Below are 288,358 nucleotides of genomic sequence, written 5' to 3'. Positions count from 1 at the left end.
TCTAACTTGTCCAAGGCAAGGTCATGGAAGCTCCATAGACACATTTAAGCTCCCTGAGGGACCAAATTACTGGGCTGAGGGCTGTGGGGACCACTGTCTCGGAGAACATCTAGCTCAACTGGCATAACATAGTTTATGAAGAAAATATTCTACATTCTACTTTGGTGGGTAGCATCTGGGGTTTTAAAGGTTCTGAGCCGCCATCTGAGATACTCCACTGGTCTTACCCCATCTGATACAATGCATCTTTTGACTTCTTGATTGCTGCTTCCATGGGTGTTGATTGTGAATCCAAGTAAAATTTTACTTGGATCCATAGTAGGTGCTTTAATAAATCCTTATTGATTTGGCTTGCTACCTTCCCCTGTTTCCAACCAACCATTAGATACAATCAGCTGCTTCCAAGGCAGAACACAGTAGAAAGTGGTAAGAGAGAGAACTTTGATATTGACCAATTGGGGTTCTAATTCCAGCTCTACCACTACGTGTACAGTGCAATCTTTGGCCAGTTACCTAACTTCTCTGAGTCTCGATTTTCTCATCTTTAAAATGAGGTTGGTAATACCCAGCATAAAAGTTCTCATAAAAATTAAATGAGATGATACACACAAAATGTTTCCTTCCCCCCTTTCCCTGCCCTTCCTCTGATCAAAGAAATACATACACTCACATATACCAGTTCAAGCAGGGAAGGTATGGGGTGTGGTGGGTGGCAAGTCTACTGGCCTGGGATTCCCACTTTCAGGAGCTTAGGTTCCTCCTCAGTAAAATGAGAGAGGTTCTCACCAGTTCTGAGAGTCCAGAGATTCTCAGATTCCAAGAGCTAAAGCCCTTCTCTAAGGACAGTCAAGGGTTCCCGGGTGACATTAGCCACAGCCTGGGACCTCTGAGACACACGAGGTTGGCACATGCTGACCTATGCATCTCTGAGCTCTGACAGAAAGTGTGCATTTGAAAAATGCGAAATTCTAGAGCAATGGCGGCTGCCATGGTAGCAGAGAGCAGGACAGGGCTTGCCTGGGATCCCTGGATCCTGGAAAGCCCAGCACCAGCAACTCCTGAAGCCCACCAGAGAGCCTCACTGAGGACAGCCCTCTGAGGGGAGGGAGAGGTCCAGGCAAGGTACCCAGCCTCCTGACAACAGCGCCTCAGCCGCCCTGATGATTTATTATTTATAAGTTGCTGTCATCGCTTTGCTCAGCCTAACTCACTTAAGAGAGTTTTTAATATTTCAGGAACAGACGAGCCTGGCAGTGCCCAAGCTGATTTGAGTCTTAGTCATACAAAATACTTTCTCCAAAATGCTGCTGCAAGATGACTTCAAGTTAAACATCTCTCTGTGCAAAGAGAAGCAGCAGACCCCCTGGAGGCTTCACGTTTCCCCAAACAGAGCTTGAATGCAGTAGTCAAGAGCAGCCCGGCCACATTTGGAGAGGCCTGAGGCCTCAGTGGGCCCGCCATCCCTGCTCCGTCCATCCACCCAACTGTCCTGCCTTCCACTGGTCCATGTTTACCTGCCACGCTGTGCCAGGCTCCAGACCAAACACTCCATGTAGCCCATCCAATAATGCTATTTCCTGCATTTCCGAGAAAAAGAAACTCAGGTCCAAAAAGGTTAAATGACATGCCAGAAGCCACACAGGTGGTGCAATTTGGAGCCAGAATTGAATATAACTCTAATTCCAACCCCCCAGCTTTTCCTACTACAGGTAGTTGCCAGGTAGTGAACAGCTGACTCATGGACAACTCACACTTGCTCTTAAATGTTATGTAAATTTGCCCTCACTTTGAAACAACCGAACCAACCCCTACTCATCACAATCACAATCGCCTTCACCTGCCGCATATACAGCCTTTAAATCGCTGAAAAGCTTTGAGCCTTTTCCTGTACTAACCCGTTGCTGTGGTGTCGATTCTAACTAATAGCAAAAAAACAAAATAGCAATCCTATAGGACAGAATAAAACTGTTCCATAGAGTTTCCAAGGAGCAGCCAGTGGATTCAAGCTGCCAACCTTTTGGTTAGCAGGCAAACGCTTAACCACTGTGCCATCAGGGCCCCTCCTGCACTAAAGTAAGGCTCGAGAAGAACTGTATGCACCTGTTCCAACTTACCTACAAATCCGACTTAAAGACACAGTTAGGAACGGATCTCATTTGTAACCTGAGGACCGCCTGTAACTAAGCCATATTTCTGCAAGGGCGTTCCAGGTGAAGGTGACAGTGAGAACAGGGGTCCACTGTCAGGGACTTCAGAGCCACAGGGGCTCAGGCAACTGGGGGTGAGTGACCAGCACACACACACAGTGTATGTCAAGTGGCAGGGGGCACTCTCTTCCCCTACATCTGGATTACAAAGGGAGCCTGAGGTGGAAAAATAAATCAACACATAAGACGAAAACCTTCAGAAAAGCTTAATGAGGACTCTGAAAGGTGAGTGGCTTGCCCAGGTCTTGTGTGGGATGATCTTTAAGAGATATGCCAAGGTCCCCACCCCCACAGGTTCCCACTGCCTGACTGAACAACATCAGCCTCAAAGTTCCAAAGCACATCCCCCGTGGTCCCTTCTGCTGCATCAGGGCTGAAGAGTCTGTAGGGCCCACAGCTCCAGGAACAAAGACAGGGGTTTTTGTGGCAGTGACATGGTTTGTAGAAACACAGTTATTAAATTCTCACTCCTCTTGAACCAGAAATTTCACCAGAAGTCCACTGCAGAGGCTGGGAGGCTGATGGTCTTAAGGTGAAAAGGGCTTTGTCACCTCTCATTCAACACAGAGCTCCATCTCCTTGGTTATAGCTTATTTTCTTCAGAAAAAAAAAAATCACTATCCTAATTAAGAGATTTGATTGATTAAGTCTATAAAGAAACGAGTGGCTAAATGTTCTTCCCCATTGCCTCAAAGTTTAGTTTGATATCATCTCTAAACATGTTTTGAGCCCCCCCCCCCTTATAAGAATGCTTTCTTAAATCGTATTGGATCCGTCACATCCGACAATGCCACTTTCTCCTTGGGAATCCTTCTCTCTCCAGGCCTTGTTTTCCTCATTTGTAAAATTATGATGATATTATCAACATTAATAAGTTATACTTGATGAACATTTACCATACGTACTGGTTAAGAGTTTGGCTGCTAACCAAAAGGTTGGCAGTTCGAATCTACCAGCTGCTCCTTGGAAACCCTGTGGGGCAGTTCTACTCTGTCCTATAGGGTCTCTATGAGTCAGAATCAACTCTAGGGTGACAGGTAATGGATTAGCATTACATTCATGACCTCGATCTTCACAGTAATCCTATGAACAGGTATTATTCATCTTATCCCCATTTTGCTGATAAGAAACTGAGGCTTAAAGAGGTTAAGTGGTAACAGATGATGGACTTGGAATCACAATGCTATTGTAAGGATTAAATTAAATGGCACGGCCCCAGCCAGAGCCCATAGTAAACCGGCAAACGCCAAGCTTTGTGGTTACTTCCAGGGTTGGTGGGGGCTCCTACGGGATTGGCAGGACTGGAGCAGAGCCTCAAGCCTTGCTGCTTCAGAGCCGAGCAGCACCTCATCTCTGTGGCCCCGGACACCGCAGCCACCCCTTGCCGGAGTACCTCATGTCTCTCTCTGGGAAACCTGGCCACCAGCACAGCAGTGACAATGCCTCTGCCTCATATCTGAACCAAGGAGTGACTGAAAGAGCATTGGCCCAGGGACATTGGCTAGCTCCTCCAAAGAGATCCAGTCAAACTCAGCACCACCCCAGCCCACCCCATACCAGCCTGTAGGCACTAAGAGACTCTTGGACACGTAACAGAGAGTGGTGAGATCCTTGAAGGGCAATGGCCTAGATTTTTGGACATCCCACAGATTAGGGGCCAGGGCACTGTGCTAGCATGAGGACTGCACCCTGAATTATCTAGGGGAACACCTTGTTAAACTGCAGCTACTACAGACTAGGGCTTTTTGGTGGCTGCCTTCAGAGAAAGGCCTACTGTCACTTTTCACGAGCAGAAACTTGGAAATGCCTTTAATTCAGATCCTGTTCTTCCTCACATCCATCATAACATGTTTCTACTAAATTTAATTTTGAAAGGTTGCACTGGGCCCGGGAAAAGGACATGGCGTTGGAGGTGAGAATTGTTTAGCAAAGTAATCGTTTCCTGAAGCTCAACTGCTCTTTGCTGCTCACCTAGGTCTCTTCCCTCAGGCCCCTCAGCAGGCCCCGAGGTGGTGTTTGATAAATACCCAGCTCTTTCAGAGTGCACTTAGTGGGAAGGGCAGGAGATAGGGGTAAGCTCACCCATCTCTCTCCTTATCTCCAAGCAACGTGTGGTAATAAGGAGGTGACAACGAATGCCTTTATCACTCCCTGACTGAACTTCTGGAGCCAACAAGGCCTTCAAACCAAACCAAACCCAGTGCTGTCGATTCCAACTCTTAGTGACCCTATAGGACAGGGGAGAACTGCCCCACAGGGTTTCCAAGGCTGTAATCTCTATGGAAGCAGACTGCCACATCTTTCTCCTGAGAAGCAGCTGGTGGGTTCAAACAGCCAGCCTTTCAGTTAACAGCCAAGAGCTTAACCATTGCACCACCAGGGCTCCTTAACATTGCCTTAGAGTGTCTCTCTCACAGCTGTCCAACTCTTCAGCTCTGACAAAAGATTTACAACTGAGAGTTTTGCCTTCTGGGCTCTGGCCTCCTCATCTCACTGGGCTTCCCTCTCACTGTCCTCCTCTGCCCCTTTCAGTGGCTTTCTGCTTTCCCACCTCCCATTTCAAAGTTGGAAAAGTACCCGATGTCATCTTTTCCAGTACGACACTGGACTACCCCTCCCAGGCATCTGCATTGTAATCGTGCATCTCTAACTATGAAACGAAAGGCTTCATCCCAGCAGCAGGACTGTCAGGAGATGCTGGGTGGGAGTCTGCAGTGGTCCAGAGTGGAGGCATCTTTTATCCCTGGAATCATAGAGTACAGACCTGAGCTTGACCCTGAAAGGCAATGCGCTTCAGTCCACTTATGAAGTTTGGATGGGGGAAAGGTGGAGCAGAACTGGGCTGCAAGGAACGGTGGGAAGGACCAGGTTCCCCTCTTTCTGGCCCTTCTCTCCTTTCCTTAGCTTCAAGCCCTTCTGTCCTGTTCCTCCAGGCCCCGGTCATCCAGAAGCTAGGGCGCCAGCATCTCTTCTCCCTCCCTTGTGACCCTAAAGACTCTGCAGAGCATCAGCTGTGCCGGGCTCCCCGCCCTCAGGTCCCAGCACAGAGGCTGGGGGCAGTGGCTGTGACTTAAGAGTCTGGGGCAGGGAGAAGGGAGGGGATCGATGCACAGAATGGGGTTGGCATGGACGGAGGCAGGATCCTCCACCCTGGGGCATCCAAAAGCTCTTGAGAAGGTGACTGCTGGTCTCTGCCAACTTATGTCCTAAAACTGGGGAACTAACAACGTCAGAAAAGAAAGGCTCCAAGTAACTTGGCCAGGCTGATAAGTGGTGGAGCCTGGATTTGATCCTAGATCCATCCAACTCCAAAACCCTGGCTCTTGCCAATGGGCCACCCAGCTTCCATGTCAGGGCTCCAGAGACAAACACATTTGAATACACATTAGACATATCCGATGTCTCTCTCACTCTGCCTGTAGTGCCAGGTGTTCACTAGCCGCTGGTTGAATGAAAACGGGAGTGAATACAAACCTTCAAGTTGAGCAGCCTGTCTTCTACGCAGTTGAGTAGCAGGCCACATGGTAAGCAGCAGAAAGTCTCCTTGCTACACCGGAGGACAACACACTTTCCAGTTGGGATGACTGATTCCCACAGGTCAATATTTCATCTTGGGCACGTTCTCTGACTGATTCCCACAGGTCAACATTTCACCTCGGGAATGTTCTCTGATTCCCACAGGTCAACATTTCACCTTGGGCACGTTCTCTGAGATTCCCACATAACATTTCACCATGAACACGTTCTTTCAGAGGAAGGCTGTCGTTGAGAGTCATCAAGTCGATTTTCGACTCATAGTGACCCCCTGCGACAGAATAAAACTGTCCCATAGGGTTTCTATAGGGTCACTATGAGTTGGAATCAACTCCACAGGAGCGGGCTTGTTTTTTGTTTTGGTTGTTGTTGTTGTTGTTAGGGTTTCCAAGCCTGTAATCTTTAAGGGAGCAAATCACCAGGTCTTTCTTCTGCGGAGCCACGGGATGGGTTCAGAACCACCAACCTTTCTGTTAGCAGACCAGTGCTTAACCATTGCACACCAGAGCTCCTTCTTCGAGGAAAAGCAACATCTTTATTTTTTCCTTTTTTTTAAAGATGATATAATGTTACATGTCCCAAGGGCTGGGAGGGAACAAGGCAGACCAGTGGCCCAAAGACACTACCTTGGCCTTCCTTGCTCAGGCTGCTTCCTGAGCGAGGCTCTCTGGCGGGTCGTCCAGTGCGCGCCCGGGAGCGCGCACGCGCCCGGCCCTGCGCTGTCCCCACCGGCTCGCTGGTTCGCAGGTCAGAGCCCGCGCCGGGTGAGGCCTCGGGCGGCACCTGTCTGCTGCGGCAGGAGCTTCCTTGGCCAACCCAGCCTCACCTCAAGCTTTCTGCTCAAATACAGAACCCGATTTCCCTTTTCGAAAGCTCCGAGCGGCCGCGTCCCCCTTCTCGCCTTCCCTAGGCTCGGGTCCTGAATCTTGGTGACTCTAAGGGCCATGAGTGAAGAGTCTGACTTCCACAGCAAGCTCCGACTTCCCAGCCCCAGCAAATACTCCCGCGCCGCCACCCCGGGACGGGCGATCAAGCTCTGATGGCGTCGACCACCATTCCTGGGAAGGCGATGCTGAACAGGACGCGCGCACACCAGAGCTGATGGCCCTGCGGTCTCAGGAGGACACTGCAGCTCCAGGCTTTGGTCTTCATGCCATTCTCCAACCTCTCTTCGCACCATCTGCCTCTGCTCGGATCCCATTAGGGACATCAATGGAGCACCTGGGGGGCGAAGGGCAAGGGGGCAGGCGTTTCAGGTAACCTTTAATCCTCACAACCACACTGGGAAACCAAGGGAGGGCTGATTACTGGTTTTACACCTAAGGAAACCAAGGCTCAGACAGTTAAAGCTGCTGCCCAAGATTCACACAGCCAGCTGGTGGTACAGCTCAGACCTGCTGAGTTGTCCAACTCTAAAACCTAGGCTCTTTCCTTTAAACCACTGAAAGGTTTGGTTCCAGCTTCAGTGCTGAAGAATCCGAGAGGAAACCTCTAAAATTCCCTTACCTGGTCCTCATTGGGCTTACCAATTTTTCTAAGAAACCAAGATGGCAGATTTGTTAGATATTGGTAACTCCTCACGTTTCTGTAGCAGGTCTACTTTTCCAAGCAATTTTGCATGTTTATCTTAATGCTTATGGAACTATCCATCAGAGGCTCAGACCAGATTTCATGGTATTTTTTTCTTTTTAATAAAGGCCATTGGACCAATGTAAAACTAAATGTGATTTAATCTAAGAACTCGTACTGATAAATTTGCAAATAAAAAAAAAAAAATTCTGCCCAGTTTTTTCTAGAACAACAAAGATACTTTATGGAACTCCCACACCATCAGAGAAGGGCCCCAGGAAAGGAGTCGCCATCCCACAGGACAGGTGAGAAAGGTGAGATATGCACACCCTTCCAATCAGTGAACTGCTAACCATTGACCTTATGCTACAAGCTGGGGCAAGGAGCAGAGTCAGTGGCAAGGCAGGAGAGCTTGGTGGTGGTGGTGAATCTGTGCTCAGGAGTCTACTCTGACACACACGTGATCGCCAGGAGTCTAGGTCAACTCCACAAAAACTGGTTTGGTTTTTTTGGTTTGGTGTGCCGGGCACTCTTCTCCTGTGGAAACGGAGCAGTGAACCAGACAGGCAAGGTCCTTGCCCTCAGAGAGTTTACTTTATAATGCAGGTAAGGAGAGACAGATAAAAAAGAAATAGGATCATTCCAGATAACAATATGTGCTGTGAAGAAAATTAAACAAAATGACGTGATAGAGTGGCTTGGGTAGGGAAGTGGCTACTTTAGAGCAGGTCCGAGGAGTCTTCTCTGAGAAAGTGACTTTTGGACTGAGAAAGACAAAAAGGAGGCAGCTATGTGGCAGGACACTGAAGACAGAGATAACTTCAAGTGGGGGAGCAAGGTAGGTGTGTCTGAGAAATGGAGCAGAGACCACTACGAAGATAGCTGAGTGAGGACGGGCACAGTGATGGGAGAAGCTGGGGAGCTTTGTAGTAACATTTAGAGCACCCCAGCAAATGCTCAGTGACCTGTGCCTATTGACATTCCTGATAAAACAGTCAACTAAAAGCACACACACTAACATTCTAGAAGGTGGCAGCGTCCAGTAGCAGTACCAGACACCCACCCCCATCAAACCCATTATGAGACTATAAAATAACCCCAAATACCATTTGCAACCATGACAAAAACTAATAGAGACTGCAGACCTGGAGAGATGGGTGGCACTTAATATTTAAACTTTGCTGGGAAGACAATACCCAAATATACACCCTGCCTCCGGCCTGGTGTATCTTCAGCCTCACGTCTGACATAAGAATGGTCACATGAGCACTCACGCACGTGCAGGCACCTACGCACACCTGCCCTCCAGCCCAGAAGTACAAGCAGAAGGAAAAAGAATTGAAGGCTGACCTCCTGGCCTTCTCACCAAATGCCACGTGGGAATCTTACCTTCAGGCAGGTATGGGGGGGAGCTGTTTATAAAAAGTATCTCCTCTGGATGTCTCAGCTGTCACAACCAAGATCAAATCACATGCAAGGTTAAGTGAATAGAAAAAGACAAGTGCAGGCCCATGAAGGCAATCTTACAGCTAAGACTGGCCACATAGTTTGTGTGGCCCTGGCCACATAATTTGCGTGGCCCAGTGCAAAATGAAAACACAGGCCCCCTTGTTTAAAAATTATGATGAATTTCAAGGTTGCAAAAGCACAGCATTAAACCAAGATAAAACTAAACCATACCCATTCCTAGTGAGTCGATTCCGACTCATGGTAGCCCCACGTGTTACAGTGTAGAACTGCTCTATAGGGTTTTCTTGGCTATAATATTTATGGAAGCAGATCGCCAGGTCTTTCTCCCATGGTACCGCTGGGTGGGTTCAAACTGCCAACCTTAAGGTTATAGGTGAGCACCATCCAGGGTCCATAAACCAACCACAGGACCCTTCTAAGTACAGAGAGACAAAGTCTTTAAAACACAGCACTAATGAAGTGGAAAGCACACAGAAACCAGAGGCCTGTGTTCATGTCCCCCACTTCTGCCTCCCAGTGGCTGTGTGAACTTGGGAATGTAGCCTTACCATCCTGGGCCTTGGCTTCCTTGTCCAGAAAAAATGGGGATCCCGTCCTCTGGGCTGCTGGCGTCCCAAGTTTGTTGTGAGAGATCAAATGAGATAATGAAGGTGGAAGTCTGGGGAATGGTGAGGCACTCCACAAATATAAGGGAATACTATTATTCATCCAGACCCGGCAGAGCTCTGGATTTCTGAAGAACATTGACATTCCCCAGCCATTAAGTCAAATTAGCATAATTCAAACAAAACATCTAATTTTAGCTATGTGTAACAATGCCGCCTCAACAGAACAGACACGGCTGCCTCTCATTCCAGGCGTGCAATGCCAGAGAGCTGTAGGAAGGAAACCAAGCCACTCTGACACAGGCCTTTTACCCAAGCAGACACCAGATTGCTTCTATTTTCACAGCTGAAAGACGTGCTCCTGGATGGAGCATCCAGAAGCTGAGCCATCCTGCTGGCCCAGCTCCTCAGAGCTTCCCCAGCAACTGAGGACTCAGCAACCAGAGCAGCCTCCCAAGGCCCAAAGACACATCAAGAGCCCTTGCAAGGAGTCAGAGGTCCTGAGGAGGCCTCAGTTTTCCAGTCTGTGAAATAGGAGCAATAATGCCTGCTGTACCTCCCTCCCTCAAAGTGTTGTTTAAAGGTCAAAGGAGTTAATAGTTATTATTCTATGTGCCTGTGTTTAATGTAAATCAGCAGGTTCATTCATTCAGCCAGCAGGCCCTGAGGATGCAGAGAGGACCAAGCAAGGCACACCCTCTGTGCATGCTCACACAAGGAAAGTAGGCATTCAACCCAGGGCTTGGCAAACAGCAGCCAACAGCCAGAGCTGGCCCACCACCAGTTTTTGTACTGCCCGAGAGCTAGGAACAGTTTTCATGTTTTTAAATGGTTAGGAAAAAAAAAAAAAAGGCTAACATTGTGAAAATTTTTTGAAATTCAGTGCTCAAAAAACCAAGCCCGCTGCCATCGAGTTGATTCCAACTCATAGCGACCCTACAGGACCAAGTAGAACTGCCCCATAGAGTGTCCAAGGAGTGCCTGGTGGATTCCAACTATTGACTTTTTGGTTAGCAGCTGTACCACTTAACCACTACACCGCCAGGGATCCCATTCAATGCTCAGTGTCCCTAAATAAGGTTTTATTGGAATACAGCCATGCCATGCTCATTCATTTGTGTATCATCATCTATGGCTGCTTTCACACTATGACGGCAGAGCTGAGTACTTGCAACAGAGTCTAAAATATTTACTACCTGGCCCTTTACAGTGCAAGTTTGCCAACCCCTAATTTAAACAAGCAAAACCATGAGTGCTTTAATGGTGAGATTAGTAGGACTGATGGAATCCAAAAAAGGGAGTAATTATTTCTCTTAATAAAATCAAGGAAGACTTCACGTTAAGAGGCAATTTTTTTTTTCTGGGCTTTGAAAGATGAAGAGGAGTTCATCGGGTAGTCAAGGAAGATGGGTCATGGCATTGTGTACAGATTCCAGTATGAATATGGCTTCCTAGAAGATGACCCAGCACATATTCAGAGGAGAGGAAGGAGAAAAGAAGATAAAGCTGGAAAGATAGGCTTAGGTGGGCCCTGTAGAGCACAGCGTACCTACAAAGGAGCTTCTCTTACTCTGTCTTCCCCCAGGGACAAAGAGCAATCAAAAGGTAGATAATTCAAGGGGCAACCAGGCATGACATCCATTAGCACTCAGAAGACTTCGGTTCAGTCCCCTCCTCATCTGTGAGACGTGGGAAAGTTATTCCCCCCACCCCGGGCCTCAGTTTCCTCGTCTGTAGAATGAGAAGGTTGGACTTGATGAACTGAGGGGTCAGTTCCTCTCCAATACCTTTCAATCCTGCACATGCCCCTGGGGCCAGATACCTAGAGCAAACCAAGTATCCATGCCCAACCGTGCAGTCCATGGCAAAAACAAAACAAAACACACAGTCACCATGAAGTTCCACTCCAACTCATGGCCACCCCATGCCTGTCAAAGTAGAACTGTGCCCCATAGGGTTTTCAATGGCTGATTTTTCAGAAGTAGTAGGACTTTGTCCTGAGGTACCTCTGGATGGACTCAAACTTCCAACCTTTCAGTTAGTACTGAGTACATTAACCCTAACCCTTTGCGCCACCCCGGGACTTTAGTTGGCAGCTATCGCCTCTGCACATGCCCAGAGCTGCACGTGGCCCCAGAGAGCACTAATTAGGGCACTAGGACGAGGACCAGTTTGGTATAATCTATTCAGAGCACGTTTCCCTCCACCAGGCCCCAGGGAGGGCTCAGGCTTCCACACCCGGACGATAGCTCCCTGGCAGCCTTCTCCCCAGCAGAGGCGTCGGGCGGGTCCTGAATAATTTAGCGCCCTGCACTAGCAACGCAGACGGCACATCCCATTTCTGCAGGTTCTGCACTTTGCTGCCTTTACTTGGTGGGGCTGTTTCCATGTGGAACGAAACCACCAAAGCCCCTCCTTCCTTCTCAGAGTTCCTCCCCACCATAGTGCGCTCAAAGAATCATTGATTTTAAGAGCTGGAATTTCTCTCCAGAGCACAGAAGAGTGGAGCCCACAGACCTAGTTCTAGTACTTGCTTGGCCAGTAAAAAGCATTCTGTGACCTGGACAAGTCATTTCATTTTTCCAGACCTCAGTTTCCCCATAAGGGGGACAGAGTGTGAGATCTCTGAGGTCCCTTCCAAAATGCTATGTCATCAAGCCTAGTCCAGGTCCTTCATTCTACAGGTGAGAAAAAAGAGGCCCAGAGATGTGATTTCCCCAAGGTCACCCAGTCAGGGGCAGAGTCGGGACAGGACCAGCATCCTTCGTTCCTGATGTCCCTTTCCAAGGCACTGGTCGTGCACTGCCTGATGCATGTATATGGGGTGCTGGTTGTTCCCTTGGGAATACACACCTTTTCTCCCCACATGGTGGGAAGGCTCATTCAGGGCAGGGGTGGTGTCTTGTCTTACAGAGTCAAGGGGACTTCTCACTTGGCTATAGGTTCTGTGTTAAGTGCTTTAAAAATGTCCTTTATTTTTAGCCCCTCCTGCTCCTCATCTTTCCCCCCTCTTGTGTACTTTATTTTATTTCCCTTTAGCTAGGTTTAAGTCGATCTGACTCATGGTGGCCCCACATGTGTCAGGGTAGCACTGTGCTCCACAGGGTTTTCAATGGCTGATTTTTCAGAAGTAGATCGCCAGGCCTTTCTTCCAAGGCATCTCTGGGTGAACTCGAACCTGCCACCTTTTGGTTAGCACCCAGTGCTTTGTTTACATCACCCAGGGACTCCCCATTTTGTTTACTCCGCACAATAGCCCTAGAGGCAGTGGGTTAAGGTTTTAAATCAGGCAGCAGGTGTGAATCCCAGCTGTAGCACAGATTAGGTGTATGACCTTGGGCAGCCTCCCGAGCCTCCTAAGGAAGGTTACATAACTTGCCCAAGGTTATACATCTAATCGGTGCCCGAGGAGCCCCGGTGGCGCAATGCTAAGCACTTGGCAGCTAACTGAAAGATCAGCAGTTTGAACCCACCAGCTGCTTCTCAGGAGAAAAGGCCTGGCTACCTGCTATGTAAAGATTACTGCCTAGGAAACCCTATGGGGCAGCTCTATGCTGTCATATATAGGGTTGCTATGAGTCAGCATCGACCTAACGCCATCCAACGACAACCACAAGCTTCCTAAGGTCCTCACCTGTAAAATGGAGCTGTTCCCACCCTTGGGGGCAGTGTTGTGAGGACAAAGTGGGCTCAAGTGTTAAGTGTCAGAGTGTCCTTTCCCGTCCCCCCTCTCACGGAGAGAACATCAGCCCCAGAAGGCCGTTTTCCTGTTGATAGCTGGATAGGCAGCTGACAGACAAAAACAGAAAATGACAAGAATTTTGATCCACAACACCCTACACCTGCTACCGCCTGCTTGTTATAAACCAGGACTTTTGAGAGAGAGAGAGTCCAAGGCTTCAGCCCCAGCTCAGCCACTTATAGCCACGTGAAAGGCACTTAATCTTCCCGAGCCTCATCTCCTGAGTGAAATGGGAAGACTTACCCCTGCTTCGCCACAGGGTTCTTGGGAGGATGAAATGAGATAATGCACTGGGAAGCACTCAGGGAGCCATCAGGCCCCATATAACACGAGTTACTGTCATCACAGTGACGTGCCACTGCTCCAAGCGCTCACTGATCTGACTATCCAGGGGCTCACTGCCCAGAGATACAGTGACTGGGAGAAAATAATTGCCGTCCAGTTAGTTCTAACTCATAGAGACCCCATGTGTGCAGACCAGAACTGCTCCATAGGGTTTTCATTGGCTGTGACCTTTTGAAAGCATATCACCAGGCTTTACTGCTGAGCTATGAGTCGGCAGCAATGGGTTTGGTTTTATTGCTGAGGCACCTCTGGGTTTGAACTGCCAAACTTTTGGTTAGTAGCTGAATGCTTAACCCTTTATACCACCCGGGGACTCCTGCAACCACAAGGTGGGAGGAGAGGAAGAAGCGTGGGAACAAAACCTATTGCCACTGAGTCAATTCCAACTCAGGCGACCCCATGTATTACAGAATAGAACTGCTCCATAGGGTTTTCATGGATGTAATCTTAATGGAATATATGGCCTTGCTGATAGAAATGACATGGAAGATTGATGATAGAATTTTGCAAGACCAACAACTTATTCATTGCAAATATCTTTTTTCAACAACATAAACAGCAACTATACACGTGGACCTTGTGGGATGGAATACACAGGAATCAAATCAACTACATCTGTGGAAAAAGATGATGAAGAAGCTCAATAACATCAGTCAGTGCAAGCCCGGGGTCAACTGTGGAACAGATCACCAATTTCTCATTTGCAAGTTCAAGTTAAAGCCCAAGAAAATTAAAACATGTCTACGAGACCCAAAGTACAACCTTGAATATATCCCACCTGAATTTAGAGACCATCTCAAGAATATATTTGACCCATTAAACACTAATGACCAAAGACCAAATAAGCTATGGTATGACATCAAGGACATCACACATGAAGAAAGCAAAAAGGCATTAAAAAAAAGACAGAAAAGGAAGATAAGACCAAAATGAATGTCAGAAGAGATTCTGAAACTTGCTCTTGAATGTAGAGTAGCTAACGCAAAAGAAAGAAATGATGAAGTAAAAGAGCTGAACAGAAGATTTCAAAAGGCGGCTCCAGAAGACAAAGTATTATAATGACATGTGCAAAGCCCTAGAGTTAGAAAGCCAAAAGGGAAGAAGGCGCTTGGCATTTCTCAAGCTGAAAGAACTGAAGAAGAAATCCAAGCCTCAAGTCGCAGTATCGGAGGATTCTATGGGCAAAATAGTGAATGATGCAGGAAGCACCAAAAGAAGATAAAAGAAACACACAGAGTCACTGTACCAAAAAGAACTGGTCAACAATCAACCATTTCAGGGGTAGCATATGATCAAGAACTGAGGGTACTGAACGAAGAAGTTGAAGCTGCACTGAAGGCATCAGTGAAAAACAAGGCTCCAGGAATTGACAGAATAACAACTGAGGTGTTTCAACAAACAGATGCAGCGCTGGAAATGCTCACTTTTCTATGCCAAGAAATCTGGAAGACAGCTACCTGGTCAACTGACTGGGAAAGATCAATATAAGTGCCCATTCCAAAGAAAGGTGATGCAACCGAATGCAGAAATTATCTAACAATATCGTTAATATCACACGCAAGTAAAATTTCGCTTAAGATCAGTACATTAGTACCGATGTAGCAGTACTTGGACAGGGAACTGCCAGAAATTCAAGCTGGATTCAGAAGAGGATGTGGAACGAGGGATGTCATTGCCGATGTTAGATGGATCTTGGCCGACAGCAGAGAATACCAGAAAGACCTTTACCTGTGTTTTATTGACTATGCAAAGGCATTCAACTGTGTGGATCATAACAAATTATGGATAACATTGCAAAGAATGGGAATTCCAGGACACTTAATTGGGCTCATGCAGAACTTGTACATAGACCAAGCAGCAGTCCTTCAAACAGAACAAGGGGATGCTGCATAGTTTAAATCAGGAAAGGAGCACATCAGGGTTTATCCTTTCACCATATTTATTTAATCTGTATGCCAAGGAAATAACCTGAGAGGCTGGACTATATGAAGAAGAACGTGGCATCAGAATGGGAGGAAGACTCATTTACAACCTGCGATATGCAAATGACACAACCTTGCTTGCTGAAAGCAAAGAGGGCTTGAAGTACTTCCTGGTGAAGATCAAAGACCACAGCCTTCAGTGTGGATTATACCTTGACATAAAGAAAACAAAAATCCTCACAACTGGACCAGTTAGCAACATAATGATAAACAGAGAAAATATTGAGGTTGTCATGCATTTCATTTTACTTGGATCCACAATCATCACCCATGGAAGGAGAGTCAAGAAATCAAGCAATGTATTGCATTGGGCAAATCTGCTGTAAAAGACCTCTTTAAAGCGTTCAGAAGCAAAGATGTCACCTTGAGGACTAAGGTGCGCCTGACCCAAGCCATGATATTTTCAATCGCCTCATATGTATGCAAAAGCTGAGCAATGAATAAGATCAAAGAAGAACTGAGGCCTTTGAATTAGGGTTTTGGTGAAGAATATTGAATATATTAGGGACTGCCAGGAGAACAAACAAATCTGTCTTGGAGGAAGTACAGCCAGAATGCTCCTTAGAAGCATAGATGGAGAGACTTTGTCTTATGTACTTTGGACATGTTTTCAGGAGGGACCAGTCCCTGGAGAAGAACATAATGCTTGGTAAAGTAGAGGGTCAGCAAAAAAGAGGAAAACCCTCAAGGAGACGGATTGACACAGTGGCTGCAACAATGGTCTCAAACACGGCAACGATTGGGAGGATAGTGCAAGACCGGGAAGTATTTCATTCTGTTGTACACAGGGTCACTATGAGTTGGAACTAACTTGACAGCACCTAACAACAACAATCTTTATGGAAGCAGATTGCCAGGCCTTTCTTCTATAGTGCCATTGGGTAGATTCAAATGTCAACCTTCAGCTTAGAGTCAAGCACAGACTGTACGCACCACCCAGGGACCTTCATCCACTGGAGAGGGCCCCAGTCCCACTACAGCCTGGACCCAGCCGTCGCCTTACTGGGACAGTGTCACCTTACTGGGACAGTGCATGCAGTTCTCTGCTTTCTCTCCCAGCCCCAGCTGAGCAACCACTGGAGAAAATGTGAAAGGTTTTCAGGAGCTGGAGGCTTCCATGGAAACCAGTGAGCCCTGCACACCGGGGCAATGGCGATTGGGGTAGAGGTCAAAATTTAAAAAGAATTTCAACTGGGGGTGAATCAAGATACTGAGCTCTCCTGAAAATACTGACTCCTTGGAAACTCAGTAACTGTTAAGAAGCTGGGATCTGCCAAAAAATATGCAATTAACTTGTAAAAGACAAGCCTCTAAAGAGCTAGAACTACCTGACGAACCGCATTCTGCATTTCACAGATCCTCGGCTGCTCTCTGGGTTGTGGGTTTTCTGGGTCTGCTTTCCAAGAACAGACAGGCAGCAAGGGCTGCTTCAGGCCCCTCCCCCTGAGAGCAGAGCCTCCTGCACTGCTCTGCGCGCAGCAGCAACAAGAGGCTCACTTTGCTCATGACCTTCAGAGCAACTCCGTGGGTGACAGACTCAGTCACCTTGCACCGAAAATAGAAGGCACTCTGCCTCTGCATTCTCCCTTCACCCGAGGCAGGTAGTCTCTGCCCTCTCAGAGGTTACTCTTTATTACTTTATAGAAGAAAGAGGCGCCTTACCAGCCTCGGCGGGAGGTTTATGGAATCACAGGAGTTCCTGATTACACGGGCTCAGGCAGAGGCAGATTCTTCAAAAACACACACCCAGGGACCAGATCTGCTTATCATGAGCAAAGCTGACCTTCCAACCTTCCGACGGTCCATGGGCCCCAGGCCCTTCATCAGCACGCCTTCCTCACCTTTATGTCCCACAGTAGTGTCAGTGTTGCGGAAATGATCCTGGCAGGGAGCATTAATGAGCTGAACCAGAACCCTACGCAGTCTTTAGTACTTTGGTTAACATTCATATGCTTTGAAATCTGGCACCTTTGCGAGCTTGACCACAACACAGGACAGCCTCATCCATCCACCTATCCAGGTTTCCCTTCGTGCCAGGGTAAGCTAGTTGGCATGTGGGAACCACTGTGCCCTGTGGCCCTGTAAATTCACATAACTGCAGAATTATGGGTACCCCCAGAAAAGTCTTAGAAATCCTCTAAGCCAATCCCCTTATACTGTTGTTAGGTGCCGTCAAGTCAGTTCCGACTTACAGAGACCCTATAGGACAGAGCAGAACTGCCCTGCAGGGTTTCTAAGGACTGGCTGGTGGATTTGAACTGCCGACCTTTTGGTTAGCAGCAGAGATTTTAACCACTATGCCACCAGGGCTCCTCATACTAAAAAAAAAAACCTCATACTAGAGGTGGGGAAACTGAGGCTCAGAGAATTGTGATCATTTGCCTAAAGGGACACAAGGGAGTCAAGAGGACTAGTACTGAACCCCACCTCTCTTGACCCCCAGGGCCCATTCTTTGCAGCCACAACAGTGATTAATGCTCTCAAATCGCTGGCGTAGGGGGAAGGGCACGGGAGTCGGGAAAGGCTCCTACAATCCAACTTGTACTGAGACTCAATCAACTGAGCAAGGCAAGGTAATGCATTGTCTCATTTCCTGGCTGGCTCCCTAATCCTGTGTTGTTCTAGGACTTAATTACAAGTGCCAGTCGCGTTAAAAGGCCCGGGGAACTCTCTGGGCCAACATACAGTGATGGGGTGGGCAGAGATCCTGGACACTGTGTCACCTAGCCTCCCTCCAGGGCAGGCATCGTTCTATCACATCTCTGACCTAGACTCAGGAAAGCTTCTGGGAGGAGGTGAACCTGGACCTTGAGGGAGGAGGAGGAATTAGGCTGAGTGCAGAGAGACGGAAGGACTTGTGGAAGGTGTGGAGCAAGACAGCACAGCAGATTCTTGAAGCAGGGTCCTGGCGGGAGGGGTGATCATGAATAGCCTCAGCCTCCTAAGCCGTGGGAAAGAGTTTCAACTTATCCTAAGTGCAGTAGGAAGTAAGTGGAGGGTTTTATAAAGGGAGGTGACAACTATCTAATTTGTGTTTGAAAAAAGTGGCTCTAGCTGCAAGATAAAGAATGGGTGGGACTGGCAAGAGCAGAGGAGGCCATTTGGAGGCTCCTGCAGGAACAATGCTGGGCAAGAGCAGTGGCAGTGCCAGCAGGCATGGAGAGAAGTGAATTCATTTGAGAGGCCCTTAAAAATTCTTCCTAAGATCTAATGATGGTATAGCTTTTACCTTGGCACAGAATCATTAAAAAAATTTTTTTTTCCTCATTTGCCTCTTTTAAGTCCTGTTGTATGTGGGGAGGATACCGGAAACCAGGTCTGAAGTGCTGAAATCCAACCACACTGCTCCTAGTCCAGAGGTCCTTCAAATGTAAAGATCTGCTCAAGTTAACAATTAAGTCAAAAGGCTATAACACATAAAGACAAACTATTGGATGATGGTCTGCTCTATCTAAAGCAAATACTTACACGTGTCTGCTCAAAAACTGCAGCAGCATCATTACAGCCAAGACATTGCTCAGTCAGATAGGTCCTGGGTCCCTCCCATTGTGTGTGCTGCAGTTATCTTAAACAAGACTCGCTGACAAATCCATTGTGTGCCTATCGCAGGGCAGGGCGGGCTGTAGAAGGGACCACTAGCACCATGTGGCCTAAGATCAGCAGAGTGGCTTTCTCATTTCCAGATGGTTATCAATGGCAGAAACGAAAGCAGCTCTTTCAAATAACATTAACACAAATTTGCCAAATCTCCGAGCCAAAGGAGAATCCAACATCTCCATAAATTCAGTCCAACACTCCATACATTTCAGACTTTGAAGCTTTTCTGACTTGGGCTGTTTCCGATTCTTCACTTTAATTGGGGTTTTAGCTCAGTTTCACATTTCTCCAAAGTCTTTCCTAATTCATTTCAGAAATTGGCAGTAATACTAAATGAGTACTACCAACCTTGGAGTTTAACCTTGATGGCCATCTCTGGAAAGGAAACCACTGTGTTCAAATTATATAAAAGGGACCAGACTTGCACCTACTAAGTCCTATATAGATTTAAATCTTCATTTATTTATCTCTTCAGTGTTCTGGGTGTAGACATGTTTCTCTCCACACCCCCTCCGTTTTCCACAGCCCATGATGCTGCTCATGTCTTGGCATTTATTGATCACTTGGAGGTGGGAAGTGGATATAGATGGGAACTGAGGCGTTGAACCAGGCATTTATTGAGTGCTTACTATATTCTAGATGCTTTACATATATTAACTCATTCAATCTTCCAAATAAACTTGTGTGGTCGTGGGGTAGATATTATTCTCCCTATCTTGTTTTTGTTCTTGTTGTTAGCTGCCATTGAGTCGGACCCCGGCTCTTGGGGACCCCATGCACAGCAGAACAAAATGCTGCCCAGCCCTGCATCATCCCACGATCAGTTGCAGATCAGGGTTTTCATTGGCTGATTTTGGGAAGTAGATTGCCAGACCTTTCTTTCTAGTCTGACTTAGTCTGGAAGCTCTGCTGAAACCTGTTCGGCATCATAGCAACATGCAAGCCTCCACTGACAGATGGGTGGTGGCTACACTTGAGGTGTATCAGCTGGGAATCGAACCCGGGTCTCCTGCATGGAAAGAAGGAATTCTACCTGTAAACTACCACTGCTCTCCTCCTCACCTTACATACAGGGACACTGAGACTCAAAGAGGTTAAGTAACTTGCCCAACATCACACAGCTAATAAGAATCTGAGAAGGACACCAACCAAGGACCATCTGACACCAGGCAACCCCAAAGTCCACATCTTTTCATTGTTGCTTTAACATTACAACCAAACACGACCTCCTGACACACACTAAAATCCTTTTCATTTTCTAGTTGCCTCGCCCATGAGCATACGATACACTGTAATAATATGGGGCAGAAGAACCTAACCTCATCTAGGGCTTGGGAAAGGGCTTCACAGGAGGCAATGCTTAAACTGAATTCTGCCAGAGGAGTGCGTTAGTGTTTGAGGCCAAAGATTCAGCATACGTGAAGACGTAAAGGCAAGAGAAAGCACACGTATTGGAAGTACCAGAAGAAGGCCAAGGTACAGCAAGTGAAGCTGCAGGAAAGAAAGGGACGAAATCAAGAAAGGCAGCTTTGGCCTAGACTGGAGGGTCCAGGAAGCCAAGGTACGAAGTCTGAACTTTAGTCGAAGGGCCATTAGGAAGCCACTGAAGGATCTGAAATCGGGTGTGTCGAGATCTGATTTGCATTTCTGGAAGATCACCCTGGCTGCTGAGTGGAGTATTAGACCCAACACACACACATTTTCAAGCTGGTTTACAATGGATGGCTTCATGTGCCAAGACCCAACTGCCCAGGCTCTCAGGGACCAGACTCCAGCTCCGCTTTGAGCCAGTACATTCTGTTACCTACTTGGCTCTAATCCACATCACCTCGGAATTCTTTTCATGGAGGTGTGATGTCATCTATCGATTCCAGCTATCATCTCCAGAAGACACACAGGCAGAGAAGGCCTGGCTACCTGGCTTGACAAGCAAGCTATCCTCAGTCTTTACTTTTTTCTCCTTTCTGTATCCCAAGTGACATGCTCTTTTTTTAGTTATTAAAAATACAGAAAAACACAAAAAAGAAAACTTACCCATCCATGCACAAAGGCACAGATGAAAGATAACCACTACTAACACTGTGGGGATTTCCCTATTTCGTTACGTGTTCTGCCGCCACTCTGAGCCTCGGTTTCCTGGTCTCTTGAGCTTATAGTACATACACAAGTTTATATTATGTCCGCTTGAAGTCAATATTGCATCATAAGCATATTCCCAGGGCATTACAAGCCCTGTTAAGCATTGTTTTTAGTGAATGTGTAACATTTCACTGCATGGATGATGGTGTCAATGTCACTTTTTTAAGAGGAGCCCTGCCTCCCCCCAGCTGCAGTGGGCTCACTCTCCCTGCAGGATCCACCGGTCAGAGTCCTCTGACACTCTGTCAGCTTTGCCCGGAGCTCGGGCCGTATTTAAAGCAAACACTCAGAAAATCCACACTCTGGAACTTGCAGGTGAGCTCTGGCTTGAACTGCCCACCAAGAGCCTGACAGATTCCCTGATACTGAAGAGTGTTTTCCATTTGCCCTCTCCCATACCAAGAGAGAGCCCCAGGAAGCTACCTAACAGTATATTCCAAACACGGACTCGTCATTTCCTTCCTAACCTGCTCCCCGTCCTCGCCCTTAGCTCAATGAAAAGCACCATCGGCTGCCCAGGTACCAACTCAGAAATGAGGCCCTGTTGACATTCCATCTTATGATTACATACACACACATAGGCATATATACGTATATATGCATGGGTGTGCACATAGGTATTTGTGTGTGTGTATATATATATATATATGTAAATATGTCAACCTATGTCAAAAGGAAACCTACGCCCTCATCCTTGGCTACTTGCTCTCACTCACTTCATTTCTCCCAAAGGCCAATTTTCTCCACTACTTAAATGCTTCTCCTGTTTGTCCACTTGCTCTCCATCCCCGTTGCTGCTTCAGCTTGGGTGGGCCAGCCTGTCACTGGATTATCTCCCAGCGCTCTAGATGACTTGTTTACCATAGGGTCACCCATCCCAACCCATTCTCTGCACTGAAGGTACAGGAACCTTTCAAACTTCTGCCTGGAGCCCCTCAGGGCTTCCTCTGCCCTTAGAACCCGGACTAGGCCCAGTCTCGGTCACTCTCCAGGCTCGCCCTGCCTTCCCTCAACCTTTTCCCTGCTCCTCCTATTGGACCACCAGTCCCTGAGTCCTCTTCCCAGCCCCATGCTTTCCACCCTCCACATGTGCTATTCCCTCTGCTGAGTGTCCTGACCCCTTATCCACGTGGCTGACTCCTAACAGTCCATAAAGACCCACGTAGCCTCCATCTGCTCTGACCCCTGGGAAGCCTCCCCAGACCGTTCTCCCCCCCGGCCAAGTCCTGTGCTACAGCCAGGAGGCTAGCTGTGGTGACTTCTGTCACAGGACTGGCCACACTGTGTTAAAGCTTTGGCTTGCCCACTTCTTTTGGAGAATTGGATATAGAATAAATAGTAAGTGAATATAAATCCTCTACTATTTCACCTCTGTCCTTTGGTGGTGTTAACTGCTGGCAAGTCAGCACCAGACTCGTGGCAACTCAGTACCCAAACCCAGATCGCTGGGGCCCATGGGGCTTTCACTGGTTGAATTTTTGGAAGTAGATCAGCAGGCCTTTCTTCCTAGTCTGTCTTAGTCTGGGAGCTCTGCTGAAACCTGTTCAGCAAGCTTCCACTGACAGACAGGCGGTGGCTGTGAATGAGGTGTGCTGGCCGGGACTCAAACCCAGGACTCTCACACAGAAGGCGAGAAGTCACCTGAGCCACCACCGCCCCCCTAGTCTTACCATATTCCACCGACTTGTTCCTGTCGGTCTGATACACCAAAGGCTCTCCAATTTGGTCTATATAAGCTGCACCTGAGGGGAGCCTGCTGACCAGCAGGTGCCTGGGCCCCACCTGCTGGGAGACTGATTCAGCAGGTGTGAGGTGCGGCAGCTCTGCATGTAACAAGCCCCCTTCCCTCAAGTTGAGGGGCTGCTAAAGGGACATTCTTCTCCCCCCTCCTCTCTTCCTGTGGCTCTCACCTTGAGGATGTGGAACTGTCCCTTCTGTCTCAGAAGTGCTGTGAAGAGCCATTGCGACAGCAAGTCCAATAATTTTAAGTGCCTCCTTTCCTTCCCTGTAAAGCTTCCTCTCCCTCCATCTCTGCCTTCTCCAGTTCTGGTTGGATGATGTCCTGGGCCTTCTAATCTCCTGTGCCTGCTGTCTCCCTGACTGCACTCCTCTTCGTGGGCACTTGGAAGCTTCTTAGAACACTCACCCTCTGAAGGGCAGGACATCAGATCATGGGACCCGAGGGATGGATGTGAGAACTCCGGGGCTCACCTTTTATTCCTCCCCACCTCTAACACACTGAAGGCAGCCCAGCTCCTAGCACGCACTGGGTATAAAAGCCCAGGACCTCAGAGGTCCAAGAATTCCTCTAAGTACCCCACTTAAGTGGGAAAGTCCCAGGTAGTGGGGAAGAACAGATGACAATGGCAGAAATGTTATCACTCTGTGTTTATGTGTGTAAGCTCATTATTAAGTTATAATATAATAACTATTAAGTAATAGATAATAGTTAATAGTTAATGATATCTGACAATTATTTATAATTTAATCATGTTTAATAATAAATGAATGAGCAGTTAATTATTAAATGACTATTAAATCAAAAGGTGCTGACTACCTGTAGACAGAGAAATCTCCAAGACAGAAGGTAAAAGGGAGATAACCATTTTGAGAGACAGACTACCAGAAACGAAGCAGGTGATCCATAGGCCTTGGTTCTCATTTGCCCTTTCATCTGGTCTTCCCTCTTAACGGAGGTGCGTGGACAGGTCAGCCCTTCATCATCAGGCCGCCTGCTCCTGGGGCTTTCAGAAGAGCCTGTGGACCCCCACGTTTCACTTGAAATTGGAGACAGCAGTTCTGTCCTAAGTCTGAATCACCTGCCTCCATTCTCCACCTTGGCTGCTTTTCCCACTAAGTATTTTGAAGGAAGAAAAATACCAGTTTTGACACCTCCCTCAGTGCCTAACATAGTTCTGAATATGGTGAGGATGTGACACATACCTAAGAAGGCAGCCTGGTGCAGTGGTCTGTGAATAAGCTTTGATATCAGGCGAACTGGGGTTTGAGCCCCAGCTGAGTGTTACCAAACTGCTGGAGGATTAAGTAAGTACGATAATGAGTGTAGTGCAGGTGGGACACTGTAGGCCCTCAATAAACGCAGGCACCTCCTTTGATAAACAGAGAAAGCGCTTTGCTTCTATCATTATCAGTGATGCTCTGAAAGGGATGGGAAAAGCAACTCAAAATGTATTATCACCTTAGCAGAAACACGGAGGTGTTTTATTTGAGAGGAGTTGGAAGCAAAGGACAAAAAGTTGTTTTCTTAATTGACTGGCCATTAAATCCTCTTTGCTTTAGCTTTGTCTATTTTCCTTTCTTGGAGCGTGTGTTAAGCTGTATACTCCTAAGATCCAAAGTTTCCCACAAGGAGTCTGGCCTTATAATCCCACCTGTTCCATTACCTGTGATACCCCGATTTACTGGTCAGGGCCCTAAAGGGATAGTCTTTACAGAAAAATCAGGCAACACTTCTATGTTCCCCTTTCAATAACTACCTAAATTGCCATGGAGGATTTTGCAAAAGCTTGAAAATATCCCAGCCTATCTCAAAGTTATAAACCAAGCTCATGCAGATAGCTCAGTAGCTCTGTATTGATAAATCTGGTCAAAATAGGAAATTCATTTCTTTCCTGAAAGTGAAATGAAGACATGATTTAAAATACCTTTTTCTTGTCTAACAGCATTGGAATAATAGTGTGTTGGCCTGCCCAGGTGAAGACCAAGCTTTCATGCCAGCACCGAAGGCCAGGCATGAGTTTTGGCATTGGATTTATTGGAAAGAATAATTTAATTAACAATCGTTATGTTATTAACTATAACCCCTTAAATGAGAGATTTAAAATATGCAAAGCACACTCTCAGTTATTATTTCATTTGATCACCATCCCTATTTGACAGATGAGCAAACTGAGGCTCAGAGAAATTCAGAGGCTTATTCATGCACATAAAACTGATAAGAGCAAGAACTGAAACTGGAATTCAGGCGTCAGACTCCTTGCCTAGTGCTCTGTAAGAGGTGAACTTTTGAACTGCTTTTCAAGAAGCCAGAAATGGAGATATGGGAGCCAAGCAAAGCTAATTTGCCTTTTTCAAAACCAAACACATTAACGATAGGAGACGTGGCTTTAGTCAAAACAATTCAAGGGAAAAAATATATATACATTTACTTGGCTTCAACTCTTTCAAAATCAAATAGAAAGGCTAAGGAAAAAACAACTGAACTAGTTAAATATATCTTCTCAATAAATTCAAGCCACAAATATTTATTGAGTGGTTATGTACAAAGACTTGGGCTTTGGCTTCAAGGAGCTTACAATTTAGTTGTTGTCGTTAGCTAACATCAGATTGGCCCCCAATTCATGGCTACCCCATGTACCACAAAACAAAACACCACCCAGTAATGCATCATCCCTGTGATTGGCTTGTGGGTTGTTTTGATCCGTAGGGATTTCATTGGCCAATTTTCAGTAGTTATCACCAGGCCTTTCTTCCTACTCTGCCTTAGTCTGGAAGCTCCACTAAAACCTGTACAGCATCATAGCAACACCCAAGCCTCCACCGACAGGCAGGTGGTAGTTGCTCATGAGGGACATTGGCTGGGAACCAAACCTGGATCTCCTTCATGGAAGGCCAGAATTCTACCACTGAATGACCAATGCCCCCTTACAATTTAGTAGAAGAGATAAAACAAGAATAGACACACACACACAACAGAAAAAAGTAATGTAGATGGCGGGAAAAAAAGTGATGGGGTGGGAGTGAGAAGGGGCAGTCAGCAGTCAGGAAAGGTTTCTCGAAGGAGCGTGTCTGAGATGGATTCTGAAGAAGGAATATATCGATGGTGGGAATGCCCATGAAAAGGCATTACAGAAGAAAAACATGGGAATAAGCTAACATATAGGACAAGTGTCCGGCACATAATACATTCACTAATACTTGTTTGTTGTTATTGGAAGAAGGGGGAAGACGTCTTAGACTGAGGTGTATAAACGTACTGCCATACTGAAAGGGGATAAGTAGAATGGTGAGCCTTTGGTGGGTAAGCAAGAGAAGAGCGAGCCCTGGGGACTGGCTTGTGGGCCCTTTCCCAGGAGGCTCTGAATTTCTGCCGCTGCCCTGCCTACTCTGAGAAGGTAGCTCTCAGGAGCAAATGCTGTTCAAAGTGTATAGTGCTGGACATAACCGAGGGGGTAACAGCTCTGCCCGCAAGACTCTGCTCTCCTGTTCCAGCTTATGGATGGGAAGTGACCAGAGCTAACGAGCCCCTGGGGAACAGCCTCCACTGCCACCACCTCTGCAGCAGGGAGGGAGGAACTGGGTTGGAAGGCGGATGCAAACAGGTCGGGAAAATTCCCACATCTTTAGCCACTGCCAGCCCCTCCCAGAGCTTGACAGCTGCAGGGCCTCTTCCAGTTTTTGTGGTTCCCGTTGTACTAAAATAAGAAGAAATGCCAAAGTAGGGTTACCAGAGTGGTGGTGTGCTTTAAAGACTTGCAACTAATAAATTAGCACTTTTAATGATTAACATGCAATGCAACGTAATTATGCTATTCGAAAGCCAAATAGGGGCTTTATATAAAAATATTGATTCATACTCTAATATATACTAGTGAGGTGGTTTAACAACAAGACTCAGGTTTAAAGAGGTGTGATGAACATCACTCTCTTCGCATCCTGTCGGTTTTCTCTCGGACTGCATGTATAAACTCATTTCAGGATAACGTCAGAACTTTACATTTGAGGCTGGCTGCAAATGTGTCAAAGTCCCTTGGTGGCACGAATGGTCTGAGTTGAACTGCTAATCAAATGTTGGTGGCTCGAACCCACCCAGTGGTGTCACGGAAGAAAGGCCCGGCGATCTGCCTCCTTAAAGATTACAGCCAAGAACATCCTATGGAGCTCAATTCTACTCTGTAACATATGAGGTCGCCATGAGTCAGAATCGACCCAAAGGCAAAGCATTTGGTTTTGGCAAATGTGTCATGGGCCAAATGGATTTTCCTGCGTAACTTTCCTCCCTTCCTCCCTCTCTTGGAGCTCTGGTGGCACAGTGGTTAAGCATTCAGCTGCTAACCAAAAGGTCGGCAGCTCGAATCCACCAGCCGCCCCTTGGGAACCCTATGGGGCAGTTCTACTCTGTCCTATAGGGTCGCTATGAGTTGGAATCAACCCCAGTACAACGGGTTTGGTTTTGGTTTTCCCCCTTACTGACTCCCTTCACCGCTTGCAACCCACTACTGCCCTCTGTACTCCCTGTGGTTCCAGTCACTGGATCAACCAAAGACGTGTCTGCAGTCCGGGAGCCAGGCCTCCCCCCCGGCAGTGAGAGGAAGGCTAGGGCTCTTCACTCCATGCTGTATTGGCTGGGAAGACCGAGGAAGCAGCCTGCACAGCCAGGTAGTGGGAACCACATTCTACTCCCCTGCTTCCTTTTTCTGCCCCCCTCCTCCACCTCTTCCTGTAAATGCTGGGTTCCTTGAGGCCCTGTGCAAACCTCGTCATTGTTCCAAATGGCTAAAACCACTTGACATTTAGTGCAGCAGAGACCCTGCAAGGAACTAACCCCGTGCTCATTGGCAGAATTCACTGCACCAAAAGACTGGATGGCTCCACTGCCTGCTTCCAAATCTCTATCGCTTTGCAAATGATTCAAAAAGAAAGAAAGAGTGAGCTTTCTTCAGATACCCGCCACAGACAGTGGGTCAAAGTCAGCATTGTTCACCTGAACACATGCCTGTGACCAAGACAACACCTAGACAAGCAAGACAGATCTGTTCACTCATTCATCCATCCATTCCACAGTTACTGACTGTGTGCTTAGTGCGTGTCAGGTACTGGGCTAGGTACTGGGGATACAGCTATGGACAAGACATGATCTTTTTCTTCATCAGCATGAGGTGGATGGAAAGAGGGACAAGGAGGAAGCTTGGTAAACACTATCCCGGGGTACCTACAGGTATTGAGGGTAGCAGTGAAGTTGGGCGGGGATGCCAGTGCCCTCACTCTTCCTATCTGCCCCCATGCCCCTTCAGCCCTCCTCCTCCTTTAATTCCACCCATCTTCCTCCTTATCCTTCCCCTGCCTCACTTTCTCTCCAATCTCCCTGACCTCTCCTTCTAGCCCCAAGCTCTGGGTAAGTATATAAAGCACACAAATCCTTATGCCCAAGGCTTCCTAAGCCCTGGAAAGATGTCCCTCTCCAAGCAAATACCTGCTTTCCATATGCTTTGTCTTTTATTTATTCCCATCCCACCTTTAGACGTACAGGGCCTTATCAGAAAATGGCAGAAATGGTGGGTTTTATTTAAAAAAAAAAAAAAAAACACTGTGTATCCACAAGAGCAAGCACCTGACAAAGGCTTGTGCTACACAAACAGAAAGCTGAATGAAGCTCCAGAAGAATCCAGGCATTTTAAGAGCTCCAGGGTTTAAGCTCAGTTCCCTGTGTCAAGGTGGTTTCTATCTGTGTCAGTCGGTGCGTCACAACATCAGCCTCCTCCACCTCCCCCTGCCCCGAGTGCACAGCACCCCTTAGCAAGCACCTTCCCACACAGTATCATCAACTGTAAAAACTGCAACCATCGCTGAAGTTACAACCGCGATTGTATCTACAAATGGAGAGGGATGCGTCTCTGCTCAGTCAGTCCCCATTAAGTAGGTTACCCATGCGACCAACACCTCTCCTTCCAGTCAATTCCAAATGCCCTTGGCGCGGCGATGCACTCACATGAATTACTAATCCCTTGAAATAAAATGCCTGTTTGCATGGGGGAAGTTCTTTCTTCATGCCGAAAGAAGTAAAGGAGAATGGTTCTACAGCCTCCCTGTCATCTGGGGTGACCAACTGTAAAGTCCTCAGCTGCTAGATTTTAATGTACTTGGCTTTAAAAAAAAAATTGCTTCATTTGTGAAAAATGAGTCTTCGTTAGACCTCACCTTATATGAACCTTCAAATGAGCCTCTCCCCCACCCCGCCATCTGCTGAACCCAGCCCCTCCCTGGGCTTCATCTGCCTTCTCTACATGCTCCTTTCTGCATTGCTCAGCCTCCCCCACCTTCCCCTCCAGGGCCTTCCACCTTCTTGTGACTTCATATTCCGCTAGAAATTTTAACTCTCTTCCCTCATATGGTTCTCAAGAGCACCCCAATGGGGGAACCATGGCAAAATACAAACGAAGCATCCCCACACCCCAGCCCACCCCATATCCCCCCACACCCAAAGAATCAGAGTTTATGTCATCATTCTCACTTTGCATCAATAAGATTCCTTATTATTATTCTATCAATCATCGCACCCAGGATACAGCCTAAAACAATGAAAACCTGTATGGAAGATTTTTGAATGCTTGCTGACGCAGTGTGCTGTGGCCAGTTAATAAAACAAAATAACACAATTGGAGGGGGAATATATTATCATCCAGGACTAGATGGAAAATAAAGTTTACTAAAAACATAAAGATTAAGAAAGAAGTAAAAAGAATATACTGAAATTGGCACTCTTGGATGTGTGTGTGAAACGCAGTCAGGATTGGGAGTTATGCTCCAAGGAGTTTCGTAGAATAGAAAGGAATCAACGAAGAGAAGAAGGGAGTTTTGACAATCGCTCAAAAATTATTTACAGTATCAGGAGCTCCAAGAAGGAAGCTTGAGAGCAAGAAGTGGGATAAAAACATTGCGAGAGTAGCTTGGAGAGGATTGTCTTGGCTCCAAAAGCAATAGGCAAGAATGGAAATATAGAGCACTTCTTCATAACGAGAAGTTTACGTTCATGCCAAGAAAGTGGGTGAGCACTGTTGTCATATATAACCAGACTTCCCCCTGCCTGGCTCACAGGATGGGCTCAGTGTTTCAGACCCCAGTAGAAGGACCTGCTTGCTAAGACTCTTTTTCTAAGCATCACTCACCCAAACTGATTCACTGTGGGTTTGGGGGAGGCCTCTTTCAGGTCCTCCTAAAGGGGTGGTGTCTTTGTGAAACTACTGTTTACACACATGAAGGCAATCTCTCCAGGGAGGAGGGGCTGTTGGCTTTACAGGGGGTACAGGAAAGCCTGGAGGGTGTGGCTTACTGGTGTCAAACACCCAGCACTTCTCTGCCCCCACATCTGGTCTCTAGGAAAAGTCTGGCTGTTGGTTCTGCTGACCGGCTGGTAAATGGTGTGTGACCCATAGACAGCCTGTTCCCCACAGTCTGCTCTTAGCCACAGACTCCAAACAGCTTTCTCAAAGTGAGACAATTTCAGGGAAAATAATGTTTGCTTCTCAACCAGAACCAATGCCTCTGCCCTGGAACCCTGAAGGGGCTGGGTCAGGAGGCTTGCAGGCTGCACCACAAATGGACTTCTTCCTGATAAAATAGCTCTCCTGAAGCTGGAGTTCAACCCTATCTCCAATTCCCAGAACTGCATCCATGTACTCCTGGCCTAAAGAGCCTCTCTGCGGAAGGAAGCCCTCTGCCCGGTTACTCCCCCCTCCCCTCTCCCCTTCACAACCAAATGTGTTTTTCACTTGCATGCTTTGAATCAGGAATAAGAAGACCCCAGACCCCAGACCCCAGACCCAGAAGGACAGGACTGAAAAAAGCAACAGGCCCATAGGGGTCCGGGTCATTGTGGAGAGATAGTTTGTGTCCACATTCCTCCACAGAAAGGCTGTCTGATGCCCCCCGTCGGCAGAGGTCCTCTCTGACCAGGCCACTGGGCCAAGCTGGACAGCATCGATGCCTGGCTTCCAAAGGAACTTCCCCTGCCGGCCACAGGTCACTCATTTAGAGTGACCTCAACACAAAATGCTGCTAAATGTCCGGGGGGCTAGGGACGCCTGTCTTTCTGCCACCGGACTCAGAGTGCCAGAAAAGGCGCTTCTGAGGCCCAAGGAGAGTCAGGGAAGATCTGGGAAAGATGCTCTCGGCGCTGGAGAGTGGGTCACCAGGGCAGGCGCCCGGCAAGAGCTGCCTCCGGAGCCCGGAGCCGCGTTTACCCAAACCAGCTTTTTCGGAAGCCAGGAAGGGTGGCGTGCCGGTGCAGAGCAGCCCACCACCCTAGTCCGGCACCCGAGGGTCGTAAAAGTTCCTCCCGGAGCGGCGCCGGGCCGCCGGCATCTGTCCAAGGTGCTGAAAGGTCTCCGCGGGCGACGGGCGGGTCAGCTTCTGCGCGCCCTCAGCCTCCTGGCGCCCGCTCTGCCCTTCCAGCCTCCTGCCCTGCCCCTTTCCTGGCCGCACCAAAGAAGCTTCTTTCCCTCCTCCGCTCCTGCCCCGAGCCCTACACTCTCAGGCGGCATCAACTCTGCCGGCGCCCGGGTCTCCGCGCCTCTATCTCCCTCCCAGGTCTGCAGAGCCCCTTCCCACAGCAGCCACCTCCAGGTTGTCTCTGCCACTGGGCTTTCGCCCCCGCCCCCCTCTTACCTTCTTCTTTCGGTCACGGGAGCGGTTCCTCCGCTTCCTGTTGGATTCCTCCTTCTCTTTCTGCTCCTGGAGGGCCTGCGCCTCGATATCTTTGATTTTCTTTAGCTGTTTGGCCGCTTGAGCCATGGCTGGTTAAGGCGCTCCGGTCCCCGCCTCCCGGGCCCCTCACACTTGGCCGATCCAGGTGGCGACACCCTCCCGAGGAGGAAAAAAACAGGAGTCTCTCTGCTCCGGGGAGGGGAGCTTCTTTCCTCGCCGCGGGAAGGCTGCGGCCGGATCGGGCGGGGGAGGCGGCTGCGAGGCGCGCGGAGGGCAAGGCGCGCCGCGGCTGCCCGGCGGCCCCCGGATGGCGCCTCCCGCCACGGCCAGAGCTCACTCGCCGGCGCCCGGGACGGGCTCTGGGCTCGGCCCCGCCGCCTCCCTCCCTCCCTCCCTCCCGCCCGCCCGCTCCTGCGGCGGCGGCAGCGCGGGGGGCGGGGGCGGGGAGGCGGCTCGTACTGCGGCGAGCGGGCCGCGGAGGGGGCGGACTCCAGCAGTTAACGCAGGAGGGCGCGGGGGAAGCTGGCGGCCCCGGGGCCCGGCCGGTGGGACGAGGCTCGGCGCGCTCGCCGCCCGCGGTGCTGCATTGCGAGCGGTCGGCTGCGGGCGGGCCGGGCTTCCACCACTGCAGTGCCGCCGCCGCCGCCGCCGCCGCTAGACGCACTGTGCCCCCTCGCCGTCGGGCGCAGGGAACAAAGCCGGCCGCTCCTACCCGGAGCTACTGGGGCGCCGCGGCGACCCCTGCTGCGGGCGGCCTGGCTGCGCTGGGCCCCTAGGGGAGGCTGCGGCGGACCACGGGCCCCGCGCCGAGGCCACCGGGTGGACCAGCGCACCGGGCGGCGGCAGCCGTGCAAGCGGCGGCATCGCGGGGCGCGGAGGCTCGACCCGCGTGGCCGGGAAAGGGGTGGCGTGGGGGGGGGCCGGGCCTCCGGGCGGCCACTGCGGGGCCGGCGACGCGCAAACGTGGAGCCTCAGCCGCCGTCCCGCCAAGCGCGCCCTTCGATGGGCGCGCGCGGTTCCAGGGCTCCTGGGGGAAGACTTTGTTTCCCCCTGTCGCTTGCATAAAGCTTGATTTGCCCCTTTCATACCGTGTGGGCCTTTTCATTTGCATATTTACCAATTATAGATAGAAAACGTGTCTAAGATCAAGTTAGCAGTTTTCCTTTTAGCTCTCTCTTGATGCGAGTGGAACGAGGTCTCTCCACCAGGAACCACCCACCCGGCCTTTCTCGACACTCACACTCACACCGCCTCGCTCCACAACGCCGCCTGTACCCGTGTTCAGCTATAAAGCTCCACACACCTAGCTGTCTGGGCCACAACCACAGACTCAGGCTGCCGGCAAGGGGAGAAGGGCCTTTAGCTCCTCTGACGGACGGGAAAACAGAGAAGCACTGCACCTTCCGCCTGGGGCGGCTCACAGCTCACTCCTTCCCCGTCCAGTGTACACCTGTACTGAGCGCTCCTTCCACATGGAGCTGATGAGGGATTTGTGGAAAACAATAAGAACAGAAGAAAGCAATTATGAAACGACCTGTCTCCACCCACTCCCCAGCCCCCCTTTTAAGATCAGGGTATGACATAGACTTCCCACCAGCCATAGACCTAGAAAGAGACCAGTCTCTGCTATGGAAAAATGACTCTCAAGGGCTGTGAGCTGGGCCCCTGGATACCGTACAAACTGAGGGAGTTGTTGAATCTTGTCTTTGATACCTCTCACTCACCACCCCTACTGCCTTTACACCAGTTGCCTGTGGAGTCAATTCTGACTCGTGGAGACCCCATGTGTATCAGTAGAACTCTGCTCCACAGGATTCTGATGGCTGATTTTTCAGAAGAAGATTGCCAGGCCTCTTTTCCAAGGCACCTTTTGGTGGATTCCATTAGCAGCCAAACATATTTACTGTTTGCACCATCCAGGGACTCCATAGCCTCCATGCTTTCCCCTTACGGAAATTTCCCTCCACATCCCTCCCCTTGTCCAGTCCATCCCACCTTCTCCACCTAGATGCTTGCCAGTTATTAAGGTGCTGGCTGAAACCGTGCTTTGGACATTGTCGTTTCCCAGGGCTGGGGCCTGGATCCTCTACTCCTCTCGTTCTAGATCAGCTCTGTCCAATGGAAACAATATGTGAGCTACACATAGGAATCACTTTAGTCATTTAAATTTTTCAAGTAGCCACATTAAAAAAGTGAAAGAACCTGGAAAAATCAATTGTAATAATGTATTTTACTCAATCTAATATATTCAACATTAGTTTAACATGTAATCAGTATAAGCATTATTGAGATATTTTACATTCTTTTAGTGTCTTCAAAAGTCAGTGTGTATTTTATACTTACAACTCATCTAAATTCAGACTAAACACATCTTAGTCGCTTAATAGCCACACGTGGCTGATGGCTACTGTATTGGACAGCACAGCTCTGGACTCTGTCTCTCCCCAGGCCAGCTCACCCGAACCCTGGCTCTCATCAACCTTCCAGCGACTAACACACTTTTATCTCCAGCACAGAACTGTGCACCCTGCACCCCACAGTCTCCTACTGGCCACGCCTGTATCCCCTCTCACCACCTACCAATCCATTCTCTACACTGCAGACACGATGATCTTTTCACAACACAGATCTCTTTGTTGCCACTTTCCAACTTAGCATCCTTATTTTTGCATCTAGAATGAAGATCAAAATCTTTTATATAGCCTACAAGGCCTTGAATAATGGGGCTGCTCCTGCCCACTGACTCATCTGCCCAGGTTCTCCCTGGCACCTATGCTTCAGCCTCAGGACCTTTGAACGTGTCAGAGCTATCCTTCCACGGGGCCTTTGTTCTCGCTGTCTCCCCGCCTGGTCTGCTCCATCCCTGACTCCAACCCTGATACCATCCCCCCACAGGTGTAGCTAACTCCCACTCACTCATGAGGTTTCAAGGCGGTCTTCCTCAAGGTACTTCCTTCTAATTACCAAAACAGATGCCATCAAGTCGATTGTGACTCATGGCAGCCCCACGTGTGTCAGAGTAGAAGTGTGCTCCACAGGGTTTTCAATGGCTGTGACCTTTCAGAAGTAGATTGCCAGGCCTTTCTTCTGAGGCATCTCTGAAGGAACTCGAACCTCCAAACTTTCAGTTAGCGCTTAAACATTTGCACCACCCAGGGACTCCTGCCTTCTCATTATAACACCATATATACTTCCTTCATAGCACTTACTGTAAGTATAGTTTTATATTTGTGTGATTAATTCATGTAAGTCTTCCCCACTGGACTTTAAGATCCATAAGAGCAGGGAGAATGTCTGGTTTTGCTCACCATTGTATCTTCGACACCTTGCACAGAGCCTGGCACATAGTAGGGGCTCAATAAGCAAGTGTTGAACAAATCAACAAGCCTACTATTGACTTAAGAAATAATAATAGAAATAGCTGACACTTATTCATCCCTTCCACTGTTCCAGGCACTATCACCATTTTACAGATGGGAAAAATGAGGCACAAAGGGCTTAGGAAACTTGCTTAAGGTCACACAGCTAGCAAATAGTGGAGGCAGAATTTGAACCCTGGCAGTCTGGTTCCAGAGTTCATACTCTTAACCACCATACTACATTAAATCACTCACTGTCTTTGGACCTCAATTCCTTTATCTATAAACAAAGACACTGATAATACCTCCCTCAAAGGGTTGTCAGGAGGATGAGACAGAGAGTGAACGTGAACCTTAGTCTCCCTCATGGAAGGCAAGAGCTCTACTACTGACCCACCACTGCCCCCTCACTCTCAGTCTCACTGTGTTCCACCAACTTGTTCCTGTCTGCTAGACCCAAGGGTCTCCAATCTGGTGTACATAAGCTGTACCTGAGGGAAGCCTACAAACCCAGGTTCAATTCCCAGCCAGCGCACCTCAAGTGTAGCTGCCACCTGTCTGTCAGGGGAGGTTTGCATGTTGCTAGGTTCCTGAGCAACTTTTGGCAGTGCTTCCAGGCTGAGACAGATAAGGAAGAAAGACTTGGTGATCTCCCAGCAAAAACCCTATGGATCACAACTATCTGATTCTCAGCTAATCACAGGGCCGGTGCAGGACTGGCCAGAATTTTGTTCCGTCGTGTGGGGGGGTCACCATGAGTCAAGGGCTGATGAGTCGGCAGCCAATAACAACATTGAATATTTACTGTGCCCCAGGTGCTGCTAGCCATTTACGTACCATTTAATTCTCATAACAAAAACGTTGTGACCCCTTTGTATGAGGTAACACACGAGGAAACAGTCCAAGTGCGTTTAAGTGACTTCTCTGAGGTCATATGTCCAATGGTAATGCCTGACTCAAAACCTGACTTAAAAGAAACCATCAAGTGACCAGAAACCGTTCATTTTGCCAATGACTTCGCTGGTTCTCCTGAGGTGTAGGAGTAATAGTAATAACTAGAATTAGACACATCAAATAATGTCCCCAGGCAGGCAACCAAAGGTCCAACCTATTCCTCTGAAGTTATAGAACTAAAACCCACACAGCACTAACGCTGAAGAGACTGCCCGGCTGTGGTCACCAGCAAGCCACCTCCTCCACCACAAGGGGCAAACCAGTTACATCTCTCAACAAGTTGTCTAGACTGTGATACCAGCAGAGTATTCACACTGAGGCTGTTATCGTTTTTAGGAGCCTGTTATGGATTAAGTTCTGTTCCACAAAAAGATACGTCAATGTCCTAGCCCCCTACCTGCAAATGTGACCTCGTTTGGGGAAATGGAGATTTTCTTTGTAGATGTTATCAGTTAATGAAGGTCCTAATCCCTTTTGAGTGGAACACCAAGGGTTGTTGGCAGCCACTAGAAGCTAGGAGGGAGGTATGGAACAGCTTCTCCCTCAGCGCCTTCAGAAGGAATTGACATGGCTGATACCCTGGTTTGGACTTCCAGCCTCCAGAACCATGAGAAAATAAACTTTTGTTCTTTAAAGCTGGCCACTGTGTGATCTTTTGTTATGGCAGCTCTAGGAGAGAAAGACAGAGCCACCCAGTCCTTCGTGGACCCATAATACCTTTTGATAACTCCTCGGTGAGGATGGGCTGCTCACTCAGACCTACAGGCACATGGTGGTGGGAAGTCAGCACAAGACACCCGAGAGAAGCTCCTCTTCTTTCTTTCTCCACAGAGATGACTATTACTCAAGTAGACTCTATATTTCAGTAGGACCTTTTCATTTGGTTGTTAAGTAAAGGGGAGAGGGCCCATTTTTATATTTTTGCTCTCATCCCTAAGATTTTTATAACCCCATTCTGTTAGCATGAATTAATGCAACTAGACCTATTTGTTTTTTGAAAAGAGACATTATTAATAATTAATAAGGCTTCTCAAGATAAAAGTGCTGCCTACACTAAATAATATAAATAGCTAAAACATATTGAGTATACCAGACATTATTCTAAGCACATTTGACTCTAGTAACAACTCTGTAAGAAGCTCTGGCAGCTGCTAACCAAAAGGTTGGCTGTTCAAACCCACCCAGCGGCTCCACAGGAGAAAAACTTGGTGATCTGCTACCATAAAGATTACAGCCTAGAAAACCTTATGGAGCAGTTCTAATCTAACTCGTGGCGGTTGCTATGAGTCGAAAACTGACTCAATGGCACTTAACAGCAACAACTCTGTGAGGTAGGTGTCATTATCACCACCATTTTACAGATGAGGAGACTGAGGCACAGACAGCTTGAGTAACTTTTTCAGGATCAATGGCTAGTAAGCGATGAGACTTAGGATTTGAACCAAAGCACGCACTCGATCTTTAGAGCCTGTGCTAGTATCACTATGCTAGAGTTCACATTCTAAATTGATGCTAGCCCTTAAAGGTCTCTCCTGTTCTGTCCCTGCATTCTTAACCCTTTTAAGAAAAAAGAAGGTGCCGACAAGTGTCTACCAGCCCCTGAACTCTCTGAGTCCTACTCACCTTTGAGTTCTAACCATCAGGCCCAGTGCCACACCCTATGGACGTTCCATTCCAGCTTGAGCCAGGCAAAGTTTCTGTGAGGTGTGAATGTACTATGAAACAAGAGGGCAAGTGGAAGATTAGGGGCTCTAAGAATCTGAAGGAACTGCCTATTTCCCAAACAGTGCGAGGATTCCTCTGCTCACTCTCACGTTTCCAGGACAGATCACTCTCCAGGAGGCCGATTCTCTGCTCTACACAGAGTCCAAGGCCATCTTCCTGAAATGTGTCTACACTGGCCCCTTCTCTGCCCTCTAGTGCTGCACAGAAATTAGGCAAGCCCTTCTTCTGCTTGATATCCTTTAAATATTTGAGGAAAGCTTTTCTTTCTTTCCGCCCCAGCTCCCTCCTCCCTCCCCTCCCCTCCTCCCCCCCCCCCCCCGCCAAGGTTTGTCCAAAGTAATATCAGGAGCCATAGCAAAGATGAATATTGAGCTCAAGAATTCCTAATTTCCTGTTCAGGGTTTACAAATGAAGGCAATATATTATTTTAAATAATTGCATTTGCCGGGATGGAATTTGAAGAGATAAAAGAGCATATAAATCAAGGTGTTCAGAGAAAACAGGAAAATAGGAAGAAGTTTTACATTTGGATACTTAGAAAGTGCTGGAATAAGATTTATTTATTCACTCAACCTCAGCTGGCTTCTCTGAGCCCTTCAGTAAACCTATCTGTTATTCTCTCATCTGCTGTTTTAAACCTCAAGCTCTGTCCCTCTTCTCTCCTTCGTCACTCTCAGGAGACAGTGTTGTCTTCTACTTTACAGAAGAAAAGGAGGTTACCAGGTTGAATGTCCTCCGCTTCCTTCTCATCCTCAACATTCACACGTCTCTACACCCAGCCCCTTGTCAATGCTTTTCTTTCTGTTTATCGTCTGGATCCTATCCTTCCTAAACAACTCAAGGAACTCATCTATCAATTCTCTCTTCTCTATCCATGTTGTTGTTAGCTACCGTGGATTTGGCTCTCGACTTATGGCGATTGGACCATTGTAATCCATTGGGTTTTCATTGGCTGATTTTCAGAAGTAGATCACCAGGCCTTTCTTCCTAGTCTGTCTTAGTCTGGAAGCTCCAATGAGACCTATTTAGCATCATAGCAACACCGACAGATGAGTGGTAGCCAGGAAGACGTGGGAGACCCAGGTTCTCTCAGCCTATCTCCACCATATTCCTCTCCACCACCTCCTTCCACTCAGCTTATAAACTCTCCATAAGCCATAACTATTTAATGGCCCTCTCTCCTCTTCCCTTCACAGCCAGGCTGCCAGAAAAAGTGGTCAAATACTCCTTCCTCCCATTTCTCCTCATAATGTTGCATTCTGAATTCGGTCACCACAACACACTCGGGTTTTAAATTAAACTCCTCAGAGCATTTGACCTGGCTGCCCACTTCCCTAGTTTCTAAGACCCCACTCTCTCCTCATTCTCCTACTATCTTTTGAATGCTCTGTTTAAGGCTTATTAATGAACACCACCACTCGTCTGTCAGCTCTTGGTACTATGGTGGCTTGCGTGTTGCTGTGAAGCTGGAAGCTATGCCGCCAGTATTTCAAATATCAGCAGGGTCACCCATGGCAGACAGGTTTCAGTTAAGCTTCCAGAATAAGACAGACTAGAAAGAAGGACCTGGTGGTCTACTTCTGAAAGAACTGGTCAGCGAAAGCCTTATGTATAGCTGTGCAACATTGTCCGATATAGGAGTAGAAGATGAGCCCCTCAGGGAAGGCACTCAAACTATGACTGAGGAAGAGCTGCCTCCTCAAAGTAGAGTTGACTTAATGACATGGATGGAGTCAAGCGTTTGGGAGCTTCATTTGCGGACGTGGCACAACTCAAAATGAGAAGAAATAGCTGAAAACATTCATTAATAATTGGAACGTGGAATGTATGAAGTATGAATCTGGGGAAATTGGAAGTTGTCAAAAATGAAATGGAAAGTATGAAGATCATATCCTAGGCATTAGAGGGCTGAAAAGGACTGGTGTTGGCCATTTTGGATTGGACAATCATATGGTCTACAATGCTGGGAATGACAACTTGAAGGGGAACGGCATCGCATTCATCCTCAAAAACAACACTTTAAGATCCATCCTGAAGAACAACAGTGTCGGTGATAGGATAATAACCATACGCCTACAAGGAAGGCCAGTTAATACGATTATTATTCAAATGTATGCACCAATTACTAAGGCTAAAGATGAAGAAATTAAAGATTTTTACCAACTTCTGCAGCCTGAAATTGATCAAACATGCAATCAAAATGCATTGATAATTACTGGTGATTGCAATGTGAAAGTTAGAAACAAAGAAGAAGTATCAGTAGTTGGAAAATACAGCCTTGGTGATAGAAACAACACCAGAGACCACATGACAGAATTTTGCAAGACCAATGACATCTTCTTTGCAAATACCATTTTTTCAACAATATAAACGGTGACTATACATGTGAACCTTGCAAGATGGAATACACAGGTATCAAACTGGCTACATCTGTGGCAAGAGATGATGGAGAGCCTCAATATGATCAGTCTCAACAAGGCCAGGGGCTGACTGCGGAACAGGCCATCAACTGATCATATGCAAGTTTAAGTTGAAGCTGAAGAAAATTAGAACAGGTCCGCAAGAGTCAAAGTACGACCTTGAATATATCCCACCTGAATTTAGAGACCATCTGAAGAATGGATTTGATGCATTGAACACTAATGACCAAAGACCAGACGAGCTGTGGAATGACATCAAGGACATCATACATGAAGAAAGCAAGAAGTCATTAAAAAGACGGGAAATGCCAGAAGAGTCTCTGAAACTTACTCTTAAATGTAGAGTAGCTAAAACAAACAGAAGAAATGATGAAGTAAAAGAGCTGAACGGAAGATTTCAAAGGCCAGCTCAAGAAGACAAAGTCAAGTATTATAACGACATGCGTAAAGACCAGGAGAAAGAAAATCAAAAGGGAAGAATGCCCTTGGCATTTCTCAAGCTGAAAGAACTGAAGAGAAAATTTAAGCCTTGAGTTGCACTATTGAAAATGGGGAAAAAGAAGATGGAAGAAATACACAGAGTCACTATACCAAAAAAAATTGGTCAACGTTCAACCATTTCGGGAGGTAAAATATGATCAGGAACCTATGGTACTGAAGGAAGAAGTCCAAGCTGCTCTGAAGGCATTGGCGAAAAGCAAGGCTCCAGGATTGGACGGAATACCAATTGAGATGTTTCAACAAATGGATGCAACACTGGAAGTGCTCACTTGCCTATGCCAAGAAATTTGGAAGACAGCTACCTGGCCAATCGACTGGAAGAGATCCATATTTATGCCTATTCTTAAGAAAGGTGAGCCAACCAAATGTGAAAATTATAGAACAATATCATTAATATCACATGCTAGCAAAATTTTGCTGAAGATGATTCAAAAGTGGCTGCAGCAGTATGCTGACAGGTGCGGGTAAATTCAAGCCAGATTTAGAAGAGGACATGGAATATCATTGCTGACATCAGACGGATCCTGCCTGAAAGCTGAGAATACCAGAAAGATGTTTACCTGTATTTTATTTACTGTGTTAAGGCATTTGACAGTGTGGATCATAACAAATTATAGATAACATTGTGCTCATGAGGAATCTGTACATGGATCAAGAGGCAGTCGTTGGAACAGAACAATAGTTTAAAATCAGGAGGGGTGTGCGTCAGGGTTGTATCCTTTCACCATACCTATTCAATCTGTATGCTGAGCAAATAATCCGAGAAGCTGGACTATATGAAGAAGAATGGGGCATCAGGATTGGAGGAAGACTCATTAACAGCCTGTGTTATGCAGATGACATACCCTTGCTTGCTTAAAGTGCAGTGGACTTGAAGTAATTAGTGATGAAGATCAAAGAGCACATCAGTGTGGATTACATTTCAACAAAAATCCTCACAACTAGATCAGTAAGCAACATCATGATAAATGGAGAAAAGACTGAGGTTGTCAAGGATTTCATTTTACTTGGATCCACAACCAACACCCATGGAAGCAGCAGTCAAGAAATCAAAATACACATTACATTGGGCAAATCTGCTGCAAAAGACCTCATTAAAGTGTTGAAAAACAAAGATGTCACCTTGAGGACTAAAGTGCACCTGATACAAGCCATGGAGTTTTCAATCGCATCATATGCATGCAAAAGCTAGACAGTGAATAAGGAAGACCGAAGAATTGATGCTTTTGAATTATGGTGTTGGCAAAGGATATTAAATATACCTTGGACCGCCAGAAGAACAAACAAATCTGTCTTGGAAGAAGTACAGCCAGAATGCTCCTTAGAAGCGAGAACGGAGAGACTTTGTCTCAAGTATTTTGGACACGTTACCAGGAGGGACCAGTCCCTGCAGAAGGACATCAGGAGGGACCAGTCCCTGGAGAAGGACATTATGCTTGGTAAAGTGGAGGGTCAGAGAAAAAGAGGAAGATCCTTAATGAAGTGGATTGACACAGTGGCTGCAACAATGGGCTCAAGCATAACTATTGTGAGGATGGCGCAGGACTGGGCAGTGTTTCATTTTGTCGTACATAGGGTTGGTATGGGTCTGAACTGACTTGACAGCACCTAACAACAACAACAATGAGCACTTCTGTCCCGAGCTCTTTCAGTTTAATGCTTCTCTCTGTGATCTCAGTCATTTCCTTGACTTCCACTATCAGCCACATGCCAATGACTCCTGAATCAATAACTCTAGCTTTGACCTCTGTTCCAAGACTGAGACAAGTGGTGAATCCAACTCCTAGACGGTGCTTGTGAAAGCCATAGTCATTGCCATTCACTCCTGGCATCTCTGTCCCCAGTTAATGGCACTACCATTCACCCACTCACCCTAGCCAGAAACCTGGGAGTCCTACGAAGCTCCTCCCTCCCTTTCCTTTACACCCCCCAAAATCCAGTTGCTCATGACAGTCTATTGAGTCTTTCTTCAAAGCCAGTTCTTCTCAAACAGAATGTGCACTGAAATCACCTAGGAAGCTTACTAAAATGCTGATTCAGTAGGTGTGAATGCATTGTATCAATTGTCCATATTCTCTGCCCCATCCCCCTCCCATACAACTATTCAAATTGGTACACGCCTATGTAACAACACTCAGATCAAGACAGGAAACTTTTTCAGCACCGCAGTATGCTCCCTCTTGCCTCTTCCTTACCAGTGCTTTACCCCAAAATATAAACACTGTTCTGACCTCTATCACATTAGATAATTTTGCCTAGGTTTAAACATCATATAAATGAAATCACAAAATACGTAGTCTTTTGTATAGCACTTCTTTCACTTAATGTTATGGATATAAGATTCATCCATGTTGTTCTTTTTCATTGCTGGGTAGTATTCCATTGTATAAATGTATAAAAACTTATTTATCCATTCTCATATTGGTGGACATTTGGGTTGTTCCCACTTTGAGGCTGTCTTAGTCATCTAGTGCTTCTATAACAGAAATACCACAAGTGGATGGCTTTAACAAAGAGAAGTTTATTCTCTCACAGTAGGCTAGAAGCCCAAATTCAGGGTGCTGGCTCCAGGGGAAGGTTTTCTGTCTCAGTCGGCTCTGGAGAAAGGTCCTTGTCATCAGTCTTGGTCTGGTAGCGTCTCAGTGCAGGAACCTCAGGTCCAAAAGATATGCTCCGCTCCTGGCACTGTTTTCTTGGTTGTATTAAGTCCCCATGTCTCTCTGCCCTCTTTTCTCTTTCATATCTCAAAAGAGATTGGCTTAAGACATTATCTAATCTTGTAGACCTCATCAGTATAACTGCCACTAATCCATCTTATTACATCATAAGGATAGGATTTACCACACACAGGGAATTCATATCAGAAGATAAAGTAGTAGACAATCACACAATCACACAAGGGAATCATGACCTAGACAAGTTGACAGATATTTTGAGGCGACACAATTCAATCCATGACAGAGGCTAAATGAATAAAGCTGCTAAGGACATTTCTGTACATTTGTTTTGGTAGAAAGAAGCACTCAATTGTGTTGGATATGTTGGGAGTGAAATTAGCGGGTGCCATGGTATTCACGGAACCCTGGTGGCACAATGGTTAAGAGCTCGGCTGCCAATCAAAGGGTCAGCAGATGGAATCCACCAGCCACTCCTTGGAAACCCTATGCGGTCTACTCTGTCCTATAGGGTCGCTATGAGTTGGAATCGACTTGACGGCGATGGGTTTTTTGTTTTGTTTTGGTCTGGTTTATGGTACACACATAAGGAGCGCTGGAAGCGCGAACAGTTAAACAAGCACTGGGCTGCTAACCGAAAAGTCGGTGGTTCAAACCCACCAGCATCTCTGCGGGAGAAAGACCTGGAAGTCTGCAACCTGGAATCTTGATGACAGCCAAGAAAATCCTCAGGGACAGTTCTATTCTGTTACATGGGGTTCCTACGAGTCAAAAACAACTCAATAGCACCCATACCAACCAACACAGCATACATACGTCGTACTTCACTAGGTGCTACCAAACATCTCCTAAAGTGGTTATGCTAATTTACACTCCCACCTGCAAGGTCAGAGTATCCCAGTTGTTACACATCGTCACCAGCACTTAGTTTTGTCACTGTTTTTCATTTTAGCCTTTCCAGTGGGTGAGCAGTGCTATCCTGTTATGGCTTTAATTTGCATTATTCTGATAACTAAAGAAGTTGAGCACCACTTTAATGTGTTTATTAACCATTCAGAAACCCTGGTGGCATTGGAAACTCTATGGGGCAGTCTACTCTGTCCTATAAGGTCACTATGAGTTGGAATCGACTCGGCAATAGCTTTGGTTTTTTTCGGGGGGGGGGGGGGGCGGTTTATTAACCATTTTATTATGTGTCTATTCAAGCCTTTTACCCATATTTTAATTGGGTGAATGGTATTTTCCTAATAATATGCCATCCGTTGAGTGTCTCCTTATTTTCATTCCACTTCAGTCCCCTTCCTGTAGCTTCTGAGGCAGCACTGGGCAGCCCTTCCTCACCCTTCCTGTGTTCGCATAGTCACCGCAGGCATGTCCTGGCACACAGCCATCCTTGTACTTCTAAACTACTGTTCCCCAAACCCAGCAGCAGGGCTGCATGTCAAGGCTGGAGACTATTGACTTGACCATTGAAATAGCTTTTCAAACCTGCTCACTCCTCTCCTCTTCCTCTCACCTGCAATTGTCTCTACTTCTCTTGCCAGGCCCTCTAATTCTCACCTTCTCACCTGAGCTGTGACAAAAAGCTGCCAGTCATAAGATAGCCATTTTCTTAAAACCGCTGTCTCCTCAGGGCAGCCCCTCACTCAGCCCATTTCCTGAAGTTGGTTTTCTCCTCAGAACTTCTTTGAAAAGAAACAGCCACCGGCTAGCCAGAACCAGCTAGCCAGGAGCAGCTGAAATGGGTCCTGCCGTCCATCTTGGCACTCCAGATAACCTTTAGCTCATCAACTGCCTCATGTGTGGTAAATTCTCTGCCCCTGGGTGGAGAGCTAACATGCTAGTAAACAAAAATGGCTAACTTTCTCCTGCATGGAGAATCAAACCCAGGCCCTAGAAAATGCTTACTCATTCTAGAACACTCTGCACTGACGCACATGCAATCTTGTATTTTGTAACTGATCTTGCCTATATAAATCAGCCTCAGCAAGTGGTCTGTGAGCAGTCTTGGAAGGCACTTAGCCCCATCTGTCTCCTTCCTTGGTCAACCAATAAAGTTGCCCCTCGTTCTCCCCAGCTTGGTCTCTGTCTTTTTCCCCCCTGATGGAGTCGCGCCGAACAGAACCTGGGGTTCCCAGCAACAGCCAGACTTCCTGCCTCCCTCCAGCTCAGCCTCCATACCACCACCAGTCTGAACTGTCTCAACCAGTCACTTCCCTCCCCCCTTAAAAGCCTTTAGCGGCTTCTTACTGTGTAAGGTGTGAAACAAAGGAATATTCAGGGTGACTTTCAAGGCTTCCCGTGCCTGGCACTCCCTTGCTTCCAGTCTTGTCTCCTGCACACCTTCCACTCCAGCCACCGTTCTCAAACCTGACAGCCGCTTTCTCAGCCCTGAGTTTGCACTAACTCGTCCCTCTCCCTGGACGGCCCCCTCGCTCCGCTGCCACGTACACATTAAAAAGCGGTTGTTGTAGAGTCAGCCCTGATTCATGGCGACCCCATGTGTATCAGAGTAGAACTGTGCTCCACAGGGTTTTCAATGGCTGATTTTTCAGAAGTAGATCACCAGGCCTTTCTTCCGAGGCATCTCTGAGTGGACTCGAACCTCCAACCTTTCAGCCAGCAGCTAAACACATTAACTGTCTGTATCACCCAAAAAACCTAAACCAAAACCCATTGCCGTTGAGTCAATCCCCAACTCATAGCCCAGGGCCTCCTAAAAAACCAATTGTCCATCAGGTCGATTCCAATTCATGGAAGGCGTAGACACTGAAGAACTTTCCCTAACTGCCCTAGTTGGGATCATTCAGATTTTATGCACATTTTTGTTAGGATCTCTATCACCACTTAGTAGGCACTGCCCACATCCCTCCATTCCACCGGCCACCTTTCAGTTCAGCTGAAATGCTGCTCATTCGTTCCTGACCCATGCATCCAATCAGCTTTCACTGGCCATCTGCTGGGCATCCCACACTATGCTAAGCACTTTGACTGCGTTGTCTCATTTACTCCTCACAGCACCCTGTGCTACAGGAAATTGTGGTGGTGTGGAGCACAGTGACTTGTCCCGAGGTCACCCCGAGTGAGGAACAGCACCAAGATTAGCCCCTGGTGTGTATTTGTTTCACTACAAATCCTTTTGCATATGACTGCCGGGGATCCAGGGACCAGCTGAGGTTTGAGACACTCTGAAGCAGAGAGCAGGCAGAACCCTGAGGAACACAGCAGTTAAGGGGTGGGAAGAGAGAGATGAATCAGCAGATAAGGAGGAATGGCTCACAGGACCCAGAGGAGATTCAATCATCGGAACTGGGTCAAGTGGCTTAATTGAGGGGGAAGGATGTAGGGCTGGGCATCAGGAGGGGCTGATACCCCTGCTCATTCACCTACGTGTCCCAGAGCACCTAGCCCAGGGCTTGGTACAGAATATGTGTCATTACACGTCCGTTGAAAGAAGAGAGATGAGAGAGGGAAGATGTCTTAGCTATCTAGTGCTGCTATAACAGAAATACCACAAGTGGATGGGTTTAACAAACAGGAATTTATTCTTTCACAGTCTAGGAGGCTAGAAGTTGGAATTCAAGGTGCCAGCTCCAGGGGAAGGCTTTCTCTCTCTGTTGGCTCTGCAGGAAGTTCCTTGTCATCATTCTCCCCCTGGTCTAGGAGCGTCTCAGCATAGGAAGCTCGGGTCCAAAGGACACATTCTGCTCCTGGCATTGCTTTCTTGGTGGTATGAGGTCCCCATGTCTCTCTGCTCACTCCTCTTTTTTATACTCAAAACAGGTTGACTTAAAACACACCCTAACCCTGTACATTGAGTCCTGCCTCATTAACATAACTGTCTTGAATCCTGCCTCATTAACATCATGGAGGCAGGATTTACAACACAGGAAAATCACACCAGCTGATAAAATGGTAGACAATCACACAATACTGGGAATTATGGCCTAGCCAAGTTGACACATATTTTTGGAGGACACAATCCAATCCATGACGGAAAGAAAGAAGCTAAAGGCCCTTTTACCATCCTGAGGAACCTAGTTGAATCTCCTGATACAATAGGGCTCCCATCCTATTTTAAAACCGACAGTTTTTCAATACGTCATGAACTAATTTTTAACCTTCTTGTTGACAGCTGCCATCAAGTCGGATCCTCACTCATGGCAATTTGATCAGACTATTGTTTTCCCTGTTTGATTTTTGTACGTAGATCACCAGACCTTTCTTCCTAGTCTGTCTTAGTCTGGAAGCTCTGCTGAAACCTATTCAGCATTGTAGCAACACGCAAGACTTCACTGACAGACAGGTGGTGGCTATACGTGAAATGCATTGGCTGGGACTAGAACCCCGGACTCCTATGTGGCAGGCAAGAGTTCTACCACTGAACCACCAGTGGAGCCTTCTCCCATTGTGTCAGCCTTACTGTAACCAGACCTTTACCCCATCACTCCACAGTCACCTCTTCATCTGACGTGGCCCATCAGCAGCTTTCCACATAGCTGATCACTCCCTCTTCTTTGAAATACAGAATTCTCTTGGTCTCCAAGACACCACACCAGCCTAGTTTTCCCCTGGCTTTCTCACTGCACCGTATCACGTCCCTATCTTTGAATATTTGCCTGTCCCATGGCCCACTGTCCTTGGCCTCTTTTCTTCTTCCCCTCACTCTCTAGGTGCTCTTATCCAGTCTCCTGCATTTAAATTCCATCTATCTGCCAAAGTTTCTCACGTGTCCACTTCAGGCTGCACCACTCCTGTGAATCTAAATGTAGTGTCCAGCTGTTGACAAGACATATCCACCTGGATTTCTAACAGGCTTTTCAAACTTAACAAACCCAAAGCCGAGTCCCTGATATTTCCCCACTCCCTGCCCGTCCCATGGTCCTGCCTACCCAGGTCATGGCAACCCCATTCCTTTAGTTGCTCAGAAGAAAAACATTGGTGTCCTGTTGACTCTTCTCTTTGTATCACATCTTACATGTGATTTGTCAGGAAATCTTTCTCTGCCTTCAAAACATAATCCACAGCTACAATGATTCTGCTAAAAATCTAAATCAGACCACGTCACACTCCTCTGCTCAAAACCCTCTGATGATTTACCGTGTCAGAGTAAAAGCCAAAGCCCCCTGTCCATCACCCCTGTGACCTCATCTCCTGCTACTCTATTCCAGCCATATGGGCACACTCCTGCCTCAGGGCCTTTGCACCTGCTGCCCTGTTCTCCCACATCTACCTGTCTCATTCCCTCACTTTCTTCTGATCTTTATTCAAAAGTTACTGTCTCGATGAGGTCTTCCTTAACACCACCACAGGCCTCATTTCTCCCTTTCCTTCTTCTATTTTGCTCCTTAGCACTCACCACTATCTGTCGTACTATATGTTTTAACTATTTCTCATATTTTTCATCTGTGTTCCCCACTGCAATGTAAGTTCCATGAGAGCAGAGAGTTCTGTCTGATTTGTTCACTGCTTTATCCCTAATGCCTCTAACAGAGCCCGGCACATAGTAGGCACTCAATACATGTATACTGAATGAATCAATGAGTGAAAGCCCCCGCTGTTTTTGCAAGGCCACCAGAGCATCCTAGTGTTCCTATTTCTTTCACTGATTGTTTTTATTAAACATCTTTTTCATGAGCTTTGAACGTGGACTCATCGCCTTAAGCATTTGTCATCATCCTGAATGTCGTGCTTTTGCTCATTTACCAGCCGACTCTTTTCTCCCTGATACCTTTTCCCTCAGTCGACTGCAAAAAGCCTTGCAGTTTCTCAACCTCTCTTTGGCACCAGAAGGCATGTAATTTTTTTTTTCTCCTGCCATTCTGTTTGATATTTCAAAATACACTCTGAGAGTCATAAACACAGCTTCCTTTTCTGCAGTGAATTTTCTTTAACTATGGGACTTGCTTTAAGAAGACTCACTAGATAAAAAGTTGAAAATGAGAAAACCACCAACTCTAAGAAGAGGCAAGGGAGAAGGGTGATTGCTTTATCAAAAGGCCCCTTTTTATCTTTTCATTTCCTTTTTAAAGGATTCGGTGCATGTTGCCCTAACATTGGTTTTCCTCTAGTGCTTTTAAAATGTGATTAAAAACCAAAAAACCAACCCTGTTACTGCTGAGTTGAGTAGAAATGCTCCACAGGGTTTCCGAGGCTGTAATCTTTACAGAAGCAGACTGCCATATCTTTTTCCCTCGGAGCTGCTTGTGGGTTCGAACTGCCCCACTTTTCAGTTAGCAGCCAAGTGCTTTAACCACTATGCCACCAGGGCTCCTTCGGGCAGGTATCAAAACCAAAAAAAAAAAAACCATTTCGTTGAGTTGATTCCAACTCATAGTGACCCTATAGGACAGAGTAGAACTGCCCCCACAGAGTTTCCAAGGCTGTAATCTTTATGGAAGCAGACTGCCACATCTTTCTCCTGTGGAGGTACTGGTGGGTTCTAACCACCAGCCTTTGAGTTAGTAGCCGAGTACTTAATCATTGTACCACCAGGCCTCCAAAGGGTGATTAGAGTTACAAAGTTTAGTTTCCTTAATACTATGTAGATCACATCTATTGTACAAAGTTAGATGTATCTATCCTGACATTTCTTTGGTAAAAGACATTACTACTCTGTGCTTTCCTTGGCCTTTTGATTTTTTTCCCCTTAGGATTTCTAAATTGTCATTCTAGGCCCACAATTTTGGAATCAAGGGCTTGTGTGAGAACCAGGCAGCAAGGCGGTAATTTGGGGGCTGTCGTACAGAGGGGTTGGTGGAGAAAGGTGACCCGTACTGAGAAACACCCTGCCCAGCCACATCCCTCTGCTCCCCTGTCCCCTGGGTGTCCCTTATGGCTTCCTTTGATTTCACCTGTGACAGAGTGCGTCTTAGCTGCCTCGTGCTGCTCTAACAGGAATACCACAAGTGAGCAGCTTTAAAGGACAGAAATTTACCTTCTCACAGCTCAGGAGGCTGGAAGCCCAAATTCAGGGCACTGGCTCCAGAGGAAGGCTCTCTGTTGGCTATGGGGGAAGATCCTTGTTTCTTTCACCTTCTGTAGCCCCAGGGTTCCCTGATTTCTTGGTGATCCCCATGTGTCATCTACCCTCCTTCATCCTCCCTGATCCTGTGTCTAATCACCTCTTTTTAAGGCTCAGAAGTGATTAGGTTTAGGACACACGCTACACTGTTAGGGCCTCATTAACATAACAAGGAAAACTCTATTCCCAAATGGGATTACGTCCCAGGCATGTTGTTGTTGTTGTTGTGTGCCATCTGGTTGATTCTGACTCATAGCTACCCTACATGGCAGAGTACAACTGCCCCATAGGGCTTCCTAAGCTGTAAGGTTTATGGGAGCTAATCTCCAGGTCTTTTCTCCTGCGGAGTCGCTGGTGGGTTTGAACCGCTGACCTTTTGGTTAGAAGCCCAGCTCCTAACCATTTCACCACCAGGGCTCCTTATCCACAGGCGTAGGAGTCAATATTTACAACACCTATTTTTAGAGAACACAATTTCAATCCATAACAAAGCCTATTACCCTCTGTTACGGACTGAATTTTATCCTCCCCAAAACACGTGCTGGAATTCTAGTCACTTTACCTATGGATGTAACCCTTTTGGGAATAAGGTTTTTTTGTTATGTTAATGAGGCCATATCAGTGTAGTGTGAGTCTTAAACTAATCACTTTTGAAATATAAAAGGAGCAGGTTAGATACAGAAGCAAGCAAACAACAATGGGGGTAAGATAGATGCCAGGTGGAAATCACCAAGGAATGCCCAAAAGAAAGTTACAGAAGTTGAAACAAGGATTTACCCAAGAATAAACAGAGAGAGTCTTCTCTTAGAGCCAGTGCCCCAAAAGATTCAGACTTCTAGCCTCCTAAACTGTGAGAAAATACGTCTCTGTTCATTAAAACCACGACTTGTGGTATTTTTGTTATAGCAGCACTAAGAAACTAAGCAGACTTTAAGAGATTTCACAGACAATCTATCTCATTTTTACAGATTTCTGTTTTCCACTTCTGCAATCACCAAAGTCATGAACAGGTGCTCTCTCCAGCATCCCAGGTTGGCTGCAGAGTCACAGGTTAGCAGAACTAAACGGCACCTTAGAGATCACCGACCCGGTATCTTGCAGAGAAAACCGAGGCACAGGGTTGTTGTTAGGTGCCATCAAGTCGGTTCCAAATCATAGCAACCCTATGTACAACAGAACGAAACACTGCCCAGTCCCGCACCATCCTCACAATCATTGCTATGTTTGAGCCCATTGTTGCAGCCACTGTGTCAATCCAACTTGTTGAGGGTTTTCCTCTTTTTTGCTGACCCTCTACTTTACCAAACATGATGTCCTTCTCCAGGGACTGGTCCCTCCCGATAACATGTCTAAATTACATGAGACAAAGTCTTGCCATCCTCATTGCTAAACAGCATCCTGGCTGTACTTCTTCCAAGATAGATTTGTTCATTTTTGTGGCAGCCCATGGTGTATTCAATATTCTTCACCAACACCATAATTCAAAGGTGTCAATTCTTCTTCAGTCTTCCTTACTTATTGTTCAGCTTTCGCATGCATATAATGTGATTTAAAATACCATGGCTTGGGTCAGCTGCACCTTAGTCCTCAAGGTGATCTCTTTGCTTTTTAACACTTCAACAGCTCATTTGCCCAATGCAATGAATCTGGTTTCTTGACTGCTGCTTCCACGGGTGTTGATTGTGGATCCAAGTAAAAGGAAATCCTTAAAAACTTCAGTCTTTTTTCTGTTTATCATGATGTTGCTTATTGGTCCAGTTGTGAGGATTTTTGTTTCCTTTATATTGAGGTGTCATCCATATTAAAGGCTGTGGTCTTTGATCTTCATCAGTAAGTGCTTCAAGCCCTCTTCACTTTCACCAAGCAAGGTTGTATCATCTGCATAACGCAGGTTGTTAACAAGTCTTCCTCCAATCTTGATGTCTTATTCTTCTTCACAGAGTCCAGCTTCTCAGATTATTTGCTCAGCATACAGATTGAATAAGTATGGTTAAAGGATAAAATCCTGACACACACCTTCACGCAGTATCCCCTTGTTTGCTTCCAACTACTGCCTGTTGATCTATGTACAGGTTTCTCATGAGCACAATTAAGTGTTCTGGAACTCCTATTCTTCACAATGTTATCTACAATTTGTTATGATCCACACAGTCCAAATCCTTTGCATAGTCAATAAAACACAGGTAAACATCCTTCTGGTATTCTCTGCTTTCAGCCTGGATCCATCTGACATCAGCAATGATATCCCTGGTTCTGACCATAAAGCCATAAAAGTAGAAATCAATAACAGAAAAAGCAAGGAAAAAAAAATCAAATACATGGAAACTGAGCAACACCTTGCTCAAAAACTACTGGGTTATAGAAGAAATCAAGGACAGAATAAATTCATACAATCAAATGAGAATGGAAGCACATACTATCAGAACTTTCGGGACACAGCAAAAGCAGTGCTCGGAGGTCAATTTATATTAATAAAATAACACAACCAAAAAGAAGAAAGGGCCAAAACCAAAACATTAACCACAACTGGAACAGATAGAAAGACAGCAACAAAAGAAGCCCTAGGGCACCAGAAGAAAGGAAATAAAAATTAGAGCAGAAATAAAGAATACAAAAACAATTGAAAGAGTCAACAAGACCAAAAGCTGGTTCTTTGAAAATATCAACAAAATTGATATGCCATTGGCCAAACCGACAAAAGAAAAACAGGAGACGAAGCAAATAACTTGAATAAGAAATGAGGTGGGTGATATCACAACAGACCCAACAGAAATTAAAAGAATCTTAACAGAATACTATGGAAAATTATATTCCAACAAATTTGAAAACCTAGAGGAAAGAACAAATTTCTAGAAACACACTACCTGCCTAAAATAACACAAACCAAGGTAGAAAAACTTAATAAATATGTAACAAAAGAAGATATTGAAGAGGTAATTTAAAAAACTCCCAACAACAACAAGGAAAAAGCCCTGGCTCTGACGGCTTCACTGGAGAATTCCACCAAACTTTTGGAAAAGAGTTAACACCACTACTACTAAAGGCATTTCAGAGCATAGAAAAGGGAGGAATACTCTCAAACTTGTTCTATGAAGGCAGCATAACCCTTATACCAAAACCAGGTAAAGACACCACAAAAAAAGAAAATTACAGACCTATATCCCTCATGAACATAAACACAAAAATCCTCAACAAAATCCTAGCCAATAGAATTCAACAACTGATCAAAAAAATAATTTGTCATGACCAAGTGGGTCTCATACCAGGTATGCAGGGATTGTTCAACATTAGAAATGTAATCCATCACATAAATAAAACAAAAGATAAGAACCACATGATCTTATCAATTGATGCAGAAAAGGAAATTGACAAAGTCCAACATGCATTCATGATAAAAACTCTCAGCAAAATAGGAATAGAAGGGAAATTCCTCAACATAATAAAGAGCATTTATACAAAGCCAACAACCAACGTCATCTTAAATAGAAAGAGTCTGAAAACATTCCCTGGGAGAATGGGAACCAGACAAGAATGCCCTTTATCACCACTCTTATTCAATATTGTGCTGGAGGTCCTAGCCAGAGCAATAAGGCAAGAAAAGGAAATAAAGGACATCCAAATGAGTAAGGGAGAAGTGAAAGTATCCCTATCTGCAGATTATATGATCTTATACACAGAAAACCCCAAAGAATCCCTAAGAAAACTACTGGAACTAATAGAAGATTTCAGCAAAGTTTCAGGATACTAGATAAACATGCAAAAATCAGTTGGATTCCTCTACAAAGGTAGTCAAAACAGATTGGTACTGGTCCAACAACAGATACGTAGACCAATGGGACAGGATTGAGAATCCAGATGTAAATTCATCCACCTGTGAGCAGATGGTATTTGACGAAGGCCTGAAGTCCGTTAAATGGGGGAAAAACAGTCTCTTTAACAAATGGTGCTGGCATAACTAGATATCCATCTGCAAAAAAAAAAAAAAAAAAGAAACAAGACCCATACCTCACGCCATATACAAAAACTAACTAAAATGGATCAAAGACCTAAATATAAAATCTAAAATGATAAAGACCATGGAAAAAAAAAATAAGGACAATCCTAGGAGCCCTAATACATGGCATGAACGGAGTACGAAACATAATCAACGATGCACAAACACCAGAAAAGAAACTAGATAACTGGGAGCTCCTAACAGTCAAATACTTATGCTCATCAAAACACTTTGCTGAAAAAGTAAAAAGAGAACCTACAAACTAGGAAAAAATTTTTGGCTACAACATATCCAATAAGGCTCTAATCTCTAAAATCTATAAGATACTGCAACACTTCAACAACAAAAAGACAGATAAACCAATTAAAAAATGAGAAAGGATATGAACAGTCACTTTACCAAAAAAGACATTCAGGTGGCTAACAGGTACATGAGGAAATACTCACTACCATTAGCCGTTAGAGAAATGCAAATCAAAACTACAATGAGATACCATCTCACTCCAACAAGGCTGGCACTAATCCAAAAAACACAAAATAATAAATGTTGGAGAGGTTGTGGAGAGACTGGAACACTTATACACCTCTGGTGGGAATGTAAAATGGTACAACCACTGTGGAAATCAATCTGGCACTTCCTTAAAAAGCTAGAAGTAGAAGTAGCATATGATCCAGCAATCCCACTCCTTGGAACACATCCTAGAGAAATAACAGCTGTCACAAGAATAGATATAGGCACATCATGTTCATTGCAGCATGGTGCACAATAGCAAAAAGATGGAAAGCACCTAGGTGCCCATCAACTGACAAATGAATAAACAAGTTATGGTACTCACACACAATGGAATACTACTCAAAGATAAAGAACAACGATGAATCTGCAAAACATCTCACAACATGGATGAATCTGAAGGCCATTATTCTAAGTGAAATTAGTCAGTCGCAAAAGAACAAATATTGTCTGAGACTGCTATTATAAGAACTCAAGAAAAGATTTAGACACAGAAGAAAGCATTCTTTGATGGTTAAGAGGGTGGGGAGGGAGGGAGATGGGAATTCACTAACTAGCTAGTAGACAAGAATCCTCTTAGGTGAAGGGAAGGACAACACACAATACAGGGGAAGTCAGCACAGCTGGACTAAACCAAAAGCTAAGAAGTTGCCTGAATACAACCAAACACTTTGAGGAACAGAGTAGCTAGGCCTGGGGTTTGGGGACCGTGGTTTCAGGGGATATCTAGGTCAATTGGCATAACAAAGTTTATTAATATTCTGCATCCCACATCAGTGAGTGGCATCTACGGTCTTAAAAGCTTTCGAGCAGCCATCTAAGATGAACCAGTTGGTCCCAACCCACATGGAGCAAAGGAGAATGAAGTACAAAAAAGACACCAGGAAAATATTAGTCCAAGAGACAAAGGGGCCACATAAACCAGAGACTCCATCAGCCTGAAACCAGAAGAACTAGATGGTGCCTGACTATCACCAATGACTGTCCTGAGAGGGAACACAACAGAGTCCCTGACAGAGCAGGAGAAAGGTGGAGCAGAACTCAAATTCACGCAAAAATATCAGACTTAATGGTCCGACTGAAACTGAAGGAACCCTCGAAGCCATGGCCCCTGGATACTCTGTTAACCCAGAATTAAAATCATTCCTGAAGCCCACTTTTCAGACAAAGATTAGACTGGACTATAAAACCTAAAATAATATTTGTGAAGAGTGTGCTTCTTCTTTCAGGCAGATTCATAAGACCAAATGGGCGGTTCTTGTCTGGAGGCAGCATGAGAATGCAGAAAGGGACAGGAGCTGGTTGGATGGACATGGGAAACCTGGAGGGGGAAGGGGGAGAGTGCTATCACATTATAGGGATTGCAACTAGTGTCACATAACAATATGTGCATAAATTTTAGTACGAGAAATTAACTTGAGCTGTAAACTTTCACCTAAATCACAATAAAAAGAAAGATTGGTGGTTTGAGCCCACCCAGTAGCAACTCGGGAGAAAGGCCTGGTGATCTCCTCTCATAAAGATTATAGCCTAGAAAACCATATAGGGCAGTTCTACCCTGTCACTTGGGGTCATTATAAGTCATAATCAACTCCAGGGCACCAACAACAATAAACAGGCATGGTTAACTCATCTGTAGTGCACATTAACAAGCAACATCATAGCCAAAGGTCCTGCCTCCAACAGAGGGAGCCATGCAGGTTGCAAAAGGGGTTGGTTAAAGCTGCCATTGGCCAAGAGCACCCCATTGTACAGGCAGCCCCTAGGAAAACAGTAGCCTGGAGATGACCTTGACACAGTGGGAGAGAGTGGGGAGGGGAAAGGGGACCACCACTGAGGATACATACAGCAAGTGAGTGGAGCCAACGAATGGAGTCATGCCAGGCAGTTCAGAGCTGGGCCTGGAGAGGGCAAGGGCAGTGTGGGCCTCTTCCTAGCAGTGTCTGCCCAGTGATCCCCTGTGTGACAAGAACAAGCCACTTTCTGAGCCTCAGTAAATGGGGGATTGGCCTCGCCCAGTATCCCGTGTTTGGCATCGCAAAAACTCAACAGATGTTTGTTGAAAGTGTGAAAGAGATATATTTACATAAAGACAACACACATAGCTTCAAAATGGCGATCAATTGTGTGATCATAGGCAAGACGTCTAACCCCTCTGGGCCTTGGTTTTCTCTTCTATAAAATGAGATACTTTCCAAGTCCCTTCCACCTCTAATATTCCCTGATTCTATGAAGTTCCCCAAGTTAAAAGTCAGTATGTCATCTACTAAGACCAAAAATAACTGCCTAATACTTTTAACTGTAGACAGCTATAGAAACATATAGCAACAGGAAACGTTTAAAATGTGTCTAAAATTAGCTGTGAAGAATCCTGTTTAACTCTTATATGTAGGTTTGTTTTGGTTTCTAATTGAGCAAAAGGTAAAAGGCCATCTGGGTGACCAGGCACCCCTGAGTAAGAAAAGAAGGGCCAGCGAAGGGAGGCCAGCAATCACCATTAAAGGCACTTCAGAAGGAGGAAGCTGAGTACAGGGGAAGAAAATGAACCAGACAGAAAAACAAGTGAGAAAGAAGTAAAGGTAGAGGGCAGGGAGATTGTGCTAGGAAAACTTAAAAGATTTTACAGGTATTTAGTGATAGAGGTTGCTTCATTTATTAATTCATTCAAGTGCTTGTTGGGCATGTCTATTGCAAAGCCCTGTGCAGATAAAAATATTACGTGGTGCTTAGTACGTGTATTGCAACTTGTCCTGAGTAGAAAATAAACTCAGAAGCCGCAGAAAAAAGCAAAAAATCATTTAAGTTAGCCTGTAGGTATACATGCCCATGGAAGCAGTAGTCAGGAAATCAAATGATGTATTATTGCATTGGGCAAATCTGCTGCAAAAGACCTCTTTAAAGTATTGAAAAGCAAAGATGTCATCAAGGACTGAGGTGCACCTGACTCAAGCCATGATATTTTAAATTACCTTACATGCATGTGAAAGCTGGACAATGAATAAGGAAGACCGAAGAAGAATTGGTGCCTTTGAATTATGGTGTTGGTGAAGGATATTGAACAGACCATGAACTGCCAGAAGAACAAACAAGTATGTCTTGGAAGAAATACAGCCAGAGTGCTCCTTGGAAGTGAGGATGGCAAGACTTCTCACGTACTTTGGACATGTTACCAGAAGGGATCAGTCCCTGGAGAAGGACATCATGCTTGATAAAGTAGAGGGTTAGCAAAAAAGAGAAAGACCCTCAATGTGATGGATTGACACAGTGGCTGCAACAATGGGCTCAAACATAGCAACAATTGTGAGGATGGCGTAAGACCAGGCAGTGCGTTGTTCTGTTGTACACAGGGTCACTATGAGCCAGAACCAATTCTATGGCACCTAACAACAACAACATAGGTATACATCCATGTAAGCAACTACTATGCAGCCTTTAAAAAGAACAAGGCAATTCCATGTGTGGTAATAAACGGCCTTTCCATAAAAATAAGATGAGCAATATTATTGGTAGGCTTTTATCTTTGAAATAAAATAGGAGAGTAAAGCTATGTGCGAGAAACACACACATATTTACAGGCAGCTATAGAGTCGTTATGAATCGGAATCGACTCGAAGGCAGTGAGTTTGGTTTTTGGAGTTTTTATATCTATGTACGTTCAGGTATGCAGAGAAAATGTCTGAAAGGATAAAGAGAAATTCTTAACTAGGATGCCCCTGGGGAAGGGAATTGAGGAGCTGGAGTGGGAGAAGTTAACCTTTCATTGTATACATACCCTTTTATGCAGTTTTCATTCTTTTTTCAACTAGTAGTTGATTACTAGTCAATCCTAATTTTAAGGCTCTTCTTTGGTTGCTATGTTTTTCTACATCGCTCTCCTGGACAATCTCAAGGGATCTCCTTGCAAACTTCGGTGAAGGATTTGTGCAAATGCAGATCTATTTTACATGGTTCTATTTCTTTCCTGTATTAATCCTCAATGTGAGCACTATCAGCAACTTGTAAGCTCTTCTTGACATCAGTCATTTGGTTCTGCTTCGCAGGTGGCAGGCCCCACCTTCTCATTTCTAACCCACCTACCCATCCGAGTGCAAACCTCTTAACTTGGTATTATGGCTGTAAAATATAACCAGGATTCTAACCTTCCCTTCATCTTCACCACCACCTTCCTAGTCTGAACCACCATCAACTTGTGCCCGTATAACTGTAACAGGCTTCTAATTGGTCTTCCTGTTTCCACCTTGGCCCTCAACACAACACTCAAAGTGCCCCTTTAAAAATGTAAGGAGATTGTCACTCCTCTGCTCAAAATCCTCTAGTATTTTCCATCTCACAAGGAATAAAATCCAACCTCTATGCATGACATTTCCAATAACTCAGTTGTTGGCACAATAAAACTGAGCTACAAACCACCCCCACACTCAGCTCCATACGTAAGCATTTATTCTCTTGCTCACAGATCTGCAGGTTAACTGTGGTTGGAGTGGTCTAGGCTGGGCTCTGCTAGACAGCTCTGCTTCAGGCTGCAGGCTGGCTGGGCCTGGGCTCAGGTCTCTGCATTTATGTTCTTGTGGGGCCTAGGCTGAATGGGCAGCAGCTGCTTGGGAAGATTAGAATACAAAGAGAGCTCAAGCATATTTCAAGCTTCTGCGCCCGTGTTTGCTAACATCTCCTTGGCCAAAGCAAGTCACGTGGGAAAGCTCAAAATTACTGAAGTAGGAGTGATGTCACACAAAATGGTGGAGTAGGAAGCTCTAGGAGTGGGAAGGAATTTGAATCAACTATTTTGGAACCTGAGTTCCAACCAGGAGAGTGCTTGATGGATGGACAGGCTGCTAATCTTTTCTGGCCACTGACTGACTGCAGAGATAACAGAACAGAATACAACATTGCATTTTGTCCATGCCTCATACATCTCTTTACCTATAAATTTCCCCCATCTCTCTTTGATTTTCCTTGCAATTTATCTGTTGAGGAAATGAAGTCATTTGTCCTGTAAAGTTTCTCACATTCTACATTTTGTGGTATCCCCGTAGTAGTAGTTAACATGTTCTTCTGTCCCTTGTGTTTCCTGTAAACTGACAGATCGAAGCTTAATCAGAATCAAAGTGATTTTCTGTAAAAAAATATTTTAATAGGTATTGTGAGTGTCCATGATGTCCTAGCTATCTTTTCGTAATGCTACCAGCATTTGATAATCTTTGCCTAAATCCACTATTTCCTATGGGTTGCAAATATAATTTTTTAGTTCCATTATTCCTCCTTTATTTATTGGATCCCACAAATTTTTATATGTAGTATTTTCATTATAATTCAGTTCAAAATATTTTCTAATTTCTATTCTTCTTTGGGCCATTATTTGAAAGCATATTTCTTAGTTTCTAAATACATGAGGATTTTCTAGTTTATTCAGTTCTAGCACAATTGTAGACTGGTCAGAAGACCACTGTGTGATTCTGATCCTTTGATATTTTTTGAAACATGCTTTACTGCTCAGCAAATGGACAATTAAAAAAACATATTGCATATTCTGCTATTGTTGTGGGCTCTGCTTCATATGTGTCTATTATAACAATTTTTTAATCCTGTTCAATTCTTTTATAATGGTGACTAGTTTTCTGCCTGGTAGTTCTAACACTTAGTTAGAAAGGACTGCTAAAAACCTCCCACTATAATTATAGATTTATTTCTTTCTCATTAGAGTTCTTCCCATTTTTGCTTTCTATATTTTGAAATAATGTTAATAGGTACATATGAATTTAGAGTTTTCATATCTTACTGATGAGTTGAAATTTTTACCATTATTAAGTCAAGCCAGAAAAAGGAAAAAGATATAAAATTGAAAAGAAATTAAACTCATTTTTGCAGAGGATGTAATTACATGGGTTAAAAAAATAAAGAAAATCTAGGTAAAATATGAACAGTTACTAAGTGAGTTTAATAAGGTTCCTAAATACAAGGTCAAGGGACAAAAATCACTTATATTTCCACATACTAGAAGTAAACAAAACATTAAAAAATTTTAAAGTTAACATTTGTAATAGTTTCAAAATATTAAGTACTCTAAAATAAAATAAAGTATTAGAGTACAGAAACCCCATGGAGAGAAATCATTGATAGAAATTAAAAAAGAAGACCTAAATAAACACAGACATATACCATGTTCAATGAATGGACGAATCAATACTATTAAGATGTCAATTTTTCCCAAATTGATTTTTAGGATCAATACAATCAAAATGAAATTCCAATACAGTTTTTTTTTTTAGGAATTTGATAAACTAATTCTAAATGATATGGAGACACAAAAGTTCTAGAAGAGTCTATCACTCCTGAAGAAGAAAAACAACTTAGAAGGATTTGTTTTCCTTAATAACAAGACTTATTATAAAGCTTCAGTATTTAATACAGGATAGACTTATAAATCAATGGAGTAGAATAGGTAATCCAGAAAAGACCTGTGCATAATGGATACTTGATCTAGAGCAGTGAGAAAGAACAGTCTTTTCAATAACTGGTGCTAGAGCTGGCTATAAAACCAAAAAACCAAACCCGTTGCCGTTGAGTCAATTCTGACTCATAGTGACCCTACAGGACAAGGTAGAACTGCCCCATAGGGTTTCCAAGGCTGTAATATTTACGGAAGCAGACTGCCACATCTTTCTCCCATGGAGTAGCTCGTGGGTTCAACCTACTGACCCTTCGGTTAGCAGCCAAGCGCTTAACCACTGCCCCACCTAGGCACCTAGAACTGGGTATACATATGGGAAAAAAATGAAACTGGACCTCTATATCATACCATGAAGAAAAATCAACTCCAGATACATTAAATAATTAAATACGCTAGCAAAACAATGAGCTGTTAAAAATTACAAAGAATATTTTCATAATCTTGAGGTAAGGAGAGACTTCTTAATCTGGGCAGAAAAAGCACAATCCATAAAGGAAGAGATTATTGAACTGGACCACATTAAGAACTTTTGTTCATCAAAAGACACCAGACAGAAGATATGTGTAACGCTTATAACTGACAGAAGACTCTTATTCAAAATATACAAAGTACTCCTACCAGTCGATAAGAAAAGGACAACTCAATAGTACAGGCAAAAACATTCAATACCCAAAAATAAAGGTAATAAAGCACAGAAACACCATGCCAAGCCAAGATACATAAAAATAATTGAGCAGACACTTCACCAAAGAAGAATTTCAAATAGCCAATAAATATATGAAAAGGTGCTCAACTTCATTAGTAACTGTTGTTGTTAGTTGCCAGTGAGTTGACTTCGACTCAAAGCAACCCTATGTGGGCAGAGTAGAACTGCTCCGTAGGGTTTTTAAGGCTGTGACCTTGAAAACAGATCACCAGGCCTGTCTACCAAGATACCTCTGGGTGGGTTCCAACTGCCAACCCTTCTGCGAGCAGTGGAGCACTTGACCATTTGTGCCACCCAGGGAGCCCTTATTAGTAACCAGGGAAATGTTAAATGAAACCACAAAGAGATCCCACTATACACTCACCAGACTGGAAAAAATAAAACAATTGAAAATATCAAGTATTGAAGAGAATGTGGAGTAATAGAAACTCTCATACATTGCTGATGGGCATTAAAAAAAAAAATGGCAAGGCTACTTTTGAAAACTATTTGGCACCATCTAGTACAGCTGAAGTTACACCTACCCTATCATCCACTGATTCCCTTTCTAGGAATATGTTGTTGTTAGGTGCCATCGAATTGATCCTGACGCATAGCGACCCTATGTACAACAGAACGAAACACTGGCTGGTCCTGCACCATCCCTCACAATCATTGTTATATTCTAGCCCATTGTTGTAGCCACTGTGTCGGTCCATCCTGTTGAGGGTCTTTCTCTTTTTCACTGACCCTCTACCTTACCAAGAACAATGTCCTTCTCCAGGGACTGGTCCCTCCTGATAACATGTCCAAAGTAAGCGAGATGAAGTTTTGCCATCCTTACTTCTCAGGAGCATTCTGGCTGTACTTTCCACAGTCCATTATATATTAAATATTCTTCACAGCAACATTATTCAAAGGCATCAATTCTTCTTTGATCTTCCTTATTTATTGTCCATCTTTTTCATGTGTAAAAATTGCGTGAGGGCAGAGTCTGAAATATTCTAACTTCACAAGGAGGAAGGTTAAACAAGATCAACAGCCCAAGGCTGATTCCTATGAGGTGGATGTCAGACGTCCCTCCTCAGCTTTCTCATTCTGTGGGGTGGGAAGCCCACCACACCATCTCACGAAGGTCTCTTCTGCTGTCATTTCTCTGCCATCACTTCTCACCATCTTTAGTGTTACAGTGCTCTTTCTCTCTTGGTCTCCTGGTTCCAAGAGCAACTCAGTGTGGGGATTCCGGGTCTAGAAGACCAGTCCAGGCTCTACTTCCTTGGTGATAGTGAGACCCTCTTTCTGCTCTGGAATTGGCTCTTTTTAATTCTAGCAGGATGACAAAACTGACCGGGCCACAATTACCTTATCTGCACAGTCTCACCCAATCACTTGGGTGAGAGTTACGAGACCATGGCGAGAAAGGTCACACAAAAGCAATACATAGCACTGCAGCATGTACATGAGACGATTGAAAATACCATGGCTGGGGTCAGTCTCACCTTAGTCATCAAGGTGACATCTTTGTGTTTCAATACTTTAAAGAGCTCTTTTGCAGCAGATTTGCCCAGTGCAATACATCATTTTATTTCTTGACTGCTGCTTCCATGGGCGTTGATTGTGGATCCAAGTAAAATGAAATCCTTGACATCTTCAATCTTTTCTGTTTATAATGATGTTGTTTATTTGTCTAATTGTGAGGATTTTTGCTTTCTCTGTGTTGAGGTGTAATCCAGTAAGTGCTTCAAGTCCTCTTCACTTTCAGCAAGCAAGGTTGTGTCATCTGCATATCACAGGTTGTTAGTGAGTCTTCCTCCAATCCTGATGCCATGTTCTCCGTCATACAGTCCAGCTTCTTGGATTATTTGCTCAGCATACAGATTGAATAAGCACAGTGAAAGGATACAACCCTGACATAAACCTTTCCTGATTTGAAACCATGCAGTTTCCCCTTGCTCTGTTTGAATGACTGTCTCTTGGTCTATGCACAGGTTCCTCATGAGCACAATTAAGTGTTCTGGAATTCCCATTCTTTGCAAGGCTATCCATAATTTGCTATGATTCAATTGAATGACTTTACATAGTCAATAAAACACAGATAAACATCTTTCTGGTATTCTCCGCTTGCAGCCAGGATCCATCTGACATCAGCAATGATATCCTTCGTTCCACGGCCTCTTCTGAATCTGGTTGAATTTCTGGCAGTTCCCTGTCAACGTACTTCCACAACTATTTTTAAGTGATCTTCAGCAAAATTTTGCTTGCACGTGATATTAATGACATTGTTGGATAATTTCTGTATTTGGTTACATCACCTTTCTTCGGAATGGGCACGAATATGGTTCTTTTCCAGTCGGTCGGCCAGGGAGCTGTCTTCAAAATTTCTTGGCAGAGATGAGCGAACACTTCCGGCATTGCATCCATTTGTTGAAACATCTCAATTGGTATTCCGTCAATTCCTGGAGCCTCGTTTTTGTCCGATGCCTTCAGTGAGGCATGGACTTCTTCCTTCAATACCATTGGTTCTTGATCATATACTACCTCCTGAAATGGTTGAACCTGGACCAATTCTTTTCGGTACAGTGACTCTGTGTATTCCTCCCATCTTCTTTCGATGCTTCCTTCATTGTTCAATATTTTGCCCATAGAAGTCTTCAATATTGCAACTTGAGGCTTGAATTTTTTCTAGGACTATATGTAGGAGAAACGTCTGCAAATGTGCTTCAGGAGGCCCATACAGGGCTAACCATAACAAGATTATTTGTAATAGCCCAAACTAAAAACAATGTAAATACTTGTTTTTAAAATGTATAAATGTTGGTATCCAAAACCCCACTGCCATCGAGTCGATTCTGACTCATAGCAACCCTATAGGACAGAGTAGAATTGCCCCATAGAGTTTCCAAGGAGCACCTAGTAGATTTGAACTGCCGACCTCTTGGTTAGCAGCCGTTGCACTTAACCACTACACCAGGGTTTCCGAATGTTGGTACAGTCATAAACTATTATACAGCAATGAAAATGAGTGAACCACAGCTACACGCAACATCATGGATGAGTCTCACAAATGTGTTGAGGGAAGCAAGATGCAACACGTATGATTCCATTTATATTCAGCTCAAAAACAGGTCAAGAATGCATGGCTAGGTGGTAAAAATCTAAGGAAAATTTAAGAAACTATTTACTACTTAAGTCTCAATGGTGGTTACCTTTGGAGCAGAGGAAGATTGCAATGATAGAGGGGCCCTCAAGGTCAGCATGGAGGACTTTGGGGCTGCTGGCAATGCTCTATTTTTGACTGGATTAATTTCTACAGAGGTATTCCCTTCACACAAATTCATTAAGCAGTACATGTTTTATGGACTCTTCCATATGTGTTCTATGTTCACATTTTTTAAACGAGTTTTAAAAAATGCAAGGGAAAAATGTCCCTCTTATTCTCCAGAGATTTTCATACCCGCATGTGATGCCTGAAACTGCAGCAGAAGGCAACTTGGATGGGAGCTGGCTGAAGGCAAAGTCAATACACTAAGGAGGGTGGAGCAGAATGATGGAAGACAGACCACACTAGGGGAATCCCGGAAGAAATAACTCCACAAAAGCAAGCCGTAGTGGCTGATTTTGGTCTGTTTTGCTTTGTTTCCCTCTGAGTTTTTAAAAGAATTACTTCTTTGGCCTTTTAAAAAGTTTAAAACTTAAGTCAATTTGTTCCATATTCTACAAGATTCGGTTTTCAGATTTACAAGTGACAATCAACAACTCTTTGGGGATGTCAAGTTAGAAGTTTTAGACAATTCAAGTTACTTTCCCTAAACAGGGGCTAGACTTACTAAACATTTTGAGATCATGTAATTAATCTATTTTGCAAAAGGTACTTGGCTTTAGTAAAGCCTCATCGCTGACTCGTAGTCAATATACAAATGTTTTCATTTTCTTTGGAAAACTGTGATCAGATTCAACCATTCTGACATAATTGACAAATGCTTAACTAACCTTTTAAAAATAAAATTAAATCAACTAGTCAATTTTATTAAACATGATAAATCAATTAAACAATTACAATTTGTACACGCGGCACAGCCTTGGTCCTAGCAAAAGAAGTTTTATGTGTAAATGTTTTTCTTCACTTTGTTCACAAGCGACTTTTAAACTCAGGATACCCATCTAAAGGTCTTAGATAAGATTTTCAAAAATACAAGACTCTGGGGCTCAAAAATCTTTTTAAAGCCATTTTCAATAATGTGAGAGGTAATTTGAATGGCTTGTGTCTTTCAACGTTAACCAGATGTCAATTTTGCAATGCACATTAACCCTAGTAGCCATATAGCTATGGAAGCCTTGTAGTTCTACACACTGAGCATAGGTGATTAGTTTATCTCAGTTCAGCCCACTTTTCTTTGCTTGGCTCAACTTTGTGCATGTATAAACTAAAAATGGTGGGTTAAATACATAGCCCAGAGAATGTTTAATACTTGCCTTTCAATGACTTTCAGAAATGAAATGTCTACTTAAAAAGGAGTTAAATGTTAAGGATTTTTTTCCTTGCTAACAAGAATGTATACTTCACACTCAAAGTTCGCTCACTAAATAGCTGCAGGAAAACAATTCCCTGTCTGTCTAGTGTTTAAAAGATCTTAAAGACCAAAGCCCATCATACCCCAGGGCTTTCCTTATCAAAGACAAAATTAAAGGTGCCATGATTTTCAGGCTTTATGTCATCTGTATACCAATATTAAAAGCTCTTATTAATATAGTGAAGAATCTCCATTAAGCCCAATTTGTAGCTGCCACTCTGGAAAGAAAACCCACGGGTCTGTGTTACATTACGTAACCACACCAACTTACATAACCAAACCCATCCTGCCCCTTAACAGAAACGTATTAAAGGATGGGCTGGGTTTTTTCTTCTGGGGATTGCCTGCTTTTAACTGGATGACCATGCTCAAGAATTCCAGACATTTGCCAACATTAAAAATGTTACTCTGGATAGTCTTTTGAGTTTACAGGAACACTGCACTTGAATTTTTAGATTTCGTGAAAGTCAAATCAAGGATACAAAATATAGAGTCCTCCCCCCTCCCCCATTTGTCATAACCCTGCATACTCTGTTCTGGTAATTAGTTATTTTTGTCTCTTTTCCCTATCTCTTTCAATTATCATCATCGACCTATATCCTCCTGCCCATTATTAAAAGATTAGAGGAAGAAATATGACAAAAAACACCACGTATTGCCAAGACTGTAATCTGGAGACCCTGAGGTAGTAATTCTCACCTAAAATGCTACAATGTTAGCCTGACAAGACTCTGGTATTCAGCGAATATACACAGTTGACACCAGGCTACAAGGGAAGTCAAGACCCCACCTGAGATGCTCAGGGGCTTTAAAAGAATGTGATTCCTGGTACTTTAGTTACTGTGTATGTGCCAATAGATGGCAACATTGGAAGACCTGGGCTTCTCAACCCACATACACATTAATCAAGGGTAACATCACTTTCCTGCATATCTATCTTCTAATAGAGTGAAAAGGCCAGAGGGTAGACAATACTCAGAGATCACTCACGAGTTGTCTGTAAATGGAATTATATGATTCAAATTATATTTTAAATGTAATACATAGTGAGGAGTAACAGAAGAAATCTATAATATTCTTTGGTCACATTATCTTAGAAAAATCAGAATTGCGTTATGTTGAATTCACTTAAAGCAAATACTCTGCAATAGCAAAGGCAGGAAGTATGTTTTTGAGATAACCCACTAATAATTGCACAGTACAACAGGGTCTGTGCCCAAAACCAACCAACCACCTTTCTGGTAATGACAGGACTATAATAGTGCCTAAATTACAACACGAGGTTTCAAATCAATGTTTTAGACACTATTCACGTATACTTCCTTAACTCAGTGGGAAAGTGCAGCTAAAATCACAGAGGGGGCCACGAAAACCTGTACCTATCTCATCCCTACCCCCAAAATCTAACGTCAATTCCCTAAAGCTAAATCTAATTTTCTGGAATCTGTCACCCAAAACTCTAAATGATGAGCGGCACGTAGGGTAAGAGAAACGCCAAGTGAGACCATCAATGTTCAGAACCTTGATTTCTGGCAAAAGGAGGATGGCAAATTTTCCTACATTACATAATCAGGTAAAACTAGGTAAGAAACAAACAATGCTTTCATCTTTCCTTTAAAAACATTGGGTTACATTATCAAATAAGATTAATAAAAATTATTCCTCCAAGTCTAGGAGCTACTTGTTATTGCAACTGTATTTCCTTGCCTTGGTTGAGTGAATCACAACCCCTTTCGGTTGTAATTATAATCCCCCCCCGCCCCCAAAAACCCAAAGCTAGCTTATTATACACTATTTTCTTTGGGGAAGGAAAAACCATCTATGTAATCGGTATTTAAATACAAATGTGAATGAAAATCTAAATCTCAAAGACCATGAACTTATGCCTGGTATACAAGGATGAAAGTGAAGACCGGTTATTTATACAGGTCTCCACATGGAGCCCTGGTGGCACACTGGGTAACAGCCCAGCTGCTAACCAAAAAGGTTGGCAGTCTGAATCCACCAGCTGCTACTTGCAAACCCTATGGGGCAGTTCTACTCTGTCACTATGAGTTGGAATCGACTAGATGGCAATGAGTTTGTTTGTTTGTTTTTCCTGGTGTGTAGAGAAGGAATTCAAAGACTTTGGAGAATCTGGAAGAGAGAAAAATTCCACAGGCAAGACAGACATCCAAAATGGCTCAACATAATTTATTTTTTTTTTTATGTTAAAATGTACAGAGTTCTTTTGAAAGTACTTGCTAGAAAGGGGGAAAAAAGTGATATTACATACAATAGGAGAGGAAGGGAGGCCAGCTGGCCCAGGAGCGCATGACATGGAGAAATACAAAGGCATCTAGGCACCCCTTCCCCTTAGCTTACAAGTCACCATGAACAAAGTACAAAGAGGTTACAAAACAGGAAAAGCAAATATAAACAGACAGGAATAGACTTAGCTTCATTTGTACATGCGGCTTTTAGAGGCATCTGGAGCTCTATTCACACACTCTAGAGATCTCTTTAAAGAGAATTTTTCTTTCTTAAAATAGTTTTTAATATTCTACAACAAAGATAAAAAATTTTAAAGATGGAATGAAATGAAAAAGCTCTTATTTTAAAAGGCATCAAAGTCACTAACAGTGTTTTTAAATTTCTTTTTTAGAAGATTACCCAAGTTATCTTGCTAAAAATACATTTTTTTTTAAACAGAAGTGAAAAAATGACAGGTACCAATATTACTGTGTTGGATAATTTCTTTTATAATATAGAAAAGAACTTTTTCTCTACAATAGTTCTACAGTCACAAACAGGCTTGTGGAAAAGGGAGCTGCCCGATTGAAATTTTTTTTGTTTTTGTTTTTTAAAGAAACAAACAAAACCAAACACAACCGCAAACCAACAGAAACTGAATTCACGGCCCTCATTTCAACAGCTTCTCCTTCTGCCTTGACCCCCCCCTCCTCCCAATATACCTCCCTCCCCACCCCACCCATCCCCACCCCAACCAGGAAGCAATGACGTAGCTGAAGATGTAGGGAGAGGGCAGCACAGTGCATTTTCTACATAGATGACTGGGAACTGGAATAGTATATACAGAGAAACTGGGTCCTACACAGCCTTGCACATGCTCAGACTTGATAGCGGTAAGATGTGGAATTCTGCCTTTTTCTATCTAACACACTTAATTGAGAAAGTCAATTGAAGTGTATAAAAAAAACCAACAAACCTGTGCATTTGAAAAAATTTAATGCCTAATTAGTAGTTTAAAAATTTATCTATATAAAATGTACAAATAAAGGAGAGAATTTAATGCTTACAGGTATTTCTTTAAGCAGTACTTCCCCCTTTTGGATATTTGACTGCACATACCAAGTGGTATAATAGTTTCCATCTCCTAATGATGGATTATATATATATATATATATATATGTTTTTACCTATCCCTGGAGCCCGTAACAGGAAGAGAATGGGAGAACTGGTTGCGCAAGAGAAAAGAGAATGGAGCTGGGAGCAACATATGAACCTGCTGGAACCCTGCTGTCCAGATGCGCCATGCTATGCTGGTGGTCTGTCGATCCCTCCTCTCGTTAGCCACTCACAGGAGAGGGGCTGGTACGCTCTGATTCACAAGGGACGAACTCAGAATCTCAAGACAACTGAAAACTAGAGGTATATGTATCATTGAAGTAGCTATTAAAAATCACACCATAAACTCCCTTACAACACACATTCTGTGTCCTCTCTTCCAACCTAAAATAAACAGTGTCAAAGGTTTGTCAGGTATTTTTCAAATCACTGAAACGTACAGTCGTCCAACAACACTTTACGAAAAAAATGTAAGAGGCAAATCACTGGGAACTGCTGTTTGAGTTTAATCAGAGTCAAAGGCTCAAGATTCAAAGACCCTTAGCATTTCAAAGTACATACTAAAAACAAGAGGCTGAGTGGAATATGTGCGTTATGGCTGATTCACCAGGTGGTAAAAAACAAAGAGGTTAATTTCCTCTTTTTGATTGTTAATTGACCATCTCTACTCCTCCAAGGGCTGGATTAGGATTGCAAACAGCTTTCCTCTGAGATTCTGCTGTTAATTGAGACTTACAGTATTTTTGTGTCTCTGAGTGCTGAGCAGGAATAATTTCTAAAAAATTATATTACACTTGATTTAAGAAAAACAAACACTTCAATGAAGTCCATTTATAAAGAAACATTCTTGGGGAAAGGTTTCAAGAGGTGTGTGTGTATAGGGAGTGGAGGGGATTTTAAAAGGAGAAGCATTTTCCTGCCTCACTTTATTAATAATAATAATAATAACAATATTAACAATAATAATAAGTTTAAGGAGCTTGGGTTGTTCTCCATGTCCCCGTCCGAGTCTCCCGTAAGTGCCTCCTGCTGGAATGAAGTAGGAAATGAAAGGTTAGGTCTGGAGGAAAGGGTCTGCTTAACCCTCGAGATGTATATATAACATTTAAAAATGACAACATTGGGAGCTGCAAACAGTGAGGGGGAAACATACATTTTAAAATAAAATAAAGATAATTCACCTTTACACAAATTTTGTCCATGTGGTGTGTAAAGAAAGTAAGGCTCTTTTTAATTATGAAAAGATTTTGTGCATGTTTCCCCTATCCCCGAATCCATTTTTAGATGAGTTCTACTGTAAAATGCTTCAAGATTGAGAAGAAAATCAAAACCCAGAACAAAATGAACCCAAAAAAAGAGAAGACCAGGTTTTCTACAAAATAAAAGAAACCAAAGAAAAATTCCTCTAAGTCTACAGCAATATCTTAACTGGAAAAAAAGGTCCATTTTTCTCTGGTTTGTCAGTATAAAAGGTTCCTTTATTTATATATATTTTAAGTCTTTACTCGCAAGTTCATCTTGCTCATCTTCTCATGTAAGGTCCATTGAGTGACTGCTTGGGCACGCCAGCAGCATTCATGTAGCTGTGATGGGAGGGGCCAGTGTACATCATGTTTCCATGAGGGTTTGGCTGCATAGGCTGCTGGGTATAGGCCTGGCTCCCCATCATTCCCATCTGCATCTGCATAGGATACTGTGCTGTCTGGTTCATGTAGGCAGGGTTACTATGGTAACTGCTGTTCATCATGGGCTGTGTCATTCGATAGCTGTTCATGGCATTCAAGGTGTTCATATTCATGGAATTGACATTATAGGTAGGGGTCGGCATTAAGTTAACCCCCATGTTCATGCCACGCTGAACAGCCAGTGCACGAGGGCCAGTCTGCATGGCAACCGCTGGTGGGCTGCGGCCATACAGCTGCTGTTGGTGAGCAGCTGCAGATGGCAGTGGTGCGGATTTGGAGCGAATGGAAATGTGCCCCTTGACGGGCATTTGCCCTTGCAACCTCTGAGTGTGAGGAATGCCAATGTTGGTGGCAGACATGTTGCACTGGAGCAGAGGTGACGTGAGGTTCATGGTGGTAGATGCCAAGTTTGGGGGCGGTGTCATGGTGGCTTGTGCTTGAGGGGTCCCAGCTAATGGATGAGATGGAGCTAGCTGAGCCAGTCCTGTATTAGACAGAGAAACACTGGTTGCATAGGAAGTCACGGCAGGAGAATGGCTATAAGGCATGGCATGAGGGTCCATAATGGTGTTAGTCAGCTGCTGCAACTTGGCTAAACTGAAGGTGGCTGACGGTTGAGAGTAGCTGCCGGCACCAAAATCCCCTGGGATCCTCTCATAGATACTTATGTTCCCAGTGCTTCCAGACTCCGGTATCTCCATGATCATAGGCGCTGGGGTGAAACTATTATTCATACTGCACTGTGACAGGGGGGGCTGCTGCTGGGGCGGGGGCGGGGGCTGAGGCTGTTGGGGCTGAGGTGGCTGCGGCGGCTGCGGCGGCTGCTGTGGTGGCGGCTGCGGCGGCGGCTGCTGGGGTGGTGGGGGCTGTGGTGCTGGTTGTTGCTGCTGCTGCTGCTGCTGCTGCGGTGGGGGCGGCGGTGGCTGCTGGTTACTTGGAGGCCTCTCCACCACACAGCTCTGAGGTGACTTGATGTTGCAGTTGGCAGCAGGCTGGACGGTGCTCTGCTGCATCATGCTGCAGCTGTTGCCCATGTTTGCCATCTGCTGAGTGACAACACAACTGTTCTGGGTGAGGCTGCTGGAGGATGACAACCCACCGTAGGAGCAGCTGCTCTGAGAAGAGTTATTGCCACAAATGCTGCCCCCCATTGTGGAATCGTAACTGCTGGGGTTCTCATAGTTTTCTGTGGTGCTCTCAATGCTGCCCAGGTCACTGAAGCCACTGTCCACCACCTGCTGAGAGTGGTCTGATACAGAAGGCACATCCATCATGGGGCTGGTCTCCATGTTCTGCATAGAGGGTGCGGACAGGGATCCTTGTTCCGGGCTTATCTGGGTGTAACCACTCTCAAGGGCAGGCACGTTGGGACTGCTGACCGAACGGACTGACTGGCTGGGATGAGACTGAACAGAGGATATTGGGCTATTATGATCTGAAGCCTGGCAGTCTTCAACCATTGATATCTGAGGGTCTTCATCAGCCTGAGTGTAACTCTGCAGGGTCTGACAAGCTGCCAGAGTCTCTTCACAGTCCTGGTAGGCTCCCTCGTGCTCACTGCTTTCTTCTTGAGTCAAAGACTGCACCGCCTGCACAGTTTCCAGATCCAGTTCACTATGAGGAATCTCTTCTTCCTCCTTTAACTCAATTAATTCTTCTTTAGTGTTTGACTCTTCTTCAGGATCATCCTCCGAGCCTGGCATGTGCTCTGATACCACAGATGTTTCATGGGAAGTCTGTTCCTCTTCGGAATCTGGTTCTGTTTCATCTTTATCCTTTCCGTTCTCCCTACTGTTCTGCATATTAGTATCTAAAAAAGCTTCTTGCCTACTAAGCTCCTCCTTGACATCTTCTGTAACAGACTGCTCCTCTAGCTCCTTTTTCTTTGTAGATTCCAGGTGACCATCATCTTCATCATCGGCATCATGGTCTTCATTCCGGTTTGTCTCTACAGCCACTTCATCTTCTTCCTCTTGCTCCTGTTCTTCCAGTTCCTGCTGCTCTTCCTCTGATTGCCTCTGCTCTTCTAAAACTCGGGGTTTCTCTTCTTCCTCTTCCACCTCAGGCTCCTTAGCTTCTGTCTCAGGACTATTGCTGCTATCCACTGGAGATGCTGCTCTAACTTCACTGCTGGTCGTATCCTCCTCTTCTCCCTCTTCAGCCTCCTCTGCTTCCACACGCATCTCCTCTTCCTTCCTTTCTTCGGTTAAGGGCAAGTCTTCTTTTGGTTCAATAGTTTCTTCATTCTCTTGAATTTTCAGTTTACGTCCAGGTTTAGGAACGGGGACAACGGGCTCGACAATGTACTCTTGAGTAGAAACTGGTATAATTTCCCGATTCAACTTAAATCCTGGTTTGCGACCAGGTCTTTTCTTCCAGTGGACCGGTTTGCGGCTCTTGCCTTTTGGCCATCCCTTTTTCTTTTTCAGAGGTGTGGATGTATCTGGCTCAAGTGAAGAGTCCTTTACGTCACATTTTCGCAAGAGAGATACTGGCTTCAAGATAGGAGTGTCTGTAAAATAATAAAGACAAGTTACAAGATTTTATATTTTCTAATGCCCGTTTCTGAGCTCAGCATGGACAACAGAAATGATTTTATCATCACAAATTCCTGATTAATTTCACTGTAAAGATAAGAAATCTAAAGGATAAACCTAATTTTCTAAAGGCACGAGGAGAATGATGTGGCAGTCTGCTTCCGTGAAAATTTATAGCCTTGGAAACCCAATGGGGCAGTACTACTTTGTCCTATAGGGTTGCTATGAGTTGGAATCTACTCAATGGCAGTGGGTTTGGTTTGAGTTTTTGGTTCTAAAGTCACACAGTGAACTGGCAGAACAATGAACAATTCCTGGTCAATACTCTATTACCATCCACTAGTTAAAAGCAGTTCAGGTTTATCATCACCAGTTGTGTGGCCTCGGGAGTTACTCTTTCAGTTTCCTCATTTATAAAACGGAGAGTACCAACATGCTATGCAGATTAAGTTAATCGGTATAAAACACTTGCGCAGTGGCTGACACACAGAAGCACTTAATAGAGCTAAATATTAAGAAGAGATACATATAAATTACAAATTACATTAATAAAAATTGCAATAATTTTTATTACACATTAATATTATAGATCATTAAAACTCATTCCGTGAGTACAGACTCTGAATAAAAACTATTAGAACCATTTCTATCTGGAGCTCATTTCTTTAAGAGGTCCCAAACATCTTCTTCTGAAGGATTCTATGTATAGACTAACATTAAAGCATATCAGTTATTTACTAGTTGAATGAAGGGAAAAGGACTCAGTCTCTCTGGGATCAGGTATATTAGCCTTTCAACCTAACATTTTCTGATTTTACTTCACAGTAAGCTACAAAAAATAATGAATTTATTAGAACTTACAGATATAAAATCAAATAAATGACAATGTAGTGTGTGTATCTCTTAGACAAAGAAGTTATCCTTTCTGCAAGTCATATTTTACTATAAGCTTTATAAAGATGCAAATAATAAGTAGGAAATAGTACCCTTCCAAGTTGTCTCTACTGTGTAAGTTACAAATCAGCTCATTTTTTTAAATGTGTATGTGGTTTATATTGTTTTCCTTAGTTTCCACAAACTCATTTTAAAAAAACTAAAAAGTTATATATTATCTTTTATATTATCTGTTTTCCTTATATTATATTTATATTATATAATTATAATATATATTATATTTATATTATCTGTTTTCCTTAGTTTCCACAAACTCATTACTTCGTGTAATTTCATGAGCCAATTACTCAAACCCATGATTGAGCAATTTAATGTGAACAATTTCTCAATCAATGTTGTATTTTATGAGAACAGTCCTGCAAGGCATTTAGTCCTGGATAATACTCACCTGAAGAAAATGGTAAAGCCCCAATGGCAACATTTTATGAGAAATAAATTTGATTTTAGCATTATTTTTCTCCCATTACCTCTTTTTTTTTTTTTTTTTAATTACATCTTTATTGTGTTTTCAATGAAGGTTCATACAGCGATCTAGGTTCCCATTCAATAATTTCTCTACAAGTTGTTCAGTGACATCATATTCTTCACAGTGCACGGACATTTATGTTGTAGTTGTTCCACTTCTCCCAATGAACTTTTAAAGGATGTAGGCACCAATGGGAAACCCTGGTGGCATAGTGGTTAAGAGCTACGGCTGCTAACCAAAAGGTCAGCAGTTCGAATCCACCTGGCGCTCCTTGGAAACTCTATGGGGCAGTTCTACTGTGACCTGTAGGGTCGCTATGAGTCGGAATCGACTCAACAGCAGTGGGTTTTAAGCACCAATGCAAAAACAGACTTTTTAGGGGGGACATCTAAAAGGTATAGTTAGTAGTAACAACTTGCAAGTAAACTAAGGAAATGGCTGAATCTGAGAAAACTTGTCCAAGCCGACAGGGACTTAAACAGTGGACACCATTTTAGTGTACAATGATCCAAGACAGAATTTACTAATGTGCCAAATTTATAAAATAAATTTTTACTTTCTTAGTTAAATATTTCAAAATATAACATAATTAAAACTTTAGAAAATCAGTCAAAACAAAGCAAAGCAAATATTAAAAATATTTGTTATGTGAAAATATGATAATGGAGAAAATGCAAATTATCCACTAAATTGAAATCTGGTGAATTTATTTTAAAAAGGAGAATAAAAAACTCAACTAATTAATGCATAATAGCTACATGGGTTTTTATACCAAGGTAGATAACTAGATTTCTTCACATTCACCCAGCAAAGTAAAAAGGGCTCAGTTTGATGCCATGCAAGGCAAGCCTACTGCAGATGCAGGCAGCGTGATAAGCCGGCCAGAACCTTGGGTTAGGATGCAGAAGACTAATTTTTGACCCAGCTCATATGTGAGCCCCAGTTTCTTTCTCTCTGAAGAGGAAATGATGAGAAGCTTATTTTAAAAATGAATACTTGGATTTTTATCAACACCATAAAATTTAATTTATTAAGAGGTATTGTTTGCATCTTTATTAGAAAGATACCATTAGTTGGGTTAAGACAAATTGGAGATGATTCAGGAAGGATTCCTGATGGAACAAATTTGAAGCAAATTCCAATTTACATGCTGTTTTTATTTTAGAATTGTATTCTCAGCATTCCTTCATTTAACAACATTTATTGAGTGTCTTTTCTAAGCACAAAGCATACAGCAATGAGCAAAACAGACTAAGTCCACAGAGTACAAATTCTATAAAGGGCTACTACTTAAACACCTTCTTGATGCTAAGTCCAATCCACTCATCAACTAAGGATTCAGTTGGGACCAAGAAAGGAACGGGCAAAAACAAAAACAAAGGTTTACAGATATTACGGCTGTATCTTTAAAGCCAACAAAGCTACGGTAGGTAACCATTTCATACATACCGTCAACATCATCTGAATCTTCATCATCTTCTTCGTCTTTAGACTTCCTCTTAGAGGAAGATCGACACCTGAGAACATCCTGTGAGGACAAACAACGGAAGTATCCTCTAGGGAAGAGTTCGTTTTCATCCTCTTCCTCTTCCTCTTCATCAATCTCAAACGTGGGTTCTAATCTTGGCATCGGCCTCTCAGAGTCAGAGTCTTCAAAAGGTTCATCTAACACCTCTGTTGTCTCAGAAATAGTTTCTGTGACCACACTGCTATTGTGGTGTTTGCGCTTTCGGACTCTCCTTCTTCGGTGAAGAATTGGTTTCTATTTAAAAGAGAAAGTATTTTATTTACAGTAATGAACATTATCATTTCTATTAATAAAATTAGTTTTTAAACCTAAAAGAATTAGCACATATGAAATAAGGATGCTGTTTGTCAAAGCCATTTTGATTATTCTTTCAAAACACTGTAGTAAGACAGTATATGTAAAGTATTACAGATACAGCGATTCTGGATAGCTGAATACAACTTTGTGAAAGATTAGGTAGGCATGCCAGGCCCAAAGAACAGATACTATCATTCTCTTATTAACAGCTCAGTTAAATTTAACACCCTAGGGAGTAGGAGAAAGTGATCCCTTGCCTATTTCAATGCTGAAATGACCCAGGCTAATCTCTTTAACTTCCCTTTTGCTCAAGAGAAGGAAAAAAAACAATAACCAAACCCGTTGCAGATGAGTCGATTCCAACACATAGCGATCCTATAGCGCAGAGTATAACTGCCCCATAGGGTTTCCAAGGAGCGCCTGGTAGGTTCAAACTGCCGACGTTTTAGTTAGCAGTTGTAGCACTGAACCACTATGCCACCAGGGTTTCCTCAAGAGAAGAAAAGGGACAAAAATACTTTCCATCTCAGAGCAATACCATGAAGGTTAACAGAACATCAGTGAAACTCTAGGCCATTTTCATGAGCTATTCGTAAAGTTACAGTGAAATGTGGTAATATAGAGCTGAAATGTATTTACTTGGTATTAGTGAAGCATTTCAAAGGTAAAATAAACCTGTTGCTGGACTTTGACATATTAGGCACAACTCTGCAATAAAATTGACCTAACACCTTAAATCACAGAACAGCCATCACAAAATAAAAAATAAGATGTGCCAGAGATGATCTAATCCAGTCCTCTCACTTTATAGAGGCAGAAAGGTGACAGGATTGCCCAGGGTCACACATCCAGGCAGCAGTAGGACTGGCTGTCAAATACAGGCCTCCTGATGCCCAGTCACATGAATTTCTTCAAGAGCTTCAAAAATACTTCACACGTGATTTCATTGCCAGCTACAATTCTTTTCCACATAGGATACAGCATAAATTGTTTTATTTTATAAATAAATAGGCAAAATAAGCCCTAAAATAGCAAAGATATATTCTTCAAGGTCATGCAACGAATAATAGAGTACATGGTCCGTGCTCAATTTTCCTCTACTCTAAATTTACTAGTCCTCCTAGTTGAGAACCTAATCTTCAAATTAGGTTAAAAACGGCCTTGCTCCTTGGAGAAATGGCCGATTCTAGGACTGGGACAGGACATGAATCTGGAGCATCGTGCAGTGCCAAAAAATAAAACCACAACAACAACCACCACAAAACAAAACTGCACAGCGAGGAGTGGCACTGAGTGAAGCTGAAAGTGTTCCCAATGGCCACAGCAGAAACGTCTTGACCAACACATTAAATAAAGTAGTAGTGCTGGATTATAACTCAAAATGTAAGTATCTATATGAGTCCATACTGATACAAATGACTGAATAAATAAATTAACGGGGTAGAACAGACAAACCTCCTGTGCAGAATTCCTAACAATTTCTGTAGACAGTCTGCTCCTAAGGAGGGGAGCCTAACTCCCCATATCCTAAGTGCGGGCTATGCATGGTGACTTCTCTGCAGAGTACAGTATAGGGCGGGGGGGTCACTTCAGAGTGGAGAAACCTGACCAACACTAACCTTAAGTTAGGTACTCAAGGTTAATATCGAGTGTTAAGTCATACTGACAGTAATTTACCCTTGATATGATGAGAGTTTCCTTAGAGACTCTATGATGAGAATGACCCTTTACCTCTTGTGGTTTTACTCCCCAAAACATACTCTCTCAGTCTAACGCATGAGGGATATACTACATAATACCTGACAAGTAACCTTCAAAACTGTCAAGGTCATCAAAAACAAGGAAAGTCTGAGAAACCATCACAACCAAGAAGAGCCTAAAGAGACATGACTACTAAATGTAATGTGGCATCCTGGATGGGATCCTGAAACAGAGAAAAGGCATTTTTACAGAAAACTGAGGAAATACAAATAAAGCATGGGCTCTAGCTAACAATACTGAATCAATATTGGTTCATTAGTTATAACAAATGTACCACACTGATTTAAGAGGTTAATCATTTTTACTTTTGAAACACTTCGCCAATACCAATGGAGAAACTGTAAGCGAACTCTCTGTACTATCTTCGTAATAATTCTATAAATCTAAAGTAAAAAGCTTATTTAAAAAAAAAAAAAAAGATCCTCCTTTGGAAAAGAATGATTTCACTGCTTTGGATTAAAGCTGTCACCCAGCTACCACAGAGCAGCTCACCCAGGGAGCCGGCATACTTCAGAGTCCGGCTGGCTTGTGGCAAAACTTCCACTTCGCTACGTAGCCTGAGACGTCTCTGGTGTGCAGTTGAACAGAATTCATCATCATCATCACAAAGATGTACAACAAACTGCCTGTCCTTCAAACTTTGTAAGATGATTAAATATAGTTTGGAAAATATTTTTAAAACAAGGTTAAGTCAAACCACTGGAGGGATGTGTGAGGAGAGGAGTGAGAGTGTAAGGGAAAACAGCAGCACAGGAGAACAGAAGAGCGCTTTACTCTAGCTGCCTCAACACAGGGCGCCACTATGACCACTTCTAGAAACCCTGGAGGCACAGTGGTTAAGTGCTACAGCTGCTAACCAAGAGGTCAGCAGTTCAAATCCACCGGGCGCTCCTTGGGAACTCTATAGGGCAGTCAGAATCAACTCGACACCAACGGGTTTTTTTTTTGGTTATGACCACTTTCCATGTAACTGTTTAATACTTTGCTTTCCTTTTCGAATATAAACACTTCTAATCTGTACATAGCTGTAAAATATTTTTTAAATCCTAAAAGTCTTGGTTTGAACTTCAAATCAGTAGGCTGAAAAACATTTAGTCAACCTTTAAATAAGCTTGTAATTTTTAAGTTAATTCCTATGAATCAGAGAAGTCATATACACATTCAGTTGTTCACTGGGAGGTTCACAAGCCACAATATATTGAGGCTTAAAGTTTAAAAAATGACACACTAAGAATTTCTGACTTTACTTTTTCAGAACTCTAGGACAGAATAAACGTATACTATAAGCTGCGACCAGAGAAAGGAAAGACGTGTAAGAGAAATGCCCTACCTTTCTCTTCAATGTGGGCTTTGTAAGAATGGGTGGTGAGCTGGACCGAGGACTTTCTGGCTCTTCCTCTTCCTCACTACTCTCACTGAGGCTCCTGAGGAGAGCCCTGTCGCCATCACTATAGCGACGAGGCAGTCTATCATTTCCTTCTGGTAATCTGCACTTCAGAGCCTCGGGGCTTTTCTTTAGCTGTCCTCTCCACAGTTCAACCCCTTCACTTAGTCTTCTTTTAGGAACGTCTGGCTTCTCATCATGGCTTGCTTGCTCCTGAGAGGCTGCCAACGGCTCCTCACTTTCAGTGTATTGTTCTTGGGAGGTTTCTGATTTTTCCTCACATTCTCCATCTTGTTCCTGAGGAGTTGATGATGTGTCTTCCAAAAGCAGTTTAGAATCTTTTTCACCAAAACATTCCTGGGTTTTTTTGTTCTTCCTCCCCCAGCGGCCTCTCCGAGATGGCTGACTATTTGCAGGAAGACTGTCACGGGGAAGGGCTTGCTTGTTCAAACGTGTAGAACTGGCTGGAACCGTAACTTCTGGTTTCTTTTCACTTTCTATTACAGAATAAGAATCTTGTTCTTTGTTCTCCCGAGACACCGGCTTTCCCACCTGGTTTTAGAAAACAAAACAATACTGGTTAATTTTTCAGTCTTACTTGGTTGTACCTAGCCATTTTAACCTTTTAAATACTGAATTAAGAAAAGGACACAGACTTTTAAAAAAGGAAATTATTAATAGTTAACATGCTGATTTCCTATGTTTGGCACTATTTTAAATGCTTTATGTGTATTATTCATTTAATGCTTACAACAACTGTGTAAGTACAATCATTGCATATCCCTATCACAAATAATTAAGTAACCTGCTCAAGGCCACGTAACAGTACGTAAAGAAGATGGGATACAAACCCAGCAGTGTGACTACAGAACTGCTGCTCTTATTATGCACTATGCAATACCACTCCAATAAATAAAGCAAATGTCAAAATAGTGGTTATAAACGTTAAATGAGAGTTTACCAAATTTCTAAGAAATAAAAATTTATAAGCAGAGAGGAGATGGAATGACCTCAACATAGGGGTGGGAAAAAGGAAAAGAGTGCAAAAAAAAAAAGGAAAGAAAATTTCTATAATTGCTTTGATTTATTTTTACTCTGAGTATTTAATTTCATTTTGGAAATTACACTAAAGAGGGACACGAGTTTATGTTTATCCAAGGAAGACAGATTTTAAAAGGCTGAAAGCACTGCTTAAAAAAGAAAAAAAAAAAGGAACCAAGAAAGGAATACATCATATGAAGAATAATACTGAAAATTATACAATGGAGCACAGCCCCTCATCAACATTTATGGCTGAAGGCATTTGTGTACCTGTTGAACTAAGGGAAAACATAAGTATGTTTATATTATTGCTTTAATGTTCTGTTTTAAGAAAAATGCATCTTCATTTCATTTTTAATAACTGTCAGATTGAGTCAACTCAGATTCTTCAATTACTATACCTGAAAAAGCGAAATACCAAACCCACAGTCACTGAGTCAATTCTGACTCGTGGCGGCCCCGTGTATTACAGAGTAGAACTGCTCCATAGGGTATTCTTGTCTAATCTCAATGGAAGCAGATCTCCAGGCCTTTCTTGGGCAGCACTGCTGGGTGAGTTCAAAACGCCAACCTTTAGGTTAGTAGTCAAATGCAATCCATTTGGGCCACACAGAGACCTTCAATTACTATATTGTTGTTGCTAGGTGCCATCAAGTCGATTTTCTACTCATAGCAACTGCATGTGACAGAGAACTGACCCACACAGGGTTTCCTAGGCTGCAATCTTTATGGGAGCAGATTACCAGGTCTTTTCTCCCATTGAGCCACTGGGTGGGTTCAGATCGCCAACCTACTGGTTCGTAGCTGAGTGCTTAACCATTGCGTCACCTGCTCTTACTGGCACTCTGGTAATATTCAGTCATAAGTAACATGTTATAATAAATTTGGTGTTTGCCTAATGATCCAAGGCATAAAAGTATATAAATGAGTAAACAGGACCCAGTCTTTCTGAATTTTCTACTATTGAAATTAACTCCGAAATTCTACCGTGAATTTACTTTCTTGGTTAAGACATGATAAAAAAAAAAAATCTATCACAAATACAAAGACAAAACAAATACACACATTCTGTCATCAAAAATAAAGAGAGACTATTCATGTCCTTACATTGGGCTCCAATTCTCTTTCCTGGCACTGTGGCTCTTCATTTTCTCCTTCCTCAGCCTCTTCTTCTTCCTCCTCCGAGACAACAGAGTTGGAGACTATAACAGGAGTCCAGCGTAAACATTCTGGATCTACATCTACAGGCCGTAAATTCAGCTGAAGCTTTGCCATGTGATCCTGGATAAGTTTTTCCCGGCGGATAATCACAAATCTAGAACCAGAGAAAAGTTTATAGCAATCAGCGATGTATAAGGTACACATAGCAATGAATACGGGTACGTAAAACCCTGGAGATGATGATAAAGGCTTCAAAAATAGCCTGCCTGGGAAGATAAAATAAGGAAATATGCCACCACATGAAATAGCTAAGAGATACGAAGTTCAACAAATACTTCACACTAAACTACAGCAATGGATAAGTTATTTTAACCACTTATCGTCCCCCATTTCCTCACCCTCTGGAATCTCTGGTACTCTCCTGCACTCTCTCTTCTAGTCTCCACCTATCTAGTGTCTGGCTCAAACACCACCTTTCTTCATGAACTTTTCCCAACCAGTCTAGTCAAGAGTGGGCTGTGCTTCTTTTGAACTTATATAATTTCACTTTGTATCATTTACATGAGAATTAATCATGGGCATATTTTACTTAATGACATTGTTTCTAGAGCAGTTAGTACAGGAAATTCAGAAAAATAGTTTTCTTAAAATATCGTTAATAGTATCAAATAGCGTAGGTAAGAAAATGACATCTCAGCATCACCAAGTATACCACTTATGTTAATTAATGCTCTTTCACCAATATTTGACTGTCTGATCCCCGAAACTTCCACTTCATCATTTTTGGAAGATATACAAAGGGATGTAATGCTCACTGGTCACTACGGAAGTCCAGCATTCGTAGGTGGTGGAGTGTAGAAGTAATGTCTTGAGGGCAGATTCCAGTCAATTTGCTTAACTTCTTAATGCTGATTTGTTTGTCATTTTGATGATAAAGGCACTCCAATATTACACTTTTCCAATAAGCCATGTAGGAAAGACGACCTAGATCAGATAATGGTTTCTCTGGAGATCCTGCTTGCCCTTCACGCTTTGATAACAAATAACCTAAAGGAACCCCCAAATCACAAATATGTCAGTCTAAAAGGCTGATTCCCAAAATAACAATCCCGTCTTCCCCAACCAACCCAAGTATTATAGGAAATAGTTATTTAAAGGAAAAAAAAAATTGCAAAATTACTTTTAAGTAGATTTGCAGGAAGATTACATAATTTGTATACATATTCAACTTTTAGTATTACTTGGTCTGTAGTTAATACAAATCACTTTGTTAAAATATTCAATCTGTTAAAAAGCAGGACTTCACGTTAACAGGTGGCATTAATAAGATTATGCCAGTAATTTTTTATTTCAATATACTACGGAGGAAAAAAAGCCAGCCCTGCATATTTTATTTGGACCACTAGATGGCAACTGGTATATCTGAATTGTGGTTCTTCAGTGAGTGAATTATATGACAATCCTTCATTTCAGCCAAAGCTCTCCTCACAATGACTTAACACCCCAGTTCTTGGCAAGCAAGAATGTCAAATGTGAGCGACAGTGTCACCGTGCGCATATGATGGTATTGGTATTATTCTGTCCTCTTGTCTAGTGCATCGCTCTCAGGAATGGGGAAAAAAAAAGACATATATCTAATCACGAGTCCTATCTCAAAATAACATGTTGATATTATTGAATTAATATTATTGATATTAATATACTGACATACTATTGAGTTCCACTCTCCATTGCAAACTGAAAAAGGCCAAGAAAATGTACAAAATACCCAATGGCTTATACACACTGAAATATGGCAGGAATATAGTCTAAAGCCAATAGAATAAGCTTAACTGATCCATATAAAAATTAATCTCTCAGCACTGTTGACAGTAGCACTACAACATAATCATCTGATATTCTGAATATTGTCTGAATCAAAGTCCTTACTCTGAACCATTATTTTTTAATACATTCCTTTAAATATTATTTTATACTATTATCCCAGAGAAAATATCACTATTTTATAATCAATACAAAATTAACTACAAGCATACACTTAACTTTCTAAGCAAGACTGTCAATGTGTAAAACAAAATACAAGTTCCACAATGACCTCTTTAGAACTGTTATCTTTCATTTTTTTAACTCAGATTAAATTCATATGTCCTGTATCTTCACTTTAAAAAAAAAAAAAAATTTAAGTTGTATTACTTATTTTTAACCACTATGGGGAGCCTGTAGCTAAAAAAGGATGCACACACTATCTACCGAAACTAATACAAACTGAGGTACAAAAACTGAATAGACCCACAACAAAAGAACAGATTGAAGAAGTAAAAAAAAAAAAAAACTCCCAACAACAACAACAAAAAAGACCCAGCCCAGAAGGCTTCACTGGAGAATTCTACCAAATATTCAGAGAAGAGCTCATGCCAATACTACTCAAGCTATTTCAGAGCATAGAAAAGGAAGGAATTCTTCCAAATTCATTCTATGAAGCCACCATAACCCCGATACCAAAGCCAGGCAAAGACATCACAAAAAAAGGAAATTACAGACCAACACCCCTCATAAATATAGATGCCAACATTCTCAACAAAATTCTAGCCAAGAGAATTCAACACCATATGAAAAAAATAATACAACATGACCAAGTGAGATTCACACCAGGTAAGCAAGGACAGTTCAACATTAGAAAATTAATCAATGTAATCCACCACATAAATAAAAGAATCATAAGATCATCTCAATTGATGCTGAAAAGGCATTTGATAAAGTCCAACACCCATTCCTGATAAAAACTCTCAGCAAAATAGGAATGGAAGGGAAATTCCTCAACATAATAAAAGGTATTTATACAGAAACAACAGCCAACATTAATCTCAATGGAGAGAGACTGAAAGCATTCCCCTTGAGAACAGGAACCAGACAAATATGCCCTTTAACTCCACTCTTATTCAACATTGTACTGGAAGCCCTAGCTAGAGCAGTAAGGCAAGAAAAGAAAGGACATTCAAATTGGTAAGGAAGAAGTAAAATTACACCAATTCACAGATGATGTGATCCTATACACAGAAAATCCCAAAGATGCCTTAAGAAAGCTACTGGAAGTAATAGAATTCAGCTAAGCAGCAGTATACAAGATCAAATTACAAAATCGGTTGGATTCCTCTACACCAAAAACAAGTACCTTGAAAAGCAAATCATCAAATCAATACCATTTACGATAGCCCCCCAAAAAGATAAAATACTTAGGAATAAATCTAACCAAGGACATAAAAGACCTATACAAAGAAAACTACAAAACACTACTGCAAGAAACCAAAAAAGTCCTACACAAATAGAAAAACATGCCATGGTCACGGATAGGAAGACTTAACATTGCAAAAATGTCAATACCACCTAAAGCAATCTATAGACACAATGCAATCCCAATTCAAATTCCAACAGTATTTTTTAATGAGATGAAAAAACTAGTCACTAACTTTATGTGGAAAGGAAAGAGCCCCTAGGTAAGTAAAGCATTATCGAAGAACAACAAGAAAGTAGGAGGCCTTGCGCTACCTGATCTCAGAACCTACTATACACCCGTGGTAGTCAAAACAGGCTGGTACTGGTACAACAACAGACATAGACCAATGGAACAAAATTGAGAACCCAGACGTAAATCCATCCAACTACGGACAACTGATCTTCGACAAAGGGCCAAAGTCCATTAAACGGGGAAAAGACATCTCTTTAAGACAAGGTACCAGCAAAACTGGATGTCTACCCGTAGAAAAATGAAACAGGACCCACACCTCACACCATACACAAAAACTAACTCAGAATAGATCTAAGACCAAAATATAAAACCTAAAACTATAAAGACCATGGGGAAAAAAAACAGGGACAATGCTAGGGGCCCTAATATATGGCATAAAAAGAATACCAAACGTAACTAAAAATGTACACACAGCAGAAGATGAACCTGATAAATGGGACCTGCTAAAAATTAAACACTTAACAGCTCATCAAAAGACTTCTCCAAAAAAGTAAAGAGAGAACCTACAGACTGGAAATAAATATTTGGCTACAACATACCCGACAACTGTCTAATCTCTAAAATTTATAGAAAACTTTAACACTTTAACAAAAAAAAAAGACAATCTAATTAAAAAATGGGCAAAGGATATGAACAGACACTTCACCAAAGAAGACATTCAGGTCACTAACAAATACATGATGAAATGCTTGTGTTCATTAGCCATTAGAGAGATGCAATCAAAACTGTAAGATACGATCTTACCATGACAATAATGGCACTAATCAAAAAACAGAAAATAAATGTTGGAGAGGCTGGGTGAAGATTGGAACTCTTACACCCTTTTGATAGGAATGGAAAATGGTACAACCACTATGGAATATGGTATGGCACTTCCTCAAAACACTAGGAATAGAAATACCATATGATCCAGCAATCCCACTCCTAGGTATATACACTAAAGAAATGAGAGCCGTGACATGAAGAGATACGCACATCCATATTCACTGCAGCATTACTCACAACGGCAAAAAGATGGAAACAACCTACGTGCTCATCAATGCACGAATGGATAAACACATTGGGGTATATACACACAATGGAACACTATGCAAGGATAAAGGATAATGATGAATCCACGAAACACCTCACAACATGGATGAATTTAGAGGTACGTTATGCTATGTGAAATACATCAATCACAAAAGGACAAATATTGTATGAGACCACTATTATAAAAAAATAAGAAGAGGTTTACACACAGGAAAAAAAATAATTCTTTGATGGTTACCAGGGATGGGAGGAGAGGGAGGGAAAATTACCAACGAAATAGAAGACCCATATTAATATCAGTAAAGGGAAAGGCAATAAACAATACAAAGGAAGTGAGTACAACATGACCAAGGCAAAGGAAGACACAGAGAGGAACACAAGAATAAAGGGTAGCTACAGTAATTTTTTTTTTACAGTAATTACTATAACATATACAATCCTGCAAAATATATAGTGTTAACAAATAAGTTATGAATGGATACACAGGTATGTAGGTATGCTAAGGAGGTTTGGGAGGCTGTAAGGGAGCATACCCACCTGCAGATACAGGTTTGGCTGTGGAAGTTCCTACATACATAACTGTAAGTGATGCGTGTATGTTAATACAGACAACAGAGGACACAAGGAGTACAGTCATGGAAACTTCTTAGATTAACCAAACACCTTGTGAGGTGCAGTTTCTAGGCTTGATGTCAACTGGCACAGCATAGCTCATAAAGACAATGTTCTGCATCCTACTTTGGTGAGTAGCATCTGGAGCCTTAAAAACTTGCAAGCAGCCATCTAAGATACAACTATGGGTCTCTTCCTGTCTGGACCAAACCACCCGTTACCATTAAGTCAATTCCGACTTATAGTGACCCTACAGGACAGGGCAGCACTGCCCCATAGAGCTTCCAACGAACGTATGGTAGATTCAAGCTGCCGATCTTTTTGGTTAGCAGCAGACAAAGCAGAGTGAAGAAAACCAAAGACTCAAGGGAACAGTTAGTCCAATGGACTACCAGACCACATGAACCACAGCCTACACAACCCTGAGATCAGAAGAGCTAGATGGTGCCCAGCTACCACTACCAGTCGCTTTAAGTGGGATCACAACAGAGGGTCCTGGACAAAGTGGGAGAATAATGTAGAAAAAAATCAAATTCACAAAAAAAAAAACCAGACTTACTCGTCCAACAGGGACCGGAGGAACCCCCGCAACTATGGCGCTAAAACACCCTTCTGACCTGGAACTGAAGCTATCCCTGGTGACCACCTTTCAGCCATGCAATAAACAGGCCCATAAAACAACAGTAACACCTGAGAGGAACGTGTTCCTTAAAACAGTCAATTATACAGGATCAAATGGATGACATTTGCCCAAAACCAAAGATGAGAAGGTAGAAAACCCAGGTGAAAGGAAATGGAGAACCCAGGGTGGAAACAAGGAGAGTGCTGACACATTGTGGGGAACGCAACCAATGTCACGGAACGTTTTATGCACAAACTATTGAATGGGAAATTAATGTGCTCTGTTAGCTTCTACCTAAAGCTCAATAAAAAATTTAAGGAAAAAAAAGGATGCACACATTTTCTCAATAATTGGGTAACAAAAATGGGGCTCTTGCCGCACTTCTTTATTAGCATTAATTTAAGAAGTTATACAATGTTTTCAGTATTTTTGTCAGTTAGAATATCTTCATAAACTTAGTTCCACTTTAAATTAACAATTGTAAGGCATTTGCTACAGAACACACAGAAATCGGTATTCAGTATTAGCTATTTAAAAATATTTCATGTCTAACCAAAAGAAAAAAAATTAGTGGCTATAGTTTTAAAGTTCCATGTAGCAATATGACAAAAGATACTAGCAACTAATAAATTATCTGCAAATCTCTTAAAAATATATACAGAAAACCCATAGGAAGAGATGATGAGAAATTATGTTGATATAATCCTTACTGAAATCGATGAGAAACCTGCCATAGCCCTTACGCTGGTACTGAGGAAGAATCATTATACAGGAAACGTTGTATTTCTGTTGGCAGTGCTTTTCCTAATGGAGAAAATAGAAGCCACGTTTTAAAACAACAGGCTGATAAGACTGAATAGTAATGTTAATTATTAAGAAACAAAGACTAACAGTCAAAACCACAGCCTTGGTCCTTTAGGAACAGCAACGTACATCAAAAAAAAAAAAAAAAAAAATCCACTAGGGAGAGATAGGACGATGTTAAGTCACTCCCATTACCCACAAAGCAACCATCCCAGGAGAGTTAAAATATAAAATAAAATGATGCATCCAACACCATCCACAACTCAAAAACAGTATGTCAGTCAGTGCTCAAGAGCAGAAGAATCCAAGTTCCAATCCATCTGCAAAGCTATAAATGACCAGTCAATGTGGCATTCTAGAAATTAAAAGTTCATTAAGTATTTCACTGTTTCCTTTATTTCCCACTCTGGTGCTGAAGAGGGTGGAGTCCAACCTCCCAATTAGTTGTACTTAACTTTATAGAAAACAGTCCTGAAATGATGGGCACAAGTATATTTTTACAAATTGGGCAATATTTTAAATCATATTTGACTACTGAAAGTAGACTACTTACAGAACTCTTACACAGCTGTTAATTCTCACTTAACTTTTATACATTTAAATTTTACCATGGACTTACTTAAATAAAAGTACATTTTTTTATGTTGCTTTTCAAGTGAAACATCCCCCCCCAAGAGAACAGAAGATTAAGGATGGAAAGAAAATACCTTTAATAAAAATGGCTTATCACTTCTATGTCCAAAATTCAAATTAGGAAGCGAAGATTTAAGCTGAGAAATAACTTGGATAGGTAATGACTGTGTTTATTTCACAAGTTCTATCTATTATCACCACGGGAATAGAAGTCACTTTAAAACTTTTTCTCCTGAGGATTACCAGCAGTTCAAGTTCCCAGGAGAACAAGGTCTGCTCAGTGTTACCAGGCACCTTCTAGCACTCATTTAGGTTTCTGAATTTTCCTTCTATTTTCTTTCCAAAAGGCTAGATGGCACCTGGAAAGTGCCACAACCTGTACCATCTTTGAGTGAGATCTAACAACTATTACTGCCGATTTCCACATGAATTCAAAGAAATTTTAAGCTGACACACTTACTTTAGAAAAGTAGCCAACAAGGTGACAGCCCTTGACATCATTCTGTGTTAGTACATAAAAAAGAAATGGCTCCACGTCATAATAGAGTGTTTTGTGGTCCAGAAACAGCTTTGCCAAGAGACACAGGTTCTGACAATAAATGGTACTCACATTCCCGTCAACCTAGAGGGAAAAATAGAACAAAAATGGTCAATAGGGTGTCTCTTTAGTTGTCAAATAACACACATTGGTTACAAGTCCATAGTCCAGCCTCAGAGAAACTGTCAGTGATCAGAACACAGTCAAATTTGGAAGCTACGGCTTGAAGTGGCAGCATTACAGTGTGCTTTAAGACAAGCAAATGTAAGAATGCCGTACTTCAAAAGAGGCATGAACAATGTATGGGGAGGTGGTGACCTGTTTTTAGAATAGCACTTTTCGCCTTTATTAATTTCAGAATCCTTTGGCTGGCAAGCTGACCTGACTCATTTTTAGAAGTACTAATTCAACAAAACTAAGGTCTACATGGAACCTCTTCTAAAGTACATTTATTAGGTAAAACTACTGTCAAATCTCTGCCAGCAGTCTGAGGCAATGTATTCTGACTGCCAAGATCAGCTTTACCCCAAATAAAGTTACTTGAGAGAGTGCTCACTGTTGCCAATGAGAAACACCAAGCAGGATCCCTAGGTAACAATCTGACAAATGAGGTATTTCTTGGGTCAAGCTGCCAAGATCAGTAGCCCTAAGCTATATTGCTCCTGGTGCCCCATGTTCTTGGAGTTGCTGGAGCTTGCTCTTTTATGAAAATACTAATGGATGCCCATATAGGACACTAAGGCACTGTCTGGCGTACCAACTGAAAACTCCTCAACAACTGATGTAATTTAGTGTTAAATACACGCCAATATAGGCTTAAGTTGAGAAGTAACCTGCCTTTGGGTATTCTGCAACAGGGCTTTATACCACTCTCACTCCCCCCAACACCAGAAGAGCTCCTCTATTGCTCACCTAAAATAAGGTCTTAGGGCAGACCTGGAAAACGGAACGCTGAAGGGTCCTGACAATCTGAAACTCTATCGCTGCAGCAATACACAGAGCTGAGCACATGGCAGGTATGCAATGAACACCCGGCATTCGAACCAAGCTCAAAGAATTAAAAACCACCGCAAATACCAACGCAGAATCACAGACATCTCATAAATCATAAAATCGCCACCGAGTCAGGAAGGTACACGTTCCCTAAGCTGTTAAAGACATCGCTAAGAAGTATTTCTTTTAAACAGAGTAAAAGAAATTCTGAATTTGGAAACCCTGGTGGCATAGTAGTTAAGTGATATGGCTGCTAACCAAAAGGCTGGTAGTTCAAGTCTGCCAGGCGCTCCTCGGAAACTCTACAGGGCAGTTCTACTCTGACCTATAGAGTCACTATGACTCGATGGTAATGGGGTAACGGGGAACAGAAATTCTTTCATTTAAACGCCATATTCCACAGATTTTAAGACAAGCTTTTATCCCATTTTGTTGTTGTTAGTCGATTCTAACTCATGGTGACCCATGTGGGCGGAGAACTACTCCCTGGGGTTTTCAAGGCTGTGGCCTTTCAGAAGGAGATCCCAGGTCTGCCTTCCAAGGCAACACTGGGCAGATTTGAACTGCCAATCTTTCAGCTAGTAGTTGAGTGCTTAACCATTTACACCACCCAGAAAGGCTCTACCACATCTTAACATACGTGAAATCTGTTAGCATTTCATAATCAAATGGAGTTTTATAAATTATAATTAGCAGCACTTTTTCTTTCTCAAAACAAAAAAAAAACAAACCTGTTGCCACCGAGTCGATTCTGACTCATAGTGACCCTACAGGACAGAGTAAAGCTGCCCCGTAGGGTTTTCAAGGAGCAGCTGGTGGATTTGAACTGCTGACCTTTTGATTAGCAGCCATAGCTCTTAACCATTACACCACCAGGGGCCCTTTTTCCTTCTTGGTGACACGTAACATTAATACATCTTAAAACCAATGTCTTAATTTCAATGAAACACAGAATTTGAGGTTGAGCTTGTGAACTTGGTATCATCTGGGTTAGCCTAATTTCTGCTTCTCAATATAAATGATTATCTGATTAAATAGTGAGGAAACAACGTGAAATAACATGTCAAAAAAAAAAAAAAAAAAAGTTGCTCAGTGGGATGTAGCACCGGTGGCACGGTATTACAAATGTACAGGAAGACGGCTACCAAGTCTCTTCTACCTTACCTCAAAGACAGAAATGTTATTTTTTCGGTAAATCTCATTGGCAGGAGGATGGAACCAACCACATTTCTTCATGTGCTGCTGTAGGATAGTTCTACTTTTCATATATTTCAGACAGAATTCACAAAGATACAATTTAGGCAGCCTGTAAATATTAGTTAAAAAAAAAAAAAAAAGACACGGTCTTACATTTTGTAGGACTTCAAACTTTCACAACTATTACCTTTTTGACTCTCATGCTATCCAGGTGAAGTGGTAGAGAATATATTTTAATTCCTATTAGTCAGTCAAAGAAAGAAAGAAAGAAAGGCCTCAAGATGAACTAATCAGGTAACAGCATCCAAACTAATTAACAGGAGGGTGGCAAGGATGATAAATCAAGACACTCAGTTCAGTGCTCTTCCTATCGGACCAATACTCCCCAGTCTTTTCCAAAGTTACTCTCTTGACAAACATGAAAATTTCACATTTTCTCCTCCTTGAGCATCTCCAATAAGCAGAAAGTAGTCTATCTTCAAAATGTGCCAATAAGTGAAGAAAATTTTGTCAAGCCATATTTTCTTTTCTTCCTTCCTTTCTTCTCTTTCCTTCGTTTATGCTTGCTTACCTTCATTAATGTCAGACAATAAATACTTACTGTGTGCCAGGCCATGTGCTCAGTAAAACGGACATACAGTGTATATTATAAAAACAGATTCGGTGTATGTTTTTTAAGTATAAAATTATAATTTTTATTATTTTTTTTTTAAGTTAGGACTTGCTACACGACACCTCCTTCCCTCCAGTCCTGAAATTCTGGCCTTTCCACCCAGTGTGAGTTGCCCTCCTCCCGGTTAAATACCACTATACTAAATCCTGTAATTCAGTGGTCTATTACTACACAATAAGTGAAATAAAAGTTCAAATATCTTCTCCAGATGGTCCACGCTGTTTATATTTATTTAATAGTCTTGTTATTTTAGTAGTAGTTTAACAGGGCTTCTTCCATAAAATGTCCCTTTCATGAGGAGCTAGGCAATAAAGTGGCTGGGTCAGTTCATCAGGTAATAGGAGGAATATAACTTAAATTAAAAATCTGTAGCTTTTATATCTATTTTAGTCTGAATCCAAAAGACTAAATCTTAAGACATGACTCTTCTGTTACGTAATACACTGCCTCTTTTATCTTCAGCACAGAGTTGGTTTCTCTGTATACTGAACTAGTCAAGTCTTGGTCACCTGAGATCTGATACAACCATTAAAAATGCATATATAAAAATACTGGCAGATGGCAAAGAATATCATTAAATAAATTACTGTATCTCATCACATATAAATATTAAGGCTGAAGGACATAAAGAACCTCAATTTGGACACCTACCCTTTAAAAATTACTCTAGAATCAAAGAAAATTATATCTGCTAACTGTATTAACACACACACACAAATGTCTGTTAAAGTTTTAAGGCCACACTTTTTTCAAGTTCTCCTTTAGAAGCAATTTTCAGAACACAAATATAATTTATTTGAAAACATGTAATATTCTACTAATGCTTTTCCCAAGGTGTACTTATGGAACACTGGTCCTGTATGCACTAAGCATTTCACAAGTTGAAATTATATTATCAATATAAAAGTCATTCTAAAATGAAGTACTACGTAAGTGAAACAAACCGTGATTGATGTTATAAACCCAAGAAGCAGGAGCCAAAAGCTACAAAATCTGAAAATGAAATGCTCCCAATCATAAGCTCTGTCATCTAAAGCAGGCACCAGATGTATTAGCTGAGTCTTAACAGTGACCCACAGTGGACAATGTTCCTGAACATCTGGATTTGAGTAATTTCTTCTCAAAAGGTAAGTGGAAGCATGAGCTTGCCCCTATGTAAATGGAATTAGATGACATTACCCCTCCAACTATTCCACTACTCATCTTTATTTAGCAGTGCTAAATTCTCAATAAACAATTTTAACTTGTCACAACACAAAGATACAGAAGTAAGAATCTTTGATAAGATTCACAGTGAGGGCTAAATACAACTAAATATTCCCTATGATGTGAGTCTGAGAAACCTAAATATAATTCTGTGCTTTCTGAAATTAAAAAACAAAACAAAACACAGTGACAGGCACACTAACTTTTCCAGATTTTTGTAAAAATAAATGCTGACTTTAAAAGCATCCAATTTCACATTTAGGCTTCAATACAGAGACATAAAAGTAAAGTGCAATTTATTTCCTAAGATCTATGAGCGAAGGCCTAATTTGTTTTTTGTTTTTGTTTTTAAGCTCTAGCAGTAAGCAAGCTGTTCAAGAAAACATAAGAAGAAATGAAATCTCTGAGTAAATTACTGCCAAGTCCTTCTCAGGTAAATTATGATTTCATGCTATTTCCTTGAAATAGCAAGATGTATGGCATTTTACTGACAATTTAAAAAAAAAAAAACAAACTTTTTTTTTTTAGCAAACCTTACTATGTGAAAAATAATAAAATAAAAGCAAGCATTATGATCTACTTTATTCCAATCCAGTTCCTGCTGAAAACATCCCTTACTTTATTATAACCAAGCCCACTGGAATGATGTCGTTAGTCTGAAGGGAATCATCTGGTAAACTCCTAATAGAAAAACAAAATGTTTTTTCTTTGAGTAATAGTATAGGTAGCTGCGTTTCTCTGATTGAAAAAATATGTCACAGAGAAAGAACATTAGACCACGTGAGATGAAATGTAGCTATGGAGATCATGAATACTCATAGCCTAGAGACTACTACTGGGTACCGCTTTTTGTCATCTGCTTCCTGACAGCACCTAGGCCCTGGCTATCAAACATGTGCACTGTCACTTTGACCAGGGGCATTGTGGGATATAACATCCATACTTGATGTTTATTCTAAAGTCTGCCACTACGCTGATACCCTAGCCTATGAAGTCAGGAGTGGCCACAGTTACTTGGGCTTTGGAAGCACTGCTTTCCCTTACTTCTAGGATGCTGCACATTATTTTTTCCAGAAGTTCTTACAGTATTTTCTTAGCTTTCAAACCTGGTCCAAGATAATAATAGTTTGTGTGACCTTTTTAATGTGTTAACTTGTGGTGAAAATTTAATACAACAATAAAAAGTATAACAAATATTACTTAAAGCAAAGATTATGGTACAAGCCAAATCAAGTAGGATCTACAAGCTATATGGAGTAGCACAAGCATAGTGGTCAGGGTCAGGGCTTTGTGATAAGAAAAAAAGTGGGTTTATATTCTGGTTCTAACACTTAGAAGCTGTATATATATATATGGTTTTGAAACTATTTGCTGAACCTTTCTGGGCCCTAGTCTATAAATTAGAGCTAGTAGTATCCACCTCACAGAATTGTTCCAGTGATGTTTAGTCCAGTGCCAAGCTCAATATGGTAGCTACAGCTGCTATTATTTATGATTTTTTTTTAATTCTCTTTTTATCCATTTTACCTCATCATTCAAAAGTCAAAGACCTTAAGGATTCTATTTTGTATCTTCTTCAGTTAACTGGGGCTATACGTAATCTATGCATCAAATCAAGTCAGGAACAGGGTCAAAAGGCTGGGGAAACTTTGCCATCTACTCAATTACCTAGGAATTTGGTCTCCTTAGGATCCAGCATGATCTCACAGCAGAGAGGTTATCACAAAGCTAAGCAGATGGGCTCTCTATGAACCTGTCTTTGCCAAGTATGAGTATCACATGGCCCTGGCTGACAAGTTTAGTGTTAAAACTCTCGTTTATACACTCCTCGTAGTCTGAGACTCAGCCAAACTGCTCCAAATAAGGTAGTATTGTTGCTTTGTTGCTGTTGTTTTGTTTTGTAAAGCCAGGGATCCAAGATCATTTAATATACAACACATGCACAAATATTTGGACAGTATGGGAGACTCCCTAAAGCATACTCCGACTTCCCAAAAGATTTTTCCTCTTGTGATCTTTTCTTTGTTGTTTGTTTGCTCCAATGCCCTAATCTCACATGCTTTCAGATTTGGATTTTTTTAAGTGTTTAGAATCTTTAATATGAATAATTCAGAAATAATTTAGTATAGAATAATAAATAGGCATTAACAAAACTAAGGATATAGGTTTATTATCTGGAAAATGTAAGACCGCTAAACACTTCAAGAGTCAACTCAAAGGAACTCAAAAGTAAAACAGCCCAAACTTATTAAATAAATAAATGGAGTAGTTAACAAAAATATAACAGAATTACGGACACAGAAAAATGTCTTAATTACTTTACAGGACCTTATAAAAAATTCAAGGAACTCTCCATGAGAGCAAAGAAATATATAGAAAATGTCTACAATTCCATTTAATGAAGTTGAAGAATTTCTCAGTTCCCATTCTATTTCTGCTTTCTATTATAATTCCTATTAAAATTTTTTTGTTTATTTTTCTGACAGAAATGTTTCCCCTTTCACAGATAAACAGTTCCCTCAAATCTGATTAAAAAATCAGATTGTCTAGTGACAATCTCATCAGAACAAAAAGCAACAAAAATAGTTTCAATATCATAAAAGACATAAAACAGCGTCACAGTTCCATTCTCATCGTTCTGTGAAAAGCAAATGCTAAGGCTGGCTCTCTCTTCCCATTCCCAACTGCATTCATTTCCTCTCTCACCTTAAACAGAAAAGACAAGGTGCCTGTGGTTTCGATCTAGCTAAGCTACAACAGAACCAGGTTGACAGACACATTGAACTGACTTTCTTTTTAAGTTGAGAAGTCTTGTGGTTTGGACAGCTTGCAAAGAGCTCACTAAAAAAATGGTAATAATAATTAACTTAAACTTGATGAATAAATTAACTCCTCAGCATCTTTCTACTTGATCAGACAGTATCTTGGCTATCTAGAACTCCTGAGGAATGAATTGCCTTGAATATCTGAGTTCTGTATGAATCAGAGTTGAACTGACAGCAACGGGTTTGGGTTTTCTGGGTAGGTAGTTGAAAATTTATTGCCTTCTTTTAATATGTATATTTTAAAATATAATTTAACCTTTTCTTAACAAACTCAGGTTAATTGTTATTCCATGATATAACCAGAATGCTGCCATAAAGATCTACTACATGTGTTTCTGGGCTAACTGTCCCTACAGTCCACAGTTCTCAATTGCTGTCTTTAATGAACTTATGTTTGCTTCCTGGAGTTCTGCTTTATCTTCTTTTCATCTCAGCTGTCACATCTTCACTGCGGTTTAGTATAAGTAATAGCATTTCTCATTTCTATTTTTCTACCTCTAATCTGTTGTACACTTAGAAACAGGTAAGTTATTAGATTATATAGAAAGAAAAAAGATACTGAGTTTTAGTGGATGGCCCTTGTAACAACTATAACAGCTTACTCTCAGTTTATTGGAAATAATCCATATTAAAGCACTTTGCATTCTGTAAAGGACTAAATAAACATTATAATTATTTTTGCTAATATTTTGGACAGGCAGTGCTACTAGACAGGTAAAAAGTTATATGATGGAAGTACTTTAAACAGTGTTTCACACAAACAGCATCCTAATTTTTTAGTTATGGGAACACTCTGTTAAATGGGAAATTGAGATATAAATAGTTTACAGATTGAAGATAGCGTTAATGTGATTTCTATTCTTCAAATGATGTCAGTTTTTTTTTTTTTTAATTAAATGTTATTTTTCACCTCTTTTCATTTCAACCCTCAAGGAAAAAAATAATAACAGTGGACATTATGCAGTACTAACCATTTCTAAGGGATGAACATGCTTTAACTAATTTAGTGTTCACAATAACCCTTTGAGGTAAGTACTATTATCCCAATTTTAAAGAAGAGCAAACTGAGATATAGAACAGTTGGGTAGTTTCTAAGATCATGAAGCTTATAAATGCCAGAGCTGGGTCATAAAACCTATTTGGCTTCACTAAGCTTACTACCAGAAACCCTGGTGGTGTAGAGGTTAAGTGCTACAGCTGCTAACCAAAAGGTCAGGAGCTCAAATCCGCCAGATGCTCCTTGGAAACTCTATGGGGGCAGCAGTTATACTCTGTCCTATAAGGGTCACTATGCGTCGGAATCAACTCGACTGCAACAGGTTTGATTTTTTGTTTGTTTGTTTAAGCCTACTACCTCATCCCAAAAAATGAGTGATTAATCAATCTTTAAACCAAAAAAAAACAAAAACAAAAAACCAAACCCACTGTTGTTGAGTCAATTTCAACTCATAGTGACTCTACAGGATAGAGAACTGCCCCGTACAGTTTCCAAGGAGCCACTGGTGGATTCAAACTGCTGATTTGGTTAGCAAGTGTAGTTCTTAACTAATCTATCTTTAGTAAATGGAAAATGAAAGATAAATTTAAATATCTGGAAACACAAGCTATTTATATATAATGTACATCTTAGGCCATTTGTCTAATTATTCCTGGAAAAACAAATCATTCACTACATTTGTTAAATTTTAAAAATGCAAATCAAATCCTACTCAAAAATATAAGTTTTTTGTTTTTGTTTTTAATTCTAAGTGTAAGGAGTAAAGGTAAAATTCTCTTAAAGAATAGCATTCCCTTTTCATTTTGATCACATGTCAGGTTTCTAATTTTAAACAACAGCTTTTGGACAGCTTACAAAAAAGAAAATCTAAATCCAACTGGGACTAAGTGGCAGCCAAAGCATGCTGCTGTTATGAACCTTTTTAAGTCTCCAGATTCCTCAAACGTAAAAAGACAAGCTAGACTAAAAGATCTGCAAGGTTCTAGAGTTCTGTGAATCTAAAAACAGAAGGCAAAGGGGCTCTCAAACATACCTTGAGTATTCTTGAGGATATGGGGAGGAGTACCAGGTGTGAATTTCATACTTCCCAAACTCAATGACGGAGGGACAGCGGACTTGTGGATCAGGGGGCCCAGTCACTCCAACTTTCTGCGCAGTCAAGAAATACATTACAAAAGTTAGCTAAGTTAAATACACTGAGATAGAGTTTAGAAAAAAGATCTGAATCTAAATGTTGTCTTTTCAAGATTCTACAGAAGAACCCTCCAAAAACAGCAAGAACAAGCTAACAAGTTTTGAAATAAGCTGCATTATTCTTTACACAGAGCACCCAAATGAAAACCAAAAATGCTAATAAATCTTTTAGGGCCAAATGCAGTTGTTATCACATTGCATTTTCTATATTTGATAAATAACGCTGCAAATAACTTCCTCAACTAAACTCAAAGAAAAACGACTAGCATTTGGAGATATAAGATACGGAATACACTTAGAGGAGGTGCAGGGGTGCTGCCGCACAGCTGCCCAGATTGTACATACACCATCCAATCGACTACAATGGAAACAACCCACGGAACACACAAAGCGTATACAGAAAAGAGTAACTGTCTGGTTTTGGAGAGCAGGTATTTAAGAACTATATAAAAAGAATACGACAAAACAAGTGAAGAGTCTTACTTCATTTCACACTGTCCTTAAAATTCCCTTCATTTAGTAGTTCTGCTCAGATTTGACCCACACACACACACAAAAAAAACAACTGTGTTATATACACATTTTATCCTTTTTTCTTTCTATTTATAGTTAAAACAATCTTGATGACCCATCTCATTCGTGAATAATCTGAACAGCTATACTTTATCCAAGAAAAAGGATAATGTTTAAAGTCTTTATGACTAGCTTGACTTCCATACTGGTAATACAAATGTAAGTCACTGCCAAAAACTGGAAGAATCAGGTTTTAAGGACTTAAATTCAAGGGCATTTTGATTTTCTCTGCACCAAATATAGCAACAGATTCATAAATAAATGCATAAAAACCATACATGAACGTATGTATGTTTGTCTATATATGTACACGTGTGTTTATCATGAATGCTCTATAAACATTAACTGGCTTTAGAAGAGACAGAGCCTGAATTTAGCCTAAACAAATACAAATATTAGTATCTCTTCATCGAAAGAACACTCAAAATTATCTTTCAACTTTTTGCTTAAAAGATCACTGAGAGATTATAGAACATCCTTTGTTGGAACTATTACAGACACACATATCTTACAAAACTAAAAAGATCAGATTTTTATTCACTGTTTTTATATAAATTCATTTATAGGGAAGAAGCCTCTTCAACACAACTCATTTGAGAACTCTCCCTCGTCTTTCTAACTGTTCCCTTTTATAAAAGGCCAAGGGATTTATCTCAGGTTTCACACTGGAATGTAGCCAAGTGAAACCTAGATCTCTTCCTTAGACACCTCAAAACAAAAGACAAACATCTCCTGTTAGTTGGAGAAACTGTGTTATGATACCAAGGAGTACAGGGGCTCCTCCAAATGCAAACATCATAAAGGAATACATGAGACGGGTAAAATAAGATATTTTCATTTCTCACAACTTGGCAAAAAGGTTTAAAAAAGACCTTTAAAATACATTTCAGAATCAAGTACTCTAATCCACAAAGTAGCATCTTTTCATCTATCTTCACAGCTCAAAATAACTAGAAAAGCAGTACAGGAAAATATCAGAAAAACCAAATACCAGAAACCAAATCGAACTTCCTGAGGCAAGGTTCAGATAAGAAGCCCAAGAACTGAAAACATGCACCTGCTTCAGCACTGCCTGTTGTTTGAGGGCTTTCCCATCAGCTGCCCGTGGTTCTTCCAGGCGGATGCCCGAAGTGAAAGTGGATATCCAGTTCCAGTACAATTGTTTGCACATCACCACGACCAGGAGAGTCTCTATAAAACTAGACTGCAGCAGACTTCCCCGCTGCCCACACCTACCCTCACCCTTTATCACTGTGAAATGCTCTGGCACATGCGCTCATCTACCCCGTCCTCCACCGCCTCCAACTCCCTTTCTGCGAAGCCTCAAGGGCACGCATTTCCGTTTGCTGAGGTTTAGAAGTGAACAAGGCTCTACAAGGTGAGGAAACAACAGCTGCATCTAAGCTACCCGTTAACCCAGTCCTTGCCAAAAACAAACTGCCACATCTGAATTACATGGTCACATTTGTTAGGGCATTTTATTTTTAAATTTCAGTGAGAACACTCTGATGTAACATGCAAGTTTCCAAAGCTGCAGGTATCTAATATAATCAAGCGCACAAAATTTTTTTCTTTTAACTTTCAAGTTCTGCCACTTCGTGTCCTCATTTTAATATGCCAAATTCTTTAAAGGATGACATACATTCCAGGCGAGAACTGATCTTTTAATCTAAGCTAGCTAAAAGAAAAAAACCAAAACAAAACCCACTGCTGTCGAGTCGATTCCAACTGATAGCCAACCCCATAAGACAGAGAACTGCCCTATAGGGTTTCCAAGGAGCGCATGGTGGATTCAAACTGCCAATCTTTTGGTTAGTAGCTGAACTCTTAACCACTACGCCACCAGGGTTTCCAGCTAAGACAGAGGAGTACTAAAAGTACCAGTAATTGCGCTAAAGCAAAAGAAAACTTTAAATATGCCTCTTTCCAGATAATGATCCCTTAATTACTAGCAGTTTTACAAGAAAAGAAGAAATTACTCCTCTTCTGCAAAAACTCAGCTTCCATCAAATGACATACCGACTTTCAATTTCCAATATAGAGACCACTCCCTCGGTACCCCACCCCAGAGTGGTACAAACACCAAAATTACCAATGACACAGCTACAAGCCTGCTCCCTTCCCCTTGTCCTCCACTCGACAGCTCCCTCTTGATTTTCCCTTTCCATTCCCCATGGGGTTGGGGTGGGAGTAGAGGGCAGGATTGCCCCCTTACTATCAGATTGAGAATGTGAGATGTGAGAAGAGATGTCTTTATGGTATTTGAACATTTTCCCATAGAAACATAATAATAAAAAGTACTTCAGTTCATCAGGGAGTCATACCTGATGAAAGAGGTATGTAACGAGCACACATGCTCCAAAGTGGCAAAAGCACAAACTTAGGGAATAAAGAGAATCAGCATATGTGGAGTACCTACTTCTGTGTCTCATATTTGTTTTCTCATTTAATCCTCAAAAGCATCCTTCAAAGATGAAAAAATAAGACTCGGTGAGAAGCAGAATCTCAAGGGGAGAAAGAACGAGGGTGAAGCATAAAGACAGAGAGGAACAAAGTGGGCAGAGTGAGATGAGCATAGGTAGCCCTCAACAAGTGAACGTTCTGAATGTGTTTGTGTCGAAGTTTTTTTTTTTTTTTGAACTGGAATTTAGTTTTCCAATGAAATGAAACTACTAGTTCACAAACTGTTACTCAAAACCCTTGAGGTTGAGTGTGTTTTGGAATTCCGAATTTTCCAGTTTTAAAAAAGCAGAAGAGTACATACACATACCAAACCAACAGGCCAAGGAGGACCTGGGGCAGCATTCCATAATCAGACACATCATTATTTCTATAGCAAAGCATACAAATGTTCACATTAACTGGGATAAGTAGAGAATATAAAGTTTCACATCAGTTGTCAACAACTGAGTGTAGGTTAAGGAGAGGTCTTGCTACAAAATATGTAATAAAAAACTTGTTTTCAGGTCTCTTTGCATTTTAGAATTGTGGATAAATGCTTGTGAACCTATATAAAGAATGACACCCAGCTAAGCCACAAAAGCCTATGTGACTACTGACTTCTTCCTGTCTCTTGAAACCTTCCCCCGAGCTTTTTTTATTTCTCTACACTCAGACAAGAGCCCCTGGATGGTCCAAATGGTTAAGGCGCTCAGCAGCGGACCAAAAGGCTGGCAGTTCGAATCCACTCAGAGGCATCCTGGAAGAAACTTCCGGTGATCTGCTTCCGCAAACTCAGCCACTGGAAACCCTGTGCAGCACAGCTCTACCCTGACACACGTGGGGTCGCCGTAAACTGAAACCAACTCGATGACAAGGGGCTTTTCTGGTTACACTCAGACAGTTTCTTCTCAATCTCCTTTGCTAGTTCTTTTATCATTAAACACTGATAAAATCTAGGATTCTGCCCTTGGCCCTCTTACCTTTTCCGTCCATATAATCCAGTGATTCTGTCAACTTTTCACTCTCCTCACGCCCTCACCTCCCCTCACACAACTTAGGTTCCGAGGTCTCCCACTGTAACCTCCTCGTGATGTATGTCCTTAACTTCTCTGCTTCTCACGCATGACCACATCTGCACGTGCACCCTCTGTGCTCATACATTCTGCCTCCCCTTAATATCATGGACAAATTGTGCTCCTATCTAAGGCTAATGCCTTCCCACTTGTGCACCTGATTACATTCTCTTACCTACTCAAAGACATCATTCCAACAATTTTCCTAACTCTCTTTTAATTATCAGTTTTTCTCAAAAGCAAAAAACCAAACCCACTGCCGTCAAGTCAATTCCAACTCATAGCGACCCTATAGGACAGAACAGAGCTGCCCCATAGGGTTTCCAAGGCTGTAAATCTTTAAAGAAGCAGACTGTCACATCTTTCTCCTGCACAGCGGCTGGTGGGTTCAAACTGTTGACCTTTGGTTACCAGCCTAGCGCTTTAAAGACTGCGCCACCACTCCCATCAGCATATAAATAGCTGTTATCTCTCCTACATTAAAAAAATCTGTATGTATACCTTCATTTGTTCTCACATTTCCATCCGACTATCTTTTTCTCTGCTCTCCTTCATTGCACAACACTTCAAAAGTCACCAATAATATTTCCAACCTCACCACCACATCATAGACATTTTCTTCATGATCACCTCCATGCTGCCGTGCTACTACATCTGATGGTCAATTTTCAGTCGTCTTACTTGATCTCTTGGCAGAATTTGACAGTTGATCCCTCCTTCCTTCTTGAAGTATCTTCTTCATTTAGCTTCTAAAGAACCGTACTCTCCAAGTTTTTTTTTTTTCTTCCTCACTAGCCATTCCTTCTCAGTCTCTCCAACCTCTAAAAGTTGGAATGCCCAAGGCACCTCAAAGTTCCTTTCTTCTCCCTGGGTGATCTCATCTAGTCTAATTCCTTTAAATAGCACCTACTTGCTAATGAGTCCTAAATTTAAATCCCCATCCCAGACTTGCCCTTTGAATCCCAGACACATATATTCATTGTCTACTTGTATTTCCCCTCTCGAATGTCTTATAGGCATCTAACTTAACATGTCCAAAATCAAACACCTCATCTTCTTTTCCCCAGACCTGGTCCTCCTGTATTCTCCCCCATCTCTGTAAATGGCAACTCCATCCTTCCAATCATCATTCCCTGGCATCACCCTTGACTCTTTTTGCTTTCACAGCCATCCAATCTATCAGCATAGCCTAATGAGTCTACCTTCAAAACATAGTTAAGAATTCCATCACTGCCACTATGGTCAAAACCACCCTCTTTCTGGCTTGGATGATCATAATAGCCTCCTCAATTCTCCCTGCTTCTACATTGCCCCCCTCAGTCCACAGTGAAGCCAGAATAATCCTGTTAAAACATATGTCAGATCATTTCACTCTTCTTCCCAAAACTCTCCCAGAGTTCCTATCTCACTCAGAGGAAAAGCCAAGTCCTTACAGGCCTAAAAGACCCTACAAACTCTGGCTTCACATTACCCGTCCTCATCATCTACTTACTCGGCTCCCTGACTTACTCGGCTCCAACCACACTGGTTTTGCCTGTGCCAAACACAAATCCCATTTCAGTACATTTGCATTTCTTGCTCCCCTGCCTGGAATGCTATTCTCTCTGATATCCACGTGGTTCAATCCCTCATCTCCTTCAGGTCTTTGTCAAATATCAGTTGAAAACTACACACCACCTGTCATCTCCCTCTGAATTCTCTCACTTCCCAGCTTTTTCTCCACAATGCTTGCTACCATATAACATACCTTTTACCTCATCCCCACCCCAACTAAAGCATAAGCTCCTGAAAATAAGAATTTTTTAATGGGTTTTGTTAATTTCTGTATCTTCAGTACCTGGTACATTAGGTAACCAGTGCTCAATAATATTTTTTGTTACATGAATGGGCAATCTTATCTTTAATAACAACTTTAGCTATTACCTATGTGGTTTCAACTACTACCAGTATGCTGATAACTTGGCAAATCTCCTACCAAGAGTCCTCCTGAGCTCCAAATCCATATATAAGACAGTTCACAAAAATTTTCCATTTTAGACGTCACATAAGCCCACAACCATGTAAACATGGTCTCTTCCTCCATTCAAACAAGCCCCTTTTCCCAGATTCCCAAGTTTGGAATCATCATCTACTCAAAACAGAAGAATGCTGGGAAACCTACTTGATTCCTCCCTCTTCTTCAGCCCCAACTCCCACCAACACCCTATCTTTTCCATTTTATCCTAAATCTTGCTCAAATCTCTGTCTACTGCCTATCTCCTCTGCCTTCACATAGGCCCTTATCACTTCTGATTCGATTGTAATCACCAGATTGACTGGTAGGCATCTTTGTTCAGGTCTTCTCCAATCCACTGCTCACCAGAGATAAATTTCTAAAATGTAAATGATCATGTCACTTTCTTTGCGAAAATTCTTCAGTAGTTCCTCAAGAAATATTTAACTACTTTAAAGGGCTACTTTAACTACAAGGTAAAACACAAACTCTTTAGTATAGAATATAGGATTTTCAAGATCTGATTCATACTTAACTTCCCAAACTCATCTCCTACTTGAACTCCAGCCAAATACTTGCAGCAGCTCCAAGAAGTCAACAAACTTTCTTACACCCAAACTGTTCTCTCCATTTGAAATGCCTTTCTCCTCTTATCCAATAGTAAATTCTTACTTATTCCTTCAACACACTGCTCAAATGTCACCTTCGCTATGAAGATTCTCCTAAAATCTGTATCTAGCTGTCTTCCTGTTTCTATAGCATTTTATGCACACTTCTATGGTAGCATTACACTGTACTTAGCAATCTGGCGTCAGACCGCATGGGCTGAAATACTGACTCTGATACTTAATAACTACATAACCCTGGGTAAGATAATCATTTCAAAGCTTCAATTTCTTCCTCTGTAAAATCAGGGCAAATCATAACAGGGATGTATTAAATACTTGCCATAGTAACCAGCACATAGTAAAAGGGTACCTATTACTAATCACACGGCTTTAGTTACTTGTTTATAAATGTCTCCTCAACTAGACAATGAGCTACTAGACGGGAGAGATGCATTTTCTAGTTATTTCTGTATTCCTAGCACCTGACACTAAGATAACTAGCGAAAGTGCTTACTAAATGCATATGTGCTGCCCAAGGGTGGGTTATGCAATAAGCAAGGTAAGCACAGTGCTTACCTTGCTTACCAGAGCATCCATAGTGAACAATTTCACATGGGTTTCACCATATCAAAGATCAAAGATGTGGTGAAACCCATGTGAAACTGCTCACTACAGATTAGTAAACAAAGCTCATGCATACTTTGCTTGCTGCGTCACTCATCTCTGTAAGGGACTCTACATTTTAAAACATGCTTTGATTCTGTAGGAAGGTGCTATGGGGTTGGGAGAGAGACAAGTTCCAGCCATACATAGAAGCAGAATCTCTGATGTGGTAAAAAAAAAAAAAAAATGAAACTGTTCACTACAAATGATCTGGTAAGCAAGGTAAGCACCGTCCTTATCTTGCCTATTGGATAATCTGGCCCTGGCCCGCCGCCCTAAGTGCTTTGCAAATATTGACTCATGTAATCCTCTGGACAGACCTAGAAAGTAATTTCCTTAACCAAGGCCACTAAGCAGAGATAGGATTTAAACCCAGAGAGGTTGTTCTAGTACCTAGGCTGTTAACCACTGGATTAATAAATATTTAGTAAAGTTGTGCTAAATCAAAAAAGGAACCCTGGTGGCACAGTGGTTAGGTGCTCGGCTGCTAACCGAAAGGTCAGCAGTTCCAACACACCAGCTGCTCCACAGGAGAAAGACGTGAGACTCTGCTTCAATAAAGATTTACAGACTTGGAAACTCTACAGGGCAGTTCTACTCTGTCTTACAGGATCACTATGAGTCGGAATCAACTTGATAACAACAAGTTTCGTTTGGTTTTTGGGTGCTAAATCATGAAACGAATGAACCCAAATAAATCTAAGCAGTCTTTAAATATGTGATTTATAATTCATAGGTATATGCCTTAAGAGACTAAAAGAGCCCCTACTCACCATCCTAAGTTCATGAGTATTACAAAGGAATGAATCCAACAACAAAATATACATAGAAATTTTAAAAAGTCACAAGTATTCCTTGTAATCCTGGTATATACCAAGATTAATGTCCTCTTATTGTTATTGTAAGGGGCCCTGTAGCACGATGGATTAAGATCATGTTACTGTCATGGACTAAACTGTGTCCCCCAAAAATATGGTCAACTTGGTTGGGCCATAATTCCAAGTATTGTGTAGTTGCCCTCCATTTTGTGACTGTAATTTTCCTATGTGTTGTAAATCCTAATCTCTGCCTGTGGTTAATGAGGCAAGATTAGATTCTGTTAAAGAGGATTGGGGTGGGACTGTAACACCCTTACTAAGGTCACATCCCTAATCCAATATAAAGGGAGTTTTCCTGGGGTGTGGCCTGCACCACCTTTTATCTTACTAGAGATAAAAGGGAAACGAGCAGAGAGTGGGGGACCTCATACCACCAAGAAAGCAGCACCAAGAGCACGGTGTGTCCTTTGGACCCAGGGTTCCCGCACAAAGAAGCCCCTGGTCCTGGGAAAGGTTGATGAGAAGGACCTTCCTCCAGAGCTGACAGAGAAAAGCCTTCACCTGAAGCTGATGCCCGGAGTTTGGCCTTCTAGCCTACTAGACTGTGAGAAAATAAATTTCTCTTTGTTAAAGCCATCCACTTGTGATATGTTACAGCAGCACTAGATAACTAAGACACTAACCAAAAGGTTAGCGATTCAAACTCACCAGCCACTCAGCGGGAGAAAGATGTGGCAGTCTGCTTCCGTGAAGATTACAGCCTTGGAAACCCTACGGGGCAGTTCTACTCTGTTCTACAGGGTGGCTATGAGTTGAGATCAACTCAATGGCAATGGGTTTGGTATCTGGTTTCGGTTGTTGCTGCTGCTAGGTGCTGTCAAGTCAATTTCAACTCACAGAGACCTCACAGAGTTTTTTAGGCTGTAATCTTTATGGGAGCTGATCTCCAGGTCCTTCTCCCAGGGGCTGACTGCTGAACAGACCATCAATTGCTTCATCAATTGAAGCTTAAGGAAATTAAAACAAGTCGACGAGCTAAAGTATAACACTGAGTATATCCCACCTGAGTTTAGAGACCATCTCAAGAACAGATTAGATGCACTAAACACTAATGACAGAAGACCAGATGAGTTGTAGGATGACATCAAGGCCATCACATATGAAAAAAGGAAAGACCAAAATGGATGTCAGAAGAGGCTCTGAAACTTGCTCTTGAATGTTGAGTAGCCAAAGCAAATGGAAGAAATGATGAAGTAAAAGAGCTGAACAAAGATTTCAAAAGGCAGCTCAAGAAGACAAAGTGAAGTATTATAATGAAATGTACAAAGACCTGGAGTTAGAAAACCAACAGGAAAGAACACACTCAGCATTTCTCAAGCTGAAAGAACTGAAGGCAAAATTCAAGCTTCGAGTTGCAATTCTGAAGGATTGTACGTGCATTGCGTTGGGCAAATCTGCTGCAAAGGACCTCTTTAAAGTGTTGAAAAGCAAAGATGTCACACCTTGAAGACTAAGGTGTGCCTGACCCAAGCCATGATATTTTCAATCCCATCATACGCATGTGAAAGCTGGACAACGAATAAGGAAGACCAAAGAAGAACTGACCACCTTTGAATTGTGGTGTTGGCGAGGAATACTGAATATACCATGGACTGCCAAAAGAACGAACAAATCTGTCTTGGAAGAAGCACAACCAGAATGCTCCTTGGAAGAAAGGATGGTGAGAAACATTAGCCTTCTTTCAGTTCCTCAAATTTACCAAGTTCTTTCATACCTCAAGACATTTACACGGGCAGTCCCTCTGTGTCTATCTAGAACATCCTTCCCTCCAGTGTTTGGCCTTGCTGACTTTCTACTCATCTTTTAATCTTAGTGTAAATTATTACTTCCTCAAAAGATCCTTCATTTCTCTCATACCTATCAACCCCAGCCTCCAGCAATCCAGATCAGAATATGATATAATCTCTCACTGCATTTTTATTTTCTTCATGCTGCCTATCAGCCTGTAATTATATAATTGTTTATTGTCTGTCTCACGCATGAGACTGAAATCTTTATGAAGGCAGAGTCTGTGCCTCTTTGTTCACCCTATAGCTCTCTAGTGGGAGCCCTGGTGGTAAAAAGGTTAAGTATTTGGCTGCTCACCAAAAGGTTGGTGGTTTGAACCAACCCAGAAGCCTCTAGGAGAAAGACATGGCGATCTGCTTCCATAAAGATTACAGCCTAGAAAACCCTATGGGGCAGTTCTACTCTGCCACGTGTGGTCACTATGAGTAGAAATTGATTTGACAGCATCTAACAACAGCACCATCACAGCTCTAGTACCATGTCAGGCACACCGAATACTAAACAAATGATGGTGATGGGGAAGTATCACCATCATCAAAATTTTAGTGCACTGCCCATGAAGATAAGCATAAATTAGACTTCCAATATCTGTTTATTGCCTTAGTGCCAGATACATACACAGACAATCAAGGGTTTAATAAAATGCTGAAACACACAATTAGCCAGATTAGTGTCAATATAAATTTATATTGTCTGCTTAGCATGACTTAGTACTCCTTTTAACTCTCCCTAGTCAGCTTTCTCTTCATACCCCCTTTCAATTCCTGTCCCATTTCTCCCAGCAAAAACAAATTTCATTCACATCCATTCACTGAACAAATATTTACTACACACTATCTATTCCAAGCACTCAGTATACAGCAGTGACCAAAAAAAAAAAAAAAAAAAAGCCCTTGCATTAATGAAGGCACTTACACTCTAGCAATATTTAATATTCAAGTGGTGCTAAGTACTATTTAGAAAAAGCAAGCAGGTAAGGGGATAGAGCGCGATAAGGTGGGGGTGAAAGTATGCTATTTTCGTTTGTGTAGCCAGGGAAGGAGTCTCTAATAAGGTGACATATGAGCAGAGACCTAAATGGAGTGAGCCAATTGGATATCTAGACTAGAGAAAAGGCAATCCAGGCAGAGGGAAGAGCTTAAGTGCAAAGGCTCCAAGGCAGGTGTGTGCTTGATGTGTTCAAGGAGGAGGAGGCGGCCTTGGCTGGCGCAGGGTGAACAAGAGCAAGAGTGGGAGAAGAGCAGCCAAAGAGGGGGGCAGGAGCAAGATCATACATGGCCTTGGGGACAAGAGTAAGGACTTTGGTTTTTAAAAATTCTAAGCAAGACTGGAAGACATTGGAGGTTTTTTAAGCAGATGAGTTGTATGAACCAACTTACATTAGAAAATAATCATTCTTGAACATTGTGTGAAGAATATACACTAGAGATTTGGGTAAAGGGCAAAAGCAGAAGAAAGGAGTTTAGTCTGGGAGCTATTACTATAGGCCAGGCAAGAAATGATGGTAGCTTGGACTAAGGTGGTAAAAGTAGAAGTGGTAAGAAGTAGTCATATTCTGTAGGATTTGGTGGGGGATTGAATGTGGAGTATTAGACAAAAAAACATCAAGGATGACACCTCTGCGGACCTGGACAAATAAAGATACAACTGCCATTTACTCTCATTCTCTACTGAAAGGAACCAGGGCTCCCTGGAGTAATGATTGACTCTAGGGCTAGAACAGTAAGTGCCTAGAATATCTTGCTGTGGCCAATAGTAAGTAAGAATGATGGAGACATGTCAAAAAGACACAGAACTGACTTGAAGAGGCTCCCCATGGCCAATCTGGAACATTCTGAACATCAAAATAAACACTAATAGTAATGGATTATAGTCCATGAAATAAGAATCTATGCATCTAAATAAACTGACTAAATAAATGGGGAGGAGGGAAAGCTCTTCCTTACAGGGGAGTACCAATTGATAAATACAGACAAAATAATGGAATTAGGAAATCATCTGTCTGACAACCAACAAAGTAATTGTTTCAGGTAAGAATAAAACTAGTGGGAAAAAGTGTGATGAGAAACAAGATATTTTTATAGTCTCAAAGTATGTCCCCACAAGATTCTTAATTACAGAAAAGGAGTAATAACTGTAAGGGAGAAACCTACCAGAATATTACCGTAACCAAATGGTCAAAGTTAACATCACCTGTAATAGAACAGATACACACTATGTGCCTCCTGATATGAGGTACTGAGAAGGACACATTGTATCTCTGGTATTCCTGTCAAAAATGCAATATCTGAATCTAATCATTATGACAACAGGTTCAAAGTGATGGATATTTCACCAAATAAATGGCCTCAACTTTTTGAAAGTCTCATGGTCAACAAGACAAAGAAAGTCTGGTAACTATTCAAGATTAAAGGAAACTAAAGACACATGACAACTAACTGAAACACACGATCCTGGACCAGACAGTGCTGTAAAGGACACTACAACTGGTAAAATCTGAACCAAGTGTGTAGATTTGATAATTATCACCTAATCATTAGATAATAAGCCTATATTAAAGTTCTGATTTGATTATTATACTGTGTTTATGTCCTTGTTTTTAGGAAATACACACAAATATTTAGGGGTAAAGGGGCATTAGCATTATGTCTGCATTTACTCCTGAACAGCTGAGAGAAAAAAATGTGCGTGTATATTCCAATCAGGACGAACTAACTACTCCCTCCTTTAAACTCTATGTAGATTTTTAATATAAACTTATAATACTCTGCTTTACTTATTGGTGGGAAAGGAAACAGATTTTGAGAGGTTAAGCAACTTGCCCAAAGTAGGAGTCAGTAAATGACAGACTAAGACTTGATCCCAGGTTCATCTGACTCAAAGTCAATACTCTGTTAAATCCCAGTATGACAGAATGCTGAGTAAGTGCTTCCTTAGTGTTAATACTGGTTTTAACTTTCAAGAGTACTCACACAACGAGGCACAGTCTATGCACCAACAGCTTTCTTAATTCAAAGAGTTCACCTAGTATTTTGGGAAGGAACAAGAATCCCCAGAATCAGTCCTATAAATTCTTGCTTTCAAGATGAGAGACACAGAGAACTCAAGAGAAGTCAACTTGACTTACATAGTGAATAGCAAAGAAGGAAAAGAGAGAATGACCATGATCTAGAAGAGCCTTTACAATACAGTCCCTGCTGACTTTTCCAACTCATCTTCTGCCACTCTCCACACCCTGTATTCTTTACCCTAAACCACTTTAATTCCCACAATTAAGCAAGTCTTTGCACTCGCTTTTCCTTCAGGTTATATGGGGCTCTATTCCTTGTCATCCTGATAAACTCTCACATAACCTTTAAGACCAGCTCAAATAGTATTTTCCCACAATGATGGCTTCTCTGGCCTCCCCAAGCAGAGGTAGATGCTTGCTCCCCTCATCTCTCAAAACCCCATGTACTCTAAACCTGTACTTTTCACATTAATGTAATTATTCATGTCTCTCCTAAGGGGAGGAATTCTGCCATTCATTTGGCACATTATATGCTTATATCTTGCCATGTGTCAGAAAGGATTAAGGCAGAAGCATGTAATAAATATTTCTTGAATTAGTGAATATGGGTGCTTTATCACTCAAGAGAAGCTTGTTTTTTCTTTTTGCTCAAATTCCAAACTTTTCTTCATATGTAAGAAAGAAAATAAATAAGCCAAGCTCATTTAATACTGACAGTCAAAGTATTGTGTTTATCTGCAAAACCAAGGCAGTTTCCATAGTTTGAAAGGAACGCCCTAACTACAGAACTAATTACAGCCACAAACCACACCTATTTGCAGATCAGACGCATAAGCTGCTGTTGCTGCCTTACCCACAATTTAATTACTCCTCTGGTTCTCATCCATGAACAAATGGCTTTACTGTCCAACGTGACCATCCAACTTTACCTGCAGTGCTTGTTCTTGGATATCACGAAATAATTCCATGTCTTTCTCCGTCATCACTTCCTGACTCCCAAAAAGCCGCTCCTCACTTTCTTGTTTGCCATCCCAGCCATCCTGATTGTCTGTACATAAAGAAAGAGCTCACATGTTATTAGTACGATATTTAGTTTAATACATGAACTAGAAATATTTTCAAAAGCCTTTATTTCCATTTGAAGACCCTAATATCACTTATGTAACAAAGACGAGTATAGCATTAAACTATTTCCTAGAAAGACAGTACTCAACAAAGAATGTATATATATTATATCTGTGTTAACAGTGAAAATCCTGAATTGTTTTAAAGCTTCTTTAAAAAGCTCATAACTAAATTTAAACTTCATTAAAAGAGATTATATTTATATATTATAATACATTCAAAAACAGAATGGGAAGAGGACATAAGGAGTATAAAATCTATGTTGAAATTGTAAGAATATGGCACTTGTAGTACGGTTTAACACGTCGATATTCAATTATTGTTTTTTCATTCTTTGGTATTATAGAAGAAATTTGAGGGTAAGCAAGACATAATTTTTATTACCTAGGAGCCTGAATCAACTCCAGGGCAGTGGGTTTGGGTTTGTTTGTTCATTTTTTTGTTTAGGAGCAAAACAGGGAAATTTGCTCCTTTTTAAAATCTCAATGATCTTGCAACCTTCACAAGGTCAATACATTCTTATTTCAGCAAAAAGATAATCTTCAAAATAGCTACCTTAACTGATGTCAGGAAGTACTAGCTCCCCTCACATTCTGGGTGCCCTTTTAAAGCACAAGCTCCACAAACCTGAGGATCACAGATGATAATCCTCGGGGTAAAGAGGAGAAATTATGATAACCATCCACTAAATGACGCATCTTCCTCAAATGGGCAAAGAAATTAGTGAAGGGAGTGTTTGGGAATTATGTAGATCATTATCCTTGGCATTTGAAGATGGCACTGCTGATGACATCATTTCCTCTGTGTTAGTATGGCTGAAAAGACCAATTAATGACAGACAGTTCTTTTCAAATCAACTGCAGGTATAGGCTGTCTGTTATTTAATACAAGAAGAAAAAAAGGACAATATTCTCAAACTTAGGAAAAAAAGTATAATCTAAAGATACTACGTGACTTTACTGCCCCCTAGTGCATGACACAGAAGGATGCAGGCACAGATAGTAACAGCATTCAGTAGCAGTCAATCAAATACACAAATCATTCCTTTAAACTCTACAATTCATAAAGAAAATGACAGAGTCAATTAAAGCAACAGCTCACACCAAGGCCTAAAGCTCAATATTGGTTCTCCATATACTTCATACATTTGCTCCAACAATTTCTATTTCTAAAACTTTGCAGTAAATTTTTCTGATAATCTATCGCCAATGCAAATCAATAAAATTGCACTGGATCAATGGTTAATTCAAAAATGCCTTTCATTAGGATTTGCTTACTGAGATTCTTTCCTTAACGGCTTGCATATTTTCTTAGATGAACATGCTCAAACTGGGGCTGTCTACGATTTACATGGCTGATAAAGACATGAAAAGTACCTGAGAGTTTAAAGAATAATTAGTTGATTGCCACGCTGGGAAAAGCCAATCAATAAAGCATGAAAAGGGGGACCTGATGATGAGGATTTCCTCTCCTGCTGGGGACCAATCAGCCACTGATATAAGCAGGAATGAGGAAGCAATGAATCCAATCACTTATCAATGGGACATTGAGGGGGCAAGGGGAAATCAAAGTTAAGAAATTCTGTTACAGTAGATGAGACACTATACCTTTGGCCCTTGTGATCCAAGAGTTTATTCTCATTCTCCTATTTTCCCTAGACCCCTTCCTATTGCCATCACAAGGTTAGGTCCTCTAAACTCAAGGCACAGCAATGAGACTATTTACGTTTTTCTTATCTGGACAGCTAAACAAATTCTTTTCCTCTGCTTTGAAGGTCTAGAGCTGTGGTTCCCTCTCACTCTCTTCCTTTGTCTCCGGTCTCTTCTTCACTCACTCCCTTTCTCTCTCACTTTTTAAAGGTAATTCATGAAAAATTACAACTATTCCTGACAAGATCTGAAACAGAGAAATCAATGACTTTATCATATTTGCATATATTTGGTCTTGCCTTATACTTAGATCAACAGCATTTTACCCACCTCTATTCTTTCCAATGTCCTTATTAGAATAAAGCGAACATCATGATGCTCATGACATGATACATCTAGTAATTTATGAAGTGTAAAGTTATCCCTGATTCAAGGTTTATACCTCCAAATACTTGCAGGCAGATTCTCTGTGGCTCTCCCAAGAAAGCAGCTTCCTTTAGCCTAGGAGCTCCTGCTGGTTCATTCTGCAAGTTCACCCCTAGCCTTTAAACTCCTGCCATCAGTCATCACCTTTGAATCATCTATATCTGTATCTCTAATATGTTCTTTTACTCCATAACCAATTTTTTTATTATCAGAGATAAGTTTATTCTAGATAACTAGTATTATTCTAAATAATACACTTTTGGAATACTTTTTGTTTCTAAGTAAACAATCTTTTACCTGTGGGCCAATCTGAAGTGCTTGATTTCCTGTTGCCCTTTTTCCTGATTCTATATTGCTCAGAGTAGTCTACCACTTCCCCTCGGGCTTTCCGCCCATCAGGGGAAGGGGTGAAGAATTTGGTAAGGCCATCAATGAGCCCTTTGGTTTTCTTGTTGAACTTCAGGGGGACACTGCTATCTCTGCAGAAGTCCAAGCCATCTATTCGCTCTAAATATCCTTCTTCTGATGACGATGCTGATTGGCTGGAGAGAGTGATTTTACGTTTCCGACCCCTTCCAGGGCCAGTTCGAACTTTGCTGAAGGGACCTTTTGATCTAAAGAATCAAACAGGGAAAAGGTAACTATTAAAGAGAAAATTTTATAAGGCTTCTGTTTATATATAATATATAATTAGTAAATAACCTTACAGCTTTTTAAAAAATCTATATTGTTAATAATGTTCTGTAAACTATAAAGTATACAAATGAGATGCAGTATTATTAGAAATGTCTATTTTGAGGAAGCCTAGTTACTGATAGTGAAAAGAACCCTAACCAAGAGTCAGAAGACATGTTTGAGTCATAATTCTGCCACTTATTAATTCCATCTTGGGCAAATCACATCTTCTCTCAACATCAGTGTCTTCATCTCTACAACGAGGGCTAGACTAGGGAACACCTGAGAACCTTCCAGGTACAAAATATTATAATACTGTGATCTTTGCACCAACTCAGAGTTACACTGTTACTTTAAACACAAGGGAAGTACTACTCTTTGAAAGTCAGAGATCAAAAGATCATCTTACAGGAAAACTAAAGTTTGACCTAACAATAAAAATATGGACTACATATCTGGTTCCATATATTTCAGGCTGCTAGTGCCCACTCATTTCAGTTCTATCTCACCTTCGAGACAGACTGAAATGTGGAAAAGGTGGGTAAAATTTTTGTTAATAAAGAGAGTACAGGCCTGAAGATATCTGTATATATTATCGAAGGTAGATTACTATAGGGATGCTCCAAAAAGGCTGAATTAACTCCTGAATCTTGTCCCACTTCCTCCAAACATAGCTCAACCTCCTAGTCCACAAGTGGTAGTTACATTGCTGATTTTTGCTAATAGATGAAACACTATATTCCTGACTTCTGCTAACAGAAGAAAATTATTTTAACATCAGGAGAATACAGAAATGGGCCTTAGCTATCACCTCAACAGGAAGAAGCTATGCAGTAATTAGCTAATGGAAATAAACGAGTAAGACTAAAACAGGAAAGAAACCTGTGCATAATATTAATTTTTATTTCCTGTTTTTTATACAAGATAGGCAATATAAGGCAACACTAAAAGACAGACTTTGGTGCCAGACTACCTAGGTTTTAATTCCAGTTAACCTTGTGTAAGCTAATCTTCCCAGGCCTTATTTTTATCTCTGAAAAACAGAAGCAAAAACAGCACCTATGCTTCATCACGTTGTTGGGAGAATTAAATGTTTCGACAGATGTAAAGCATTAAGAGCTCAATTTAGCTATTATTGTATAAAACTGCTAGTTATAACAACGGAATTTTTTAATTTTTTTTCGACAAAGATGACAAGTGAATCCTACACTAGAGAGAAGACCCTATCCTTTTCTCCCCTCACCTTGCCACAAGTACAACTTACACCGTGTTTTGTTTCTTTAACCTGTTTTTTGGCCGTCCTATTGGATTAGCATAGCGCCGTTTTATCTGTGCTGCCTTCTTTTGTAGAAGCTTTCGTCCTTTTTTTCTAGGTCGACATATTTGACATATCCACATGCCTATAAAGACATAAAATTCCACATAAAAGCACCATAGACATAAAGACACTGAAAGATTTCAGACTGCAGATACTAAGCCAGGAGTTCTTAAACTCTTTTAGATCAAGAACTCTCATTTGAAACTATGATGAAAGTCCTCCAGAAAATAAACACAAAAACACACAAACACAAAATTCTACAAACAACTGGAAAGGATTCACATACATCCTGAAGCCCAAACATGGATGACACCCGATGACCCTCAGTTAGAAATCCCTGTTCTATCCCTACTGCCCAGATATCAAGTTTCTAAATGGCATCCTACAGGAAAAAAAAAAAAAAAAGGCAAGATTTCCAGAGAGTACTGGCTGATTAAAGGACTGGGATAGGGAAAATATAAGACAACCTGGAACATCCTGTGGTGTCAAAAAATAAGTGCTCAAAAAATGGCAGAGGCATGTCAAAATAACAAGAAGTCAACTTGAAGGAGGCAATTTGAACAACAAAATAAAATCATAACAATAAATTATAAGCCATAGAATAAGTATCCATAAGTCCACAATGAAATAAATGAATGAACGAATAAGTAAAAGCAGATTGCTCTTACAGAATGCCAGTTTAATAAATGTAGAAGGAATGATGGCAATAGAAAACCCACCCATTACGAAATCCATTGTGCAAACACCACAGTAATAACTGCTATGGGCAAGACTCATTGGTGAATGCTAAAGTTAGTGGACAATAAGAAAAAAAAATAACTTTAAGGTGCCTGTCAGGTTTCTCCACTATAACCAAGCGATCAGAGTTAACATTACCAATAACAAGACACACCACTATCACATACTCTCTGCTCTGATGAACTGAAAAGGGCCCATCAGCACTTCTGTGGTGCATTTGTCAAAATTCCTAATTTCAATCTAATCATAAGAAAGCAAGAGACAAACCCAAACTGAGGAACTGTCTACAAAATACCAAAGTTAAAAGCTGTTTAAAACAAAATTAAATTTTAAAAATCCTTGCTCTAAGGAGCTACAAAACTTCTTTTGTAGAAGTTAAATACACAGGAAGAAGGCCAAGAAAATTTTTCTTCTCTTCAAGGATTCTCTGAAGGTATTTTGCTCAGAGTTCAAATAAATTGAAGATGTAGGAAAAGGAGAGTTATCTATTCTTCCAATACAAAAATTTTAAGAGTTTTCATAAAGGAACAATAAATAGAATGGCATAAGAGGACCTCAAGTAAGAACCTAAAGTAGAACAACGACTATAACCTAAGGTTGAGTCCTTTTCCACCAACAGGAGAACTTTCTCAAATCAAATAGACATTATCAAATATAATCCTATAGACAATATACTTAAGAAACTTATAAATAATAAAATCACAACTGAAAATGAAATTTGTAATAAGACAAAACAGGGGTGACTAATGCATTTTTTTTTTTAACTATAAGCATATGATACGATGTTACTCCATGAAATTCAATCTAGAGACTCTCCCAACAGGCCATCATATCCCAACTAAACACCTTTCACAGAACAGGAGTCAACAGAAGCAGAATAACATTAAGCTGTACTCTAATGATCTGTGCACTTACTTGTTCACAAATTATAATATAAATGGTTTTATAAAAAGTTAAAAAAAAAAAAAAAAAAGGTAATAGAATAAGCCAGACTCTATAGGTCTATTGACGAGCAGTGATATAATCAATATGACCTAATACAGTTTCATTTCCTCACTTAGAGAAATAGAGATTTCAAGATAGTACATAAGGTAAGTATTCTGTACTCTAGCTAGAGGATTAGCAAGCATCTATAAACAAGTTACTTCATCCTCTATGGGTTCTTAAATATTGAAAATACAGGAAAATAACAATAAATTCATACCATGTAAGAACACTAAGATGCTCAGCAGAAAAACTACCTCCAACTTTAGGCTGACAACACTCTTCCTACATATACAACCCCCAAAATAGATCCAAATTGTTCTCCCCTCCTAACAAGGTAGGTAAAATGCTTTCATTAACATGTCCCTTTATATTCTCTGATTTCAGAAAATGTTTCTCACCTTTTGGCATCCGGGTGAGTGGTGGATCACAACACTCCATGTGAAAACCTCGGTCGCATGAATCACAAAACAGCATGTTATCCTGGAAGAAAGAAAAAGGGCAGTTCAGATTAACATTATGAGACAGAAACACTATGTACCACACCTTCAAAAACCTCAGGAAGCTTCAAAGATCTCAAAAAGGAGGTGAGCTACCGTAATAAAAATTTCCTTAATTTTTAAGTACATGAAGAGTACAAGTTGGCACAAAGTCTTCTTTGATCCAATCCTTAAGAACTACAGTTTCATTCATCTAAGTTTATCTAAAAAAAACGAGAAATAAGCTTAACCCTGGTCTCCTTCAGTAAAAATAACAAAAGAATAATTTGTGATGAATATACTAACTGACCATTCCTAAATGAATGCCTTCTACTGCTCAAAGAAATTTGAGAATTATTTCTTTAAAGTAGCTTAGTCTCGCTGCAAATTTCATACATAATTAAGGTCCTTTACAAATGGCCTGCAAATAATCCGCGTCTAAAATGAGCACATATTCTAAACCAATGATATGTAATTTAAAGAGGCCACTATTCTAAATTCTGCTGGACCAAGTGACCAAAAAATAACCAACTATACTTTCATGGGAACACCAGTTGCATATTTTACTTCTAAGTGAAACACTCACAACAGAAGATACTCACTGCATTTTTGCCTTGATCTCGACAGGAGCTGCACGTTTTACACTCAATGCACTGCCACCGTAAGGCCTTCACTCTAACTGTGAGCTCAGGGGAAAATTTTAAACAGGATGGGTGACCTGTTAAGAGGGCGAGAAAAAAAATCACAAATGAAACAGTCAAAAATGGTTTTTTAATTGTACCAAAGAAGTGATACAGAAAAAGGCAATTATCTTAGATACAAAATACCAAATTAAAAAAAGATGCTTCTGAAAGCTTGCTGTAAGCCTCAGATAAATCTCAGATGAGGACCTGGTACCTCAATTTAGTTTTATGAATGCTAAACAGAATTTAGAAACCATCCTGAAAATCTGATTTAAAAAAACCTGACAAACTCCATACTTCTATTACGCTTGCTTTAAAGTATTATATTTTGGCACATGCGTATACATGTATACATATGAAAACATAATATGCCCAGGTCATTTCTGGAAAAACATACAAAAAACAGTTAACGGTGGTGACTTCCTAGGAAATATACAGCTCTATTTTGAAGAAGAAGGATTTTCCATTTCACTTTATGTTTTCATTTTTAAAATCATAACGTATTTTTTTTGGTGTGTGTGTTACTTTTATAATTACATAACAAAATTCCATCATTTAAAGTGAGTTATGTGCTCACGATTTAAGGCACTCAAGCTAAAACTAAAACTATACACGCTATTTCTACTGTGGTAATAATTGACAGCATCAGGGAAAATGCTTCTCTCTTTGCATGAGTTATTATCAATTTGATTCTCAAAATGTAGGATAGCAGAGAATATAAATCAAGAGCCAATTTCCCTCAACACTGAAAAGATCTGTTCTCCTCCTTTAAAAGTTGGTTATGTTTATTTTTCTTTGATGAGAAAAAGGGCTGGTAAAATTATCTTCTCTCCTCTTGCCTTTCCTAAAGAAATTTCTGTTTCATGATGGTAACAAGTTTTTCTCTCTGAAGTCTAACATCAAAAGATCACTAACATTAAAGGAAGCAGGAAAGCAGGTGTGAAAATCTCATCCATAATCCCATCACTCTAGAATAACAGCCATTTTCATGTTCCACTTCTCCTTTTAAACTAGTAGAAAGCACTTGCAGGGTTGTAATTACAACATGCATATAATTTTGTTTTGCTTTTCTTACATAAACTTAATTTGTTATTTATATTCCTTAAACTGGTTATATTCCGCTGAGTTAATACACCATAACCTATTTGATCATTTCCCTATTTTAAATACTTAGACTTAACCCATAATAGTAAGAAAGAGACAGAACACTAAAATGAATTATTTCATGCTTATAAATCCTTTCCTTCCCTTAAATCAGCTTCTTAGAATGAATTCCTGAAAGCGAGGTTGGGGTGTAAAATGAAATAAGCATTTTTACAGCTGTGGGTTGATAGGCACTACCAGAACATTTGCCAAAAGCATGATGCAACAATACCCAGTGCCACCAGTAAGCACAAATGTTCTACCACCATTTTATCGGTTCCAGGTTCGGGCTCTCTCAGCTTTCAGTTTTCATTATTATGAAAGACGTTAAGATTGTTTTGCTGTGTATATTCTCAACAACAAAAATAATAAATGTTTTCAAAAAAAGCTCTGAGACAATACTTCACTGCTGTTCTGGTATCGAAAAAACCAAACCCAAACCCAGTGCCGTCAAATCAATTCCGACTCACAGCGACCCTACAGAACAGAGTAGAACTGTCCCATGTAGTTTCCAAGGAGCGCCTGGGTGGATTCGAACTGCCAACCCTGTGGTTAGCAGCTGTAGCACTTAACCATTACGCCACCAGGGTGTTCCGGCATACGTTCCTATTATTACTTGGGTAAAACTTTTTTTCCCACATAATTTTCTCTCATATAAATAAGCTGCTTGTTCATAGGCTGTCTCTTTCATACTTAGAAATATAAATACGCTATTTATACTTAACAGAGCTTTTGTCACTTTGCCATATTTTAATGCAATTATTTTCCCTCAACTATTCTTATTCCTTTTATTCTGGGTGTGTTAGCTTTTAATTTAGAAAATATCTTAACTTTTATTCTGGGTATGTTAGCTTCTAGTTTAGAAAATATCTTAACTTTCATATACTCAGCTACATGCTTTTTCCTTCCTTGGTTATTGTAATAGCCAGCCTCAAAGGTGCCCACCCATGATTCTTGCCTTGTGGTGTTCACGCCTGTGTGTGTTCTCCCCACCGCCCCACCCCACCCCCCGCCCCAATGAATAGGGCTGACCTGTGTAACCCAGAGAATACTGGTGAAATGACAGAATGTGACTTCTAAAGCTCAGGTCATAGAATATACTGAGGCTTCCACCTTGCTCTTTGCTCTCTCTTGGATAGTCACTCAACAGAAGCCAGCTGTCATGTTATAGACATTCATACAGCCCCACAGGGAGGTCCAAGTGGCAAAAAACTGACGCTTCCTGTCAACAGGTAGCATCAACTTGCTAGCCATGTGAGTGAGCCATTATGGAAGCCTTCAGATGACTGCAGCACAGTTGAAATCTTCGCTGCAATCTCATGGAAGATCGTAAATCAAAAGCACCTAGGTAAGCCACTCCCAAATTCACGACCCACAGAAACAGTATGAAATAAAAAAATATTATTTCTTTAAACTGCTAAGTTTTGAAGTAATTTACTTCTGTAACAACAACTAAGTTATTTATGCAATTATTTCAGATCATAAAAAGTTCTCTCTACAGTAGTGATTTTCAAATTGTGCTCTTCCCGAGTTTCAAGAGACTCAAACACTACCTCAGATATAATGCTTCCTAGGAGGCAGGGCTATAAGCTCTCCCCCTGCCCCATCCCCATTTTATTCCCACCTCACCTAGAGCAGGTTCATCATTTTTATTGGTTTTATATATTTCAGTTCCTGTAATATTTCACTTGGGAAAACAGTTTGGAAAGCACTGCACTGTATGACATGCCACTTTATTTTTACTAATCTTTTATGATTTCATGGTTTAACTGTGAAATTCATCCAGAGTTCATTTTGGCTTGTGGTACTATGCTGACATGGTCAACCAGCGCTCAAGATCTTGCCGTTGTAGTTAGGTGCCATTGAGTTGGTTTGACTCATAGTGACTCCATGTACAACAGAACGAAAGACTGCCCAGTCCTGTACCATCCTCACAATCATTGTTATGCTTGAGCCCGTTGCTGGAGCCACTTTATCAATCCATCTCACTGAGGGTCTTACTCTTTTTTCACTGGCCCTATACCAAGCATGATGTCCTTCTCCAGGGACTGGTCCCTCCTGATAACATGTCTGAAGTACGTAAGACATAGTCTTTGTCCTACCTCCCTCTAATGCCTTTTATCCATAAAAATTGAAAAGCTAAAACTATACTTCCTAGGCTCCTTTTCAGCTAGGCTCTTGATACGAATTAAGTTCTACAACTGGATGTATTCATATGACATGTGAAAGGCAGAAATGAAGCAAAGATGATCTTCCTCCTAGTAATGACGATTTTCTAATGATAAACAAAATCACAGCAATTCTAGTACCCACTCTTCACCTTCACGGCCATCCAGTGGCAGTTGTGATGATGGCCAGATCCAGCATCTCAGTATTCAGCTACCACAGTGTATATCGAACTCAATAATTCTACAGTGGCCTCCTGCTTCCACCTCTCCCAGATGAAGGCAGACATAGTGACTCTGCGGGGTGGGTCAGTTCTGCAGTGTTCCAGGAGTCAGTCCTTGAAGCCCAGCCTACAGTCTGCCTCTTCGGCCCTTCCATCAATACAAATGCACAATACAAATGCCTAATTCCAGTAGTAAATTCCTTTCCTCTTGAAGTATCTAGTGCAGTTTCTGTTTTCTGCACTAAATTCTGATTGTTACTGATCTGAAACATTGAAAATTAAGCCAACGATTAGAATGCTCATTTACTAAGGCCTCCCTGCAAGGCCTTTTCAAGTTCTTAAAATGTAAAGCAAGAATACCTCTGGAATTGACAAAGAAGAAGACTTCTTGCAAAAATCTTTCTTTGGGGCCCAGAATTTCCACACTGCTCACTAAACTGCAGTGTCAACACTCTATTTCTCAACGTGACACATATAAGTTTACATCAAGAAAAACAAATCTGTTATCATCCCGGTTCTATTCATCAAGACTGAGGCATAAATCAAGAAAGATAAGTAGTGATTATTAAAGGAACCAGCAATAATTTCAAACTGATTGCTATGATTTCTGCAGATGTTTGATAGCAAAATATAAGATCAACAGAAAAAAATAAGTCTACAGAAAGTTTAAAAACAAAAAAAAAACCTCTGAAAGCGGTTTTGAATTAACTGAATTAATTTGAGTGTGTGAGCTACACACTCAAACTCCTCCCTTGTCTAGAAGCTCCCCCCCAGTTACCTAAAACAAGAATCAACTTAAAATATTTATTTCATAATGATTGAGGATACAAACTCAGTTAAACATACTTTCCTCTTCCCTTCATAACAAGCTTTAGAATGAATGCAAGGCGAATCAAGAATCACATACCGCTATTGCCACAATCAGCACAGGAGATGAGTTCCTCTGGCTTCTTATCTCGGTTTTGTTCTTTTGTACCAAGACAGAAACTACAGATGGGAATTGGTTCAGCAACCGGCTGTAAAGAAAAACACAGTTCATTTAAGTACTAATGCTTTTTTTTTATTTTTTAAGTATTAATACAAAGACATAAAATTTTAAGTTTAAATTCCTAAGACAGTTACATGTAATTTTAAGATACCTATATCACTCTATTATAATTCCGACTAAGTAGGTGAATGTTTACAAAGTCTGCTCTGGCTGGGCCTTTTCAACTGGTCGTTGTGGTGACAACTTTGCACCAAAAAATCATATCCCAATCATTGTGGTCACTTAGAAACTAAATGACACAGTATGGGTTAAATAAAGCAAATCCTTCACCTGAGATTGAAAAATTCAACTGAATTACGCATAAGAAGATAATATCCCTTAAGAGGCATGCAATCTAGTAGGAAAGCAAAACGGTACATACAGATTAACAGAATGTAAAGCACAAGGCATTAAGTGCCATAAGACAGATACAGTCAGTGCTCTGTAGATGTGAGAGAGATAAATTGCAATTCCAATTGTGGTTTGGTGGAAGGGAAGGGTTGAAAGAGGAAGATAACATTTATTAAGTGCCAGTACTATGTTATGGGATCTTAAGGAGCTTGTCTCAAGACAACAGATAATGTTTTAGAAGCAGAATTTAAACCCAAATGTTTATGTTCCTTTATAGCACTGCCTCCCTGTAAGAGGGATAGAGTGAAGGGCGATACAGGTAGCCTAAGCAGGAGAGCTTAAGAGTACAGTCTGCTAAAGCCAGTACTTAACAGATACGGCTTGTGATGAGAAGAAAACAGGAGACAGAGAAGCTAAGTCCATTCATGCCACTGAATGCCTTGTAAAAAGCTGGACTTCATCCTGCAGGCAAAGAAGAGCAATGGAAGGTTTCTGAACAAGAAGATGATCGTCTGCATTTGAGGGAGTAATGCCAGTAATAGTATGGAAGACAAATGGGGAAAAGCCTAAAGATAGGTAGAACATTTAAACACCAATTACAACTGTCTGGCAAAGACAAGATAAGAACCTGAACAAAAGCTGAAGAAACAGCTGTGGACTTAGAAACCAACTAGTTGTGGGAGTGGTAGAAAAGGAAATAAGTCAAATGACTAAGGTAACTGAAAGTACGGTGATGACACCAATTGTGAAAGAGAAAGAAGTCATTTTAAAGATTAGGAGGAAAGCAAAAGAGATGCTGAGTTCAATTTTAGATGTGTTTAGTTGGAGGTACTCAGTTAACTCTCAAGTATTTTCAGTAGGCATTGTGCAGAATGGACATACAAAACTGGCCAAGATTCTTATTGTCTAATGGGGAGAACAAAGTACAATAAAATGTTTATAAGTACTACTATAGAACTATTTCAACGGGAAATAAGGAAGTAAATAACTGGGAGAAAGAGTGTCAGGGAAAGGCTTCACAGAAGTATCATTTGAATCAAGCTCTTACAAAGGTATATGACAGGCAGGCCTATCAGCTGGGAGTGTTAAGAGAGTTAGAAAATATAAAATTGGGTTGGGGGGTAATAACTTTAACTGTGGACTTACCAAGCTTGAAGTGCCTATGGAACATGCACGCAGTGATTCCCATGGGCATTATGATACAAAGATTTGACGTTCAAGAGAGAGATTGGTCTGGAGATAAAAATCTTGAAGTCATATACATACAAAACAGCACTAACACTATCAGAGTTGATGAGTTAAGGAAGAGAGCCAAGATCAGAACACAAGTATCTAAGTTGACTGGAAAAGCTGGCACAGAAAAACAGATTAATGAGAGAGATAGGTGGAACACCAATATGGAAACGTTCAACCAAACAACCTAGTAGTTGCGCTCAACCAAAAAACCAAACCCACTGCCGGAGGGTCGCTTCTGACTCACAGCAACCCTGTAGGACAGAGCAGAACTGCCTCGTAGAGTTTCACGAGGAGCGCCTGGCGGATTCAAACTGCCGACCTCTTGGTTAATAGCCGTAGCACTTAACCACTACGCCACCACGGTTTCTGTAGTGCTCAACAGAGAGATTAAATGAGAGAGGAACAGTTGGAAGCTGTCTTAGTAATTTAGCTGTCGTAGAGACTATTATGACAGCCAGAACGCTCCTTAGAAGGAAGTACATCTCACATACTTAGGGCATATTATCAGGAGGGATCAGTCCCTGGAAAAGGACGTCGTGCTTGGTAAAGCAGAGGATCATCAAAAAAGAGGAAGACCCTCAAGGAGATGAATTGACACAGTGGCTGCAACAAGGGGCTCAAGTATAACCATGATTGTGAGGATGGCACAGGACCCGGCAGTGTTTTGTTCCGTTGTACACAGGGTCTCATGGGTCGGAACTGACTCAATGGCACCTAACTAAAACAACAGACTATTACATACTTTTTTTGAAAAGAAATATAAAAAATAACCAGGGAAGAGAGTCAGAAGAGAATAAATCCAGGTATGCAAACGAAGTAAACTTTCAAGAAGGCTTGGAAAGACAGCAGCAGAAGCCAGGCTATAAGGTTGGGCTTTATATTGCAGACTCAAAGTTATAACTGAATGATTTTAAGCAGTGGAGTAACACGATCAAGATTTAACATTTTAGAAGTGTTGCTCTACAGCAGTTAAAAGTGGATTCAAGGGGATATGATCTATATAATCCAGGCCATGAATAATGATAACCTGTATTAAAGTAGAAGGAGCCTTGGCGGTGTAGTGGTTAAAGTGCTCGGCTGCTAACCAAAAGGTTGGCAGTTTGAACCCACCAGCTGCTCCGTGGGAGGAAATGTGACAATCTGCTTCCATAAAGATTTACCGCCTTGGAAACCCTATGGGGTCACTATGAGTCTAAATCAACTCAATGGCAGTGAGTTTGGGTATTAAAGTGGTGACCAAAAAACTGGAAAAAATATGGATAAGAGATACCTCAAAGATAGAACTGGCAGGACCTGATAGCTAATTGATTTGGGACAAGGCGGAGGAGAGGGAATAGGAAAGGGGTACGGTAATTAAGATGGAAAACTAGAAAGAAACCACGAAGATATGAAAAGCTAAGCCACAGAATGGAAATACTAATAACATATTTAAACAACAAATGGCTTCTATCCAGAATATATAAAGAACTCCTACATGTCAGAAAGGAAAAGATAGATGACCTCATAAAAAAGTAGGCAAAAGTCTTCAACAGACCCTTCACAACTGAAAATACATGGATGATACATCAATGCCCAGTGAGCATTAAGAAATGATGCTCAACTTCAAAGGTCATCAAGGAAACAGATCTTCAAGAATGGCTAAAATTATGAAGACTGGCAAAACTAACAGTTAATAAGAAAGAACAGGAACTCTCAAATACTCTTGTCAGGAATGTAAACTGACAAAACCACTTTGGACTCTTATTTGACATTATCTACTGAAACTGAACATATGCATACTGTATGATCCAGCAATTCCGTTCCTAGGTGTATACCCAAATGAAGTGCACACACATGTATACAATAAAACACACACCTGAATGTTCATAATAACCCTCAAACAGAAATTATCCAAATAACTTGCAATGGTCAAACCGATAAACTGTGCTATATCCATACAATGGAATATTAAACAGTAATAAAGATAAGCAAATTACAGTCAACACTGATGAATATCATAAACACTACTGAATAAAAGAACAGACATAAAAGACTATATATAATTTTACTTATATAAAGTTCAAAAACAGTTCTAAGTTGTTTTAAGTGAGGAGAGTGATTAGAAGGCACGATAAAGTGAATTGAGACAAGACTTCTGGAGTGCTGGTAATGTTTTTTATCTTGACCTAGACGGTTTCAAGCATTTTAATTTTGTAATAATTAAAGTGTACACTTATAATCTGTGCACTTACCTATATTCCAATTAAAAAGTTAAATTTAAATAAATGAACAAATATAGAGTTGGGCTATGATACCTTTGGAATATTCTGAAAGAAATACCGGCAGTGATTTGGATATTGGAGTTTGGAACTTAGGAGAGAGACTAGGCTAGATTTAAAAGACGTCAATACATAGGTTATAAGTGACAGCACCAGTGAGAAGGTGGGGTAGAATGGCTAGGAAAGGGTAGAGAGTAAGGGAGGGTAGTGGAAGAGTGAGATGACATCTGAGATCAAGAAATGCCAACACTTAGGAGCATCAGAGGAAAAAAAGGAGACCAAAACAAAAAGAACTGAGTGACACGAGAATTTCAAGAAGCAAAAAGCAATCAATAATCAAATGAAGATAAAAGTGTCTACTGGTTCTGCAACTGATAAATAACTGCAGACCTCACTGAAGGAGAGGTGTCTTCAGCGACAATATAAGATCTGAAGTCACAGGAGACAACAAAATGCTGCATAAGGACGAAATGTAAGCAGGAGAGAGCTAAAAAGAGATGACAAAGGGTTTTGACAAAAAAAAAAATTTTTTTTTAATTTTTTTAGGTATTAAAAGGTGAAAGACTAAATCTACTGAAATAAGAAGAGAAAACCAGGTGGCCAAAGGGATTCAAGAAACACAAAACAGCAGGAACATGTTACATAGTAAGGCCTAGAGTTGCTCTGTTCAATACGGTAGCTACTACACACACGTGGCTATTAAAATTAAATAAAATGTTAAATGCAGTTCCCCAGTCACACAAGCTACATATGTGGCTAGTGACTACAGTATTGGAGACAGCAAATATAGAATAATTCCATCATTTAACAAAGTTCTATTGGACAGCACTGATCTGGAAAACACAATGGACCCTAAAGCTCGGTATAAGGGCTGCCTTTAGCAGTATGGAGTGGTGCGGATGTACATTGTTTGTAGGTGGTAAAGTGGGAACGGGAAGAAGTTTAAGGTGTTTGTTTCTGATAGCTTCCATTATTTCTGGAAAACAGCAAATAAAGTCACCTGCAAAAAGTATGGCAGAGAGAGATAGGTTAGATAATCAGAAAGTGATAAATGACTGAGCAAACTGAGATTTGAGTCCAAGAACAGAGATAACAAAAAACACCGTCTATTGAAATGAAAAGTGGGCACACATTCTTCAGTCAAGATGGAATCAGAAAAGTATGCATTCATACAGAGAATAAATTCTGAAATACAAGCAAGAAAAACTAAGAGTTCCTGCAAAATGACCGCCATCTTTTCACTAAAATAGAAGGCAATGTCACTTGCTAAAAAAGAAGTGGGTATAGGTTTGGGCATTTCTGGGGAGAAGAAAAGATCTCGAAGTCTCTGAGGAAAAGGTGACAGGGAATCAATTAGCGATGGATAATAAAAGTGTCAAACATCTCTAACCATGAAGCTAATATCGGAAAGAATCAATTTGTAATGGATCCAATCAAAATGGGTATACAACTTTCCTTAGCATCTCTGAAGCCGTGAACTGACAAAAACAGAGCTGAAAATGGACGAGAAAAATCAAGGCGTGGGGATGACCAGAGCGCAAATGTAAGCATTTCTAAAGTGGTGGGTCACAGAGTTGAGCATCATGAGCAGGAAAAGGCTGACAAACCGGGAGAATAAGGAGTTATGATACCGTAAGAAGCCTGATAAAACTGAAATAAAGGTTTAGTAGAAGGTAAAAAAAATGGAAAAGTAGAAAGATGGAAGATTGTGGTCAGCAAAGGAACTTCAGTTTGTGATTTCCTAAGCATTAAGTTCTAGGTAATGAAGGGTACCCCAAACGGCAAATGTGCTTAAGTTCTTTAATACTTAGCAAGCACTGTTCTAGACACTGAGGGTACAGTGGAAAACAAGGCAGACAAAGCCTCAATCTCATGGAGCTCATATTTTAATGGAGTGCCAAAAAAAGAAAAGGAGTGAAAATGAAGACAATGGAGTTAGACAGTCAACAAGCTGGAAAAGCATCGTTTTAAAGAATCATATAAACACGTTTCGGTCAGCAAAAATGACGACTGCCCAAGATAGTAAAAAAAAAAAAAACAAACCCATTGCCATCAAGTTGATTCCGCCTCATGACGATCCTACAGGGCAGAGTAGAACTGTCCCATAGAGTTTCCAAGGGGCACCTGGTGGATTTGAACTGCCGACCTTTTGGTTAGCAGCCATAGCTCTTAACCACTAAGTCACCAGGATTAAGATAGTAAAGAAACCTACAAAGATAGATTTTAGAGAAAAGAATACTGGTAAGTGACAGCAAAAAACAGAGGTCATGGTATTAGTAGGAAAACTAACTTCATAGCAGGATTTGTTCGATGAGGAACAATAATCATCTTAGAGGTGGTGAAGATCAAGAAATGTTGTCAACTCTTCTTCCCGGGTTTGTCCCCAACACCACCCCTTTTAAAAACAGGGCTGGGAATATGGAAAAGTAGCTCCACTAGGGGGCACAATTCACTGCAATGATCAACTGGTGTCAGATCAGAGAACCCGCTTCACATATAAAGCACATCCTGACTTCAGCACTATCATTTAAAAAACGACCAAAGATGGTTTCAGATAAAGACTCACAGACAAAAATGCTGTGCAACCTGTAGTGACCGAGGAGTTGGAAAATGATAAAAAGCTACAGGGCAGAGAGGAAGTAGTATTATTAACTCACACTAGTTTATCACATGGAAACCCTGGTGGCGTAGTGGTTAAGTGCTACTAGGCTGCTAACCAAAGGGTGAGCAGTTCGAATCCGCCAGGCGCTCCTTGGAACCTCTACGGGACGGTTCTACTCTGTCCCATAGGGTCGCTATGAGTCGGAATCTACTCATGGCACTGGGTTTTGGGTTTAGGTTATCACAGTAATTAACATACATTAAGTACAGCAAAGTACTTTGCTAATTTGCTTCCACTTCTAAGGGACAGATTAGATCGTCTTACTGCTTAAAGGAACAAACATATAAGGATAAGGAAAGGGAAGGTCTGAAAAATAAATTACTGTTGCTCTTCAGCATAGGAAATATACTCTTAAAAAATTAGAACTCATAGTAATCCGTGTCTTCAAAAATGTGTCTTTACCACCTAGAACTAGACAGTCAAGTCCCTAATGGTAGAATAAGGTATTTAAAATTACATCTAAGAAACCCCTAGTAAAACTGTTCCTTTAAGTTGCAAACACTTACTGCTGTTGATATTTCTTTTATATGTGATTACCGCTTCATACTACCAGACTTCATCTACCCAAAACCAAAATAATGCAAATCATTCTAATTTATTCATTGAAGAGGAGGGGGAGCGATTCAGATAAACTGTCTGGTTACTTGGAGCTTTGTAGACAATCCAACTAAATTGTTATGGCACTAGATCAAATAACCAGTTTTAGACCTTGGCTACCAGCACACAAAACAATTCACTGATTATTCCCAGTAATGACAATTTAAGTGTAAACAGTATCGATATTTACTCGATATTTACAGTGTGAAAATCTAACAGGCTGAAAAGTGATTTGTTAAGTCAAATAAAGGCAATGGTCCAAACAGACTCAAATTACACAGAAACATACTTTTCAGTAATATCTGGCAGTGCAGCCATAATTTCTTTTACCTATACAATTCCCATTAGAGATGGACGTTCTTTGATATCACTTTGTAAGTTTCTTAGCTACCTGAAAAACGATAAATTTTTCAGCTAACATACACAAATACTAACAATCATGATACTTTAACTAGTTGATAATTTCAGGGTGTTTTTCCCCCCTTTTTATATGCCATTTGAGAAAGAGTGACAGTACCTTAAGGTTAGTCATTTTAGATTATAAGCTGCAAGCAAAAATGTTGTTGTTGTTAGGTGCTGTTGAGTAGGTTCCAACTCATAACAACCCCATGTACTACAGAACAAAGCACTGCCCGGTCCTGGGCCATGCTCACAATTGTTGTTATGCTTGAGACCACTGTTGCAGCCACTGTGTCAATTCATCTCACTGAGGGTCTTCCACTTTTTTGCTGACCCTGTACTTGACCAAGCATGATGTCCTTCTCCAGGGACTGAGTCCTCCTGACAACATGTCCAAAGTACGTAAGACGTAGTCTCACCATCCTTTCTTCCAAGGAGCATTCTGGTTGTACTTCTTATAAGATAGATTTGTTTCTTCTTTTGGCAGTCCATGGTATATTCAATATTCTTCATCAACACCACAATTCAAAAGTGTCAATCCTTCTGCATTCTTCCTTATTCACTGTCCAGTTTTCACATGCATATGATGCGATTGAAAATACCATGGCTTGGGTCAGGCGCACCTTAGTCTTAAAGGTGATATCTTTGCTTTTCAACACCTTAAATAGGTCTTTTTGCAACAGATTTTCCCCAAGCAATGCGTCTTTTGATTTCTTGGCTGCTGCTTCCATGGGTGTTGATTATGGATCCAAGTAAAATGAAATCCTTGACAACTTCAATCTTCTCTCTGTTTGTCATGATGTTGCTTATTGATCCAGTTGTGAGGATTTTTGTTTTCTTTATGTTGAGGTATAATCCATACTGAAGGCTGTGGTCTTCGAGCTTCATCAGTAAGCGCTCCAAGTCCTCTTCACTTTCAGCAAGCAAGGTCATGTCATCCGCATGTCGCAGGTTGTCAATGAGTCTTCCTCCAATCCTGATGTCCCATTTTTCTTCATATAGTCCAGCCTCTTGGATTATTTTCTCAGCATACAGGCTGAACAGGTATGGTGAAAAGATACAACCCTGATGCACACCTTTCCTGACTTTAAACCACAGAGTATCCCCTTGTTCTTTCAAACGACTGCCTCTTGATCTATGTACAGGTTCCTCATGAGCACAATTAAGTGTTCTAGACCCCTTGCTCTGTTCCAATGACTGCCTCTTCATCTACATACAGGTTCCTCATGAGCATAATTAAGTGTTCTGGAATTCCCATTCTTCTCAATGTTACCCATAATTTAGAATATGCCTAACTATATTATTAACAGCATTAAAAAAAAAAACAACTCCAGATCATTCTCAAAATGCTAATGAGTATGAAAAGCCGTGGCACAGGGCTAAAACTATATTAGATTCACTGTAAGACTTGAGCCTGAATTTACAGAGGTGGTTAAAGGACAGAAATAAGAAATGGTCAAAATACTTCCCGAATAAAACTGACATCAATTATGCTGTATCACAAAGACAAAATAAAACCAACTGACAATCTGTGAATATAATTTTTCAAAATCTGTGGAGATAGACAATATGTCATATAATCACTGTTCCCAAGTCTGCTTCAGCTTACTTAGTCTTTATACCTTACTTGTTCCCATGAGCTATACAAAGTCAACCTGTTTCTACCCTAATAAAACAAGAAAAAGGTCTGTAGCAAATGACTTTACACACCATTAAACACAGCAGAGTGAACCTGTTAAAAGGTAAATCAGAGCATGTCACTCAGCTGCCCAAAACACTCCAATGGCTTCCATCTTAAATGCCAAATGAACTACAAGGCCCTATGTGATCTGTGCCCATGCAGACCTCCAGGTGAGTGCGTGCATGCGCGCGTGCACACACACAAAATTACCTCTCTGACCTCATCTATCGCTCCCTCCCTCCTACATTCTAGTCAACTTCTTGCTTCCTTTTTTTCAGCAAACCCAGACTGTTCCAGTCACAGGGCCTTTGCATTTGCTTTCCTTCTATGTGAAATGCTCTTCCCTGATCCTTCTTCAGAAGTCACCTTCTCAGCAAGGCTTGCTTTAACTACCTCATCTAACACTTCCAAGCAACCCGCCAACCACAGTAATTCATTTCTGTCTTCCTTCTTTATTTTTCCCCTTAGCCCTTTTCACTAATTAAAATTGTGTGTGTGTGTGTGTGTGTGTGTGTGTGTGTGTGTGTGTGTGTGTGTGTATCTTATTGATCGCCTGTCTGCATTCCTAGTACTGGAAACAGTGCCTAGCATACAGTAGGCATTCGATAAGTTATCTGTTTATTAATTACTTTTTTTTTTTTTTTTTACTTACAAAGTGATCTCATAGGTGCTTTCATGGTACCAATTACTAAATAAAACTTCTGCCACAGCAACCCACCTCCATTCAGTTTCTCAACAGTAGGGGTAAAGTTGTGGCAGGAGGCACTTAGATTATACCTCGTGTCATCTATTCCCCTAGGCTGCTTTAGGCAAAATGTTGAGATCTCCATAATAATCACCAGGTGGCAGCACTGAGGCAAACATACAGTACACCAGAACAAAACTCGTCGCCCCTCAAGCTGATTCTGACTCAGAGTAGAATTGCCCCATATGGTATCCAAGGAGCGGCTGATGGATTTGAACTGCCAATCTTTTGGTTACAGTCGTAGCTCCTAACCATTGCACCACCAGGGCTCCTAAACACATAGTAGATGCTCTGATAACAAGTGGACAGCTGAGTAACATTCTGGCTTGAGTTTTTGGAAATAACTTTTAAAAACGGGGATAGTAAAAATTTTGGCCAATGATCCCTATTACTTGAGGTTTACATCATGTGAGAAAAGGTTTTTAGACAAAATCACTCAGAGTATCTTAAACTGTGGCATTTTCTAGATATTCAGGCACATCGTCTCAGACATTTCCAACTTAAAGTTTAATTTTCACTTCCTTCTCCCTAAAGAGCCTTTAATTTTTTTTTAAGGCATTATACACTTGTAATTGTTTCTATTTTCTAATATCTTCTGAGGAATTCAAACCCACCTCTATGTTGTCTCTGTTCTTAAACACCGTCATAAAAGAATAAGCAAGAACCTGTTTAATTGTATGGAATCGTCTCTAGTTTTTTCAAGACTGAACATGATAAACTCTAGAATCAGTCACCACCAGAATTTTCATGTACAAAAATGCCTTTGTAGACTCAGACTTATAATTTCAGAAACCTCTATGAGAATCATTTCATAGGCTGTCAGGCAATACAGATGTAGCTTTCTTAAAAGCTACAAAATTACGTCTTAAGTTTTAATGCCACTGGAAATTTGTGAGTCAAGTTAGAAAAATCAATATGAAGGGAGTATGGAGGAAGTGCATAATTCACGTAAGACTCCCTGTAACAAACATTCAATAAAGGAATGATGGGCCACATCATTCTTCCTTAGATTGAAATACAGAGTATCCATAGAGCATATACAAAGCTTAAGTCAAACTACAGTAATTACTATAATTCATAGTTTTGTTTTTGTGACTTAATGGTACAGACGTACCTGCTCACAGGTCAGATGATTTAACAGATGAAAACTCACAGAAGGAGAAACAACCACCACAATTTGTCCCAGCCCCGACAGTCTGTAACCATTCCGTGGAATCCCCTAGACGCGGTAATTGTGTGCAGTAATTAGAGTTGGAAGAAAGTTGTCACCCCCCTCCCGAAAATGAAAAACAAAAATTATTTTAATTACTAATTACAATTCAATTTTGGCTACTGATACTGAATTTAAATGTTAACCATTTTATTCTCACTGTACCTACTCGGAAAATGGTTATCCTCTAATCCAATTACCTAAAATAGCTCACCTTTGTGCCTTAATAATTTTAAAACAAGTCTAAGATTTAAAAACAATCAGCACTACTCAATCTAAAGCTAAAAACTTCCTATGACCGCCATGTATCTTATCCAGGCAGGTTACTCTGTGCATGAACCACTATAAAAAAAAAAAAACCAAAAACCAAACCTGTTGCCATCGAGTCGATTCCCACTCATAGCAACCCTATACAAGCTCCTCTCAAATCTACCCACCTAACTTGACTTCACAGGAGCTTTGGTGGTGCAGTGGTAAAAGCACTCGGCTGCTAACTAAAAGGTCCGTGGTTCAAACCCACCAGCAGCCCAGTGGGAGAAAGATGTGGCAGTCTGCTTCCCTGATGATTTACTGCCTTGGAAACTTTATGGGGGTAGTTTTACTCTGTCCCATACATTCACCGGAAACCCTGGTGGCGTAGTGGTTAAGAGCTACAGCTGCTAACCAAAGGGTCGGCAGTTCGAATCCACCAGGTGCTCCTTGGAAACTCTGTGGGGCAGTTCTACTCTGTCCTATACCTCTGTGGAGCAGTTCTACTCTGTCCTATAGGGTCACTATGAGTCGGAATCGACTCAACGGCACTGCGTTTGGTTTTTGATATACATTCACTGAGCTCGCATCAACTCAGCAGCAACGGGTTTAACTTCACTTTCTTATTTTTAACTTCTCTTCAGGCTACAGCCTAGACCACCGCTTAGAGTTCTTCTAGTAGCTCCTTGGTTATTTATTTATCCTGCCCCTTTATTCTCCCACAATTATAATCAAGTAAGTTGAGCTTCAAATTAATTTTATAGAACTTGAAACTTACCTGACGTTCAGCTAAAACATTTATTTTAAACATTAGTTGTTAATATCTACTGCTGAAGTACAGAACTAAAGGACAGCTCTACTACACATGTAAACACCCAAAGGACAGCTCTACTACACACGTAAACTCCCAAAGGACAGCTCTACTACACATGTAAACACCCAAAGGACAGCTCTACTACACACATAAACTCCCAAAGGACAGCTCTACTACACACATAAACTCCCAAAGGACAGCTCTACTACACATGTAAACACCCAAAGGACAGCTCTACTACACATGTAAACTCCGAAAGGACAGCTCCACTACACATGTAAGCACCCAGACAACAACGGGACATCAGACTACTCCCGGGCAGGGCATACTGGAAAAACAAAATGATGCTCAGTGACTGAGCACTAGGTTTCAAAATACTCTTTAAGATGAGAAGTCTGATAAATATCACTGTTTGATAAAACTGTAATGTATCAGCCCTGTGCTAAAAATTTGGGAAGACTAAAGAAGAGGCAGTATTCATATTTTCAAAGCATATCTAAATGTCAGTAAATGCAAAACAAAATCCGCGTAGCATAATTAGAGGCAAACTCACAATATCTACTTACAACCAGAAGATTCGAAAGTAAGCCTTTTGGGAGAATTTTTTCACATTTAGTTATTTCTAATATTATAAGAGAAATAAACTGAAATAAAGAGTTCACTTTAGGAAATTCATACTTTGTTGGAAGGTATTATACTTTGTTGAGAAAGCTGAACATTCTAAGACATTCCCTTTCAGTTAATCAAGCCCTTAATGACGCTCCATCTCAATTTTACCCAATTCTTTACTCCTTCACTAGGAATGGCCTTTGATAAACTCAACGCTCCTCCCAATACCTTTCTGAGAATTTAGAATTCAATTTTCCATATCTTTTCCAGAAAGACTGTCCTAGGTAAGCAGCTATCAGCCTAGACTTCTTAATTTACCTCATAGGTGCCTTGCACATAGTCTACACTAAGTAAGTATTTGTTGAAATGAAATGAAAATACAACAAAACCATGCTTACCTCCAAAGAGGTTACTTTACGTTTACTTACTTTAAGCCTCTCCTCCTAAATTCTATCATCTTCTGGGAAACTGTACTTGGATAGGACATAATCTCTTTAAGTTATTTAGCATCCCACATACTATTTATCAAGCACTCTATGGGCACATAGTAAACATTTTCTTAGGAAAATCTTTTCCTCAAAAGTATACAGTTGCAAAAGATACGTGACAATAAAACGACATGAATGGCCTGGTAAAGAGTCCATTTTCCATTACTTATAGTCTACAATAAGGTAACCCTGTGCAATTTTAATCAATTCCAACATAACCCATTAGCCATTACGAAGCTTTAATAAGGGTCCTAAATTGAATTTATTTTTATTATGAGTTCATCCAATGACTTCTACAATTAGACACAATAATAAGATTATTGGTGAAAGAAAGTAAGTTAATGGTATAATTAGAACAGTAACGATCAATTTCAATTTATTTTTACTATGTATGTAGACTACTGTAAATTTAAATGAGAAAGCAATCATCAGTTAAGATACTATAACAATTTCTATTTTCTAATCAGAGGTGACATGAAAAATGATAATATTCATATTTGTGGAATTAAAATTTTGTGCTAAGAAATTTCTCATATTTAGCAGTCATTCGAAAAATCTTCATGTTATTCCTCTACTTTATGCTTGTCAGAGATAGCATCATTTTCCTCGTTCATCCACAAAGGATACTTTCAAGTTATTACTGTCTCTCCCTTACATTCTTCTTTAGTTTCCTTTATATACCTATGGCTTTCCCCTAAATCAGGGCTATATCATCATATGTAATCTCTTGTATGGACAACTTCTCTAATGTTACATGGTTGCATTAAGATGTTTTCAAGTCTTTTTGTATACACATACCACACTGTATGGTTCCCACTTAAAAAAAAAAATTCTTCAGGGTACTTGAGTACAAAAGCATTAGCAAAAGAATATTTTCCCTGCTACAAATACATAAAAGTGAGAGTTTAGAAGGAAGATGCTCAACAAGGCTTTCATGTTCACTGCATTTTTAAAACACTGCGATTGCAGGCATTTATTCCAGCCAAACTAAGGTCTAAGAATAAGTAACACTTGACAAAATGGCAAATAACATCATTCTCCTTAATACCAACCCAAAACAATAACCGATACATTATATAGTAGAATACACAGTTTGTTACTATCAGAATCATGATGTTTGGAACTGGAAGTGATCTTCAAAGTCATTATCCGCGCCTCATTTTACCAAAAATGAAATCATTGTCAAGATTATAAGTGACTACAGTATTCAAAGTAGGTAGGTATTCTGACACCAAGCCCAATACTCTACATTACATACCTTCAACTCATTTTGGCAGTCACTCAAGTAAACAAGCTATAGATAAAATAATTCTTTCCAACAATGCACACACAGAAGGGAGAGAAGGAGGAAAGGAAAAAGAAGAAAAGAAAATGCTGGGTTTCTATTACTGGTAAAGTATCAGTAAGGAAAAAAAAAGTTGCCAGAGAGTCAATTCCATCTCACTGCAACTCCATGTGTGTCAAAGTACAACGATGCTCCACAAGGTTTTCAATGGCTGACTTTTCAGAAGCAGACTGCCAGACTCTTCTTTTAAGGTGCCTGTGGGTGGACTCGAACCTCCAACCTTTTGGTTAACAGCTGCGGTAACCATTTGTACCACCCAGGGACTCAAGCAGCAATACTAGAATATTATGGTTTGGCAGGATTTAAGCCTACATATTTAAATCAAAACTGACCAGAGTTCTCCTGCCTACTTCTAAAGAGCAGCATTATTCGTAACAATAAGAAAATCAATCTTTTATACCTTTTTTACACCCTCAGAAACTGATAAGGAATCGAAAAAGACAAAAATGTAGAAGCCACTCCCAAAAAACCAAACCCACTTCTGTTGTGTCAATTCCAACTCATAGCAACCTGATAGGACAGAGTAGAACTGCCCAATGGATTTCCAAGGAGTGGCTAGCAGGTTTGAACTGCCAACCACTGGTAGGTTCTCAAACTTGGCTACAAGAGTAATAAGTCTCTTTTGTTTTAGCATAGCACATCAGACTCTTTGTGAATGGGTAGTCCAAAACTTCTCTGCCTAAAAAACTAAGAGACTCTTGAAAGGTCAAGAAATGTGGCAGATGGTTTGAATATGGAGAAGAGGCGGCCAGTGACAAATTACTGGAGGCAGGGTAGTCAAATGACTTTCAAAGAACTAAGAAAACGCCATTCTAGGTTGTTCCCATGTTACATTATTTTTAAGATACTTAGATACCATAAAATCTACAGTCCACATGAAAAATAAATTTAATTTTTCAATTAAAAGGTGGGGGGGGGGGGGCAAGGGGCTTTAAGTTTGGTTCCACACAGAGCAGAACACATGAAAGACTCCAAGGAGCTAAAGCAAAAGTGAGATCCTGGCCTTGGGGAACCTAGCCAAACGCAACCAAAGTAATGCAAGTCCCTAAGCATTTGTATAGATCTTGAGGAAGAATGAAAGTTCCCAACAACACAAGACGGGGTTTGTGAAAGACAAGCCTCAGCAGTCGGCTGCATCTAGGCTGCAGCAGGAAATGCTTTTCTACCTACAAAGCATTCTGGGGTTCTAGGTCTTCCAGAAGCAAGCAAAGAGTACTTTATCTCTTTGTCTACTTTATCATTTTTGTTTAAATAGAAAAACTTCATTGTTTATCCTAATTATAAAATCATGACACCAGCATTTAAATGTTTTAGATAATAGGCAAAAGAAGAAAAGGTAGTAAAATTCTCTCCTAATCATTCTTTCTCCAACTAACAATTACTAACAATTCCTGAGCACTGGAAACCCGGGTGGGATAGTGGTTAAGGGCTACCTCTCTCTGCTAACTAAAAGGTCAGCAGTTCAAATCCACCAGACACTCCTTAGAAACTCTACGGGGCAGTTCTATTCTGTCCTACAGGGTTGCTATGACTTGCTATGAGCCGGAATCAACTCGATGGCAACAGGCACTGTTCTAAATGTTTTACAGGTGTTAATGTTTTTAAACTCACATCCGCCCTATGAGGTAGGTATTATCACCATTTTCCAGATGGGAAGACTGACTCCCAGAAAATTAATTTACCCAAGATAAAAAATGTTAATGAGTAGCAGAGCCTGGATACAAACTCGGCAGTCTAGCTGCAAAGCCTGCATTCTTCAATCTGACACTGTTCTGTCTCCATGCATGCTGTTCTCAGCTTTTCCTGCACACAGTTGTGGTTTTTTTTTTAAGCACGCAAATAGGTCCACACTACATATGGTTTATAGTCTTTTTGTTAAACTTGTATTTCCATATCAATAAATGCAAATTAATCTTTTAATGGCTATATATTTCACTACGTGTTGTAAGATAATAACCAATCAATCCCATACTGATGAACATTTAGATAACCTGTAACTTTTTATTACATGTAATACTTCATCAAACACGCTTGTACACACATCTCTGCTCACTTTTTGGATTACTTCCTTAGGATAGATTTCTTGAACTGGAATTACTAGGTCAAAGGGTTTGCACATTTCTAATATATACTGCCAAATTGAATTTCAGAAAGGCTGTACTCTCGCCAATAATATCTGTGTAAGCTATTAAGCCGCTGTATTTCAATTCCATGTCACCCCACTACACACTCCTTTGTAAAGCTGGGCTCGGTCTCTCCATGCTTCGTTTCTCCTCTGTCACCTGGCTTCCTATTAGGGCCCAGCAATAGTGAACGCTAGAGGGAGAATGGAAGGTCAATATGACCAAAAAAACAGACTTGCTTCTTTCTGCTTCTTATTCCTGCCAGTGTCATCCTAGCACTGGCCCTTTTTTCTCAGTGCCAACAGTAGTTTCGAACCTTCAGCTTTTTCCAGCTCTCCCAGAACTAGCCTCATCATGCTCCCTCAGAAACACCAGCAACAGTAGAGCAGTGTTTCCTTTCAGGAGCTCTAGAGTCCCAACTTCCAAGCTTTGGAAATACCAGCAGCAACTGGGCATTGGTTCCTCCTTATAGGTTTGAACACCAGCTCCATGCATACCTCCTCCAAACTTCTAATTTCTAATAACTCAAACCTCTTTGGTCTCCCCAGCGCTAGAAGTGGTAGCTGCTTCAGGAAGTTATTATCTTTATGTTACTTCAGTGTTCCCATTTTTGCTTCTCAGTTCTCCCACATCTGCTTTATCAAGTCCCTGTACTATATTCTCTCTGCTGAAATACCTAGTGTGGTTTTTGTTTTCCTGACTAGACCTTAACTGACTGGCATACTCCTTTATCTTCAGAAAGTCAGCTAGTGAAATTACCTCATACTTTCCTCATCTTCAATGTTATCGCCACATACCATCACCCATAATCTCTACTGTGTGTATAAGAACACTGGGTTAGGTGCTAGAAAAACAAAGATGTACTAAACTGGTTTCTCTGCCACAGCCTTACAATCTAGTTATAAAAATAGAAAATAACATATTAAATGTATATTATAACACAGGGTAGCATATGCTAAAGAACAAATGAAAATACTGTTACTTAAAAAAGGCACCCAAATTAACCTATTCAAAATAATGTTTAATCTGCCAGGTGCTCCTTGGAAACTCTATGGGGCAGCTCTATTCTGACCTGTAGGGTCGCTATGAGTGGAATCGACTCGACAACAACGGGTTTGGGTTTTTTTGTTTGTTTGTTTTAAACTGTAGTAAGCTGAAGTGTGGGGGCAGGGGACCACATTTAACTTTTTTAAAGCTTTAATTAACAGCAAAACCTTTTCTCTAGACACAGGTTCAAATAGCCTTGTTAAACTTTGGGAAAGAATGAAAAGCTTATTTTTTTCTCTAAAATCGTGACACATTTTGCACAGTCTAGATACTCAACTTTATAATGTCTTGAAAATAAGAACCCCAAATGTTAAGATCCCACATTATCTTCTTTAAGGCAACAGACAGTAAGTAAATGCAATCACTTCTGTTCTAGAAGTGACTATTTGCAATGGTGATCGACAGTTAGATATCAGTGCTTCTCCAATCTGTCTTCAAAGCCCTTTGAGAAGATAGTCCTTTTCCTAAAAAACAGATTTTTTTTTTTAAGCAATTTAATACTTTCAGGTAGGCAGAGGCATCTTATCTTCTCCACACTACCCTGATAATTGCCCGGAAACACATGCATACACACACACACACCCTAAGTCGACATTACATCAAATTAAATTTTCTTTCAGACTTAAGTATATTTTGCCTTCAATACCACCTCCATAATAGTACAAATAAAAGTGTTAAGTGTTTAACAAGTTTGATGCCTGAGGACAGTAGCTTTTTAAAAGAAAAGGCAGTGTAATAAGGGTGGAGGACATAGTGACGTAATGCTCAACAAGGAAAGCCCTGACAAGTGCAGACTGCACACACACAATAAGAGATCAGGAAAGCGAGGCTGAAGCAGCCAGCTTGGTTTCATGCTGCAAATTTTTGGCAGGCATTCAATTCCTTCTGCTGTTTTCCTAGCCGGCACATTTATCTATGTAATGTCACCAGATCTAGGGAGGGAGTGAGGCTGAGAAGGGGGGAGGAGGAGAAAAACTGTTTTACAGGCTGCCAGCCCCTCCGCACATGCTGTTACTATACAAAGGATGTCTAGAAAGCCAATGTGCTGCACAGATTCAAATGCTGCAAGCAAACACACACACACCACACACACCACCCCACCCAAGGAACAACTGTAGAAAAGGGAACTGCCTTTGGAAAGAAGAAAAGCCTATAATTACAGTCTTGATTCTGCAAAAAAGCCTAAGCTGGTCTGGTCCATGCCAACTACAAGCATATGCTACTACAGAAATAAACCAATGTTTCTGAGAAACAAAATTATCTTGTCAGATGACAATTATCTTATAAATACCTAATATATACCCACCACTATGCCCAGGACTATGGGGAATAACAATGCTAAGAAACAATTCAGATACCCTCGAAATGTATAACCTTTAGGCTTCACCTAGGAACTTCTGCTGTTCTTAGCGCTCCTGTGTTCCTGTGTGTCTGTGCGTGTGCACATATGCATTTGTGTGCATGCATGTGTGTACACGACAGTAATAAAACTATAACTGGACACGCCAACCCCATAGCGCATTTTATGTTACTTCTGCCAAATACAATACATGAAAATACAAACCCTGGTATTTATTTAACTTGAAAAACCAGCTGATCTAATATAAAACCAAGAATGCTTTCTCAAGATGATAGTGCTGTACCTCCAAAAATAGCACACAATCTGCCCCTAAGAATGCGACATAAGAAACTAACAGGAAATATTGTGTGTTGAAATCAAGAGTTAGAAATAACTTTGTTCTACACTGACATAGCTTATACAAACAGTATAGTAGCGTCAACTGATACTAGTGCTTAGGACTTCCTTCTGATCAAATTTAACACTCCACTAGTCAAGGAGATAAAGTTATAGAAAGCTTTCCTAGTTCTCTAGTCCTAGTTCTAATTCTCCAACTATGGGCAAGTAACTTAACCTGTCTGGGTTCTTCATTTGTAAAATGACAATGTTTAATACGATTATCTCTGAGGTTCATCTAGTTCTTAGTTTCTAAAACTATAAATATGTTAAACATAAAACAGGGTTTCTGACTTTCAAGGAGTTCATAATCTAGTTGAATATAATCATACCATAAATGAATTTGTAAACAATGTAAGACACTGACTGGTCCAGAGTACTTACTTAACAAGCATGTGGAATTTGTTCAATGAAGCACTAAAGTGAGAGTCCTGATTTGAAGGGCTTAAAGTCTAGTGGAGAGTTGAAGTAGAGATAGCTTCAAAAAAAAAGCAAGATTTCTGCAGGGACTAGAAGGTTCAGTAGGATTTGAATTGTTAACACCATAATCACCAATCAATTAATTCAAATTCCAGGTAGTCACACTATCTCATTATCTTCATTTTATTGATAAGGAAAAAGATATTAAGCATTAAGTCTTTAATGACATAAAAGACACATTTCCAAATTCTGTATTTCTTAGCTCAAAATACCCCTCAGCCTAGAATGATTCATCTGTACGGAGCCAGAAACTAATAAAAGACTAGGCAGAATGTGAACAGGACAGGCTTGGTCCATAGACAGTACGTCACAAAGCTTCCCTCATTAGGGTAAATAATCTAAAGCTAACATTTTAACTGCAAAAATTCAAAACTTTAATAAATGAAAACAAAACCCGCTTTTCAAGTAATTTTCTTTAATACTGTTCTTGAGAAAAGTGTTGTCCAATAGGACTTCCTGTAATGATGAAAATGTACTGTATCTGTGTTGTCCAATACGGTTACCACTAGCCACATGTAGGCTTCTGGGTGCTTTGAAATGTGGCTAATGGCTACAATTAACATTTTTAACTTTATTTAATTTAAATTTAAATAGCTACATATGGGTACCAGCAACTGTACTGGTATAGTTCTAGATATTCTATGTAGAGGAAAGACAATTTAAAACTGTAATTTTAAAGTTGATGAATAAAGCAATATAACTGATAAATAAAGCAATGTCTACATAACCATTTTTACCTGAAAAACAGTCTGTACCACGAACTCTACAGTGCATGACTGTGCACGCAGTGCATTCTGGGCAATGCTGGCTTTTACACCAAGGTGCCTCACATCATACACCATTCCTCGCCCTTCAATACAATGCGCTCAGGCTTTATTTTACTCAGTTGCTGAAAATACATTAATGAGAACATTTCACATCAGTAACTAGCTAAATAAGTGAGAAAATCAGCTAGTTGCCTACACTGGGTCTCTTTCTTTTTCTATAAAATGAGTATAACAGTAGCTGGATCTGTCTGAATTAAATGAAATAAACTGGAATCATAAAATACTTTGACTTAAAACATAAAAAGGCATTGCTACTACTTTATATAGGAATAAAATTTTAAAATATTATTTATAACATTATATCTCAGGAAAGTCACATAACTGTGATTCTCACTGAGCAACCATACCCAGTTCTGTTGTTCTAGGTGTAGATAACCTAGCAAGGGAATTTAAAAAAAAAAACAACTACATGAAAGGTCATAACAAGTGTCTTCAGACAAAGGTGACATATCAGGTAACCCCTAATTATATCAGTGTAAAAACTGTGTGTGTGTTATATTCTTCACAAAAATTTTAATGTTTTCTTGTTTTTCCACAAAATATTGAACATTAACATCCTTTGGCAAAAAAGCATGGTAAGTCTCATTAAAGAAAAGCCACACATTTACCTTACAAAAAAACAAATAAAACTCAATTCTGGAGTGATAACCTTATCTTTAGACAATCAGTCTTCATACAGTGTCATAGCTATTAATCTCAATTACAGTGTTCCTATTAACAAGTCCCAGGTTGGAATCTAAACAGCAACGACAGAATTCTACGGTTGTCTGTCTATAAAATTTTGCTCTCTTCCTAATTTAAGAGGTCAGGTATGCTTTACATAAGACTTTAAAACTAACATTGAAGTCCCATCTTTCCAACCTCTCACAAATGTGTGCTACTATCCACAAGACAAACTGGCAAGAATGTATGAATTTCTCTGGGAATATCCTTAAACACTAGTACAAAAACACTCAATAGGCCAGAAGTCTGCAGATCAGGCAGCTCATGTATCCTTTGAGTGAACATTATATCAAAGCACTAGTTTCCTATGGGAAAACAAAAGAGAATTAAGTTCAGACTCTAGAATTTCAACCTTATCCATAAGGCAATTACATATACTAATTAGGGTGGAGATACAGAACTCTTGGCTCACAACTTATATTCAGTCCTCAAAAGGATATACAGGAAAGCCCAGAACTCTGCCTTGATCCTCATCCTGGTCTTCCTACAGACACGTAGGTAAGTCTTTTCCCAATTCAAAAACCTCAGCCTCAGAGCACCCTGTCCCCAAACAACTCTGATTATCACCTCCTCATCACTAGGGTGGGTGAGACAGTTCAGGTTTACACCCTTTCATCTCAAAATGGCCCAGTACTCATACACCAGTGTTCACTGCAGCATTATTCACAATAGCCAAATTGTGGAAACAACCCAAATGTCCATCAACAGATGAACGGATAAACAAAATGTGATGTAGCCACACACTGTAAAAAACCACTCTGTAGCATTAATTAATTAATCAGCCATAAAGAGAAATAAAGTCCTGATACATGCAACAACATGGATGAACCTTGAAAACATTACGCTGAGTGATATAAGTCAGACACAAAAGGACAAATATTGCATGATCCCACTTACTAGAGATATCTAGAATAGGTAAACGCATAAACGCAAAAGTTTATTAGTGGTTACCAAGGGCTGAGAGGAGGAATGGGGAGTTATTGCTTAAGGGGTAGAGTTCTGTTTGATGTGATAAAAAGAACTCTTAGAAATGCACAGTGGCGATGGCTGCATGGCGAATGCTGAATATAATTAATGTCACTGAATTGTATACTTAAAAATGGTTAAAATCGCAAATGTACCGTTATATACATTTCGCCACAATAAAAAAAAAAAAAAAAAAAGCTAGCCCAGTTTGGATGACAAATTATATGATCACCTAACCTTGACAAACTCAGCAGTCACTGCCAGCCAGGTTTATAAACTATGTGTGCTCGACTACATGCTCAGCCACTCATGACTCCAGACCCCTCTTTGTCTTGAATTTCTCATAGCTGGCTAAGAGAGCAGCAAATAAACTAAGAAGGAGGAGAGGTCAAAAGGTAAGTGTCTGAAAGGGACAATAAAGGAAAGTGAACAGAAGCCACCAAGGGTACACATAATAAAGCAACGTGAAAATGAATGTCATTACTAATGCTTTAAGACATCTGGCTGGCCCACTGGCATGTCACTCAGCCCACCCCCTAAGCAGCTGAAAAAGAGTGCTAAATCAGACTCTATTGGCTCTGGTCTTAAAAGAATATTTTAAGCCCTTAATTAAATGTTTAGACTTGTGTCTACAATACGTCTTAGAGATTATTTCTACACAAATGGAAATATTCACAAGTATAATGATTAATGACAACATTAATATTATTTTCAAAAAACTAAAAATGCATTAAGTATGGCTGATCACTTGGAGCCTACTACAGTGGCTATTGGGTTTCTCTTTATCTCTCAAGTCCCACCCCACAAGTACTCTTAACACTGAGTGAGCCAACTGTAAGAATGCATGGGTTCCTTTGATTCATTCATTCAAAAATATTTAAGCACTGGCCATATGCCCCATACTGTGCTCGATACAAAAGTAAACAAGATAATGCCCTATATTCATTAAGTTTATATTCTACTGAGGAAAGACAGCAAATCAGTAAAGAGATGAACAAAATGATGCCTTGCTGTAATAAGCAGTACTGTGCAGTAATTAAACAAGGAGCTTAGAAAGACATGAGAGTGAAGATGCTCTCTGGGGAGATGACATTTAAGTAAAGACCTAAAGGATGAGAAGTGTGCCCTGCAAAGGCTAGAGCGTGAAACACTGCATGCAGAAGGCAGCATGTGCAAAGCTCTCGTGAAGAGTAGTGTTGTTACAAAACAGGAGCAAGGGTAATGGACTGGGTACGGAGGATGAGGAAAAGGAAGAACCAAGGAGGACGCCTTCTTTTCTGGATTTGATAAAAAGGCTGTATAGTACCATTTACTAACATGGAGAAGACTATGAAAAACAGAGAAAAGAAATCAAGTTTGTTTTGTTCATGTTAAGTTTCAGTGAAGATGTTCAAGTAGGTTAATGCGACTGCTCTAGAGATCTGCATGGGATTCCATGCTAAACCCAAACCAGACCTCTCCCAGGGGTTTTCTGAGTAAAGTTTGAAAAGAAGATCCCTTTTTTCCTCTGCAGCCACTAAAGTGAAAGGACATGAAGCCTAAAATGCCTGCAACCATTTGGAGAAAACCTGTCCCGGAACAGAAAACAATGTAACCCAATTCAAAAAGAGAAGCAGAGATGAGAGGAGAGAATTTGGCAATAATCTAATCCCTGGATCCAGCTGCCCCTAAAGCCAGCTCTATCCCTACCCCTTCTTGGAATTTGGTCGTATACACTAATACATTACCTTTTTATATATGAGAGTGTCTACCGCTTGCAACCACAGATTTGACTGCACACTAACTTAGATTCTGCTTCCTTTAATGAGTAAATCTATCAGGAGCCCAGAGAGGAACTAAATCTAAATTACCTACTTTTAGAAACCCAAAAAGGAAACAAGTTTGCAGCAAGAAAATACAAGCATCCCAAGGAGAGCATACACATCTTCCTAATTCCCTGGAGCCCAGGAATAACATTGGGAAGAATTAAAAAACAAGAGAAAACCTGGCGCCATCTAGTCAATTCTGACTCATAATGACCCTACAGGACAGAAGAGAACTGCTTCATAGGGTTTTTAACGCTGCAATCTTTACAGGAGCAGACTGCCACATCCTTTTCCCACAGAGAGACTGGTGGGTTCAAGCAGCTGACCTTTCAGTTTGCAGCTGGGCAGTTAACCACTGTATCACCAGGGCTCCTTGGAAAGAACAGAGGCGTAAAAAAATGAACAAGCTAACAAAGAAAAATAACCCAATTAAAAAATGGGTAAAAGATTTGAACAGACACTTCAGCAAAGAAGAAATAAGTACATGAAAAGATGTCTAACATGATTAATCATTAGGATAAGGTGAATTAAAACCAAAAGAATTTTAATAATTCTAACAGGTATTAGAATGACTTTTTAAAAATAACACTGCCAAGTGCCAATGAGGATACAGGGGAACTGAAACTCTCATATATCGCTAATAAGAAGGCCAAATAGTACAGCTACTATGGAAACAGTCCGGCAGTTTCTTACAAAGTTAAACATACCCTTACCACACAACCCAGTAAATACCACTCCTAGGTATTTACCCAAATCGAAAAGAAACCCTACTATAAGCAGGCTAAATAATGGCCCCCCAAAATATCAGCTCCTAATCCTTGGAACCTGTAAATGTTACCTTACTGGAAAAAGGGTCTTTGCAGACCCTGGATTATCCAGGTGGACCCTATATGCCATCACAAGTATCCTTATAAGAGCGAGGCAACAGGAGATTTGACACACACATATGGAAGACACAATATGAAGACAGAGGCAGAGACCAGAGTGGTGCAGCCACAAGCCAAGAAAAGCTGGAAACCATCAGAAGCTGGAAGACGCAAGGAAGAGATTCTCCTCTAGAGTCTCTGGAGGGAATGTGGCCCTGCCAACACCTTGATCTCAGCCCAGTGATACTGATGGCGGACTTCTGGCTTCCATAACTGTGAAAGAATAAATTTGTTGTTTTAAGCATGTGATTTGTGGTCATTTGTTATAGCACCACAGAGAACTAATATACCTACATTCACACAAAAACCTATACATGAATGTTTATAACAACCTCATTCAAAATTGCCCAAAACTGGAACCAACCAAAATGTCCCTCAACTGATGAAAAGATAAACAAATCACAGTAGATGCATAAAATGAAATACAGTAATAAAATATAGCAATAAAAAGAAACAAACTACTGATGCTCACAACAACATGGATGAATCTCAAACACATTATAATCCAGACTCAAAGACTATACATCGTTCCATTTACACGACATTCTGGAAAATGCAAAACTATAGGGAAAATAATATGGCAGTCATTTGCCAGCTCAGTGGTTTTCCAAGGCTGAGGGGTGGAGGGGAAGATCTGACTACAAAGTGGTAGCACCACAGAAGGTCTTTGGTGAGAAAATGGAACTTTTCTGTATCTTGACTGAGGTGGTAGTTACACAACTCCATACATTTGTCAAGACTCAGAAAATTACACAACAAAAAGAATAAATTTTACTGTTATGAAAATTTGTAAGTAAATAAACGCAGCATTACAGGAGGCTCTGCCATTTACTAATTTTGGTTTTTTTTGTTTGCTTTGTTTTTTAATGCTCAAATGCATATATGTATAATCACTCCTTTACTGAATAAACACTTAAACACCAGATACACAATTCCTTGCTCTGATATGAACCGAGGCTGCTGGCCCTTTCATGGTTTCCTTTCAACACTGTCCTTGACGTTTGTTAACCCTATTTCATCTAGACAGAGGACGGAAGGGAGACAGTTGGACAGTACGGTGGTCTTCCCAATCTCATAATACGTTTCTCCCTCACGGAATAGGTGAACTCTGGATTAGCACTAATGTACACACAAATGACATTCTGTGCAATTTAACAGCCTCCCAGCATTTTGTCAGCACATCCGAAATAAGACTGGCCTATACTACTACACTGAATTCACGTAGATGCTCCCTTTCCATACAGCTAGCTTTCCTACCAAACTGTTCTACATACAGTACAGATCAAAATAATTTCGGAACCACAGCTCTGCAGTCGGGTACAAGGCCGTTCGCAACCACCCACACCCATGCCACAGCTATCCACGGCCAACTCCCACAGGAAACCTGACCGAAGGCAATACATCCGTTTAAAAAAAAACACATTTTTGACTTGAGGTTTATGGGTTTTATTCTTTCTTAAATTAGAACACATACACAGAAAAGTCTCAAGTATCAATTTTTTTTTAATATATAATAAAATTAAAAAATATATACCTCATTCCATTCCATGATTAGTTGTTCTTTTTGGGGGGGCGGGGGGGAGTGAAGCACAGCAATAAGACAAGCACAAAAAGTAGGACATAAAAGAGGTGAGGAAAATAAGAAAAGGTTGGTGGACGGGGAGGACAGTAGATCAATGGGTTGTTTTCTTTTTTTAAAGGAAGAAATTCAGAGATAATGTCCAATTAGGACGAGCAAACTCACATAAAAGGGAGAAAGAAACTGAACCAGAAGTTGGAACAGTATGTGGTCCAATAAAATAATTTAGTATATGCAGTTACTGACTTCAGTTATAGGTTCAAGATTATCGGGTCTCTCTAAAATGTTAAGAATCATTTATTCATAATCCTCCAACTACTCCCCATCCTTTAAGCCTCCAGAGACACTATTTCAAATGGGACAACCAATGCATAACTAGAGACATTAAGGTAGTGAAGAGAATAATGTAATTCTCACCTTCCATGTGGGAAACCCGGGTTTGATTCCCAGCCAACGCACCTCAAATGTAGCCACTGTCAGTGGGAGCTTGCGTGTTGCTATGACCCTGAACAGGTTTCAGCAAAGCTTCCGGGCTAAGACAGGCTAGGAAGAAAGGCGTGGAGATCTACTTACAAAAAAAATCAGCCAATGAAAACCCTATGGATCACAACGGTCTGATCCCGTTGTGCGTGGAGTTGCCATTAGCTGGGGTCAACTAGATGGCTGCTAACAACAACAAGCTAGAGAAGATACCAAGACAAAGTTAGAGGTGCTTGGCTAATGCTGTCCACAAAGAGCAAGAAATACTGACATTAAAACTCGCAGAAAATCTGCCCAATAGGTCAGGACAATGACCTTGTATTGTGTCCCTTCTGCACTAAAGACAAACTTATCTCCTAAAGTGACAGCTAGAATAAGCAGGACTGCAATCCACATCCAGGTTCCTTCAGCCTAAATGAGCTGGGGCAAAGAAGATCTGAGAAGCAAAGAGGTCAGATAAATCAGGAGGTATTTTTTTTTAACGATACAAACCCACCACCCATCTGTCAGTTTGTCATACTGTGGTGGCTTGTGTGTTGCTATGATGCTGGAAGCTACTATGACACCTGTATTTCAAATATACGCACAGTCATCCATGGTGGACAAGTTTCAGCAGAGCTTCCAGACTAAGACAACCTAGGGAGAAAGCTTGATAACCCACTTCCAAAAATTAGCCAAAGAAAATCCTATGAATCACAACAGAATATTTTCCAATAAAGTGCTGGAAGATTTGCCCCCTATTTGGAAGGCACTCAAAATACATGGTGGACACAACAATGGTAGTCCAGATGGCACAGAACAGGGCCACGTTTCACTCTGTTGTACGTGGGGTTACCATGAGTCGGAGCCGACTCAGCAACAAATGAGAACAACTATACAAATTTCAAGAAATCACAACAGCATTTAATGGCAGATCTCAGGTGATCAACAGAGTGTTAGACACATAAGAGGCATACTGTATTTGAATATACAAAGCCCTTCTCGGCTTAAATTCAGAACACAAATTACCCTCACCCACAAAACAGTATCTGCATAAAAGCAATATAAAGATATAAAAAGCTAGAAGATGTAAAAGACATAAAGCACTTTACCTTACAAGTAGTAGATCAAGAAACCCTTTTAACGCCAATCCACAACACCCTTTACAGTTTTATAGGTACTTTTCACCTCCCGGAATATGACATATGCTATTCTGTCCTCTCAGCAGAGTCCCTGGGTGGTATAAATGGTTAACATGCTTGGCTATCAGCTGAAAGGTTGGAGGTTCGAGTCCACTCAGAGATGCCTCAGAAGAAAGGCCTGTCAATCTGCTTCTGAAAACTCAGCCACTGAAAACCCCGATGGAGAACGGTCCTCTTCTGACACACGTGGGGTCACTATGAGTCAGAATTGACTCAACAACACGTGTTTTGTTTTGGTTTTTATCCTCTCAGTAGAGAAACTGGTATTTAAAAAGGCTGAGCTGAGTATGTATACGCAGGGGTATTATTATCCATTTGAATGCTTTTCTTTTAGAATTATTCTGATTGAATTATAAGTTTGTTTTAGCTACTTTTTTGCCCCTTCCAATGCCGTGAACAACTGAGTTGAGAATCAACTTATCTATTCCAACAATCTAGAACAGCCAACAAGCCTGATGTTCACAAAGGAATTGAGACTACAAAAAAAGTTCCTTCATGGATGTATCTTCAGACCCTTAGAGATAGGCTTTTCCAGTTGAAATAGGGCTGGCTTTTTCTTTTCCCCTTGAAAATTCCCATAGATATTTTACTACAAATGCAGATAAACATAAACACTAACTCCCATTAAAGGACACTAAGGCCATGTTCCAAGAGTATTAGCGCCCCCCCAAAAAAGCATTAACAGCAGTGCTTCCTATACAGGTCTACATGGGGCTGGCAATAAGAGATTGGGGGAGGATGGCTGTCTTTCCTCACACAAATAAGTTCAGTTAGCAAAGTCAAACAGGTGTAGGTGGGGATTTCACGATCCTTTTAATACGCCTACGTGACCCATGAATTTCCAAGAGATAGGTTTTGTGTGCAGGGTTTCCTAAGCTTGTTGTGTCATAGAGCCCTCTGTTTTCCGAACATGTATCCAGGAACTGGTGTGCCAAGAAAGCAATTTCGGAAACATAACTATCTTCTACTGACTGTTTTAAGATTGTTATTACAAGTGAGTAGTATGAAAACTGACAACAAAGCATTTGAGAGTTTAAATGCTTAAGTCAAAGATCAAACCTTCTCCTTATAATACACACACACAGTATAGTCTACCACCTTTTTCAAAAAGTAAACTTGTATATGCATAACCTTGAACTGAAAACACCAGCATGACGTCCATAAAACACTTTTTAACATCTCTATAAACATAAAATAACAGATTGAAAGAGCAATAAACACAAAAATCAAAGTACAGTATCCATAAAGTAAGGGTCAAAGAGTACTGCAGTACGAAATGATTAATTTCAGTGATTAAAAAAAGATGTTAGCGAAATACCAAGGTATATGAGTAGATAGCTCTACTATGAAGGTGCGGGGCGGGGAAGCACTCAGACAAGGCAGATGGAAGAAATTTCTGATTTTTCTCCAAGGGTAGCATCTAAAGGTCAAAACTTCTTCTTTATTGAAAAACAAAAAATATTTACAAGTCTTCACATTTTTAAAGACAGTAAACACAATGATTTAATGAGCAAGTACAGTTGGTCAAAATACACTTTATATGTAGCTAAACTGCCCTAATGACTCTGGATCTGACAGGTGCAAAAAAATATTAGCATCGACAGCACTGGGTGGGTTATACTGCTATCCCTCCAATTTTTTTTATCAGTCTCTCTTCAATACTTCAAGAACTGCTTCATTAAAATACCCTCAGCCCTGTTTGCATCCTTGATCTAGACTATTGGACAATCAATTATTGGTCATAAATAAAAAGGAGAACCTGTTTTGAAATAAAGATGTTATAAGCCTTATTGTTGCTCATGTAAGGGGAGGTCTTATATCTTATCTCTATCACTTGGCACATAGTAAGCACTCCATAAATTCAAAGGTTTATGGAATGAACCCAAAACAATTTGCAGTCAGGTTGACAATGCTGAGATTGTAGAAGTTTGAGCCATTCAGTCATTTTAGTTTTTTTATGAACCAAAAAAAAATTTTTTTTTTTTTTTATGAACCAAGCCCCTTGACAGGCACTGAGAAAATAAATAAAAGGTAGCCCTTATCCTTAATGCCAGGAGAAACCAAAACCAAACCAAACCCAGTGCCGTCAAGTCGATTCCAACTCACAGCGACCCTATAGGACAGAGTAGAACTGCCCCATAGAGTTTCCAAGGAGTGCCTGGCGGATTTGAACTGCCGACGGTTTGGTTAGCAGCCATACCACTTAACCACTACGCCACCAGGTTTTCCAGAGGCAGACAAATAAGCAGGTGGTCATAATACGAAAAGAAAAATGTCATGGCCTCAGTACATCCAAAGGCACCATGAGAACACAAAAGAGAAACATCTCACCAAGCCAGAGAACTGGTAATGGGTTGGTCAAGGAGGCTTAAAAAAAGAGTATTAGCTATTTTTGTTTTTGTTTGTTTGAGGGGTGCCTAAAAGAATAACTTCCAGGCAAAGAGACATAAAAACTGGAAGACAAGAGTGTGTGGTTTCTACAGCAGACCACTAACTTTTCAATATGCTGGAAGAGAGGGTTGAGAAGAACATGGCAAGAGATGAAGTTTCATAAAGGCTAAGGAGCCTGAACTTTATCCAGAAGGCAACGGAAATCCACTAGACCTGAGAATTCTAAACAAGGGTAGGACACAATATTTTAGAGAGAGCACTCAGACCAAAATGTTGGAGTAAGTTATAGAAGTCTAGGTGCGAGTCTGTTCGATAATATAAGCTCCATGAGGACAGGGATTTTTATCCCTATAGCTCACTGCTGGATCCCCAGCATTTAGAACATTAGAACAATGTCTAACCAATGTCAGGTATTATTAAATATCTACTGAATGAAGAGTAGCTGAAAGGAAACTACAATAACCCAAGAAGGAGGGTTTGAGCTAAGGCAATGCGGGACAAATAGGTGAGGCATCACTAAAGCTTTTAAATATCAATTATATTTTTTTGTGCTTGTCAGCATTCAACGCCACCTATAAAAACGGTGTGGCATCAGATCTCCTCTAACTTCAGGGGGAGGAGAGAGAATCACCATCAGCATCGGCCCAAAGCTGATGATTCCTATGAGGGGGCGGTCAGACATACCTCCACTCTCCAACCTTTCTAGCAGCTGTCCCTCCCACAGCACTCTCTCATTCTCTGCTGGGTTAGGTAATTCGTTTCAACAGCCACACAGAAACCACAGTCTATGTTCAGAATTATTGGGTTTATCAGGGAAATAACAGACTACATTTCAGGATCAGGATCAACGTGGAAGTAATAGGAACAATTCGGGATAATAGTTCTTCAAAGAAGACAGTTTTGTCTTGGCCTGCTGCCACTGGGCCTTGCTCTCGGCCTGGACTCTCACTCGGGCCTGACCTCTGCCCTGCTGCTGCTGGGCAAGTGTTGCAGCTTTTCAGCTCTACCCACAAGTGCCCGAGGGCAGCCCACCCCACCAGCAAGCCTCCTGCCCAAAGGCACTCAGCTCTCTCCTGCAGCTCAGCACTCATGCCACTCAGCATTCTCGCACCACTCAGTTCTCTGGTGCTGCTCAGCTCTCTCATTCTGCATGTCAGCACACCCACCACAGCCATCTCAGTCCATGGATCAGGAAGCCCACTGCGCTGTCTCGCACCAGTCTTCTGGTTCTGTTGCTGCCGTTCCTTTCGCTGGGCTCTGCTGTGCTTGCTACCGCTGCTTGAGGTCATGCACCATCTCTCTGTTTCCTGGGTCTGGGGAGTTCTCAGTGCAGAGACCCCAGGTCCCAAGGATGCACTCTACTCCTGGCTCTTCTTCTTGATGTAGTGAGGTTCCCCTCTCACTTTCTGGGGTTGGCTCATTTTAAGCCTAGCAGGATGGCAAAACTGACCAATTCCCTACAAAGGTTCAACATATTTTATTTACATAGGCCCACCTTGCGGGAGTTCCATATACCTTACTTGCATTATTAGCAGGCTGGCCAATCCACTTGGTGGGCCACTAGTACCTTATTTGCATAGTCCCACCCAGTTCTCCTGTGGAAGCCATAAGACCACGACTATCAGGGCCACAGAAAGTAATTCACCGTGCCGTACCATCTTTCCCTCACAATAAAGCACCTCAAAGAGACTAACGGTATCGTAAATTCTAAGCTCTGCAAAAATCCAAGTTAATACACTAAACAGCTACAAAAATGTCACATAAAACGGTTCCTACCGGCAATATTAAAGAAATCAAAATTTAATTTAATTTATATCAAGACTATGAGTAGTTCCTCTCCATCTCAGTTGAGGTCAGAAAACTACTTGAGTCAATAGTTTACCAAGTGCTTCAAAATATGCAGAGTAAGCTATTAGGCGCTTAAACTGAAACACGATGAATTGAGTTTAGGGATCAAGTTCTAATCACGTGGGGAGTCTAACTTCTGGTTAGCAAATCTTTCCCTACACATCGATAAAGACAAGGCATAGGCATCTGTTACTGTTCGCTGTTGATTCCAACTCACAGTGAACCCTATGTGATCCCATGTGTGCAGAGTAAAACTGCTCTATAGGGTTTTCAAGGTTGTGACCTTTCTGAGGCAGATGGCCAGGTCTGACTTCTGAGGTGCCTTTGGGTGAGTCGGAACCACCAACTTTTGATTAGTAGCCCAGCGCTTAACTATTTCCACCACCCGGGGACTCCTTATAGGCATCTGGGGAAGTCATTCAACCTCTGGTTTTTCACTAAGGTTTGAATTAAATGAATTCCTAAGACTTTCAGTTCTACAATTAAATGATTCTCCTTGCCTGTTTCAGACAGCCTCTCTATTAAAAGCCTTTATAAGACTTTACATTTGTGTGTTATTTTGAAGGTGCTCCTCTTTTACTTTTTTACCTTCAAGAAAATTTTAAGATTTTTCTGTGCCAGGAATTTTTTTTTTTTAATATGAATAGTTTTGAATTTACTTTTTTGTGTGTGTGTGTGCTTTACGTGAAAGTTTACAGCTCAAGTTAGTTTCTCAGACAAAATTTATACACACATTGTTATGTGCCCCTAGTTGCTATCCCTATGTCAGCACACTCCTCCTATCCACCCCAGATTTCCCGGTTCATTCAACCAGTTCCTGGCCCTTTCTGTCTTCTCATCTTGCCTCCGGACAGGTGCTGCCCATTTAGTCTCATGTGTCTACTTGAACTAAGAAGCACACTTTTCATGAGTATCACCAGGAACATTTTTTAATTTCCCACAGCACATAATAAACTGCTCTGCAGGCAGGTCGAAAGGAAAGTAACATCGACTAAGGGCTTACTACTTTTACCAGTGCTATACTACCAGTTATCACCCAGTCGGTTCTATCTCATGACGAAGTAGAAGTGTGCTCCACAGGGTTTTCAATGGCTGATTTTTTAGAAGTAAATCGCCAGACCTTTCTTCTGAGGCATCTCTGGGTGGACTCAAATCTGCAACCTTCCAGTTAGCAACCACGCACGTTAACCGTTTGCACCACAGAGGAACTCCTTAAAAGCAGTCACCATCAAGGTGATTTCAACTCATGATGACCCAAATATGGTGTTTCTTATTATCTCCAAAACTTTGTGCAGTATCATTATCCCATAAAGAAATACTTTGCCCAAGTCTACGCAACTGGTTAAGTGGTAAAACCAGAAAGTAAACTGCAGAGTTCAATTTCTTTTCAGTACCCTAAATGATAGTAACTTGAGTTCCTGGGGAGGTACTCTTCTGGTCCACGAATTACAAATTTCTCAAAACTGACCAGAAAAAGCACTTTACAGACATGCTTTATTGCATAGTTATATACTGAGATTCTCTAACCCCTTCCACCTGTCTTGGCTTCTTTCCGTGTATAATAAAAGGGGAAAATAGCCATTTGTGCTACTTTTTAGGAGTGCTAAGAAAACCCTGTCACACGGGGTCACTATGAGTTGGAATCAACTCAAAAGCACACAACAACAACAACATCTAAAGTTCTAGAGCAGTTTCTTGACCATTTTAGTCCAGTGGTACACATGACAAATGACACTCACATGCATGATATGTTCTCAGGCGCATCCCTAGGTATATAAACAATTCATGATCCAAGAAAGAATATTAGAATGCAAATTAATCTGTGATTTCCTTATAATTTTTTAAGTAAATCATTCCTTACTTTATTGTTAAATTATGTTCAATGTATCTCACAACAGAGTATAACACACTGCTATTCTAGCAGACTACAGGTCACAAGCCAAATCCAGCCCACCACTTATTTTTAAGTAAAGTGTTATTGGAACACACCCTCGATCTTTTACATATCGTATATGGCTGCTTTGTGCAACAACAGCAGAGCTGAGTAATTAGAACACGCATTGTATGGCCCACAAAGCCTAAAATACACTCCAAGGTTAGCATCTGACCCTTCACTGAAAAAGTCTGCCAACCCCTGTTCTAGACTGAGAATCAGTTCAAAGCTCTGCCCTACTACACTCACTGGGCACTTAGATGTCAATACATCAGACAAACTAGGTTCAATACCTTCATAAACCTGTAAAAAAAAATCAGCTTTTTATTTATATTCTCAGAACTCAGTTATTTCCCCATCATCAGTTACTTAAACAGTCACGGGCCACATGTCTGTGGTCCCATAAGGTTATAGGAGTTCAGAAATCCCGATCGGAGAATGAGACATAGCGGATTTAGGCATGTCACACTCCACAATGATGATGATCCTCAAAAAGAAAGAAGAAATTCTCCAAGCTGTTAACACATCGACTCCACTGAAAGCTACGTGGCTAAACAAAATGCAGGAGGGGCCTATGTCAGATGGAGAAGAAATTGCTAATGATGTGGACTGAGGACCAAATACAAAAGTGAATCCTTCTCAGCACACTGACAACTGCTGCTACAGCAGGAAGCCTGTTCAAGATGTTTAAAGAAAAAGCAGGGCCACACTACAATAGTGAGTTTAGAGCTAGCTCTGGGTAGTTCAAGTGCTTCAAACAACGATTTTCACTGCACAATGTGAAAGTGAGCAATGAGTCTGAGTGTGGATGCAAAGGCAGCCGAAGAATTTGTTGAAACCTTAGTTAAACTAATTACAAAGGGAGGTTATTTGCCCCAGCCAATTTTTAATATGGATGAAACCTCTTTATTCTGGAAGCAAATGCCTGAAGGGACCTTCATCCATCAAACAGAGTTCACACAATGTCCAAATCATCAAAAATAAAAAACGAAGCCATTGCCGTCGAGTCAATTCCAACCCACAGCAACCCTATAGGACGGGGCAGAACTGCCCCATGGGGTTTCCAAAGAGTGCCTGGTGGATTCAAACTGCTGACCTTTTGGTAGCACTTAACCACTACACCACAGGGTTTCCGTCCAAATCGCATACGGGCCTATTTCACAGAAGGTATCCTGGATGTTAAAAGACTCATGATTGTGCTTTATTGTTACTATCTCCTTAGCTTCCCCACTTGATTGACAGCAGATTGTCTACCTAGCATCCCTATTATATCTCCAGCACCTAGCATAGTCCTTAGGTCATAGACATTCAAAAAATATCTGCTAAATAAACATCTGAAAATAAGCATATGATTTAAGGCATCCAGTCAAGAATAAAGGAGAGGCTTACAAGAATATCTAAATTGATTCGCTCAGTCCTATAGAAACAAGGAGCTCTGGTAGCGCAGTGGTTAAGTGCTCAGCTGCCAACAAAAAAGTTGGTAGTTCCACTCAGCAGGAGTAAAGACATGGTGACCTGCTCCCATAAGAATTACAGCCCAGAAACTCTTTAGGGAAGTTCTACTCTGTCCTATGGGGTCGCTAGCAGTCAGAACTGGCTCAATGGCACACCACAACCACAACAACAGAAACCTGGGTGACGCAAACAGTTAAGCACCTGACTACTGGCCAAAAGGCTGGTGATTCCAGCTCACCCAGAGGTGCCTCAGAACATAGGCCTGGCGATCTGCTTCTGAAAGGTCACAGCCTTGAAAACCCTATGAAGCAGTTCTACTATGACACACATGGAGTGGCTATGAGACAGAATGGACTCAATCACAACGACAACAACATAGAAACAACAGAACAAGGGGATACTGCGTGGTTCAAAATTGGAAAAGGTGTGTGGTACAGTTGTAATCTGTTCAACTTACTTATTCAATTTGTATACTGAACAAATAATCCGAGAAGTTGGACTATATAAAGCACATGGCATCAGGATTAAAGGAAGACTCATTCCCAACCAAACCACTGCTGTTGAATCAATTACTATCCATAGGGTTTCCAAGGCTGTCAATTTTTACAGAAGTAGACTGCCACATCTTTCTCCCACAGAGTGTCTGGTGGGTTCGAACCACCAACCTTTCAGTTAGCAGCCGAGCACTTAAACACTGTATGACCAGGGCTCTTCGGAAGACTCATTAACAACCTGCAAATATAAATATAACCTTGCCTGCCGGAAGTAAAGATGACCTGAAGCACTTAATGATGAAGGTCAAAGACTATAGCTTTCGGTAAGGATTATACCTACCTGAATACAAGAAAACAAAAATCCTTACAATTAGACCAATAAACAACAATATGACAAATGAAGAAAAAAAACTGAAGCTGTCAATGATTTCATCCCACCTGGATCAACAATCAACATCCATGGAAACAAAAATGAAATTTCTTTCTGATGTATTGCATTGAATGAATCTGCTACAAAAGACCTTTAAAGTTTTAAAAAGTAAAGATGTCACTTTTCATGACTAAAGTGCACCTGACCCAAGCCATGGTCTTTTCAATCACCTCACATGCATGTGAAAGCTGGACAATGAAAAAGGGAAACAGAAGAACTGATGCATTCAAAACATGGTATTGGCAAAGAATACTGAATATACCATGGACTGCAAGAACAATGAACAAATTGGTCTTAGAAGAAACACATCCAGAATGCTCCTTAGAAGAGAGGAAGGTAAGACTTCAGCTAGCTTACTTTGGACACATCATCAGTAAAGACCAATCAGTAGAAAAGGACATCATGGTTTGTAAAGTGGAGGGCTGACAAAGGCCAAAAGAATGGACTCAAACATAGCAACAATCACAAAGATGGTTCAGGACCACACAGTATTTTGTTCTGTTATACATAAGGTCACTATGAGTTGGAACCCGCTTGGAGGCAACTAACAACAGCAACGGAACTTGCTACTCAAAAAGCGTGTTCTATGGACCAGCTGCAGTAGAATACTAGGGAGCTTATTAAAAATGCAAAATCTCATGCCTCACCAAAGAACTGAAACTGCATTTTAGCAAAATCTCCAGACAAAAATTTGAGAAGCAGTGCTACAAAACATAGTGCTTACTTACATGAGTTATTAGTTTGAGTCCAATATGGACCAGATTACCTTGTTTGGGGATAAACAGGTTCATGACTTCACTCTATCTGATCTTGAACAGCAAGATACAAAATAAAGGTCTATTTTAACAACTTTAACAAAAGAAGTAATCTGCTTGTTTGTGTATAGAAGAATTGGGGGTGGGGGGATAGAGTTACTTCCAAATACTAAAAAAAGGTCCCAAAGTTGTGAAAAATATTTTGCCCGTTGAAAAGAAATACAGCCAGAGAACTTCCATCCTAATTCAAATGGGTAATAAATGCTTATTAAACTATCTGGATGTCTACTTTTATGTCCTGTTAAATTGATGTGTTCATAAAAATTTTACATGGTTTTCAAAATATTTGGTTGGTTAATAAACTCATTTTGTTTTCCTTTGTTTTACTGGAGAAAGGAGAGGGAAGTCAACAGTACTTCCTGTTGTGTATTTTTTAAAGTTATAGCCAGAAAACCATGGAGCAAAAAAAAAGGGGGAGGGGGGAAGGGCAAGGATACCACTTCGAGGACTAAGGCGTGCCTGACCCAAGCTATAGTATTTTCAACTGCCTCATATACTTGTGAAAGCTGGACAATGAGTAAGGAAGACCAAGGAAGAACTGATGCCTTTGAATTACGGTGTTGGTGAAGAATACTGAATATACCATGGGCTGCCAGAAGAAGAAACAAATCTGTCTTAGATGAAATCTATCAGTATAGGCCATCTCTCATAAGAGAGAGCCAGCAAAAAACACTGGTATTTCTTAAAGCAATATAACAGGGAAGGAAAAAATTCCACAAATTTCTGTTTATCTGTAAAAACTGTACATTTTTTAGTAATTGGGCTCAAAAGGCCTAGTAGTAGAAACACATGTCAGAGGTTGTCTTTGATCACTAGGTGGGGAGAGCAAACTGCAATGAGAGTGACAGAATTGGAGTAAAAAATGGGTACTGATTTTCACTTACGAAGACTGCCACAGATCAAATAATACTATGTGGCAAATGGTGTAAGGAAAGAGGTACTCTCATACACTACTGATGAACCTCTACGGAGAGAAATTTTAAAATACCAAAACTACAAAGACATACACCCTTTGACCCAGTAATTCCATTCCTAGAAAGTTAAAAGTGAAAAGATACACATACAAGGTTATTCATTGCAGCACTGTTTGTAATCACAAAAAAATTAGAAACAAATGTCCATCAGGAAGGGACAGGTTATACAGTGAAACCTGTGAGAGCTGGAACTCGACAGTACTGCCTTGTTTTTCCAAGCCTCACAGGTTTTCCACCTGTGACAGTACCCGAACCACTTTTCTACTGCTCTCTATTTAGTGGAAAATATTTGCATTTTCCTTCTCTGACAGGTTTCTGCCCTACACAGGTCCCGACTTTTCACAGGTTTTACTGCATGAATCACAATAAATTGCAATACCACCAGGCCTTATGTACTGATATGGAACAGATCATTGAATGGGGGAAAAAAATAAGGTGCAGAACAGTGTGTAAAGGTATGCTACCAACTGTGGAAAAAAACAAAGGAAAATATGCATATATGAAGTGTTTACTTGTATACACATAGAATCTCTCTGGAAGGTATAAAAGAAGCTTACTAAAATTCACTGGTTGCCTCCCACAAGGGGAACCAGGTAGCTGGGGAATAAGAGTTAGAATACTTCTCAGAAAATACTTTTTGTACCTTATAATTTTATATGCTACATGAATGTATTGCAAACTTTTAAAAATACTATATGGATAAGAGGTACCCAAGAGCACTGGTGGCACAGTTTTTAAAGCACTCTGCTGCTAACCAAAAGGTCGGTGATTCAAACCCCCCAGCTGTTCCACAAGAGAAAGATGTGGCAGTCTGCTTCCATAAAGAAATGGAAACCCTATGGGGCAGTTCTATTCTGTTCAATAGGGTTGCTAATGAGTTAGAAGCAACTGGGGTGGAGGGCAATGGGGTTGAGTTTTAAGAGGAGCCCTGGTGGCACAGCGGTTAAGCACTAGGCTGTTAACCAGAATGCTGGCAGTTCGAACCCACCAGCCACTCCTTGGAAACCCTGTGGGGCAGTTCTACTCTATTCTATAGGGTCAGTACGAGTCAAAATAGACTCAACGGCAACAGGTTTGGTTTGGGTATGGGGTAAGAAAACCCACTGCCACCCAGTCAATTCTGATTCCTAGAGACCCTATAGGACAGAGTACAAGTGCCCCACAGAGTTTCCAAGGAGCAGCTGGTGGATTCCAACTGCCAACCTTTTGGTTAGCAGCCATCGCACTTAACCACTATGCCGCCGGGGTTTCCATAGGGGTAAGAGAGAACATATATTATGTTGAAGGAAATGGCACATGGCAGACTCTTCAGCTTAGGTATGAAACATTTCCCAAAAGTATTTCTTTTTCATCTACAGAGGCTATAATTTTTTAGTGAATAATGGTTCTAAGTTTCAGATACTTTCGAGGGTGACTTCAAAACCAAGGTCTAAAAGTTAGACGTGATTTTTATTCATATTCAATTAAACATTTACTAAGTGCCTACAATGTTTTGCTTCTAGGCCTTTGTACATTTTGTTCCCTCTGTAGGAACTACTCTTTCCCACCCTACCCATCTGCTTCCCCACCTCCCTAACTCCCTCACATGTGACTTCCTGTGAGAAGACTTCCCAGACTCTCCCCACTCCCTCCTGTGTTTCCACAGCGCTCAGTCTTACTGCATCAGAGCACTTATCATCCTGTGTGTTAATTATGGAGACTTTATCTCTTTCATCCAGGAACTAATCACTATGCTGGCACCTGGAAGATTCTCAGTAAACACTGCAAACCATACAGACACTGTGCTATATAGACCCACAACAAACTGGCTTCAACCCCATAGGACAGAGTAGAACTTCCCCTAAGAGTTTCCAAGGAGGGGATGGTGGATTCGAACTTCGGATCTCTTGGTTAGCAGCTGAACTCTTAACCACTGAGCCACCAGGGCTCCATGCTATATAGACAGGTGGATACAAATATGAAAACCAAGATCCTAAATTCACTGTCTAGTAGGAGAGATAGGCTAAACAACAGTGTAAAATGAGCTATGATGGCGGTGTGTGTACTGGGTATCGGGGCATGAAGAAAGGTCTCTAAGTCAGCAGGGTGGGTAATAAGGAGGGAAGAAACAGAAAGAGCGTATGCCTAAGCTAAATCTCCAAGACTAATCGGTAATGAAGGGAGAGGAGGCAGGAGAAAAATATAGGAGCAAGAGAAAACAAGCTGGATCTGAGGAACTGCAAGTAGTTTGGCATAGTGCTGTGGTTCTCAAACTTGCGCATGTATCAGAACCCCCTGGAGGGATTATTAACATACAGGTTGCTGGCCCCCACCCCCCGTTTCTAACTCAGGAGGCCTGGGGTGGGGCCCAAAAAGTTGCATTTCTAACAAGTTTTCAGGTACTGCTACTGGTTCAAGGACTACTTTGAGAAGCACTGGTACGGTGGAAGGAGTCCCTGGCTAGTGCAAACGGTTAACTCACTTGGCTGCTAAACAAAAGGTTAGTGTTTCAAGTTCACCCAGGGGCACCTCAGAAGAAAGTCCTGGCGATCTTCTGAAAAGTCAGCCACTGAAAACCCTACAGAGCACGGCTCTGCTCTGACACACACGGGATCACCTGGAGGCAGAACCTACTCAACAGCAACTGATACTGGTCGTGCCGTGGAACACAGAGGGAAGGTAACGAAGGAGAGAGGGACGAAACCCAAACCACTGCCGGCAGGGGCGCTGCCGACACACGGTGACCCTACAGGACAGAGCGGAACTGCCCCACAGGGCTTCCAAGGCTGGGAATCTCTACAGAAGCAGGCTGCTGCATCTTCCTCCTGCGGAGCAGCTGACAGCTTCAAACCACCGGCCTTTCGGTTAGCAGCCGAGCTCTTTAACCACTGCACCACCAGGGCTCCTTGGAGGTAGACAAGGTTGGGCAATGCAGGAGGGGGCGGTGAGAGTTTACTATAACACAGAATTTGACACTGATGGACTTTACGCAGAAGAGTGATTTTAATTTTAGAGAGAAGTCAATAATTGCTAAAATTTGTAGAGCACTTATTATGTGCTAAATACTATTCTAAGAACTTAAGGTACTCTCTACTGTCCAATGCAATAGCTCCTAGCCACATGTGGTTACTTTAATTAAAATCAAATCAAATAAAAAACTCCATTCCTCAGTCACACTCGCCACATTTCACGTGCTCAATAGCCACACATGGCTAGCGACTACCATTACTGAATAGCACAGATACAGAACATTCCCATCATCAAAGGTTTTCAGATATGTATTAGCTCATTAACCCTCACAACTTCCTTATAAGATAAAACCAACCCACTGCCCTCAAGTCGATTCCGACTGAAAGCAACCCTATAGGACAGAGAAGAACTGCCCCATAGAGTTTCCAAGGAGCGCCTGGGCGGATTCGAACTGCTGACCTCTTGGTTAGCAGCCGTGGCACTTAACCACTACGCCACCAGGGTTTCCAAAGGCACTATATTATCCTCATTTTATAGGAGGAAAGGTGGCAAAGAAAGGCTAAACAAATTACCCAAGGTCATAAAGCAAGCAGTGGCAGAGCAGGACACAAAACCAAACCTAGATGGTCTGGTTCTTGGGCCTAAGCTCTTAATCACTTTATAGTAAGAACACCCTTGGCAATAATGTAGACTGGAGGTAGATGATGCTGGAGGGAAGAAAACCAAACAGGAAGCTGTTTAAGTAAATCAGGAGAGAAATGATGAGGGCTTGCACTAAAAGTAGCACCAGGAATGGAGAAGATTTTATTTAAAGGAGATGTTACTGTTCATCACAGGATTTTATCAAAAAAATGAAAAGATAACCTACAGTTATGGAGAAAATTTCGGGGAACCATATATCAGATAAAGGTCTAATATCCAAAGTATATAGAATAATTCTACTACTTAACAACAAAAAGACAAACCACCCAATCAAAAAAATGGGCTATAAACTTGAACAGACATTTCACTACAAAGGATATTCAAATGGCCAACAAGCACATGCTCAAGGTCATTAGCCATGTTGTTTTTATGTGCCATCCACTCAGAGTAGAACTGCCCCATAGGGTTTCCTAGGGAATAATCTTTATGGAGGAGCCCTGGTGGCACACTGGTTAAGCATTAGACTGCTAACCAAAAGGTCAGTGGTTCAAATCCACCAGGCACTCCTCGCTCCTTGAAAAAAAAGAGCTGACGATCTGCTCCTGTAAGTATTACAATCTAGGAAACCCTATGGGTGATTGTACTTTGTCCTATGGGGTCACTATGAGTCAGAATCAACTGGCACACCACAACAACTATCTTTACAGGAGCAGATCACTAGTCGAGAGTTTAACCACTGCGCAACTAGGGCTCCTTCATTAGCCATTAAACTCACTGTGGTCAAGTAGATTCCAACTCAGGACAGAACGCAACTGTCCCTTAGGGTTTTCAACGTTGTACATCTTTATGGAAGCGAGGTGCCACTGGATTTTTCCTCCGCAGAGTGGCTGGTGAGTTCAAACCACCAACTTTTCAGTTAGCACCTGAGAGCTTAACCACCGTGCCACCAGAGCTCCTTCATTAGCCATTCCCAAAAACGCGCTGACACCCAGTCAATTGTGACTCATAGCAACCCTACAGGGTTCCCAAGGCAGTAAATCTTTACAGAAGCAGACTGTCACCCACAGCTTTCTCCTGGAGCAGCTGGTGGGTTCAGACAACTGACCTTTTGGTTAACAGCCAACCACTTTAACCACTATGCCACCAGGGATCCCATTAGCCATTACCCGTTAAAAAACCCCTTGCTGTCGAGTCCATCCCGACTCATAGCGACCCTACAGGACACGGCAGAACTGCCCCATAGAGGCTGCTGGATTCAAACTGCTGACTTTTTGGTTAGCAGCCATAGCTCTTAACCACTATGCCACCAGGTTTTCCCCATTAGCCATCAGGTAGACACAAATCAAAACTACAGTGATATACCATCTCACCACCCATTACTATAGCAATGATTAAAAAAAAAAACAATAGGTGCTGGCCAAGGTTGTGGAGAAATTGGAAACCCTTATCCACTGCCAGTGGGAATGTAAAATGGTACAGTTACTACGGAAAACAGTCCGGTAGTCCCTCACGAAGGTGAACATAGACCTAGCATATGACCCAGCACTCCCAATCACATACCCAGAAGTGAAAACAGGTACACAAACAGAAACCTGTATGCCAGTACTCACTGCAGTACTTTTCACAACAGCCAAAAGGTGGAAACAACCCAAATGTCGATCAACAGAGGAATGGATAAACAAAATGTGCTCTATACATAATCAATTACTCAGCCATAGAGACAAATGAAGTCCTGATACATGCCACAACATCACACTGAGCAAAATAAGTCAGTCACAGAAGGACAAACACTGTATGATCTCACTTACATGCAGTAAGAGTGGCTACTGGCAAGGAAAGCGGAAGCTTTCACTCAGGGAGTAGTGAGTTTAGGTTAATGATGGCAGAATAATTTGGAAAAGGATAGCAAGGATGGTTGTGCAACTTGAAGAATGTAATCAATGTCACTGAGCTATGCATGTAGAAATTGTCAAACTGTAATGTTTTGTTGTGCATATTTTATCACAATTTTTTTTTTTAAAGTTTCAAAAAACAGAGTTAAAGAGGTAGAAGAGAGAAGATTGGGGGCAGACCAGAACTGCATCCAAGAGAGGAACAAGTGAGGTGTGGAAGATGGCACCAAAGTTTTTGTCTGAGGCAGAGTCAATGGTAAAGCCTCTCACCACCCTTAGGGATCAGAAGAACAGGCTGGGGGAGGATTATAAATTCCATCCAGGTAATCATGAATTTGAAGTGACTGAGACAAGCCATCATTCAGGGGAATATATAAGTCCAGGGCTCAGAAGAGAGAAGCGGAATGAAAATATGAATTTAGAGTCACTGTATAGAGGAGGTAGGTTTAGAGCTAACTCAGAAAGACTGGAACAATAAGAAGCAGATGAAGAAGAGAACCTTAGGAAATACCAACATGTAAGACACAGACAATAGATCAAAACCCAGTAAACTGGATAAGAATTACCAGAAAGATGAGGGAGGGAAACGGAGACAGCTAGGAAAGAATGATCCCAGAGGTCAAGAAAGGAGAGACCTGTCAACGAGTCCTAAATACTGCTGGGAGGTCAGGTAAGGTAATGACTGAAAACTACCCACAAGTGCTATTTCAAATGGTGCTCTAGGGCAAAAACCAGATTACAACAGATTTGGAACAAATATAGACTCTCTTTTCAAGAAGTTAAGAAATAAAGAGAAAGACAAGCTATAGACAGATGGATCCGGAGAGGTTTTTGGATTTTGTTGTTTTTTTTTTTTAACTCTAATTTGATGAGGGAGACCCAGAGTGGGTAAGAAGAGAAAGAAGGATATCAAAGAATCAAAAGACTGGGAACATTATTGATGAAGCAAATCTCCTGAGGTGGGAAAGAAGAGGATCCTGCACATAAATGGAGAGATTAGCCTTGGATAAGACACTTCTTCACTGTCCTCTGAGAAGACAGCAAAGGGGGTAAAAATAAATACAAATGTATTTAGGTTGGGGTGGAGAAAATACAGGTTGAGTGAGCTCACATGGCCAGAATCTATTTTCTCTATGAAGACACTCTACGGGAGCGTCTGCTGAAAATGAGAAGGGCAACAGGGTTGGAGAAAACACTGAATTGCTGCAGAGAACAGATTACAGACCCAAACAGAGGGCAGAGCTGAGATTACAGGCCACAAATTTATAAGTGCCATCCCCCCACATGGTTGTGTGACTTTCTCCAAAATTATAAACAGAAGTGGGGAGGAAAATTGGTTGGCTTAATTTCAAGCTGGGGGTTAGCTAATTTGATGCAGGAGTAAGGCAAGTAGCTGAGGTGATGAACCATAATAAAGCCAAGCAATTAGAAGAAATGCATTACAGTGGCAGGAGGTGGGACACCCATCAGAATCACCTAGGGAGCTTTATCCAAACTATTTACCAGATGAGACCCTGATGAGATCAAAGAACAGGTGCAATGAGTAAGGAGAAGACGGGTGGAATATTAGGGCAGTTACAGTCAGAGAGGAATACAAAAAAATTTTTAATTTTCAAAAATACACTGTCCTGCGTTCAAAGGGTGATGAGAGTGAATGTGAAGTATACTGTTCCATCTTTGTCTGAATTTCAATTACTAGGTAAAAAGTATCTCCTTTTTTTGTCCCCCACACCCTCGGGCAGGTTCCCACTACAGAGATGTCCGCTCTAAGCGTTACGGCAGTGGTTCTCAATCCCGACTGCACGTTAGATTCACACAGAGGCTTAAAAAACAAACATTGAAACCTGGGTCCCACTGCTAAAAAGCTTAATTTAATTGGTTTGGTGTTTATTTTTTTAAAGCTCCTCAGGTGATTTTAAAGTGGATTTAGAGTCAAGAACCACTGCTTTAGAAAGAATGGGGCTTTAGATTCATGTTACAGAATTAAAAACTGGCTGGCTTGAGAAAGATGTAAGGCAAGAAAACGATGGTGAGAAGAGCATCTGAACACTAAATCAGATATTTAAAGATGCCGTTTAAAAAGGGCGTGGAGGAAACCACTAAAGTATAGCATCACACTCAACTCAATTAGTAATAGGGTTTCCAAGAGTTCTGTCACAAATTCTAGAAAACTCAGGAGTTAATGCTTCACTGTAGCCAATGACTAAGAAAAAAGGAAAACTGGCACTCAGTAGTACTAAGCAGAAAAAATTGAAAACCAACTTAACAGCAGCTCTCTAGGTCAACTATAGTTCACAATTCCCTGGAGGAAAAAGCAGCCTACAGTACAAGCATGCTAACACCCCACATAAATGGAATCCACCTCTTGTGCACAAAAGCTAAAGGATGAAGGAATCAGCTGCCTTCTTTCACACATACAAAGACTTTTTGCTGCCAGATTTTCTTTCAGTTATCTTCTCCTTAAAAAAAAATTTTATCAGTGATCTTAAAATCACTCAATTATTTCTCAAGTAACTGTCCCTAATTGCTAAGTTTTATGACAAAGTAAAATAACGCACAGATGAACTGTTAGTCATCAAAATCAAGACAGAGGAAGATGATCTTGTCTGCTGCAATCCCTGTAAATCTGTTTACTGGTAATACTACAAATCTCTCAATCTCCTCCCAGAATCTAAACACTATATGCACAGCAAGTGCCAGACTACACACTCCTGATCCACCCATGCTTAATGACTTTGATAAGAAAGACTTCATCAATTAATTAAAAAAAAAGTGGGTGCCTTTCTATCTCTAGCTCAGTCTCAAGAATTTTTAAATTCTAAACCAATATGCAAGTCACTTCGAGGTCGTCTGTGTTGTAGACCTACTGAAAATCAAACACAGCTGTACGTGGACTTTTTCAAAACTTACGGAGTACTTTCTTCTTCCAGCATTAAGGCAGCTCAGTATATCCTCCTTCCAATGTTTAGAAGAAAAACAAACAAAAAAGGAACAGAAAGGAAGACAGAGAGGGTGAGGGAGGGAAAATTTTTTCTAATTCCTCTAATTGGACCATAAAAAAGCAGTCTTTTTCCAAAAATTGTTTTAACTCTCTAAAAAGAGTATATAGTTATTCAAACACCTCAACAAGCAGATTTACTATCTGTGGTTTACGAAACCACAAAAATTCTCTAGACCAGGTTTATTCTACAGTTTCCATTAAGGAAGTGCTTTCTAACTACATTATTACTCACTGCCCTCTAAAACTACACGCAGTGCACCACGGAATAATGAAAAAAGCATAGAACCAAAAAGGATCTGACCACCTCTCCCAGATGTCACTAACCTGCTGTGTGGCACTGGACAAAACACTTAAATCTCTTTGGCCCTCAGTTTCCCTATTTGTGAAATAAGATGAGAATCACTGTGATCCATGATTGCTACTGCCTCAAAATTCTACAAAATAGGTGAGTCTCTTATTTTTTCCTAAAAAAGTCATCTGTATTTTGTAAGCATAATTCAACTACAAAATATACCTCAATTAACAGTACTGCCAGGCTATTTTTCTTGGCAGATCTTTTTTTTTTTTTTAGTTGCTGGCAATTAAAGACTATTTCAACCTAGAACAGCATTCTGCACATATAAATGCTATACCACTATAATCTCTACATTTAATTTCAAACCATAACAAAATAGTCCTTTACTATGAAGTGTTTCTTCACCTGTTCCTTAATGAAGTTGAAAGTAATTCTTTGGACTTGAATTTCATAGCTATGTACCGTGTTGATGAGAGCCATCTGTTGGGAACTATGACTTTCCTCTCAAAGGAAAAAACCAGAAGGAACGGTCTTCATTTTTCTGGTAACCAGCTGCAGCTGAATGAATCCTAATCCTGCCCCAGCTGGGACTAGCAGACGGGTAAAGTCGCTACTGGTCTAAGTCATCTGCCACGGATCCTTTGTGAACTGACTCCACCCTGAGTAGCCAATTGGTAAACAATTTTACCAGAATAAGGAGTTTAATATTTTTTTATACTTGACGTGTATTTGTTTCTTCAAAAAAAAAAACCATAGCTTGCAACGTTAAAAAATTAACTCTCCAGTTCACTAGAATTTTTTTTTTTTTAATTCTACTTTAACAAACCCACCAGTTGCTCCGTGGGAGAAAGATGTGGCAGTCTGCTTCCGTAAAGATTTGTAGCCTTGGAAACCCTGTGGGGCAGCTCCACTCTGCCCTATACAAAAAGGGTCATTATAAGCCAGAATCAACTCGATGGCAACAGTTTTGGTGCTTTTGTTTTTAACTAGCAGATTTGACACCTGGATTCTGTTCTCTCACATAGTTAAGATCCAAATCAATGTAGAAGATATACTTCTTCTCTTCTATTAACAAAAAAATCTAAAAGATGTCAAGGAAGTAAGCATTTGTCAAATCCATAGGTCTGTATGACACAGGGTGAACTCTAAAGTAAGCTACGGACCTTAGTCAGTAATAATGTATTAACACTGGTTCATCAGTTGGAACAAATGTGCCACAAAAGTGCAAGACGTTAACAGGAAAAATAAAGTGTAGGCGGTAAATAAAGCCAAGAAACAAACTCGTTGCCATCAAGTAGATTTCAACTCTTAGAGACCCGATAGGACAGAGCAGAACTGCCCCATAAGGTTTCCAAAGGGCAGCTAGTAGATCTGAACTGCCAACTTTTGGTTAGCATCCTGAGCCCTTAACCACTGCACTTTTTCTGAACAATATTTCTGCAAACCTAAAGCTGCTCTAAAAATTAAAAAGTAAAAAATCCAGTTCTTCAATTGCAAAAAAAAAAAATGATGTGAAGGAGGTTCTTACAACCTCAAGAGGCCCTTTTCAAGATTCAAAGTTCCTGTTACCTATTGCTTTTACACTATTAAAGGTAAGTGCAATGTGTCCAGGATGAACTAAATAGAAACCCAGGGTTAAGAAAAAATGTAATATATTTGATATTTCTTTACATTCACTTTCTATTTGGATTTGTACAAGAAGCCATCGTGAAAATTTGTATTATTAAACATTATTAAATAAATATATTATGCCTATAGAACATAACCATGTACAGTTCTTTTGAAATTTAATAAGAAATTACATGCTAAAGCACTCAGAACAATACCCAAGCAACAAATGTTAGCTATTAATAGGTGTCGATAAGCAACTGCTTACATTCCTTTAGTCTACTGATACAGGTGCAAAAGAAAAAGGGAAGCCAAGATGGTTAGATCCTCTAGATCTCTACTCCTGAAGCTATTTACGGTATATGATCTCTTCATTAATTTCCTCCCTTTATTTCACCAATTTGTCAGAAGGCAGCCCAGAAAAAGAGTGATGTGCTAGTTACTAGAGTTTAAGAAAAATCTCAGTTGTGTGTGTTGGTTAGGTATTGAAGTGTTGCTTAGCAAATGGCTAAACCATAGGTTGTTTTAAATGAAGGCGAGCAGTAACTCAAGTGTTCAGTGTCATGGGCTAAATATTAACAAAAACACTGAGCTCACAGGCTAACTAAAAGATTGAAATATCTGTACAGTTTATTATATTTTAAAAAATACTGCATTACAAACATATCTCTGCCTGAGTTATTTTCAATTTCTGGGTTTATTTTTAATAAGAACAAATCTGCTGAGATAAAGTCAATTTCCTAGTCACAGAAACAATTAATCCACCTCTATGACTTGTCGGTAACAAATTTTTATTTCTACTCAGCTTCTCCTCAGCGCCCAGCAAATGGTATAAACAAAGATGTAAGAAATGCACTGTATAAAAAATGCAACTTGAGATCAATCAGTTGCAAACTTGATAACACTACAAACTCTACATTATCCATGTTACTGTGTCCTTGCTATTATTGTGAAAAATAAAATTAGCCTAACCATATGTAGTTGACTTTCTCTATAATAATCTTTCTATACTTGAAGACTAATACAGCTGGTATCATCCTCCATTCCCTCCTCCACAAAGTAAGAATTAAAATTTGCAATTTTTAAAAAGTTTCCCAGTAATTATACTACATATACATATTTTAAAGAGCCCTGGTGGCGCAGTAGTTAAGTGCTCAGCGGCTAACAGAAAGGTCAGCAGTTCCAACCCACCAGCTGCTCCTGGAGAGAAAGATGGAGCAGTCTGCTTCCATAAAGAAGCCTTGGAAATCCTATGGGGCAATTCTACTCTGTCCTACAGGGTCGCTGAGTTCGAATCAACTCAACAGCAGTTAAGTTTGGTTTATATATGCTACATGTATGATGTTGTTTGTTGTTGCTATTGTTGTTGGGTGTTGTAGAGTTAGTTCCGACTCATAGTGACCCTATGTACAACAGAACGAAACACTGCCCAGTCCTGCGCCATCCTCACAATTTATATACACTATATACATTTGTGGAAACCCTGGTGGCATAGTGGTTAAGTGCTATGGCTGCTAACCAAGAGGTCAGCAGTTACATCCGCCAGGCACTCCTTGGAAACTCTATGGAGCAGTTCTACTCTGTCCTATAGGGCTGCTATGAGCCGGAATCGACTCGACGGCAGTGGGTTTTTGTTTTATGTATATACGTCAGGGTGTATGTGTGTGTATATATACTATAAACACACTACATATATATAATATACTTGCAACCTCTCCTAAAGGAATCTTAATTTACTCTTTAAATTGACAGTGTTTTCCATTTATTTAGTACTAATTTATTTCTTCTCAATTTTTTGCTGCACCTTTTGCTTTAAGGTTTTTTGTTGCTGTTTAAGTGGGCAATCATTCTGTCAAGAAGGAAGCACATCCCTGAATCTAACAGCATGGGTGATGGCCATTCATTGCCTTCTTTACAAAGTGCATAGCAAGAGACTACCCAAATTGAAATTACCAAGTTTACCTTTATAAACCATTTTCCTATACACCACCACTAGTATAACATATAAAATGTCAAACAAGTTTAATATAGAGGCCATTTTCAAATTGCTAAATCAAAATTTCATATGGAGGGGAGAGGCCTAATCCCTCCGGACCCACTTTTTTTTTTTAAAGTACAGTCCTCAGTTACCATTTTTAACTCATTAATTTGAGAACCACATCCCACTCTAATCATTATCTCTACATCAAAAATTTAGGTTCCTGTCAAAACCCACTTACGCTATGAATTTAAAATACCAAATTCCAGTAAAACAAAATAATTTGAACTTATTAAGAGTTGACTGTATGGAGATATAACTTATATTAAATGGTTATATAGATTTATCACTCATCCTTCTGTTCCAAGTTGCCCAGCTGGATAATAACCCAAACAATAACATTAATTGACAATACCTTCTCTTCCCTTTCCAACTGAATGCTTCAACAAATTATTATTCTCTTCCAAACTACTACTCCACAGGATAACACTTTACTGTACTGATTTCCCTGATTACCATAAAAGAGTATATATTTCTGGACTACTAATATGGAACATAAACTATATATTCAAGTAAATGATTTCTGTAATAATTATTACATGTTTAAAGCTGCTAAAGTATGTAAAATGAACCCAGAAGTTTGAAATCAAGGTAAAAATTATTCCTGACCAGGCAAAGAGATCCTTCCAAGACTCAGTGTCCAAAGATAATTTTTTTAATGAACCATTATAATCTCAAATAATAATTAGCCTCGCCCAAGAAATATCTAATTATCTCTCAGAGATTCATGATACCTAATTGACATGAAAAAATAATAATGGCTGTTTAAAAAAAAAAGTTATATCTGATGAACTAAAAAAAGGGTTTGGAAAAAATTTTATTACACATCTCCATGCTTTCTAACTTAAACCCCCACCCACCCACCCCAGATCCTAAATCCTAAATGCCATGTTCTTGGTAGGCATTCAAATGTTTGCTGAATGATAATAGGTAAACGGACAAATTATCTTACAATATTACCTATAAAATTTCAAAAAGAAAGAAATCTTCAAGGAGGGTTGCACTTTAAGCTACTCACATACTATGTCCTCCTCTCACCCATATCCCACAATTCAAGGGAAAGCAAAATTTGTCCCAAGTGAAAGCACTCTATTACAGCCAGCAACCAACCCCCAAACTGCAAATCAGAAAACTTTAGTTAAGACAACTGAAATGAAAACAAGCACCAAAGTCATCTTAAAGAAAAACGGTAAAACGGTACGTGGACTCAGCTTTTCTCTCTTTAATGAACCTCAGGTTTAGAAACCAGATTATTCATAATCTTTGGCTCCTGATATCACTGGTCCAAAGTCAGCTTTGGAATTCATTCCATGATAGAGGAGAAAAAGGGGACACAAACACTGAATACCAAACCAAAACCCAAACCGGATGCCGACAGGTCGATTCCTACTCATGGCAACCCTACAGGACAAAGTAGAACTATCCCATAGGGTTTCCACGGTGGATTCAAACTGTCGGTCTTTTGGTTAGCAGCCGTAGCTCTTAACCACTGCGCCACCAGAACTCCACAAACAGTGAAAGAGAGGGGAAAATGTGCCCTTTTACAATTAGAGAATGCAGTACGACGTTAACAACGAGGATGATTACATTCTACGCTTGAGGGCAATGATACACATTATATGTAACAACTCTGAAGAAACAGTAGGCACAGCGGTTACAAAGACTCTGCAGCCAAACAGCCCAGTTCAAATCCAAGCTCTGCCACCTACTAGCTGCGTGACTTGGGTAAATTACTAAACTTTCAGGGGAGCCTCAGTTTCTTAATCTGTAAGGTAAAGGTACGTATATTATACAATATTAAATCACTGAATATATGTATAGCATTTAAGTAATGCTTGGCACATAGTAAACACATGCTAAATAAAATCACAATAAGCTACTACACCCCTAAAGCTCACTCAGAAATTTCCCTTATAATATGCATACCCAGTGCTGTCGTTTAAATCACAGAATCCCATAGATTCTCTTCTCTACTTACCAATGTGAAAATAGCACACTAAAGTTCAAGTACCTTCACAAAAACTCCTCTTGAAAATAGCTCTCTACACAGCTGACCTCCCCGAAAAATCAAAAGCCACTCAGCCGCCAAAAATCTAATGTACAGTTCTATAGCTCCTTCCAAAGGTTAATATTACCAATTTTAAAAGTGAGAACTGATATAGAAAAAGCAAAGAGGAACTTGCTCAGGTCACTCCATACTGTCCTTGAATTTCATCTCTCACCCCACAGTTGACCCAGCCAATAGATACAATAGCATTCCAGGAAAGAGAACACCATTTCAGTTCCAAGCAGAGTGCCTGGCCCACAGTAGGTACTCAGTAACTATTTGCTGATTAACTGATGTCTAAAAGTGAAACTAGTTCTGTCAACACCTCCCTTTCTCCATCGCTGTCAAATACAGTCTGAATTTTTTTTTTTTTTTTAAGACTATCTAGGTTCATAACAGCAAACTAAACAATTCTCAACAGGAATTGATTGGGTAGCTTGAAGGGGAGGAAGGAAAGTATATAAAAGGAACAAACATATACTGTAATCCGTTCAGGAAGGGAAATAATTTCTCACCCTAGACTTCACTGTATTATGATTTTGAATGTGGGCTTTTCATATCTTTGGCGAAAGTCACTCGAGGAAGTCTACTACTTAAAAAAAGACTCGGTATTAAAATATAGAACTAAAACCAACCAGACCCATTGTCGTTGAGTCGATTCCGACTCACAGCGACCTTACAGGACAAAGTAGAACTGCCATATAGGGTCTCCAAGGAGCGACTGGTGGATTTGAACTGCCGATCTTTTGGTTGGCAGCCAAGCTCTTAACCACTGCACCACCAGGGCTCCAAAATATAGAACAGATCTCATCTAATTTCATAAATATTATCACGAAATTAGTTTCCTAATGAGATCAGTACACATACGTGGAAGTCCTCAAAGAAATTCAATTTTTCCAAATGTATGCTCAAAATTTAGTTACCTCAGTTAACTCAAATAGTACAATATTAACATTATATATTAAAGCTGTGAATCCAAAGAAGTATTTTTAACCAAAGAAAACCAGTGGATCTCTACTGAATTTAAACTTTTTTTAATACAAAGGTGCAATGCAATGGCCTCAGCAAAGGTTCTCAGCTCAATTGCAAAATAAGGGTTGTTGGACTAGATGATTCTCAAAGTCCCTCTCAAAAGTAAAACTCCAAGATTCTAATACAAAGCCCTGGTGGTGCAGTGGTTAAGCGCTCAGGCTGCTAACCAAAGATTGGCAGTTCAAATCCACCAGCTGCTCCTTGAAACCCTACAGAGCAGTTCTACTGTCCTGTAGGATGCCGTGAGGCAGGAACAACTCGATAGCAACAGGTTTGGTATTATACTGACTATCTTTTAAAAATATGCACAACTGACATTTTATTTATGGCTAATTTTTTAAAAATTAAAACATCTAATTCAAGGAAGAGGCCCAGGGCATTCTAACAAGAACTTACAATACCCAATACACAAGCATGGCACTGAATTGTCTACATATAAATTCCTGTTGTCTCCAAGCAGTTAATCTGTTAGATCATTTGATAACACTTGTAGGAATCAAATTGTTATATTTTATTTAACTTCAGTCACATGTGATCAAGAAGCAGTTCTTAAAGATAAGAGTTCACAGGGCACTCAAACACAGAATAGAGCATGTCAGTTACTTGCCCATCTCGAACTTTAACTGCCACAGTCTTAACGCTCAAATGATGTAAAACCATTTTATGATTGGTGTTGTCTATCAATTCATGACTACCAGAATCATCATGAAGGGTAACAGCAGTAACAAAATGTTTCTGTTTCAAAGAAAATGTTTTCTATTCCAATTTTCAGAGAAAACTGAACTCTACAGTAGATCTCTGAACATTTCATCAAAACTACTGTTAATTTTCAATTGTTAAGTACACTAAAACTACAGGTAGTCATTTGGTGGGCTGTTAACTGCAATAAATTTAGAACAAATCTCAAATATTTTTAAATATGCTCAGTATTAACTACACAATCTTCTCATAGCAGGGAGTAACTTACATGGTCTTATGCAAAATGAAAAGATGCTTTTACTAATGTGTACTAAAGGGTACAATCATTTTAAAGTACTTCCATTCTTCACAAAAATTACAATTCAGAGCACTTAAATACATAGCTAAGACACCAGGTCAATGCAAAAAATGACCTCTAACAAAATTCTCCTCATCCTCAAATACCTAGTTAGAGACCAGAATTTACTGATAAGACATACTTTCAAAATGCACAAAAATTACAGCAAAAACATGAAGCAAAGCTTTAAGGCACACCGCCTGTGCATCGTTACTCCCAACTCTCCAGAATTTACTAATACAAGATTACCATGTACTCCTGACCCATGTAACTACAGCTGTCAGCAACAGTAACGTTTAGGACTTCATCATATATACGCAAACCTAGAACACAAATAGTAGAAATAAAAATAACTAAGTTTATTTGGCTACTACAATTGGTCATGAGAACCAGTCTGATTCCTCTAATGATCACCTGCAACAAAACGGATAGAAAGAAAGAAATACAATTCTTAGTCAGCTGCTTGTTTCAAATTCAAGTTTCCAGTGTTCAGCCGCTCATTAACTTCCAGCCACTAAGGTATTATAAAAACTTTAACTCAAAAGTTCTAATGTATGTTTCTTTCTAATTCTAATCTAAATGTTCTTTTAGCTAGATTAATATCCAACACATTGAATCTTAGGTATGAAATATTTCAAAGTATCAGAAACAATCACCATCTATTAATTTCTCACATCCAGAACTCAAAAATAAAAAACCAGCATTGATTGCTACACAAAAAGTTCCCAAACACAAAACTTCCCAGGAACGTGAGCTTGAAGCATCCTATATCATCAGCTCTATGAACTCTGATGCATATACCGTTCTTACCTTATCTTTTTCATGTGGAAGGAGTGACACAGGAGGTAAACAAGAAAGAGACTCACAACTCTCTTTCCCATCCACATTGGTTGCTTTAGTGTTGAGCCGATAAAGAGGTCCATCTTTAAGGAGTCTGCCATGGCCAATGGCACGTTTGATAGCCAATCGTAACTGCTGGTGAAAGCCAGAGGCAGCACTGCCTCCAAATAACGCAGACACATCCTTCTGACCTTTCAAAAAACGTTCAATGCTTTTCAAAGTTGAGCCACCGGACTCTGCCAAGCCCTCAACTGCACGTTTGATCAGTTTATTCCAATCCACATTTTGTTTATTATCCAATTTCCCATGGTTTCGAGGTTTAGGAAGTGCTATTCGCCCAGGATTATCAGGATCTTTATAGGAATTGAGTCCTTTATTAGAGACCTTTAAAATTGTTCCATCCTTAACACTCAACTCCAATTGTTCTAGAACAGTTTTACGATCCAAGCCATGGGATGAAGATACTGCATTGCATATCCTTTCCTCTGAAGGACGCTGTTTCTGCTTCTTCACTTTTTTGATGGCCTCTAAAATCCACTCCGTGTACAGCGGGTTAGCGAGTTTTACCATGGTGAAGGATTCTGTATATCCATAGAGTCGTTATCCCTTATCCTGATGCTGAGTAAGTTTCACACCATGGAAAACAAGATTCTCGGAGGCTGGGAACCAGTTAACCATAGCATACAAGTTTTCTGGCCTGAGTCTTTTCTCCTTTCGCAAAGTAGAACGCTTTCCAATTTTATTTTAGAAACCAAAACAACCTGTTATTTGAAATATCATCACACTTCCCAATAAATTTCTTTATAGCACCACACATGGGTCTCTTCAGAAAGTTGTAAAGACTCAAGAACATCTCATTCCCAGCTTCACATTAGAAAAACGTGCATCTCATGCCTGTAAAGCAATTAAAACAAGGTCAGTTTTCCACATCAAGCCCACTGAAAATAAGCTGTAACTGAAATATTCTATTCTTTTTTAAACTAAGTAAGTAACAAGTGTTTCCTGAACACCTGTAGGAGTTTAAGACATTTCTATCAACACCCCAAAACAAACATGTATGTAAGTCACTGGGGTAAAACAGAAAGAAGAAAAAAAAAAAAGATGAGTAATTAGGACACAAGATGAGATGTTCTATGAATGACCTTAGGCTACAACTAACCAGGAGCGTGCTCGCTATTCTGTGCTCCCAATCTCTGCTCACCAGTCTATGAACTGCAACTCCTCCTTGACATCTTTCCCCAAGAAGTAACTATCCAGCACACTTCAACAAATAACTGGATTAGTAGAAAGAATCCTGCAATGAAAGTAAATCTTTCATCTTTCAAAATTCCAGACATTCAGACTGGATAAAAACAATAAGATAGGCAGACAACCACTGAGAAAATTTTAACTATTTCATATATTAAAAGAAACAATTCTAATTTACAGACCAAGCTCATATTTTAAGTACACTACTACTTGAAACATTCCAAATGGGAACAAAAATAACACTGAAAAGGGCCGAGTGTGAAAAAGTGCTTAAAGAAGTTTAAAATAATCCAATTTCATTCAAACTCTTAAGAATTACATGCTTATAGTTCCTCCTAACCCAAACTAAGATACTAATATCCATATACTGAAAGGAGTAACAACTGTCAAGTCATTCATAAACAATCTACAGATAAAGTGGAAGTGAGAAAGACCCAGGGTCACTGGAGTCAAATATACATATTACATGTCAACGTACAGAATATACACGTGAACGGTACTATATACATACACACACACAGTAGTTGTGGGTTAAAGAGGAGTCGGATCTCACAGAGATCTGAATTCAAGATTGCTAGACTGCTGTCCTGTACTGAACATTAACGCATAAAACATAAACAAGAATTGCCCCTCTAGGATCAAAATGAAACTTCTTTCCCACACAAGAATCTGGCAGATACAAATAAGAAAAAAAAAAATTCACCAAAATAACAAATTCTAAATCTAAATGACTTCTTTGCCTCAAAAAAACTAAACTTTTTACTTCAGCTTTTTTTAATACAACTTCTCTTATTCTCAGGTAGCAATCACATTACAATGTACACAATGCTAGAAAAATGGCTTCCACAGTAACTTTTCTTAAGAGTGACATTAAAATCCAAAGGAAAACTAATAGGGATCAGAAAAGAGAGAGTACTGTTAACTCGGAGCGGAAAAAAAAAGGGTGAAGCGAGCACTCAAACCCGAGGCAAGATTTATTTCAAAATCAGCTAACTAAAAAGAAGGCCCCCGGGAAAGCTATGCCTCATTTATGGTGAGGGTCTCAAGAGGATAAAAATCATAGAAATACTCCCAGAAAGTTCATTATGTAGACACTAACGCTAAACTAAATGGGGAGCTACAGCCTGAGTTTAAGCTGGGAACATTCTAACTGATTAATCTCGCAGGTAAAAGAATGAATGACAGTCATTGTCTCTCCGGCCGAGATTTCCATCAGCGTCCAGGTCTTCAGAAAATAAAGAGCCTGCAGACTTGAACCTTAACTCTCGGAAAGTACACAAGCGGCTGCAGAGAAATCGCAACTTGCTTCCGACTTCTTCCTCCCTCCCCATTCCCCACCCCCAAACACATCTTCGCGCTCTCTTTTTAAAGAGCGAGAAACTTTAAAAACTTGAAACGGCACAGCCCTGTAGTCTGCCAATGGGTTGCTTCGCCGCTCCCACTTGGGGAGCACAGAACCCAAGGAATAAGTTAACAATGAAATCACGTGAAAGAGTTAAGCGCAATGGGTCTCCCCTTCCCAGCTCCTCCGAACACTCAGCCCCACCGGGGCCGGTTCCAAGGAGGCGTGCGGGGCGCCGAGGCTCCCCGGAGCCTGACAGCTCGGGCAGCTCCCGTCCGCGCCGGCCGAAGCTTGACAGGCGCCCGCCGCCTCCCTCCCAGCCCGGGCTGACAGCCCGACAGACACAACACCACACGTGCTGCCTCCTCCGCACCACAACACCCGCCAGCCTGTCACCCCCACCGGCCGCCGCAGCCCCGCTCGCCCCTCGGCGCCCCCGGCCGGAGCCCAGAGGGCCCGCGCCAGGCGGCGCGGGGAGAGGGGCAGGGCCGGGCGGCCGGCGGCCGGCGACCGGGCGGGCGCAGGTGGGGCCGGGCGGTGGGCGCGCCCCGGGGGAGAGCCGGCTCCCGGCGCAGCCCAGCCCGAGGCCCCGAGGCCCCGAGGCTCCGAGGCTCCGAGGCCTGGGCCGTTCGCCGCCCGCCCGCCCGCCCACCCGCCGGCTCCCCAGGCTGGGCACGGCCGGCGGGAGGCGGGAGCTCCGGGCCGGCGAGCGCGCGGGCCACCGGGGCGGAGGAAGCCGGGCGCCGGCTGGGCGCGAGGGGGCGGCCGCGGCGCCCCAGCCCGAGGCCTGGCGCAGAGCAGCAGGAGGCGGCGCAGGCCGCGGCGGGGCCTGCAGCGGCCCGCCGACCCCGTGAGGCGGTGGAGCGGGTCCCGGAGCGGCTCAGCCTCGGGCTCGGTGGCCGAGGGCAGCCGGGGGTGGCCCCTCGGCTACTTACCGGGCGAGAAGAGAGCCGGGTTCCCGGGGCGCCGGGCCGGACCGCGGAGATGCCCCAAACTGACACGGCCGCCATCTTGGAGACAGTGAGCTCCGGCCGGGGGGAGGGGAGGCGTGGCGGCGGAACAGCCGCGGGGGGAGGGGAAGCGTCGCGAGGGAACGGCTGCCTGGGGGAGGGAGCGGGAACAGCCTGGGAGGAGGCGGGGGGAGGGGGAGGAAAGGGGCGCGCGGGAGGGGGGCGGTCGCGGAGCGGGAAGAGCTAGGCCTGGAGCCGGGAAAGGCCGGAGGGCGGGGCGGGGCAGGAGGGAAGAGCCGGCCTGGCGGGTCACGTGGGGCCGGTACAAAAGGCCAAAGCCAAAGTGGGAGGAGGACTTGGTGGGGCCGGAGGCCAGCAACTGGGGGCTTCTTCTCGCCTTTCTCACGCGTTTAGGCCGGGCGTCTACGGCAGAAAAGAAGACGACGATGTACTCCCATTACACAGCTGGGGAAACTGAGAGCAGGGGCATGGGTAGGGTGGCTTCAGTATAGCACGGAAATCCGGTAGCCAGATGAGATCGGAACTCTTGGTGGCGTTTGTGTTTACAGTTAGCAGAGCCTCCCTCCCCTCTTCTGTGCCCTCACCCACTTCCACAGTGACTCTCCCGGAACCTGAGGTCGGGGGAGGGGAGGAAAATGAGGAAGTTGCCTCCCTTCATCTTTCCCTTTCTGCTCACCCCAGACATCTCACCCCTACTGGTAGGCAGGCGAGCAGATGCGAAGAGAAGGGAAAAGCGTGGGGGAGGACAGTAGATAGAAACTCAGACACCCGTGTCAAGCCCTTTCACCACAATGACTTCATTTCATACTCCCCACAACAACTGAGAGTTTATTAGACCCTAGCAGAGCCATTATTATAGAAAACAGCGCAAACTCGGGTCGTGTAACTTGCCCAAGGTCATGCAGGTAGTACGTAGCAGACACCTGAGTTTGGAGCCTAAATCTGTCGTATTCCAAAGCCTGTGTTGTATTCCTGCCCTGTGCAGAATCACTGCTGGCTGCATTTAGGGCTGAACCACGATCTAGCACTTTTTATGGCAAGTCTGTCCTCTACTAGCTGCATGTGTGTTTCTTTGTCTTGTCTCGCATGTAGACTTAAACTCCTTGAGGCAGAGATTCAGTCATACTTTTTTTTTTCTTTCCTGCATTCACTGGAAAGACAATAAATGACAAATGAGAGGACAGAGTAAATGCTTAACAATTTTGTGTGGAAATGTATTCTTGTTAGTGGGCATTTATCTACCTTGTGCCTCCTGTTTAGGTGTTTCCACACCTCATTTTATCTCACCCTTACCTTTTAAAGACCACCGTCTGACTTACTGCCTTAACTTTGGTATTTACTTTCTGGTCTGAACTTCTGTGGTATTGACCATTTGCCCTATTCATTTGTCACTCAGGGTGTGAGTCTTTATCTATGTTTTATGAATATAGCCCCAGATAAATGCTTTTTTAGGGTGACTCTTTGTATCTCCAGTGCCCAGTATGCTTGTTGTACAAGAGTAGGAGCTTAAAAAAAAAGTTGCTAATGAATGAACATTTTTTTAAGCCTCTGACGTGGAAACTTCACCTACCTCGGGTCCTGCCTTTGTTTATACCCCAACCCATACTTTCCTGTCTCTATAAACCTTCTTCATTTTAATCCCTAGCCTTATTATTCCACACGATAGACCGTCTAGAGAATAAAAAGTATTATATTTTCAGATGATGGTCCAGCCAAGGCAACATTTCAACATTAACATTGACAACAAATGTGGTGTGCTGAGACTTACTGAGTCAGCACGGTTCATCACCTACTTCCAAGCCCCATCCCCAGATTAGGGGAGACTCGATGGCAATGGGTGGTGTGGGTGGTGGTGGAGGTACAAAAAAATCTATTAGAAAGGATGCCTTCCATCCTAGATGAATCAGGCAGAAGTATTCTCAGGTAAAATGGGAGCTCTTTATAAAAACAGAAACAGACACGGGGGCGGGGGGGGTGGTGAGAGGAGACAAATTTTCTTTTAGGAAAATAAGACAAGGTTTTTGTTTCCCAAAGAAGACAGATGAAGTGGCATTAGTATAAGAAAAAGTGTTCTTCATATGAGACTAAAGTCTATGGTTTTCAGAAGACAAATGATAGGGATGAGCTGTGTTTGCTTTTGGATAATTTGAAAGAAAACTAGCCACAGCTATCCCTCTGAAAAGAGTTTTTAAACTCACAGTAGCAAGATTTTAAAACAATTTGCAACAACAAAGCACAGTTTAGCTTTTCAAACAGCTTCCATAGAGAGTCTTTGCTTTACATTTGCATAACTAAATGACACATTCAGGGGGTCTTCTCAAAGTACAAGGTTTGCAATAAAAACAGATTAAAGTCCTCACCTTCTGCAAGTTAGATAACGATTTACTGCTCTGAAATGACGGTTTGCTTAGCTCAGCCTTCACTAAGAATTCAGCCCTGTAGGGCTGGCAGCTAAAGCTTCCCGCTTCCACATTTTGCCCAAGGAAAAGCTGCCTTTTGGGTTGCAGCTGATAACTACATTTTATGCAGAGTACAGCTCAGCCTAGGTTTCTCTGTCCTAGTTTCAGCAGGAAGTTTTTTAGCACATTTACAGTTAATATAAAAAAAAAAAAAAAATCCATTCCATGGAGTCGATTCCGACTCAAAGCAACCCTATAGGATAGAGTACAAGTGCCCAATAGGGTTTCCAGGAAGGGGCTGGTGAATTCGCACTGCAGACCTTTTGGTTAGCAGCTGAGCTCTTAACCACTGCACTCCTGCAGTTAATATAGTTACTGCTATATTTGGTTTTTTTTATTTGTATTTTTTTAATATATATTTGTATTTAGGAGCCCTGGTGGCAAAGTGGTTAAGAGCCACGGCTGCTAACCAAACGGTTGGCAGTTCAAATCCACCAATTGCTCCTTTGAAACCCTATAAGGCAGTTCTACTTTCCTGTAGGGTCACTACGAGTCAGAATCAACTCAATGGCAATGGTTTTTTTTGAGGATTTATATTTGTATTTATACTTGCCATCTTACTATTTATTTTCTACATGGCCACTTATTTTGTATCTCTTTTTCTCTTCTTTCAGGCCTTCTTTTTTTTTTGGAACTGTAAATACACATAGCGTATTTAGATACTATAAAAAAAAAAGGTAGTAGCAATTTAACATATTATTAATCATAATTCATTTATACTATTCCACATTTTTTTAAACCTGCCCTCCTTTGTATGTTAAAGTACACATTAATAGTTAATTTTTAGACCATGAACTTTTAGAGTGCAAAATAATGCCTTTTTCTAGTTTTGCTGGGTTTTGTGTGTCTCTGTGTGTGTGTGTGTGGTAAATATATATGTAGCAAAACATTTGCCATTTTAACACTTTCAACATGCACAATTCATTGACGTTAGTTGCATTTCTCATGTTGTTCAACCATTGTCATTATTCACTTCCAAATTTCTCCATCACCCTTAACAAAAGCTCAGTGTCCCCTAAATAATGAGCTCCCTCTTCCCCTCTCTCCCATCGCCCCTCAGTAGCCCCTAATAAACTTTGGTTTCTATATACTCGCCTATTCGAGATATTTCATATAAATGGGATCATATATTTGTCTTTTGTGACTGACTTATTTCATTCAGCATATTTTCAAACCATACAACAAGGTTCAACCATGTTGTAGCATTTATCAGGACTTCATTTCTCTATATGGCTGAATAGTAGTCTATTGTATGCATGTAAAAAAAAATTTTTTTTTTTTTTACATGTACCACATTTTATTTATCCATTCATCTGTTGACGGGCATTTAGACTGTTTCCACCTTTTGGCTATTCTGAATAGTGCTGCCATGAACATTGGTGTACAAGTATCTGTCTGTGTTCTTGCTTGTATTTTTGTCCACCTCTGGATGATTTTAACTTTTTTTTTCTTTGTCTTTAGTTTTCAACAGTTTTACTATGATGTGTCTAGATGTAGTTTTCTTTTAATTTATCCCGCTTGGGTTCATGACTGGGGTGGTGTCCATTCATGGAGTTCCTTGAATTTTTGTAGCTTCACATCTTTTATCTGTTTTGGAAAATTCTTGGTCACCGTTATGGATTGAGTTGTGTCCTCCAGAAATTTATGTTGAAGGCCTAACTCATGGTACCTCTGGATTTGACCTTGTTTGGAAATAGGATCTTTGGAGATGTTATCGGTTAAGTTAACATGAGGGCATATTGGAGTAGGTTGGGCTCTAATCCAATCCGAGTGACTCCTTACAAAAGAAGAGAAGAAACCCTAGAAATTTATAGAATTTTCAAAAGCTATTAAAATTAAGTTTGACCCTTTAGAGATATAGAGAGACAAACCTAGGAGGATAGCCATGTAAATATGCATCTACAAGCCAAGGAATGTCTGGGGCTACTAAAAAAAAAAAACTAGAAGCTGTGAAAAACAAGAAAAGATCTTTCCCTAGAACCTTCAGAGAGAACATGATCCTGCTGACACCCTGAATTCTGGACAACTAGTCTCTAGAACTGTGAGGCAATACATTTCTGTTCTTGTAAGCTACCCGGCTTGTATTTTATTACAGCAACCCCAAGGAATACAGTCATTACCTTTTCTTATCTCTTTTCCTTTTAGGAATTGAAGTGTACATATTTCAGAATTTTTCATTGTTCACTACCTGTATATCCTATCATTTTTCTCTTTTTTTTTCTTCTTTGAGCATGAGCTTGTATATTTTCTGTTCTTCTGTATAATCTACTCTTAAGCCCATTTATTGTGTTCTTCATTTCACCTCATTGTATTTTTTAAGTTTTAGAATTTTTATATGATTCTTTAAAAATAAAACCCATTCATTGGTGAAATTCTCCATCTTTTTGTTTTCTCCACCTTTCCCTCTATTTTCTTGGATGTATCAATCCTGGCTATTTTAAACCCGTTTCTGATAATTACAAAATCTTGATCTCCTGAGGATCTATTTGTACTGTATATTCCTCCCATTGATTTTGGACTCAGCCCCCACCCCACCCCCTCTTGGTTTGCCTGGTAATTTTTGAGGGAATGCCATATATTAAGTATGAAAAATTATAGAGGCTCTAGATAATATTTTCTCTATCCAGAGATGGTTCACTCTTTCCTTTGCAAAGCAGTTAGAATGAGGACTAATCACCTTAGTCAATCAAAGAATGAGCTAATTTGAGATTGACTTTTGGCAAGGCTTAGTCCACCTCTGTTTTGCTGCTGCTCCTACAGTACATCCCTCCAGGAATTCCAACTGAGAATGTGTGTATTCCCTTGGCCTCTCGCCCTAGTGGATACTGAATTCTAATCCTTGTTTCCGCCAGCACTGTGGGACTGCCAAAAACTCCATTCCACTTTTCAGAGGCTTTCTATTTGGCTTTCTAACCTTCTGTCTCAGGGTTCTTCAGAATTTGACAAGTGACTTGAGGGAAACAGGCAGAGTATTCAGCTCAGTTATTCACCTTTCCTTTTTTACTGGAAATCTGGCCCCCCTGGTCTTTAAGTTTTGTCCTCTCCAACCATGCTTAACTGCCAAATTTTCTGCTGGTATTTTTGCCCCTTGAGGCCTCTTTTTGGACTCTGTCCCAAAACTTAGGCTCTTGTCTTATGGCCAGAATTGCCCCAAGGAAAGGAGGTACTGTGGTGTCATCTTAGCTCTGCTTGTGGTTTCCCCTTCTCTGAGATTGTATCCTCTCAAGTCCTGTTTGCCTCAGTAGCTCTCTGATGCCTAAAATGAATGTTTTATATTTTATTTAACTCTCCTAATTGTTTTCAGCTGAATTATTGGTCTGTTACAAGGATTCTGTCACACCCAGAACCAGAAAAAAAGTTTTAAAAATGAGTACGTTCTGTCCTTTCATCTAAGCAGGAAAATGTCTGAACAAGGTTCTGCCTCAGGTACCAATGTATAGTTTCCAACACCAACTGTGTATCAGAATCACCTGAGTACTTTTTTTTTCTTTTATTGTGCTTTAGGTGAAAGTTCACAGCTCAAGTTAGTTTCTCATCCAAAAATTTACGCACACATTGTTACGTGACCCTAGTTGCTATCCCTATAATGTGACAGCATACTCCTCCTTTCCACCCCGGATTTCCCATGTCCATTCAACCAGCTCCTATCCTATTCCTTTCTTCCTTCTCATCTTGCCTCCAGACAGGAGCTGCCCATTTAGTCTCGTGTATCTACTTGAACTAAGAAGCACACACTTCATGAGTATCATTTTATGTCTTATAGTACAGTCTAATCTTTGTCTGAAGAGTTGGCTTCTCACCTGAGTACTTTTTAAACAATATTCCGGAATTCCACACTAGACCTAAAGAACAAAACAAAACCTGTCGCCATCAAGTCGATTCTGACTCATAGCAACTCTACAGGACAAAGTACAACTGCCCCATAGGGTTTCCAAGAAGCAGCTGGTGGAATCAAACTGCCAACTTTTTGGTTAACAGCCGAGCTCTTAACCACTTAGCCACCAGAGCTCCTACACTAGACCTACTGAACTCAGATTTCTGAGAGTGAGATGAATTTGGTCCTGTATTTTTTTAAAACTTTAAAGTGAAAAACTTTTGCTACCAACCATGACTGGGTAATGCAGACTGGATTTAATCTCCTGCCTTAAACAATAAGAAAACCTGAGAAGACACAGGAAAAAATGGTCTTCAGATGCCTCCGATGTTGGATGACAGACAGCTATCACTGAGAGAAGGAAAGCAAACAAGTTGAAACATATGATTGCCACAGCCTACTCCCTGGAGACAGTTTCCAGGCCACCTGATAGAGAGGGGGAGTCCAGAGTCCAGCAGTATTGCCGAGTTGAGGAGACAAATTATCGGGGAATTCAGAAAGGTGAAGGTAAATTTGCAAGGCAGAGAACCAGAAAGGGAGAAGTTGCATCTATAGAGAACTCCAGATAGGTACAGAGGGGTCCTCTTGACTCTTTGGTTGAGTCTTGATTTGCACATGTTTGTGTGGAAACTAATTGTAAGCTAATTGAAAAAAAAGGGGGGGGAGGGGGAAGGATAGGCAAAACAATTCCCAGAGCTCACATATAGCTGGAAATAGTTCCTGTTTCCACCAGTCAAAAGGGGAAGAACTTTCAATACACAAGGCTTTAGGTAGAACCCTCAGAAGGGTATTAAATTCACCCTGTATATAAGGAGAGGAGGAGAGGAAATTTTAAAGAAATAATGGCTGAGATTTCCCCAAATTTAATAAAAACTATAAACCCACAAATTCAAGAAACTCAATGAACACCAACCCGAATAAATAAAAATGTAATCACGCCAAGGCATATTATAGTAAAATTGCTGAAATCAGTAATAAAGAGAAAAATCTTGATAGCAGCCAGAGGAACAAAGATGAGAGAATTACATTAGACTTTTCATTAGAAAGAGCCCTGATGGTGCAGTGGTTAAGAGCTCAGCTGCTAACCAAAAAGTCAGCAGTTCGAACCCACCAGCTGTTCTTTGGAAACCCTGTGGGGCAGTTCTACTCTATCCTATAGGGTTGGACACTAAGAGTCGGAATTGACCTGACAGCAATGGGTTTGGTTTGGTTTTTTCATTAGAAACTATACAATCAAGATTAAAATGAAGAAACATCTTTAGATTACTGAAAGATCAAAAAGATCAACCTAGAATTCTTTAATCAGCAAAAATATCTCTCAGAAATGGAGGCAAAATAGACTTTTTCAGAAAAACAATAGCTAACACTGAATGGATTAAAAAAACTGTGGTACATCCATACAAAACTGTTGCCATCAAGTCGATTCCAATTCATAGGGACCCTATAGGACAGAGTAGAATTGCCCCATAGGGCTTCCTAGGCTGTAGCCTTTTCAGAAGCAGCCTGAGACATCTTTATCCTGTGGAGTGGGTTCCAAGCACTGACCTTTCAGTTAGCAGCTGACTGCTTAACCACTGTGCCTCCAGGGATCCTTACATCCATACAATGGAGTATTAAAAAGAAATGAGCTATCAAACTAAGACATAGAGTAGCCTTAGTGCATAGCCCTAAGTGAAAGAAGCAAGTCTGAAAAGGTTACAGATTGTATGATTCCAACCTTATAACATTCTAGAAAAGACAAAACTATAAAGACAGTGAAAAAAAAAAAATCAGTGGTTGCCCTGAGCTCAGGGAAAGGGGGAGGGCATCTTAAAGGCAGTGAAACTGTTTGGCAGATACTGCAATGGTGGGTACATGACATTATACATTTGTCAAAACCCACAGAACTGTATAGTGCAAAGAGTGAACCCCAATATAAACTCTGGACTTTAGCTAATAATAACGTATCAGTATTGGTTCATCAGTTTTAATAAGTGTGCCACAGTAATGTAAGATGTTAATAACAGGAGAAACTGTGTACTTGGAGAAGAGAAGGTATGTGGGAGCTCTTTGTACTTTCTGCTCAATTTTTTTGTAAACCTAAAACCGCTCTAAAAAGTAAAGTGTAGGTAGATAGACAGGGAAAGAGGGAGGAAGGAAGAGAGGGAGAGACAGAAAAGAAAGAAGGAAGGAAGGAAAGAAAGAAACTATCTCTACCACCAGCAGATCTAAACTGCTGGAAATGTTTAAGAAATTTCTTTAGAAATAAAGGAAATTTGGATTTATAGAAAGAAATTAAGAGCACAGGAAATGGGAAATACATAGATAAATATAAAGGACAACTTTTTAATCTCTTTCTAAGATGATTGTTTATATGTTTACATGTTTATATTGTATAATAGTAACAATAGATTGTGGGATTTGAAACTTGTATAGAAGTACAGTGGATGATGGGCGTGGTGGCTGGGAGAATGGAAGTAACTGTAAGATTTTACACTATGCATGCATCACCCACATTGCTGTTGAATCAATTTCAACTCATAGCAACCCTATAGGACAGAGTAGAACTGCCCCGTAGGGTTTCCAAGGCTGTAAATCTTTGCAGAAGCAGACTGCCACATCTTTCTCACACTGAGTAGGTAGTGGGTTTGAACCGCTGACCTTTGGTTAGCAGCTGAGTGCTTAACCACTGCACCACCAAGGCTCCCATCGCTATGTATGCAATGGCATATTATTTGAAGGTAGACCGTGATAAACTAAAGATACATAAGGTAGCCCCTTCCTTACAATGGGGTTCTGTTCCAACAACTCCGTCACAAGTTGGTTTTAACATAAGTTGAACTCCTCATTTTTTTTTGTTTGCTTTCATTCATATTGACTTTTATTATCAGCATCTTTATAAATCCGATCTATTTTTGCTTTTGGGTGTTGGAAACATTACGTATAAACTTACAGAAATATTTTAATATATAACGTATGTACATAAAAAAATACACAAAAATTTATCCAATGATGAGGAAGAGTTGGACAACATTGGCATTTTGTCAGTTGTGGTAATAACTCCACTTGTGAAAGGTCCTGGATCATTGGGATTACCCCTGAGAATGGGGATGGTGTTTCTAGTCAAAAAAATTAGTGAGAGCTGTTTCTATGGTCCTTTTCTTTCTTTCTTTTTTTTTTTTTTTGTCCTCATATATTTCATGGTAACATTCCTCCCCAAATCTCCCTATCGACTTTAGCAAAGTAATCAGCGTTTGGTCCATGTTTTCAAGCAACTGATGCCTCTGATTTAGTTTAGAAAAAACCCCAGCTAATCCTTTCAATATAAAATTTTTTGACAACTTCTCTCGTTCCTATTCTTCATTATTTCTTTCTTCTGCAATATTTCTTTCCTCTTCAAAATCCTTTAAGTCTTGATCTGTTAATTCTCCTTCTTCGTGACCTATGAGCTGTTTCACATCAGCGATACCAAGTTCTAAATTCAGCGTTCTTGCTATATGGACAGTTTTTCCACCGATCTCTTCCGTGACATTATCCTGATCGAATGCTGGGAGCGTGTTCACATAACTCAGCAATTTTTTTCCATATTTCCTACATGCATTCTCCCGTAAATTCTTCCCAGAAAGATGCAACATTCCAGATGCAATGATGGTCGTAAGCGTGGGTCATTGTAACTTGAACATGTCATAAGTTGGGGACAGCCTCTATTATAGACACTACAGCAACCACTAAAAATAAAAATAATAGTAAAACAGATACACTTAATACCCTGATAGTGGAAATAAAATAGAGTCAAAAAAATTCTAAGTTCATCCAAAGGAAAGAAAGAATGACACCAATAGAGAACTAATAGCAAAATGGTAGTTTGAAGTCAAAGGTATTAATAATTATATTAAATAAAAATGGTCTAAACATTCAATTAAAAGTTGTGATATCACAGTGGATAAAAGCATAACCCAAATACATGCTGTCTTATCTGCAACAGAAGGAGCCCTGGTGGCACAGTGGTTAAGTGCTCAGCTGCAAACAGAAATATTGGTGGTTCAAATCCACCAGCCGTTTCATGGAAGAAAGATGTGGCAGTCTGCTTCTGTAAAGATTACAGCCTTGGACACACTATGGGGCAGTTATACTCTGTCCTATAGGGTCGCTGTGAGTTGGAATTGACTTGAGTTGATGGAATTTTAACACACAACAGTTACACGGTCAACTGCTAACAGAAAGGTTGGCAGCTTAACTCTACCCAGGGACTCCACGGTAGTTCTTCACACCTGGCTATCTGTTCCTGTAAAGATTACATCCTAAAAAAAAACCCTATGGGGCAGTTCAAGTGTGTCAGATAAGGTCATTATGAGTTAAAATCAACTCAACAGCACCCAACAACAAGGAATACATTTTAAATATAAATATATAATAGGTTAAAAGTAATGAAAAAGGTATACCAGGCAAATGTTATTTAAAAGAAAGTAGAAGTGGTTATAATAATATCACACAAAATATATTTTAGAGCAAGGAATATTATCAGGGATAGAAAGGAATATTTCAGAATGATAAAAGGGTGAATTCATCAAACAGACATAACAATCCTAAATGTATATATAACTAATAACAGACCTTCAAAATACTGAAGTAAAACATGATAGAACTGAAAGAAGAAATAGATAAATCCACAATTACAGTTAAAGATTTCAACACTCCTGAATCGATAATTGGTAAGAAAATGAATAATGATATAGGATACTTAAACAACACCGTCAATCTGAACTAATTGGCATTTATAGAACAATGTACCCGACAGCAGAAGAATTCGCATTCTTTGTGAGTGCACACAAAATATTCACCAAAATAGACCATATTCTGGATCATAAAACAAGTTTTAATAAATTTAAGAGGATTTAAATTACATGACTCCACATGTCTGTCGGTTTGTCATACTGTGGTGGCTTTCAAGTTGCAGTGATGCTGGAAGCTATGCCACCGGTATTTCAAATACTATCAGGGTCACCCATGGTGGACAGGTTTCAGCTGAGCTTCCAGACTAAGACAGGCTAGAAAGAAGCACCTGGGCATCTGCTTCTGAAAAAATTACCCAGCGAAAACCTTATGAATAGCAGTGGAACGTTGTCTGATAATAGTGCCAGAAGATGAGCCCCTTAGGTTGGAAGGCACTTAAAATAAGGCTGGAAAGAGCTGCCTCCTCAAAGAAGAGTAGACCTTAATGATGAGGATGGAGTAAAGCTTTTGGGACCTTCATTTGCTGATGTGGTATGACTCAAAATGAGAAGAAACAGGTGCAAATATCCATTAATATTCAAAACATGGAGAGTACAAAGTATGAATCTAGGAAAATTGGAAGTTGTTAAAAATTAAATGGAACACATACACATCAATATCCTAGGCATTAGTGAGCTGAAAAGGACTGGTGTTGGCCATTTTGAATCAGACAATCACATGGTCTACTATCCCAGGAATGACAAATTGAAGAGGAGCAGTATTGCATTCATCGTCAAAAAGAATATTTCAAGATCTATTCTGAAGTACAAAACTGTCAAGGACAGTATAATATCAATATGCCCACAAGGAAGACCCAGTTAGTATGACTATTATTCAAATTTATGCACAACCGCTAATGCCAAAAAAAAAAAAAAAACAAAGATGAGGAAATTGAAGATTTTTACCCACTTCTGCAGCCTGGAATTGATCAAACATACAATCAAGATGCATTGATAATTACTGGTGATTGGAACGCAAAAGTTGGAAACAAAGAAGAAGAAACAGTAGTTGGAAAATATGGCTTGGTGATAGAAACGACATCGGAAATCGAATGATAGAATTTTGCAAGACCAACAACTTCTTCATTGCAGATACCTTTTTTCACCAACATGAAAGACATCTATACACATGGACCTCACCAGAAAGAATACACAGGAGTCAAATTGACTACATCTGTGGAACGCGTCATGGAAAAGGTCAATATATTGTTCAGAACAAGGCCAGGGGCCCACTGTGAAACAGACCACCGATGCAAATGCAAGTTCAAGTTGAAGAAAATTAGAGCAAGTTCACAAGAGCCAAAGTATGATCTTGAGTATATCTCACCTGAATTTAGAGACCATCTCAAGAATAGATTTGACTCATTAAACACAAAAACCAAAGACCAGACAAGTTGTGGAATGACATCAAGGACATCATACATGAAGAAAGCAAGAGGTCATTAAAAAGACAGGAAAGAAAGAAAAGACCAAGATGGATGTCAGAAGAGACTCTGAAACTTGCTCTTGAATACAGAGTAGCTAAGCTAAAGAAAACCCTAGTGACGTAGTAGTTAAGTGCAATGGCTACTAACTAGATGGTTGGCAGTTTGAATCCACCAGGTGCTTTTTTGAAACTCTATGGGGCAATTCTACCTTGTCCTATAGGGTTGCTATGAGTTGGAGTTGGTTTGGTTTGTTTTTTTAAGCTAAAGGAAGAAACGAAATAAGAGCTGAAGAGAAGATTTCAAAGAGTGGCTCAAGAAGACAAAGTAAAATATTGTAATGAAATGTGCAAAGACCTACAGGTAGAAAACCAAAAGGGAAGAACATGCTCTGCATTTCTCACGCTGAAAGAGCTGAAGAGAAAATTCAAGGCTCGAGTTACGATACTGAAGGATTCTGTAAGAAAAATATTAAACGACACAGGAAGTACAATAAGAAGAGTCAATGTATCAAAAAGAATTGGTTGATGTTCCACCATTTCAGGAGGTAGCATATGATCAAGAACCAATGGTACTGAAGGAAGAAGTCCAAGCAGCACTGAAGGCGCTGGTGAAAAACCAGGCTCCTGGAATTGGCAGAATACAAATTGAGATGTTTCCACAAAGAGATGCAGCACTAGACACACTCATTCATCTATGCCAAGAAATTTGGAAGTCAGCTACCTGGTCAACAAACTGGAAGAGACCCTTTTTTTTTTTTTTTTGATTGTGCTTTAAGTGAAAGTTTACAAATCAAGTCAGTCTCTCATACAAAATTTTCTGTACACCATGCTGTATACTCCTACTTGCTCTCCCACTAATGAGACAGCCTGCTCCTTCCTTGCACTCTCTCTTTGTGTCCATTCTGCCAGCTTCTGACCCCCTCTGCCCTCTCATCTCCCCTCCAGATAGGAGATGCCAACATAGTCTCAAGTGTCTACTTGATCCAAGAAGCTCATTCTTCACCAGTATCTTTTTCTATCCAATTGTCCAGTCCAATCCCTGTCTGAAGAGTTCGCTTTGGGAACGGTTCCTGTCTTGGGCTAACAGAAGGTCTGGGGACCATGACCTCCAGGGTCCTTCTAGTCTCAGTCAGACCATTAAGGCTGGCCTTTTTATGAGAATTTGGGATCTGCATTCCACTGCTCTCCTGCTCCCTCTGGTGTTCTCTGTTTTGTTCCCTGTCAGGACAGTCATCGGTTGTAGCCAGGCACCATCTAGCTCTTCTGGTCTCAGGCTGATGTAGTCTCTGGCTTATGTGGCCTTTTCTGTCTCTTGGGCTCATAATTACCTTGTGTCCTTGGTGTTCTTCATTCTTCTTTGCTCCAGGTGGGTGGAGATCCATTGATGCTTCTTAGATGGCCGTTTGCTAGCATTTAAGATCTCAGACACCACTCTCCAAAGTGGGATGCGGAATGTTTTCTTAATAGATTTTATTATGCCAATTGACTTAGCTGTCCCCTGAAACCATGGAAGAGACCCATATTTGTACCCATTCCAGAGAGAGGTGATCCAAGAGAGTGCAGAAATTATTGAACAATATCATTAATATCACACACAAAACTTTTCTGAAGATCATTCAGCAGTACTTCAACAGGGAACTGCCAGAAATTCAAGTTGGTTTCAGAAGAGGGCATGGAACAAGGGACATCATTGCTGATGTTGGATGGATCTTGGCTGAAAGCAGAGACTACCAGAAAGATGTTTGCCTGTGTTTTATTGACTACGCAAAGGCATTCAAGTATATGAATCATAACAAATTATGGATAACATTGTGAAGAATGGGAGTTCCAGGACAGTTAATTGTGCTATTGAGGAACCTGTAAATATACTAAGAGGCAGTCCTTCAAACAGAACAAGAGAACACTGTGTGGTTTGAAGTCAGGAAAGGTGTGCATCAGGGTTGTATCCTTTCACCATACTTATTTAATCTGTATGCTGAGCAAATAATCCAAGAAACTGGACTATATGAAGAACGGGGCATTAGGACTGGAGGAAGACTCATTAACAACCTGTGTTATGCAGAAGACACGACCTTGCTTGCTGAAAGTGAAGAAGACTGCAAGTATTTATTGACGAAGATCAACGACTACAGCTTCAGTATGGATTACATGTCAACGGAAAGAAAACAAAAATCCTCACAACTGGACTGATAAGCAAATCACAATAAATGGAGAAAAGATCTATGTTATCAAGAATTTCATTTTACTTGGATCCACAATCAAGGCCCATGGAAAAAGCAGTCAAGAAATCAAAAGACTAATTGCATTGGGTAAATCTACAGCAAAAAGACCTCTTTAAAGTGTTAAAAAAAAAAAAACAAAGGTGTCATTTCAAGGACTAAGGTGTGCTTGACTCAAGCTATGGTGTTTTCAATCGCCTCATATACATGTGAAAGCTGGACAATGAATAAGGAAAACCAAAGAAGAATTGACGTCTTTGAATTATGATGTTGACGAAGAATATTGAATATACCATGGACTGCCAGAAGAATGAACGCACATGTCTTGGAAGAAGTATAGCCAGAATACTCCTTAGAAACAAGGATGGCAAGACTACATCTCACATGCTTTGGACATGTGATCAGGAGAGACCAGACCCTAGAGAAGGACATCATGCTTGGTAAAGTACAGAGTCAGTGAAAAAGAGGAAGACCCTCAACAAGATGAACTGACACAAGGAACACCCTCAACAAGATGAACTTGAGCTGCCACAATGGGCTCAAGCATTTACGAGGATGGCGCAGAACCAGGCTGTTTTTCGTTCCGTTATACATAGGGTCAGTATGAGTCAGAACCGACTTGACAGCACCTAACAACAACAACAAAACATATGAAGTACGATCACTGACCAAAATGTAATTACACTGGCTACTAATTACAGAAAGATACCTGAAATATCAGCAAATACTTGGAAATTAAACAACATACTTTTAAATAATACATGGGTCAAAGAAGAAATCAGAACAGAAATTTAAGCAAATAAATTGAATGAAAATAAAAATTATGTCAAAATTTGTGGAATGCTTAACTAGTAAAATAATGTCTTCCTTGAGCATTATGCTCTTTTAAGAACTCTCTGTAGCGGACCAAACTGACAACAGCGACTTGAAAGATCAGGTAGGAGCTTTAGGGACAGTGAGTTTATGTTAATGGGGGAGGAACAACTCAGAAGAGGAGGGTAAGAATGGTTGTACAACTTGAAGAATGTAATTAATGTTACTGAATTCTACATGTAGAAACTGTTGAATTGGTGTATGTTTTGCTGTGTATATTCTCAAAAACAACAAAATAAATAAAAATTTTTTTTTAATTAAAAAATGGTGGGATGCCACTACATCAATGCTGCGGAAGAAATTCTTGTATTAAATTCTTGTATCAGAATGGAAGAAATGTCTCAAATCAGTTAACTAAGCAGCCACATTAAGAAACGAGAAAAAAAAAAAAAAAAAAGAGCAAATCACCTCTATAGTAAGCAAAATGGAGGACATTATGAAGAGCTACAATGAAATGGAAAGCAGAAAAGCAATATAGAAAACCTAGGAAACCAAAAGCTGGTTCTTTGAAAAGATAATAAAATTTCTAAAATTCTGGGAAGACTGACCGGGGAAACAAAGAGAGAAGACACAAGTTAGCAATGTGAGGAATGAAAGGAGAGAAAAAAACATAGATTCGTCATGTGTTAAAAGAAAAATAAGGAATGTTGTAAACAACTTAATGCTGTCAATTTCACAACTTAGATTAAATGAACAAATTCCTTGAAAGACACAATCCACTAAATGGCACACAAAAAGCAACAAATAACCTGAATAATCCTACATCTATTAAAATGATGGAATTTATAGTTTAAAACCTTCCCACAAAGAAACTTTAGACCCAGATGGCTTCAGCACCAAACTTACTAGAAAATTGAAGAGGGGAAAATACTTCCCAATTCATTTTATGAGGCCAGCATTATTCTGATTCCCAAATCAGACAAAGATTTTACAAGAAAAGAAACTACACACCAATATCCTTCATGAACCTAGATGCAAACATTCTTTTAAAATTTTAGCAAATCCAATTTAACAACATGTAAAAAGGATCACGTATGATAACCAAGTGATTTTATCCCAAGAATGCAAGGCTGGTTTAACATTCAAAAATCAGTCAATGTAATTCATTATATTAACAGACTGAAAAAGAAAAATTATATGATCATTTCATTAGATGCAGAAAAAAAAAGCATCTGATAAAATCCAAATCCGTTCCTGATAAAAATCTCTCAGAAAACCAGGAATAGATGAAAGCCTCCTCATACTAATAAAGGGCATCTGTGGAAACCCTACAAGTGTCAGGATACCCAATGACCCAAGACTGAATACTTTCTAAGACAAGATCAAGTCAAAGATATATACTGCCATCACTTCTATTCAACATTGCACTTAGGTTCTACCTAGAGCTATAACGCAAGAAAATAAAAAGACATCAGATTGGAAAGAAAGAAGGAAAACTGTCTTTATTCACAGACAACATGATCATCCATCTAGAAAAGCCTATGGAATCTACAAACAACTACTGAATTAATAAGTAAGCTTATCGAGGTTTCAGTTTATAAGATCCATATGCAAATATCAAGTATCTTTCTATATACTAAAAAAAAAAAATACTAGTGACAAACAATTAGAAATTGAAATGTATAAAACAGTAGCATCAAAAATATGAAATAGGGATAAATGTGACAAAAGGTGTGCCAGGATCTGTTCATTGAACACTGCAAAATATTGCTGAGTGGAATAAAGGAAGACCCAACTAAGTAAAAATCTGAACCTCTTTCTTGGGTTTAAAAACTCAATATTCTTAAGATGTCAGTTGTTCACAAATTGATCCACAGATTCAGTGCCAGCAGGCTTTGTTTATAGAAGCTGACAAGCAGGTTCTAAAATTCATAGGGAAATGCAAAAGACATAGAATTGACAAACAACTTTGAAAAAGAACAAAGTTGGAGGACTTACGCTACCTGACTTTAAGACTTATTTAGTTTTCTCATGGAGGACATACTAGTGAATAGCACTAATGTCTAGCATACTATACATAGGGTTCTTGTAAGAATTTAAAGTCACTTTTTTTTTTTTTTTATAGTTAATAACGGAAATGCTGGTAGTGTAGTGGTTAAGAGTTCGACTGCTAACCAAAAGGTCAGCAGTTTGAATCCACCAAGTGCTCCTTGGGAACGGTGTGGGGCAGTTCTACTCTGTCCTGTAGGGTTGCTATGAGTCGGAACCAGCTCGACAGCAGTGGTGGGTATAGTTAACAACAGGAGCCCTGGTGGTGCCATGGCTAACAGGTATGGCTGGAAACCAAAAGGTCAACAGTTGGAATTCACCAGCCACTCCTTGAATGCCCTATGAGGCAGTTCTACTCTGTCCTATGGGTCAGAATCGACTCCATGGCAACAGGGTAATGGTATAGTTAATAACAATGAAAACAGTCTGTATTACATAGTTACCACTCTAAGTGTTAACTCTTGTTGGTGTTGTTACTATTTGTAATATTTTAATTTGCGTTTACCCGATTACTAGAGAGGGTCACCTTTTTTTCCCCATATGTTTATTGGCCATTGGAGTTTTCTTTTCTTTGAAAGTCTTGATCCAGTCTTTTGCCTATTTTTTAAAATTGGATTGCTTATATTTTTCTTAGTAATCTCTAGTTCTTTACATATTCTGGGTGCCGATACATGTCAGTTACATTTGTTCCATCTTCTCCTAGTTTCCAGCTTGTCTTTTCGCTTTTTTTTTAATGGTATCTTTTGGTGAACAAAAATTCTCATTATTACTTTACACGAATGTACTGATCTTTTTCTTTATAATTTGTGTGGTCATAGTTGGCACCCTAGTCTTAATCTTATAAAGAATGCTTTCAATTTGAGAATAATGAGAATAATGATTGCTGTAGGTATTTCGAGGATGGCGTTTATCAGGTTGAAGAACTTTCCTTCTATTTCCACGTTGCTAAGAGGTTTTAACATAACCAAATGTCTAACACTTTTCCTGTAACTAATATCATGCTTGGTGATTTTCTCTTTTAATTTGTGAAGGTAATAAATGGCAACGATTGTTCCTCTAATCTTAAATCTACCTTGCATCCCTCAGACAAACCAAATTTGGTCATAACATAGTATCTTTTGTATACATGGCAGGATTACACGCGTTGATAATTTCCTTAGAATTTATGAAACTGTGCTCTTGAGCGAAACTGAGCTATAATTTTCAGTCTTGTACTGTTTTTGCTTGTTTTGGTAGCAAAATTATGCTGGCCACATACAATGAGAATGGAGAGCTCCTTGTTTTTCTATACTCTGGATAGTTTTATAAAATTGAATAATTTATTTTTTAAGTGTTTAGAAAAATTCAATAATGAAACCACTCAGGCCTAGTGTTTTCTTCATGGGAAAATGCTTACATACTAATTTAATTTCTAAATGGCTGTAAGATTATAATGATTATAATGGTTTTCTCTCTCTATTCAGTTTTGATAACATATTTTTCTGACTTTCATTTTTGTTCTCAGGAAGTTGGTTATAATATCATTTAATGATCCATGTAATCTCTGTAGCATCAGTAATTATGTTTTCTTCCTCATTCTTAATATTGCCTATTTTTGCCTTCTCACTTTTATTTCCTTGAACATATTGACAGAAGTTCATCAGTGCTACGAATCTTTTTAAAGTAACAACCTCTTGGTTTGCTGATCTTCTCTCTGTTTGTTATTTCTTTAATTTTTGCTCTGATCGTTAATATTTCTGTCTTAGGCTGGGCTCTCTAGAGATACAAAAACAGCGAAGCATATGTATATACATATATATAGTATGCATGTATATATACATACGTATTATATATATTAAGAGCTATGGGTGCTTACCAAAATGTTGGCAGTTTGAATCCACCAGCCATGCTTTGGAAACCCTATGGAGCAGGTACACATATATATATAATGCATGTATATATTATAGAGAGAGAGAAAGAAAGAGATGTACCTCAAGGAAACAGCTCATGTGGTTGGAGAGACTGAGAAGTCCCAAGTCTTAGTCAGGCATCAGGCATCAGGCTGGAGACTTCTCCTGGCTCACATAGCTTCAGGGGTGGACAAACCAAAGATCCACAGGTCAGATGGCAGGCTATTGGCTCATGGTTGCGAAGGCTGACAAATCCAAGGTTGGCAGTAAGACAGCAGACTGCTGGCCCATGTTCCAAGAGCCGGAGGTCAGATGCTGACAAGCTGAATGCAGGATCCAGAGCACAGCAAAAACCAGGAAGCTTTGCCAGAAAGTCCACATATATTGGATGCAGGCCACACCCACAAGGAAACTCCCTTTCAACTGATTGGCTACTCATAACAGATCTTATCACAGAGGTGATTACACTATATCAGATCTCATTGAGGAGATGATTATATCATTATACAACTGCCAAACTATATCATAACCAAACCACTGAGAATCATAGCCCAGCCAAGTTGACACAACCTTAACTATCACAATTTCCTTATGTTTTCTTTGGATTTATTCTTTTTCTAACTTCTTGAGTGGACGCTTAGCATATTTATTTCACCTTTTCTTCTTTTCTAATATAAGAATTGAACCAGGGAGCCCTGGTGGCACAATGATTAAGCTCTCAGCTACTAATCAAAATGTTGGTGGGTCCAACTCATCCAGCAGCTCCATGGGTGAAAGACCTGGTGATCTGCTTCCATAAAGATTTTAGCCAAGAAAACCCTATGGGGCAGTTGTGCTCTGTTGCGTGGGATTGCTATGGGGTCAGAATCAACTCCATGGCATCCAACAAGTTTTGATATGTGTTATTTAATCATTTTGAAATTTTAAATATTTTCTGAGTTATTTAGAATAATCTTACTTAGTTTTCAAATATAGACGATTCTTCTGGTTATCTTTGTATTATTTATTCCTAACTTAAATTTTTTTTAATGGACTGTGGTTAAAGAACATAATGTGCATAGTATTAATCCTTTAAAATTTTGTTGAAAATTGCTTTATTGCCAAGTGCATATGGTCCATTTAATAAATATTCCACTATGGTTAAAAAATATGATAGTGGAAAAGAATACTCTTTTTTTTTTTTTCTTAGCCTTTCTTATTGTACTTCAGATGACGTTTTATAGAACAAACTAGTTTCTTATTAAACAGTTAGTACACATATTGTTTTATGACATTGGTTAACAACCCTATGACATGTCAACACTCTCCCTTCTTGACCCTGGGTTCCCTTTTACCAGCCCTCCTGACACCTTTGGAAAAGAATACTCTTAATATAGCTATTGGATGGAGCTTGTTCATTGTGTTACCCAAATCTCGTGTTTCTTTCTGATTTTTTTTCTTGCTTGATGTGGTTCCAAAGGTAGCTTTTGTGTGACCTTTCTAGCCATGGTCATGTAACTTCCACCAAAGTGACTGGGCAGGATTGTGTGATAGGGTAATTATGGCCCACCAAGGGGATTGGCTAGTTTTGCCACACTGCTGGGCTTGAATGAGCCACCCCAGAGGTGGGAAGGAAGAACAGCTAGGAGCCAGCATGTCCTTTGGACCCAGGATCCATGCACTGAGAAGCTCCTGGACCCAGGAGACAGACAATGAGCCTTGAAGGTGGCGAGAAGTGGTAACAGATATCTGGCAGCAGGAGACAGCATGGTGGACTTCCCGGCCCATGGAGAGAGAAAGCTGAGTGCCTCTGGGCAGAGGCCTAGGACCAGGGAGAAGCATGCCTGTGAGCAGTTCTGGGAAGAGGCCATTGGAAAAACTGTATCCTGAGTGTTCCCAATCCTGAATTGTAACCTGTTACTTCTCTAATGATCATGAGTATAGTCTGTGAGTTCTGTGTGGCCACTGAAATGAATTATCAATCTCAGCAGAGAAGTAGAGAGTGTCGAGGGAGGGATGGTTGGTGTCAGAACTGGTAAAGATGGCAGAGAGAGGAGGCATATCTCACCACCATCTCACGGGAATCAGCCTTGGGCTGTTGATCTTGAGAATCTTTCCCCCTTGTGGAGTTAGAGGAGGTCAAACACCACCCCCATGTCGTTTTTATACTTTATCCATTACTAAGAGTAGAATAAAATTTTTTACTATGATGATGGATTTGTCTATTTCTCCTTGAAATTCTGTGAATATTTTAAAAAGTTATATTTCGAAGCTATGTTATTGGGTGCATACACATTTAGAATTGATATCATTCTGTAGAATTGAGCGTTTTTATCATTATATTGTGATCATTCTTAGCTCTAATATTGCTTTCTTCCTTAAAGCTTATTTGGTCTGGTAGTATTTTTCTTTTGGTTAGTATTTGTCTTCTCTACTATACATTTTTCCATTTTTCTGCTTTCACCTTTCTATATCCTTATGTCTTAGAAATGTCTTTTGTAAACCACTTAAATCTTAATTTAAAAAAATTGTTTAATTCTTTTTCTTTAGCTAGAGCATTTTGTCTGTTTATTTTTATCTGTATTTACTTATATTTTGTGGTTTCAATTTGTTACATCTTTTCTATTTTAGTTTGTAGTTGCTTTCTTGCTTTATTTCAGCTAATCTAAAATTTGTATTGATTTGGATGATAAGCATTATTCTTTTATTGGTAACCCCAGAAATTTTAATATGTACACTTATCAAGGAAACCCTGGTGGCGTAGGGGTTAAGTGCTACGGCTGCTAACCAAAGGGTCGGCAGTTCGAATCTGCCAGGCGCTCCTTGAAAACTCTATGGGGCAGTTCTACTCTGTCCTATAGGGTCGCTATGAGTTGGAATCGACTCGATGGCACTGGGTTTGGTTTGGTTTTGGTATACTTATCGAAGTCTAAAGTGAATGTCTTTTATCTTCTTCTTGAATGATGCAAGAATTACCTAAACATTTTAACTGTGATACTCCCCTCTTGACATATTTGGTATTGTCATACATACTGTCTCTTTTTTAAACCCTCAAAGCATGATTAATTGTTTATACAGTCGATGTTTTTTTGTTGTTGTGTTGTTAGGTGCCATTGAGTAGATTCCGACTCATAGCAACCCTATAGAACAGAGTAGAACTGCCCCGTAGAGTTTCCGAGGAACGGCTGGTTGATTTGAAGTGCTGATCTTTTGGTTAGCAGCTGCGGCTGTTAGCCACTGTTTAGAGTTACCTAACTACCGTTTTTTCACTCATCATTCCTTCTTGAATCTCAAACCTTCCATCTAGAGTTACTTTCATGGTGCTTTAAAATTCCTTTTAGTGAGGATCTTTTGGAAGCAAACATATTATCTTTTGAAATTTTTTTACTTTTATTTTGAAATAATTTCAGATTTATAGAAGAGTTGCAAAGACAGTACAGAGAGTTCCCATATGTTCTTCACCCAGTTTTTGAGGAGAACACCACATATGCCCTTCTCATTGCTTCACCCTCATTCAGGATAACTTCTGAGTGGACTACAATACAACAAACTCATTAGTAATCCAGGCTGAAAATAGTTCTTCCTCAATCCACTAGATTTAGGGAATTCTCCATGAGGACACAGTAATGTCCACAGTCAAGCAGGAGCCAGAGTGTAGCATGAGTAGATACACTGCAAATATGATCCATTTGCTCTTGAAACAGTTATCTTTCGGGACCTGTTCAGACATAGTCCTTACTATACGTATGATGATGTAATACGTTTTGATGATGCAGTATCTCTGACAAGAACAATGTAAGGGCTGATTGGATCAGCTGACACTTGGTTCATGATAGGCTGCTTAGGTTACATAGGTGTCTTGATGTCTAATGGCCAGGTGTTCAATTTCTACCAAGGCCCAGGGATAAGCCAAGAGCTGTTTCTCAGAAGAATACTTCCCTACTCTCAGAGCCTAGGGCGTTGGCTGTGATCTTGCTCAGTACCTATTACTAGACTCCATAGTGCACCCTGATTTGCCCCAGGCACTTTGATGAAGAAGTACTTGGGAGTGTGAGGGTCACTAACCATACATACCCATCTTCATCCAGGTTTAAAGACCACCCTGCAGCACAGGATTGTTTTAGCATAAAAGTCCTTCATGATCTGGCCTTGTCTGCCCCTAGATCCATCTCCTGTCGCTCTCTATATTCACCCTTCTTGCAGCCATACAGAACTACTTAGACATTTAAAAAATAACATTGGGAAGGACAATTGAAATTCTTTAAAGAAAAACTTGCCTTAGCCTGTCAACATCTATAAATCCTTGACTAAGGAAAAAGAATTTTTGAGCAAAATGCCAGTGATTTTTAAAATCGGGGTGAAATTCACAGAACATACAATTAACTATTTTAAATTGTAAATTCAGTGGTATTTAGTGCATCCACGAAGTTGTGTACCACCAGTTCTTTCTAGTTTTGAAGCCTGTTCATCGCCCCAGAAAAACATCCTGTACCCATGTAGTAATGACTCCTTATTCTCCCTCTCTCACCCCTGATAACCTCTAACATGCTTTCTGTCTCTAAGGATTTGCCTATTCTGGTTATATCCATACAAAGGAATCATACCATGTGTGACCTTTTGTGTCTGGCTTCTTTCACTTGCCTGCTTTCCAGGTTCATCCAAGTTGTAGCATGTATCAGTACTTTCTTTCTTTTTATATCTTGTATGTTGTAGTTAGGTGCCTTCGAGTTGGTTCCAACTCATAGCTACCGTATGTACAATAGAATGAAACACTACCTGGTCCTGCACCATCCTCAAAATTGTTGTTATGCTTGAGCCCATTGGGTTGTATGTACGTGCCACATTTTCTTTATCCATTCATCTGTTGTTGGGCATTTAGGTTGTTCCCACCTTTTGGCTGTTACGAGCTATGCTGCTATTACAAACATTCATGTACAAATTTCCGTGTGGACGTATCTTTTCATTTCTCCTAGGAGTGGAATTGCTGAGTTCTAGGGTAATTCTACATTTAACTTTTTGAGGAACTGCCAAGCAGTTTTCCAAAGCAGGTGCATCATCTTACATTCTACCAGTAATGTACAGGGTTTCCAATTTCTCCATGTTCTCATCAACACTTGCTATTTTCCCTCTTCTTGAAGAAAGCCATCTTAGCAGATGTGCATTGGTATTTCATTGTGGTTTCGATTTTACATTTCCTTAATGACCAATGATGAATATCTTTTCATGTGGGCTTGTTGGCCATTTGTGTATCTTTTCTGGAGAAATGTCTTTTCAACTATTTTGCCCATTTTTAAAATTGATCTGTTTGTCTTTCTGTCGTTGAGTTCCAAGATCCACATTCGGTTGGATCACCTTTCTTGGAAACAGGCATAAATGTGGATCTCTTCCAGTCAATTGGCCAGGAAGCTGTCTTCTATATTTCTTAGCATAGACAAGTGAGCACCTCCAGTGCTGCACCTGTTTGTTGAAACATCTCAACTGGTATTCCATCAATTCCTGGAGCCTTGTTTTTCGCCAATGCCTTCAGAGCAGCTTGGACTTCTTCCTTCAGTACCATCGGTTGCTGATCATATGCCGCCTGTTGAAATGGTTGAATATCGACTAATTCTTTTTGGTATAATGACTCTGTGTATTCCTTCCATCTTCTTTTGATGCTTCCTGCGTCGTTTAATATTTTCCCCATAGAATTCTTCACTATTGCAACTCGAGGCTTGAATTTTTTCTTCAGTTCTTTCAGCTTGAGAAACACCAAGCGTTTTCTTCCATTCTGGTTTTCCATCTCCAGCTCTTTGCACATGTCATTATAATACTTTACTTTGTCTTCTCGAGCCACCCTTTGAAATCTTTTGTTCAGTTCTTTTACTTCATCAATTCTTCCTTTTGCTTTAGCTGCTTGACACTCAAGTGCAAGTTTCAGAGTCTCTGACATCCATCTTGGTCTTTTCTTTCTTTCCTGTCTTTTCAATGACCTCTTGCTTTCTTCATGGATGATGTCCTTGATGTCATTCCACAACTCATCTGGTCTTCGATCACAAGTGTTCAATGAGTCAAATCTATTCTTTAAATGATCTCTGAATTCAGGTGGGATATACTCAAGGTCATATTTTGGCTCTTATGGACTTGCTCTGATTTTCTTCAGTTTCAGCTTGAGCTTACATATGAGCAATTGATGACCTGTTCCACATTCAGCCCCTGGCCTTGTTCTGACTGATGTTATTGAGCTTTTCCATCGTCTCTTTCCACAGATGTAGTCAATTTGATTTCTGTGTGTTCCATCTGGCAAAGCCCACGTGCATAGTTGCCGTTTATGTTGGTAAAAGAAGGTATTTGCAATGAAGAAGTCCTTGGTCTTGCAAAATTCTATCATTCGATCTCAGGCATTGTTTCTATCACCAAGGCCATATTTTCCAACTACTGATCCTTCTTCTTTGTTTCCAACTTTCCCATTCCAATCGCCAGTAGTTATCAATGCATCTTGATTGCGTGTTCAATCAATTTCAAACTGCAGCAGTTGATAAAAAATCTTCTGTTTCTTCATCTTTGGCCCTAGTGTTTGGTGCATAAATTTGAATAATAGTCGTATTAACTGGTCTTCCTTGTAGGTATATGGGTATTATCCTATCACTGACAGTGTTGTACTTCAGCATAGATCTTGAAACATTCTTTTTGACAATGAATACAACACCATTCCTCCTCAAGTTGTCATCCCAACATAGTAGACTATATGACTGTCCGATTCAAAATGGTCAATACCAGTCCATTTCAGCTCACTAATGCCTAGGATATCGATGTCTATGCCTCCATTTCATTTTTGGTGATTTCCAATTTTCCTAGATTCATACTTCGTACATTCCAGGTTCCAATTATTAATGGATGTTTGCAGCTGTTTCTTCTCATTTTGAGTCATGCTGCATCAGGAAATGAAGGTCCCAAAAGCTTTACTCCATCCATGTCATTAAAGTTGACTCTACTTTGAGGAGGCAGCTCTTCCCCAGTCATCTTTTGAGTGCCTTCCAACCTGGGGGGGCTCATCTTCCAGCACTATATCAGACAATGTTTCGCTGCTATTCATAAGGTTTTCACTGGCTAAGGCTTTTCAGAAGTAGGCTGCCAGGTCCTTCTTCCTAGTCTGTCTTAGTCTGGAAGCTCAGCTGAAATCTGTCCTCCATGGGTGACCCTGCTGGTATCTGAGTATCGGTGGCATAGCTTCCAGCATCACAGCAACAACAAGCAAGCCCCGACAGTATGACAAACTGACAGACCCATAGGGCCCATTTAATTAGATCTTCTTTAATTTCTTTTGGCTACGTTTTGAAATTTTTAGTGTACAAGTCATTCATCCCCTTGGTTAAATTTATTCCTATGTATTTTATTCTTTTGCATGTTATTGTAAATGGTACAGTTTTCTTAATGGGTTTTTCTGGGGATAAACACTGTTATGGATTGAACTGTGTCCCCAAAAAATATGTGTTATGAAACCTAACTCTGCCTGTGGCTGTAATTTCATTTGTGAATGGGTTATGTTTGTTATGTTAATGAGGAGGGATTAGGTTGTGTGGATGAAGATTCCCATCCATCAGGTTACATTTATTATGTTATCGAGAAAGGATTCAGGTGTATTTTCAGTCAATCTCTTTTGAGATATAAAAGAGATTAAACAAGTAAACCAGAGAAGCAGAGATTGGGGCAGAGAGGTGCCAGGCCACATGAAGGTTGCCCAGGAACAGAAGTTCAAAAAGACAAGGACCTTCTTCAGAGTCAACAGAGAGAGAAAGTCTTCCTCTAGAGCTGGCACTCTAAATTCAGACTTCTAGCCTCCTAAACTGTGAGAAAATAAATTTCTGTTTGTTAAAGCCACCGACTTGTGGTATTTCTGTTATAGCAATACTAGATAACTAAGACAAACACAACTGATTTTTGTTTGTTCATCTTGTACCCTGAAATTTTGCAGAAATTAGTTATTAGTTGTAATTGTGTTTGTGTATATTCTGTGAGATTTTCTATATATAGAATCATGTCACCTAAAAATAGAGGTAGTTTTACTCCGTCTTTTCTAATTTGGATGACTTTTCTTCTTTTTCTTGCCTAATTTCTCTGGCTAGGACTTACAGTACAATATTGAATAGTGGTAGTGAATGCAGGCATCCTTGTTTTAGTCCTGATCTTGGAAAACATTCAGTCTTCCACCATTGAGTATGATATTAGTTGTGGATTTTTCATGTTAAAGGAGTTCCCTTTATTTCTAGTTTGCTGAGTGTTTTTATCATGAAAGTGTGCTGAATTTTGTCAAATGCTTTTTCAGCATCCATTGAGATAATCATGTGTCTTTTTTTCCTTCATTCTATTAATGTGGTATATTACATTGATTGATTTTCATATATTGAACCATTCTTATATTTCTGGGATAAACCGCACTTGGTCATTGTATATAATCCTTTTAATTTGCTGGTGGATTCAGTTTTCTAGTTTTTTGTTGAAGAGTTTTGCATCTGTATTCCTAAAGGATATTGACCCGTGATTTTCTTTTCTTGTGATCTTTTTATATGTCTGGTACCAGGGTATTGCTGGCTTCATCAAGTGAATTAGGAAGTCTTCCCTTTTCTTCTATTTTTTGAAAGATTTTGAGAAAGACTGGTGTTAATTCTTCCTTAAATGTTTGGTAGAATTCATCAGTGAAGCCATCTGGTCCTGAACTTTTTTCTTTTGGAGGATTTTGGTACTGATTAAATCTCTGTACTTGTTATAGGTCTATTCAGATTTTCTATTTCTTCTTGAATCAGTTTTGATAATTTGTGTATTTACAGGAATTTGTCCAAGTTTTCTAGATTATCTAATTTGTTGGTATGAAATTGTTTATTCTATTCTCTTATAATCCCTTTAATTTATATAGCTTTTTTTTTTTTTTCCTTTTGTCAATTCCTTAGGGTTTTCTGTATATGATACGTTGGCAAACAAAAACAGATTTACTTCTTCCTTTCCAATCTGTGTAGCTTTTTTTTTTTCCCTTGCCTTGTTGCATGGCTAGACCCTTCCATACAATGTTAAACAGAAATGTTGAGAGCCAACAACCCTGCCTTTTTCCCATGCTTAGGCAGAAAGCACTGAGTCTTTTACTTTACTTTGGAGTATGATGTTAGCTTTATAGTTTTTTTTTTTTTTTGGTGTATGTGTGTTATTATTATTGTTTTTATTTGCTGTCAAGTAAGCACTGACTCATGGCAACCTTACGTATAATGGAATGAAATGTTGGCCGGTCCTGTGCCATCTTCATGATTGTTGCTATTTTTGAGTTTATTGTTGTGGCCCTGTGTCAGTCCGTCTCATTGAGGGTTTTCCTCATTTCGCTGGCCCTCTACCAAACACAATGCCCTTTTCTAGCAATTGGTCTTTCCGGATGACTTGTCCAAAGTAAGCTAGTTGCGTTCTCTCCATCTTCACTTCTAAGGAACAATCTGGTGTATTTCTTCTAAGACTGGTTAGTTCATTCTTTTGGTAATTCATGGTCTGTCAGTTTGTCATACTGTGGTGGCTTACAAGTTGCTTTGATACTGGAAGCTATGCTACTGGTATTTCAAATACCAGCAGGGTCACCCGCGGTGTTCAGCAGAGCTGCCAGGATAAGAGAGACTAGGAAAAAAGGAATGGTAATCTACTTCTAAAAATTAGCCAGTGAAAACTCTACAAATCCTAATAGGTTTTTTTGTAGATCTTCTTACTCAGGTTGAGGAAGTTACCTTTTATTTCCTATTTTGCTGAGAGTTTTTTTTTTTAATGATAAAATGGTGTTTAATTTTGACAAATGCTATTTCTGTGACTACTGAAATTATCATATTGTTTTTCTCCTTTACTCTTTTAATATGTTGAATTACATTGATTGATTTTTGGATGTTAAGCCAACTTTGCATTCCCAAAATAATCCCCACTTGATCATGGTGGATTTGGGTTGCTAGTATTTTCCTGAGGATTTTTGCATCTATAGGGATATTGATTTGTAGTTTTCTTTTCATGTATCTTTGGCTTTTGTATCAGAGTAATGTGTTTCTTCTTTATTTTTTGGAAGAATTTGCATAGGATTGTTTTTTTTTTTTTTTTCCATGAATATTTGGAAGAATTTACCAGTGAAGTCAACTAGTCCTGGACTTTCCTTTGTTGGGATGATTTTGATTACTGACCTGTAGTAATGTCTCCAGTTTCTGATTTTAGTTATTCGTATCTTTTTTATTCTTAATTAGTCTAGCTAAACGTTTGTCAAGTTTGTTGATCTTTTAAAAGAACTTTTGGTTTCATTGATTCTCTAATTGTTTTTATATTTCTATTTTGTTTATCTCTGCTTTTATCTTTATTATTTCCTTCCTTCTACTGTCTTGTATTTAGTTTGCTCTTTTTTTCCCTATTTTCTTAAGATGTAAAGTTAATTTGTTGATTTGTATATTTCTTTCTTTTTTAATTAATGTAGACATTTACAGTTATAAATTTCACTCTGAGTACTGCTGTTGCTGCGTTCCATGTGCTTTGGCATGTTGTGCTTTCATTTTCAATTGTCTCCAAGTATTTTCTAATTTTCCTAGTGATTTCTTCTTGCCATATTGATTGTTTAAGGGTATGTCATTTAATTTCCATATATTTATGGATTTTTAAGTTTTCCTTCTGTTATTGATTTCTACCTTCGTTCCATTGTGTTTGGAGAAAATACTTTGTGTGACTGTGATTTTTTTAATTTACTAAGAATTATTTCATGGCTTAAAACCAAAAGCCAAACCAAACTCACTGCCATTGGGTTGATTTCAACTCATAATGACCCTACAGGACAGGGTAGAACTGTCCCATAAGATTTCCTAGGCTGAAAATCTTTATGAAAGCAGACTGCCAGATCTTTCTCCTGCAGAGCAGCTGGTAAGTTTGAACTGCTGACCTTGCTCTATCCTGGTGAATGTCTCATGTGCACTTGAGAAGAATGTATATTCTGCTTTTGGTGTTTTGTATACGTCTGTTAGATTGACTTGGTTTATAGCATTGTTCCAGCCCTTTTTGTCCTTATGAATCTTTGGTCTAGATGTTCTATGCATTATTCAAAGTGGGATATTGATGTCTCTAACTGTTATTGCAGGAATGTCATAAACGATATGGTTTAAAATACAAATACATAAAACAATAATTATAAATCTATGTTAACAGGTACACAGTGGATGAAGATGTAGTTTGTGACAAGAACAACATAAGGGTGGAATGGAGCTGAATAGGAGCAGAATAATGTATGCTATTGAAGCTAAATTTGTATCAATACAAACTATATCATTATAAAATCAGGCTGTTAACTATAATCTCCATAGTTTATAGGAAATGACTAAGAAAATAATGGAAGAATTGCTGAATAACTAAAGAAAATAACTTAAAAGTCTTCAGAAAAGGAAATGAAGAGAAAACCAAAATGGTATACCAGAAAAAAAAATCAAACACAAGAGAAGGCATTATTGGAGGAAGTGAGGAACAAAAAAGGTATAAGACATATAAAAAGCAAATAGCACAATGGCAAAGTAACCCTTTTGGAATCAGTAATCACTTTAAATATAAATGGATTAAACTTACCAATTAAAAGGTAGAGATTGGGAGAATGGGTTTAAAAAAGCCCAAAACAAAACAAAACAAACAAAAAAATGCACAAACAAAAACCACAATCCAATTATTTGCTACTTACAAGAGACTCCCTTTAAACCCAAAGGCACAGATAGGTTGAAATGAAAGGATGGAGAAGAGATGTTCCAAGCAAATAGTAAACAAAAGAGAGCTGGGATGGTTATACTAATAATATTCTTTTTTAAAAGAAAGTTTTGTTGTAAAATATAGCAAACAAACTGATATAACAAGTAGATACCACCCACTGCCTAGTAGTGGGTGCATGTATAAAACATATATGTACAATTTTTAGAATAACAATAATACAATGAACATCTAAATGGCATGCACTCATCCTGCCCATCTCACATCAAACTAATGAATAGAATATTACTGGTACTTTTGATGTTTTTCCTCCAATTGCATTTCCCTCTGTCTCCCCATCCCCAGCTTCCAGGTAACCACCATCCCGTGTTAATAGTTTCCTTCTTTTTTTTTTTTAATTGTACTTTAGGTGAAGGTTTACAAAACAAACTAGTTTCTCATCAGTTAGTACGCACATTGTTCTACGACATTGGTTAACAAGCCCACAGCATGTCAACACTCTCCCTTCTCATCCCTGGGTTCCCTATTACCAGCTTTCCTTTTCCCTCCTGCCTTCCAGGCCCTGCCCCAGGGCTGGCGTGCCCCTTTAGTCTCGTTTTGTTCCACGGGCCTTCTTTTTTTTTTTTTTTTTTTAATAGATTTCCGCCTATATTTATTTTCCTAAAAAAAACAATTTTAAGAAACTGAATAACAGGTAAAAACCTAGATGTGTAAAGAAAGGGCCAGTGTTAGATGAGTTTCATGAGTGAGTATCATCGGGCTTATAATGGTATCTGGCAGGGCTGAAGTATATATAAACCAGGTATTGAATGCATAGCAGAAATATGTCAGAGAGAGTGGGTTGCTCAATGTTTTTGGCTTTTATGCTCATGGCCCACCTGTAGCTCTCATGAATAGATCAAAGCGCACTGTATCTCTCGGGGAAAGTGAGCATACTCAGTTGATCTAGCCAGCAGCTCATGGAGAGAAGACCGGAAATTCATTAGTATAAGGTTAATTCAAGCCAAGATCAGAAAAGAATCAGTGTCAGGCTTACCCTGACACTTAAAAAGATGGGACAATGACAATAGGGATCTTGGAAATTCGTGCTTTCAGTGTGTCTGTCTTTTGAGTACACTGTACATTGCTCCTATCTAGATAGGTTGCCCTCTACATGTGGTATGTAGCTGTGATCCTAGAGCTTCCTTTCATGGTCATTCTTTCCAAGGAGGGGCTGGTATATTTGAACTGTGACCTTTTGGTTAGCAGCTGTAGCTTGCTGTAGCTCTTAACCACTGTGCCACCAGGGCTCCTTCATGGTCCTTCTTATGATTCCTTTTGCTTCACTTCTATGTGGGATCTTCTTTTTTTATATCACGTGTCTTTTCTGGTTTTTGAGAATTTCTTGAGGGAAGAGTATATGAGAGGCAAATTTTAATCTATTTTATATATAAATGATAAATGAACTAGGTATAAAATAAAATTATATATGGAATAATTTTTCTTCAGAATCTTAAAGGTAATGCTCTGTAGTCTTCTTGCTTCCAGGGTTCCTAATGAAAAATACAAAGCCATTCAGACTCCAGATTCTGCCCTCTTAAAAATCAAACTTTTTTTTCTGTCTCTAGAAGCTTCTAGAATCTTCTCTTTTTTCCCAGTGTTCTGAAATTTAAAAGTAATGTACCTTAGTGTAAGTCTTTTTATTCATTGTGCAAGACACTTTTCCTTCAGTTCTGAGACGTTGTCTTGAATTACATTATTAATGATTTTCCCCTTTCCATTTTCTCTTTCTAGTGCTCCTATTTGTTTGGGTTTTGGATGTACCAAATGGATCCTTTTATTTTCTCATTCTTTCTATCTAATTTTCCAACTCTTTGTCTTTTTTCTCTACTTTCTGAGAAATTTCCAAACCTATATCTTCTAATATTTCATTGAGGTCTGTATTTCTGCTAGAACCTACCTAGTGCCGTTGAGTCGCTATGAGATGAGTGTTATTTCTGCTAACATGTTTTTAATCTCTAAGAGCTATTTTTTATTCTCTTAATTGTCCTTTTAATAGTGTCCCTTTTTTGTTTCATGAATGTACCACCTTATATTACCTCTATGAGGATATTTTTTTCACCAGATTTTTCTTTGTGCATAGACTCTGATTTTCTTTACAAGTTAGGTTTTTTTGTTTGTTTGTTGTTTTGTTTGGAATCTGTATATCTTGTCTCTTTTGCTGTCTGCTCATGATTAAGTGTGGCATACTGGAAAGGTGATTGGCACTTCTGACTGCTTGAGTGGGGCTCATCAACCCTTATCTTCATGAGGGCACTCTCAATGGATGTTTGGGAGAAGAATCTCCAATTAGCTATCTTTAAGGCTAATCTCTTGGGTTGCTCAAATTACTCAGAGAAGGTTATTCAGATCTCCTTTCTGAAGGGTAAGGGTCTCACTAACCAATGGGTGGGGCCAGAAGGGGTCTAATGTTCCTCGCATTCTGCATTCAGTATGCACATTCTCTCTCTTTTTAACTTTTTATTTTGAAATAATTTGAAACTTACAAAAAAGTTACAAGAATAGTACTGAGAATTTCCATATATCCTTTATCTAGATTTATCAATTTTTAACATTTTGACACATTTAACATTTTTCTCCCATACACAAATTATTGTTTATTTTTTCTAAACCGTTGAGAATGGCAATTAGTACGTCATGCCCCTTTAACTCGCAATATATCAGTGTGTATTTCCTGAGAACAAAAATATTCTTGCATACTGTCTCTTAATTTTACCTATATCCTCAACTGCTCTTCGCCCCCGCCCCCAGTCCAAAGACCCTCTTTTTATCCTCTCTAAAGAATGCATCTGATTTTTTTTTTTTTTTTGCTGTGGTACATGAGACAAAGTTGCCCAGTGGTGTGGAGTTGTAGAGAAGATCTAGATATTTCACTGTTCCACAATAAGTTTTTACTCAGTCCTTATTTTAGCCATAATTTTCTCCCTAAATTCCAAAGGTACCTGGTCCTGCTGAGTTTTCTAATTTTTTTTTTTCAAGATTCTGAAATGTAATTTGAATTGCTTCTCAACTTCCTCCATTGCAGTCTTGGGAATCCAGGTTCCTGAGGTCTTCTAAGTTGGTACCACTTATCCATATACTTGTTTTTTAGTTTCAATTTAAATTCTTTTTTTTAATTGTACTTTAGATGAAGGTTTACAGAGCAAAATAGCTTCTCATTAAAAAATTAGTGTACCTATTATTTTGTGACATTGGTTGCCAATCCCACGACATGTCAACACTCTCCCCTTCTTGACCTTAGGTTCCACATTACCAGCTTTCCCATCCCCTTCTGCCCTTTTGTTCTCGCCCCTGGGCTGGTGCGTCCATTTAGTCTCATTCTCTTTTATGGGCCTGTCTAATCTTTGGCTGAAGGGTGAACCTCAAGAGTGACTTCATTACTGAGCTAAAAGAGTGTCCAGGGGCCATATTCTCAGGGTTTCTCCAGTCTTTGTCAGACGAGTAAGTCTGATCTTCTTCTCTTTTTTGAGAGTTAGAATTTTGTTCTACATTTTTCTGCAGCCCTGTCTGGAACCCTGTATTGTGATCCCTGTCAGAACAGTCAGTGGTTGTAGCTGGGCACCATCTAATTGTGCTGGATTCGGTCTGATGGAGACTGTGGTAGTTGTGGTTCATTAATCCTACCCATCTACTTTCTAGTTGCCATAGTTTTTGTCTCATTTCCTATTGTCTTCATCCTTGTTATCTCATGTCTTTTTAAAAAGCGTTCTCTTACTCAAGCTTTAATAAAATTTCAGTAGGGAACAAAATTGGACGCATGCATTTAATCTGCTGTCTTGCCCATTCTCTTTGCATAACTATATATTTTACTGTTTTTCAGAGTTCTTAGCAACTCCCAACTCTCCAAGTCACATGGGATAGAGACTGAGGATCTCTACAAGGCAACGGTAATGTTCAAGGAGAGGACTTCTTTAATCCCTTGTAATGTTGGAAAAGCGGTTAGGCCAAGACAAGGTGATCCCAGCAGAAGGAGGATAATTATTTTTTTTCATACTGTGATGAACCTTTGTGGAGGATTTATAAATTCAATATGTAGGTCTTTCATTTTTCTTTCTCTCTTCATTTTTCTTGCTTTTCTCTTTCTCTCTTGCGCTCTTCCTTGCTTTCTCAAAAACCTTAAAACTTTTCAATCAGTGCTGCATCTGAAAAATGGCTGGCTGTTCGAATCTAGGATATGTGGACATTCTTTTCTTTGGATTTCTGATATCAGTATCGCCCCTGAAGAACATTATATCCTAGCAAAATAACTGGGTAAACTCCAGTCTTAAAGAGAGAAAACAAAAAACATAATGTTTAAATGTTAAGCATATGATTACAAAGCCAGTAACTGATCCATGATGTAACTCAAGGTCATGAAAGTGATTAAGCATAAAACCCCAGATCATATGATATTTTGATATCTAGCTTTTTAAGGAAGTGCCATACCATTTTCCATAGGGGTTGTACCATCACCAGCAATGTATAGGAGTTCCAATCTCCCTACAATGTTACCAGCATTTGTTGTTTTCTGTTTTCTTGATCAGTGCCATCATTGTTGGGATAAGATGGTAACTCATCGTAATTGTGATTCGCATCTCTCATGGCTAATGATTGAGAGCATCTCTTTGTATGTTTGTTAGCCACCCGAATGTCTTCTTTGGTGAACTGACTGTTCATGTCCTTTGCCCAATTTTTAATTGGGCTGTTTGTCTTTTTGCTGCTCAGGTATTGAAGTTTTCTATAAATTTTAGAGATTAGCTCCTTGTCGGATATGCCATAGCTAAAGATTTTTTCCCAGTCTGTAGGTTCTCTTTTTACTCTTTTGGTGAAGTCTTTTGATGACCGTGTTTGATTTTTAGGAGATCCTAGTTATCTAGCTTATCTTCTATTGTTTGTACATTTTTACTTATGTTTGCTATTTTATTTATGCCATATATTAGGGCCTCTAGCATTGTTCCTATTTTTTCTTTCATGATCTTTATAGTTTTAGGTTTTACATTGATCCATCTTGAGTTAGTTTTTGTGTATGGTGTAAGATATGGATCTTGTTTCATTTTTCTGCAAATGGATATCCAGTTTTGCCAGCACCATTTCTTAAAGAGGCTATTCTCTTCCCCATTTAATGAGCTTTGACCCTTTGTCGAAGATCAGCTGCCCATAGGTAGAAGGATTTACTTCTGGGTTCTCAATTCTGCTCCATCGGTCTATGTGCCTGTCATTGTACCAGTATCAGGCTATTTTGACTACCACGGCTGTATAGTAGGTTCTGAGGTCAGGGAGTGTGAGGCCTCCTACTTTGTTCTTCTTCTTTAATTGTTTGCTTATCCAGGGCCTCTTTCCTTTCCATATAAAGATGGTGATTAGTTTTTCCATCTTATTAAAGAATGATGTTGAAATTTGGATTTAGATTGTGTTATATTTGTAGAGTACTTTGGGTCGTTACTGACATTTTCACAATGCTAAGTCTTCCTATCCATGAGCATGGTATGTTTTCCATTTACATAGGTCACTTTCGATTTCTTTCAATAGTGTTTTGTAGCTTCTTTGTATAAGTCTTTTATGTTCTTGGTTAGTTTATTCCTAAGTATTTTATCTTTTGGGGAGCTTTTGTAAATGGTATTGTTTCCCTGATTTCCTTTTCGAAGTTCTTTTTGCTGGTGTAGAGGAATCCAACTGATTTTTGTATGTTGATCTGGTACCCTGCCACTTTGCTGAATTCTTCTATTAGTTCCAGGAACTTCCTTGTGGAGTTTCTGGGATTTTCTATGTATATAACCCTATCATCTGTAAAAAGGGATAGTTTTACTTCTTCATTGCCAATTTGTATGTCTTATATTTCCCTTTCTTACCTTATTGCTTAACTAGGACTTCTAGTAATATTGAATAAGAGTGCAGATAAAGGGCATCCTTGTCTGGTTCCCATTCTTAAGGGGAATGCTTTCAGTCTCTATTGAGAATAATGTTGGCTATGAGTCAGAATCAACTCGATGGCAACAGGTTTGGTTCTGGGGCTTTTTTTTTTGGTTGGTTTTGTATATATGCCCTTAATTATGTTGAGGAATTTCACTTCTATTCTTATTTTGCTGAGAGTTTTTATCAAGAATGGGTGTTGGACTTTATCAGATGCCTTTTCTGTATCGATTGAGATGACCATCTGATTCTTGCTCTTTATTTATGCAGTGGATTACATTGATTGATTTTCTGATGTTGAACCATCCTTGCATATCTGGTATGAATCCCACTTGGCCATGATGTATTATTTTTTTTTGATGTGCTGTTGTATTCTATTGGCTAGAATTTTATTGGGAATTTTTACGTCTATTTTCATGAGGGATATGGATCTATAATTTTCTTTTTTTAGTGGAGTCTTTGCCTGATTTTAGTATCAGGGTTGTGCTGGCTTCATAGAATGAATTTGGGAGTATTTCTTCCTTTTCTATGTCCTGGAGTAGTTTGAGTAGTATTGGTGTGAGCTCTTCTCTGAATGTTTGGTAGAATTCTCCAGCGAAGCCATCTGGGTCAGGGCTTTTTTTTTTTTTTTTCCAGAGGTTTTTTTTTTATGACCCCTCCAATCTCTTCTCTTGTTATGTTCAGATTTTCCATCTCAGTTTGTGTTAGTTTGGGTAGGTATTGTGTTTCTAGAAATTTGTTCATTTCTTCTAGGTTTTCAAATTTGTTGGAGTATAATTTTTCATAATATTCTGTTATGATATGTTTTGTTTCAGTTGTACTGTCACCCAACTCATTTCTTATTTGGGTTATTTTCATCTTCTCCTTCTTTTCTTTTGTCTGTTTGGTCAGTGGTTTATTGATTTTATTATTCTTTTCAAAAAAACAACTTTTAGTCTTGTTGATTCTTTTGATTTTTTTTTCTGTTTTTTCATTCATTTATCTCTGCTCTAATCTTTGTTTCCTTTCTTCTGGTGGCTGTGGACTTACCTTGCTGTTCTTTCTCTATTTGTTTGAGTTGTAGGGTTAAGGCATTGATTTCGGCCCTTTCTTCTTTTTTGATGTGTGTGTTTTTTGGTATAAATTGACCTCTGAGCACTGCTTTTGCTGTGTCCCAAAGGTTTTGGTCAAATGCTTTTTCGGTATGTATTGAGGTGATCTTATGGTTTTGTCCTTGGTTTTTTTTTATATTACATTAATTGATTTTCAGATGTTAAACTAACCATGTTAAACCAACAATACTAGTAAACAGAATCCAGCAACAAAGAAAAAGAATTATGATGTATAATAATACATTATAGTATGATGGATAATCCTTTTTATATGTTGATGGATCCAGTTTGCTAGTATTTTGTTGAGGATATTTGTATCTGTATTCATGGGGCTACTGGCCTTTGGAGACTTGGTGGCACAGTGGTTGAGAGCTTGGCTGCCAACCAAAAGGTGAGCAGTTCAAATCCACCAGCCGCTCCTTGGAAACCCTATGGAGCAGTTCTACTCTGTCCTATAGGGTTACTATGAATCAGAACCAACTCGATGGCAACAGGTTTTTTTTTTTTTTTTACTGGTCTGCAGCTTTCCTTTTTGTGATGTCTTTACCTGGCTTTGTATTTCTCATAGAATTAGTTGAGAAGTTTAGGCTCTTTTTTATTTTTTTTTGAAGAGCCTACAAAGAATGAATATTAATTAAAAAAAAAATATTTGGTAGAATTCACTGCAGGCATCTGGGCCTGAGCTTTCCTTTGTGAGAAGTTTTTAAATTACTAGTTCAATTGCTTTACTTGATACAGGTCTATTAAGATTTTCTGTTGTTTTTGTTTTGGGTCAGTTTTGATACTTTATGTCTTCCTAGGAATTTATCTGTTTCATATAAGTTATCTAATTTATTGGCGTAGAGTTGTTCATAGTATTCTCTTACAATTTTTTTTTTTTTAAGTTGGAGTCATGTTCCCTCTTTCATTTTTGATTTAAGTAATTTGAACTTTTTCCTTTTTTCCTTGGTCAGTCTTGCTAAAGGCTTGTCAATTTTGTTAATCTTTTTAAAGAAATAGCTTTTGGTTTTGTTGATTTTCTCTACTGTTTTTCTAGTCTTTGTTTCATTTATCTCTCTCTAATATCTACTAAGAAGCACAGTCGTTAAGTGCTCGGTTTGAACCCACCCAGGTTCTCCCCAGGAGAAAGACCTGAAGATCTGCTATGATAAAGATTACAGCCTACGAAACCCAATGGGGCAGTTCTACTCTGTCTCATGGGCCTGCTATGAGTCAAAATCGACTCAATAGCACCTAACATCTACAACAACCTGTATTATTTCCTTCCTTCCTCTGGCTTTGAGGTTAGTTTACTCTTCTTTTTCTAGTTCCTTGAGGTGAGACTTAGTTATCTAATGTTGCTGTAACAATAATGCCACAAATGGGTAGCTTTAACAAACTGAATTTTATTTTCTCACAGTTTAGGAGGTTAGAAGTCCAAATTCAGGATACTAGCTCTAGGGGAAGGCTTTCTCTCCCTGTCGGGTCTGGAGGAAGGTCCTCGTCTCTGAGTTTCTGCTCCTGGGCAATCTTCATGTGGCTTAGCATCTCTCTTCCCCCATCTCTGCTTCTCTCACTTGCTTGTTTAATCTCTTTTATATCTCAAAAGAGATTGACTCAAGACACATCCTATACTAATCCTTTCTCATTAACATAACACAGACAACTCATTCCCAAATGGAATTATAACCACAGGCATACCAAAAAAAAAAAAAAAAAAAACCCAGTTGCCATCAAGTTGATTCCAACTCATAGAGACCCTAGAAGTTAGCATTTACAATACATATTTTTTTGGGACACAATTCAGTCCATAAGAGGGTGTAAAGTTCAGTCGCTGATTTGACATCTTTCTTCTTTTTTTTTAATATAGGTGTTTACTTGGCAAACTTAATTTTTATCACCTTCTCGAGTTATTGTCTGTCTTTACTAATGTAGCATTACTACTTTTCTCCTTGCAACTAATAAGCAATCACTGGGTATACACTTCTTTAAACTCTATTGTAGTGATTATCTGCTGAGATAAAAAGTTGTACATTCTTTTTAAGATAAAAGCTGTCATTTGACTGGAATACTTATACACTGCTGGTGGGAATATGAAATGGTACAACCACTTTGAAAATCAATTTGGTGTTTCCTTAAAAAGCTAGAAATAGAACTACCATACGATCTAGCAATCCTACTCCTTGGAATATATCCTAGAGAAATAAGAGCCTTTACACGAACAGATATATGCATACCCATGTTCACTGCAGCACTGTTTACAATAGCAAAAAGATGGAAGCCACCAAGGTGCCCATCAACGGATGAATGGATAAATAAATTATGGTATATTCACACAATGGAATATTATGCATGGACAAAGAACAATGATGAACCCATGAAGCATTTCATAACATGGAGGAATCTGGAAGGCATTATGCTGAGTGAAATTAGTCAGTTGCAAAAGGACAAATGTATAAGACCACTATTATAAGAACTCGAGAAATAGTTTAAACAGAGAAGAAAATATTCTTTGATGGTTATGAGAGGTGGGAGGGAGGGGGGAGGGAGAGCAGTTTTCACTGATTAGATAGTAGATAAGAAATATATTAGGCAAAGGGAAAGACAACACATGGTACAGGAGAGGTCAGCACAACTGAACTAAACCAAAAGCAAAGAAGTTTCCTGAATAAACTGAATGCTTCGAAGGCCGTCATAGCAGGGGTGGGGCTTGGGGACCATGGTTTCAGGGGACACCTAAGTCAATTGGCATAATAAAATCTATTAAGAAAACATTCTGCATCCCACTTTGGAGAGTGGCGTCTGAGATCTTAAATGCTAGCAAGTGGCCATCTAAGAAGCATCAATGGGTCTCCACCCACCTGGAGCAAAGAAGAATGAAGAACACCAAAGACACAAGGTAATTATGAGCCCAAGAGACAGAAAGGGCCACATAAACCAGAGACTATATCACCCTGAAACCAGAAGAACTAGGTGGTGCCTGGCTACAACCAATGACTGTCCTGACAGAGACCACAACAGAGAACCCCTGAAGGAGCAGGAGAGCAGTGGGATGCAGACCCCAAATTCTCATAAAAAGACCAGACTTAATGGCCTGACTGAGACTAGAAGGACCCTGGAGGTCATTGTCCCCAGATCTTCTGTTAGCCCAAGACAGGAACCATTCCCAAAGCCAACTCTTCAGACAGGGATTGGACTGGACTGTGGGATAGAAAATGATATTCGTGAAGAATGAGCTTCTCGGATCAAGTAGACGCATGAGGCTATGTTGGCATCTCTTGTCTGGAAGGGAGATGAGAGGCCAGAGGGGGTCAGAAGCTGGTGGAACGGACATGAAAATAGAGAGTAGAGGGAAGGAGTGTGCTGTCCCAGGGGGAGAACAATTAGGAGTATATAGCAAGGTGTGTATAAATTTTTATATGAGAGACTGACTTGATTGGTAAACTTTCACTTAAAGCACAGATTTTTTAAAAAAAATTGTAAAAAAAAAAAGCTATCATTCGAAAGTTTCCATCTGCTTCCATGTCTAGTGTTGAAGGCCATAAGGCACCTCAATTTGAGAGTAAAAAAAACAGAATTTTTTTTTAGGACAAGTTATGTAAGTGGCCCCTCTTAAATGGGCACTTATTGCCCTGGGATAAGGACATAAATTTACTATCTTTAAATGATTTGACAAAGGCTACTCTTCCCAATACTCCTTGCAATGCTGGGAAGGGGACAGGAAATTTTACATAGAGACCAAGAGTTCTCCTAGGGATATGGGATTGAGACCCTCATACACACAAAAATGGGATGTCTTTCCATTTCTTTATCTTCTTTAATTTCTTTCAGCAGTGTCTTATAGCTTTCAGTGTACAAGCCTTGCACTTCTTTTGTTAACCTTATGCCCAGTATTTAATTCTTTTTGATGCTATTGTACATAGAATCATTTTCTCAATTTTATGACTAGAATGTTCATTGCTAATGCATAGAAATACTGTGGATTTTTGTATATTGATCTTGTATCCTGCAACCTTGCTAAACTCGTTTAATAACTCTAGTAGTTTTCTCCTGGAGCTAAGTGTTTAATAGTTATTTAATATTAAAATATTGAAATGTAATGTTTAAATATTAATTTAAGTATGTTTGAATTTAATGTTTAAAACATTTTACATTTTAAATAAAATATTTAATATTTATTTAGTAGTTGCTGTAGGAGCTGTTCTATTTCTATCATATTCCTTCTTTCTTAAGGTACAATGTTATAGAATATTTTGGATGTATTGACTCAGTCTGAGGTCCCCCATTAGGAAAACATCCCACATGTCCCCAGGCAATTGCTTATTATGAGGGAAGGTGAATCTGAACCAAACCCCAGGAAAGGTTATTAGGGGAGCAGTATAACTCAGAGCGTTGCCAGGTGGAGGAGGCTGGACACTCAACACTGACCCAGCCATCCAGGCCCTGTGGGTGAGTTTCAGAAGCTAAAGCAGGGTGTTTGAAATAAAGACTCTGTAGCTGAGGAACCCCAGCCAGGAAGTGGGCTGTGCAATAATGGAAATGAGGATCACCAGTGGACTGATCAGGGCCTCTAGCTTTCTCTCCAGGAAGGTGGATCACTTTGAATATTAAAGGGATGTGACTTTATTTGTGCACCAAACTGGTAAAGCTGGTCATTCCAGTTACACTTTTTTTCCCCCCATGTGGCTACTTTGGTTTACTTTTATATCATGTGGCACGCCCAGAAAAAGATTGGCTTCTGAAGTTAAGATAGAATTCTGAAAGGGCTTGTGTTTATTTTGTTTTGCACACGTTAATAATCAGATGGGTTCAGCATGGTTTAGATCTCCATACATAACAACACCTGATACAATGCTTTAAGCTTATAAAATCAAGAGATCTGTTGATGAATAAAGGACACAGGGTCTCAGCAATAAGGCTAATTGGAGGGTCTACAAAACATCTAAAAAGTCAACCAAAATATTAAGACCATTCATTTAAATAAAAAGACACATCTGAAGAAGTAAAGGAATTTCTTTGATGCCAGGAACAAATCAAGACAGAAGTCCATGAAAATAAGTAACAAACACTGAAGGGGTTGCATAATGACCCAGATCCTCTGCCCAAGGGTAGCAGGGACTAACTAAGGGAGTCTATGCAGGGTGGGGTTATTGTTGTTGTTAGCTGCAGATCGGTTCCAACTCATGGTGACCCCATATGTGCAGAGTAGCCAGCACTCAGGAATGGTAAGACTCTGAGGAAAAGAATGAAGTAAGAGAATACACACTTAGAAAAGGTCATCAGAAACAAAAATTGTCTGTTTCCAAGTTGGCAGGGAGCAGAAGTTTAAAAACAGATAAAAAAAAAAAGTCATTCCCCCACAACCCGATACTTTGTGGCTATTTGTAGCTACTTGCAGCAGTACCTCAACAGGCAGGAAACTGACAGAAATTCAAGCCATATTCAAGAAAGAGGACATGGAACAAGGGATATCATTGCTGCTGTCAGATGGATCTTGACGGAAAGCAGAGTACAAGGAAGAAGTTTATCTGTGTTTTATTGACCATGCGAAAGCATCTGACTGTATGGATAACATTGCAAAGAATGGGAATTCCAGAACACTTAATTGTGCTCATGAGGAACCTGTACCTAGACGAAGAGACAGTCTTTCAAAGAGAGCAAGAGAATAATGGTTAAATGGTTTAACATCGAGAAAAGCGTACGTCAGGGTTGCATCCTTTCACCATACTTATTCAATCAGTATAGATTACACCTAAACATGAAGACAAAAAAAATCTTCACAGTTGGACCAACAAGCAATATCATGATAAATGGAGAAAAGATTGAAGTTGTGAAGGATTTCATTTTACTTGGATCCACTGTCAATGCCAATGGGAGCAGCAGTCAGGAAATCAAACGCTGTACTGTATCAGACAAATCTGCTGCAAAAGACTTCTTTCAGCATTAAAAAGCAAAGGTGTCACTTTGAAGACTAAGGTGTGCCTGACCCAAGCCATGATATTTGCAATCGCCTCATATGCGTGTGAAAGCTGGACAATGAATAAGGAAGACCAAAGAATTGATGCCTTTGAATTATAATGTTGTCCAAGAATATTGAATATACCATATACTGCCAAAAGAGTGAACAAGTCTGTCTTGGAAGAAATACAGCCGGAGTGTTCCTTGGAAGCGAGGATGACGAGGCTTCATCTCCCGTACTTTGGACATGGTTATCAGGAGGGATCAGTTCCTGGAGAAAAGACATCATGCTTGGTAAAGTAGAGGGTCAGTGAAAAAGAGGAAGATTCTCAACGAGATGGATTGACACAGTGGCTACAATGGTTTCAAATATAACAACAATTGTGAGGATGGCACAGGACATGACGGTGTTTTGTTCTATTGTACACGGGGTTGCTATGAGTTGGAACCGACTTGATGACACTTAACAACAACAACAACAGCCCTTTTGAAGGAGCCCTGGTGGTGCAGGCTGGTAACCAAAAGTTTGGCAGTTTGAATCTACCGGCCACTGCTTGGAAACCCTATGGGACAGTTCTATGCTGTCCTACAGGGTTGCTGAGTTAGCATTGACTTGATGGCAGTGGGTTTTTTTTTTTTTCTGGTGATGCAAATGTTTAAGTGCTCGCTCCAAGGGAGAAAAGCTCTAACAATATGCTCCCATAAAGATTGTTCTCATGGAATCTATTTCAACTCATAGTGAGTCCATGTGACAGTAGAACTACCCCATAGTGTTTTCTAGGATTTTTTTTTTGATCTTTACGGGAGCAGATTGTCAGGTCTTTCTCCCGCAGAGCAGCTGGTGGGTTTGAATTTTGGTTAGCAACCAAGTGCTTAACTATTTCACCACCAGGGCTCCTCCCCCTTAAGAAACCTTATGGAGTAGTTCTACTCTGTCCTATAGGGTCGGTTTGACTTGGAATTGACTCCACAGCAAACAACAGCCCTTTTGATGGTTTCTGGCCTGAATTTGCCCTCTTTGCATGGTCCAGAAAATTATCTGCCAAGATTTTTTGTTTAAAGCGGACTCATATTTATAGTGCCGCAGACACCTGGCAAAAACAACTTCTCCTGGAGGAATGTCCCTTCAACCTAGATCTGGCAGAAATCTGATGGAAAAATTTCAACTAAGATGAGCTAATAACCCCCAAATCATAAAATACACAAGGTAAAAAGCCATTATGAGTGAGATACAGCAAAACAAAAGAACCAGTCCCATAAAAACTTCAGATAAGGGAATTATCAGAAAATAGCCAGCCAAAGTACCCAGTGAAATTTGAATTTCACAGGTAAGCAATGAATAATTTTTTTGCTATAAGTAAGTCTCATGAAATATTTGGGTTGTACTTATGCTAAACAACAACAAAAATTGTTTACCTGAAATTCAAATTTAACTTGGAATTCTGTATTTTTAATTACTAAATCAGCCTATAGACTATAAAATAAATATGTCTAATATGTTGCAATAAGAGAAGGAATTGGAAAGATGTGATGAGTGAGAGACCATCGGAAATGATTGGTAGATACGAAAAAGGAGCAAGTGGAACTTCTAGAAACGGAAAATATAAGAATGAAAACAAAAAATAAATGGAAATATTGGGGAGAAGTATATTGGTGCTGCAACTTACTTTGATAGGCACAAAAAAATTGGATTAATGGCTACATAAAAGGATGGACATATAGATAGATATGTGATAAAGCAAATATAGTAAACCATTAATTATAGAACATAGGTGGTGAGTACATGGGAGTTTATTATAAAATTCTTCTGACATATCTATATTTTTTTAATTATTATAATAAAATGTTAAAAAAATAGAAAAATTAAACAGAATAATGAACAAAATTGAAATACTGAATTTCAAAGAATGCAGCCTAGGAATAAAAGAGACAGAGGCTATGAAAGACTAAGATATGTGTTTGTAGAGAGAGAAGTTGCCATATATGTCCTATCAGAGTTCCAAAAAGAGATAACAGAATGGGGAAGAGGCAATATTCAAAGTTATAGTGGCTGAGAGTTTTCCATAACTGAGGAAAGCCAATCCACAAATTCGGGAATTCCAGTAAATTCCAAAAAGGATAAATAAATAAGGAATTTCCGAAGGGTAGGATTTATGAAGAAAGAAAATGATCGCAGAAAGAATGTCAGAGATGTGGGTAATTCTAAACAAACATTGACTGTATAAAGCAATAATAATAATATTTAATTTGTGCAGTTAAAAAAAAGCAAGCTAGAACAAAGTGGTTATTGGAGTTAAAGAATTATTTGGGATGAGTCTAAAGATACCAATTATTTTCAGATTTTGTTAAGGTAGGTAAGCAAGTTAAAATTCCAAGGGTAACTATCAAAAGAAAAAATTGAAATGCATATCTTTAAAATGAGTAAAGCACAAAAATGAAAAGATTAAAAAAAAACTCTATTCACTTTTTGCAGCTGAAGAAATAAATTCAAATATGCCAGTAGTAGTAAGTATAAATATATTGAATAATACAGTTAGAAAACCCTGGTGGTGTAGTGGTTAAGTGCTACGGCTGCGAACCAAAGGGTTGGCAGTTCAAATCCGCCAGGCACTCCTTGGAAACTCTATGGGGCAGTTCTACTCTGTCCTATAGGGTCGCTATGAGTCGGAATCGACTCGATGGCACTGGGTGGGTTGGTTTTGACTGGATATGTCTGTACAGTTCCCACCCAGCTCATTCTCCCCAACTCATCATACAGATAAGCCTTTGTCAATCCCACAGGGAGGAGCAAGAGAGGGGAATGAAGAGAACTGCGGTTTACTAGTTTCTTAGGAATCCCCTCTACAAAGGAAATCAGGGGCAACAAAAACTCAATTATTACTACTCTTAGGCCCTAGATATAGTTCATTTTGTCTTTATGTTATTTCATAAAATTCAGTAAAATGCAAATAAAAAATATTTTAAAACTTATAAAGAGTAACATGTATGTTATAGGCTGGGTTCTTTAGAGAAGAAAAACAAGAGGGATTTATATCAGGGAAATGGTTCACACAGTTGTAGAGGCTGAAACGTCCCAAGTCGGTCAGGCTGGAGGCTTCTCCTGATTCACATAGCTGGGGGGGCTGGCGAACCCAAGATTGGCAGGTCAGAGAGCAGGGTTCTTGTTCACAGGCTTCGAAGACCCATGAATCTTAAGATTGGCAGCTGCTAGCTTAAGCCCCAAGAACCTGAGGTCGACGAACAGGAGCCAGCTGCAGGGTCCGGAGCAAGCAAAAGCCTATGGGCCTTGCCAGAAAGTCCACCTATATTGGATGCAGGCCACACCCCCAAGGAAAATCCCTTTCAACTGATTGTCTACTCACAGCAGATCCCATCATGGAGACGATCACATTACATCAGATCTCATCACGGAAGTGATCACAACATCATACAACTGCCAAACTAAATCATAACTGCCAAGCCACTGAGAATCATGGCCCAGCCAAGATGACACACAACCTTAACAATCACAACATACTTGTAAAATTTTCTTAGAAAAATGCTAATAGTCTTATACAGGGAGAAATCAAATTCTTGCTAAATACGATAGTAAAAATATGAATTTATGAAGCTCTACTTCATTCTTCCATTTCTTTCAATTTTCTCATTCTTATTTAATAAATACCACTTTTGTAATTTCCAAGATAGCCCCATCCACGAGCAGTAAACTCTTAATACTTTCAACCATTAGTCAAGAACATTGTAATATTTGTATCCTGGGATAATTACAGCAGAATACAAAAACACCTTTTGATATGTTTTGGGAAAAAAATGCTAAAGACAATACTATGGTTAATGCTCCAATATTCATTCCATGTCTCCCCAGTAGCAACTGAGCTCGAGGGGGTGTGACCCAATTAGTCTAAAGGTATTTTCATCCTCCATCCAACACTTTGTCAAGAATGGGCATTTTATCCCTTCTTAGCCAGTGAGACATGAGAATAAGTTGGACTGAAAGTTTTTGGAAAAGTTCTTCCTTATTCTTAAGGGCAAGCACAAGGAAACCATACTCATTCTCACCCTAAGGATGTGATGAAGAAGCAATTGGCCTCAATTTTATCAGAAGCCATTCTTACTAGAATACCTTGAAGGCCCACTCTGCCTCTGGAGTTTACTGACTGACCTAATCAAGGTCTTCATTAGTTAAGGCAGTTTAAGACCAGTTTTCTATTGTCGTTAGCTGCCTTCCAGTTGGGTCTGACTCATAGTGACCGCATGCACAATGGAAGGAGTGCTGCTCAGTCTTGCACCATCCTCATAACTGGTTGCAGATTGGACAGTTGTGATCAATCCATAGAGTTTTCATTGGCTGATTTTCAAAGTGGGCCACCAGGCCTTTCTTACAAGTCCATCTTAATCTGGAAGCTCCACTGAAACATGTCCAGCATCATAGCAACCCATAAGCCTCCACTGACAGACAGGTGGTGGCTGTGGATGAGGCGCGTTGGCTGAGAATCGAATCAGAGTCTCCCACATGGAAGACAAAGATTCCACCACTAAACTACCAATGCCCCCAATAGTTTTCTATTCCTGGGCACCAAAAGCATCCTAACTTATTTCATAATTAAGCCTTCAGTTGAGACATTATTGAGATACTCTATTATAAAACCTCTGCTGAGAGAATATGTCCACTTCTGAAAGAGTTTGGGAAGCTTAGCAAGAATTACCCTGATTTGCAGATTAGTGAAATGAGAATGAGCAATTTTTCCTACATTTTCAAGCGTATGTGAGACAGACACTGCTAGTTGCCTACTCAACTTCTGCTTTTTCTTTCTTACTAGCAGAATCCAATTATATTCAGCAGTATGCTTTTAAGATGGCCTTTTGCAGTTTCTCTTGAATCTAGGGATACCATCAATGAGATGTAAGCAGAAGTTGTTGGGTAGGACTTGCAGAAAACTTCCTCAAAAGGGGGACAGAACCTAACATGCACCCTTTTGCTTCTTGAACCTTCTTGCTTGCTAGAACGTAGACATGATGGTTGGAACTCCAGGAGACATTTTAGACTTCCAACCTTGTGGATGGAAGCCACATATTAAAGATGGTGGGTCACAAAGAGAGAAGGAGTCTGGGTACCTGATGATTGGCGCAGCTGCTATACTAGCCCTGGACTCCTACCTCTGGGGCCCCCTATATGGAAAAAAAAAAAAAACCCGTATCTTGTTTGATCCCCTTATTTGGATTTTCCATCATATACGCCACCAGAACTTAATCCTATTTAATATGTGGTATGTCACAGTTCCGCTGCTAGTCATAAGGTTTTCACTGGCCAATTTTTTTTAAAAAAGTAGATCTCCAGGTCCTTCTTCCTAGTCTGTTTTAATCTGGAAGCTCTGCTGAAACCTGTTCATTATGGGAGATGCTGCTGGTATTTGAAATACTGGTGGCAGAGCTTCCAGCATCACAGCAACATGCAAGTCACCACAGTATGACAAACTGACAGACAGGTGGTGGTAGAGTTTCCACCAAGATGAATAAAGAAGACCAAAGAAGAAATGACACCTTTGAATTATGGTGTTGGTGAATAATATTGAATATACCATGGACTGTCAGAAGAATGAACAAGTCTGTCTTGGAAGAAATACAGCTAGAGTGCTCCTTAGAAGCAAGGATGGCAAGACTTCCATCTGATGTATTTTGGGCATGTTATCAGGAGAGACCAGTCCTTGGAGAAGGACATTACGCTTGGCAAAGTAGAGGGTCACCGAAAAAGAGGAAGACCCTCAGTGAGATGAACTAACACAGCAACTGCGGCAAGGAGCTCAAACACAGCAACAATTGTGAGGATGTCACAGGACCAACCTATGTTCTGTTGTACGTAGGGTTGCTATGAGTCACAACTGACTTGATGGCACCTGTCTTAATTATCTAGTTCTGCTTTAACAGAAATAACACAAGCGTATGGCTTTAATAAACAAATCTATTCTCTCACAGTTCAGGAAGCTAGAAGTCCGAATTCAAGGCACCAAATCCAGGGGTAGGTTATCTCTCTCTTTTTACTCTGGGGGAAGGTCCTTGTTCTCAATCTTCCCCTGAGTCTAGGAGTTTCTCAGCACAGGGATCCCCAGTCCAAAGGATGCACTCCATTTCTGGCTCTTCTGTTTTGGTAGTGGGAGGTCCCTGTCCTCTCCGCTCATTTCTCTCTTTTATATCTCAGAAGAGGTAGACTCAGGATACAACCTAACCCTGTAGATTGTATCCTGCCCCATTAACATAACTGCGCCTAATCCTGCCTCATTAACATCATAGAGGTTAGGATTTACAAAGTATAGAATAATTACCTGAGATCACAAAATGGAGAACAACCACACAATACTGGGAATCATGGCCTAGCCAAGTTGACACACATTTTTTGTGGGGGACACAATTCAATCCATAACGACACCTAACAAAAACATGTCACAGTTAAGAACATAAGCTCTGGGATCAGATCTGAACTTGAACCCTATTCTGCAACAGCTTAGCTGTATAACCTTGGCCAAGGTAGTTCGCCTCTCTAAACCTCAGTTTATCATCTGTAAAATGAGGATTGCATATGGTACCTACTTCATTAAGTTGTTGTGAGGATTAAATGAGATCGTACGTGCAAAGTACTCAGCACAGAGTATTCAGTAAATGTCAGGAGTATAATCTATTATTTTCAAATAAAGACAAAGGCTAGATAAATCAATCCACATATATTATAAACCAAAAAAGCCAAACGTGTTGCTGTCAAGTCGATTCCAACTCATAGCAACCCTATAGGACAGGGTAGAACCCCCCCCCCATAGGTTTCCAAGGAGCAGCTGGTGGATTCAAACTGCTGACGTTTTCGTTAGCAGCCTGAGCTCTTAATCAGTGTGCCACCAGGGCTCCATAGAGAGAGCCAAAAAAGAAATAAGTGGTCTCTTTTTTTTTTTAGGAGCCCTGGTGGCTCAGTGGTTAAGAGCTCGGCTATTGATCAAAAAAGGTCAGCAGTTTGAATCCACCAGTCACTCCTTGCAAACCCTGTGGGGTCTTATAGGGTCGCCATTAGTCAGGGTAGACTTGGTGGCAATGGGTTTGGTTTTTTTAAATCTAAGCTACCCTTTCTATATATCTTTTGTCACCTAACTTTTCCATTCTTCAAAACTTCCAGCATATTCTATTCCAAACCTGTGCCTCTTTTCAAGGACCCTACCCGTCTCAACAGGCAAAGTTATAATTATTAGGAATGAAGACTCTGAATGCCCTGACCCACACCAACTAACTTCTTTCCAAGGAGTATTTTCTCCTACACAGAGCTAATCCTTCCACCTGTGATTTAAAGATAATCTCTCCCGTCAACTCAGAGATAGATGTGGGCTTATTAGTTATACCTCATCTCCCTCTTTTGCCTTTCAGTGTACATTGAAAAGAAAGAAAGAAAGAAAGAAAAACCCAAACCCATTGCCATCAAGCTGATTCTGACTCATAGGGACCCTACAGGACAGAGTAGAACTGCCCCATAGAGTTTCAAAGGAGTGGCTGGTGGATTCAAACTGCTGACCTTTTGGTTAGCAGCCATAGCTCTTAACCACTACACCACCAGGGTTTCCAAAAAACATGAAATGCTTCATGAATTTGCGTGTCATTGTATAGACATGCTTGAATTTCTGCTCTTAGAAAAAATCAAGTAAAACACAACACTGCCCCTACTTGACCTGTAGGATCCCTGTAGCTTCCTTCTCCTGCGTCACATAGTCAAGCTGTTTAAGAGAATGGTTTACATTCGCCATATCCACTTCTAAATAGTATTGGCTACTATTTACTAAACATTTACTATGTGCCAAATAATTTTTATATATACATATGTTATCACCCATCTTCAAAATAATATAGCACAGTAGAACTATCACTCCCTTTTTTTTTTTTTAATAATTTTTATTGAGCTTTAAGTGAACATTTACAAATCAAGTCAGTCTGTCACATATAAGCTTATATACACCTTACTCCATACTCCCACTTACTCTCCCCCTAATGAGTCAGCCCGTCCAGTCTCTCCTTTCTTGGCAATTTTGCCAGTTTCTAACCCTCTCTACCCTCCCATTTCCCCTCCAGACAGGAGATGCCAACACAGTCTCAAGTGTCCACCTGATACAAGTAGCTCACTCTTCATCAGCATCTCTCTCTAACCCACTGTCCAGTCCCTTCCATGTCTAATGAGTTGTCTTCGGGAATGGTTCCTGTCCTGGGCCAACAGAAGGTTTGGGGACCATGACTGCCGGGATTCCTCTAGTCTCAGTCAGACCATTAAGTCCGGTCTTTTTATGAGAATTTGGAGTCTGCATCCCATCGATCTCCTGTTCCCTCAGGGGTTCTCTTTTGTGTTCCCTGTCAGGGCAGTCATTGATTGTAGCTGGGTACCATCTAGTTCTTCTGGTCTCAGGATGATGTAAGTCTCTGGTTCATGAGGCCCTTTCTGTCTCTTGGGCTCTTAGTTATCGTGTGACCTTGGTGTTCTTCATTCTCCTTTGATCCAGGTGGGTTGAGACCAATGGATGCATCTTAGATGGCTGCTTGTTAGCATTTAAGACCCCAGACGCCACATTTCAAAGTGGGATGCAGAATGTTTTCATAATAGAATTATTTTGCCAATTGACTTGGAAGTCCCCTTAAGCCATAGTCCCCAAGCCCCCACCCTTGCTCCGCTGACCTTTGAAGCATTCAGTTTATCCCAGAAACTTCTTTGCTTTTGGTCCAGTCCAGTTGAGCTGACCTTCCATGTATTGAGTATTGTCCTTCCCTTCACCTAAAGTAGTTCTTATCTACTAACTAATCAGTAAATAACCCTCTCCCACCCTCCCTCCCTTCCCCCCCTCGTAACCACAAAGGTATGTGTTCTTCTCAGTTTATACTATTTCTCAAGATCTTATAATAGTGGTCTTATACAATATTTGTCCTTTTGCCTCTGACTAATTTCGCTCATCATAATGCCTTCCAGGTTGCTCCATGTTATGAAACGTTTCACAGATTCGTCACTGTTCTTTATCGATGTGTAGTATTTCATTGTGTATCACTCCCATTTTTATGAACTGAGGTACCCAAGGCTCAAAGAGATCTAATTAACTTGTTCAGGTTTGTGCAACTCAACTGTGACAAAATCAGGCTTGGAGCCCAGGTCTACCTGAATCCAATTCATGTTCTTTCCATTCTATTAGAAGTTTCTAAACCTGATATAAAATCAGAGTCATCTAACCTGTTGCTGTCTAGTCAATTCTGACTCACACCAACCAGAGACCTTAAAAAATATAGATTCTTGGGTCCCAACTCAGATCTACCAAATCATATCTTTTGATGAAGAACCTAGGAATTTGTATGTTTAAAGCTGTGATACAGTTTGACGCAGGTCTTCCTTCCACTGCCTCTCATTCATGTTTTCCTTAACTTATTCCAGTTTGATTTCTAGCTTCACTCCTCAAACCAAATTGCCCCCAGATAAGCCACTAATAACCTCCTCATGACTAAATCCACCAGATGTTTTTCCATTTTTATCTTGCTTGACTTCTTAGCGCATTTGACAAGCTGACCAATTTCTTTCTTTGGCTTCCAGAATACCATACTCTAGGATTTCCTTCCACCTTTCTGGACTTTCCTTCTCTCCCACCTATGACCATCTCCTAGTTATTGGCACACACATCCCCATCCTTCCACAGCCTCCTGGTTTCTAGCCTCACCCTCTTCTCACTATAAGTACTATGCTTGGGTGATCTCATCCACTCCCACGGACCTAATTACTATTTATACGTTAATGCCTCCCAAACTGGTATTTCTAGCCTCACTCTTAGCCTCTGGATCTATAAGTCTATGTATGAGGAATTACCGGTTGAATATCATTTAAACCAAAAACCAAAGCCATTGCCGTCAAGTTGATTCTGACTCATAGCAACCTTATAGGACAGAGTAGAACTGCCCCCGAACAGCCAACCTTTTGGTAGAAGCCTAGCGCTTAACCACGGTGCCACCAGGGTTCCTGGGTCCCTTAAACTTGGTAAGACTATAACGGAATTCATGATCTTTCTCAAACAACCTGCTCCCAGGTCCGACTTCATGGGAGTACAACCAATGCAGTTACACAGGCTCTGTGCTCAGAAGGTCTCTGCACTTGGAGTTTAACTCTCACAGGTAAAACACAGGTAGACTGTTGAAATTCTTCGTAGTCCTATCTTTGAATTTATGTAAGTGAAGTCCTATGGAACAGTGGAGCACATGCTGTGGGGTTGGAGCCTTGACTCACACATGTTCTCTCTGCCTGACCTGGGATAGGTTCTCAGCTTTCCCCTCCCCATCTTCTACTCAGTAACTGCTGCCACCTTCTGCCCCCAACAGTGGGGGCCTGGGAATGGGCACAGGGAATGTTACGGTTGGCCACACTCACCCTGCTATATCTCAGGGCAGGGCGTGGAGGTCTGAGTCCCAGGCTGATGGTGCCATGGCATGTTTAGTGGGCAACCTGGCAAGGCCTCTGCTGTGTGATGGATCACTTGTGTGGCCTTTCTAGCCATGGTCTTGTAATTCCCACCCAATTAAGGCAAACAGGCAATTGTGGCCCATCAAGGGGATTGGTCATTTTGGCTTTAAAGACAGTCAGTTCCAGAGAAAAGGGAGAACACCATAGAGGAAGAACAGCCAGGAGTGAAAAGCGCATCCTTTGGACCCGGGATCTCTGCCCAGGAGAGACTGGCAGGAGAGACCACCAAGAAAGACCAGGAGGAGAAGGAGCGGCGGGCTTCCCAGCCCATGGAACAAGACAACTGAGTGGCTTTGGGCCAAGGCCTACTGGCAGAGTGGGGTGCTTCTGGGCACTTATTGTCAGGGGCTAAAAGAGCTTTGCAGCATTTGCCTGAACAGCGCAGAGGCTAAGGGCCAGAGAGGTTTGTCTGCAAGCACAGCTGGGGAAGAGGCTATCCTGATGTAAGAACTGAATCCTGAGCGTTCCAGAACCTGAATTGTAACCTGTTACTTCCCTAATAAACTCCATAATAATGACTATTGTCTGTGAGTTCTGTGTGGCCACTGCAATGAATTATCAAACCGAGCGGGAAGTAGAGAGTGCTGCGATAGGGATGGTTGGTGTCAGAATTGGTAAAGATGGCAGAGAGAGGAGGCAAGGCTGACCTCTGCCTCACAGGAATCAGCCTTGGGCTTTTGATTGATCTTGATTCTCCTTCCCCGCAGTGAACTTAGAGGAGGTCAGATGCTGTCCCAGCACCATTTGTCTGCTCTCCTGGTCCTGGTACAGAGATTACAATACACTTGCAGGTTGCGCATCTGCTTTGGGTTGAGACTATGGGCCAATGGGAAGGGGATATGCCTGCCTCAACTTCCAGGGGCATTGGTCCCCAGTCAGCAGGAGGGGAAACCTGGTAGCTCCGTGCCTAGTCACAGGGTGAGGCCTCCAGGAGTCTGTGAGGGTCTATACTAGTATGCGAGTATCCCTGTACCCAGAAAGCACAACATTAAATAGGAAATAAAAACACCATAAGAAGTCGAGAGACCATGAAAGAAAGGAAAAAGATATTTTTCCTGTATTTTTAACTATAGGCCCCCCATTTTTATTTTGCATTAACCCAAAAAAACCAAACCCATTGTGGTTGAATTGATTCCAACTCATGTGTCCCTATTGGACAAAGTAGAACTGCCCCATAGGGCTTCCAAGGAGCAGCTAGTGGATTAGAACCGCTGACCTTTTGGTCAGCAGCCAAATGCTTAACCACTGCACCACCAGAGCTCCTCATTTTGCATTGGGCCCTGTAAATTATATGGCTGGCTCTGCCTGCTCCTCCTTTCTCCGTATCTCAGTGAATGACCACTCCACCCATCCAGTCACCTAAGTCAGAAATCTAGGAATTATCCTTGACTTTTCCTTCTCCCCCACTCCCAACAAAAAACTCAGTAGTTTATCTTCTATATATCTCCAGTATCTTTATTCCCAAAGGCCACTGACTTAGTTCAGATAGCTGAAAGAAATTTGAAATGATCCTGTTTTTGATTAAGCCACCTGAAAGACAATTTTTTTTCCATAAAGTAGGGAAAAAAGACACAAACAACAGCCTATCATTTGAGGGAGCTGTGGGAATGACATCAAATATTGTCTCAGAACCCTAATGGATGTCTAAAAAACCAACAGTGGCAAGGGAGTGCTCAGGACCTAAAAAGATTTAGCTCAGACATAAAATAAAAATCAACCAAGGGACACCAATAATGTTTAACTGAAATAAACTCTATAGAATAACTATGGTGTTTTTTTTTTTTTTTAAACCAACGTTTATTAAAGTTAAAAACTAAATTCCAAGCTTCCTTTCCCAAGTGCAAGGGCCATTGAAGCTGTCTAGAGCAGGACAGACATTTCAGAGGGGGAAAGGCCAGATGGTTACCATGAGAATTTGTAGGTGTTTAAGCGTCCTTTTATGAGCCAGCTGGCTCATGGCTCATGGGTGTGTCAGGCTGGCATAAAGGTGTAGGATCCCCAAACAAAAATACAAAACACCTTCAGAGTGATCTTCCTCAGACATTACTTTTTCCACATCACTTGCCTGCTGAACATCCTTCTGTAGTTTTACAACGTTTATAGGTGAAAGCCTAGTCTGTTTAGGAAAATGTTCAAGACTCTCCACCCATATCCTCACTTTACTATACCAACTTGTGTCGCTGCTGCTCAACCCCCAGCTTGCATGACAGTCAAGTCAATTTCCTTCCTGTCCCCCAGCCTTGCTATTCTTGCCCCTAACCCAACAATCTCTTCACTCAGGCTGACAGTACTCATCCCATCCAACTGAAGTTCTACCTCCATTTTTACTTTATTTACCAAACACTTAAATAGCATTTTTATGCATTACTATGCACCAAGCACTGTTTAAATACATATACCAGTTAACTTCGATCTATACAACATCCCTGCAACAAAAGGACTATTATCCACTCCCAGCTTATAGATGAAAGTAATCAATGTTCCCAGGGTCATAGAGCCTGAATTTAAGCCCAAACAGCTGCTCTTGACCAGAGTCCATGCTCTCAACCACTATGTCATGCTGCCTCCAGTAAGTCTTCTATGACCACTCTGGGCCATAGTGAATTCTTGTTGATTTGTGTGTTTGCTTATATGCAGAAATGACTTGCTGGTAGTTACATCCTGATCAATCATGAAACACTACTTCTATCTTCTTACTTTCTGCACATCTTGATTCATTGTATCTTAGAATCCTTGAAGGAAGCAGGTCACACATGATTCTCTATACAGATCAACGGACATCTCCATGAGTGAAAGAAAAGGAGAGAGACAAAAATATACAAGAGTGCAACTCTCCTCATGGCTCATTGGCACAGGATCAGTTCATGCAGTTCCAGTCCCTACCCTAGGAATCTCTTCACTCAGGCTAACAGGGTTCAATATCAGGGTCCAATAGCAGATTAGAAACTACTCTGAATGTCTTAGCAGAAAGGGAATTTAATCCAAGGAATCAGGTGCTAACAAAACTATTTGAGGGACTGGAAAACAGGCTTTAGGTTGGACCTTTAAGAATGACTCTCAGTATGACACTGCAGAAGTTACCCTCTGAGGGAACAGCTACTTCTGCCATAATTAGGAGATTGAGGAATGAGGAAACCACTGTCCAAAATTCAGGCTCCAGGACAGCTGCTGTGTTCTTTTTGGACAGGATAACTGTTGTGGGGGTTTGTCCTGTGGATTGTGACATGTTTAGCAGCATCCCTGGCCTCTACGTGCTAAATGTCGGTAGCACCTACTCAGTTACGACAATCAAAAATGTCTCCAGACTTTGCTAAATGTTTCTTGGGGGTCAATATAGCCCTTGCTTGAGAACCACTGCTCCAGGTTATCCTCACCTTAGCCTCAGTCAGGAGTTGAGGAAGTGGCTGCCATGATTGTTATTTCTGGGAACATGCTGCCGTAGCTGTGATCTGTGCATCAGCAGGCACCAGGGAATGGTCAACTCCAAGGCTACACTTCACCTCCTGCAATCCATCCCAGCAAAATGAATGCCTTGCTCCTCTCTTCCCCCCTTAACTCAGTTTCAAATTCAGTTCTTGCATGAATGCATCCGACTGGTGGAACCTTAATCATATCCAGACCCCCAGCTGCAAGGGAGTCTGGGAAAAGTCATTTTTAGCTTTCCAGTTTTTGTAGTACAAGAAGACACCTCAGAAGGAGGTTGAAATTAAGTACTGAGAGGCTCAATCTACAGTATCTGCCACAGCATGTAAATTTTTGTTCTTGCCAAATAAACCAGGCAAGATGGAAATGTTAATCTATCTGAGTGGAAGTATCTAAAAGTTGTCCTAAAAAAAGGGTAGGGGGCCAGAACCCTCTACCAGTGTCCATTAGCAGGAAGAAGATCACTTCTGGGACAAAGCATTTTATCAGTCATTATCTTGAGCAGCCATTTGAACGCTAATAACACTCTGTGATTTCATTTTACATGTGCAATGTCTTGTCTTCCTGACAAGTTCCAAGTTCTTTAAGGATAGGGCTATGTACTCCCATAATCCCTGGGTGTAGTTATAGGCATATAGTGGACAGTCAGTAAAAACTATTAAACATTTTTAAAACGTTTTTTATAATTAAGTCGACCTATCAGAAATAGAGTCATGAGAACTTCTAACCATTACCCTTTCAGTCAGGATCTCAAAGGCCCTTTACTATCTCTTAGGATCATTTTATAATCTCATAACTTTGAAACATTATGGGACCTTTAACGTACTGGTTGTTGGCACTGAATACTGAATTCACAATTTTGAGAGTTGAGAGTTTAAGAATTTAAAAAATCATTTTCATCTTAAATACGTACTACCATTACTTTCATTTCCACCCAGCATGGAATGACCAGGTTTACCCTTCCGCCTGAAACAACAATAACAACAGACAAAATATATGAAACAGCAGTTTTCAAGACACCAGACATCAGGCAGCAAAGGATAGTGGCCCTTGAGAGAGAGGAACAGATGAGGTGAAATGTCCAATGGCCTGAGCTTACAGCCTCGAGAAGTTTCCCAGGCCACAGTGCAAGGAGGAGGAATTGAGATAGCCCAGTAGGTTCCCTGAGTTGAGGAGATGGATCAGAGAGTCTGGGAAGACCAAGGCAGCTAGAGTCCTCAGGACAGAGTACTGAAGAGGAAACAGCTGCTCAGAGAGAACCCTGGAGATCTGCAGAGGGTCCTCCTTGAGTATTCAGCTGAGTACTCATCCGTGCATACGTGTGAGGAGACTATTTGAGGCCTCGGAAAGAGCTAACCTAAAAGATTAAGGGCAACAGTGCCTGATTCTAACACGGGACTAGGAACAGTGCCTGTTTCCACCAGCCAGAGTGGAAACCTGATGATTCACAGGGCTTTGGGTTGAGAACTCAGGCTTGGCCTCCTTAGTGAGGAATACTTAACCCTAGACTGAGCGCTGCTCCAGGCCCAGCCAACAAATCATAAAGGCAAGACCTGAAAGACCCAAACTGTCTCCAAGTAACTTGACTGCATCCCAGAACAAAGCTCACAAATATTTACAGGAATACAACAAGGTAAAATTTACAATGTCTGACATCCAAAGCAAAATTACCATGATGCAAAGAAGAAGGAAAGAAGAAGGCAATCAAAACTGACCCAGAACTGACACAGATACCAGAACTAGCAGACAAAGACATTAAAACAATTGTTATAACTGTATTCTATACGTTTAAAAAGTTAGGTAGAGACAGTTATTGGCCTACTTTCCTTCCTTCCCTCCAGAATAATTCAATCCAAAAGCCATTAGTGGGGCCAAGCAAGGTAGGCACCTGTGCAGGGGGAGCGGGACACTGGGTTGGTGCAGGGCGTCAGAGCCCTGGCAGGGTGAGGATGGTGTTTGCATGATGGGGGTGTTAGTAACAGAATATCGATTACACACGAGGGATTGAGTCAGAAAGGAAATATATTGAGGAAAATGGCGGTCAGCTTTCTCACTGTGGGAGAAACGAGTTACGAATACAATAAGGGAGAAAATTAGAATGAATTAAAATATTGGTGTGAGCTCATAGACTGCAATATATATAGATAGATAATTAAATAATTGTAGTTGTGGAAGTGTATATATGTACATGTAGTCCTCAACTTACGACACATTCAACTGAAGATGAATCGCACTTATGACTGTCTGTTTTTTCCTGTGCGTAGATCTTATCTTTAATGATATGAACTACATGCAATGTTACAGCACGTAGTTTGCTGATGTTATCATTCTCAGATGTTCACTCGTAGATGTTCAATTTTATGATTTACTGTTCAAAACACTGCCATATAGCAGGCTAGTATGGCCTGGTCTACAATGAAGTCATTTGGGCATCATAAGGGATAGAAAGTTGGGTAAGGTTCAACTCTATCGACACACAACAGTTGAACTGCACATGCACACAACAGTTCGAGTTAAGACTCCAACTTCATTGTTATGACACCGACTCCTACTTCATCGTAGGCCAGACCTAGAGCCTGATCTTATTCAGCATTTCATACCATAAGATGTATCAGTTGTTAATTTGAATTGAGGTTTTTTTTTTTTTTTTTTTTTTTTTTTTTTTTACTTAGGTCAGAACCAACTGAAGATGGAGTCATTGGAACAGAACCTCCTTGGAACAAAGTCCCATTGTAAGTCGGGGACTATATATGTATGTACAAACACATAAACACACACAGAGCTCTGTTCAAGGGAGGGTCTGGGTGCAGCCTCACCCCAGTGAACACATGTGGCACCCAGTTCTTGCTTTCTGAGTGCCACTCTTCGTTAAATGGACCCCAGCCCCTTTGGGGAAATGGTTGATTCCAGGACTGGAGAAGGGGAAGTATAATATGGGCCTAGAATATCTTGTGCCAGAAAGTAAGGAAGTGCTCAAAGAATGACAGGAATATGTCATAAGGCTCAAAAGGATAGAGAAGCCAAATCAGGTTCCCTTTGGCCAAATCTGGGACAATTTGAACATTAAATAAATAATAATAGCAGCAGATTATAACACAGTGTATTAAATAAAATAGGAATCCAGGAGTCCATACTGATTTAAACACTTTAATAAGTGAGAAGAGAGTGCTTTTCCTTACAGTAAAATTCAAGCTAATTGATATAGAAGGAATTACGGAATTAAAAAAAGAACATTTGGGAAACACCATAATAATAATTAATTCAGCAAAGAAACAAATGGATGATAAAACTAGTGGGTGAAAATTTGATGAAGAATGGGATATTTAGGTAGCTTCAAAATAGTCATAAAGACAAAAAAGTTAACTGGCAGACCCCATCTTAATCAAGTGGTCAAAGTTAACACAGTCAGTAATAGTACAAATTGAAATCATACCACCTGATAAGAGGCACTAAGAAGAATACAGCATTCCTGCCAAAAATTAAAAAATTCGAAGCCAGACTGAGTGCCATTCTATAAAATAATTGACTTGTAATCTTCAAAGGTGCCCAAGTCGTGAAAGTCAAGGAAAGACTAAGAAACTTTCAGATTAAAGGAGACTAAGAAAGATTGAACAGTAAAGGCATTACATTCGTCATCAAAAAGAACATTTCAAGATCTATCCCGAAGTACAACACTGTCAGTGATAGGGTAATATCCATACACCTACAAGGAAGATGAGTTAATACAACTACTATTCAAATTTATGCACCAACCACTAATGCCAAAGATGAAGCAGTTGAAGATTTTGACCGACTTCTGCAGTCTAAAATCGATCCAAGATGCATCGGTAGCTACTGGTGATTGGAATGCAAAAGTTGGAAATGAAGAAGGATCAGTAGTTAGCAAATGAGGTCTTGGTGATAGAAACAACCCCAGAGATCCCATGATAGAATTTTGTAAGACCAACAACTTAGTCATTGCAAATACCTTTTTAAACAACGTAAATGGTGGCTATACATGTGGACCTTGCCATATGGAACACACAGGAATCAAATCGACTACATTTGTGGAAACAGTCCATGAAGAAGGTCAATATCATCAGTTAGAACAAGGCCAAGTGGTGACTGCAGAACAGACCATCAATTGCTCATATGCAAGTTCAAGTTGAAGCTGAAAAAATTAAAACAAGCACACGAGAGCCAAAATATGACCTTGAGTATATCCCACCTGAATTTGGAGACCATCTCAAAAATAAATTTGCTGCATTGAACACTAATGATCAGAGGAATTCTGGAAGGATGTCATACATGAAGAAAATAAAAGGTTATTAAAAAGGCAGGGAAGAAAGAAAAGACCAAAATAGATGTCAGAAGAGACCCTGAAACCAGCTTTTGAACATAGAGTAGCTAAAGCAAATGGAAGAAATGATGAAGCAAAAGACCTAAACAAAAGATTTCAAAGGACAGCTAGAGATGACAAAGTAAAGTATTATACTGAAATGTGCAAAGACCTGAAGTTAGAAAACCAAAAGGGAAGAACACACTTGGCATTTCTCAAGCTGAAAGAACTGAAGAAAAAATTCAAGCCTGGAATTGCAATATTGAAGAATTCTACGGAGAAAATATTGAATGACACAGGAAGCATCAAAAGAAGATGGAAGGAATACATGGAGTCATTGTTTCAAAAAGAATTGGTCAATGTTCAACCATTTCAGGATGTAGCATATGATTAAAAAATGAAGGTACTGAAGGAAGAAGTCCAAGCTGCACTGAAGGGAATGGCAAAAAACAAGGCTTCGGGGATTGATGGAATACCAATTGGGATATTTCAACAAACAGATGCAACATTAGAAACACTCACTCATTTATGCCAAGAAATTTAGAAGACTCCTAACTGGACAGCTGACTGGTAGATGTCCATATCCGCGCCCTTCCTAAAGAAAAGTCATCCAGCAGAATGTGGAAATTATCGAACGATGTCATTACTATCACACACAAGTAAAACTTTGCTGAAGATCATCCAAAAACAGTTGCAGCAGTATATCGACTGGCAACTGTCAAAAAGTCAAGGCGGTTTCAGAAGAGGATGTGGAAGGAAAGATATCATTGCTGATGTCAGATGGATCCTGGCTGAAAGCAGAGAATACCAGAAAGATATTTGCCTGTGTTTTACCAACTATGCAAAGGCATTCAACTGTGTGGATCATAACAAATTATGGGTAACATTGTGAAGAATGGAAATTCTAGAACATTTAACTGTGCTCATGAGGAACCTGTACATAGACCAAGAGGCAATTGCTCAAACAGAACAAGAGCATACCTTGTGGTTTAAAATCAGAAAAGGTGTATGTCAGTGTTGTATCCTTTCACCATATTTATTCAATCTGTATGCTGAGCAAATAACGTGAGAAGCTGGACTATATAAAGAAGAACGTGGCATCAGCATTGAAGGAAGATTCATTAACAACCTGTGTTATGCAGTTGACACAACCTTGCTTGCTGAAAGCAAAGAGAACTGGGAGTGCTTATTAATGAAGATCAAAGAGTACAGCCTTCAGTATGGATTACACCTCAACATAAGGAAAACAAAAATCTCCACACCTGGACCAATAAGCAACATCATGATAAACAGCGTAAAGGTTGGAGTTGTCAAGGATGTCATTTTACTTGGATCCACAACCAATGCCCATGAAAGCACCAGTCAAGAAATCAAATGACATATTGCATTGGGCAAATCTGCTGCAAAAGACCTCTTTAAGGTGTTGCAAAGCAAAGATGTCACTTTGAGAACTAAAGTGTGCCTAACCCAAGCCATAATATTTTCAATCACCTCGTATGATGGGAAAGCTGGACAATGAAAAAAGGAAGACCAGAAGAATTGATGCCATTGATGATATTGTCCAAGAATATGGAATATATCATGGACTGCCAGAAGAACGAACAAGTCTGTCTTGGAAGTACAGCCAGAGTGCTCCTTGGAAGTGAGGATGGCCAGACCTCGTCTCATGTACTTTGGCCATGTTATCAGGAAGGACCAGTCCCTGAAGAAGGACAGCATGCTTGGTAAGGTAGAGTGTCAATAAAAAAGAGGAAGACCTTTCAATGAGGAAGGGTTGACACAGTGGCTGCAACAATGGGCTCAAACATAGCCATGATTGTGAAGATGACGCAGGACTGGGTGGTGTTTCGTTTGTTTATACAGACAGTCGCTATGAGTTGGGATTTACTCGACAGCACCGAACAACAACAACAAAGAAAGGTGGCAACTAAACGCAATGCGTGATCCTGGACTATGTCCTTTTGCCATAAAGGACATTGTTGGGACAACTGGCAAACTGAAATGGGGTCTGTGTATTAGATGGTAATCATGCATTAATGCTAAGTTTCTGATGTTGTTGATTATATTGTGGTTAAGTAAGATAATATACTTGTTTGTAAAAATCACATTCAAGAGTTTTGGGGCATTGTGTTGGCTACTTGCTCTCAAATGATTCAGGGAAAATTTTTTTTATATATTGCAGGTTTTCTGTAACTTTGAGATTATTTCAAGATAAAAATGATCTTTAACATTAAAAAAAAAAAACATTTACTGAGTGCCTACCATGTGTCAAGAACAAAGGTAGGGATTCTAAATGAATGGCATTCAACTCTTCAGATAGGTATTGGACTGGACTATGGGATAGGAAATGATACTGGTAAAGAGTGAGCTTCTTGGATCAAGAGGACACATGAGACTATGTGGGCACCTCCTGTCTGGAGAGGAGATGAGAGAGTAGAGGGGGTCAGAAGCTGGACAAATGGACATGAAAATAGAGTGGAGGGAAGGAATGTGTTGTCTCATTAGAGGGAGATCAACTAGCAAGGTGTATATAAGTTTTTGTATGAGAGACTGACTTGATTTGTAAACTTTCACTTAAAGCACAATAAAAAAATTTAAAAAAATGAATAGCATTCTCTTCATCTTTGAAAACTCATGATCCTAGGAGAGAAAAGGCAGGATATATTAAATGGAAGAAGAGTGGGATACTGACAGAGGTACAAACTCTGCCTGCAAGGGGTAGGCAAGCCGTGATAGAGGAGGTGATCAGCGACTGATCTTTGAAACATGAGTTCTAGTAGAAGGAGCAGCAAAGACGAAAGTAGGCAGATATGAAACTATATGGCCTTTTCAGGGAGCAGTGAACAGCTCAGAGTGGCTAGAATATAAGATCCACCCTGAGGCCTTATAAGAGAGAGAAATAGGTTGGGACCAGACTCTAAACAGTTTTGTATTTTAGTGAGTTAGGCCTTGAAACTTTAAAGTAGGGGGAGGGACATAATTAGATTTGCATTGCAGGAGTCTCCCAGCTACTCAGTAAGCAGGCTGGATTGTGGTTTGGTGGGGGCAGAGAATAGACTGGGAAGACCAACGTGGAGGCCATTCCTCTTAGTTGCTTTTAGGACAATCAGAAGGGGCAGAGTTAGTCGACATCAGGTAGTCTGGATCACAAACAGGCTGGATCTGACCAGAAGTGTCTTGGTGAATAGCTGGCAGTGCCATTCGAGGGAGTGCAAAAAATCCAGAATCCTGGAGGAAGAAGGCAGGTATTGGTGATAGGAGTGGGGGTTCAACTAGACAAAGTTTGTTAAACGTCTTATCACCCAGATGACTTTTACTAGGAGTATCTGTATAAGTAAGACCTGAGACAGCTTCCAGTAGGAAAACTCCAGTATAGAGGAGATGAGGGATTGAACTAGGTAGTAATAAACACAATCATAATTATCACAACTTTTTTTGAGTACTTAGAATATGTCAAGAGGTTTCTTATTTCACTTACCTATAATATTACTATTACATAATAGCAATGATAATGATTAGATATTATTATTCTTTCACAGCCCGTAAAGAAGATGGTGGCGTTATCACCATTTTACAGACGAGAAAACTGAGGCACAGTGAAATTAAGCAAATTCCAGTAAATAACACAGCGAATAAGTTACAAAACCAGAATTTGAACATGGGCAGCCTCTCTCCAGAGCCAGGTTCTGGGATACAGGGGACACATTTGGAGAGACATTTTGGAAACTGCAAGAAAAGGACTTGGTAACCAAATAGATAAGAAGTCCTGATGGCTCAGTAGCTAAGTGCTCAGCTGCTATCCAAAAGAGCAGCAGTTCGTATCTACCAGTCACTCCTAAGAAGAAAGATTATAACCTTGAAACCCTATGGGGCAACTCTACTCTGTCTTATAGGGTGGCTATGAGTTGGAATTCACTTAACAGCAGTGGGTTTGAACAAACAGATTCAGCCCTGGTGGCGCAGTGGTGAAGAGCTTGGCTGCTAACCAAAAGATCGGCAGTTGGAGTCCTCCTTGAAATCCCTATGGGGCACTTCTAGTCTGTCCTATAAGATCCTAAGAGTCAGAATCAAGTCAATGGCAATGGGTTGCTTGTTTGTTTGGTTGAAATGTAAAGAAAGGTGACTGTTAACTCTTTAGCTTGTATTTCTGGGTCCATAGTGGCACCATAAAGGGAATTAGGGAATATAGAAGAAAGAAGAAGAAAAGGAAAAGGAGGAGGCCTATTTTGGTGAGGTAAGTGGGTGTGGGATGAAGGAGGAATAACAAAAACCAAACCCGTTGCTGTCGAGTCCATTCCAACTCATAGCAACCCTACAGGACAGAGTAGAACTGCCCCGTAGGGTTCCCAAGGCTATAATCTTTACGGAAGCCGACTGCCACATCTTTCTCCCATGGAGCTACTGGTGGGTTTGAATACCAAGCTTTGGTTAGCAGGCGAGTGCTTATCCACTGTGCAACGAGGGCACCTTGAGAAATAGGAAATAATAAATTTAGTTTTTGGACCATGTTGAATTCAAGGTGTCTGTGATAATGTAGATCTAGAATTGTGAGAATTTCCTATCTAAAATTCAAGGAAATATGTTAGGGATGTAGATAAAGGTTTGAAAGTCATAAGCACGTAAGTGATGGTAGTTAGCTAGCTCTCTCATGAGATCAGGTGAAGAAAAACAAGAAGAGGATTAGGAATGGAATTATTAAAGCTATGTACTATGTAAACAGACAGAAGCCAGGAAGACATTGAGTGGTTCCGGAAGGCGGGAGGACCTAGAGAGAGTTTCACACAGGTCAAAGGCCGAAAGAGTTTCCAGTCAGCTATACTGCTTGATAAACTCATTGGGAGCTTCAGAGGGACAACCTTTTTCTTCTTCCAAATGAACTCAAACCGACAAATGTAATAGATATGTGCTAGATATAAATAAATGTCTTTGAAATATGTAAATCAAAGTTCCCAAACTCGTTTTTCAATAGTGTTCACAGTAAAAGTAACTTTTAAATTAAATAACATAGTTACCCTGGTTTGTTTGTTTATCGCGATTTATTGTTTAAGCCCTTAAATGAATCGTTTCTTTTATAAGGATAAGCACAAAGTTGTTTCCTATGAGATGGAGTTAAAGATGTCCCAAATATCCAAATTTTCCAAATTGCTGTCCCACTCCATCATCTCTAACCTCAGCTACTGCCCCTCCTCTCATTACTCTCCCTCCCATCTTTGGGTTCTATAATTAGATGCAACGTCTCACAGAGCTCATGAACCAAATTGTGCTTACAGTCAAGTGATTTATTATGGAAGTGACAGGGTACAACTCTGGACCGGGATTAATTTGGAAGTAACAGGAACAACTTAGGTGGAGTTCCTTGATCAGAACAGCTTCTTCTCACCCTCCACCACTGGGTCATTCTGGGGGCATTCTTAGGCAAGTGTTACAATTCTTAGCTCCTTGGACGACAAACCTCGCTGTAGCCATCTTGTGCTGGTCTCCTGGTTCCTGCCATCTCATGCTGCCATCCCTCACTGTCTTCCGTGTTATAGCTCACTCTCTCTGTCTCTTGCATCTAGGGGGTTCTCAGTGCAGGGATCCCAGGTCCAAAGGATGTGCTCTACTCCTAGCTCTTCTTTCTTGGTTGTTGTGAGGGCCCCGTCTACTTCTGGGATGGTTCGTTTTGAACCTAGTGGGATGGCAAAACTGACCAATCTCCTTGTTAGGGTTCCATATACCTTATTTGCATTGTCCCACCCCCACACAAGGGTGCCATGCACCTTATTTACATTACTACCAAGCTAACCAATCCCCCTGGTGGGTCACAATCACCTTATTTGCATTTGCATAGTCCCACTCAATCTTTTGGTCAGAATTACAAGACTGTGGCAAGAAAGACCATACAAAAGAAATCAGAATTACAAGACTAAGGCAAGAAGGCCATACAAAAGAAATCCACATTAGCCATTAAAAAAAAAATAGAGAAACGCAAATCAAAACTACAATGAGATACCATCTCACCCCAACAAGGCTGGTGTTAATCCAAAAAACACAATAATTTTGGAGAGGTTGTGGAAAGATTGGAACACTTACGCACTGCTGATGGGAATGTAACATGGTACATCACCTTGGAAAATGACCTGGCTTTTCCTTAAAAAGCTAGAAATACCATACGATCCAGCAATCTCATTCCTGGGAATACATCCTAGAGAAATAAAAGCCTTCACACGAATAGACATATGCACACCCATGTTCATTGCAGCATTGTTCACAATAGCAAAAAGATGGAAACAACCTATGTGCCCATCAACAGAGGAATGGATAAACAAATTATGGTACATACATACAATGGAATAACTACTCAACAATAAAGAACAATGATGAATCCTCGAAACATCTCACAACATGGATGAATCTGGAGAGCATTATGCTGAGTGAAATTAGTCAGTCACAAAAGGACAAATATGTACAAGACCACTATCATAAGAACTCAAGAAAAGGTTTAAACACAGAAAAAAAAAAATTCTTCGATGGTGGGGAGGGAGAGGGAGGGGGATTCACTAACTAGGTAGTAGACAAGGATCAACTTTGGTGAAGGAAAGAACAACACACAGTACAGGTGAAGTCAGCACAACTGGATCAAAGCAAAAGCTAAGAAGTTTCTGGGACACATCCAAACACTTTGAGGGACAGAGTAGTTGAGGCTGGGACCTGGGAACCATAGTTTTGGGTGACATCTAGGTCAATTGGCATAACAAAGTTTATTAAGAAAATGTTCTGCATCCCACATTGGTGAGTGGCGTCTGGGGTCTTAAAAGCTTGCGAGCAGCCATCTAAGATGCATCAGTTGGTCCCACACTACTTGGAGCAAAGGAGAATGAGGAAAACCAAAGACACAAGGAAAATATTAGCCCAAGAGACTAAAAGACCACACAAACCAGAGACTCCACCAGTGTGAGACCAGAAGAACAAGATGGTGCCCGGCTACTACCAATGACCTCCCTGACAGGGAACACAACAGAGATTCCCTGATGGAACTGGCGAAAAATGTGGAGCAGAACTCAAATTCAAGTGAAAAGACCAGACTTAATGATCTGACAGAGACTGGAGGAATTCCTGAAATTATGGGGGTTCTGTTAACCCAGAACGGAAACCATTCCTGAAGCTCACTCTTAAGACAAAGATTAGACAGGACTATAAAACAAAAAATAATACACATGAGGAGTGTGTTTCTTTTTTCAGTCAGATACGTGAGACCAAATGGGTGGCTCCTGTCTAGAGGCAGGATGAGAAGGACTGCAGCTGGCTGAATGGACATAGGGAACCCACGGTGGAAAGGGGGAGTGTGCCATCACGCTGTGGGCATTGCAACTAATGGCACAAAACAATATGTGTGTAAATATTTGTATGAGAAATTAACTTGAGCTGTAAACTTTTACCTAAAGCACAATTAAAAAAAAAAAAAAACCAAGTGATCAATTGCACCGCAGTCCTCGGTCAATTTTATCTACCTGAGTAGGTACCATCACCCCGTGCTGGTACCAGGTACCTGTAATGAGACTAGTTTCTATATGTGGGCCCTAATAAGTAAATACATACAAGAATGTCAAATGTAAATATTATGTACATACTTGGTTCTATTTCCACAACAGTTACCACAGCCTCTACTTTTCCCTTTTGTTTAAGTTTTGTTTAGGATGATGGAACATTGTAAGTGCCCCTAAGAAACACAAGTGCCCAGACACATTGACTAGGAAACATGCCCAACTCCACTCCACCCTCCTGGTCCTCCTCAGAGAAGCGCCATAAAAGGTGAACATTAAAAAAAAAAAAAGAACATTAAAGCTAATTTTAAATCTTTATTGCCTTGAGGGTGGAGACTTTGAACCTGCAGTATCTTTTTTTTTTTTTAATGTGCATATATAATTTTATTGCTGTAAAATACACTTTAACCATTTTTAAGTGTACAATTCAGTGACATGAATTACATTTGCAATGTTCTGAAACCATCACCCCGTTGTTGTTGTTATTAGGTGCCATCGAGTCAGTTCCAACTCATAGTGACCCTATGTGCCACAGTGTCATGCTCACAATTTTTGCTATGCTTGAGCTCACTGTGGCAGCCACTGTGTCAATCCCATCTCTTTAAGGGTCTTCCTCATTTCCACTGACCCTGTACTTTCCCAAGCATGATGTCCTTCTCCAGGGACTAATCTCTCCTGACATGTCCAAAATATGTGAGGCAGTGAGACGTAGTCTTGCCGTCCTTGCTTCTAAGGAGCATTCTGGTTGTACTTCTTCTAAGACCATCACCCCTATCTATTTCCAAAAGTCTTTCATCACCCCAAACAGAAACTCCTTAACCTGTGGTATTTTGTAAATCTTACTACACAAGCCTGTGCATAATAGCGACATCGTGGAAACACTTCTCAGTAGAGATCAAAGAAGAGATGCGTCCATAGAGGGGAAACTTCAGATGTGGTTATAGCTTGGTAATTTAAGCAGCTTTTCTACAAAGAACATCTTTAACCTTGACAAGACACAAAGACAAATCAAGCACGTCAATAAACACTACATTTCTACGTTCAAAAAGTTGCTTTATAGACATGAGCTTATTTATCATATAGAAAAATGATAGAAAATATAAGCATGAGATTTGGATTAGTCCTGGGATTGAATTTTAGCTCTAACATTTGCTAATTATGTAATCTGGGGGAATCATTTCATCTCTCTAAGCCTCGGTTTCCTCCAACATACTTACGTTTTAGGACTTTCATGTTATTAATTAAATTGGCAAATGATAATTATTAGCACATTTGTATGGTGTGTAATTGGGGAAGGTTTGTATTACTTGGGTTTAACAAGTAAAGAAAGATAAGGGGTGGCAAAGACATCAGAGCAGAAGGTATCAATTAATTCAGACAACAAATAATTTATAAGTAGGAAATGAATCTGCCTGAAGGGAGAAAGACATTCCAGACAGCAGGGAGGGCAGGCACAAAACTCCAAGGTGGACAGCAACTGAAGGTACACAGGTGATGGGTCTGGTGGGAAAAAAAAAAATGAAATAAAATAAGGAAGGTATAAAAAGGACGTTTGTGGAAAGTAAGGACATCAAGATTATTTGCACCAGAGTGAGTACAGTTGCAGTACAAAGCTAAACTAAGGCAAGGAAATTTGGCCATTGCTCTGGAGCATAGAATTTTATATTTATAGTATGACACACTAGATCATAAACCAAATCAACCCAGTTCACCGTTGAGTCAGTTCTGACACATGGTGACCCCGTGGGTCTCAGAGTAGAACTGTGTTCCATAGGGTTTTTAGTGGCTGATTTTTAGGAAGGAGAACGCCTAAAGAAGGAAGGCCTTCTTCTGAGGTACCTCAGGGTGGACTTGAACCACCAACCCTTTGTTAGCAGCTGAGTACATTAACCGTTGCATCACCCAGGGACCCCCCTACTAGACCATACTATGTAAACTCTGCCTTAGAGGAGTTAACCATTAGATAGATCATCCTTGTCCAAGTCAGAAGGCCTCTGGCTGCCCTTGCTTTCCCAAGTGAACACTGCTTTTTATTGTTGTGTGATACAGAGTATTTAAGAGTGGGGAACCGTTGCCAACACACATAAAAGTTTTATCCGGGTAAACTCCCAGGGGCATTTCCCCAGTATTCACCAGCAGGGAAGATCCTGTGTGAAGCTCACACATTCACACCTAAAGCACAAAATCAACATATGTTAGGAAAAACAATATGGTTCTAAAGTGTTACGGATTGAATTGTGTTCCCCTCAAAATATGTGTTATAAATCCTAACCTCTATGTCTGTGGTTATAATCCCATTTAGAAATGGCTTGCTTTTGTTATGTTAATAAGGCAGGATTAGTGTAGGGTGTGTTTTGAGCCAATCTCTTACAACATATAAAAAGAGCAGATTACGACAAGCAAACAAGCAGAGCTGAGAGAAGAGAGATGCCAGGTCAGGCAAAGATCACCCAGGAACAGAAGCTCAAAGAGACAAGGACTTCCCTCCAGAGCCTACAGAGAGAAAGCCTTCCCTCAGAGCTGGCATCCTGAATTCAGACTTCTAGCCTCCTCAACTGTTAGAAAATAAATTTCTGTTTGTTAAGGCCATCCACTTGTGGTATTTCCGTTATAGCAGCACTAAGTAACTAAAACACAAAGGTTAAGGGAATTGGGGTATTTAATGGTTAAAAAGGTTTGAGGCAACAATCTCCCGTACATTCAAATAAAGCAAATAAAGGAACCGCCTAATAAAAGGATTACTTATCTGTTCACCAAAATCCCCAAAAGGCTTACAAATGTCAAAAACATTTGAGATTTTGACATATCTCTTCTTTGATTCCTAATCAGAAGGGCTAACATGGTGTTGCTGAAATGCAGACTTAAAAGACACTACTGCAGGTCCAAAGGGTCCACCCCCAAAGCAATGAAGATTTAAAATTAGCATTAAACAACAGAGAATCCCGGAAAAAAGTGGGATGCAGACCTCAACCTCTAGTAAAAAGAGCAGACTTAATGATGTGACTGAGACTGGAGGGACCGCAGAGGTCATGGCCTCCGGACTCTCTGTTAACCTAAAACTAAAACCATTCCCAGAGCCAACTCTTCAGACAAAGATTAGACTGGACTATAAGACATTAAATGATACTGGTGAGGAGTGTGCTTCTTGGCTCAAGTAGACATGAGACTATGTGGGCAGCTCCTGTTTGGAGGTGAGATGAGAAGGCAGAAAGGGATAGGAGTTGGTTGAATGGACACAGGAAATACAGGGTGGAAAGGAGTGTGCTGTCAAACTGGCGGGAGAGCAACTAGGATCACATAACAATGTGTGTCTAAGTTTTTATATGAGAAACTGACTTGAATTATTAACTTTCAGTTACAGCTCAATAAAAAAAGAAAATTAGTGTTAGTGTTCACCATAAAAGGTAGAACTTGGTCCTGCCCCCAAAAGAGTAGAATGGAGTTGGAGACTGTTTCTGTTTGAGTATGTCTTGGCACCTGTGTTTCTTAAGCATACTTATGATGGTCCATCACCATGGATCTGTACCTGCTTTGCAAAATTCTGAACAGGAGGAAGAAGTAGAGGTTGTGGTAGCTTTTGTGGGAGAGACAAAAGTAGGCACAGCTTAACTAGAAAGAAAGGCCTAAATGGCAAGGCGTTAGAAACTGGAATCAATGACAGGAAAGCAATGAAATTGGCCTTTCCTAGAAGCCATTGAAAAATTCGATCCACGTTCATTGGTAAAAGTTAGTTTATAAAAAACAGTTAATGAGTTAGTGCTATGCTAATTGTTGCTGTGCAGAGTAGAACTGCACTCCACAGGGTTTTCAAGACCATGACCTTTCTGAAGCAGATCACCACGCCTTTCTTCCAAGGGGTCTTTGGGTGGGTTTGAACTGCCAACCTTTCAGCTAGTAGTCGAGCCCTTAACCATTTGCACTACCTGGAGACTTCAGTCAACCATTTGCACTACCTGGAGACTTCAGTCGTATGCTAGGCACTAGGATTAGAGTAAATAAAACAAAATACCTGCCTTCGAGGCACTTGCAGTTCCTCGGGAAGTCAGATGGGAGCACAGAAATCTCTAGTACCATGGGCTAGGTCCTCTAACAGACATGAATGGCATAGGAGCTGGGAGGAAGAAGCATCCGGCTGCCTGAGGAGGCCAGGAAAGACCTGAGAGCACAAAGCTCCTGGGTTGTGACTGGGAAGATGACCCAGGATTCACCTCGCAGGTACAGAGGGCAGAGAACATTCCACAGAGGAAAGCTATATACAGAGGCAGAGAGGCCTTCGAGAGCGTGAAATTTGGGGAGGGCTCCGTGTTCAGAGTGACTACCCTTGAGGGTAGGTGGTGGAGAGTGTGGTGGTGAGGGGGAGGAGGGCGTGCAAGTAGGCAGGGCCATCTCTGCCTTGGGGAATATGCTGAGAAGTTTGGGTTCTTGGGAAGAAGTTTCTGGGAAGGGTTAAGCCTTTATCAGAAGTCCTCAGTTTCTTTTAACATTACTATATTTTGGGAAGATTTTAGAGTTTTTCTTGAAAGAGAAAGAAGTTTTTGTTGATGTGATTATAGGTTTTTTGTTGTTTTTTTTTAACTTCTTTGTTTGAATTCTGGGAGCCTGAATGCCAGGAGGGTGGAGCCCTGGTGGCACCAGCCACTAATCAAAGAATCAGCAGTTTGAATCCACTAGCTGCTTGGAAACCCTGTGAGGCAGCTCTACTCTGTCCTGCAGGGTCGCTGTGAGTCGGAATCAACTCCACGGCAATGGGTTTGTTTTTTTCCTCTTTTTCTTTTTGAGTGCCTGGAAGGAAGTTGCATTGACGAAGAACTAGAAGAATATACACCTGTACCCTGGGAAAGATTAAATTGGATTGCTGTTTTCAGAACCGGTCGGCCTGACCACTAAGAGCACCAACACTCAAGCCAGTCTGCCTGGGTTCAAGTCCAGGGTTCAAGCTCTGCCCCTTACTAGCTGTGTGCCCTTGGGCAAGTTATTTAAGCTCTCCATGCCCCAATTTTCTCTGTAAAATGAAGGGACAATAGTGCCTATTGGGTACAACAGGTACTATTAGTGACAATAACATCTGATCTCATAGGACTGTTGCGGATCAAATGAACTAATGTACGGAAAGTGTTTAAAATAGCACCTGGCATGTTGTGGTTGTTTGTAGGTGCCATCAAGTCAGTTCCAACTCACAGAGACCCTGTGTACAACAGAATGAAACATGACCCATAATGCCCCATGTTCACTATTGTTGCTATGCTCGAGACCATTATTGCTGCCACTGTGTCAATCTATCTCCTTGAGGGCCTTCCTCTTTTTTGCTGTCCCTCTAATTTACCAAGCATGATGTCCTTTTCCAGACACTAGTTCTTCCTGATAACATGGCCAAAGTAGGTGGCACATAGAAAGTACAGTGTAAAAAAAAAATTTTTTTTTTTTTTTTTTTGCCACCGTTGAAGGAAAAATCTGATCAGTGAGTCAATTAGAGTTTTATTAAGGGAGAAAACTGCTTGTGAACAGGGAGGTCTCCTCTCTGAATCGATAAGCTAGTTGCACTACAATTTTAATCAGCTTTATATATAGTACAAACTGTTAGGGGATTTCCCAGAAGGGAAATTTAAAATGATTAGTTGTCACTCACTTAATGGGCAGAAGGCGAGCTGTCTAAAGGCAGGGCTTTAGTTTGGTTTTGGTTTAAATTTGTATGTCTACAGTCTCTAGGCTAGTTATGGTTTATCTAATTATTTGCAATTGAGGGCTTTCTAAATTTTCTGATAAAGGGTTAAAACTTTGTTAGAGTTTCTGGGAAGAGTTAAGCCTTTATCACAAGTTTCTGGGAACGGTTAAGCCTAGGGTCAAAAACTGCCTTTACCAGAAGCTCTCAGTTTCCTTCTTTTAACATTACTGTATTTTGGGAAGATTTTGTGGGTTTTTCCTGACAGAGGAAGTTCTTGTTGATGTGGTTATAGGTTTTTGGGGTTTTTTTTGGTTTGGTTTTTGGTGGCCTGTTTGTTTGAATTCTGGGGGACGGAGTGCCTAGGAGGAGCTTGGAGATTGAAGGAAATGAGGGAATGGTGAGGTGTCTGCGCCGTTTTGCCAGACTCTGGGACTCTGAATACAAGCAATGCCTTTCCGGACCCAAGTCAGGCCAGAGGCTGGGGAAAGAATGTCCTCTTCACTCTGCCAGCACACAGGGGCCAGCTGTGCCTGGTGGAAGGACCCCAACAGTGCGCTTATGGTGGACACCTGTAGCTGAGGCACCTTCCTTAATGACTGGAAGGCAGTGGAATTCCCACAGGGAGGCGAAAGTGGAAGATCAAGAGCTGACTTGTTCCTGAGCACAGGTCTGGGACTTGTAGAAATAACTGAGGGAGACTTTGAGGAAAGGATTGACGCTCTGTTTTTATAAAGATGAGGTCTAAAAGCCATTGTCATTTAAGCATTCATGTTAAAGCAAACAAAAAAACAACAGTCACCGTTCTCGAGCTAATTCTGACTCATGGCAACTTCATGCAAGCAAAGTAGAACTTCCATCCATAGGGCTTCCAAGGCTGTGAACTTTCAAAAGCAGATCGCCAGGCTTTTCTTCTGAGGTGCCTGGGTGGGTGTGAACCACCAACCTTTCAGTTAGTAGTTGAGTGCTTAACTGGTTGCACGACCTAAATTGTTCCCAGCGACCATTCAGATTAGGTAAGAAAATATTATCAGCTGTTATCTCTGGATGGTGCAGTTATGGATGAGTACAGTTTTTTCCTTGTGCTTATCTATATTGCCTCATTTTATAAGCGTATAATCAGAAAAAAAGTTGACGATTAAATTTTTTTTTTGTTAAAAAACAAAATTTTGTATTTCACTGTATGTACCCAATGGGGTTTTGTTGAAGAGTTTCAGGGAGTGCAGTGAGATGATCGATGCTAAGGGACGTGTGGGGAATTAACTAATTAGGAGAATGGAGGAGCCCCGGTGGCATACTGGTTAAGACCTAGGCTGCTAACCAAAAGGTCAGCAGTTCGAATCCACCAGCTGCTCCTTGGAGAACTCTAGTCTGTCCTATAGGGTCTCTATGAAATGGAATCCAATCGCTGGTAACTGGTTTGGGTTTTGGGGGGGGATGATTTAGGAGAATGGAGGCAGAGAAATCAGTGAAGGTGATGTTCGCAATAGAGCAAAAGAGAAGTGATGAACGCTTTGGTGGCTGGGTGGAGAGGAAAGGACACAAGAAATATTTAGGAGTTAGTTAGCCTGCCTGGGTCACATGATGTGGGAAAAGAGAACAGGGAAGAAGCAGGAATGATTCCTGGCTTCCTGCTGATCCTTTATTCCCACTTCTCTATTGCCTTCTAAGGAGCAGACACACGTGATTGTCCCCAACAGGGCCCTGAATTCCAGCATTGACACCAGCTGCAGTTTTGTCTTGCTGAACTGCGCCCACTTGTAAGCAGAGTCACAAATAAGTTTGCTGCAACTCTGTCCACTCTGTTGTTGATGTGTGCCATCCAGTTGATTCCAACTCATAGCGACCCTATAGGACAGAGTATGACTGCCTCATAGGGTTTCCTCCACTCTACTGGCAGGTAATTCTGTGTGAACTGGAAGTGAAGCCATGGAAGAAGCTGACAAATTGTCTCCCTGTCTTAATCGTACCCCCACTCTTCCTACTTGGGTTTCCGTGTAGTAGTTGTGGATCCCATGATACTCAGGATATCTCTCATCCAACTAATAATCTTCACTAAAGATGAATTCCTTCAGATAAGACTCAAGCCATGTTCCTTACTAACTGGCTGTAGCAGAGGTGGAAAGATGGGTGGACCTGTATGTACATGCAAGGCCAAATGCTCTGTTGGCATAGTATCAGATGCTTCTAAGTGAACCACAGCAAGCTTCAGGGGACTTCACAAAAGCAACTCAACCTGTGCAACCAGGTCGGAAGAGGCGTGGTTCCCTCTCATCTCATCAAACCAGCATTCACAGATGTGGATGCATTTTGAAACTCTGTGGTTACATATCTACAAATTCATTAATTGCTGCCTCCATGATCTCCTTTAGCCTTGTTGGGCTACCACCTGCGAGTTTCTTTTGAATACCTTGAACTTCCCCCCCACCAGTGCATTTATTCTAGCCCTTATGTAGTGCCACAATCCATGCAATCTTTCAATGAAATCCCACATGTAGTTAGTTCCACAGACTATGACACCAAGTGTCTTTGTTATGTAGCACTGTTACTATGGAAATGTGCTACAAGTGGGTGTCTTTAAAGAAAGAAACTGTATTTTCTCACAGTTCAGGGGGCTAGAAGTCCAATACCAGGGCGTAGCTCTAAGGAGAGGCCCTTCCTTGTCTATTTCAGCTTCTAGTACCCACCAGCAATCCTTAGTGTTTCCAGCCTTGTAAATGCATCTCTCCATCGTCTGTCTTTCTCTTCCCACTTTGTGTGTCTCTGTGTCTATTCTACTTTTTTTTTGTAACTCAGAAGTGATTAGGTTTAGGAACCACTCTACTCTGATATGTCCTCATTAACATAACAAAAGAAAACCCTTATTTCGAAAAAAAAAAAAAACCCATTGCCATAGAGTCGATTCAGCTCACAGTGACCCTATAGGACAGAGTAGAATTGCCCCATAGGGTTTCCAAGGAGCACCTGGTGGATTCGAACTGCCAACCTTTTGGTTAGCACCAGTAGCTCTTAGCCACTATGCCACCAGGGTTTCCCCTTATTTCCAAACGGGATCATATTTACAGGTACAGGGGTTAAGATTTCAACACATATTTTGAGGAAAACCAAAAAACCAAACACACCGCCATTGAGTTGATTCTGATTCATAGCTACCACATAGGGTTTGCGAGGACGTAAATCTTTATGGAAGCAGACTGCCACGTCTTTCTCCCACAGAACTGCTGGTAGCTTTGAACTGCTGACCTTTTGGTCAGCGGTTGATCGCTTTAACCACTGCACCACCAGGGCTCTTTCTATTTTAGGGAGAGGGGCACAATTCAATCTATAACACTAAGTGATTACAAATTGATTTAATTAATGTAAAGTACTTTATGACACAACTGACCTGATGTTGAGCGAGTAGACTGCACTTGGACCCAGATAGCCTCAGTTTGGAAAAAAAAAAAAATTCATCCCTTCTATTTCTTTTTCTAAACGGATATGTGAAACCTTGAGTTACTGTCACTTTCATGTTCAGCCTCCAGACATTTCCAGAATTCCACTCTGTGCATTAGCTTTTGGGAGCTGCTAGGACTTTTTTTTCATTCTACCCAGTCAAAACTCTTCTCTCTTCTCAAGATCTCCCTTCTGGATTTGGCAGTGAGATCTTCTACTCCTACCATTAGGGAACCCACTTGGGCCTTAACCATTCCTCTCCGGTCTCCACTATCAGAAGACCCCAGCTCATGAGAGAGGAGAGTTGAGGAACTCTTCATTCAGTTGCTTCTCCTTTCTTGGCCCAAGAGCTACTTTCCCATTCTCTGCCCTGGTCTTATACCCCACTTCTTCAGCACACCCCCATTCTGCAGTCTTGTTTTAAGTATCTGCTGAGTAGAGATGGTACAAGTACCTCCTTATGATAACTTTAATTTGCTCATTCTGAGCCCTTTGCTCTTCTTCTCCTTATCAGAGCCAAGGGCCCAAGCCCCCCAAGTGCTTCTTAAGGAGAAACTAGACAGCATGAGTTTGTCCGCTTGTTCATCTCACGTGCCAGGCCTACCATCTTACTGATAAACACCATTCTGGGAACTCTTTATCTTATTACTGAGTTCTGTAGGGTTCTGCTCTCTGCAAATGATACTCCCCCATCTCCTAGACCTGATGTAGAGAGATTAGCTGATACAAAGGCTGGCCAGTGAAACCTATAGTCTGGTGAACCTCTATTAGGTAATGAATGGAATGCAACATTCCCAGTCCTATTTAGGGAATAGTATTCAAGTCCACAACCAGTTCATTCAGGTGGTTCTAGAGCAGCCTCCCTGATACATAAAAAGCTTGGAATACAGATTTTGCCATCCCAGGGCTCTATCCTAGGATGCATGTTGATTGAGCATGAAATCCAGACTCCCAGGCAAGATTAGTGGTGGGAGTTATGTTAGGGGGTTACCCATGTACCTTTCAACTTCTCAGCCCTAGGACCCCTTCTTAAGCCCAAACCAGGATTCTCGTTTTTTTGTTTTGTTTTGTTAATTTTATTGTGATTTAGGTGAAAATTTACGGCTTAAGTTAGGTTCTCATTCAAGAATTTATTACACATATGGTTTGTGACACTGATTGCAATCCCCACGATGTGACAGCACGCTCCTCTTTCCACCCTGGCTTCCCTGTGTCCATGCATCCGTTTCCTGTCCCTTCCTGACTTCTCATCTTGCTTTAGGACAGGAGTTGCCCATTGGGTCTCATATATTTAGTTTTGTATACACGTGGGATTCTGTTTATCTTTCTCTTTTGCTCAGATGCCCCAAAACTCTATCTTCTCATTCTTCAGCAGCTGTCATGAACACTCTGTATCTGTGGCATTTTTCTCTATCCTCTCCCTTCCTTTAACCCTGCCTGGCCAGTGGCCCACAATGTTCCTTCCTCTCATCTTCGGAGCTGCTCCCACAAAGAAGCGCACAGGACTTTTTGGCTTTTTTGTGATTGTTGTGGGAGAAACAGAGAAGGGATTTAACCAACATGGAGAATTGAGTCATCTTAAATTTTTTGGATCTAACATACCTGAGAATCTTCAGGGCTCGCTAAGGCTTCACTACTTATTTCCAGAGTAAGACTCACTAACCCCACTACTTCCCTTCATCTGATACAGCTCCTAGGAGTGCCTCTGGGGAATTCCTTTCCCAACTCAAAAATGTAAGCTGAACAATACATATTGCCTTGTTTTACATGAGAAATTTGCATCTCTGGAATGATTTCTTCAGGGTGTTCTCTTACCCAAATGTTATCAGGACTTTGCTGTATCCCCTCCCATCCTAATGGCCAGCCTCAGGCTCTCTGAAGAGTTGGCCATTGTTACCATTCTCACTATCTCCACCTGTGCTAGGCAGAAAAATGACCCCTCAAAGATGTCCACGTCCAAATCCCCAGCACATGTGAATGTGTTACTTTACATGACAAAAGGGACTCTGCAGGTGTGATTCAGTTAAAGATTTTGAGATTGGAGAGATGATCCTGGATTATCTGGGTGGGCCCAATGTAATCACAGGGGCCCATATAAGCAAAAGAAGGAGGCAGAAGAGTCAGAGTCAGAGTAATGGAGAGAGAGAAAGACTAGACTAGTCATTGCTGGCTTTGGAGGTGGAAAGGAGGCAGGACTCAACAAATGTGGGCAGCCTCTAGAAGCCTGAAAAAGCAAAGAAGTGATTTTTTCTCTTGAACTTTCAGAAGGAGTGTAGCCCTGCTGACAATTTGATTTTAGCCCAATGAGACTAATTTTGGAATTTTGATCTCCAGAACTGTAAGATCATAAATCTGTGTTGTTTTAAGCCATTTAGTTTATGGTTAATTTGTTACAGCAGCAATAGGAAACTAATACACTACTGTTCCAGTGGTTTCTGACTGATGAGGTAGTCTTTCCCCTTGAAGTGCCATTTCATGCCAGCTCTAATGCTTGTGTATTATGAATGGCCAAAGGTCACTGTAGACAGTCTATAGCCTAGCTATCCATTCCTTCTGTTTCAAGAGGACCTAGTTGTAAATATGTCAGAGAACTTAGGTCTAAGGGTAGAAAGACTTAAATTGTGATGGCAGCCCGGCCATTTCAGGTCTTGACATCCCAGTACCTCCCATCCCCAGCCAGGGTAAACACATCTATTCAAATCACAAAGTATAAGTGGTGGCAAATTCAAATCCGATCCAGGAGACTCAAGCTCTGATATCTAAGGGAGTCTGGGACAGAAAGGATACAGAGTCTGGGGTTTAGGCTGCAACAGTCCTCAGCCTCAGGGGCACAGTTTGTTAGTTCATTCATTTATAAAAGATGTATTAAATGTCTGCAATGATACAGGGCCTTAGGAAGGCCCTGGCTAGTAGCTCCAGTTGAGGATGGCCCAGGATGATACAGGAACCAACTAGAACTTGGAGTAGGGGGTGGGAAGAGAACAGAGTCCAGGCTTGGGGACTGAGGACTGGTAAGAGCCACCAGCTGGGTTAGGTTTCAAGGCTGGGCTCGAGCCCCAGGAAGATACCTGGGTAGAAGGCTGGTGTTACATATGCGCTGCCTATAGAAAGGTTTTCAGTTTCATTCTCCCCCTCCCATGCCACCCCCACCCGATCACTGGACTCCAGACTTAGAGAAGCTGACGGAGCCCAGGCCCCATTCACTGATGAAAAGGGCAACTCTGAAGAGGTTTACTTTTGAGGGTTTGAGGTCTCTTCTAGAAATCTATTGCTATGTAACAAACCTTCCCAAACTTAGTAACTTAAACCTATCTGGGAACTACAAATTCTGCCACCTATTAATAAACGATTCTACCTTTTTATCCTCCAAGATTCCTATCTGCTTCCAGGGACCCCTCTGACTTTGAGTCACCTTAACCAATTATCTGGAATCCAAATCTAGGTACCCACCTACTCACCCCTACTCCACCCCCACTGACCGTGTTGGCTTTCTTCTGAATTGAAGCAGACAGACTCTGCATATCTGACTCCCTTGGGTTTGGCCTCAAGAGCCCCTCTTGCAAACTGGCTCCAATGGAAATTGAGATGGCCCTAGAACTCTCTGGTTCTAGCCTAAGCTGGTCAGGTATGATTATAACTTCAGGGACCTATAGACAACTCTTATAGGATGGGAGCCTGCCTCTTTAAGTTCTACCACCTGCCTACCTAATGGGGTTGTAACAGATACACATAAAGAGGACTTTGTTTTTCTAGAAGCCCGGTGACCATGTTGTTGTTCTTGATAGGTGCCTTTGAGTTGATTCTGACTCATAGCAACTCTATGCGTAACAGAACGAAACAACGCCCGATCCTCTGCCATCCTCACAATCATAGTTATATTTGAGCCCATTGTTGCAGCCACTGTGTCAATCTACCTCATTGAGGGTCTTCCTCTTTTTCGCTGACCCTCTACTTTACCAAGCATGATGTCCTTCTGCAGGGACTAGTCCCTCCTGATAACATGTCCCAAGTATCTGAGACAAAGTCTTGCCATCCTCGTTTCCAAGGAGCACTCTGGCTGTACTTCTTTCAAGACAGATTTGTTTATTTTTCTGACAGTCCATGGCATATTCAGTATTCTTTGCCAACACCACAACTCAAAGGCATCAATTCTTCTTCAGTCTTTCTTATTCATTGTCCAGCTTTCTCATGTGTATGAGGCAGTTGAAAACACCATGGCTTAGGACAGGTGCACCTTAGTCCTCAAGTGACATCTTTGCTTTTTAACACTCTAAAAAGGTCTTTTGCAGCAGATGTGCCCAATGTAATACATCATTTGATTTCTTGAGCTGCTACTCCATGGCCGCTGACTGTGGATCCAAGTAAAATGAAGTCATTGACAACTTCAATATTTTCTCCGTTTTTCATGATATTGTTTATTGGTCCAGTTGTGAGGATTTTTGTTTTCTTTATGTTGAGGTACAATCCATACTGAAGCACTAAGTGCCTCAAATCCTCTTCACTTTTAGCAAGTAAGATTGTGTCATCTGCATAACACAGGTTATTAATGAGTCTTCCTCCAATCCTGATGCCACATTCTTCTTCACTGAGTTCATCTTCTCAGATTATTTGCTCAACATACAGATTGAGTAAGTATGGTGAAAGGATACAAGCCTGGCGCTCACCTTTCCTGACTTTAAACCACATAGTATTTCCTTGTTCTATTTGAACAACTGCCTCTTGGTCCTCATGAACACAATTAAGTGTTCTGGAATTCCCATTCTTCACAATGTGATCCATAATTTGTTATGATCTGCACAGTTGAATGCCATTGCGTAGTCAATTAATCACAGGTAAACATCTTTCTGGTATTCTCTGGTTTCAGCCAAGCCCCATCTGACATCAGCAACGGTATCCCTTGTTCCACGTCCTCTTCTGAATCTGATTTGAATTTCTGGCAGTACCTAGTTGATGTACTGCTGCAATTGCTTTTGAATGATTTTCAGCATAATTTTACTTGTGTGTGATATTAATGATATTGTTCAATAATTTCCACATTCTGTTGGATCACCTTTCTTTAGAATGGGCACAAATATGGATCTCTTTCAGTCAGTTGGCCATGCAGCTGTCCTCCAAATTTCTTGGCATAGACAAGTGAGCACCTCCAGGGCTGCATACATTTGTTGAAACATCTCAATTGGTATTCAGTTAATTCCTGGAGCCTTGTTTTTTGCCAATCATTTCAGTGCAGCTTGGACACCTTCTTTCAGTACCATTGGTTCTTCATCAAAATTCACCCCCTGAAATGGTTGAATGTCAACTAATTCTTTTTGGTACAGCGACTATGTATTCCTTCCATCTTCTATTGACGCTTCCTACGGTGTTCAATATTTCACCTGTAGAATCCTTCAATATTGCAATTCGAGGCTTGAATTTTTTCTTCAATTCTTTCAGTTTGAGAAACGCTGAGCATGTTCTATACTTTTGGTTTTCTAATTCCAGGTGTTTTCACATTTCGTTATAATACTTTACTTTGTCTTCTGGAGCCACCCTTTGAAATCTTCTATTCAGCTCTTTTACGTCATCATTTTTTTTCTTTTGCTTTAGCTACTTGATGTTCAAGAGCAAGTTTCAAAGTCTTCTGACATCCATTTTGGTCTTTTCTTTCTTTCCTGTCTTTTTAATGACCTCTTACTTTCTTCATGTATGACGTCCTTGATGTCATTCCACAACTTGTCTGGTCTTCTGTCATTAATGTTGAATGCATCAAATCTATTCTTGAGATGGTCTCTAAATTCAGGTGGGATCTACTCAAGGTCGTATTTTGGTTCTTGAGGACTTCATCTACTATGGTGTCCACAGTATTTTTAGTTGTCAGACCTTAGTTCATATCTGTACTTCCTCACATCTTTTCCTTCTCTGTGACTGATCCTAGCTTTGCCCATTCCTTTATGGACATCTATATCTCCAGCCTCTAGTTCCACAGGTTCTCCCTGGCTTACTGTTTGTCTCCTCCCTTCTGGCTCAGCAGGTTTGACTGACTTCAGGGGAGATGACCTTCCACTTAGCAGGGCCACTTTCCTATAGACAGCCCCCATGTGCAGGCCAAGTATGCCAAAATCTTTTCTCTACCTGGCCTCTGGCCTCTACTCTGGCATCTGGAGGTTTACATGACTTGTTAATTCTTGGACTACAGTCCCTGGTGCACCTTCACTTCATAACTACTCTATGAATGGATATTGTGAATTTGGGGGAGCAAGTAGGAGACAGAATGAGAAAATCATACCCCTTGTAGCTCCACGATAATGCATAGTTAGCAGGACAATTGAGGAGCATATTTGCAGAATGAGCTACCTTAGAGCATAAGGAACCCTCTCCTCTTCATAAGGTGGCTATAATAGCCAAAAAGATTGGCTCTGCCTCAATAGAGCCATCCAAGAGCTAGATACCCCACTCTCCATAGTGGGGCCAACAGCACCAGCATGGCAGGGGTTGGGAGGGTTGAGCTTAGGATTTCTTAACTGGGCAAAGTTTCTACTTGAACTGGTACAAAAAAAAAACATAAAACCAGTGAGGTGGGTTCAAGCCAAGTCCTTGAAGGAGAGCCAAAAATCAAGGCGCTGGGCTCCAAGTTGGCCCATTGGTAACCATGAATGATGAATCTGCTTAGGCCCCAAGGAGGGCAGCCTGGTGAAGGCTAGAAGTGGCTGACAACCCACGCACATCTGCTGCTGGCTACTGCAATTCCTGGGCTGGTGACCTGCCTTGCTTGGCTGGAGAGACACGCCCTTGGCTCTCCCCATCTGCAGCTCTCAGACCCTTCACTGTCCATAGCGTTGTTTGTGAGCTATCCTAAAAGACTTGGAGGCTCCAAGTCATTCCCCATCTCAGGAGATATGGCCAAATTTCACAGCAATCCGTACCCTCTCCTGTCCACTTCCTCCAATTTGACCATCTATTAGGCTGACCCATCAAGTGTGGAAAGAGTGCCTGCGATGCAATGCCACCTACCTACAGAGTGAATGGGCTCGTCAGTTTCTGACAGCAGAATTCTTGCAGGTTCCCATTCATACCTCCACCCAGAATTTACTTGTTACAAACTGTGGTTGCATTAGTTTCTACTGCCAGGCCATTTTCTTTCCCTTCTTGTTGGTTACAGAACTCTCATTTCTTATGAGGGATTCATCCCATGTGTTTCAAGTGGGGTTGACTGTCCACCATTTCCCAGCACAGGGTTGGGCAGATGAACCATCTTCTGGTCATAATGATTGATTCAGGAATCAGCGTGTAAACCAAACCAGGTCAACCGGCAAAAGACTTGGAACTTTTGCTCGTGCTGCCAGGAAAGAAATGCTTTCGTTTCTATGGGATCACTAGCTAAAGGATGAAGTAAGCACAACCTGATCCCAGTTTATGTTCTTCATCTGCCAAATCCTGCTTCCTCCATCTTCTGTTCAGAGTTGTTGATTCCTGATAAACCTCTAGGTCTCGTCTTTGTCTCCACAACAAATGAGCTTGCCCATGAATGGAACCAATACCAAAGAAAACAGAAGCAGTAAATGAAACAAGATATGGAGTCTACTGTTTCTTTTCTGTGGGATCACTAGCTCTGATGTTGTTTGAACCCAATCAGAAGTGGAAGGGAACAGGCTATACCATACAAATCAGCCTCCCGGAGCAGAAAGCAGGGTAGAGAAGAGCATAGAGTGGATCTGGAGGACCAAACAGAAGATATGCAACACAGAAGAGGGGTTATTTCCTACTCTAGAGGGTGCCCACATGACCTAATGTTGGACCAGCAGAAGTTTGTGGCTATGGTCAGTTGGTCAAATACACTCCAGAGGAGGCCATTTCGATGGAGAGTTGGGAGTGATCTAATCTTCACCAGGGCATGGATTCTTGAGCCTGTTCCCTGTATTTGAACTGGCCAACCACACTTTGTCCACCTCCCATTCATCTTCTCCATCTTCCTTAGACCCTTCCCACGCATAACCAACAAGCCAGAACCCTACTCTGCACACCACACATCCCTCTCCCAGTCCCATTGATAGGAGATACTGAACCAATATACACATTACACGCTACCCAGAGACCAGTTACAATACCTAGTCGTCCAAGAGGCACAGTCCTCAGAACACACCTGGGGCTTACAGCCCACATCAAGCATGACCCCACTTAACTTGTATTACATACAGCCATTTACTGGGAAAGCCTCACCATACCCAGGCTTCAGAGTAGGCCAGGGAAGTTGATGACTAGAGGACATTCCCATGCAGGATGATTCTGGTGGGCAATACTTGCACTAGGGCTCCCCAGTGGGTTGGTCAAGGTTTTTTTGCACCTGATCCCAGTTTATGTTCTTCCTCTGCCAAATCCTGCTTTCTCCATCTTCTGTTCATAGGTGTTGACCCCGGATAAACCTCTAGGTCTCAGTGTCTGTTTCTGGAGAATCCAAACTGTGACAACTATAGAAGAGTTTCCATAAGTTCATAACACCGCATCCACATACCCGTTCCCATCTGTGTCCTTGTACTGCACCCTTTCTTTGGTTACTATGGGTCAACTGTTTCTTGTTTGTACTTAGGCCAGCCTCTCCACTTGTGCACTAAGTTCTTCTCCAGCTCATCTGTCAGTTGTCCAAATCCAGCAATTGTTCCCTCTTCTGTGCCATTTTTTTTTTTTCCATTTCTATTGGATCACTTCCATCAACCTATAAACCTACTGGTATTTCTCCCATTTAAAAAGCAAACCAATACTTTCTTCTGATCCACTACCTTCTCCAGTCACTGCCTCATTTCTCTTCCTTTCTTTATAACAAAACTCTTTGGAAATTTGCTCTAATGTCTCATCTTCCATTCTTTCTTTCTTTTTTATTGTAGTCAATATAGATAACAAAACATTTGCCCTTTCATCCATTTTACATGACATTAATTACGTTCAGCATGTTATGCAACAATTACCACTGTCTGTTTCCAACTATTTTCATCACCCTTAACAGAAACTCAGTGCCTCCTTCCCCCTTCCCACAATCCCCTGGTAGCCACTAATAAATTTGACCTCCATGCATTTGTTTATTCTAGATATTTCATATACGTAGGATCATACATTTTTTATCCTTTTGCATCTGGCTTATTTCACCCAGCATAATGTCTTCAAGGTTCATCCATGTGGTAGCATGTATCAGAACTTTTTTACTCTTTCCCATTCCTTCTTGAACCCCATCTCTCCACTGAAACTTTTCTGATCTTGGTCTCCCATAGCCTCCACATTGTTAAATCTAGTGAAAAATTCTCAGTCCTCATCTCACTTGCCCTATCAGCAACATTAGATACAGTTCGTTTTCTTCAGGATACCACGTTTGTCTGGTTTTCCTCTCTGGCCACTCCTTCTCAGTCTCCTTTGCTGATTTTCCTCACCTTCCTGACTTCTAAATGTTGGCGTGGCCTCAAACCTCTTCTCTTTTCTATTTACACTCACCCCTTAGGTAACTTAATCCAGTTCTGGGCCTTAAACCCCATCTATACGCTCATAGGAAACCCTGGCGGCGTAGTGATTAAGTCCTACGGCTGCTAACCAAAAGGTTGGCAGTTCGAATCTGCCAGGCGCTCCTTGGAAACTCTATGGGGCAGTTCTACTCTGTCCTATAGGGTCGCTGAGTCGGAATCGACTCGATGGCACTGGATGTGGTTTTTTTTTGGTATATGCTCATAACTCACAGTGTTTTCCCTCTAGCCCTGACTTCTTGAATGCTCTGAGATGAATATCCAACTACCTACTCAAGAGCTCCACTTGGAAGCATCTTAAATTTAACCCATACCAACTGACCTGATACTCTATTCTAAGCCAGATCTTCTAGCGCTCTTTTTCATCTCAGTGAAGAGTTGCAATCTCATTCTTTCCAGGTGCTCAGGCCAATAATTTCAAACTTGCTGTTGACTCCTCTTTCTCCCACACCTCACAATCAATTTTCCAACAAATCCTTTTGACCCATCCTTCAATTATATAGACACTCCAACTACTTCCACTTCCTCTATTGATAATACCCTGGCCCAAGCTACCCTCATTTTAAGACAGGGAACAGAGGGTCCCCCAAATCTACAGACAAAGTAATAAGAAATGGGCCAGGGTGCAGAAACAAAGCCATTCCTCAGAACAATGGGGCAAGGTATTAGAAAATAGCCCACAAACTACTTTAAAGTTGTCTTTCAGAAGCAGATGGAGAAACCGCTGTGTGACCTTCCACCAGGGACAGTGAGGGGCTACAGCAGCAGCCAGGGACGTGAACTCAGGGAGCGAGAGACTGTGCAGGCGTGACACCCCATTATAAGCCCTGCTATGAATCCCAGAGGCCTCCGGGATAGGAGCCATCTTAGAAAGCTGCTCTGCATGCGGGGTAGTTAGCACATGCCCGCCTGGGCTTACGAATAAACATGAATCTTCTCCCACCCCACCCCCCGCAAGAATTTTTAAAAACCCAGGCCCACCTTTTGTTCTGTGAGATGGGGGTAAGCGTTGCTCTAGGCCCTCCTCATTTCCGCTTGCAAGCCTCTTCAATAAAGCTTTGCTAGTGTGGAAAACTCTACGTGCCTTACCTGCTCATTCTTGACTAGTGAGAGGCAAGAACCTTATTCCAGTAACAATTTCTCACCTTGATTATTGCAGTGGCCTCCCTGTTTCAGCCCTTGCCTTCTCTTAGCCTCCCTCTGACCCCTGCCACACCCAGGTGACAGAAGAAAGGAGGGAACAACAAATACCCAGCTCTCACACATACAGCTAGGAGGCATAGAATAAAACCAAACCGGTTGCCATTGAGTCAATTTCAACTCTTAGTGACCCTACAACAGGAAGGCAAAAAGTTCACTCCATATTAGAGAAAATAGAATGTGTACAGAAAGCAGACTAAGAATGTTTCATTCCGATAAAAAGAATACCTTTAAAAAATGACTAGTAAGATAAATCCACTCTCTTTGTGAGTTTTGTTTACTGCTAGGGGATTAGACAATTAACATACCAATTGTAAAAAAAAAAAATGTACCAGAAAAAGAACTCTATGGAAAGATTACATCTTATTTGCGGAGATAAGGCTTGAGGAGAATGTGTTTAAGAGGATCTTGAAAGCTAAAAAAGAATTTCTATGTGCAGAGAGGTTAAGAATGTCTCAATGGGAAGAGGGAATAGCATACAAGAGTGAATGCTTGGAGGCAAGAAAGTTTAGGAGTGCTCACAGAACAGCTAGTCGCTTGGTTAGGGGAGAAAAGGCAGGTAATGTTTGTTGAGCACCTGCTCTGTGATGGGCATTGTAATGGGCACTTTATTTACTTCATTTATTTGATCTTTACAACCTCTGTGTGAAGTGGGTGTTGTCTACATTTTACACATGATGGACCTGTGACTCAGAGATGCTAAGTGGAAATAATAGCAATGCTTTATTAAGCATCTGGGATGGTATCAGAGTCCTTGGGAAGTGCAAATGGTTAATGGGCTCAGCTACTAACTGAAGGTTAGAGGTTCAGGTTCACCTGGCGGCTTCTCATTAGAAAGGCCTGATGATACACTTCTGAAAAATTAGTCACCGAAAACCCCCCCCGGAGCATAGTTCTACTCTGACGCATGCGGGGTTGCTATGAATTGGAAGCAACTCGACATCACCTGGTTGGCTGGTTGTACAGTGGTACCAGGCACTATACCAGGGAGTTTACATACACTTTCTCTACACCCTGAAAACAAATCTACAATGCGAATACCATGATTCCCATTTTATAGTTGAGGACATTGAAGTTCAGAAAGCTTAGATAACTTGCTCATGTTTAAAGAACTATGAAGTGAGGACTTGAAGCCAGGCCTTCTGTTTGAACCTAGGTCTCTTTGATACCAAAGTACATATTCTTTTTTTTTAACTGTGCTTTAGGCTAAAGTTTGCAGAGCAAATTAGTTTCCCATTCAAAAATTTATATACAATTGTTTTGCGACATTGGTTGCAATCCCCACAATGTGTCGGCACCCTCCCCTTTTTCACCCTGGGCTCCCTGTGTCCATTTCCTTCAGTTTTCCTGCCTTCTGGTCTTTGTTTTTGGGCAGATGTTGCCCTTTTGTCTCATATACTTGATCCAACTAAGAAGCACATTCCTCACGTGTGTTATTGTTTGTTTTATAGGCATGTCTAATCTTTGGCTGAAAGGTGGACTTCGGGAGTGGCTTCAGTTCTGAGTTAGCAGGGAGCCCCAGGAGCCATAGTCCAAAGTACATATTCTTTCCATATCACCACTTTAGTGGGATCTCAAGGATGTAAGGGAATGTAATGGGATGTAAGGGAATGCTGGAGAGGTTGGTTAACACCTTATTTGGAGGGCTCTAAGTGCCATGATGGAGCCCTGGTGGCACAGCAGTTAAGTGTTTGGCTGTTAACCAAAATGTCAGTGGTTCAAATCCACTAGCTGCTCCTTGGAAGCCTTAGGGGGCAGTTCTACTCTGTCCTATAGGGTTGACTGTGAGTTGGAATCAACTTGACAACAGTGGGTTGTTTGGTTTTGGCAAGTGCCAGGGTAAACTATTTGTATTTAACTCTTTAGGGAATCATTGAGGGTGTACTTTAAACTCGAAAGTGAACTCTAGTTAGATTACCTACGCAAGAGGGAAGGTTGGACTGGAAGAGATGGAGAAGTCCAGGCTATCACAGTTAAGGAATAAGAGGACAATTATATTAGAATATTATTATATTTAGTCATTTAACTTACAAATAAATATTAATGACATAGATAATGCCTTTGTAGGTGTATAATATTAAATAAAAATACAAAAGAGAAAATCATATGTACAGGGCAGTATCAAATATATAAAATAGCATGCATAGAAGGATAAAAATGCAACCAAAACTTTAACAGTAGTTATGGTTGTGTGTGCAATCTGAGTGACTTTTCTTTTTCTAGTCTGAGTTATCTATTGTTATATAAAAAGTTGTCCCAAAATTGGGCAGCTTAAAGCAACAAATATTTATTTATTTAACTCACAGTTTCTGTGGGTCAGAAATCTGAGTGTAGCTTAGCAGGGTGTCTCTAGCTCAAGGTCTTTCATGAGATTGCACTCAACTTGTCAGCTGGGGCTACAGTCTCATTTGAAGGCTTGACTGTGGGATATCTGCTTCCAATCTAAGTCAGATGGTTTTGGGCAGGCCTTGGTCCTTGCCATGTGGATCTCTACACAGGGCTGCCTCAAAACATGGCAGCTGGCTTTTCCCAGGACAAGCAACCTAGAGAGAACAAGAGAGCATTCAAGATAGAAACCACTTTCTTTGTATAACCTAATCTCAGAAGTGACATCCTGTCACTCCTGCTGTATTCTTTGAAACCAGCCAGTAAGTCCAAATAAGGGGAGAGGGTACTAAGGGTATGAATAACAGGGGGTAGGGATCATGGTGAGTCATCCTAAAGGTTATCAACCATACTTTTCATTTTTGGACTTTCCAAGTGTTGCACAATTTCTATATTCCTTTTTAAAATTAGTTTTATTTATAATTGAATTAATACAAGTTCATGGGTTACAAAGTAAAATAATACAATAGTGTCCAAAGAGGCACAGACACACACCCCGGTGCCAAACCACATATATATTTAAAACTAAGTTCACAAAGCGAAAAAGTTTCCTGAATACAACTGAACGCTTTGAAGGCCAGGGTAGCAGGGATGGGGGTTTGGGGGCCATGGTTTCAGGGGACATCTAGGTCAATTGGCATAACAAAATGTATTAAGAAAACTTTCTGCATCCCACTTTGGTGAGTGGCGTCTGGAGTCTTAAATGCTAGCAAGCAGCCATCTAAGATGCATCAATTGGTCTCAACCCACCTGGGGCAAAGGAGAATGAAGAACACCAAAGACATATGGTAAAGATGAGCCCAAGAGACAGAAAAGGCCACATAAATTAGAGACCACATCAGCCTGAGACCAGAAGAACTAGATGGTGCCTGGTTGCCACCTAGGACAGCCCTGCCAGGGAACACAACAGAGAACCCCTGATGGAACAGGAGAACAGTGGGATGCAGGTCTCAAATTCTCTTAAAAACACCAGACTTAATGGTCTGACTGAGACTAGAGGGACCCTGGAGGTCAGGGACCCTGGAGGTCATGGACCCTGGATCCTTTGTTCGCCCAAGACTGGAACCATTCCTAAAGCCAACTCTTCAGACAGGGATTGGGCTGGACTATAAGATAGAAAATGATGCTGGTGAGGAGTGAGCTTCTTGGCTCAAGTAGACACATGAGACTATGTGGGCAGCTCCTGTCTAAAGGTGAGATGAGAAGGCAGAGAGGGACAGGAGCTGGCTGAATGTTCACAGGTAATACAGGGTGGGGAGGAGGAATGTGCTGTCTCATGGGGAGAGCAGCTAGGAGTACATAGCAAGGTGTGTATAACTTTTTGTATAAGAGACTGCCTTTGATTTGTAGGCTTTCACTTACAGCACAGTAAGTTAAAAAAAAAAAAACAAGGTTCATTAGTACATTGGCAGACAGAGACACTTCAGAGCTCATGTGATCCCCTAACGCTCATTTTCCCACCTAGAGCTGTATTTGGCCTGGGCACAGCAGTTCCACGGTACAGAAAGAGCTCCAGGAGAAGGATCCCACTCTGTGTTGCTTTACATATTTATAAGGAGTTAGAAGGTGGCAGGGAATGCCATCTCAACTAGGTAATAGTGGGATCTTCACAAGGTGAGAAAATGGAGAGCCTCTGGACCCAGAGGCCTCTAGTTCTTCTGTGGAGCTAATTCAGACCTGCTCAGCTAGCTTCTGGATAAGTTACTGATGTGGAGCAGAGGTGGAGGAAATGAAGCTCCAGGGCCATCCTAATTTGTCTCTCTTTATATTACAAGAATTATAATGAAAAAATGTGGTCTTTTTGTCTTCCTCCCTGATTCCCACACCCCGAGGTCAACCACTTGCAACTCTTTTTGCTATTAATTCCAGGATTTACTTTCTATTCTCTATTGCTTTTGCTTGACTCATCTACTTTTTGACTTTAAATATGGATTTCCTATTATATAGGATGAAGGTTAAGTACTCTTTCAGCCTCCCCATTCTTCTCTGTCCTTCTGTTGTTGTTTGGTGTCATGAATCAGTTCCGATTCATAGTGACCCTATGTACAGCAGAATGAAACACTGCCCCGTCCTGTGCCGTCCTCACAATCATTGCTATGTTTGAGCCCCCTGTTGCAGCCACTGTGTTAATTCATCTCCTTGAGTGTCTTCCTCTTTTTTGTTGACCCTCTACTTCACCAAGCATGATGTTCTTCTACAGGGACTGGTCCCTCCTGATAATACGTGCAAAGTATGTGAGACGAAGTCTTGCATCCTCGCTTCTAAGGAGCATTCTGGCTACACTTCTTCCAAGACAGATGTGTTCATTCTTCTGGCAGTCCATGGCATATTCAATGTTCTTTGCCAACACCATAATTCAAAGGTGTCAATTCTTCAGTCTTTTTCCCTGTCCAGCTTTCAAGAGCATATGAAGCGATTGAAAATACTATGGCTTGTGTCAGGCAAACCTTAGTCCTCAAACTGGCATCTTTGCTTTTTAACACTTTAAAGAGGTCTTTTGCAGCAGTTTTGCCCAATGCAATATATCATTTGATTTCTTGAATGCTGCTTGCATGGGCATTGAATGTGGATCGAAGCAAAATGAAATCCTGACAATTTCAATTTTTTCTCTGTTTATCATGATCTTGCTTATTGGTCCAGTTGTGAGGATTTTTGTTTTCTTTATGTTGAGGTGCAATCCATACTGAAGGCTGTAGTCATTGATCGTCCTCAGTAAGTGCCTCAAGTCCTCTTCACTTTCAGCAAGGAAGGTTGTGTCATCAGCATATCACAGGTTGTTAATGAGTCTTCCTCCAATCCTGAAGCCACGTTCTTCATATAGCCCAGCTTCTTGGATTATTTGCTCAGCATACAGAATGAATAAGTATGGTGAAAGGATACAACCCTGACACACACCTCTTCTGATTTTAAACCAAAGTTTCCCCTTGTTCTGTTCTCTGTCCTTCTAGTCTAGTTATATCACAATTAATGTTAACTTAATATTCAGTCTTCGTCCATCTTTTCATCAGTATTTATTGGGAGCGTACTATGTATCAGGACCTGTTGTAGGTTCTGGGAATGCAGCAGCAATGAAAACAAAGGCCCTGTGTTAATGAAATCTGCAATTGTCAGCTAAAGCATGTTTACTAATGAGCCAAGTAATATGCTATGATAGCATTTCCATTCTTGTACAACTTTCTGTTTGTTCTGAAGTTAATAATTACTTTTCATTTGTTTGCTCGGGTTTCTGTGTGCCCAAACCATTGTTCCCTCGGTCTTCAATAGAACTATAAAACCCCTCTCCATTACTTCTCAGCTGGTCCAAATGTACCAGGTAATCTATCAATTCTTCTCCCGTTCCTCTTCCTCATTTTGTTTTCCTCTTCTTTTTTTTTTTTAATATATGTAGGTTTTAGATATTTCTTTTTCTTATTCTGGGCTGGTTTCATTCTTTGACCTGAGCACTCAGTCGAATCTTCCAATTTAGATAATCATGCCCTTCATTACTGGGAAAGTTACTAGATTAAAAAAATAAGAATAATTTCCATCTCTCCATGTTCTCATTCTCTTTACAGCATTCCTATTAGTAAGATATTAGGCTTCCTGGATTGGTCCTCTAGTTATATTTTCTATATTTTCTCTCCTGTTTTCTACATTTTTATACAATTTAAAAATATTTTCTGGGAGATTTCTTAGACTTATTCTCCTAAATGCTTTATTGAATTTTTTATTTAGATAGCCATATTTTTAATTTCAATGAGTTTTTTCTTATTCTGTTACTTCTTTTTCATATTGTTCTGTTCTCGTCCACTAATGCAATATACCCTTTATATCCTTCTGAAGATATTAAAATAGTTATCATTCCTTCCTCTTCTAATAAAAAAAAACCAAAAAACCATTGCTGTCATGTCAATTCCAACTCACAGCGACCCTATAGGACAAAATAGAACTGCCACATAGGGTTTTCGAGGAGCAGCTGGTGGATTCGAACTGCTGACCTTTTTGTTAGCAGCAGAGTTATTAACCACTGCGCCACTAGGGCTCCTCCTCTTCTAAAAACCCAAAATACCTGTTGCTGTCGAGTTGATTCCGACTCATAGTGACCCTATAGGACAGAGTAGGACTGCCTTACAGGGTTTCTAAGGAGCAGCTTGTGGATTTGAACTGCTGACCTTTTGGTTAGCAGCCAAGCTCTTAACCATAGTGCCACCAGGGGTCCCCTATTCTAATAAAAACAAAAACCAAACCCACTGCCGTCGAGTCGATTCCGATTCTAATAGAAGATATCTAATCATCTTTCCAATTTCTTCCATGATAGTGGCCTATTTAGGTTTTTCTCTTTTTCCTGAGTCACTTTTTGTAATTTACATTCTGCCTGGAAATTTTCTATTTCATCTAGTCTTCAAATTTGCTGCCACACAATTGCATGGGAAAGAAGTGTTGGTTTTTTTTTTTTTTTAAATCTCTCCCATATCCTGAATTTTCTTTTTCATTCTTACACTTGTCCATTTTACTTTCTCCCCTTTTTCCTTGATTAGGCTTGCAAGGAGTTTCTATGTTTAAGTGTTTATTATAATGTTTATTCTTTTTACTGTCTGAGTTTCGATTTCATTAATTTCAACTCATTGTTATTTTCTTGTTCATAATTTTTCTTTTTAATGTAGGAAGAGAAGTATGTAACTTCTTATATACTTAATCAAGAGACTTTTTCTGGGCTGGGAAGTTGGGGTTAGGGTGTTATATCAAAATATTAACATGAAAAAAATATTAAATGGTAAGCTAAAAAATGCATCAAGCCCAATTAACTAAATGCACCATGTTCATGAGTCATTTCATAGTCATTTCTATGTATTTGTGTGCTGAAAGGGCTAGACGAGGACTAGGCTGAAGTTGAAGCTAGTGGGTAGAAATTAGTGGGCAGTTTGGCAAATATGGGAGCTGGTCCTGGGTGCTTAATAAGGACACCAAAGGAAAGGAAAGAAGAGATTTTGACATCTACATTGGGTGGAGGCTCTTCAGGAATTCCTGGTTGATGAAATCATACAAAGAGGACAATTGGGAATTAGATATAATTAAGTAACGGCAATTGAAAATTGAATATGGGGGGAAAAAGAACATTCCTCTCTATCATACGCAATTACTGTTATTATCGTTTACTCATGACTGATAATTTAAGAATAATATTGGGAATTCTTTTAATTAGAAAACGTCATAATATTTTCCCCAAAGTGTTTGCAGGCATTAGGAAAAGACCACAGAAAATATTATAGCTTCTAAACTCCGCCCTGTGTTTTTACTCTTTCTACTATCCTTATTATCTCAATTGAGGTGTTTTTTAGGGGGAGAGAGGAATACGGTATTAAGTGAGAATTTCTAATACATCCTCAAGTATCAGTCTTGTTTTGCTCTTCAGAGAATTGGAGAAAATGGAGGTTTCAGGTCAGATTCTAATTTTTTTCTCAACATCTGATTATAAAAAAATTCAAGCTGGCAGAAAATTTGAAAGAAATGTACAGTGGACACTCATAGACCCACTACCCAGCTTATAAAATCAGGATTTAATTTATTTCTTCTAAATTTTATTTGGTTGTTGTTGAGAATATACACAGAAAAAAAAAAAAAAAAAACCAAACCTATTGCTGTCGATTCAATTCCGACTCATAGCGACCCTACAGGACAAAGTAGAACTGCCCCATAGAGTTTCCAAAGAGCACTTGGTGGATTTGAACTGCCGACCTTTTGGTTAGCAGCCATAACACTTAACCACTACGCCACCAGAGTTTCCATACACAGCAAAACATACACCAATTCAACAGTTTCTACATGTACAATTTAGCAACATTGATTACATTCTTTGAGGTATGCAACCATTCTCACCCTCCTTTTCTGAGTTGTTCCTCCCTCGTTAACATAAACTCAATGACCCCTAAGTTTCCTATCCAATTTTTCAAGTTGCTGTTATCAGTTGGGAAACCCTGGTGGTATAGCGGTTAAGTGCTATGGCTGCTAACCAAAAGGTCAACGGTACAAATCCACCAGGTGCTCCTTGGAAACTCCATGGAGCAGTTCTACTCTGTCCTATAGGGTCACTATGAGTCGGAACTGACTCAGCAGTAACGGGTTTGGTTTTTCTGGTTGGTAATCAACTGGAGCCCTGGTGGTACAGTGGTTAAGAGCTCAGTGGCTAACTGAAAGGTCAGCACTTCAAATGCACCAGCCGCTCCTTGGAAACCCCATGGGGCAGTGCTACTCTGTCCTACATGGTTACTCTGAGTTGGAATCGACTCAACAGCAACAGGTATAGGTTGTCAATTTGATCCCATATAGATAGTTCTTAAAAGAGCATAACGCTAAATGCAAACCTTTTTTTACTAATTAAGCTAAACTATTGTTCTTTTTTTTTTTAAGATGACTTCAGGGGATATTTTTGGTTTAAGTTTTAAAGGTTATCTCAGGGCAGTAGTTTTAGGGGTTCATCTATCCTCCATGGCTCCAGAAAGTCTAGGGTCCATGAAAATTTCAAACTTTGTTCTGTATCTTCTCCCTTTTGATAGAGAGTAGGAGGTAGAACAGAAGCACTAAACATGTTATTAGACCAATTAACTGGAATGTCCCATGAAACCATGACCCTAAACCTCCAAACCAAGGAACCAAATGCCATGGGGTGTTTCGTTGTATATAAGCAGCATTAGCAGCTACTCTTTTTTTTTTTTGTCATTGTACATAAATCTATCACACAGTTTTTGCCAATTCAACTTTTTACAGGTGTACAGTTTATTGACAGCAATTACAGTAATCTGCTCTGCAAACCTATCCTTAGTCAACGTGATTTTTCCATGACCATTAACCCTCCTTCTCCTCCTCCTTCCCTTCCCTGGTAAAAAAAAAAAAAAAAAAAAATTTTTTTTTTTTTTGTAGGCACTAATAAACTTTGTTCTCTATATATTTGCCTGTTCTTGTCTTTTTATATAAGTGAGGACATACAATATTTGTCCTTTTGTGAATGGCTTATTTTGCTCAGCATAACGTCTTCAAACTCCATCCATACTGTAGGATGTATCAAGACTTTATTTCTCCTACTGATTGAGTAGTATTCCATTGTACACATGTACAGTATTTGTTTATCCATTCATCTGTTGATGGGCTTCCAGGTTGTTTCTACTTTGGCTATTGTGAACAGTGCTGCAATGAACATTTTGTACACGTCTCTTTTTGAGACTCTACTTTCAAGTCTTTTAGGTATATATGTAGGAGTGGAATTGCTGGATTGAATGGTAGTTCTATTTTTAGTTTTTTTGAGGAACAGTCACACTGTTTTCCACAACGGCTGTACCATTTTGCGTTCCCACCAGCAATGGGTAAGGATTCTAATTTCCCCCAGATCGTCGCCAACATGTTATTTTCTTTTTTTTTTATCTTAACTATTTTTTATCCTAGGGGGAGTGAAATGGTAACTCTTTGTGGTTTTGATTTGCATCTCTCTGATGGGTGATGATGCTGAGCATCTTTTCATGTGTTTAGTGGCCATTTGAATGTCCTCTTTAGTGAAATGTCTATTCAAGTCCTTTGCTCATTTTATGATTGGGTTATTTGTCTTTATGTTGTTGAGTTGTTGAAGTTTTGGTTATTAGATTCTTGTCAGATATATCGTTTCTGAAGATATTCTGCCAGTCAATAGCTTGTCTTTTCACTTTTTTGGTAAAGTTTTTGATGAACAAAAGTTTTTAATTTTTATGAGGTTCCATTTATTTATTTAGACTTTTTGCTTTTGGTATTATATTAGATAGACTATTGTTGGAAGCTAGGCCTGAGAGCATTGCCCCTGGTAGTTCTTCTAAGAATTTTATGGCTTTAGTTAGCATATTTACGTCTTTAATCCATTTTGGATTTGGTTTGGTGTATGGTGTGAGGCATGGATCTTATGCCATTTTTCTGCATGTAGAAATCCAATTTTCCCAGCACCGTTTATTAAAGAGACTCTTCTTTCTGTATTGGATGGACTTAGCATGTTTGTCTAAAATCAATTGACCACAGGTGTTCATTTCTGGACTCTCAATTCTATTCCATTGCTCTGTGTATCTATTGTTATACCAGCACCAGGCTGTTTTGATTACTGTAACTGTATAGTATGTTTTAAAATCAGGAAGCATGAGTCCTCTTACTTCATTCTTCTCTTTCAACATTGTTTTATTCAGGGCCTCTTTAATTTTTATTAGCTAGAATTAATATTTGCGAAAACCTATGAGTGATGTTAAGTAGAGTGATAGTTCTATCATAATTACACAGGAAGTCTTCTGCTATTGCTGGTAAGTCCAGTGCTTCATAAGAGTTCTGTACCTTGGCCAATTTCATCAAGGGCTTTAAACAAGCCAACACAGGTGAGCTGTTAGCTGGGTGGAAGAGCTTTTAGGGAGTTCTTCCCAGCTTAAAAAAACAAAATTTCAAAGTCATTTGGCTTGCTGCCTAATGACATTACAGCTTTCGACTCTTACTAGAAACAGGTGATGTCCATAATCATAACCTAGATCTTTCTGGTTGTGTAGCAAGGGAGCAACTGCCATTGCTCCTGGGTAGAAGGTGACAGGTACAGTGATGGAGAGAAGTATTAACTTGGCATTTATATCCCCTCAACATCAGCATGCTAATCTTGGTGGCAATCGTCCCCTCTGGGTAAAAAAAGTGATTTCCCCCATGTGCTATCTTCCATCAATTCTTACAACTCTTTCTCTCTCTCTCTCTGATGTTTTCCAAAACCATTGAAGCTTTTAAAGGGTAGGGGAACACAATTCTTTGAAATCTAAGGAAGACGGTGGCAATCATCTCTCTAAATTGTTTCCAACTACCGTATGTGCTATCACAAGCTATATATTTCAACTCAAAATAGTTGCTTCGTTTTGGCAAAGCATCATATATCCTTAGCGCCTTTTTTTTCCTGGAAGGTTTTGGGTTAAGAACAGCCTCCAACGCAAAGGAATACATGCTTAACAGCAAGCTAGCTTCTTCTCACAGGGGTACAAAGGGGGATTTGAATGAAACCTATGGCGATATACATACCGTACTCAATCTGTAAGAACTGATGTAGCTTTTTCAATGATTAAAAAAAAAAAGCCCTTTGGGACAGCTCAGAATATACAATTTTGAAGAGGAGTGGAGCCCTGGATGAGTATGAAAATAGCACTTTGAGAATGAAGATGACATTTTAAAAATATGAAAGTTCTTTCCTCTTTTGCCTGAGCATGTGACCTTTTCTAGATCAAGATCAAGGGTCAGCAAACTTTTTCTTTACAAGGCCAGATAGTAAATATTTCAGGCTTTGCAGACCATACAGTTTCTGTTGCAAGCACTCAACTCTGCCACCGTAGTGCAAAAGCAGTTATAGACAATACATAAATGCATGAGCATGACTGTATTCCAACAAAACTACTTATGGACACTGAAATAAAGACTGCCTTGTTGTTGCTGTTTAGGTGCCGTCAAGACAGTTCTTACTCATAGTGACACTACGTACAACAGAACGAAACACTGCCTAGTCCTACGCCACCCTCACAATCGTTGCTATGTTTGAACCCCCTGTTGCAGCCACTGTGTCAGTCCATCTTCTTGGGGGTCTTTGTCTTTTTTACTGACCCTCTACTTTACCAAGCATGATGTTCTTCTCCAGGGCTTAGTCCCTCCTGATAATATGTCCAAAGTACATGAGACCAATTCTTGCCATCCTCTCTTCTAAGGAGCATCCTGGCTGTACTTCTTCCAAGACATGTTCATTCTTCTGGCACTCCATAGTATATTCAATATTTTTCACCAGCACCATAATTCAAAGCCATCAATTCTTCTTTAGTCTTTTTTATTCACTATCTGACTTTCTCATGGAAACCCTGGTGGCATAGTGGTTAAGTGCTAAGACTGCTAACCAAAGGGTCAGCAGTTTGAATCCGCCAGGTGCTCCTTGGAAACTCTGTGGGGCAGTTCTACTCTGTTCTATGGGGTCGCTATGAGTCAGAATCGACTCGATGGCACTGGGTTTTTGGTTTTGCTTTCTCATGCATGTAAGGTGATTGAAAACACCATGGCTTGGGTCAGACCCACCTCAGCCCTCAAAGTGGCATCTTTGCTTTTTAACACTTTGAAGAGGTCTTTTGCAGCAGATTTGCCCAGTGCAATACGTCTTATGATATCTTGACTGTTGCTTCCATGGGCATTGATTGTTGATCCAAGTAAAATGAAAACCTTGACAACTTCAATCTTTTCTCCATTTATCATGATGTTGCTTATTGTTCCACTTGTGAGGATTTTTGTTTTCCCTATGCTGAAGAATAATCCATACTGAAGACTACCTTAGTCATACACAAAACAAATACCTCATATTTACTCTGCACAACCAAGCTGTAACGTGAATTCAGTTTACACACTTTACAACTGACTTTTTTCCATCCTAATCTAGTGCTCGATTTTTGGATACATTTTATTCAATTTGTGAACCGTCCAATAAGGTAGAGTCATGTTGCACCTGAATTTTCATCAAAGCTTAAAAAGTAAGATGTAGAGAGTTAAAACCCATCTTTTAGGGTCAGTCAGATATGAATTCAAATCCAGCCTCTGCAGCTTACTTAATTGTGTGGTATTAGATAAATTGAAGAACATTTCTATATGTTAGCTCGTTTGTAAAATCAGGAAACAGGTTGTTTTGTGGTTTAAATGCATATTGAACGTTTACCACGGTGTTCAGTAAGGCACACGGTGAATGCTCATTATCTTTACTTGATAAGTCATTGCTAAGTTATTTTTTTCTGTATAAAAATATCATCTATGACATGCAGGTTTAATAGTCCATTTCACTGATTTACTGGCATTTTATAATTACGGAAGACATCCAAATGTAATGTATTTGTTTAATTTGGGGGCCTTGTGGTTAATTTTTTATAATACTTCTTAGATGGATTACACCGTGGATTCCTTGATTTGGCTTCCTTCATCTCTGCACCATAAGAAGGTAGGAATTGAGGTGTGTTTCTTCATGTTTCATTTACAACTGTGATTGCTTTATATATCTCTGGGTTAATGGTATTTGTATATGAATATTTTTTAAATTAATGTGTATCAAATATTTTTTAAAAAGAAATTCAGAGCTCCTTATGGAAAGGTCCAAATCTCGTTAGATAGTGTGCATGCATGCCAATGTAATTTTATTTTAAAGTTCGTTTTAAAAAGTTATTTATTTATTTATTTTTTGGGTAATACATGGCACATAAGGCAAAATTCAAAAGGTACAGAAGATGATGTAGTGATTATACACTGAAAAGGAAAATTTCTTGATCACCTCACTTCAGACCGTAGTCCCCC

At 40.7% G+C, this 288,358-nt stretch overlaps 1 protein-coding gene across 3 annotated transcripts; it reads right to left on the bottom strand.

Annotated features, from left to right (window-relative positions):
* Positions 1-69,481: 69,481 nt before the first annotated feature.
* Positions 69,482-185,033, bottom strand: KAT6A (lysine acetyltransferase 6A). 3 transcript variants are annotated; one of them, XM_049865078.1, is made up of 17 exons: positions 184,939-185,033; positions 181,384-182,307; positions 125,058-125,166; positions 120,538-120,653; positions 119,858-119,939; positions 117,681-117,816; positions 116,039-116,355; positions 113,471-113,589; positions 99,353-99,468; positions 92,586-92,727; positions 90,351-90,512; positions 89,164-89,257; positions 83,477-83,708; positions 82,608-82,815; positions 80,406-81,011; positions 76,939-77,251; positions 69,482-74,044 (listed from the first exon to the last, which is right to left on the bottom strand). In XM_049865078.1, exons 2-17 carry the CDS (start codon positions 181,981-181,983, stop codon positions 71,370-71,372), a joined length of 6,027 nt encoding a protein of 2,008 aa, XP_049721035.1. In that variant the 5' UTR covers positions 181,984-182,307; positions 184,939-185,033; the 3' UTR covers positions 69,482-71,369. The 3 variants fall into 3 exon arrangements, with proteins under 3 accessions (XP_049721035.1, XP_049721036.1, XP_049721037.1); XM_049865079.1 differs by having other exon boundaries at positions 117,702-117,816; XM_049865080.1 differs by lacking the exons at positions 181,384-182,307; positions 184,939-185,033 and adding an exon at positions 124,082-124,413 and having other exon boundaries at positions 125,058-125,145.
* Between the last annotated feature and the right edge of the window lie 103,325 nt (positions 185,034-288,358).

The sequence above is a fragment of the Elephas maximus genome, chromosome 22 (assembly GCF_024166365.1).
Source record: "Elephas maximus indicus isolate mEleMax1 chromosome 22, mEleMax1 primary haplotype, whole genome shotgun sequence".
Lineage (NCBI taxonomy): Eukaryota > Metazoa > Chordata > Mammalia > Proboscidea > Elephantidae > Elephas > Elephas maximus.
Note: the sequence above shows the minus strand (reverse complement) of the source record. Positions and strands in the feature narration are given on the sequence as shown.

Excerpts from the sequence above, each read along its gene's own strand:
- KAT6A (XM_049865078.1), bottom strand. The coding sequence starts at position 181,983 with ATGGTAAAACTCGCTAACCCGCTGTACACGGAGTGGATTTTAGAGGCC. Across the intron at positions 99,469-113,470 it reads TCCAAGAACAAGCACTGCAG|AAAGTTGGAGTGACTGGGCC; the intron begins GTAAAGTTGGAT and ends TTGACTGCGCAG. Across the intron at positions 89,258-90,350 it reads TTGTTGGCTACTTTTCTAAA|GAAAAGCACTGCCAACAGAA; the intron begins GTAAGTGTGTCA and ends TTTCTCCATTAG.